The sequence below is a fragment of the Drosophila obscura genome, unplaced genomic scaffold (genome assembly GCF_018151105.1).
Source record: "Drosophila obscura isolate BZ-5 IFL unplaced genomic scaffold, ASM1815110v1 contig_190, whole genome shotgun sequence".
In the NCBI taxonomy this organism is placed as follows: domain Eukaryota; kingdom Metazoa; phylum Arthropoda; class Insecta; order Diptera; family Drosophilidae; genus Drosophila; species Drosophila obscura.
The window spans coordinates 1-224,927 of record NW_024542779.1 but is presented as its reverse complement, the minus strand read 5'-3'; the positions used below and the strand labels follow the sequence as shown (position 1 = coordinate 224,927).

General features: G+C 46.6%; 19 protein-coding genes and 1 long non-coding RNA gene across 20 annotated transcripts; 11 read left to right on the top strand and 9 right to left on the bottom strand.

Moving 5' to 3' along the window:
• Positions 1-5,518: 5,518 nt before the first annotated feature.
• Positions 5,519-6,151, top strand: LOC121403769 (ERI1 exoribonuclease 2-like). The gene has a single exon (XM_041593506.1). It carries the CDS (start codon positions 5,519-5,521, stop codon positions 6,149-6,151), a length of 633 nt encoding a protein of 210 aa, XP_041449440.1.
• A 407-nt stretch (positions 6,152-6,558) lies between these two features.
• LOC111071938 lies at positions 6,559-7,014 on the top strand. Its single transcript, XR_005967820.1, has 3 exons — positions 6,559-6,588; positions 6,641-6,774; positions 6,840-7,014. It is a non-coding gene; the product is annotated as an uncharacterized LOC111071938 (long non-coding RNA).
• A 10,375-nt stretch (positions 7,015-17,389) lies between these two features.
• On the top strand, positions 17,390-20,091 carry LOC111071924. Its single transcript, XM_022363473.2, has 7 exons — positions 17,390-17,939; positions 18,006-18,184; positions 18,459-18,640; positions 18,704-18,942; positions 19,018-19,304; positions 19,373-19,660; positions 19,726-20,091. Exons 1-7 carry the CDS (start codon positions 17,446-17,448, stop codon positions 19,779-19,781), a joined length of 1,725 nt encoding a protein of 574 aa, XP_022219165.2. The 5' UTR covers positions 17,390-17,445; the 3' UTR covers positions 19,782-20,091.
• Positions 20,092-21,626: 1,535 nt separating this feature from the next.
• LOC111071925 (3-oxoacyl-[acyl-carrier-protein] reductase FabG) lies at positions 21,627-22,537 on the top strand. The gene has a single exon (XM_022363474.2). It carries the CDS (start codon positions 21,654-21,656, stop codon positions 22,419-22,421), a length of 768 nt encoding a protein of 255 aa, XP_022219166.1. The 5' UTR covers positions 21,627-21,653; the 3' UTR covers positions 22,422-22,537.
• A 1,619-nt stretch (positions 22,538-24,156) lies between these two features.
• LOC111071962 (RUN domain-containing protein 1) lies at positions 24,157-26,996 on the top strand. The gene is made up of 3 exons (XM_022363523.2): positions 24,157-25,676; positions 25,744-26,550; positions 26,609-26,996. Exons 1-3 carry the CDS (start codon positions 24,460-24,462, stop codon positions 26,796-26,798), a joined length of 2,214 nt encoding a protein of 737 aa, XP_022219215.2. The 5' UTR covers positions 24,157-24,459; the 3' UTR covers positions 26,799-26,996.
• LOC111071963 (crossover junction endonuclease MUS81) lies at positions 26,827-28,349 on the bottom strand. The gene has a single exon (XM_022363524.2). The coding sequence runs from the start codon at positions 28,262-28,264 to the stop codon at positions 26,999-27,001; it is 1,266 nt and encodes a 421-aa protein (XP_022219216.2). The 5' UTR covers positions 28,265-28,349; the 3' UTR covers positions 26,827-26,998.
• Positions 28,350-31,357: 3,008 nt separating this feature from the next.
• Positions 31,358-37,433, bottom strand: LOC111071917 (mucin-2). Its single transcript, XM_022363466.2, has 3 exons — positions 36,204-37,433; positions 35,993-36,133; positions 31,358-31,921 (listed from the first exon to the last, which is right to left on the bottom strand). Exons 1-3 carry the CDS (start codon positions 37,149-37,151, stop codon positions 31,850-31,852), a joined length of 1,161 nt encoding a protein of 386 aa, XP_022219158.2. The 5' UTR covers positions 37,152-37,433; the 3' UTR covers positions 31,358-31,849.
• On the bottom strand, positions 32,082-35,104 carry LOC111071918 (translocating chain-associated membrane protein 1). Its single transcript, XM_022363467.2, has 2 exons — positions 34,352-35,104; positions 32,082-33,972 (listed from the first exon to the last, which is right to left on the bottom strand). The coding sequence occupies exon 2, from the start codon at positions 33,927-33,929 to the stop codon at positions 32,817-32,819; it is 1,113 nt and encodes a 370-aa protein (XP_022219159.1). The 5' UTR covers positions 33,930-33,972; positions 34,352-35,104; the 3' UTR covers positions 32,082-32,816.
• A 444-nt stretch (positions 37,434-37,877) lies between the features above and the next one.
• Positions 37,878-39,392, bottom strand: LOC111071916. Its single transcript, XM_022363465.2, has one exon. It carries the CDS (start codon positions 39,329-39,331, stop codon positions 38,000-38,002), a length of 1,332 nt encoding a protein of 443 aa, XP_022219157.1. The 5' UTR covers positions 39,332-39,392; the 3' UTR covers positions 37,878-37,999.
• Positions 39,393-41,174: 1,782 nt separating this feature from the next.
• Positions 41,175-42,454, top strand: LOC111071968 (nucleosome assembly protein 1-like 4). Its single transcript, XM_022363529.2, has one exon. The coding sequence runs from the start codon at positions 41,267-41,269 to the stop codon at positions 42,383-42,385; it is 1,119 nt and encodes a 372-aa protein (XP_022219221.2). The 5' UTR covers positions 41,175-41,266; the 3' UTR covers positions 42,386-42,454.
• LOC111071969 (mediator of RNA polymerase II transcription subunit 22) lies at positions 41,220-43,797 on the bottom strand. The gene is made up of 3 exons (XM_022363530.2): positions 43,580-43,797; positions 42,724-42,825; positions 41,220-42,665 (listed from the first exon to the last, which is right to left on the bottom strand). Exons 1-3 carry the CDS (start codon positions 43,689-43,691, stop codon positions 42,448-42,450), a joined length of 432 nt encoding a protein of 143 aa, XP_022219222.1. The 5' UTR covers positions 43,692-43,797; the 3' UTR covers positions 41,220-42,447.
• An 861-nt stretch (positions 43,798-44,658) lies between these two features.
• On the top strand, positions 44,659-48,142 carry LOC111071939 (leucine-zipper-like transcriptional regulator 1 homolog). The gene is made up of 6 exons (XM_041593482.1): positions 44,659-44,871; positions 44,945-45,565; positions 45,628-47,046; positions 47,121-47,296; positions 47,375-47,553; positions 47,627-48,142. Exons 1-6 carry the CDS (start codon positions 44,792-44,794, stop codon positions 48,029-48,031), a joined length of 2,880 nt encoding a protein of 959 aa, XP_041449416.1. The 5' UTR covers positions 44,659-44,791; the 3' UTR covers positions 48,032-48,142.
• A 42,154-nt stretch (positions 48,143-90,296) lies between these two features.
• On the top strand, positions 90,297-90,584 carry LOC121404221 (NADH-quinone oxidoreductase subunit I 2). The gene has a single exon (XM_041593486.1). It carries the CDS (start codon positions 90,297-90,299, stop codon positions 90,582-90,584), a length of 288 nt encoding a protein of 95 aa, XP_041449420.1.
• Positions 90,585-90,863: 279 nt separating this feature from the next.
• On the top strand, positions 90,864-187,656 carry LOC121404225 (uncharacterized protein CG43867). Its single transcript, XM_041593496.1, is given in 15 exon segments — positions 90,864-91,627; positions 91,687-91,779; positions 159,662-159,724; positions 179,876-181,460; positions 182,279-182,655; positions 182,657-182,731; positions 182,733-182,741; positions 182,806-183,199; positions 183,202-183,227; positions 183,289-183,571; positions 183,645-183,757; positions 183,828-184,037; positions 185,542-185,637; positions 185,916-186,257; positions 186,337-187,656. Coding segments are annotated over 15 exon segments (5,718 nt in total). The 5' UTR covers positions 90,864-90,895.
• Positions 187,657-190,131: 2,475 nt separating this feature from the next.
• Positions 190,132-191,245, bottom strand: LOC121404228 (vesicle-trafficking protein SEC22b-B). The gene is made up of 4 exons (XM_041593500.1): positions 191,082-191,245; positions 190,891-191,000; positions 190,470-190,771; positions 190,132-190,362 (listed from the first exon to the last, which is right to left on the bottom strand). The coding sequence occupies exons 1-4, from the start codon at positions 191,154-191,156 to the stop codon at positions 190,214-190,216; spliced, it is 636 nt and encodes a 211-aa protein (XP_041449434.1). The 5' UTR covers positions 191,157-191,245; the 3' UTR covers positions 190,132-190,213.
• A 1,708-nt stretch (positions 191,246-192,953) lies between these two features.
• On the top strand, positions 192,954-194,599 carry LOC121404226 (ras-related protein Rab-10-like). Its single transcript, XM_041593497.1, has 4 exons — positions 192,954-193,095; positions 193,804-194,003; positions 194,123-194,212; positions 194,334-194,599. The coding sequence occupies exons 1-4, from the start codon at positions 192,969-192,971 to the stop codon at positions 194,529-194,531; spliced, it is 615 nt and encodes a 204-aa protein (XP_041449431.1). The 5' UTR covers positions 192,954-192,968; the 3' UTR covers positions 194,532-194,599.
• Positions 194,600-196,613: 2,014 nt separating this feature from the next.
• On the bottom strand, positions 196,614-198,456 carry LOC121404227 (N-acetylglucosamine-6-phosphate deacetylase-like). Its single transcript, XM_041593499.1, has 4 exons — positions 198,111-198,456; positions 197,470-197,738; positions 196,871-197,411; positions 196,614-196,795 (listed from the first exon to the last, which is right to left on the bottom strand). Exons 1-4 carry the CDS (start codon positions 198,340-198,342, stop codon positions 196,614-196,616), a joined length of 1,224 nt encoding a protein of 407 aa, XP_041449433.1. The 5' UTR covers positions 198,343-198,456.
• A 10,700-nt stretch (positions 198,457-209,156) lies between these two features.
• LOC121404220 lies at positions 209,157-210,016 on the bottom strand. The gene is made up of 4 exons (XM_041593485.1): positions 209,932-210,016; positions 209,796-209,860; positions 209,681-209,740; positions 209,157-209,599 (listed from the first exon to the last, which is right to left on the bottom strand). The coding sequence occupies exons 1-4, from the start codon at positions 210,014-210,016 to the stop codon at positions 209,159-209,161; spliced, it is 651 nt and encodes a 216-aa protein (XP_041449419.1). The 3' UTR covers positions 209,157-209,158.
• A 497-nt stretch (positions 210,017-210,513) lies between these two features.
• On the bottom strand, positions 210,514-211,995 carry LOC121404219 (innexin inx6-like). Its single transcript, XM_041593484.1, has 2 exons — positions 211,330-211,995; positions 210,514-211,257 (listed from the first exon to the last, which is right to left on the bottom strand). The coding sequence occupies exons 1-2, from the start codon at positions 211,993-211,995 to the stop codon at positions 210,514-210,516; spliced, it is 1,410 nt and encodes a 469-aa protein (XP_041449418.1).
• Positions 211,996-218,667: 6,672 nt separating this feature from the next.
• On the top strand, positions 218,668-219,351 carry LOC111077419. Its single transcript, XM_022371692.2, has one exon. It carries the CDS (start codon positions 218,668-218,670, stop codon positions 219,349-219,351), a length of 684 nt encoding a protein of 227 aa, XP_022227384.2.
• The last annotated feature ends 5,576 nt before the right edge of the window (positions 219,352-224,927 follow it).

Genomic DNA, 224,927 nt, shown 5'->3' with positions numbered 1-224,927 from the left:
GAATCAGAGAAGTTTTGGAAGTGTGCCAAAGTTCTGCCACCATGTCCCATGGGCAATGGGGAAATTATCACTGACTGGGGTAGCTTTGCTGGTAGCGCCGAAAGTAGACCAAAAATAATGTAAAATATTTCTCATTTATGCATTCATTGGGAAAACTCTGAATTCCAGCGAGGGCCCAAAACAGGCTAAAATAAATAAAATTTATTTAATTTGTGGGCTAAATAAATAAAATAAATATTTAAATTTATATATTTAATATTAAATAATCAGAATTTAAATACAGTGGAGTCTCAAAAATGATAACCAATTTTTTGCGCGGGTTTTTCGAATGTAGGAAAATTTTTAATTCATTTTCACAGAAAATTATGATACCACAATAAAATTAGTTAGCTCTATTTTACCGCAAAGCAATTTTAATCTATAAATATTAAATTTAATTTAACACATTCAATTCATCGAAACTTTAAAATTAAACATAAAATTATTAATTTTAAATTTTAAATTTTTTTTTAATTTTAGTTTAAATTATTTAATTATCCTTTTGACCTTCAATAATTAACTGACACAAAATGTGTACAAGCATATTTGTTTGTTGGTATATATTTAAGTCTTATTCTAAATATTCGCATCTCAGTGCTCCTATTATCTGGTTGCATTAATTTAAATATCACGTCTAAATATTCGGATTAAAACAAACAATTTTGTACCGACTTTGGAGGTTAATCTATAGTTAAGAAAATATACTTACACCTATTGAAGTTCATCGTTTCGTACCATAACTATCGCGAGATGGGGCTACCCACAGAATCATGGAAAAAAACTTTAATTTCCTGGCCGCCTTTTAGCTTTGGAAATTCACCAACTATCGCCACAAGCTGCCAGCTCTAGCGCTGAGCATGTGTACGTAGTGTGTGTGTATGTGTGTGTGTGTGTGTGTGTGTGTGCTGGTGACGGGCTTTCAATTATGGCTGATTCTGAGCTGCCATCAAGTCCGAAACTGAAATGTTTGAATACATTGCCATTTAGCCGAGGGGGGAATGGGGGTGTCCCCCTGCACATGCCCCACAATCCCTATGGACAGGGTGGTCATGGGCGTGGCAGGGCATATATCACTTCTGGAGTGCGACAGAAAGCGTAAATCAAATGATATGCGAGTGCAAGTATGACAAGTATGTATTATGTTGGTAACTATGTGTTATCAGCCGCCACCCCGCAGAGCCACCATCGGCCCCACACACATGCCACAGGGCCCATGCAGCGAGCAGGCAGGCATTCAGTGGAATGTAATAAGAGAAGAGCAGAGAAGAGCAGAGCAGAGCACAGCACAGGACAGGACAAGAACTGGAATAGGACGAGGCGACAGACATGTTTATCGCCATATTCTCCCAGCCATGACTAAAGATGCAAAAGGCATAAATACTCCCTGAGCAGCAGGCGACAAAGCGGCTCAAAATGCTACAAAGGCTGAGTGGGTGGTGGATGGGGAATGAACAGAATGAGGCAGAACGAGGGTGGGCTGGGGAGCAACACAGTCAAAACATTTTAATATATTTAATTTTACATTTTACATTTTTTTAGTTATTACACTAATATATATTTATATTATACACTACAGTAATTTACATACATTAGTTTCATAGGGGTTGCGGCACGAAGGGGGGAGGAGGGGAGTGTTGATGGTAGGAGGGGGGGGCAACTTTCTTCATCTGTAAATTAGACCTGATTCATAGTCTGAGATAGGCATCTCTACGATACTGGTTATTTATCTACTTTACGGCGCCACAATTGCTTGTGGAGCGGACGGGGGGGGTACAGGGATATCACAGAGGCCGGTTCCAGCAGTAATCCAGGGTCATCAGACGGACACGGCACGGCGGACGGCGACGACGGAGCCGAGACGGCTATAGATTAGGTCCTCGTTACACACCCACTCCTCCCTTGTGGGTTAAAAGAACTGCCAGTGGGGAGCAGCGGGCAGAGAGTAGTCTTCTCTGCTTCTCCTCCATTGGGGCGGCACAAAGCCCATGGCAATGGCAATGGCAATGGCAATGGAAATGGAAATGGCAATGGAAATGAGACAACGAGACAATGGCACACAATGCTTCGATTACGGCGATAATTGAATGAAAACCCAGCGATTGTCGACTGACATTTATGCTCGAGAGATGGTAAATGGCGCAATTACCGATAAACGACAATTCCTTCGATTATTGCACGGGCACCAGAGATTTCTCTCACTCCTCCCACCTGCAGCTACCAAAAATTCATCGCCAGACCCAAGAACGTAGCACAATTGCTCTGCTGGAGTACCGTTTTGGGGTTCTGGTCTTGTGTTTTGTTTTCCCCCCTTAAAAATACATCAAAATAATACACACAGCTACCCGCCACCCCCAACCCTGCTGGCAATGTGCAACGGTGGGGCCATGCAGCCGTGGGGCAAATGAAAGTCCCCCTAGTTATTCTGACCATTATTATGCGTATAATGCGAGTTGGGCTAAAGTTCGAGCGCAAAACACCCAAAAAGGCTCCAGGGCCCCATAGATCAGATGGGGGGGTGTGGGCGGGGTGGTTGGGAGGGTTAGCAGCTGTGGCCTTGACTCGCAGCATCCCTTATTGGGGGCTTCTTCCCATTACCTTTTGGATCATCAAAAACTAATAAAAAGTAAGCTGCGGAGAGCACGCGGGAAATATGCCTGCGTCCCAATCGAAGCAGGCCCCACGATTGCCTAAATTACTCAGCCATGTGCGCGTTATCGACCCACTTATCGATAGCACGCAACCAGAAACGCTCACTCCTCGGCGCCGACCAGAGAATGACAAACTGCGGCACACGTTGTGACAGCTGTCCGTCTGAGGGTCTGGACAGCATCGTCCATATCTGCATAGCATCCATCAAGCGAGCGGAGGCAGACACAAAAAAAAAAATACAATTATGGTAGGGGCAAAGGCAGCAACAGCCCTTCTGCGTCGCTTGCTCACTGCCCACGATTGACGGTGCCAGGCTGCATGCCAACTGGCTGACTCCCAACTGAGGGATACCCCGACTAAGGGAGCATGCGGCAACTGTATGCTGCTGCTGCCCGATCTGGCTGCAGCTCCAGCCAGAAACTGTCACCCTGTGCCAATCGATTGGCCTGCTGATATACCCCTGCCCCAGCCCGTAGAGCGCCAACGGAAAGGGAAAGTGTCATTGAGATGTCAGCTGTGAAAAGTTGCCCGTTGACTGGCTACGATCCCCGCTTCGATTCAGCTCTGTTGGTTGTGCTCCCCCTCCTGCCCTCCTGCCCTCCTGCCACTCTGTCAGCCTGTTTGTGTTTTCTCTCTGGGTGTGTGTGTGGCAAGCCAATAAATATGGTGTTTAAGCCAACAAACCCAGCTACATGCTGGCTGCCTGTTCGCCTCCATTGTGTGGCAAACTGTGAAACTGTGCGAAGGCGTTGGAGCATAAACAGTTTTTGACATTGCCGGCCCAAGACACATGCTAATGCCAGGGACCCAGCACCCAGCACCCAGCACCCAAACACAGACATAGACCTAGACGTAGACGCAGACCGAGGGGCCCAATCACTGGATGAGTGAGTGCTTGGGGCACGCGGAGAAATGAATGATCCAGCAGCAACTCTTGTGGGAAATAAATAAGAGCGAAAAACTCTCCGAAAATAAAGCAAAAAAATATCCCCCTAAGATTGCTGACATTCACAATGAATATTCCGTTGAGCCAAATTGATTTTGCCCATGGCATAATGCATGACATCTGAATAATCTCCATAGTTATCCATAGCTGCTGCGACCACTTGAATCAATGAATATTCGCATGGGGTATTATCTGGGTCTCTGCCACAAACTGTTTTCTGATAGTGTAGGCCTGTCCTGTCCTGCTCTGTCCTGTCCTGCTCTGTCCTGTCCTGCCTACATATGTGCCTGGGTCGTTGGTCCGTTCGTCGGCCAGTTGCCCAGTCAGCCATAAACGTTATCTGCTTCTGGCAACCCGCCCAATGCCCGCTACACCAGTCGTTCATCCTGCTGGCAGCTACTGGGCATACCCTTGTCCCCCCCGCCACTCTGCACGACATTGCGACAAAATGCATGAATAGCTGCCTGCCCGCTGCCTGCCGGCTGCCTGCCCGCTGCCAGCCTGCTGCCTGCCCGCTGCGTTTACTCCCAGCCCAGTCGGAGGAGCAGATCGGAGCGGAGCGCAGCGGGGAACGTCTCCGTGTCCTCCTGTTTGTATGAGTCTCCGTCTACATGTGGTATATATAAGCCCCATATCTATAGAGCGACATACCCGTACTATATCTTGTCTTTTTATATTTTTTTGTTGGCTTTTATAGCTCTCACCGAGATTCACGTTTTTAGGGTCTCGGCCTTTGGACTTTATGGACTCATTTCGTGACTGAACGTGATGTGAAAGTTGTCGACGACAACGGCAGCACACACACACAGAAACACACACCCAAAAAGGGACACACACACACACACACACACAGACACAATATAGCAGCACATCCATACACAGTTATATACCTACGTGTGTGTGTGTGTGTGTGTGTGTGTGTTTTGGGGTAAACCGATTTGTCATTATTATTGAAGAGCATAAAATCCCTCGACCCATGGCCCATATACAGACCATCGACGACCATGGAGCAGGGGACCACCAGGGGCCGAGCAAGCACCGCAAAACGTTTCGGCTTTCCAGCTATGAATGGGTCACGCCAAGTCAAAACGTTTAGGAAGCGCTTAAAAAGCAGCCATCCACACACACTTTTATGAGGGGTACATATATGGGTATGGGGGTGGGGGTACAGGGGTACAGGGCAGGCGTTGCATTGCAAGGACACGCTCCAGGTACTACTACACCAGGTATCATGTATCATCAGCACATCACACATCAAACGAGCAAAATCCCATTGCAGACATTTACCCCAGGCGAGACATGTGTCTGCCCTGGCCCACACACCACCCCAACCCAACCAAAAACAATGCAACACAAAATGTCAATGTTATGAAAGAGCATCAGTGGGGCAGGGTGTGAAACGAAGGAGCCAAGCTGAGCTGTGGGTCACAAGTTGGAGTGCCCGTACCTTATGGGGCATTTTATTGTGGATAGTATTTGCTGAGGCTACGACTGTTAGCCAATTTGGCATTTTGTCTCTCAACGCTGCCAAAAATTAAGCAAAATCTGACGTAAAAAAATTCGTTAGAGATAAACTTTTCATGATGCAGAGTTGCATTGCATTAACGATAGTTATAGCTATCGATATCAACCAAATTCGAATGACAGTCACATATTGTGGAATTACTTGCATTTTTTGCAAATTCCACTCGAATCGGCACCCAAGTAGGCCGTGACAAAAGTACAAAAAGTACTTGGCGGGGGGGCCCTCAATCGGGCAGTTTTAAATCAAAACATAGACCTAACGGAACGGAGCTCGTTCGGAAAATAAAATAAAAAAAAAACTAAAAAAAGTGAAAATTTACGGAAAAAAATTTTGATCAAAAAAAAAAAAACAATTTAACGATGCATAGCTACACGTACGTCATTGCCGTGGACTTTGAGGCCACCTGCTGGGAGAAGCAGCCGCCGCCACAATGGCGCGACGCGGAGATAATTGAGTTTCCGGCCATTTTGGTGAATCTGAGAACGGGCAAGGTGGAGTCGCAGTTCCACAAGTACGTGAAGCCCGTGGAGCTGCCGCAGCTGAGCAAGTACTGCACCAATCTGACGGGCATACAGCAGAAGACGGTGGATGCCGGCGTGCCCGTGCAGACGGCGCTCGATTTGTTCATCGAGTGGCTGAAGCGGGAGCTGAAGGAACGCGACCTCACGCTGCCCAAGATGAGTGAGGCGGAGCCGCTGGGCAACTGTCTGCTGTCCAGCTGGACGGACTGGGACTTTGGCATCTGTCTGGCCAAGGAGTGTGTGCGCAAGGATATGCGCAAGCCCGGCTGCTTCGATCAGTGGATGGACGCGAGGGCCATTTTCCGGCAGTTCTACAATTATCGTCCCTACAACTTCAGCAATGCGCTGGCCTACCTGAAGCTGAACTTCCAGGGACGTGCTCACTCCGGCATCGATGATGCCAAGAATCTGGCCACACTGCTGTGCAAGATGTACAGGACGGAGCTCCGTTGGCGGTCACCAAGGACTTGACGCCCTATGTGAAGCTCAATCAGAACGGCGGCTTCTGAGCTGACACCAGAGACCAGACACCAGACACCAATCCACCCCTCCACCCCAGCACACACACACAAAAATGTAGGATTATTTACTGGATTATAGGCACATCCCCACAAAGGTAAATGCCAAACAAGTTTATCGCTTTTTGGTTAATTTTAATTTTATTTTTATTTTACATAATTTTCTATTAATTCGCAGCCGATCCTCTGTCAGCAGTCAGTCATCCAACTACAATGCAACAAATACAATTATTTATTGCATTGTTTAATATACCAAAGGTATATTAATAATTAATACACAACACAACAACAATCAAGCCCCAGGAACATGAAGGATGAGATGACTAAGAGCTGTGCTTAAACGGAACACACACACACACAACACAGCACACACACACACACACTTAAATGGTAAATAATTTGCTGCTTTTTTGTGTATTTATTTTACATTATTTCTATGCAGAGACTGGATGTGAATCGCGAGCGCAGCTGATTCCCCGTCAAAACAAACAGCAGCCTTGAACTATTTTTAGTACACGCCACAGAACATGAAGGATGACTTTGAGATGTGATTTGTGCCTTAGTCCGAACACAAAGGTAAAAGCCAACAGCGTTTTTCTCTTACTGTTTTGTATTTAATTTAATTTGATTTCTTTTGACAGACTCACTTGGGAGGGAGACAAGACTTCAAATTTGATGTGCATCGCCAACGCGATATGAGCGCCGACTTATGTACACATATACAAACATACATAGGTATGAGCGAGTGCATCAAATTAAATTACACACAGCAATAAATGTAGCATGTGCCATTGGCTTGCATATTTATCCACGATTCGTAATTAATTGCTATACAAATAATTATAATAATAATAATTAGTGGGGCTTCAGTGGCAACATTTTTAGTGGCCCACTTTTAATGGAAACAATTGAGAGACAGACCTGAGACTTGAGGAAACTCTGAAAAAATCTTTTGCTCAACATTTTTCTGTGCTGAAATTTGTAGTCTGTCCGCGAAGCCCCAGTCCAGTCCCAATCCGGAGGAGCATTTGCAAAAGAATGCGGCGATTCAAGATGGAATTCGCTTTGGACGCCCTTCCTTCCTTCCCTTTGCCACTGCTGTGAAGTGTCACTTAGAGAAAGTGTTGGAGACAGACACAGACTTGCCCCCGTCTTCCCATACCTGGGCAGCAGCAAGGCAAAGGCAAAGGCAACGTGGTGCAGCACGTTATGGAATTTACTTTGTTCTTCTGTTCCAATCAGTAAGAGTGAAATGTGCCCCTGAGGTGTGAGAGAATGTGTAGCGATAAGAAATGTGAATGCAACACCTTGTGGCACATGCAGCCCTACACGTACCACTCCACCCCCTTTCCACTGCTGCTGCCCCTGCCACTGCCACTGCCACTGCTGATGTTTGCTTAACCAAATTAAAGTTTTCGGGGCAAACGTGTGGCTTGTGTTCGGTTTTTGGGGCTTCGACTCCTGCGGTTTCTGTGGCCTGCTACGAGTATTGCTATTGCTATTGCCCCACACCACACCACACCACCCACCAGCAGCATCCTGGCATCCTGGCATCGTGGCATCCTTCTGCCTAATTAGTTGTAAGCGAATTTGTATTCAATTTGCTCGACTGGCATTGGTATGGGCCCCATTCCACTTCCTCCACTTCCTTCACTTCCTGTTGCTCTTCCAGGAACAGTTCCTACTTGGAGCTGCTCCATTTGCTGCTTGCTCCACTGCAGCTCCTGCTGGTTGGCCACTCTAAGGCTCACTCTAAGGCCGGGGCCAAAGTGTTTCATAACTGGGTATGGCAGGCCATAAATTATGTTGCCTACGACTTGGCAATTAAGCCCCGAGAATGAGCGTGAGAATGAGACCGGAAATGGAGTGGAATGGGAATGGGAATGGGGAATGGGGAAGCGTGCCAACCAATATAGTTGGGCTAGATCCAGCCATTTGCTCGCTCTCTCTCGCTCTCTCTCTTTCTGGCTGTCTGTCTCCGGCCTCGACCCCATCAAATTTACACCTAACAAACTTCATAACAGAGTCATAAAACCCTCCACAAACCAACTGGCAGCACACATGGCCATGGCCCGACTGGGGGGCATAACATGGACCGACCCGACCCGACCCGACCCCACCGGCTGTGTAGGCCATAAAAATGTTAAGGCAAGGAGAGAAAACATGCCAACAACCAAGAGGAGGATACGAGTGCCCCCAATGCCAATCGAGAGCCTGTGCTGCCGTTACCCTGCACCGGGGAAAACAGAGCCACAAACTCGAAGCAAGAATTCAGTCTCAAAATTTAGCTCCAGCGATGCTTGCGCTGATCCAATCCGAACAATTCCAACTACGGCATAATGCACATATGTACGTACGTGGTATATCGCCGATGGGTTTTCTGCTCTGTAGAAATCGGTATACCTTTTGCTTGGGTGTATCCAAAGATGAGCACAACACCAGGCAAAACAGTACAGAAAGGCAGAGCAGGAGGCAGAGCAGGAGGCAGAGCAGGAGGCAGTGCAGTGGGCAGAGCAGTGGGCGGAGCAGTGGGCGGCAGTATCAGGGCTGATGTGCTGGTGGCCGGAGGCACTTAAAGTGCTTGGAAAACTCTTTAAACAAAACACCCCTAACCCTGGCCCCAGAATTGCTCTCTTTTGGCCTCTCTGCTAAAAATATGCATATGAATATAAAACTACTCGGACAGGATGTGGGCTGGGGAGGAGGAGCTGTGGCTGTGGCTGTGTGCCGGCAAGACTCAAAGTTTTACTGCTCTTAGTCGCAGCCACAGCCACAGCCCCAGCCACAGCCACAGACCCATTCACATACCCATTCACATGCCCCAGACCCATTGACACCCACCACTACTGAGGTACTGAGGGGGCAGACAGCTTGTGTTTGCATGTCACTGAGCCTGTAATGTATTCTAATTGAATGTTGAACTTGACCATCTTCACATATGCGACTAACTTAAACAGGAAACAGGACCAGAACCAGAACCAGAAGCAGAGCTCCACAGGCACAGGAAGTGCATGAGCAGCAGCAGTTGAAAACAAGAGACAGAGAGAGAGAGGCAGGAAGGGGATGTCAGCCAGCCAACACACTGGAGCAGCCTTTGAGGAGCAGCCTTTGAGGAGCAGTGTCTAAAACAGCAGGATATGGTGTAGTTATTTTGTGTAAAAGCAACATAAAAAGCTGAGAACTATAGATAAAAGTAGGCCCGGAAATTATTCAAACAGAAAATGGAACATTGCAACACATGGACTAGTGGATTAGTACTTCAGATCTAATTGAATGCCTCATTGCATCCTTACTAGTTACGGCATAAATAAACAGTCGCAAATGTTGCTTAGGAATTTCATTCAACGTTTATGTACTTTGGCGCTCAGTCGCATGGAAAGTTGCCCCCAAACTCAAAGTATGTGAGTTTTCATTTGGCAGCAACAATGCTGAAAAGTATCCCATTAGAAGGGTTTTAATGGGATGGGAGGGGGAGGGGGAGGCGGAGTAAATGTACATTTTCAATTGAAATTCAGGAATCATTTGCATGAAAACAAATTCCAAACTCCCTGAATTTTGTTGCTGCTGCTGCTACTGCTGTTGTTGTCCCTCTGTAATTTTATTAAAAATCATTGACCAAACCACGCCTGCTACATGCTACGTGCAGCATCCCTGCCTGCAACATCATACCCCACCATGGCCACACATTCATTGATTGCAAAAATTCAACGTGCCAGCGAGGAGGAGAACGAGGAGGAGCAGCATGGAGGATGCCAACGAAACCATAAAAGCAACAATCAAACAGAGATGGAAATACAGACGGTGGGGGGGAGGGAAACAATTTCCCAAAAAGATATATAAATAAATATGCACATAGCTGTGTAGAAGTGTATTTGTTCAACGCCAAATGCAATTTCCATAACAAATCAAATATTTTATGGCCCCGAATGCCAAATGGCAGCCCAAAAAATGTTGTCAGCTTTAAAGCTAACCGCAAAAAAAGAGGGAAAAAAAAAATGATATTCTTTCCATTCCATTCTTGCTGCTTTGTGGCTTATGGCTTGCTGCTGCTGCTGCTGCTGCTCTGCTCGGACAGAAGTCCCTGCCCCAAAGTCCCTAAATCACTAAATGGGTCACAAATATGCATATGTCTGCACGTGTGTCTACCACTAGAGTGGGGAGCATCGAGTTCCGAGAACCGAGAAAAGCCAACAATTAGTCGAGCATTTGCTGAAAATAATATTTGTTAAATGTCCCAGGCAGACGTGCAAACATAAATAAACTCGAAACATGGACTTGAGGCACGATAACCGAAGCTGTGAATACCCTCCAGAGGGTACTTCAATCTGCTCATAACTCATTCGAGCATAATCTCTGATGGCTCTGGTTCATGCTCATCCTTTAAAAATGTTTCAAATATTTCATAATTTCAATTGCTGCAACGGCTACCCAGTAGCAGACCAATAGCGAAATGGTTTAAGTTTTCTATGCAATAAATCGCCTGAAATAATTACAGTATAATGAGTTTTAAGTGAATTTAACTGCGCGAATGTTTTGTATCTGAACAAAATCGATTTGGCAACATTTGGAATATTTATGAGCAATGCTTAGTATATATAAATAAATTTAAGCTGTGTGCAAGATTTGAATGTTTAAATATTCCAAGCTCACGGTATGGAAAAATGCTTGAATAAATGCTGGCTATGCATCGCCTGGGATGCACGCATAATAAAATACAGTACTAAAGGGGCGGAGCGGGACGGGACTGTAGCCAAACTATAACACTGCAACGAGTATAAGGGTAAAAGGAAAGGAATTTATTTCTGCCAATTGTTATATTTACATTTATGTGTATTTTTTTCAGGTGCATCTGCTGCTCTTTGATTTTATCTTTTTTGGCCACTATTATCCTTGCTGATTCTGTTCGTTTTTTTGGCAGTGTAGGTTCGCCTTTAATCCATTATCCCCAGAGGTTACACACACACACGAATTTTATTATCTAATTTTTTCCCCCTCACCCCAAATTGGTTCGTCTTTAATCTGTTATCCCTGGAGATACCGCATTCCCTCTGATTGTTGCCATTGTATTTATTCCTTCTGGTTGTGTCTGTATAACTAAGCCCCTCTGATTGTATCTAACTATTATCTAACGTGTTTCGCTCGTTTGTTTTAACCCGATTGTTTTTGTGTTATTTGCTCTGCATTTTCACAGCACGAGAAAGCAGGGGAGAGCGGTGGAAAGCGGGGGGATTACTGTTCATGCTACGCTTAACTTTAAAACACACACAGACACATAATGCACTTGACACTTACACGTGTGTGTTCGTGTGTGTGTGTGTTGCTGTGGGTGTTGGGTTGTGTATGGGTGTGGCACAATGGGAAATGTGGCTAGAACATTTACACAAAGCCAAGCGGCGACGGCTGCGGCAGCTGCAACACAAGCCCCAAAAAAGCTCCACCAAAGCTGCATCAATTAACTGTTGCAGAAGGGTAATCAGTGGGCGTTGCCACAGGAGGGGCGGTGACAGCAGGGTAGCTGCGGAGTTTCGGGGCTCGACAAATCAGCCGTGGCTAAAACTTTGATGGACTTGTTTAAAACATTCTCAGAAGCGAAAAATCGTTTAAATAAGCCGGATTGCAAATACCACAAAACGGTGCCGTCAGTGGGTGTTCGAGAGGTTGGGGGGAGACCTGGGGCCGATAGTCGAAATTTCTTTTTAAGCCTGACAGCCCTGGGTGGGGCACGCCCGAACCCGAGCCTGAGTCCGAGCAACTCCAGGGCAAATCCCTGATCCCTGCGGCCCCCCTCCTAGAAAGGATGAGTGCATGTTGTGGCAGCGCGTTAAGCGTTGGATGGTCAGTCTCTTTGGTCCTCTCTCTTACTCTTTCCAGATCTCTTTTTTGTACCCAGTACACGCGGAAATAAAAGGGCATAATCGAAAATAAATCTACATATGAATAAGACGCTAAAAGTCAAAAGAAATTGCATTAACAGAATTCTTACCTATAAGTAGAGGGTATTCCATGGTCGCAATCACGCGCATGGTCTTCTTCGCTCTCAGTCTGTCTGTCTGTCTGTCTCTCTTTTTTTGTTGCTCTTCTTGCGGAAAATGCAACAAAAACAAAACGCTAAACCACCAAACACCAAATGCTGTTGCTGTCAGACGTAGAGGGTGCCCTGGTGTTGGTGGAGAGGGAGAGGGAGTTAAAGTGGGAGAGAGAACGGCAGCTGCAACGGCAGGGCCATAACATAACGTTTCATTAGAGATGAGCTGATAAACATGCAAGCTGCGCAGCAGCAGCGAGTCCCACACTACCGACAAAAGTGTCACTGGCATGTCATTTACAGAAGAACTCATTCAAAACAGATCGCTATTAACTAAGCAATCTTTTCACCAACTGCTACTTTTCCACTACAACTAAATAAAAATTTACATACATGTACATATGTATAAACATGGGTGCAAAATGTATGAAGCCCAGAGGAGCAAAACCTCCTTGACACTTTCATCGCCTGTCAACACACACATGCGTCCTCTCATTCTTTGGCTGCTTGTGTGGGTGTTTTGTTTTTCGGTGGCCCTAAAAAATTTCACAGTTTCTTGTTGTTGAGAGGGTTAGAGAGGGTATAGGCGGAGGTCGGTGGGTGTTGGGTGTACAGGAGGGTAGGGACACGGGCTATGGGTGACCAACAACGCGGCGCAGAATGGTGAAAGGGCAGAGCGAGTCCGGGGAGTTATCCCCCGCTCTTGTGGTCGGACGCACGACAACAACAGCGTTCAAATTTGAGTGGTCACGGGTGTTGTGTAGCGAAAAGGATGGTGTGTGAGAGGAGAGGAGATAGTGGGTGAGTGTGGACAAAAGGAGCAAGAGAGTGTGGATGGTGGACCGTGAGCGTCAGTGTGCGTGAAGCGGGGGCTTTGGCACGCCAATACAATAACAAATTTAAGGCACAAAGGATTTAGCATGTGGCACGGCTTACACTCTCCTCTGCGGTGCTCCGCCCTCAAGCACCCGTTGCTCTCTCCCTCTCGCTGTCTCTCTCTGTCTCTTGCACTCAATCTCTGTTCTGTCCTTCTCTCTCTTTCTCCTGTCTCTTCGCAAATTTTTGTGCGTGCAAATTGAGTTGCGGGGAGGCAGCAGAGCAGAGCGGAGCGGAATGGCATGCAAATGGAGCAGAGGCAGAAGCAGAAGCAGCAGCAGCAGCAGCAATGGCAACGGCAACTGAGGAGCTCTGGCGTTAAGCTTTAAGCGAACATTACCAGCGATTACCTTACCCCGTTACCGTAACCGTTACCGTTAGTTGCTGCTCAAAACAAGCTAAAGCAGCAGCAGCACGCAGTGGCAGCGCGGGTGAGCTGCCATGCGAACATCCTCCTAAGCTCATCAAAGCAGCGCGACCCGAGCATCGAAGCAGAGAGAAAGAGAGAGAGAGCAGAATGGGAATCTGCAGAAGACGAAGTTTTTGATACACTTTCTGATCGATCGTTTAATTTCCATTCTTCCCGCTGAAAGCTCTATTTTGCTGAGATTTATCAGAGAAGGGTATGTTAAACTACATATATAAGTTATAGATATTCGTTCTGTGGTGCTGCAAACAAGTCGTCAAAATCATATTGCCAGCTGCAAGAGTATACAAAAGCGATGACAGTGTCGTTCAACGAGGTACGAGTATATGCGATTGCGATTGCGAAAGAGGATGAGCAGGATGAAGGAGCGCACCAGCCGGAATGGGAACAGGAGCCTGAGCAGAAGCTCAACGGCAGTGGCAGTGGCAGAGAAGTGTACAGAAAATGGCCTGGCAACGGTAGCGGGTAGAGGGATAAAGTTTGATTATTTGACTTCGATAAAGTTATCAATTGGCAGTGCACACAATGCAGCGCCAACAAGCCAGCACCAACACCAGTCGGCAGCAGCAGCATCCCTTAAGTGATTAAATGCCAGTTTCACTCAAGCATCCAATTACACTTGCCATCCAGCCAGCCAGCCGCTTGATTGGGATTGATAGATTGCTAGATTGATATCCGCGCTGAAGGATACCCTAGCAACAAGCAACAAGCAACCATCAACTAGCAACAGGTATTTTCACAGCAGAGTGCCACTAAATGGTAAATGGAAAATGGTAAAAGGCAAAAGCTAACTGGTTAAAGTTGCAATGCAATTTGCAGAAAGCTCCTATGGTAATAGCCAGCACATTAATTCACCTTCCCCTACTGCCCCACTGCCCCACTGGTGCGGTGGAACGGTGTTTTCATGCTGCAGGAACACAGAGTCTCAATCAACCACACTTGCACCTGCACTGCAGACCCGGAACCATCCCCAGCATTGTTACAAAGCGGTGAATGCAATAAATTGCATAAAACTCTGGACCTCCTTAGAGATGGGAGCGTGCAATGAAAACTTACAATTAAATGCTCTTTGGTTACTTTCTGCCCGCTCTTGTGTCTCGCCAGAATTACTCGCACCTTTCACCTCTCGCTTGCTTTTCTCGTCGCTCGTCACACAAGTTGATAGCTCATCACTCTCCTCGTTGAGGGATCCTCTCGTCACTCGCTCACGACCTACGCACATCTGCGTCTGCGACCATCGCCAGCCCGAGATGCAGGTAACGAGCAAACGGTTCCAGTACCATTTTGCCGAGAGTGAGGGGTATACATACATAAACTTAAAGCGCCAATGAGGGACATTCATTACATTATTGAGGTGGCGATGGCGATGGCCGTCGATAGCTTGCGGCGGAATGGGGGGTATGTGGGTGGCAATGTGGCGATGCGGTGGCAGGGGCAGTGGCAGTGGCACTGACGGTAGAGTTCGGCTCGTGGCCTGGCATCCTGGCTCCTGCGGTGTGGAGCTTGGGCATTAGTTTGACATTTACTTGGGCACGTCGTTAGCAGCTGAGTGCCACAAGCATTCACGCATGTGAGTGTGTGCTGCTGCTGTTGCCCGTACACAGCGAGAAAATATGAACAAAATGCTCCTACCTAGTATGCTATAAATGGGAGAGTTTCAAGGGAAAGTTGTGTGACCAAAGAGGTGTCTGCAGAGAAGAGTTTTTGATCGGGAAAGCTCTGGATGTTGCCATACCATGGGCATTATTTGCTACGATTTTCGCTCAGTGCAGCCCTGTGCATTCCTTCTCTCTCTCTAATGCTCTCGGCAATTCAAATAGTTAAAATTGTTTGAGCTTGATTTAGGCAGACACACACACACCTTGGCCGCAGACACACCCACCCACCCATTGGGCCGGGGCAGCGTCAAGTTATTTAAAGCACTTTAGCCCATAGCACCAGCCATCGTGCTCCACAGAGGCACAGGCGCAGCCACACTCTCTCTCTCTCTCTCTCTTATAATGTGGCTCCGGCCAGACCGAAAGCACAACAAATTAAGCCTTTTAACAAACACAAACAAAAGTCCAATTTGTTGCCAAGTTGTGACGCTGGCCAAAATGCAAAGCCGTTAACTACAGCCACCCACACAGAGCCACACAGCCACTCGACAGTCGACTGTTTCCGCCCTCCAGATTGTCGGAGGTGCAAAAACTTTGGCGTCCATCCATCCATCCGTCCCTCCGTTCGCCTGCTCTCGCCCCTGCTTCCTAGCTTCTAGCTACTGTTTGACTTAGATAATAGCGCAAAGAAAATTTTGCCATGGGCCACGGTCCCCGTCACTCCCTGAACGTGAACCTGTGTCTGTCTCTGTCTCTGTCTCTGATTCTGCTTCTGAGTCTGTTACTCTTTCTTTTGCTGTTGCTGCTTTCAGTGTATTTTCTGTATCTCTAGCTGATGAAATAAAACAAATTGTAGCTATAGCGTGGAAAAATTTCGAGTCTTGCCTTGGTTTCGTCATGCCTTTTATGGCCATGCCACTGGGCATGGTCATGGCAATGGCCCACTCTCCACGGTGGCACAGTGGTGCCAAGTCCATGGGGGAGGCAAGTGCAAAGGACTTGCGTGGAGCAATCAGTGCAAAGAACACATTAAATAAATTAAGCAGCAGGAAATGTCATCATCCCTATAACCAGCTAACCGCTTTTCAGCTAAGCTACCCTCTAATTCTTTCCGATTGTCCGAGCTCTGAAATCAAATCTTAATTACTATCAAATTGTGATCTAGCAGGATTAGGCTTCGGGCCCACTGTGCCAGAGAATTGGTGCAAAACAAATCACGGCATACGCCAGCAACCGTTCCGTTCCGTTGCGACTAGACCACAGCGCACTAAGCTTCTACATGAGTAATCGTAATCCCGAAAAGTTTTGCAGGGAAACCAACTCATAACCCGTAATCATCGCAATTAGTTTGCCCCGATGACGACGACGGCGACGGCGACAACTGTTGGCCGAAATGGTACGGCTGGTAACAGTAACTGCCATATCCCCCTGCCCCATCCCAGTCCGACAACCGCCATCCGCCCAGAGGCGTAGATCCCCGGCAGCAGACGTAAATCAGTGGGCCGCTGCCATGTCGTCATCGTCGGAATCGTAATGAAAGCGGGCCAGGAATGATGTGTGGTAGCATAGCATATGCCATAGCGATTCAGACTCCTAGGATACCCGTTTGGCAGCGTGTGTAGAGCTAGCCCAATGGCCAGATATGGCCGCCAGAGCCTTTTACAACTTGTTAATGGCCTTGGATAATGAACACTTTGAGGATTAGTTGAAATTAGACGGGTATAAAGTAAAAATTGAGGCTTACAAATATGGGGTGCACTCGCGTATCTGACTCTGGGAGTGCAGCCATTACAGCCAATTACAGAACCCATCCATGAATGCCGGCATACCCTTAAAGTGGACCTGACCAGTCAGGGGGTAACAGAACAGCAAATCAGTAACCAAATCACGGTGGCCATAAAGCACCAGTAACTCGTAGCATCCATCCCCCATTCGTGTGCACAGTCGCAGGCTGAGTGATCATCATATACGATGTGTGGCCAGATACAAATACAAATACAAATACAGATGATGGTGATGCTGATGCTGATGATTAGGTGTAGGTGTAGGTGTAGGGGTCTGATGGGGCCGCTTAATAAACCGCTAACCAAACACCAACTCGCACAGGTACACAGATTCATATCGCATAATTGTTTCTATGGCTGTTGGCCTGCCTGATAGTCTACAGGGTAAGCGGACAGTCGCCAGTCGCTGTCAACAAACACTTGATGGTTCCCACTGGGCGTGATTTAGGGGACTAGCTGCCTCTAGCAGATATAACCTAACCACCGCACGACTCCGATTCAGTAAGCAGCCGCGAGTCCAGGCACAAGCAACACACGATGAGCCAACAACTGGCGGAGAATCTACCCAAGCAGCTGCTGCCCCGCAGCGATGCCAAAGAGCAGAGCGAGGAGGAGGAGGCGCCAGTTCCGGCTCCAGTTCCGGCTGGGGCTGCACCACCCACACCCGGAATACCAGCGGACTTTGAGACGGCTATCGATGCGGCGGGCTTCGGAATGTTTAACATTCTGCTGCTGGTGGCCGCTGTGCCCGCGGCCATGGGCACCGTGTACGAGACCTCGACCATGTCCTACATCCTGCCCAGCGCCGAATGTGACCTGAAGCTGAGCCTGCTGGACAAGGGCATACTGAATGCCATCACCTATGCGGGCATGATCAGCTCGGCCGTCTTTTGGGGCTACTTTGCGGACACCAAGGGCAGGCGCAAGCTGCTCATCTATGGCTATGCCATAGACACCATCTGTGTGCTGGGCGGTGCCTTCAGCCAGAGTGTTGTCCAGCTGATGGTCTTCAAGTACTTTGGAGGTTTCTGGTGAGTTCGAAGGCAGCCCCACATTAATTTCTTATTCCAATTAACCTACCCAATCCACCCACACAGCATGAGTGGTCCTTTTGCCGTGCTTATGACCTATCTGACGGAGCTGCACGGACGCCAGCATCGTCAGCGCATTATGATGATTGTGGGCATTATGTTCTCCATAGCCACACTGACGCTGCCTGGTCTGGCCATGCTCATTCTGCCCCAAGACTGGGAACTAAACATTTGGAGTTTTAAGAGTAAGTACCGAGTAGCGAGTGGCGAGTGGCGTGTGGCGTGTGGCGTGTGGGCATTGACGATTGGCGTGTGGCAAGGGCGTGTTACGTATTCTCACGATAAGGTCACGATAAGAAATATCTTAGAGATAAGCTGAGATAGTCTCCCACAAACAGCTGATGAATACAGATTACAGATGGGAGGCCCCTTTCTCAGCCAGAGATTTCACACCTTTATTGGGCGGATCAAATGAAATATGACCCTAATCTAATCCACATTTTATCATACCATTCACAGTGACTGCCTGGCAAATGTTTGTGGCCGTAACAGCACTGCCCAGCCTCCTCAGCTCCATGCTGTTCCCCCTGTTTCCCGAGAGTCCAAAATTTCTAATGTCCAGAGGTCGCAATCAGGAGGCCCTGGAGGCCTTCCAGTTCATGTATGCCCTGAACACCAGAAAACTCAAGGACTCATATCCAGTAAGTATTTTCCATACAATCCAATGCGATTCTCTGAGCCTCTAAGCTGTTTTCTTGGTGCAGTTTAAAGTGCTGGCCAATGAAGTGCCCGAGCAGGTCACCAAGCACAAGGCACACACGGAGGTGAAGCTGCCCATCGAGAGCTCTGAGGCCGCCTGTGCCCCACCAGTGGATCCCGAGCTGGCAGCCGTGCCCAAGAGTGGGCTAAGTGCGGGCCTCTCCCAGCTGCGTCCGCTGTTCACCAAACCCTACCTGGGCCTCTCGCTCTGGGTCTATCTGCTCAACTTTTGCGTGCTTCTGGGGTGAGTCGGGGTCACCAAACACAGCACAGAACGGCTCTAATGGCGCGCCTTTCTCGCTCTTTCTCGCTTCCACAGTCAGAACACGATGCGTTTGTGGCTGCCACAGCTGTTTGCCTCCATCAACGAGTTCGAGCACCAGGTGGGCGGGCCGTCGGGCGAGACGAGCATCTGCAGAATACTGGAGTTCAGCGTGAACCGCACCCAGAGCAAGCTGATGGCCATCACGGATACCGCTGCCGAGTGTACGGTGAATGTGACGGCGGCCACGTACACAAACAATCTGATTGTGGCGGCCGCCGGACTGGTGGCCTACATGCTGGCCGGCTTCCTGGTCAACCTGGTGGGCGTCAAGCGGATAATGAGTGAGTGTATATGTAGGCCGTGCAGAAGGAGTGCGCTTCTTAAATCCCATCTTAAATGCCACTTTCAGCTGTGGGCCTATTTTGTGCCGCCTGCTGCTCAATTGGCATGTACTGGTCGAGCTCCGCTGCATCGACAGTGGCCATTGCCTCGCTGTTTGTGACCATGGGCAGCATATCGGCCACATCGGTGATCAGTGCATCGGTCAGTCTGTTTCCCACATCCCTGAGAACAATGATTGTCTCCCTGGAGATGATGTTTGGCCGACTGGGCTCACTGCTCGGCAACATCTTCTTTCCGGCACTGATGGGTCTCGGCTGTGTGCCGCCCTTCTTCATGATCAGCTTCTTTATGTTGGGTAAGTCCAACCGATACGAGTACGTGCCAGAAGTCCACTCCAAAATATGCTTCTTCCTCTTTCAGCTGGCTGTCTAATGGCTGCCTTCCTGCCGCTCAAGAACAAAGCTGCACTGAAGTGAGGACATACTCCAAATCCAATTGCCATTTCCCCCACTTTCCCCATTCCCCATTCCCACACCCACTCCATGGGGTTGGCTTGTACATAGCATTTAGCTCTAAGTTTAGTTATTCCTTTCCACTTTGTATGCCCTTGCAGTGGTTGCTTCACAGATGGCCTGTAGCTATCCCTCTGGGTTGCTCCATGCTATGCAATTCCTTGCTTCGGCCTGCCGAATGACATTTTTTTTTTCAATTTTTTTTTCTATTTTTTTTGTTGTGTTTGTGTTTTTGTGTTTGTATTTGTGTCTCTTCCTTTGCTTTAATTAAAAGTTAATTTATTTAAGAACGAAACTTTCTGGGATTAAGCAATTTGTATGCAATTTCCTCTCGCCTGTCAATTACATGAATTCCTCTTCATCAATTTCCATAAACCGTCGGCACTTGTGAATGCATTCCGCTCGTGAGGTATCAGGGCAGGCACAGGGTCAGGGGCAGGGCCAGTAGCGTAAAACTGAGTGCACACACAAATCAGAGAGTCCAAATCAGTGGGGAAGGTATGCCGAGACTTTGAATGGCATTCCTTGGCTAATCATGCCGGAGGGGGCACAAATTGATGTGGAGTTATCGAGAGAGCGAGTGTGGCTGAAGCACCACTCTCCAGGCTGATGGAAACTAATGATTGCCCCAAAACACTACACTGCCCTGCCCCAGCACCAGCCCCGTGCCCTGCCCCCATAGTTAGCACTTGTTTCGTTCCCATCTCGCACCATCGCCACATCGCTTCATGGCCTCCAGCTGCTGTTTCCATCTCCATCTCCGGCACCGGCACTGGCACTGGCAGTGGCATCAGCTCCCGGGGCCTTATCTGCTCGGCCAGCTGGCGGGGGCGTTGATATACGAGCGCGCACTCAAGCCAAATGGAAATGCTAATTATCTGACAACGGAGAAACGGCGCATAGAAGACGCTCCTCAGCTTAAAGAAGTTAAACGGAAAAGAACTTGAGATGTGCTTCAGTCTACCGACTGTGGGTTACCCCTGCCTAAAGCTCTCAAATTGCTTAACTGGCGAATGGATATTAGATATAAGATACACGGTACGGAGTATTCCAGTTACCATCAAGCCACATTTGAATATAAACAGCGATGTGCTCTGGCATTAAAAGTGTACAAAGGAAAGCCAGGTGTTCAAAGAGCCACAGCACGCTGAAACTTGTTTGGTTTCGCTCATGCTGGCTATAAAATTAATCTGATTGCCATGAATTTTTGCCATTAAGTAGAGACAATAATTATTAATTATCTTGTCAAAAAAAAAAAAAAAAAATATTAACCTCAAATGGGAAGCCTAACGAATGGGATTTCAAAGGTAAAATCCGAATCTGTGATTGTACCAAGCCACTCCACACACTCCATATACCCCTCTGCTGCGCCACTAGCAATGGATATGATTAAGCACTCGTTGGGGGAGGTGCACGCGCACCCATTTAGGAGGCCCGTCTTAATCGGGCGATAAATATATAGATGTATGTGTGTGTGTGTGTGTGTGGGGTGTGGGGAGCAGAAAGCTCTTGGACGGCGCTTAAAATGATTTCAAAAACGTTGGAAATCAGACAAACACACAAAACTTTTAATTAAAAACTTTTTGGCTCTAATGCGATGCTAGAGCATCGATAGCGCCGGAAAGCCCGTCTCCAAAAGAACGCAGTTGTTTGTGGGTTCTCTCTCGTCTCTCCACACAAAACAGACCTCAACAGGTGGAGAGAGGGGGGTAGAACAGTTACAGTTCTGTGTCTGTAATCTAATCAGGAAATGGGCCAGAGCGATCGAGAGAGAGAGAGAGAGAGCCCTGCTCATAAATAGCCGGGTAGGGCGGATCGCACCTCCAGTCGTTCAGGATGAGTCTCAGCGAAAAGGTGGTGATCGTGACGGGCGCAAGCAGCGGCATTGGAGCCGCCATTGCCCAGGTGTTGGCTCGCGAGGGGGCCCGTCTGGCGCTGGTGGGTCGCAACGTGGCCAATCTGGAGGCCAGCCGCAGCGCACTGCAGCAGCAGGTGCAGGGCGTTCGGGCGGAGATCATAGCCGCTGACGTGACCAAGGATGCGGCGCTCATTGTCCAGCAGACGATCGCCCAGTTCGGGCGCATCGATGTGCTGGTGAACAACGCCGGCATCCTGGGCAAGGGCGGCCTCATCGATCTGGACATCGATGAGTTCGACTCGGTGCTAAACACAAATCTGCGCGGCGTCGTTCTGCTCACAAAGGCGGTGCTGCCGCATCTGCTGCTAACCAAGGGAGCCGTCGTCAATGTGAGCAGCTGTGCCGGTCTGCGGCCCTTTGCCGGCGCCCTTAGCTACGGTGTGTCCAAGGCGGCCCTCGATCAGTTCACCCGCATCGTGGCCCTCGAGATGGCGCCGCAGGGCGTGCGCGTCAACTCGGTGAATCCCGGCTTTGTGGTGACCAACATCCATCAGCGCATCGGCATTGTCGATGAGGAATACAATGGCATGCTGCAGCGTGCCATCGCCTCCCATCCGATGGGCCGCGTCGGGGACGTGTTCGAGGTGGCCGAGGCGGTGGCCTTTCTGGCCAGCTCAAAGGCCAGCTTCACCACCGGCGCCCTCTTCCCCATTGACGGTGGCAAGCACAATCTGACGCCTCGTTAATCATCCGGCTCCTCCGCCTATAATTACACTCCCCCACGTATATTTTTTCATTTCCTTTTCACTTTCCCTTACTTTTTTGTTTTGTTTTTGTTCAATAAATAAATAATAAGCAAACCGACGCTTGTGGAGGAGTCATCTGTGGGCTGGGGGACTGGCAACTGGTGCCTGGGGGTGACCCCGAAATGACCGTCATGGCTTTGCTGTGTCAGACACTTGACAGACTCGTTATCTATCCATCAGCCGGCACTGATAAGATGCACTGTCAGCAGCAACAGAAGCAGCAGCAGCAGGGGAACATGTTTGCTTCTTTGGGGTAATCTCCGCTGGAGGAGCCTTATCAGAGAGACACTCCAAAATAACAACAGTCGGCCCTGGGTGAGGGGGGGAGAGTGGCTGCGTGTCGGACGCGTGTTCCCCTTGTTTTGTGTGTGTGGTGGCGTTGCCCGTTGGTAATGTAGGTCATAAATGTCATCGTCACAAATAAAAACAGGTTAATATATGCCCGTGCAGGGGGGGCATTGTGACAGCTTTTGGGACTTGTGGTGGTGGGAAGCTCACGACCGGTTTAAGAGCTTTGCAAAAGCTCCCACTTCTGTCTTAATCGCGATCACAAAGAGCAAACGAAAACTTTGACTTAAAAAGCTTTCAGCTTAAGTTTCAAACGGAAAGAGCAGAGACAAACTTTGAAGGTTTCGAGCGGCTGAAAAAGGGCGAGAGTAGAAGCTCCGTTGAAAGCTCCCTTCACTTTTAAACAAACGGAACGACGTTGCAGGCCTGCAATTCAATAAAAACAAATTGCATATTGGAATCAATGGTATCGAAAACAATAGTAAAATTACATACAGTATGTACATAAATATGTACAGATGTACATATGCATGTATATGATTCATAATTTCTCTCGGCATTTGCTGCTCCAATAACCCAAAGTATTGTTCTCAATATTTTATGGGATGTTGTATTCGCGTTCTGCACCTGCAGTTATATCGAGCCAAATTTTAAGTTACCCACCATCTGTAATTGTTCTTCATTAAATATTTCAGTTTCAATTTACTGAGACAGGAGCTGTGACTGTGTCACTTGCAGCTTTCCAGCAAGTTCCATGCCATGTGAAAGCTTTAATGTAGGAAATTATATGCCCCACGTTGAACCTTCCCTTGCAGCGTTATTTAAAAATAAAAAATAAAACCCATTTCGAGGCACGTAAAATTCTGATAAAGCTCTAAAAATAAACTCCCAAGCGCCCCTAAATGCGCAATGCTTTTGGCTGATTTGAAAATGTGATAAGCACAGATCCAACACTGGCTCAAAAGCCAGAACCCCCCAGATGGCGGCCCTTTGCAACCCCTCTGTACAAAAAACAAGCTCCACTTTCCAACTTGGTGCACAGATGCCGCAGCTAACTGATGTTCCATTCAGCACTCAGAGCTTAAATAAAATCATAAAAAACCAGCACTGCGGGGGATGTAAACTTCACAGAGAAAAGCTCTAAGGAAAGCCACCCACGGGTCGCGTTTTCGTTGAAGGGTTTTTCCCTTAAGTGCGCAGTGCTTTTGATTGAGGGTAAAGCTCTTTGGAGATCCCTCCCACGCACCCACGCTGATCCAGGATGAGCAACCACCAGCCCCAGATGGCGGGCCGGCAGCTTTAAGCTTGCATTGCAACCGGACCAACCCCTGCTGGACGAGGAAAGCTGCCAGGCCAATAAATGGCCATGGGGCAACGCTACGCCGTGGCAGGCAGTCAGTGCGTCAGAAACATTCGCAGGGCGCTCATCGTGCGGCCCAAATCCTATTCCGCGCTGCCACCGTGGCACAGACAAAGCGAGCGAACGAGAGAAAGAGCCAGAGAAAGAGCGAGAGAGAGGGAGAGAACGAGCGAACAAGAGTGGGAAGCAGCAGGCGCTGGGCCAGCTGGCACAGAAAGCGGAACTGGCCACCAATTGATTTTTTCTTTGGCAGCAACGGGAAACAACGCGCAAAAGTGAACCCAGAAACGGTAAACAAAAGAGCGCAGCGTTTGAGGCCTGCGATTCCATATGGAAATGGAGGAGACACTGCAGTTGGTCGAGACGGAGGCAGAGGCTACGGAATCAATGGAGTCAATGGAATCATCCCCCGTTGAAGGCCAGCAGCAGCCTGTGCATGAGACGAACAGCTGCGACGGCAAAGCTGTCACATATCCGGAGGAAACCGAGCCCGAAACGGAGCCCGAGCAGATGCTGAGCGAGCGATGGTCGCCGCTGGGTGCCAACTACGATGACGCCAACAGCGCCAGCTCCGGTGTGGACTGCGATCTGGAGCCCACATTGCTGGGCCTCAGCCTGGCGAAGGGCGGCCCCGGCATGGAGACGGAGAGTGCCAGCGAACTGGCGCGCCTTCGCAGCATCGAGGATGAGCAGGAGCTGCTCACCAGCTCCCTGCTGGCCCTCACCTCGCACTTTGCCCACGTCCAGCTGCGGGTGCGACAGATTGTCGAGGCACCCGCTGAGGAGCGCGACCAGTTGCTGCGCGATCTGGATGACTTTGCCTTCCAGGGCATACCCGATGCGGGTCTCGGCCAGCAGAAGGACTCCCTGGCGGAGGGGGAGGCGCAGGCGGAGCGGGAAACGGAGTCCGATGGCCAGCTGATTGAGCAGCTCAAGTCGCAGCTGACGGAGCTGGAGCAGTTGGCCTACGAGGCCGGTGAGCCGGGCATCCTGCCGCAGCATGTGCTCCTCGAGAAGCAGAAGTTCATACTGGACGAGCTGCGGGCGAAGCTGAACCTGCAGGTGGAGCAGCAGGACCTGCCGTCGCTCAGCACGGATCAGCTGCGCCACCAGGTGGACAATGCCATCGGCGAGTTTGTGGGCCCACTGAAGATGAAGGAGCAACTGGTGGCCCAGCTGAAGACGCAGATCACCGACCTGGAGCGCTTCATTGCCTTCCTGCAGTGCGATGCGGCCGGCTCCGGTTCGGGCGCTTCGACCAGTGGCAGCGACAGGCTGAAGCTCCTCTCGGGCGCCTACAACAGCTATGCGGCCAAGCAGACGGCCCGCTCCCAGGCCACGCTGCCCGCTCCGGCGGAGACTTCGTCTGCCCATTCCTCCATCCTGCCCGTGGCCCAGGCGGGCGAGAGCCTGCACAGCAAGGCGCACGGACTGCTGGACAAGGCCTCCATCCTGATGCAGATGTTCGCCAGCACGCACCTGGCCAAGCCGCGCGAGGATTTCCAGCAGAACACCCTGAAGAATACGCACAAGGGCAATCACTGGGGGTAGGTGATGTCTTTTCGGCTGCAGGGTTGCGCCCTCTAAGGCTTGCTCTCTCTTTTTCTTTTGCAGGGATCTTCGTGCCCAGCTGGAGGTGGACATCCAGGAGGTGGCCGCCCTGGCCGCCACGCTCAGCTGCGACCGCGAGAAGTTGGCCAACATCAAGCGGGCCCTGCGCCAACAGCAACAGCAGCAGCAGGCGGGATCCTCGAGCACGTGCCTCAATCCACAGAACGGAGCGTTGATTACCTTGCCACCGCGCTGCAGGCGGGTTGTGGCCGCTGGCCATGAGCTGGCACCATATGCCACGGCCGCTGCGTCAGCGGCCACCTCCTCCGACTCGGACGAGGAGGCCAGCTACGACCGCTTCGAGTGGGAGAAGGATATCAAAGGTCTGAGTCTGGGCAGGCGCATCGTACACATGCGCGGCGACTCCATAGCCACCATTGGACGCGAACTGACGACGGTGGTGCGCAAGAACTTTGCCCGCACCCTGCAGCAGCTAATCCAGCATGGCCTGCGGATACCCGCCGAAACGGCGGCATCCAGCCTGATGGTGCCCTTCATGCGGTGCCTGCATCCGGGCACGCAGCGCATGGCTGCACCGTCTTCCCAGGAGTCGCCGTTTCTGGGCCTCGGCCGGGGCATGCACGCCTGGGAGCTGATTTTCGAGTACTACCAGATGAAGCATGGCGAAGAGTACAACAATACGCCGGCGAGGAAGCTGTCGCTGAGCTTCCAGCTGGACATTGTCGACGCCCAGGCAGTGACGGCCAAGCAGAGCCTGCTCAGCACCGTGGGCATGATCCTGGCCATGCACAAGCCCTACAAGCGCAGCCACAACGCCCACTTCAAGGCGTTCGTCTGTGCGGGACTCAAGTGAGTGTTAACTGCCGTTTTGCTCCAGCACGACCTAATCGTTTCCTCCTTGCAACAGCTCCCATTTGCTGGTGGAGTGGCTGAATCTGATCCTCAGCTGCAACGAGCTGATCGACACCTACTACTCGTCCACCAGCTATGTGGCCCGCACGGGCTTCCGCGACTCGTTGCGCTCCATCGACGCCCTGTCCAAGTATGACTTTGATCTGCCCGTGGACCTGGCCATCCGCCACTTTCGCAACATCTAGAGAGGAAGGCCACGAAACCAGCTGAGAATTCTTATTTATGTGTATGATATATTTTTGGCCAGGATGGCCGGGCTGCTGCCCGAGATGGCATCCTGGCAACTAGTCCAAATCGTACTCTCGTACTATTCCCTCACTCTTATGTATAAACTCGTGTATATAACCTTAGATATGTCCCATTAAATCAATTGCTAATCCTAATCCTACCTAAACTCGCTGCCATAGAAGTCGTACAGGCACTGGCTCAGCTTCTCGCCCAGCGGCCGCTCCAGGGCGCCGCAGGTGATGCCCGCCAGCAGTCGCCTAGCCTGCTCCACCTCGCCGCACGCCGCGTAGGCATCGAGCAGTAGGCGCGGCGTGGGATAACGCTCCACAATGGCCAGGGCCCGGTCCAGGGAGAGCGAATGGAGTTGCAGCAGCTGCTGGACGAACACCTCGCGCACAGTCAGCTGGGCATTCTTGGCCGAGTCCTCGTACAGGGCCCGGAACTTGAGCAGACCCACACGGCGGTCGGTCAGACAGCTGCGGCTCACTCCCAAGGCGACCCGATCCACGCTGTGCAGGCTCTTGCCGAGAAAGAGTTGCCGCAGCGCTCGGCTCATGCCCGCCAGGTAGCACATGCTGCGGTAGTGGTTCTCCGTGCGCACCACCTGAATTCCCGACTGGATGCGGGCGTTGGCCAGCGCCTGCAGCAGCGAGTCCAGCGGCAGGCCCAGCTGCTCGTTGTCCCCGTAGTCCTCTATCAGGTAGATCACATGCGGCAGGCCGCACTGCCGCAGCCGGTGTTTCTGCTCGTGGAAGCGGCCGTCGCGAATGCTCGAGGCCAGATCGTCCATGCGCTTGCGCTCCACAATGTAGGGCAGGACGAGCTCGCTGCCGTCCGCTGCGCGGGCTATCCACAGGAAGTCGCCAACGGTGAGGCGACGCACCTCGTGCTCGGCGCCCAGGGACTGCAGGTAGCTGCGTGTCTGGTCGAGCACGCGCTTGTTCTTGCCACTCGTCTCCTGGGTGTCAACCAGGAGCAGTACCTCAAAGCCGCCTGGCAGCATCTCCACCACTCGCTCGCGCTCCTCGGCTGCAGCCTGCTCCAGCTGGGCTTTCTTGGTCGGCTTCTTCTGCTTGGCCTTCTGCTTTGCCTTCTGCTGCTTCTCCTGCACCGCCTGGACCACCTGTTGCACCTGCTCCTCGTACTGGGCTGTGGTCGCCACCGGCTGTGCCTCGCTGGCTGCCCGGTGCTGGCGCAGCTCCTCGTCAATGAGCTGGCACAAGGTGCCGCCGAATCCACGCAGCACGGCGAGGTCGCGACCACTGTACAGCGGCAGCGGATAGCTCTTCAGAGCCTCCAGGGCCTGTCGCAGTTTGTGCTGGGACCTCTGTTGCCGTCGCTCCGCCTCGCGCAGCCAACGCTCCAGCCAGCGGGTGAACAGCGGATTCGGCTCTCGCAGACGCACCTCCAGTCGTGTCTCCATTGGAATTTATTCTAATTAAATTGCGAGTTTTAAATGTTTTTCTCACTTTTTGCCGCCTTTTTTGACTGCGAATCTAGTGATGGTAGTTTGACACTCCGCCTTACTATCGATAGCTCCAGCACTGGAACCTGTGAACTTTATTATATTTTTGTCATTAGTTAATACTGAGAGATTGTTAACCAAGCCACTGAGGCTATAAATTATACTGATCAGCCAAATACGAGCAGCATTTGTACATATTCACAACAAAGAAAAACAAGAGCACACTATCGATAGCCACTATCGGGCTTGCAGTTTCGTAATCGACTGCCCGCGCATCTCTATTCAGTGCACTTTCGTGTTTTGGTTTGTTTTTTGTGCGTTTTGTTACATTTGGCTGCGGTCTCTTCCAAAATGTCTTCCAAAACGAACGGCAGTGAGCCCCAGTATGGTGGATATAAGCCTGGTTGGTCGTCTCGCTAAGCTAGGACATACTGGACAAATGGCGGCAATGTGATCCCACCGCCGTGGGCCCGGTCCATGATTGTGAAGGATGTGATGCGCTCGTCCTGTCCCATCATTTTAATGTCTAACCATGCTGTACGCATGCTCAATCCTCTATGCAGAGGAGGTGGCCCTTCCCCCGTGTCTCCTGCACAAGGTGAGACAGACAGTATAAATATATATGGTTCTCCCTCTATTCCTGTTGTCTCTTTCAGATTGACCTGAAGGACTGAAGCACCTTATGCGTGAAACTGGTCAGCTGCGGTATCTTGGCCAAGTTGGACCTAAAACAAGTCCTCGATTATGTGGTGAAACGGGAGAGGAACGAACAGGGCACCAAGCCCTGCTCCAGCCAGCTTTCAGTGTTGAGAATTCGCATGGGACCGCATGAACCTCAAGGTACGTTCATTTCCATTCTTGGATTATTGAAGTGAATGGACTTCATCCTCTTGCAGAAGCCCTATCCATGCTATGGCAACAAAGTGATCCAGATTGCCCGTGGGTCTTGTGCCGCAGAAAACCTCCTAGGAGTTGGAGGATAATGTCGGGCACCCCTGGTGTATGTTTTGTATGTCTGCGGAAGGTGTAAAGAGTTCAATTAATCCCATATAAATTACCCAACCATAAAAATCATATTTAAAACAGAATTTTTATGCAAGGAAACCCTTCTATAATCCAAATATATATTATAGAGATTTAATTCAGACTGACTTACAGTCTGAAGCGAAGTGAAGCATAATCCATTATTATTTGCGTGTGTCGAAATGAATTAAATAAAATGTAAGCTTCGGTTCAACGAAATTCCTTGCGGAATCAAAAAGATAAAAGGAACAAAAAATGGTAGCATTATAGCCGTGTATCCATGTAATTATTTTTCATCTTTATTATTCACTTTAACAAGCAAAAACATTCAATATAGTGTGTGTTTTGTGTATACATATACATACATACATACATATATATATAAATTCCATAATCGTATATACGAGTATATCTAATGCCACGCTTTTTAGACGTGACTTAGTGTGTGTGTTTGTTTGTTTTATGTATGCGTATTCTTGTTGGATCTGGATCTGGATTCGATTGCTGCATTTTTTATATATGTAGCTAGTATATGGACTTAATTGTTTAGCTTCGCAAAATAAGTGATAACATATAAATATGGAGGATATATCCTGCTTCTTCTATATCATCGTCTTACGTAAATGCAAGCCTTATACATTTTGCGTTACACAGTTACTACATACATATGTATGTATTATGTATGTATTGTAGTGGTTGGGGGGGGATGTGTGTGTGTGTCCTGTGTATATATATAGTATATGTAAATATGTTGAGCAAATCAATATTGTGTGTGCGATGGCCACGCCCCCAAAAAATCTTATGCTATATAGTTTGCTTCTTTGGATTTTGTTTTGTTTGTTATTGGATTTGTTCTTGCTCTAAATATTACGCTTACAAAAATACAGATCATCTCAAATACTTGTCAATGCTTCACAGTTATACACAGCTATACATACATACAATATATATAGACCCACTACTGTACTATAATTTGTGTTGCATACATACATATAGTTCAACTATCCCCATTCCGATCCGATCTAAGCCGATCTCTCCCATCTACTAATACTTGGATCGCTTTCTTTGCATTTAATTTAGCAAGTATTTTTTTTTTTTTTGGTTTTGTTTTTGTTTGGGGTGCTCGGCTTTAAGCGGTGGCTCCAAAACATATTTCATCCCTCCGCTGCGGGGACATTGGATTTTCGATTGCAGGGCTGTTTCCCTGCTCTCGGCTAATGGTGGTAAATGCATTTAGAAGCTTTTTTTTCATCTGCTCGTAGTACAATATTTGTGCTATAAATTAAGTACAGTCCAGGCCCGTTAATTAGAAGCACCTCTTGACTAGACCGACACACACAAAAAAAAAAAAAAGAATTATTTCTCATTTCTGGACGTTTCATTTGATTTGAATTCTTTGGTTTCAAGAGTACACAGGAATTATAAGTTAATTATAAGTGGGTGACGGACGAGACGACGACACCTCTAAGCATCAGCATTTTTAGATGCCTGGGCGACATCACGTTATTTTGTATAGTTTTTTTTTTTTTTTGGTTTGCCATCAATTAATATTTAAATCTTAACTACGATGTGCGGTGCGTTTCCAGAACTGTATGAGAGCAACCGTTTTGCAACCATTGAATGGGTATGAAAAAATACAATTTGAATTTAGCTTTTCATAAACATTTTACATTCTGAATTCCGCATAGATTCAGCGGGAAAAATGAAAATTTAAAAAGCTCCCAACTGATGAATGAAGAATAATTTGAATGCCTAATGGGCTCCACCATTCGTAACCAAAACCCCATTCTTGGCTCCACACCTAATACTGCCTGTATAGTACCTGTTTGTACAGTTATGAACCGCACTGCACCGCTCCACTTGAGTGGGGGAGATAAGCGCTCGTCTGATAATGGCAATATTTGAATCCCAATTTTTCAGGGCATCGAATTCTAATCATCATCGAGCATCCTCCACGCGCGTTTAATATATAAATACATTTATGTAGTAAATATCTTTTTAGATTATGGAAACAAGCTCTCTCTCCTCTCTCACGCACACGCAAATATGTATAGACTAACACACTCACACTCTCACACACAGCACACACCACACACACACACGGAAAGACATGGACACAACCTAAGCATCATTTTTGGAAAGAGTTTCAAAACGAGTTATGTTATCGAGAAAGAAATTTTTGTGGGTAAATTAACCTTTCAGCTCATTTTTTGTGTGTGTTCAAGTTTTCAAGAAACAGTCTTCAGCTTCGTCATTTGTTTTGGTTTTTTTTTTTGGGGGAATTTTTTTTTGTTTTCTTCTGGGAGAGAAACATAACAGTGAAAGTTGCTTTGGGATGGGGCTTATATATGGGAGGAGGGCTTTAGGGCGTTCAGCGTGAGAGCTATTGTTAGAATCCGATTGCTCCCGAATCACGTGTCCCATTCCTATGTACGTGTGTGCCGCCTCCATATTTTGATGGATCAAGCGCTGGATCGTTGGATAAGCAGTCGCAAAACAAAAAGATACTCGGATATCCCCTTAGTCGTCGTCCGATAGATTGGTGGTTGTAAGCAGCGTGGCATTATCCTCGGCTCCCTGCTCCTCAATGTCCTATAACAAAAAAAAGAGACAGACAGAGAAGGCTTTCAGTTACAGATCTTCATAGATGATTGATATCCCCCCTAAACAATTTTCCCACAATTATCAGTCTGAGGATTCTTCAGTTTTTTTTTCTTATATAAAATATATATATTTATACATATATTTATCAATTGTTTTTTGTTTTTGTTTTTTTTTTGTTTGTCTGCTTACAATCTTCGTCTCCTGCTCTGGCTCTTTCTTTTATCTTCAGATTCATTTCTTTTAAGTGGTTTTTTTTATGTTGTTTTGTTTTAGTTTTGTTTTGTAAAAAATAGTTTTACATGCAAATAGGACGATTGAAAATTTGTTGTGTTGTTTGAAATCATTTTGTAGGAATACAAAGAGAGATTGGAACCAAAAAACACACCACGTACACATGCAGGGCTTATTTTTTTTTTCTTTGTGTATATTATATAAAATTAAAAAAAAATTTATTAAAAAAAAAATTATATAAAAACTTAAAATGAAAACAAAACATTTAGGCTACAAAAAATAGGTTACAAAAATAGTTTCATCGCATGTCGGGAAAGTGGTTCTGTTCTGGTTCTGTATATTCTGCTCTGAGAAATTGGTAAATGCAGCGGAAATGTGCCTCGGTAGCGTAGTGTAGTTGCAGGTTGCATCTGCAACTAGAGTTGGGTGCTGGAATCTGGAGCTGGGCGGGCCTTGACCTTGGCCGAGATTTACATTTACATTTACATTGGGGTCTGTCAGTGGTGCTGCTGCTCTCTCGCTTTCGCTCTCACTATCTGTCTCTTCTCTGGTTTGGATTGGATTGGTTAAGATTGATTTTCGGATTGGATTGGATTGGAAGTGTGCGGAAGATTTTGTTGCTCGACGTAGAGTGTCGTCGATGGCTTCACTCTCACTTGAGCTTCTGCTTGACGGGACTGGGCGTCGGTTGGTCCGCCTCGGGCAGGTCGCTCTCCTTCTTGCGCTTCACCTTGTCCTTGGGTGACTTGATGGCCTTCTTGGAGGACTGTGCCGCCAGCAGCTTGGCTTCGCGTTTCGCCTCGCGCTTGGCCTCACGCTTGGCGCGTAGCTGTTCGGTGATGAAGGAGAATACGAGGTAGCCCTGCAGGGCGATCAGACCGCCGAGGGCCAGCAGGGAGCGCAGGCCCCCGATGCCGTAGTAGAGGGTGAGCACACCAATCACCGAGGTGGCGAAGCGCACCAGGAAAAAGCAGGCGCTGTTCACCACGCGCAGGCGGGCCAGTCGCTCCTCGCGATCGAAGACGCCGATCAGCTGGAAGACATTCGAGAGCAGCTCGCTGAAATAGTGCAGCGTGAGCAGGACGAGGGCCAGCCGCTGGAAGCTCAGGGTGTAGGCGATCACGATGAGGCTGAAGCCGCTGATGGAATGTACAATCTTCGGCTGCTGCTCCTCCCTGGTGCGGATCTTCTGGAAGTACAGCTCCGGCAGCATGTGCAGGTAGTACGCCAGCTGGATGATGAAGTAGAACTTGTGCAGGAAGCTCATTGGATGGCTGGGGAAGCCCTCCCACAGCTGGGCCACCTGGCCCAGGTATCCCTCGCGCAGAACGACATGTGCGCCCCACACGAACGAGAGCAGGTAGAAGGCCACCAGCTGGCCGGACTCGTTGAAGCGGGCCAGCTTGAACTTGGAGAGGTGCAGCTTCTTGCTGATCTTATCCAGAACGAACTCCTGGATGATCGCGTGCATGATGATGCAGGTGAGGGTGTAGAAGAAAATCGAGCAGTAGTCCTTGATGCCGGCCACATAGGTGTAGGCCTTGCCATAAGGCTGCTCCCTGCTGGGGTCCTCCCCGCTGACATTGTGATGCAGCGAGATGAAGGCGCTGGCAAAGGAGGCCGTCGATTCGTTCATCAGGCCCACCACGAAGACCATTGCCACGCAGGAGATGATGTCCGCATGGTTCTGTATGACGAACTCGTGGCTCAGGATCGGCGGGTTCTTGTTGCTGGGCTTGCGTCCCAGACCGGGTTTAATGGCCATCTTCCCTGGAGGAGTTTGGAGTCGGGAGTTTGGGGGGTTGTCACTGCAATGGGTTTTGTACACGTTAGCGCTGAGAGATTCTCACTGGGAATGGTTAGCTGGAAACTGGGTTCTGGCCATGTCGTGCGCTCCTCCGAGTCGAGTCTGTGTGTGTGTGTGTGTGCGCGCTGCTCTCTCTCTATTCCCTCTGCATTGAAATCACAATTTGCCTTGTTGGCACTCGGCTCGCACTCGCACACCAATATGGGGACTGGCTCCCAGAGCAACACATGCAACACTGCCACAATATCACTCAACACAGACACACGCACACATTTGAGTAAATGAGATGGGAGACGTGGAGACACACACACATACCCACACACCCACGCATAGGCACAGGCACAGACACGCAGGCAAAAGTTTGGGTTTGAAATGCTTACAGGATTCTCGTATTTTCTCGCGTTTTGCTGACGTAGGCGTTGGGGGCTATCTCCGCTCTGGCCGCTGCTGCTGCTGCTGCTGCTGGGGTGTCCGCTTCTGCTGCAGCTCCGACTCGACTCGGGCTAGGCTCACTTCTGGTACTGACCAACACACGTAGCAGTCGCTGTCGCTGTCGCTGCTTGCTCCTCTGCTCCAGCCGCGCTGCTGCCTTTTACTTTTGCTTCTCACCTGTGTGACTGACTGACTGTCGGACGGCAACGGCAACGGCAACAACGGCAAACGGCAAACAGCAAACGGCAACGTCAACGTCGATGCTGCCAGCCCGCGGTATGTGGGTGTATGTGTGTACGCTGCTACGTTTCACCGAATCCAGGGCTGGATGCAAACAAGCGATTCAGCTGTTCAAACATTCTTTTGATTTGCGGCACGCGTTTTTAACGTTCTGCAATATTGGCACTGTACAGCCTTGCTTGTGATTTTTCACCATCGGTCTGGAAAATTCTTCCTCTAGTTCCGCTGGCTGTGCAGCCCTGCCAAAAAACGTTAATGCGCTACAGCAGCAGCAACAACCACAGCAAAACAAAAATTGCCACGCAGCGCCCTGCTCTCCAACAACACTACCACAACCACTACCACTTGTTCACATGCCTGCCTGCCTGCCAACTCGCTCGCTCTCACGTGGTGCGCCGACAGCCGGCTAAAGTCATGCGCTCTCTCGCTCTCCCAAGCGCCACAAGTTTATGCTTCGGTGTGAGCGCGACCGTGTGTGACGTGGAACGACGACGATGTGTGTACACCAACACAAAGAAAACTGGTTTGTTGTTGCCATGCTCCAGATTCCAGTTCGCGTTTGCCGAGGGCTACATACAAACTGAGTTCAGTTCCGGAACTGATTCCGCGATGAATTTGTGGCATTTTATTTAAATATTTAATCACAATTAAGGCACTCACAAACGTTTCACCATTATTCAATTTTTAATATAAATTTAATTTATTACACGGCAAAAAAAAACAGTTTGGAACAGTTTGAAATCCTAAACGCGGAACTAGTTACTTCAGCAGGGCTGCCAACTTGCCAGGGCCGTAGGCTAGTGGCCTGCTGCCCGCGCATGTTACGGTTATATTTAATCAGGGCTTCTCCGACAAAGGTCGAGGTCATCTGGAGTTTGCCCATTGTGATGCCCCTAACCTACGTATGTACATACGCACTCAAGGAAGCCATGACGCCCACCCATAAGTGGCAACAGCTAGCTACATAGGAGATTTTAAACACTTTTCGTCCTTGCAGCTGCATCAAAAATTCATGGCAGGCCAGCCAGTCACTGTTCTGTCCTGTCTGTGTGGGCGGACCACGCGAGTCGTCATCTAGGAGGAGGCTTTGGCAGCCTGGCGGTCGACATAAATCGATATCTTCCTTGGAGCATATCAATCAGCACGGATCTCCCCCCCATCCATGGAATTACTCTTTCTATTGCTGTCAGTCCAGTCTTTTACGCGCATTAAAATTAACAATTTCGTGTTCGTGCCCCATTTTATGGGGGGCCCGAGCTGGTGCAACACTTGGGTTACACAAGAGCGACCCCCAAAACGGCCCGTCCCGACCCGTCCCAAAGGGTAATTAAATGCAATTTGCTACTCACATTACGATTCCGCTTGCGCACCGAGGACACGATGGTGCGCTTGTTGCGTGCCACCAGGCAGACCGTGATGATCAAAATCATGCCAATGAGTGCGAATCCCAGTAGGGCGGGCAGCAGCACGCTATCCTCGGCCTTGTAGCCCTGAAAAGTCAAATGGGGGAAAATGAAACACCACACGCCACTGGGACAAAGGATATCATGCTATACGTACGGTCCACTGGAAGTAGGTCGAGGGATCTATGTAGGCCCAGTGCGTCTTTATCCAGTCGCTGTTGCTCTTGTTCTGGCCCTTCTCCACTTTCGCTGCCTGCTGCTGCTGCACTGCAGCGCCCTGCGTCTTGGCCAGGACCGGGGGCATGATGGGCTTCTTGGCGGCTGACTTTAGCAGCGGCACCTGTATGATTCGCGTGGTGATCGTGGTGGCTGGCAGGTGGCGCTGCTGGCCTTGCGGTGGGAGCACGGCAACATATCCGGTAGTGCTGACCGGAACGGACGGCTGGGGCGGCGGCGGCGGTGGAGGCGGTGGCTGCTCCCTGGTCGTGGTTGTGGGCGCAGTTGTGGTACTGGTGGTGCTGCTGCTGGTCGTAGGCGCCATGGTAGTGGTTGTGGTTGTGGTGGTGCTGCTTGTTGTTGTAGTTGTGCTGCTGCTTGGGGGCAGCTCCTCTGTTCCTGCGGTGGCAACTGTTTTGTTCACCTTCAGCACAAACTGCTCGATGCCATTTCGGTTCACAATCTGCACTGTTTTGCCCACGCTCTGACCCAGCTGGAGCAGCGGCGACCCGGTGGGCAGTGTAGCCGGTATGGCCTCTCCAGATCCAGTTCCACTAGCAATTCCAACTCCAGATCCAGTGGGTGCTCGTGTATGGGTGAGGGCCGCCTTTGTCTTGAGGAACCATTCTGTGGGGTTGGGCAGACACTCGGCGGAGACCAGGAAGGGGATGAGCACAGCGCCAATGATAACGGTGCAGACGAAGATCAGGCCCAGGTAGGCGAAGAAAGAGCGCCGTCGTCGCTGTCCCGCCGCCGTGCTGCGCTTGGACGAGGCGGTGGATGACGACGAGGAGGCAGCCGACAGTTTACCCTCGATGCGGAAGTCATCGTTTTGCGGTAGAATCGTGTATTGCAGGCTGTTCTCGCCGTGACGTATTGTTTTATACATCGTGATCACTGATTGCAATGACGCGCTCTCTCACTCTCTCTCTATCTCTCTTGTTTGACTCGCTCTCGCTCTGTCGCTGCTTCTGCTCAGTCGCTGCCTCTGCTCGGTCTAGCCTATGCACTAAACTACAACAACTACAACGTTGAATGCGTTTCTCTGCTTCTGTCGCCTGCTGTTGTCCAGTTGGGTAACGGTCAAATCCCTCTGCTTCAGCTGCTGCTGCTACTGCTTCTTCTTCTTTTGCTTCTGCTCTCGTATGTGTGTGCGTGTGTGTGTGTTTTTGTGTGTTCCGTTTTTGTTGTTCCTCTTCCTACACTTTCCGCTGCTGCTGCTGTCGACTGTCGACCAGGAAACAGTTAATTCTTCGTCAATTCCCCTATTTTCTTCTCGTTATTTCTCTGCTGATTATGCTGTTCCTGGTGCAGCTTTTGATTCTGCTGCTCTTTGCTCTTCACGTGGGATTATTGTTGTTGCGCCTCGGTCTGGTTCCTGTTCCTGCTGCTGCTGCTGCATGCTCCTTGCGCACTAAATTTTATGTTTTTATTGATTTACCGTTTTTGTTTTTTCGGACATGCGCATATCCTGTGCTGCCTTTTCGCTCCAGTGCTGGCAAGCACCAGCACCAGCAGTGCATGCTCAGTGTTGTATAATGCGGTGAATGAAGTGACGCGCGAATTAAGAAGCTTTTGGACCTTCCCATTTATATACGATTTCCCATTTAAATTAATTGTATTTTACAATAATATATCCTACCCCGATACACTGGATCTTAAAACTAAAAACAAAACAAAAAAAAATCATACAAATATCAGACGGATAAATATTTAAGTTTTGGGGGGCGGTTTGGGTTAGAAGACGAACTCCCCCTTGTCGGCGGATGGGTCCAAGTTGTTGAGGCAACGCTCAAAGTGCTTGATGCGCTGATACCAGGGTGGATCCCGGCTGGAGACCGCCTCGGGCCGTCCGCCCTGGTGACGGTAGAGAAACTCGGCGTGTCCCTGGCCAGGGATGCCGTTGACGGTGCAGGAGACGAACTGATTGAAGACCTTCGACTCCCAGTCGCCGCCCACATAGCGCAGGGCCGATTCCTCGACACGGATCTGGACCAGATATTCCCGCTCCTCGGTGCAGACAATGAAGTTCTGATGCTGGGGCGGTGTGCCCTTCTCCCCGTACGAGTACAGCTCAAAGTTGCTGCTCTTAATGGGCTGGTAGACGCCCGCGGGGCTGCACACGTAGCCCACCTTCAGCGAGGAGAGGAAGAACGAGGGCTGGCTGAGATTGCCCACGACCATGTTGCTGCCGTCGTCCAGAAAGAGGGCAAAGTACACATAGCGATTGATGGAGCTCAGGCAGCGCTCGGTCCCGAAGCTGTGGTCCCGGAATCCTCGCATCTGAAGATCCAACCTCTTTCCGTCCAGCTGCAGCGACCCGGCCAGCACTCCGTTCTGCTCGTAGTGGGTGCGCTTCTCCATGATGTGGGTCACGGACCGGAGCATACCGTAGAAGCGCTCGTTCCAGGCCTCCCTGGCTATCGAGTCGGCTATCAGGTTGGAGCTCAGGTCACGGCTGTAGTCGAAATGAGCCGCGCTGGGGCTCTCGAACCGTAGATCCAGCTGCACCGGCACCTGCTGCTCCTTGCTGGCGAGCACACCGTCGTACTTGATCCGCCAGACCCGCATCGACTCCTCCGGATAGATGTGGAATCCTTCGCCGCGGAACTCGCTGCTCTCCTCGCTGCCGTCCGTGGTGAAGTGGGCCATGTCCGGCAGCCGGGGGGAGCTGAACAGGCCCTCGGAAGGCAGCCACAGATAGAGGGCCGCCTTGAGCACTCCCCGACGTCGTCGCTCCAGGGTGACCATCAGCTTCTGGCCCTCGGCATTGGCGGCCATAAAGCTGACCACATCGTAGCTTTTGGGATCATTGCACAGCCGCTGCGGCCTGTCCACCTTGGCCAGATGCTCCTCGGAGCCCAGCTCTTCCTCGTTCCGTCGGTAGATGCGGTACCGCAGCTGTCGCAGCACCAGCAACGCAATCCCATACTTGAGCCGGTAGAAGAGCCCCTTCAGGGGGTACTTGCCGAAGACAAGCGGCGGCTTCAGGCCCAGCAGTTTCGTGGCCAGCCCGAGCAGGGCCACCGCTATGCCCAGGGCCAGGCAGATGCCCGTCAATAGCAACATGTTCGATCGATAAGTGGTTTCGCGTGTCGCTGGCCTGGCTGCCTTTACGTGACTGAGAAACGCAGCCGGAGATTACCTGAACAAATGCCCGGACGGAGGCCCAGCTATCTTCGATTCCCGATAAGGGCTCACCCCCCTCGGTCCTGCAGCACCTTATCGGGCTTATCGGAGCGGACCGCCACCCAATGGAGCTTTATGGAACTGGGACTGGGAGGGGAACGGCAATCGGGCAATTCCAAATTAATGACTCGCTCGTAAATCTGAATCAGTCTGCGATTATTCGATTTATGGCTACAATCAGATTACTTTCTTTTCAAAGGAATTCAAAGGCTTGAAAATTGATAGAATTACAAGGAGCAGGATTCATCATGTAAGAACTTTCATTTAACATCCAGAAGGACCCTCAAATACTCCCAAAATATAGCAATTTTTATTGTCCTCATTTAACGCGTCGTGCAACAGCGCCCCTCTGTTGATTTTTGTGCGTAAAAAGCTTCCGCTTGGTGTCCCTTGTGCCCAATATCCAGGGTAATACCTGTTCTACCTAATTACCTTTGGGGAGACGGCTAGCCCCCCTCCCGCCCGAGCCCGGCAGCGAGGCGGGCATGACGAGGTATTATCCAACAGACTCTCAGCGCGATTAGAGCGGATTGTAAATCTATAGCCAGAATCTGAGACCACTCGGACCTCCCGCAAAGAAAGGCAAAGCATGGAGAGAGCAACGAGAAGGAAGGCAGAAATATTTATAAATAAATTAGCATGTGGCCCATCGCGAGCCGATGGAATCAAATTGGTTTTGGGTTTGGCCATGGCTACCCATAAACAGTCGGCGGATAAGATTACCAAAGTATGTGGCTTTAAAGTGACCATAAGCAAGCCTTGCGCCTCAGTTTTCACGGCTGCCCGTAGACAATGACGGGGCTGGGCTGGGGACTTATCGCTGGCGACGCTATAATCAGCTTATTCCTGCAGCTTGGCCCAAGTGTTTCATGTCCATGCCAGATAGTGGCTGTTGCATATCGAGTCAAGTGGCTTGTGGCCACGATAGTGGCGAGGGGCGTTTCCAGGTTACCAGAAAGACGCAAATTATGTTGATGCCTACGCCTCGGGGGAGAGATTTCTCTGCTCCGACTCCGACCTGCCGCAACTACGGTTTATGGCTGCCAGATACGAGAGAAGGTCGGCCAGGCAATTATTGCCTGAAAAACACAACCGAAAATATCGCAGATTGTAAAGATGTCTGACTAGCCAGGCACTTGAGGCCACAGGAAGAGTCAGACATTTCGCTGGAATTTGGCACTGGAAATATTGGTTCAATAAGAGTGTTTAAAAATAACCATTTTATTCAAAATTTTCTAAATATTGATTATCAATATTAAGGTTTTTTTTTTTTATTAAAAAATTAAATACCCACGATTTAGGTTATCATCTTCAATACACAAAAGAATGGGGCTCGGGGCTTCTTCAGCTTTCAAAAAGCAGTGCTCAGATTTTCACGAGATTTAATTGTGGAATCATTTTTGGACTTGTGGCGGGTAATCCAAACACAAACGTTTAACTAGGTATGATCGAAATTTAATGTCTTTGTTTTTCTAGAGCCTCCGCGGCAAACGCCAAAAGCTTATCCACGGCTGAGGTTATAGGGACTTTGGGATGATCAACTACTCTTTATCTACCATGACACACACAATTGATTTAAATTAACATGTAAGCCAATGCTTGGTTTTTTTTTGGTTTTTCTGTCATGCAGCAGCGCCCCTCTCGGTCTCGGCCTCGGCCTGCTGTTCTGTACATTCCCTATACTCATAGCAACCATATGCCGTATGCTTCAGTTAAGTAATCCGATTTGGATTTGTCAGTCTCACAGATTAATTACACATAGCTCAAATTCCCCAAGTTCTATTGCGTTCAGTTTTATTCCAAATTCTAAGTAACATGGATGCCATTGAGAGAGAGTCGGCGGTGGAGCAGCCACCGAAAAAGGGCAGCGAGACGCTGCTGGAAGGCGGTTCTTCCAACACGATGCTGTGCCCGGCCAAGGACAAGGGCAACGAGTCGCTGAAGGGTGGTTCATTTGAATCGATGCTGTGCCCGGCGAACATGACGGCGCGTAGCAGAAAGGCCTGCCTGCAGCACATGATAGCCGAGCTGCCGGGGCCAGTGCACAATCGGATTGTGGCCCTGAAGCACAATCAAATGCAGCAGATTAAGATATCGGAGCAGTTTTATCGGAAGGTGTACGAGCTGGAGAAGCAATATTATTTGCAGTGTGCCGAGCTGTTTGATGTGCGGCGCGTCATCATTGAGGGGTCTGTGGAGCCGCCACCGATGGAGCCCGCTTGGAGCGAGGAGCCCGATGCGCTGGTTGAGGAGCTCAAGGCCAGCGATGAGTTCCAACGGCTGGCCGTGCTCATGCCCAAGATGCCGGACAATGCAGTGGGTGTGCCCCGCTTCTGGCTGAGCATCTTCCGGAACGTTTCCCTGCTCTCGGACATGGTGCAGCACTATGACGAGCCGCTGCTCGAGTGCCTGATGGACCTACGCATCAGCTACGGGCCGGCGTGCTACACCATCGAGTTTCTATTTCGGAGCAACAGCTACCTGGACGACTGCTCGCTGATGCTCACCAAGAAGTACTTTCTGCACCACCAGGCGGACGAGGAGTATCCATTCTCGTTCGAGGGCCCCGAGATCGTGAGCTGCGAGGGCTGCCACATCGATTGGCGCAATGGCTGCAACCTCACGCAGCATGAGGCAAACGGAATGCCGCGCGAGTCCTTCTTCCAGTTCTTCGCGCCGCCACAGCCACTGGACTTGTCAGTGGCCGACGAGCAGACCAAAATGCTGCTTGCCATTGACTTTGAGGTGGGCTTCCTGCTGCGCACTCAGATCGTGCCCAAGGCCGTGCTCTTTTACACCGGCGACATTGTGGACAGCACCAACGAGGGGCTCAACGTCAGCGACTCCACCTCGGAGCCGTCCGATACCGACACCGAGACATCTGCTGCCCCTGCCCCTGGCCCAGCTTCCGCACACATGCCGGAGCAGCTTTAGTTTTTTGGCAAACTGTTGTATTGAATATGTATAAATAAAATGGCTAATTGTTTATCGGCTCTCTACTTGAAGATGCTCGTGTAGTACTCCTCCTCGAGATCGTACAGATCCATGGCCATTTCGTCGCGCAGCTTCATCAGCTTCTTGTCGCACTCGATTTGGGTGGCCCGAAACAGCTGCGAATTGTTTGTGATGGCCTCGTTGACAGAATGGAAATCGTTCAGTATCAGGTACTGCTTGAGATCGGCCACCAGCTTCATCAGCGACTCACCCGCACGCACTATAACCGAATGGATTAGGTTACAATGGCATGGGCTGCCCTACGCATTGCTGCTTACCCATATTAGAGACTCGTATTTGCATTTCGAGGGCATCCTGCTCGCATTGTGTCGTACGCGATATTTGGCTGTGGCTGTCTCGGCGCGCCAGCTTGAGGGTTTCTGAAAAAGAAAGAGCGCATCGAGACGTTAAACAAACAAAATCGAATTTTGGGCATAAACAAATTTCGAGCTGAGCTCAGCTTTGGTCCGAAAGAGCCCAAAAGCTAGAGCTTGAGCTGTCCAGTTTTATTTTGGTTGCTTTTCCGGCCGGTCGATGGGGCAGATTTGGACAATGTGCTGCGACCGTTTCGGGTCCGCCCTAGAGGAGCGCATGCTGATGATCGGACTGGATGGCGCCGGCAAGACAACGGCGCTATATCAACTGAAGCTGGGAATGCTTGTGAGTGGCGTGCCGACAGTGGGCTTCAATGTGGACATGATCGCGTACAAGCGGCTGCGCCTGACCGTCTGGGACATGGGCGGGCAGTCGCGGGTGCGTTCCCTGTGGCGCTACTACTGCTGCAACACGATCGGCGTACTGTTTGTGGTGGATGCAGCTGATTTTGGCCGCCTCTCGGAGGCCCGCTACGAGCTGCACGGCCTGATGAACTTCAAGGAGCTGTCCCATTGCGTCCTCATGGTGTTTGCCAACAAGCAGGACCTGCGCGGTGCCGCGACCACCGAAGAGCTGGCCCAGGCCCTCAATCTGGTCGCGCTGCGTCAGACCTGGCAAATTCACGGTGTGTCGGCCCACACACGCGACGGACTCGCCGAGGGCATGGAGAAGCTGTACCGCATGATCCGACTGCAACAGCGGCTGACCCTGTCCAATCCCACTCTGTAGTCATCATCATCATCATCATCATCATCTCACCCTCAAAGTTCTCCAGCATGCTGCGTACATCCTCCTTAAGGCGTGCATTGTAGGACTTCAGCAGCGCCTCCTTGGACTGCGGCAGCGTGGTAATCCGAGAGCCGCTGGCCATAATATTAGCAATAAATAAATAATCGTTGATATAAACAAATTATGGAATGCGGCGAACGCGCTTTTGTTTGTTTATCTTTCGGCGGCGGTATCACTGGTTCCACTGATTCCGGAGCGGCAAAGAACGAATTATTATTTTATGGTATATACTGGTATTTTTGAACTGGTATTAATGGTATTTTTCGACTTGATCAGGAAATGAGCAACAAATCGGAATACCTTGGGAAAATGGATATTATGGACTTGAGATATAGATTGTAATATCGGCTCCAATTAAAGCAGGAACTATTCAGTCTCTGTATTAAAGATTTTAACGAAAGCTCACGGGTTCCAATAATACGTATCAGAACCGGAATAAATGTATTTATAAAACACAAAACATATGCATTAAGAGGTAAAAATCATGTCAATCTAGGATAAAATCATTATTAATGTTTCAATGGTACAAAACATTTAACATCAATTAAAAGAAATAAGGTATACGAAAGTACACACGCAACAATGACGTTACATTTAGTCAACATTTACGTTTTATGCTTTGGCCGGTTTTGTTTGAACATTCTTATGTAAACAATGCAATTAAAAGGAGTTCTGAAAATTAGCCAATCTTGTAGACAAATGATGTCTCTATCGGATAAAATTATTTGTTTAGGGCTGAGAGGGCTAACTAGCTAGTAATATTAAACCGAATATCAAAATTATGGAATACGATTTCAATCAATAAAATAGAACGTTAGCCCATTGTCGACCAGGGGGGTATTTAATATTTCCACGAAATTTATGTAACTTTAAAATATTTTACGCATTACAGGTGAAAGATATCGGTGGTCACTTTTGTTTTGTAAGTAAAGAGGAGGATGGAGCTACAAGGAGCCTTTACAAACAGTATTATTTTCCGCGGTTTAACAAAGGGTTCTCAGCTCTTTAAATAGAGGGGTGTTAAGTGGGTTAAGTCTCGTTTAATCGTTATCGTTACGGTCACGCTGAGTGTGCGAAAGAGAAGGGCGTCCAAGACACAAAATTTTCGATACTGCAGCCTGTGGAAAATAGAAAAACCTCAAAATAAGCGAGCGAAGTCGATTCTACGCCTGTAATGCTTTGATGCTAAAATCCATCAGCGGAGGCGTTGGCGTTGGCGTGGCCGGGGCAGGAGCAGGTGCGGCTGCCAGTGGCGGCGGGTGGTGGTGGTGGTGGCGGAGGAGCAGGAGCTGCAGTGGGGAGCGGGACAGGTAGGAGTGGGAGTGCCACTGCGAGCGGAAGTGGAAGCGCGGGTGGAAGTGCAGGGGCGAGTGCAAGTGCCAACATTGTTGGGAGCGGTCGTGCCAGTTGTGGCATCGGCTCCAATTCGATTTCCAGCGGCCTGAGCGCCGTTTGCGGATTGGTCACCGGCAGCGGTAGTGGCAGTGGCAGTGGCAGCGGCAGTGCCAGCGGTAGCGGAGGTAGCACCCCCGCCGGAGTCAACATCTACTGTCCGGCTTGTGTGGCAAGCAGCTCACAGCAGCAACAGCAGCAGCAACAGCAGCAGGCACCCCACTCCGAGTCGTTCTTTTCGCGATCAAAGTCGAGCAAGCGGCACAAGGCGAGAAAGAGCGCCTCCACCGCCGGTTGTCTGGACGCCCAGCACATTCGCAACAACCTGAGGATGTCCACGTCCAGTTCGCTGCGCAGCACGCGCGCCGTCCAGTCGAGCCACTGCAGCGGCAGCAGCCCGGCCTACGATGCGGCCAGCAATGCCAGCAACGCCAGCAGTGGCAGTGGCACGGCCGCCTCACCGGGCAGCTACAGCTGCAACGCGCTCAACGTGGACTTCACCTCGTACACGGCCACCCACCAGTGGACCAGGATGCTCGAGTGCGCCGAGTTCGTGGGTGCCAAGTGAGTTAATTAACGCAGAGATAAATCAGAGATCCCTTCACCATTTTCTCTCCATTCCACAGGCGGAGCAAGCACACGGTGGTGGCCTACAAGGATGCGATGTTCGTGTTTGGCGGAGACAATGGCAAGAATATGCTTAACGATCTCATACGCTTTGGGGTCAAGGACAAGTCATGGGGCAGGGCCTGCGCCACCGGTACACCGCCGGCGCCGCGCTACCATCACTCGGCGGTGGTGGCGGGCACTTCGATGTTCATCTTTGGCGGCTACACGGGCGACATTCACTCCAACTCGAATCTGACCAACAAGAACGACCTGTTCGAGTACAAGTTCAAGAGCGCCATGTGGGTGGAGTGGAAGTTCTCGGGCCGCCAGCCAGTGCCGCGTTCGGCCCACGGCGCGGCCGTCTACGACAACAAGATGTGGATCTATGCGGGCTACGACGGCAATGCCCGACTGAACGATATGTGGACGCTCAACCTAACCGACGACCATCATCAGTGGGAGGAGGTGGAACAGCAGGGCGACAGGCCGCCCACCTGCTGCAACTTTCCGGTGGCCGTGGCCCGGGACGCCATGTATGTGTTCTCCGGTCAGAGCGGCCTGCAGATCACCAATTCGCTGTTCGAATTCCACTTCAAGACGCGCACCTGGCGTCGCATCTCCAATGAGCCGGTGCTGCGGGGGGCCACCTCGGCGCCGCCCTCGCGCCGCTACGGCCACACCATGGTGCACCACGATCGGTTCCTGTACGTGTTCGGTGGCTCGGCCGACTCGACGCTGCCCAACGATCTGCACTGCTACGACTTGGACTCGCAGATCTGGTCCGCTGTGCTGCCGGAACAGAACTCGGATGTGCCCTCGGGCCGGGTGTTTCACGCGTCGGCCGTCATCAGCGATGCCATGTACATCTTCGGCGGGACCGTGGACAACAGCGTGCGACGCGGCGACACCTATCGCTTTCAGTTCTCCAGCTATCCGAAGTGCACGCTGCGCGACGACTTTGGCAAGTTCTTTCTGGAGAAGCAGTTCTGCGACATTCAGTTCGTGGTGGGTGTGGAGGAGGTGCGCATACTGGCGCACATTGCCTTTGTGGCGGCCCGCTCCAAGTACTTGCGCAACAAGATACTGGCGGCACGCGAGGCGCGCCAACAGCAGATGGAGAAGGTGTACGGGGTGGGACAGGTGGATGCGCTGGCGCTGAACACGGGCGTCGGCGGTGACCGGGCACCCATGCTGGAGGTGCGGCTGGTGCATGCCTCGCCGGAGGCCTTTGACATAATCCTCAACTACATCTACACGGATCGCATCGACCTCAAGGATCCATACAACAAGAACATTATCATACTGATCACCGACATCTACCAGCTGGCTGGGCTCTTTACCATGCCGCGGCTGGCCCACGGCTGCATTCAATATCTCGACTATAAGATCAACAAAATCAATGTCCTCGAGGCCCTCTACAATGCGGATAAGAGCAAGTGAGTGAGGGGGGGCCACCATTGTGGGGTAACCAACTAAATGAAATCTCTTCCTCTGTGTCCGTGTCTGTTAGCATCAAAATTATTAAGGATCACTGCATGCAGTTCATCATCAAGGAGGAGAACTTCACCGAGGTTGTCATGTCCAGCGAGTTCAGCGACCTGGATAAGCCGCTGCTCGTAGAGATCATACGCAAGCGCCTGCATCCCAGCAAGTTGGTCATGGACACCAGCTTCGAGGCGAGCCACGGTAGTAGGGGGGACCAGTCTTATTTAAGACCCATTGCATTTCATAACCCAACCCAACCCACATTCCCCATATCGATAGGTACCACATTGGAGCTGGATTTGTGCACGTTCCTGAAGTCGACCGGCAATGATTTCTGCGACATCAGCCTTATATTGGAGGACCATGTGATACCGGCCCACAAGTCCGTGTTGTCGTCACGCTGTACCTATTTCCAGGGCATGTTCCGTTCGTTCATGCCGCCGGATAATACCGTCAATGTGAGTACACTCCATGGCCCAAGTGCACAACTGGCCGACTATAATTGAGCTGCCATCTGTTGCTCTGTTGCAGATACAAATTGGTGAAATTTCACCCTCACTGGAGGCATTTCATTCGCTGCTGCGCTACATCTACTACGGTGAGACAAAGATGCCGCCACAGGATGCACTGTATCTGTTCCAGGCGCCGTGCTTCTACGGCCTGTCCAACAATCGGCTGCATGCGTTCTGCAAGTACTCGCTGGAGCATAATATAACGTACGAGAATGTCCTGCAGACGCTGGAGGCATCGGATATAACGAAAATCTATGACATCAAGGAGTATGCATTGAAGTTGATTGTGAAAGATTTTGCCAAGGTGGCGAGACTGCCGAAAATCTCGGGTTTGTCGCGCGAACTGTTGCTGGAGATAATACGCGCTGTGGCCGATTCGCAGGGCGAGTTTCTGACCAGCATCAATATCAATACAGATATCTGAAAACTAGTGCTGCTACAGCCGGCCTTGCAGTTGTTGCTCGCCTGGTTGCAAATCGGACGTAGCACGTAAAGCGGCAGTAGCGGTTTGCCAGCAAAAAACGAAACACGAACCACGAACCACGAATAAAACTAGGCATCAGTTTTTAATGAAAAGAAAGCCCATCCTGATCATCCCAATTCATGCATACCTGTGCGCACCTGCCCCCCCCCCCCTGATAAAGCAGATGGCAAAGAGAATGTCGGACAATGAGAGGACAAGGAGCAAAGAAAGATCCATCCGACCATACTTATATGTATACTTATATAATTACTTACCTTTACCTATTATGTACACTTACTTGTAATATTGCCCTATTGCCCTGTACCCTCTTACACCCTAATACTCTACCCCTTTCCCCTACCCAATATGCACCTCGAATCAGCCAGACCTAGCGTCGTTATATATTTATAGAACACCAACTCAATGTTATATTTGTAAGTTCAGCCCAATGTCCAGGCTCAAAGCAGACAGAACAAAAAGAAGTCCACGCTCAAAGCTAGCAGCAGCAGCAGCAGCAACAGCAGCAACAGTTATGTGTGTGTGTGTGTGTGTGCTAAGCAGATTGGCCAAAACTCATTTATTTTGTATGCCCTTGCAAAGGTAAAACTTACTGTAACTTCGCCCCGACCCCCCAGTCCACGTTAACCAGTATTAGATGCAAAGACAAAAAGTGTGTTCGCCCATGGTCATATATATATATATGTATAAATGAGAAAACATATCCTCATGAGAGATAGCTCCTAACAGAGGCCTTAGATAGATTGAAGCTTTTTTATATCTGAATGTTTTTGCACTGCTACACCAAAACCAAAAAGAAAACAAAAAACAAAAACGTTTTTATACGAATCGGTGAACTAAGCGATGGAACAACCACACACAAAAAAAAACACGAAACAATTGGCGTGTCATGGGGGAAGGATTGCAGTGCGCAGTGGTCCCCAAAAGGCGTACCAAAAAGTAGGCTTTAGATAACAAAAAAAAATAAATACGAAAAATTACGAAAAACAAAATATGCAACAGAAGAAAACAAAAGCAAAAGCAAAAACAAATACAAACAAAAAATGTGAATCCGATATACTGCACTTGTATGTTGTTTGTGATTACGAGGACCCATTCGATTGACCATTGAACATATAGCTGCCACTTGTTTGTAACGAAATCCACGTAATGAAATCTAATAATTCGATATTTGTAGTTGATAGCCAGTAGATAAATCCACACACACACTTTTATATATATAGCAATACATACACACACACACACACGGAGAATGATCTGATTGGAAGGTAAAACCTGTGCTGCACCTTTGCAAGGGTATGCGTCTGCCCTGTGCCCCCTACTTATACTACACCATACTCCCTACTCCCTACCCCTACCCCTACCCTACTTATTGTTATGCCCATTCTCTACCCACTATACTCTTACCCCAAGTACAACTTAATCGTTTTTAAGGATCTTAAGCTAATCGTATGCACTCGTATATATGTATAACAGATACATATGCATATGCATATATGTATAATACATGTATGTAATGTATGTGTATATCTGTACTTATATAAAGGACACAACCTGTCCATCAGCCCACAACCCCCCTCCGTCAGCGTCACCGCCAGACTCTCCCACACCAACGTCCGGCCAGAAGGAAGACAGAGTGAAAGAGAGCGAGTCAGAGGCAGAGGCCGAGAGAGAGCGAGAGCGAGAGAGCCAAAAAGCCACAGAAGGTGACACAGTGTTAACGTTTTTTAAATCTCTTATGTGAATTGCATAAGCCTACCCCAACAACATCCCACCCAGCCCCCGAATTCTTGCCCACTCGAATTTGTTTATTTCTGCTCCCCAATACCCCCCCGCCAACACCCACACACTCGGGCGGGGTTGTTCAATTTATTGGGTTTACATTTTTGCGTAATTCAACGAGACCAAAATTGTGATAAATCTCTTTGTGTTCTACGTTCGGATTGTCTCTGCATTAAACTCTATTGTTAAGCAATATATTTGTAAAGAAATTTTTAATTTTAATTTCATTTTTACGAACCCAAAAATCCAACCCCAACACCCCCCTAAACCATTCTCCACTGTATTCTGTATTCGTTCATTCCTTTATTACTTTATTATTAGTGCTTTCCCGCACATATACATACATGAATACATACATACATATGTAGTATGTATAATGAAGTACGTTTGATGTATTTTCTCCGCCCCGAAAGTTTAATTTTTTATTGTTTGTTTTAGGTTGGTACGAACAAAGTTTAAGTATAAAAAAAACAAAAACAATATTATAGTATGAATATATACACTGGAAATATACAGAAAAAACAAAAGAAAAATAATTCATAGGTGGAAATGATGATGTCTGCTAAATGCCTGAAAATTCCATGCCTCTGGGGGTACGGGTACGGGAAATTTAACAAAAACAAAACTGGGCCTGCGTTTGCTCGTTTCTCGTTTCAGACTTTTGCCCCCAGATGCTTCGTATAGATAAATTCATTTTGAATGGAATTAAAACAAAACAAACGCTGCTGTGAGCAGGGGAGGAGATTGAGATGCTGGGCCACCGGTGGGAAGAGACTCAAGACAGAGCCTGAAGCTGGCAAAAATGGATAGTGGGAAGCACAGGGCTGAAATTGGGCCTGAAGCTGGAGATTTGCATGGAGGAGTGGCAGTAGGAAGAGCTACCCCTAAAAGCAGTGTCAGCTGAAGCTATAGATGAGTAGTGGAAGAGACACATTCACCTGGAGTAGAGTGGAGTGCAAGTAGCAGCTACAGAAAAGGAGACAATGGTGGACAGAGCCTGGGTTAAGACAAATCGAATTGTGCCTGCCTCCAGGTGGCTTGTCCCCATGCAAATTACACCCTCAAATATGCTCGAGGGAGGTATATGGAAATGCCACTTACAGATACACCAAGCCAGCAGATTCTGCCTCCTGCAAACAGTGTCAATTATTTGGGAACTAATGTCAAGGTAGGTAACTGGCACTGGCTATCCTTGGCTATCCCTGGCTAACCCTGGCTATCCTTGTTCAGTACACACAAAAAATGTCAATTATCTGAGCTGTCGATAAGGAGAACCCTTTTCGGAGCAATTTACCCTCTTGGCCAAGCCAAACAAAACGAAACAATTCCAGCCTGAAGGCAGGCAAGGATAAGGATAAGGATTGTGATGGGGATGGGAGATGGGTGGTGCTTTGCTGTCAATTTATAAGTTCATAATTTAAGCCAACAAAAAACCCCCAACAAAAGCAACAACGGACACCGATCCGAGTCAATCAGCTATGTAATACATGGGGGCCCCACGCCCCTCCGCCCCTCAACCAATATATCCATGGAGCGGCTGGTGGAGGATGGATAGTCGATTGGCTCGTTTCATGCCTTTTAATATCCGTTTCATCTGGATTTATGCGCATCAAGTTCCCGCTGAGCGACGGCACATAAATTTCCTGCCAATTGAAGCGGCTCCAAGCAAGCAACAAAAATGGGAAACTAAAAGGGCTACCCCACCAAATCCAAGCCAAATAAAAGGGTTAACAGCAAGGGCTTGCCCGGGTTAGCTAGCCCCCCCCCACCAAACCCACCACCACACACACACAAAAATTGACTTTTGGCATTTTACAAAGTTTTTGCTCTCTCCGTCGGCCGCTTATTGATGCTGACCGTTCGATTAATTTATAGCGATACGAGTAGGTATTTCCCATTGCCATTGCCATTGCCATTCCCCCCACCAACCTTCTGCTCATAAAGTGTCATTACAGTGGCTGATGCCTGATTAAAGTCATCAATTTTGGATGTGCGAGGGGGCGACGAGGCTGGCTGTCTGCTGGCTGCTGATTCTTATACCCGTACGTGGAGCAGGGCACGGGACCAAGGACCTGCAGCGAAGTTTAATTAAAAACTGCACCCCATTCTGGCCGGGCGGCTGCTGCATGCAGCACCTGTATGCCGCCGCCGCCGCCGCTGCCGCCTGGCAATTGAAGTTTAATTGGCGCCCAGACAGACAAAGCTGGCAAATGGAATGAAATGAAATGAAATCAAATAACGTATGAATATAAGAGCAGGAGTGAGGAGTACGAATGAAATCGGACGCTGGCCCCCGGAATTGCTGGAATTTGCTTGGGAATCTGCGTGTAAGATAACTTAAGGAATTGGTTGGGAACTGGAAAACACTGCTTACCCATTCACAGTAATATGTGTCTCTATTGAGACTTGAAATCGTTGCAAAAAAAAGGCGCAGCCGCACCATTTGCCACTCATAGAAAACTCTTTCGCTTTCAGTGAAGTTTTTATTTTACTTTGTTTTTCATTTTAGCTCTAGCGCCCCGCGATCGCTCACTGCTTGCCTATGCCGTTCACTGCTTGCCGTTCACTGCTTTTAACTGCTTTTCACTGCTTGCTCAGCCCGCTGTGCCACTGTACCCTGTGTTTGTTTGTCTTCCAACAATTGCTCACTCGATATCTTTAAATGGTGTGGAAGGGGGTTAAGGTTGCCATCCAAAGATGTAGTGTCAGCGTCAAAGCATTTAAAAGCTCATTTGCAAGCGAGTAGTACCCACCCAGCCACGCCTCCTACACTCACCATTAACCGCCCACAGGGCCGTGCCGCGCCGTGCCTTGCCGCCTGTGACATTCGCTGAAGGACACAAAACTGTGAAGCAGCTTTTCAGCTTCTCTACTGCCATCCTCTCTCACACTCTCTACCCCCCTCTTGCTGGGCTTTATCTGCTTTATGGGACAGTGACAGTTTTCATTTAATTCTCAGCTGTGTAGGTGTAACCGCTCTGTGTGTGCGTGTGTGTGTGTGTGTGTGTGTATTTGCGTATGGAAAGGTTAAAGTTCAATGCAAATGCCACGTCAGTTGTGATTAGGCCAGCTTTGGCCTCGGCTTAGCCATCAGCCTCCGTTACGTTACGTTCCATTCCGTTCCGTTTCGTTTCGTTTCGTCTCGTTCCCTTTCTAGCCTTTGCATGTGTGTGGGTGTGGGTGTGGGTGTAGGTGTGTGGTGCAGTCAGTTTCAACTTTGATTTGCTCCTGTGATGTCAACGCTTTAACTTTTATATGCCACCACCCACACACACACAAATCCCTATGCACTGAGAGAAATATTAGCTGCCCAAAATTTAATAGCGAGAAATGCTCTAGTTTGGGGTCAAAGGTTGTCCTTTGTGAGTCTCTTAAATGCATTCGATTTTGCATTCAAAATTTTATTTATTTTTACTTGATATATAGATATATCCTTTGGTAATATAATATGGCATATAAACTGCCGAATCTGCTCCTATATGTTCATATCTACTTTATGGCATAGCAGATGAGTTCCTCTCATCTCATCTGGGACACTCGATTGAGAGCCCCGCCGAATAAGAGCCTCGCTAGAAATTATTTGTTTGGTTTTTTGTGTGTGTGCTTCGCTCACAGTGTAGTCCCCCCCCCCTGACATTGCCATGTGGAGAATGGAATGACTTGCCTCACGTGTAACACGAAACCCGTCTGCACTTGGCATCGTGTGCTTTATGGACCAGATGATTGCGTGCTCAGCGTAGGCTCAAATCCGATTCGGCATGGCAGACACGAACTCTGCACAGGGATACGGATACATGATGAGGTGGGGGCTGCGGGGGGGATGGTACGAGCAGGAGCAGGAGCACCCTGTGAATCAATACGGATGGGAAGCCACCTGATGAGGCAATCACCTTGTGCCTCTGAGTGTGCCTCTGACTGTGCCTGGCATTGCCACAATCAAAGGATATTCTACTGGATGTGTGTCACAGGAGCCACCGCAGCAGTGCGTCCCAGTGCTTTACCCCCTGCCCACACCCCACACCCCACACATTCAGGATGGTAAAACAAACTTTTCAATCACCGCCAAACCGTCATTGCCAAGGCATTAAATGAGAAATGTAGCAGAGTAAACATGCAGCAAATGCACAGGCACCGGCACCGGCACCGGCACAGGCCACAGCCCCAGAGGAAGCACCGACCAAGGAATTCCTGGTACACGTAAATGGGTGGGGAACCCCCCCTCCCCCATGCAATGCCACTCAATCAGCGGACAAAAAAAAAGACGGAAAATATAGTGAAACTGTAGAGCAAAAGAGAAGTGAAATCGGAGAGCTACAACGGGGAGAGTTTCGGCATCGAAGGATGGAGATGGAATGCTCTTCGAACAGAATTGCTAAGGGAGGAGAATATTAATTCGGGGAAAACTGTTGAGCGAAGTCTTCACTCAAAGATCTTCCTGGAGATGAAATTGCTTGGCAGCGCAGAAGCTTTTCCAGGGGTTGCCTGTCTTCGAATTGCTCTACCGAACAGGTATACCCAAGGCCGAAGGTAGAGCAGCAGATCAGTCAAAGCGTGGAGCGTGCAGCGTGGTGCACAAGATGCAGACATATCGGCAAACGCTTTCTGGGGGCAGCCAGTCGACGCCAAAAGGGGAATGCAACGTAGGACCAGACCAGACCAGACCCGACCTGTACGAAGATGGAGCCAAGTAGGAGTTGGGAATGGGAATGGGAATGGGGTAGCTGGGATGGGTAGCCGAGGGAGCAGTTGAAAAGTGTGTGACAAATACAAATCACTTTAGATTTATTTGATGAAATTGTTTGATGATGTAGAAAAGGATTAACGCCAATGATATTTGTGTAACGGCGCCAGCGGAGGAGCAGCAACCGGTAGCCGGCAGTGCCGGCAGCTGTAAAAATTGATTCACCATGGAGATGCGCGACATTGCAGACATTGCAGACGAAGATGGAGCATGACAGATCAGCGCTCAATGATGAATGGAGTTGTCGCACCGTGTGTGTGGAGGGGGTTTGGTTACACAAAAAGGCAGCCAAATGCAGTGGCAGCGAGGAGAGGAGTGACACCCCAGGTGGGGCAAATAAAGTTGGCGATATGATTGGGGGAGTCTTTGGAGAAATTTAAGGCTTAGGAGGCAGTGTGGCAAATGAGCTGAGTGGGTAGTTAGCTTTAACATATTACAGGTGATAAGGGGCTAAAATAGAAATAGAATAATAGATGGGAAAAGCAAGCAGAGCTGTAAATGCAGACCCCTCATACGACAAGAGGAATAGAAACTTTTTAGAGCAATTTCTACGATTTCTATCTATAATTTCCAATCTCAAAGCCACAAAGTGTTCAAGTCTCATGTTTAGGTAGAGAAAATGTCGCTAAAGACTGGCAGTAGCCATGAATAATGCCGACTCTATGTACATATGTTCCGTGATTGTTGCTTTATCTATTTTTAACATTCGTTAAGCAAAAGTCTTTGTGCCTATGCCATATATAATAAGTACGAGCCCGAGTTACAATTGTTACAAAAGTTCGCCTAACTCTCAATAACGAGCCGACTGCTCCCTCCCGCCCACTTTGGGGAACAGGAATCAACTCATATTTGGGTCACACGCCCCACAACCCGCGTTAAAGTCGCAGCATCATGCTGCCGCCCACAACACAACCCCTTCAAGGAGGAGCAGGAGCAGGAGGCTTTGTCTTATGCAACGACTTTTAAATGATGTGAGAAATCGCTGAAACAAAAAAAAAAACGCTGACTGGATGGCAGGCGCCAGGCAGGCAGGCAGGCAGTGGGTGGCCCGCACCTCTGGCCCCGTGTGCCCCGCTTTCTCTCTCTCTCTCTCTCACTCACTCTCTCTGTCCCTTTTTTGATATAATCGTCGACGCATAAATCTCAAGACCTGCCCGGCGGCTGCAATTTACGGCACGGCCGTAAATTTTTATAAATGTCCTTGTAAATAAACTCGCAAATATGCTGATTTAGCATATTTCTGATATATATACACACATGCAGATATATCCATGCAGATCTGTGTGTGCGTGTGTGTGTGTGTGTGGGGGGGCGTGGCCCACGTCTGTGGTTTATGCCATGTGCCATGTGTGTGGCAGTTTTATTGCGAGAGTTTTTTTTTTTGTTTGGTTGCTGTTTTATTTGTGCGCCTGCTGGATGCTCCATGGGGCATATTAGGCCAGGGCTAAAAGTTATCAGCGATAAAGAGCGAAACAGGCAGAAGCACATCAGTCCGCAGATCAGCCATTCAACTAGTGATTGGGACTGGAATTTGAATTAATTACAAAGTGATTGTTAATCGTTTAAGTAATATGTGGATCGTAGACGAAAATTCCTGACATTTATTCATTTTTCAGGGCAGGGCAGCAGCTGTGGGAGAACAACAGTGCACAGCGCTGTTAACACCCACAGTCTGTTACCGCAAGACAGTCTGTGCTCTGTTAACAGTTTGTGGTCCAGCGTCCGTTTACAGCGTTGGTTAACATCATGCTAAAAATGGTTTAAAAATGTTATTCTAATCGCATAAATCGCATTGATGAAAAAATGTTTTTGATTAACAAAATATTATGATTGATGAAGAAATATTGTACAACAGATTGAATAACAGTTTATTTAACAGTTTTGATAATTTGTAATATTTAATTTTATTTAATTAATTTCTTTACTAAAAAAATGTGGCAGCACATACTTTGAATGACCGTTTTTGTAATATAAACTTTATATATGTATAACACTTGATATACCACCTAGGATAAAAACTCTCTCTCGCTCTCTTTTGATCCCTTTCCAGGGCCATCAACTAGTCGACTTTTGATTTCGCGACTCTCGAGTTTTTTGTGCTATGTTTGTTTTATGTTTTATTTTATTCTCCTTTGATTTTGTTGTTTGCCCTCAGGGGAGTACCGGCTAAAAAAAACAACAGCCAAAAACAAAAAAGGGAAAACCCAACACAAAAACAGACAAACACACACAAAGACCAACAACAACAAAGGCAAAAAACCAAAAAAAAAAATAAAAAATAAAGATGAGAAACATTTCGTGATAAATAAAAAATTAAAATTTTATGTTGCATTAACTTTCGTGTTGTTGGCATTGCTCTCAGGCGCATAAACAAAAGCATATGTGTAATAAAATTTATGCATATAAACGAAAACGATGGCAACACAACAAAAACAACACAAAAAAAAAACCCACACAGAAACCCACAGCGACAGCGACAGAGACAATGAAAAGCGAGTTAAATATTTGATAAAGCAGCCGTGAAGTGCCTGCCGACCCACAACCCTCCCACTACTACATTTATTTGTTGTTTTATATTTCTGTCAAAATTTGTTATACGAGCTGAAGCTTATGGCCACAAGAGGGGATGGATGGGGCTGGGGTTGGGTTTTATTCGAGGGTTCCCTGGGGCGACGGCGGAATGTAACTTTTTAAACCCCCAATCGTGGTAGAACTCTTCAAACTATCATAATGGGAGGAATACGAAATGAAATGATAGTCCAAAGCATAAACAAACAAAAAATGAGAAATTAAAGCTGTAAAAGATTGATGGCTGCTGGTTGAAGGGGAAGCTTTGGGCTGCAATCGATGGCGGGTTGCTTGGCTTATTCTCTCCCAATTAATTGCTCCCATAATGGGCACCCATTGAATGTGAATGTCTCTACTGGTGTGGAAATGGAAGACATATGTATCGGCAAGGGATACCAAAGAGAATTGAAGGCGTACTTTGCGCTGTACGCTACCTGTTCGACGCATGATTGGGAATAATATTGGAATGGAACAATGGAATATTTGGCAAGAGGTCGTCGCAACAGTCAGTCAAAGAATGCCAGCCTAAACACTCGTACAAAGGATAGAGCAGGGTATTAGAAAATAGTGAAGAGAGTACAGCTGAAGGCTGCAGGCTGAGATGTTGAATGCACACTTCAATCAGCAATGAAACCGAAAAAGAAAAAATATAATAAATCGATTAAAAGTTCAAGGGTCAAGCATACGAGCACACGTTCATTGTACGAGATAAAGTAGCCCCCACAGCTGGCATCAAAACTCAAGATAAATGTGTAAAACAGTGCGGAATAATACGCATACGAGTGTGTATTGTCTGGATTGGAATTTCTCAAGGGAAGGACCAATCGAAAGACTCGAAAATAAAGCATCCAGCGATGCAGGATCACCGATTAAAGGCCAGCGATTAAAGTGCAGCCACCATCCATGGAGATGATAGTAAAGTGTGGGCTGCCGTGGCCCCAACCTTTTCCCACGTTAACGATTCGTGTGCCTGCACCTGACATTTTCAATTTGCCGGCAATCAAGCGGCAAAATATGGATTACAATGTTAACGCTTTTGTACTCTGCCCCCACACCACTACCCGCCAGGCCAGACCAAATGAAGTTGTTTGCCTTGCTAGCCCTGGCCATGGCTCGGTTCTTGACTCCCGGCTCATTTGTCAGAAGCTCTACGGGCAGGGCAGGGGCTTATTAATGGTGCCTGACTGTTTGGCGGAGCAGCATCCTCATTGCCTCACAGCTGCAACTATCCAGCATGCATCCATTCACCCTTGCTGCTGAACAAAAGCCGCAGGGATGTAGCAGCAGCAGCAGCAGCAGCAGAGATGCAGCTAAAAGCCAATAACCAACAAATAGTTTGGTGGCTTTTTTGTTGGCTGCCGCTGCTGCTGCTGCTGCTGCTGCATTGCATATTCATGCGGCGCTAAAAACTATGCAACACACACACACACACAGAGACAGACACAGACAGACAGACAGACAGACAGACAGACACATGCGCCCGAAATATGTGCAACAAACAAAACTTGAAAAAATACAAATAAAAATAAATAAACTAAGCCAAACAGAAAAAGAAACAGCAACAGAAAACACTGCAAAGAAAGACAATGGTGAGTGGGGGGAAAGGGGAACCACAAGGCACCAAGGAGGAGGAGTAGCAGCAGGGACTGTGGCGCTGCAGTTTGATAGAGTCTGGATATACCCTATGCCCTAGTATCGGCTAGGCATAAAGCGGGCCCAAATAATTATCCTAAATTTAACAGAAACTATTCCCAATTAAATAAATTAAATATTAAATTTAAAAAATAAATATTTAAAATATTAATATTAAAAATTAATTAAATAAAAAAAATTAAATTAAATTAAATAAATAAATATTAAAATTAAATAAATTAATTAGATTAATATTAAATTAATATTAAATTAAATAAATAAATATTAAATTAAATAAATTTAAAATTGAATTTAAATTAAATATAATATAAAATTAAATAAATAAATATTAAAGCCCGCTGCTCTGCGCTCGTGCTGTCCGAGCTACCTTACTTTCTAGGGCATACAAAAAAAAGAAGAAATTTCTGGCAGTGTTAACTGGGCGTATGCGTAATTTTTGTGGCTGTTTTTGTTGTTGTTTTGTTTGTCGCGGCTGTGGGCCAGGCAGGAGTAAGGGCTTAACTTTTTCGTTTGCCACAACATGTGGCAAAGTTGCAGGCAGTTCCACACACACACACACACACACACAGCCAAAACTTGCAGCGCCCCTCCCCTCCTTGTTGGTGGCATCTCTTTTGCTCTCGTTGCCACTTTACGATTTTGTGCATAAAAATTTCGACGTGGCCGATTTGCAGTTGTTACTGTTTGCCACCCCCACCCCCCACCACCCCCTTTGGGGAAACTGCATTTTCATGCTCTCGTTGTTGTTGTTGTTGCTGTTGTTGCTACTGCTGCTGTCATTCTCCTGGTTATTGCAGCTTAAAGTGCAAGACGTGCCAGGAGTTTTCCTTCTCCTTTTCAACACAAATTCCCATTAGCGTTTCCGACTGTGCCACACCACCGCCCACCCACACACGCCCACACCACCCACAGAGTAAGAGAGAGGGAGCACAACATGCCACTCAAACGTCCAAACCCCACCCACCCGCTGCACTGTGGCCGTGGCAGCGGCAGAACTCTTTTTCCAAATGCTTTGTGGGATAAAGTTGGGCGGCGAACATATGGCCGATTTCGACTTTGACTATTCATATTTTCACAGACCCACTCCCAACTCGGTGTGTGTGTGTGTGTGTCTGTGTCTCTGTGCCTCTGTGTGTGTGTTTTTGCATAACAAAACTAACATTTAACAATAACATTGCCAACATTACGATGTCGACGCCCGAAACTAGAAGGATAAACATTTCGCGCTACCACACACAGAGGCAGAGACAGTGAAAGAAAGGGGAGGAGAGAGAGAGTGCTGAGTCTAAGATGTAGGGGGGTACTGAGTCTGTCTGCAGCTGCATGCTGGGCGGGGGGGGGATGTGCAGGAAGCGGCACAGGATAAGGCACAAAGGAAGTCATAGCACACACTCCATTCCGCCCGGCGCAGCTTTTCTTGGCTTTTCTTTTTATTTGCTGGAACCTTATTTGTAATTTGAATATGCGACCCTTCGGCTGTGCCCTGGCCAACACTTGTCAGGACCCTGCTGCAATTGGTCGGAGCCAAAGGCCCTGAGCAACCAGAAGACCAAAATCTATCTTTGCCCTTTGGCGGCAATTCGATCTGCACATCATTAGGGATCCGGGCCTGCCAAGCGCAGAAGCGTAGAGCCTGATGGTAAATATTTAACCATTGCTGAGGGAACATTCTCATTCGATTCACGATCGGCCAACTCCCCAGTACGAATTGATAATTTTATTATATTATATTATATTACTAAATTAATACCAAATATTGGTGTGCATATTTCGCAAAAATAACAGCAAAGCGTGGACTGATGTATTACGGATACCTTTGTAGAGGGTCTCCCTGCAGTTTATATTTCAGTTTTAATGTGTTCAGGGCAGGGTTCATGATGATTTTGCCACATTTATCCATATATATTTATGTGATGCTATTTTTTTTTTTGGTCGGCAGGTTCCTCTTTTCTATTTGCCAATGCTTCGCTTTATCTCTGACTTTAACCCTTCTCCGCTCTGGCTACACTCCTTCCCTTCATTCTCTGTTTCTTCCAACTCTCCGCTCTGGCTACTCTCCTTCGCTTTGACTCTCCCCTCTGGCTACTCTCCTTTGCTCTGTCTTCTTTTTTCATTCTGCGCTCTGGCTACTCTTTCTCTCTGTTTGTTCGCTTTGATTATCTCATATTTTCCTTCCGCGCTTCTGAATTCTGTTGGCAAACAAACACACACAAATACTGCATGGCTGTCCTTTCCTTGACTCCTCCTTGACTCCTCCTGCTCCCGCTCCTGCTCCCGCTCCTGCTCCTGCTCTGCCCCACTGCTCAGGCATTTTCTTTATTTTCCCATATTTTCGCATATTTTGTTGTTGTTGCTATTTTCTCGTTTTCATTTTGTTGTTTGTGAATTTTTGAGTTGCATTTTTTGTTGTAGGCGGTGGGGGGGCCTCTGTGGTTGCCTCTCTGAATCAAGTTTAGCGCAACATTTTGGATGCATTTTGATGTCTGTCCCCCCCCCATCACCACTCATCTCACCCACTCTTGTGGCAAACTCCTGTGGCAGCTTTCGGGGCCTTTGGGGCATGGCGGCGCGTATACGAAATATGATTTTGATTGGCTTTGAATAGTGTAAAGCATTTTTACCCCAGCATCCCCCCTGCTGTTTGCTGTCTGTGTGATCTGTGGACTGATGTCTCGATGGTTGCGGGCTGGGCAGAGGGGCTGGGCAGAGGGGCTGGGCTTAGTGTAACCAAACGAGAGACAAGACCAAAGACCAAAAGCTCCTTGAGCAGGAGCCACCTTTGTGGCTGTTGGCTCTTTGACGGGCTTCCGTCTCTGGGGATTGACTGCCACTTGAGGTGTTGAAGGGCAGGCAGGGGCATGGGCAGGGGACAGGGGCAGCAGCCCAAATTTATTGGATAATAATCGAGGGTTACTTTGAGGGAGGAGGGCATGGCAGGGCGGGAGGAACCACAAGCAGAGGCCACTGTCTTTTGGTAGCAGACTTCACGGCACTCTCAGTGCCCTCTCCGCCCCTCCGCTATCCGTTCGCGTTGCTCTTCCTGCATGGAAAAATGAAATCCACGAATATTTTGCCAGCAGCGGCAGTAGCCGGGATTTGGCTGGCGTTTTGGGGCAGTGCCGACTGCAGGGTGCGGGTGTGGGGACACAAAAACGTGGTGGGGGGGTGGATTCCAGTCTGGGGCTTACAGGACAGTCATAAAATGTCCCGTCAACTGGCCAATTTTCGTATGTTTTTCCTCGCTGCCCAACCACCCAGCCACCCACTTCCTCCCAGGGTCACCAGCTGCAATAATAAAACAGTTGAAACCGCCCTCCTGCCCCTCCCCCTACCCACTACGTCTTGTGTCCATTGTTGTTGTCGCTTGTAATTTATGGAGCAACAAACAACATTGTTGACATTATTGACAAGCGACTGCTTGACGGTGGACGAACCAGAGGGGGCGCTCGTCTCTCTCGAGTGGCAGAGGGGTCTGCTCTGTAGGGTAGCAGGGGGTGGGTCACTAGAGGGGAATGTGGCAGCGGGCACGCGGGGTGCATGGCACTTGTGGCGTAACAGGAAATGAAACAATTTGGTTGCTCTCGGGCCTGTTCCGGTTTTCGGTGTCTTTTAGCGAAATTCGTTACAATCGATTCTAACAATCGATATCGATATCGATGTGCTATCGAATTCGATAATGCACAATCTACATATATGAATATGAATGAGTTTTTCTCGAAAGCTATTTTAGAGCCTTTATTAATTATTTTAATTATATATTCTGTATCAGCATCCAGGTTGTATATGCCTCAGTTATCGATACATTTGATCGATCAGGGAACCTGGCACTTGATCCATAAAACAAGCTACTGCTTCAGCTGTATTTCTATTACAATATTTACTCCATTAAAAAACAATGAAAGCCCTGCCCAAATTTCATTGTATGATTTGTCTTTTTTTTTTTATTTTTTTTAATATATTTTACCATAAATGAAATAAATAAATAAAATAAATACAATTTTCCTCTGCGCATTTTTTTGGCTAAATCGAAAATCGGAACTCTGCCGCCTGTCTTTGTGTGTGTGTGTGTGTTTTTTTTGTCGTCGTTTCTCCATTTGTTTTTATGATGGCCGCTGGACCGCCTTCCACGTCTTATGGCCATAATTTGCCAGATGCTCAGTTTTAAGTGGGGGTGGGAGAATGGTGGGGGGTGGGGGCCTGACTGCCCTCTTGTGGGGTCCTCCTTTTTGACCACTTTTTGCCCTGCTAACGAGTTGGCCCATAAAATATGTTTGGACAGTTTCAATGGCAAAAATTCTACCCACCACTTGTATTTAATTTCGACTGTCTGATGGTTCAGCATAATATCTATTTTCACTGAAAAATATAGGCAGAGGCAGAGTGCTTGCAGGAACTAAAAAAAATCACAAATAAAGTTGAGGCTAAAAACAAAATTTATATTTATTTATTTTTATTATTTTTATTATTATTTTATTTATATATTTTATTTATATATTTTATTTACTATTAAAAGCATTGCCAAAAAGTTCTGTAAATTTGATAGTCGTAGCTATTTTAGAGCCTTTATTAATTATTTTAATAATGGCATAGAACTGCAGAATCATAAGTTATAGGGATCTACCGCTGATGTTGCTGCTGAGCCCCACAAAAGCCTCTCCCTAGACCCACACACAGAATTAATCTTCAGGCAAGTCTTGCGACGGCTTTCCCTTCTTGAACCATATGCGACACGAAATTTGCAGAATTTCCAATGCGTTTTGTTTGGGAAAAAGTTTCGATTGGATTGGTTCCAGGAGGGCAGAGAAGGCTCTCCGGGTGTGGGCAACGGCATAAAATGTTTATGGTTCGTGGCTTCTAATTAGGAACGCAGCAGACATGGGAGTGGGAGTGGGAACTAGGGGACTACGACCAGAAGGGAGTACCAAGCCAGAGGTGGTTGGGGTTGGGGGTGGGCTAACCTGCGTGCCTTGGCCATGGAGCCAAGGCATCGTAAAGAAGTCGCAACGAAATGGCCTCGCGACATATTGAATTAAATATTCAATCATAAGAAGCGAAAGCAAAGGAGCCAGCGTGAAAGTCAGGAGTCATGGCAAAAGTTTCTAGGAGCAGGAGTAGGAGCGGGAGCGACCTGCCCCAGCAAGAGGGGCACACAGAGTGCTCGACGAGTGACATTTTATGGCAGCGACGTCAGCTGAACTTGATAGACAATTTCGAGTGCGTCATAAACATTTACCGTTCGACGTGAGCCGCCATCTTGAGAGTCCTTGAAGCAGCCCCCCCCCTGCCTGTGCCTGTACTTCTCTTAACATAAATTAACTGCTACATGCATCGATATAAGAGAGAGAGCTGGGCTACCACAGAGCAGGGGAGAGCAGGGGTGAGCAGGGAAGAGAGGGCGAGTGGCAGAGAGTCCTGCAATTTGGTAGACAATGTTCACAGCTGATGAGGGGCCACAATCAGTGGAGTAGCAGGCAGGGCGAGGCAGGGCCAGGACACATAGAGACAAGGAGCAAATAGAGTTGGGGGATGAGGCGATGGATATGTTTGCCAGCAGATACAAAGATGAGGAGATTGCGAGGCACTGAAAGACCCATTTCCAGGCACAGATGAAGTGAAAAATACAAAGCTGAAGAAATGGATACAAAAACAAGGAGAATAGAGGATTTAAGTCCTAGAATTATTAAGTATTTTATTGCAAACACAACTGAAGATCTTCGCGGCATGCCCCATTGAGGCATAATTATTTTATAATCAGTTTTCCAGCGTCTATACAGTTTTGTCCCTCAAAGAGAATCCAGCATTCCCCAATCTATTCACAGCAGTTTCCATTAAAATTATTATTTTAAAAAAAAAAAACAAAAAACCTAAAACGAAAGTTCCAAGTTTGCAACGAACTTTGTTTAATTTCTGCCTTGAAGTAAACTTTAAATATATTTTAATACGAATTCTGTGCGGGGCCTGATACGCCAATAAAAACTCACAAATGTGTGCGCAAGCCAATTGGCATGCGGAATCTAAAATTAAATCCATTTGCCTCCAACTTAATTGGAACTAATTTAACTGCAGAAGGCAGCAATCCCAGCCCCCGTTCGTTTTTGCAGCCGAATGCCTGCCTGCTAAGGTCCTAAATTTAAGCCGTGATAAATGTGCGTCCCCACATCCTTTGAGGTGCTCCACACAAAACGGGGCAAACCTGAAGAGGCTTAAGCTATGAAGCGGTGGCTGGGAGGGGGAACGTGTCCCCAGCATATGCATGCAATGTAATTTAATATTTTATGGCATACAATTAGGCGCAGCGGCAGCGGCAGAGTGCGGCCTGTGCATGGATGCAAATGCCCCCAAGCCCACATGCGACTGGTACGTGAGACGACGCCAGAGCTTAGCTCTGCTGCTTGCTGCCCTGCTGCAGTTGTTATTAGTTATGTCAGTGGCAATTAGCCGAAATAATTTGTAATCTTATTAGGCGCACACACACACACACACACACACACAGAGACACTGAGTGCCTGCCTGAGAGAGAGAGAGAGAGGGAAGGGACATGGTTTAAACGGCTGTCAAACCGGCACTAGAGCAGGGGCTGACTTCTCTCTTCTGGCAGCCATCTTGGACAGCATATTCACCCTCCTCCCCCGCATGTGTGTGTGTGTGTGTGTGTGTGTAATTACATGCATTGAAGATTGAGATTTAATTTGAGGACTTTTGTCTGCCCCAGCCTCTCGCCATGCCTCCGGGCTGCTGCTGCTCTATGCAAAACTATTTATTTGTGGGGCTTAACATTGTTATGGCTGCAAAATTAATTGCAAATCAATCAACAAGCATAATGTGGCCAAGTAAATATTTGTGCTACTTAGCCGCAACATGAATAACCATTCAGAGAGACACAAACAGAGCAGAGTGAGAGAAGAAACAAAGGAACGCATGGGTCATTTCAGGGAGGTGGCAGGCTGCAGGCTGCAGGAGGAAATTATGCACTTAAGGTACACACACACACACACGCACCAACACACACACACACACATACTACTTAAATACCTAAATAATATACCCAAAAACAAATTTATTTAATTTAATTTATTTATTTATTTATTTATTAATAAATAAATTAAATTAGGTAAATTGTTTTTAGAAATATCATTTAGGTATAATTTAGGAACTAAATAAATAAATTTATTAATTAATTATTAGTTGATTAATATTATTATTATTAATTATGAATATATTAATAATTAATAAATAAATCAATTTGTTTTTGGGACTATCATTTAGGTATTTATTATTATTATTATATTAATATTATTAATTTATTAATTTTAATAATTAGTATTCAATAATTTATATTAATATTTGTATTAATTAATTTATATTTATATTATTTATTAATTTATTAATAAGTAATTAATTACTAATTTAATATTATTTATTAATTTATTAATAAGAAATTAATTACTAATTTAATAGTAAATTTATATTTGATTTACAAATTTTAATACACAAAATCCTGGAGGTTGGAGTTTTGCTTAGAGTTCTAGTGACTTAGTGACTGATGCCACTGATGCTGAGTATTGTGAGTCATCTTTGCTGACAGATAACGAAACAAATATCTATGTATGTATATGTTTATGTACATAGAATAAATAAATCTCAGTCGTAGCAGCCCACATCCAGCCATACCCTAGCCTACCTATCGTTGCTCCAAATGTTTCTAAATACCTCTAAAACATCCAGAGCGCAAAACAATTCACAGTTTGGGTCATTATTTGCTGGGCTAGCAACCGCAAAAACGGCACAAAAAATTAGGCTCGCCTCCGCCCCCCCCGCAACGCAACGCAACGCGACGCCCCGCCATGCCACCACAGCCATTAGCCAGCCACAATTGGATGGCAGACAGTGCAGAGACCCAAAAAGCGATTTGCAATCGAGCTAAATGCATTCCGAATGCCACAAAGTGACCACAGAATGCCAAATGCAGGCACATCCTGCAGCCAGCATCCGGCATTCGTATAGCAGAAAAGCTCTCCATGATTGAGTCAAAGCCATGGGACATGGGACATGGGACGTTGCCAAACGAAATTATGCTAATTCCCAGCTGAGCTTCATTTTATGTGGAGTGGCTGTGGCACTCTGGAACTCCACTTTGGAGTCGACTCTGCTGGAATCAGTCATGCCTGGGATCATAAATCCCAGCGGATGAAGCCCCAGGCTCAGGGTCTCCCCTGCTACTCCTCGCGAGTGCCCCAAAAGAAGGACAAAAAGGGAAGAACGCTTTCATTATGGCGGTACAGTCACGCCTCGATAGCTTTATCGATAGGAGAGCCTGGGTCCGCTCCGATTGTCACCAGCTTTTCGGCTCTGAAGCTGAGTCCGAGTGGGGAGCAGCCCCCCAGCAGCTGCTTAAATTGCCAAATTTATGGGCTCTGCTCTGCTCGAACGGGCACCACGGGTGCCCTGGCCGCTGGCTCCTGGCCCCTGGCCCTTGCAGCATTTTGTTGCAATTGCAATTTCTGCACACTTACAACGGTAATTCGTGTTAACTTTTCGTGTAATGTGCAAATTTATGGCCCTTACACGGCTGCGAGACGCGCTGGCAAAAAGGCAAAGGACGAGCCCAGCGAGCAGTTTGCACACAGAGCGAAATAAAGAAAGTTTCCGCGTGTGGAGGGGTGACAACTCTGGCAAGCAACAGAGAGCAGGGTGAGCAGGGAGAGCAGGCAGAGCAGAGAAAGGGAAACTGAGTTTAAATTACAGAAATTATTGGTCTTCAGGCACCTCTTGGGTTGCCGTTGAGTTTTTGCCTTGCAGCAATTGTTTTTACTTTTAATTATAGAAATGCTGGCTGGGCCACAGTTGAGTATTAGGATGGGGGGAATCCGTATCATAGCTAGATATCTCTGACCCTTTTGGGCAGGGCAAATCATGTGTTTTATTTGAATTGAATGGCATCCATCAGCTGGAACATCAGCAAGTGTATAAATGTGCAAGTGCTACCCCCTCGTACTGCCTGCCGTCCTTGCTTCCGTTCTGCCCACTGCAGCAGTCCTTGCTCCAAGCTGGAGTCTGCTGGCCATAATTTACCCCTGACTGCCAGCCACCATCCCTACCGAGCAGCAATTGGCTGTAGCTGCCCGGCCCTACGCGTGTGTGGAGGGGACAGATTTATGGCCCGTAGAGACGGCTCAGCAGGTTAATAAAGCCTAATAACACCGCTCGAGTGCTCGATTGCTCGATTGCTCCATTGCTCGATTGTTAAGTGCAAGCGACGACTTTAATTCCATGGCAAATCCACGTGGAACTGCAGTCCAATCGCCAAAAAGAAAAATCCTAAGGCTCGTAAACCAGGTGCCTGGCTCTGGGTCGTAAAATTCAAGGGACCTGCTGGGACGGTAAACATCTATCAAAAATTTATTTTTACAACACGCAAAAATTAAATTAAATTATATAGTCAGTCGCATCAAGTTGACTTGATGAATAAGTAGCCATAAAAAACAATACCTGAACCTGGAACGAAAAGCGGGAGCATCCATGGAGAATAGAAATGAGGAGCACTGAAGGCTGGACAGGGGCAGGGACAGGAGCAGGGGCTTGTCATGGAAAGGCTGAGGCTGGACAGGAGACGTTAAATCAATCTAATTTCATTAAAGTCGGAAGTCGGCATAAAAAGCGGCTGTCCCCTAGCTCCAAGACAGGGCCAAAATGTACAGAGTAAATGCGCTGGGGAATAGCTGGGCGAGGGCGAGAACAACACAAAATCCAATCACAAGTTACAGCAAAAGTACACCGAAGAATGGATTTAAATCTAAGCAGAACTTACGACATATTTAAGATATTTTATGGCAATTTTCAAGCCATATAAGCGTCGTAGAACAATCTAGAAAAAGGAGCAAAGTTGGCTGCTGTCCTTCACCGGACCAAAGGATTTGTTGTACCCATTTGCCAGACTGCATATTTTTTTTTTTAGCTGGAAGTCCATTGCTTTTCCCTAGAATTTCTGCTGTAAATCTAATCAAAGTCCGTTCCTTTGACAGCTTCATATTTTTAGCTCTAATAAAAATGAACTATTCGCAGACTTTTTTTTGTCTGCTCGTATCAAATGAAACTGTTGCTTGATTGCTGCTCTGATCCAGCCAGAAATATGTACCCCTGAGTTTCATCGATCGTTTGATTTATATATTTTTATTGAAATTTACCTCATGGAAACTTGTGTGTGCGAGGGAGCACCAGCTGTGCCAAAGGTCAGCGTGCCTTGACTTTTTGCCTGATTAGGGAAAAACGAATGGAAAACGAATGAAAGTAATTGAAAGTTTCCTTGGGGGCTGCTTCAGGGTTTGAGCTGAAGGCAATGCTTGAAGCAATGGCTGTTAATTCATTGAAATGGATTACACATCACCTGAATGAAGGCGATGATCCATCAGCAGGGTGCCGTTGTGCGTGGGGTCCATTTCAGTACAGCGCTCCTGCGGGCGTAAGGCAGGCAGCTCTTTCATGGGGCAGGCAGCAGTGTGGCAGAGTAATTTTTGCTCGGGTAAAGCATAATGTAAATCTCGTGTTAGGGACCCGCACATAACTCACGGCCGAAACACGAGGCAATAAAACATTTTCCATCTTCCATTTTCCATCTTGCTTGCTCTTTGCTAATGACACGCCCACCAAACACACACATACAGACTCCCCCATGGCACATATGTATGTATGTATGAGGTGGGGTGGCAGGGTTGGATGCTTCCTGGGTGGGTTCATAAATTCCATTCCAATTCGACCAGCAGCTGCAGTTGATTTCAGTTTCGAGTGATTTTCTTAATGTAGTTCAAAGGAAACTGAAAACTGGCTAAAGGGAAAACGGGCAAAAGCGACACACATGACGGCCGTGGGCGGGACAAAGGGTTTCTTAAGTGCTTCACTCGGGGCAGGGGGAGGGGCTGGGTGGCTGGGTGCTGCTGATCTAATAAATTTTCACTACGCCAAGGACTATGTATGTCTTGAGTTACGTCTTTCGAGCTGGAGCTGAAGCTGGAGCTGAAGCTGTAACTGGGTACTGGGAGCGTAACAGATTTTTGAATAATATTTCACTTGCAGGTGGGTTATGCATCATGTGTGAGGAGGGGCGTGTGTGGGTTGGGTGTTGCTTTGGTGTGGGTGGGTTGGGTGTTGCTTTGGTGTGGGTTGGGAGTGTGGGTGTGGGTGTTTTTTCCCTCGAAAAGCCGATGTAATTGTCTGAAAAATTACCATGTCTACATGACACGCACCCACACGCACGCGCCGCCATTAAATCACATTGACAAGGTGTGCCTGTTGGCTTGATGGCTTCCAAAACGAACGAAACCAACGGAGACCCCGCTTCAAATATTCAAACATTCACTCAAGATAATCAAAAGAAATGCGAAATTTACTTAAGACGAAACTCAAGAAACTATGACGTGGATGGGGGGTGGGGGGGTTCTTGAGAGTTAACTGAAGGCAATATACGGGGAAATTTATTGAACAATCAGCCATTGGGGAAGCTAAGGAATAACCTTTGCTGGCAGATGCCAAAAAGCTTACAGAGGGTTTAGGAATTATTATTTATTATTTATTTATTATTTATTTATTATTATTATTTATTATTATTATTTATTATTTATTTATTATTAATTATTATTAATTTATTATTATTATTTTAAGGAATTATTATTATTTATTTATTTATTATTTAATATTTATTTATTATTAACTATTATTAATTTATTATTATTATTTTAAGGAATTATTATTATTTATTTATTTATTATTATTTATTATTAATTATTATTAATTTATTATTGATTTATTATTATTTATTATTAATTATTATTAATTTATTATTTATTTATTATTATTATTTATTATTTATTTATTATAATTATTATTATTTTTATTTTTTAATCTTATCTTATCTTATTATTACTATTTATTATTATCTTTCTGCTTCACTGGCTTCGCATAACCATAGAGAAATGTGTACAAAATATTGAGACTTCTATGAAAACTCGCATCAGTGCCAAGTGCCATCGGGGGGGGGCTTCATCGATTCTTCTGATCCCTCAATAAATTTACTCAAACTCTTTGCCTTTCGAAACCCCCACTATCTTCCCAACAAATAGATCTCCAAACATAAAAAGACTCAAATATATTAGGCATATAATCTTCGAAGAGCATTTTACATATATAGAACATTTAATTACATTTACTTTACTTGATGTACTTGATTCGACAGCTTTTCCAGCATTGCAGTTAGCACATTTTCCACTCAGCTGTCTGACTGGTTTGTCTGTCTGTTCGCCTGTTCGTCTGTCCGTCAGCTGAAGCTTTTTTGTTCGCCAAATCTCGGCGTTTATTTTATGTTTGATTGAAACTCTGATTAATTCCAGCAGTCGGAATGGGAAAGCGCCAGCCATCGCACGTTCCACGTTCCCCCAAACCCTTGCTGACTGCTTACCGCCCCCCTCCTGTTGTGTGGGATGATGGGTTTGGGTGTGTTGTTTGTGTGTGCTTCGGTGCTTTGGTGCTCTGGTGCTCTGCCGCCGCTGATGTTGTCAACACCTGGGCACAGGTGCGCTCATTCGCTTTCGGCTTTCATTTGTAATGAGTGCTGGGCACACGTACGGCGCATTGGTTACACCCTGAGAGGGCAGGCGGATGCGGATACGTATACGGGATATACAGATGCGGAACATCCGCATGCGTTGGCAACAATCTGTCATATGCTCTGGCTAGGGCATAGCTCTGGCCATATTGATTCCATGAAACATCTTGAGGGTACTGGAGATTCTCTCTCTTACGATCCTCCCTCTGCAGCTGGATTGCCATGGAAAATTGGCACAAATAAATCAAGATAATTATGAAAGCTATGCGGAAAGACTTACAACTAAATGTCGCAAGCTTAAAAAACATTTTCAATAATTATAATTACAATTAATAATTTTAGTAATTACTCCAGTATGCCCATTGGTATTGCCAGGGTGTTTGGGGCAGCGACTTGGCGTACTTTTTGGTACCTTTTGGTGTACGATTATCACTTTGCACGTCCTCGCCCAGGATGCTTTATTGTCGTTTGGCTGCTGCTCCATCTGCTCCCCATCCAGAGCCAACAGCCCCGCGCCCAGTGCGGTGCTTTGGCTACGGGTCCTGTTTATGCGCTTTCCGTGATCACATTTAGTTGCGGGGTCCCTGTGCCTGGTTCCCGTTCTGGCTGCTGCTGATGTCAGCAGCCGTGCTCGCAGCTCGTAACTCTCGTGGATTTAATGGCCGCCATTCCGCCATGGTTTTGTTGTTGTTTGTTGTCTCAGCTGCCTGAGAATGCGGGTCCTCTGGGAAGTGTTACTGCCCCACTGGATAATGCACGAGATCTAATTGCTGAAATCTGTGTAGCCCTATATCTATCCATCCACTGCTTATACCGCTCTGACTCCGACTCTGACGCTGGCTCATGCTCTGTCTGCTCTTATTATCCTTGATGGCACAGCAGCGTGGCTCTGGAGCCATAACCAAGTTAAAAGCAACTCAAATAGACACCTGGGACACAGGTCTTGGCGGCCAGATCCAGGTGCAGCTCCAGGAGCTAAGTAACTGCAGCTGGCCCCCAGCCTCTCAGTCTCTCAGTGCCACAAAATTTATTGACTTTGTCGCTGTGCTTGTGGCTGCCATTGTCCTTGTCGTTGTCCTCTGCTGCCCGTCAAAGCCACTGCAAGTGGTTCTCCTCGAGAGTGTCTCGGCGGAAGGATGGAAGGATGTACATACATAGCTGGAGCAGACCACCTGTCCAAGGCGAAGCTGTCTTAATAATTTGGCATTTGGCTAAATTAAAACTGAAGTCCAAGCCATAAATCTAAGAGAGAGCTTCGCTTCCCTCCCCTCCGTTGATGACAATGATGGCCCTCCATCTCCATCTCCGTCTATGCATCTCAATCTCTTGGGGAGGATTGATTATGGACCTGTCCTTGAGCTGTGTGCAGCTCTCCTTATCTAGCTCTTCATTCGTTCAGTGGAAGAGCATGGAATCTGCTTTGCTCTGCTTTGCTCTGCTTTGCTAATGGATTCATCCGCTTAGATCTTGGTAAACTTCAAAATTCATTTTCTGGGCAGCACGCTACCATACATATATGTATTTTATGTGCCCAACTTCTTCTTTTCTGATCCCATTAGCAGATTACAAACTCCTCGAGGAGCACCCTTCCACCTGGTGACAGCTTGGGCAGCTTGATCTCGTTGGCCTGCTGCTTAGTTTCGGGAACACCTGCATTGTTTCGCTTGGCAAACAAATCGTATTCCATCATCAAATATTCTGTCACAAATGATTTAGCATTTTCAGGGAATTCCTTTGCCTTTAGCACTCTCCCCCCCGATGGCAAATGGTCTCGACCGCAGTCCAGTTGCCACTGCTTAAAGGTGTCAGACAACGAGGAGGAGCTGCTGCGTTGGGCGGTCCATAGACACAGCACATGTGGAGCGGACAACGACACATTCCTGTGCATTTTTGTGAATTGAAATTTTTGAAATTTCCCGTCAGCCGACCAGACACACTGGAATGTTGTTAATTGCAGCAAACGGAACCGGGTTCTTGGCCCTGAAACTCCAGGGCCATATCCGCAGGACGGCAGTGCCGGCCGGGAAATTTTTTTACGTTATTTATATCAGGGGTCAGCATGCAGCAATCAAATTTTGTGCAGTGCAATTTTGTGGAACGGAAGGGAAAATTGTATTGGTTGGGACCACTGCATAATACACGTGTACGTGAGCGGCAGCGCCTTTTCCCATACCCATTGGACAGGGCCGTGCCGAGCCCTGATTTAAAGGGTTTCGATCTCGCATCTCGCTATCTCCTTTGTCTTCTTCAATTGAAGAAGTACATTATTCATAAATCCCCACATATGTACATATCGGGTATTAGTTGTGGCACATGATGAAATTATATAAGGTGGGGTGATCCCGTGCCTGTCTTTCGGATCTTAGTCACACTCACACAAATCCAATAAGTTCTGAAAATATAGCGTAACTGTGGGCATATCATTTATTCATGTTAGCGTAACAGCGCTCTGTTAGCGCAGTAGCGCCGCTTCTGTTAATAGCTGAACAGACAACTGTTGAGTGAATGAGCAGAGAGCCCGCTCATGTGATGGCGCTGCACTGAGCAATGCAACAATTATTCGAAAGGTATGACCATCTCGCTCTTTGGTGGCCTAAGTTCTTTTCCATTCCTTCACACCCGCTCCATTACGTTGGTGGCTACGGTTCGTTTTCCGCCGCCAGACAACGCATATTTCTATATCTTAAAAAATAAATACCTAAAACTGAATATAAATGTTGATGGGCAAACACATGCTGGCCTAGCGCTGGGTACTAAGGCCTACCAAAAAAGAGGCCGCCACCTTATGAAACGTTATACCATGCACAGAGCTGGCAGAAGCAGAACAATTTTCTCTCTCGTGGCGTTAGGTTGGCACCTCCGCGCGCGCTCTGGCATTTTTGTCCGTCTTGTCTCGTTTCGTTTCGTTGCGTCTCTCGCTTTCGCGTCCGCAATGTTTGTGTTTGTTTGTTAACAATATATTAGCAATGTTTTTTTCTGTGTTTCGTGCTATCGTGTCTTTTTTTTATTGACAAAAGCAGCGTGCGTGTGTGTTTAAGTGTTTTGTGGGTGTGTGCGTTCGAGCCTTCCTCAACACAGCAGCGCAGCAGAGCAGAGCAGTGGCAGCGCAGTGGCAGTGCAAATGCAAAAGCAAAAGGGCAGTGCAAAACCATTGCAATGCTAGAGCAAAAACTGAACAGCAGTGGCAGTGCAACAACAACAACAACAAGTGCCCAAGTGCATGCAGACAAACAACAATAAAGAGCGGGAGTGCCCTCTCTCTCCTCGCCTCTCCCGACAGCCCTTGAAATCAATGCGACGACAGCTGTTGGCTCCGAAGAAAATTTACCGTTGACTTTTTGCCCAAAAACAAAGGCAGCGGCTGAAGCTTAAGCAGCGAGAAAAGTGTGTGTTTATCAAGTTTTGTTGTTGCCTGCGCGCGCTGTCAAGGCGCTCTCACGTGTTGGCGCCGACTGCGACGCCAACGTGGGCAGAGCAGCAGTTGTAAAAGTAGTAGGAGCAGGAGTAGGAGCAGGAGCTCCCTCTGCCGACGTGACGTCGGCGTTGATAAATGTGAATGCAAAAAGGAAATTCCCATGCGGCCGTTTATTGTACATTACAACCCCCCCACCCGCCACCACCCACCGGCGACGACAGTGATGCTGCTGCTGCGACGCTAAAGATGATGATGATGCTTGGACAGAGCAGCGAATTGCCGTTGGCCTGCTCACACACATAAGAGACGGAGCGACGCCAAGCAGCTGTGCCGCCAAAAAATATCAAAAGAGGGAGAGAAGTGGTACGTATTGAATTGAAGAGAGATCCTTGCGATCAAGGTGCACATTTGCAATTAAGAAGAGGGCTCCTCCTTGTGTTTTCACTGAAATAAAATATGCAACAATCGAAGAGAGGTTGCCAATCCCCTTGACTGTTATGCTATGCTCCATGTCTGGCCAGTGGCCAGGGTATATTAAACGAAAGGTGAGTCATTCTCGGTGTCACAAAAAAATGGCAACAACATAGGCTCCTATCGTAAGAGCGCGCTCTGTGAATGCCTCACCTTGAATTCCCGGATATTTTCTTTGATCATGACAGGTGGGCCCCACAATTTACTGCACTCCCGCTCTTCGTCTCTCTCTCTCTCTCTCTCTCTCTCTCCCTCTCACTCTGTCTCACCATACATAAGTATGTCAACATGTTAGACAAAGACAGACACATTTGTTGTTGCGTTTTTTGCAAATAAAAGGCAGAGCAAAGAGATGGGGAAAAAAAAACACGAGGAGCAGGAGACGGAAGAACAATAGTAAATCAAGAGAAAAACATTCTTGTGTTTGGTCGGGACGTTGGGGGTGGGAACAGTCGGCGAAAGACTGTTGGTCGCGGGGGGTGGGTGTGTGCGGTTGTGTGTGGGGCGGAACGTACCTAACAATTCCATTGATTTTTCTTCTGGGAATTGTTGTTTGCCAGGGAAGCGTGGGAGTGGGTGGGTGATGGGGGAAACGGCCTACTACATCCATTCGCGGCTCCTTGACGGCAGTAGTCCTTGGGCAGCACCCAAGCCCACTCCCTCCCCCACATGTTCTGCCCCTAGAATGACATCGTTTCTTGTTGTTGTTTCCTTTTGCTCTTCGCTCTCTCTCTTTCCCTGTCTCTGCATTTCCTTGTCCTTTCCGTCTGTCCTGCTGTCGTTGAACTTTTTTGCGACCCACCGTCCCACTCCCACGCACATATACTTATCTATGTCCCTTTCTCTCTCCCTGGCAGAGAGTCGTGTAAGTATCGGTTTTTTGCACTGCACCCTCGGGCTGTTGATCGTGTTTTATGGAAAACGGAATTTATGTTAATTTTATGGTGCCTACCACAGCCCCCTCTCCCCTCTCCCACTCTTGTTTTTGGTCTCCGGAATGCACCGGAATCCGGTGAAAAAATTATATGTGGTTTCGCCTTTGGAGGTTGCCATTGCCAAGCACCTAAGATCGAACGTCCATATGGCTGCTAGCCATTTATGATATGTTGACCCTTTGACAGAAAGATGTGAAGAATAACGCAGCGAATGGTATCTCTGACATTCTCTGATATATAAAAAAAAAAAAAAAATTAATTAAAGAAGAAACAAAAATAATAAAGTGAACCGATAAAAATGATTGCTAGCATCGCCGGATGGAACGTTCAGGATTGCTGTATACTGGATTGTGAAATCCCATGGCCATATTTTTGGACCATCTACCTAGCATAAGTAGCATATAAGCTGCATAGCTCCATGGCTGCATTTTGAGTGCTCCCCTGAAGTACACATTCCCTGCAGTGGCAGCGGCAGTGGCAGCGGCAGCGAGTGGCGTCAGTGGCAGTCAGCCTACAATTGCCATTCAATTGACATTCCATGCTGCCACCTACTCGCATCGCGGCGCTCTTTCGCGCTGTCTCCTGTTTGTTGTCTGTCTCCTGTTTGTGTGTCCCTCTCCCTCCCTATCCCCAGTGACAAGTAAACTTTTTCATTCAAAGTGCATTTACCGTTCCATTCGTGCGCTCTTTCTTTCGTCCCTAGGCTGCACTGCCAACACGTGGATACGTGCCTCTGTGCTTAGGCCACGGCCTGTGCCACTGTCCTGTCCTGTCCTGTCTGTCTGTCTGTCTGTCTGTCCTGTCTGTCTGTCCGCCTGCCTTGCCAACAATGTGCGCCTGGGCATTATCCAAGTGCAAGGGTGACAACCCTGCTGTTGCTCCCTCTTTTGCTATACCTTTTCCTTCCACTAGTGTTGGGTATATTCTGTTCTGTTCTGTTATCATATTTGAGCCATCCACGACAGTTTTTGTGTCGATGTCTTGGGCTATGACTTGTTGCCATTTTCTGTTATACATTTTCAGTGTCGTCCAGAACCCGAATCAAAAGGCAAACAGCTGGACTAACGAACTGTTATCTTTTACTAATATTTTGTACCTTTTCAGAGGTATCCTTCTGGTCGACGTTAGCAGTTCTCTCTCTTGTTTTGCTTTCGCCTTGTGATTTATCCTTTGTTGTGCCCAGTTCCCTGGGAAACACTTCAACACACACTTCTTCTGCTACTTCTGGCACTTTTCTCTGTTGGAGACAAAGCTTCTTTCGCCAGGAAAAATCCCAAAATTGAAAATTTGTTGCAAATAATTGGTTTTCCTATATTGCCTTTTCGCTTTCAGCTCTGCAAAAAGAAAGAATTTGATTGGAAAATGTGTGAAAAATCTACCACTTTATATGGGTCAAATCTTTGTCGACTCTTATCTCTGGAGATCCGTCTCTCGCTCTCTCCCTCTGGCTCTCTTTTCCTTTTGGTTTAGGTACGCGATAGATGCCTCATGTGCTGCCCCACGCACATGGCATAAACCTAATATAAAAGGAAACAAAACAGAGACGAAAAAAAAGGGTTCTCTCTGTTGGCCAAGCTGAAGCAACAGCTGAAAGAATGTTGCCTGGGAAAGGGTATCCACAAAAAAAAAAAACGAGAAGAGAATTCTGCAGTGCCTGTGGAAATTGCAAATGTTTTGTGCTGCATTTCCTCGCGCTGTCTTGGAGGAGACGTGGCCGGAAATGTGGAGGAAACTTTAATAAAAACATGTCAAGAGCACTTTACGCTATTCGTAGGCAGCAGCACCGCACCACCGCACCACCCACCACCTGCAACAGCCTGCTGCAATCCTGCTGCACCCACCGACTGCTACAGACCGCAGCAGTTGTTGTTTTTCGACTTGACCAAGTTTATTGCCTGCCATATGCAATTGCCATAGATTATTTTTGGGGTTAGGTGGGTGGCGGGGAGGAGTACTGTGTGGACATGGCAAAGGCGTCCCAGATTTCTGCCACGCCCACTGCAATCAGAGCCAAAAATAAAATAAAACCCAGAAAACTGAAGCTCGACTCCGTTCTGTGTCCTGTGTGTGTCCCGTGTGTGTGTGTGTGTGTGTCCAGCCCGTTGGCTGTTTCTACGCCAATTGCTACGTGATGTTGCCTCACTTTTTGGCCAATTTTTGGAAGCAGCTAAAGCAGAGACGCCCTCATGCCCCATGCATTTAAGTCTGCAATTTGAAACTTGAATTTATCTGCCAGGATCTACTCGTATAAGAACTATACTTGAGGTTGAAACATTATCCTAGGCGATGTCTAGAAGATAGAGTTACATACTCTGGGATGCATTCGCTTATGGGAAATTTCCACAGCGACTAAATTTGTCATTGAATAGTGGAAAAGGGTATTTACATTTCAATCAAATAATAAACATGTTTCTCCTCCAGGTGTGTGCTCTGGAGGGGAAGGTTTTTTTTTTACCGACATTCGATTCATTCGTTGGTCTTGGCCTGCACGTTAATCGAAGTGGTTTGTTAACTGCCAAAAATGAGTCCTTAGAGCCTTAGAGAGATGTAACTGCGATTTCCACGCCCACACACAATCGGAGCGGCCCTCCCTACTCCTACTGCCAGTTTGCTGCGAGGCAAAGACGATTTCCAAAAACTGCTGTACATTTAATTAATTATTTATACACAAGAAAAGGTAAACGTGCCGACGACGATGAGGACGCGGACGAGGACGAGGCCAAGGCACGCGAATAACCCCCAAGCCCAGAAAAGAGCCAAAGTCAGAGGCAGTGGCAGCGGAGACCCTCCGTAACCGTAGGAAACATTTTACGATACATCGTCGACATCGTTTTTTGCATAATTGATTAAATGACTGGCTATATAACACGGCAACGGGAACGAACGAGGCGACTGAGTGGCTGTATGGCTGTGTGGGTGGCTGCACGGACAGGCAGGCCGGAGGTTGGTTGTGCCTGGCAGCTCTGCCGCCGTAAATGAGAATTTACGGCATAAAGAAATCAAGCAGCAGCAGCAGCAGCAGCAGCAGCAGGATATAGCAGCAACTTTTCTACACGTGTGTGTGGGACAGACAGACAGACAGACAGACAGCCGGATGGATGCTTTGGATGTTGCATGCTTGGGATGCTTATGTTGGGGTGTTGGTAAATGTTGTGATTATTGGCTAAATGAAAAATGCAAGGAATCGTCCTGGCAATCGTCGTGCTACATCCTTACCGTGTCGTTGTCATCATCATCAACATCGTCATCGTTTTCTTGGTTTTTGTTTGTTTTTTTTGTTTTGTTTTTGTTTTTTTTTTTTTTTTGTTTTTTTTTTGATAGTTTGTTGGCTAATCGACTGCTTGCCGTAAAACCGCCTGGCAAGCCAGGATATAAAATGAAATGACCCTGACACTGACGAACAGAAGGACAGCAGGAGGAAGGGAGAAACAGAGACAGGTAGAGAGAGATAGATGATGTGGATGAATGGGGATATATGGTGCTCAGAAGGAGAAGCTTTTGAGTAGTCAAATTATTGCACGCTTGTATTTTGTGTGTCTTTTGGGGGAAGAGAATCTCTGGTTCTTGTGAGGAGGATTATTTGATGAGAGAAGCTGCTATTGAGCGTAGAGTCAGAGTCTCATGATATTTTTCCCCACCTCGGCAAAGAGACGAATCAAGGATATACATATGTTGGGCTGATGCAGGGCTCTTCTAAATGAATCTTCTGCCGATAGATTTGAATTTGAATTTTACCCATACAAATGCTCCAATAACACCTCTCTTTTGAGTGAATTCCTCTACCTGTCGTTTAATTGACATTTCTCTGTGTGGGTGTTTGCGGGTGCCATGCGGATGTCCCCCATTTTGTGTCGTTGTTTTCATTGTTTGTTTTCATTGATGGCCCCGATTTCAAACCATTTGAACTTTGAACCTTTTTTCCAAAGACAATAACAAACAGCCAGACAGGCATCAGGCAGGCAGGCAGGCAGGCACTCGTTTCTCCTTCATGTCCTTAGCTCTGGCTATAACATGCAACCCCCTCTACCCCCTCCCACCGTGAGTGTCTGTCAGGCCAAGCACTTGGAGCCACACTGCCACCAGCCGCCATATGCTAATGGCTCGTTGTGTCCCTGTATGCGTGTGTGTGTGTATTGTGTATTTGTGTGTGTTCAGCGCATGTTTGTGTATATGCTTTTGGCATAGCGAGTGCATTTTCTTGTCAACGCTGACATTTCCTGCACTTCGGCCTTGTTTTTTTCTTGTTTTCCAACCTCAAACCTCGTCCGGAAAACAGTCCATCCCACACCCACACCCACACCTAGCCCACCCACCCCCACACATTTCTGCCATCTCTCAGCGCGCTGTCATTTCTCGTTTAATGAGCATTTCCCTTTTGTTTTCATGTTCTGTGTCGCTCGCTTGGATGATAAAAGCCAGGAATTATGATTGCTCCACATTCACAGTGGCACGGGCAGGGGTACGGGCAGGGGTACGGGTACGGAGTACGGGTATGAGTGCGCTCTCCACAGAACCATCCCCCCTCGCATGGGGAGTGGATGTAGGATGCAGGGCAGAAGGATGGTTACACAGTTGCAGCTGAAACGAGCAGCGAATAAATATAGTGAAATCTCTGCAGAAGAATCGGATATCTGATACCTTGAATCCCTATAATCGATATGCCGGCAAAAACAAGGTCATGGCCGTACTCTTTATTATGGTTTCTTCTGCCAATCACGAGATTCTCATCCTCTGTTGGTGCCTACCCCTACCCCCCACCCTACACCCTACACCCCGCAAACCAAGGTGCTGCCTTGTTTAATCGATGGCGTCAATCGCACTCCCCTCCCTCGCTCTCTCTCTCTCTCTGTCTCTCTGTGTGTGGCACTGCTGTGAATAACTGTGGCATGTTGAAACAATTGCTTGCTATTTTTATAAAAAAAAGAAAATGTACAAAACGTGGAGGCAGAAAATAAATAATTTATGAACAGTTTCTTGCATCGATTGTACTTTGGATTGACTTCTCGCATTGTGGCATGTGGGAGTGGATTGTTGAAAGATATTTCGATTTTTCCCCCCCCTCAACCATGGTCAAACTTTTGGCCATATATCTAATAGGGCGTTAACAGATGGTGAACTCTGTAATCCAAGGCATGCTATTTACAGAGCTGTGTTTACTTGTTAACAGAGCTGTGTTTAAATTATTAACAGAGCTCGTAAATAAAGTGAGCATTACAGTGCTCTCCTCCATGTAACAGCCTCGGAGAGCCACCATGCCATGCTCTGGTGTAAGAGAGTAGCGAGCGCGTGCTTGCGTTTTGTGTTTGTGTGTGTGTGTGTGGGAGCCCAAGCGATGTCTGAGCCGAGGCGCAAGTTATACCTCGCTACATGCAGAGCACCAGGGGTATGCTTTACCTCATGTTTGTGCCATGTAACAACCAAAATCAAGCTAAGCAGTACACATGTAATGCACTCATAAATTATATTATCACTATCGCATACACGATTATAAGCATGTACATATGTATGTATGTTAATATTAGCCACCGAAGCAGCGCGAGAGCTGACGTTACCTCTTCCCGTTCAATGGTTACAGCGTATCTGATTGTCGAGACTCGGCTTTTTTTTTTGGCATTCTCTCTTGTATTTTTTCTTGTAAATGAGCATTTGACGTTGACGTTTCGACTGCGGCGACTGCGACAGCGACTGCGACTGCAGCAACAGTAGTCACCCTACTCCCTCTCTCTCTCTCTCTTGCTGCTTACTGACTTTCGTTGTTTTTGCAGTCCATTGACTTTTACAGTTTGCTCTTTTGTTGTTGTTGGTTTGGTATTTCTTTTCGTATGAATTTTCGTACCTCTGGCGCGCGGAAAGGTAGCCTTTATTTTTTTTTTGGGTGTCGTGTCCCCTCTCCGTGGGTGTGGGAATGAGATTTTTACGATCTATGGATGCCGCAATATTTAGAGAAAAAGCAAAACACAAAATCCGAAGCTCCCCCCAAAATTATTCTGATTATTGTTTCAGTCTCAGGCGCGTGAATAAAAACAAAAGTACCGTTCGCATTCCAATTGGATCGGATTGCAGTGTTTTCTTCTTGGAAAAACTTCATACATACATGTGTACATATGTATGTGCCTACACTCCCCTCTAGTGGTATCAAATCTTGTTGTTTTGATGCATGCGTCTGCACTCCCCGCCGTCTTGTATATTAATGATGATGCAACTTCAATTCCGAGCCGGACTCCAAAGACTTGTCATTCCATATCGCATAACATGGCACACACACACACACACACACACGCACACGCACTCAAACATATGTACATATATACATACATATGTACATACTGAAATCGTTGTTTATTTATGGAGTATTTGCATATTGTTCTTGTCTCTGTTTTCTGCGGCTGCCGTTGTTATTGCTGCATTTTAATTAAGATAACTTCACTTTATGACACATCCACCTCCTCCTCCTTGTTGCAATCACGGCTATTCGCCTATCGTCTCGCCTGCTCCTCTGCTTCGGGGCCTGCGCCCGTCACTCAAAAGTAAATAAATTGTGCACTCGATTTCCAGGGATTCCAGAGACAGAGCAATGGGTATGGTATGTGATTTGCGTAGCCAGTCATTCATTCACTCGATTAGAGGCAAATCGATATCAATTAAAATTGATTGCAGATATCGGAGTGTTTACATAAGGCGGGGAATGTACATATCAAAACAACTACCGAGAACAGTAGGCTTAAAAGACGGTCGAGACGGCTTAGAGACATTACCTAAAAATTTCCGATTCACCTGTAGCAAGATTTTCGGTGAAAAAAAATGAATACTTCCATCGATCAATGTTTTTGCTTTTTGACTGGCTTAGTTCCATCGTAGTAAAAAATCGACTGTAATTGACTGTAATTGTAAATGCTATAGCACTCCGCCCTCTATATATCTATCCATCCATCCATCTAGCTGCTCCCCCCACTGCGTGCCATGATGATATGTCCCACCATTCGTGCTGCCTTCGTGCAAATTTAATTAAAGCGAATGCCAAATGCGAATCATAAATATTGTAATATAGCCGGAGACTCGACTCGAGCACAGACACTAAAAGGCAATTGTCAAACACTCGCCACGTTCACAGACCCCGGAGAGGTTGGGCTCAACAGAACTCGAATGAATGTAGGTCACATCAACAGGAGTTGGATCTGGGAATCTCTTACTTGCAATCTGTTTTTTTGTTTTTGAACAAAATTAGGATAGGGAAACTGCAAAAAACTGGATTGGAAACCATTAGGTTAGGGATGGGAATGTGTCATTCGCACTGATAAAATGTCATTCGAATGTGCACCACTCACGTGGCACCTTGAATAAAGTGGAATACAGTAAATGTAATCTACGAGCCTAGGAAACGTATCACATTAATGTTTACATGTTTGGCCTCACCTCACTCTCACTTACCCACCCGAAAACTGGTCCATGCGAAGGTCGAACGTTGTGTCGATGTTGCTGGCCAGCAGCAGCAGCGGCAGCAGCAGCGGCAGCGGTCATGCCTCTTAATTAGTTGCTTATTTTTTGACACTTTTTGTGTTTGCCAACTGCTAACTGCCAACTGCTGCTGCCTGTTGTGGTCTCATTAGAGGGGGGCCAGGCAACCTGTTGTTGTCTTTTATTCGCATGAAGTTTTTGCAGCGGGTGGCTAACCGGTTTCCGTATCGCGTTTCGGCCTGCCTCGAGAGCGTCTGGGGGCTGGCTGTCGTCTGGCTGTGTGTGTGTGTGTGTGGTGTGGCTTTGTTTAAACTTTAAAGTCAAAGTTTTGTCTGCGATTGAGGTTGGGGTTCCGCTTTAGTTTTGAGCGGCTCTACACCGCTGCTGATTTTCGTAGACAGGTAAGGCTGCTGTTTCCGTTTTTCGAATAGGAATAGGAAAACCAAGCCAGCAGCTGCCATTTGCCATCGCACTTGATGGGCGAATGCGAATGCGCAATATTCCCTCCACTTGGCATGCATTATGCAGGCAGAAGGCAAGCCATTAAAAACCATAAAGCACCAATGACACAGCATATGGATGGAATATAAGTAGCGTATATTTTGTATATTTATTCGAGTCCCCCCCGCATTTATGCACAGCAAGAAAATAGTTGTAGGGCAGAACGTTCGGAAGATGGCAATAAAAAGGGATACTCCAGTGAAATGAATATCGGATATAGTACGTATGTATCCTCCCCCAATAAGTGATTATATTCTACTTCATCTTAATATCTTGTTCATTCGCTTTGCAATCGAAATCAATATCCATTGGTTCAGCGCCATTTTCAAAGCGATTTTCATTATATATCATTGGATAATCCATATCAATATCAATGTCCATCGGTTCTGGCCCATTAGCGGGCTGTGGCCACATATCGGTCTCCATTTCTTCGTACAGAGGGTATTTATTATTTGGCATAAAATGTGGATTATTTTGGTACGCTTCAGACATCTTTTAATCTATCTATTATTTTATACACACATATATTTTTGTTTAAATTTTGATGTTATTCCACTGGGTAACTCTGTTGTGAATCTATTTTGGAGTTACAATTTCTGTTGGCAAATATATCTTATCGGAAAAGCAGTCCTGAGTGAATATTCTGGGGTTTATTCTGCAGCATTTTAAAACAGCATTTTCTCTGAGTGTCTTAGCCATTGATCTAGAGCCCAAGTCTAGGGCTGGTCGCCAGGCCACATCCATAAAGCAAGTCCAAGTCGCGTTGCAAGTCCCATTGCCTGTCACGTAGGTCATGGAGAACCCAGCGAGAAGTGCTTACAGCTGTGTGGATAGCGGAAGGGCATGACAACCGTTTTGCAGGGGGAGCAAACCGCAGATTGGGGTGGAGTGAAGGGGGCATGCCACTTCTATGGATCCACACTCCCCAGCACCGCCAGGGAGTTGTAGCAGACAGACACAGAGAGAACCAATTAAAATGCGCCACACATCACATGTGCGCGAGCATTTATTATAAATTTTTCGTTGGAATTGAGTGAAAAATAGTTGAATGAAAAACAAAGAAAACCCACGAAAGCTTTTTATTATGGAAATAGGGAATACACTATAGATAGGGTAGGGATAGCATTTATGATATTATTATGTGATCTTTTACATAAATAAAATATAATCTTGTGGGTAAAACTATTGTTTGACTTATCATGCGTTGGCTATAGAATGTCAGCTATATATTTGGTAATTATAGTAGCCTTAAGAGTAGCATCAGGTATGTACATACATACATACATAGAGAATTATTTTATACACATATTTAAACGCAGTAAAAAGAGCACATTTCATTTTGTTTAAGCTTAAAATTTAATATTATATTTAATTTAAAGTTGTTCATTTTTATATCTTATTATATTATATTTAATTTCAGTATGTTGGTATTAAAAAATCGAATATTTAACTTAAATTGATATGTGTTTAGTTTACTACGACATAGGTAACCGGTTAAGTGCACGTTATAGGGCATACTTATAGAAAAAACCTCTACCAGTTTTATATCCTCAAAATTAATGGCAGAATATTGCAGGTTAAGATTCGCATGGCCTATGACTCCTTTGACGTATTCTGAAATTGCACTCTCTGTCATAGGGTATTACCCGCTCCTACAAAGAAACAAGCGAGTGTGGCAGTGCGAGTGGGAGTGGGAGTGGAGCTCTCTGTCTGACTCTAGTGCTGCACTCCATTCCCTTCTGCATTCTCTTGGTTTTTCATGCATGTTACAATGTTGTTAATACGACGCTTAGTAGTTGTTGTTCCACACTGCAACTAACGAAACACTCACACACACACATACACATTGACTTGACACTCTCCCCCTCATTGACATGTCCTCTCAGAATAGAGTATATACCCTTTGGAGCATGTGTAAACGCTTTTAAAATGTATTTATTCTTGATACAATATTGATAAAAGTACAGTCTGCCATGCAGGCACTTGGCAACACTATTAGGCATTTCCCAACACTATTAGGCATTTGCCAACACTACTGTTTAATCGCAAATTGTGCGTAAGGGCATCAAATGCTTCGGATTAGCTTTTCCTGCTGATTCGTTGCCTTTGTTTTTTGTGTTGCATATTGACGATGCAAAACACTAGAGAAAGAGAGAGAGAGATGGCTAGAGTGCTGAGGGAGTGAGGGAGCAGACAGTATTGTAAAATTATTGGCATGCGAAACGAGGAGGAGATGCTGCAACGTTTATTAAATTTTTCAAGTGCCACAAAACAGAGAAGGGGACAGCGATGGGGATGGGGGCGGACCACAGCCACAGGATGCACAGGGCCACAGGAGGCAAGGTGTGTTGTCATGTTGGAAATTATTTTCGGGTGCCACATGGGGTCGGTGGGGTCGAGGGGTGGCGCGTATCTGTGGGGCCAGGTGGGGTTAAGTCTTTTATGTTGTATTAATTTTACAGCGTTACATTTTTGCAGCTTGCAACGCCAGAGAGACAAAGAGAGATTGACACCGAAGAAGGAGTGAGAGAGAGAGAGTGGGAGAGAGAGAGAGTTGGAGAGGGGAATGTGGACAGAGAATACTGCACAATAAAATACTGCACTTTATGTAGCGCAATACTCGAGTTCATTACTTAAACCCTTGCAAAGTCCTTAAACAAGAGAGAGTGAGAATGCATCGCTAGAGCATGCCACCATCTGTGGCAGGACACGAGTGGACGACGACGCGACACATGTGTCTGGGTGTGTGTGTGTGTGTGTGTGCAGATACATTCCCAGTGCAATCGTTGATAATACACATAAATACATTGTCTAATATTTGCAAAAGCTTCAGCTACAGCCCCAGGCAACGTTGCAAGTGCAGCGTGCAGCGTGCAACTGCAACTGAAACTGGAGAGCCAGCAGAAGAAACCAAAGATCTGCTGCTGCTACTGCTGCTGCTGTGGGTGCGCAGGGGGGTAAGGGTACGGGCGGGCTTAACTGTCGTCTGGGGGTTTTTAGAAATTTGTTTCTCCTCTCACCCCCCCCGCCGCCACCGTCGCCGTCTCTGCCATGTGTCTGTGTGTGTCCTCTCTGCACTTCATTGGACCTGAAACAAGTTTTGCTAACTATTTGAGTGAGTTTTCCCCCACCGCCCCCCACCGCCCCCCACCGCCCCCAAAAGCCATGACTTCTTTGCTTTCATTTCCTTTACGTTCCTTTGCGCCGTTGCTCCCTCCCCCCCCCCCCCTCGCTCTAGCAAACAGAAGACAATGTGCAGAAGGAATCCCCCAAAAGCTGTGTCTCAGTTGCACACTCAGAGCCCAGAGCCGAGATCCCAGTGCCAAATCCCAGTGCCAGTTCCAGTTGCATGTGTGGCATGTGGCATGCTAAGATAATGCACTACAAAGTTACATATTGTTAAGCGGCTTATGGCGGCTGTGATTCCACCACTGACAACCTGAGACCTGAGTCCCACCTGAAACCCGAGGCCTAATGCCGGGGCTAATGAGTTCGTTAAACCTTTCGCTGGCAGAAGTGCCACACGACACAACGACAGGAAGTGCCATATTAGTATTGTGGCAGCACAGCAGACACAGGGGAAAGAAAGGAAACTGCCCAAGGAAATTCCTAGGAAATTATTGTAAAACATAACAAAATATGAAATAATATCTGATTCGCTTTTTAGAGATTCCTCTCTTGAAATTCCTCTCTTGAATACCTTCCAGTTATGGCATCTTGAATCCCCTGAAACTGAATACCGTTTGAGTCCCGTCCCACTGTTGCCACAATTCATGGACGATGTCTGCCATTCGGCCACACTTTGCTGTGCATCTCAAGCCTTTCGATTGCAGATTGCAGGCAGCAGGCAGCAGCAGCGTTGCCAATTTTCACACAAATTAGAAACAATTTGCTGCAAAGTGCACTTAAAATCTGAGATAGAAATTGAGCAATGGAAATGTAAATGCAAATGGAAATGGAAGGAGTGTGGCCATGGCAAAGGGAATGTGCTGTCCCTTTTGTAGTGCTGCGAGCAGCAGCAGCAGCAGCAGCAGCAGATGGAGGAGGAGTTGAAGTAGGAGAAGGACATTTTATCAAATCAAAAACTGAATTTGAATTTCAATCAACTTGAATTAAATCAAAATTTGCAAAATGAAGTGTGCACACAGAAAAGGGGCATGGGGCATGCCGCACACACTTGTACTCCTTAGAATGCAGCACGAAAATTGGAAAATAATTCCTATGAATGGGTTTTCGGGGTCCTATTTGGGGAGTCCTGTCCTTTGCAAGCGTCTCGACCGCAGAAGCAGCAGCAGGAACAGCAGCAGCAGGAAATGGAGTCTGAAGATGAAGGCTTTTTAGCCACAAAAATTCACAGCAAAGAAAGCAGCATCCACAAATGCATTCGACAGAGGGGAAGTGAGTCGGTGTTGGAGTTAGAGTCAGAGTCAGAGTCCTAAGAGTCCTAAGAGTCCTGGGGAATGTGCTTGAAAACCCATCAGCCCCTGGGTAAACCACAAAACATGAAAGAGAAGAGCCTTCTCTCTTACTCTGTGGCAGGCAGGCAGCACTCCACTCCACTCCACTCCACAAGCGAGGAAATGTCAAGTTTTCTGTCTATAATTTAGTGGCATATTCAATTTGTCCCTGAGAATCCCTAGTCCCGAGTCCCGAATCCAAGTCCAAGTCCAAGTCCTTTTGCAGCTGCTGCTCTCCTTCTGTCCATCCGTCCATCTGTCTGTTGATTAAGCATTGCGCACACGTAGTGGCAATTGATGCCCCAGATTCGCGCACCTGTTGGAACCCCAGACTAACCCTGACTATCCCGCTGGTCAGTGGTGTTCCTCCCTGCACTCTCCCTTCGCTCTGCCTCTGCCTGAGTTGGGTGGCACGTAGCCGCACAGAGAACTCAACTGGCACATGGAGGTGTAAATGAGAACTGGTTCCGGCTAATGCATGGAAGCGATTGATAGATTGATTGATGGTTGCACACTTGAGGGATTCCTGCTCATTGTTTGTGCAACATTGCACACAGCACACAGCACACATGATGATCGTCTCCCCATGCATTGAATGCTGTTTTGTGTGGCACAGAAGAGAGCGAAATCTGCACCAAAAGTTATCCATGGACTGTGGCAGTATCAGGGCATAGCCAGAGCATTTATAGTTGGCATTGGATTGGTCCACTCAAAGGAACAGATCGACATGCATTACGTGACAGTATTTGCAACTAAAACTTACGACAATGACAATAATCGAACGAATAATAATCGAATAATAATCGACTATCTGTATGACATTTTTTTTTTTTACTTATATATGAAATATTGCGTGTTAATTTCTGGCCCAACTAATTAAATATTAGTTACCAGGCTACCCAGTAGCCCAAATTAAACAAACTTCGATTAAAAATTACAAAAAACAATTCTTAGGCAGGCATTGCTTAGGTCCCAATTGGCAGACGAAAGCCAACGTATTCTATTTTTAGAATGTGTCTCATATTTCCCTCTCACTCTCACATGTTACATGTAGCTATGTAAACCCACCCTTAACTGCATCATAACAATGCGCAAGAGAGAGACAGAGAAAAATTATATTGCAATTTCGGTTTTTCGTTTAGTTCTCTCTCTGATGGATGAGCCATGTACATTATGTACAGGAAAATCCAGATAAGAGTAAAAGATATATAACGAAAATTACGTAAATACATCTATGACGGTGCATGCAAAGGGATTATCTGTCTGGAATATCATGTTGTATCGAAAATGAAATGTCGTTAAAGCCTAACCGATCGTAGTGGGCCTGGGCAGATAACCTTTCAGATGGTTTGCTGCTCAGTGTTCAGTTCCTCAGTCGAGCCTGAGATTTCCCAACCTAACAAAATTTTCTACACATTTTTTGGCCAGATACAAATTGGTTGTGAGTATTATTTTGGGCTAAAAAACACAAAACAAACCAAACCAAACGAATGCTGATACTTACGCTTGCAGAGGATGACGCATCCCGGTTCAAGCAGTGGCAAGCACGCTCCCCGTCCCCATAGGCATCATCATCACAGGATGCCAGAGGCCGAACACAGGCGGACAGAGCGAGTTATCTCGCCGCAGCAGGCGATGGCGCCCGCGGACATGGCCGCCACTTCCATGCCCGTGGCCAGTCCCATTGATGAACGGATCCATCCCTCGGAGGACACTTTGACACTGGCCGCGGCTGTGGCCGCCTCCATACCGGCCGCACCGCTGGCACCCGCGCCAGCTGTGGCGGTGCCTGTGGCCCAGGTGTCGCCCACACAAACGCCAGCCCCAGCGGCTGCCCTCGAGACTGCGCAGGCGCAGGCGGAGACTGTGGCGGCGCCGTTGGAGAGACGCGGCATACTCCAGCGTCTCTTTGGCTGGAACTAGCGACGCCCTCCCATTTTGAAGTTCATCAAAATTACCATAGTTGCAGGATAATCAAAGGCTACCCGCCGCTTGAGGCTCGAATAAACAGAAAAAACAAAGGCAGAGCCACCACAAATTCGAGTGTTTTATTTTTTCACAATGGGGAAACAGATTTCCACAGACTTTTGAGGCACTTGTGCCTCGACAAAAACGTTGCAACTGTTTGTACACATTAATTTCTATAATTAATTTAATTTCCCGCTCTTTTGCAGCTCTCTCTCTCTCTCTCCGTCTCTCTCTCTGGCTCTGTCGCTGTCTCTACTGCAACGTCAATGTCTGACGAAGTGCCTTTGGGGCGTCTATCGCAAATCTTCGATACGCTCACAAATCTGCAGCAACAGCAGCAACAATCGCTGCAGGTGCAGGCCACAGCGGCGGCAGCGGATCAGCGGCGACGTTCGGCCTCATCGTCGCCCTCGCCGTCTGCCAGTGCATCGGCCTCCAGTTCGGGCCGGGCCACGCCCTCGGCTGCGCTCTACTATACGCAGAGCCACCAGAGCCACTACTTCCTGAGGCCCCAGGATGGCAGCAGCGTGGGTTTCCTGCACACCTTTCCCTCGCACCTCTACCACCACCAGCAGCAGCAGCAGACTCAGCAGCAGACTCAGCAGCAGGCGCAGCATCTGCTCCAACAACAACAGCTGCTGCAGCAGCCGCCGTCGCTGCCGGGGCGATTGTCGGGCTCCCAGTCGCTGCACGGCTCTCCGTTGGTGGTCAAGCGGGCCACCTCGTTCAGCGGTCAAATGCCGCTGGTGCAGGGGCGCCTCTCCAGCACCACCTCGACGCCGAACAGCCCGCGGCTGATGCCACGGCGCGTGCCACGGCCCCCGCCCATACCGGCCAAGCAGGGGGCCAAGGCGGAGGCGCCGCAGCCGACCGTGAATCCTGTGAATCCCGTGCTGGCCGCCCTGGATGCCCCCGATGCGCCGTGGCCGCACTTTTCCACGCTCACCGAGCACCTGGACGTCCATCAGGTGAACAACTACGGACAGGCCCTGCCGGAGGTAAGAATTCCACTGACTTTTCGCGAGGGAAGAACATTCAGGAGGTTCCCTCTTTGCAGATCAACTGGCAGGAACGTTGCCTGGAGCTGCAATTGGAGCTGCATCGATCGAAGAACCAGGCGGGACGCATACGGGATATGCTGCGTGAAAAGGTAGGCCAAACCAAACCAAACCAAACTAAACATTCGCTTGGCTCTGAAGATGACACAGAAACCGCATTAATTACACAGATGGCAAACGAAAGTGGGTTTATGTAATTTTGTCTGCGGGGGCATGGGCATGGGGTACACAGGCGCCACCATCTTGAACGTAATTATGATTTATGAGTGCGCGCCACGGATGGAACATTTTTACGACCAGAAACAGACAGACACAGACACAACAGCCCCCGAATGTGGGCTTCATTGCGTGGCTGGGTGGGGTGGGGTGTTGTGGAGATAGTGTAGCTGTTATGGTGGGACATATGGAGCTGTGGAAGGATTCCCCCTCATTATCGGGCTAATTAAGTCATTAGGCATTTGGCCAAAAGGAGCAGCGCAAGAAGCAGCCACCCACACCAGCGCTTGTTTCGGCGCCCGCATTAATGCAAAAAAAAACTATATGAATTATGTATTAGAGTGAAATGTGAACTACAATAAAGAAAACTCCCTACATACCCCCCCTGCACTCATTGCGCTGCCAGGGGTGGTGGCGGAGCCGTAGCCGGAGCCGTAGCCAGAGCCGGAGCCTGCAACATGACATAAATTAATTTTACTTCAATGATTTTTATTCCATGAATTATGCATGAGTGCTCTCTCTCTCGCTCTCTCTCTATTCTCTCCACCCACCGCTCGATGGGGAAAATTTTGTAAGCGCCCCGACATGGATATGTATATATATCCAGGCGGTTATGGGGCTACCATTAGCTCCGCAAACTCACTTTTGAATTAGTTTAAAATCTTACGAAAAATAAAGTCAATTATTTTTTTGGATTTTCATGTTTAATAGGGATTTGCATGTGTTGAAATTTAGTTTATAAAATTAAATAAAAACAAATTAGATATTTATAAAATTAAATAAAAACAAATTAGATATTTATAAAATTAAATACAATCAAATTAGATATTTATAAAATTAAATAAAAACAAATTAGATATTTATAAAATTAAATAAAAACAAATTAGATATTTATAAAATTAAATACAAACATATTGTAGGTATCTAAGAATTGTGCGTGTAAGTGCCCCCACAGTGCGCCAAGAAATGCGAATTCGACAACTGGTGACCCCGGTTCAATGCAGCAAAAAGGCGTAGAGACCCAGAGGGACCCAGAGAGATGCAGAGACCACTTACCGTTGAGAGCAAACATTCACTCAATTATTATCACGAATATTATGAATATTATTTTGTATTGCTGGGGCTGGGACTCTTTCAATATTTAATTGGCAATTTCCGAGCAGTCGACAAAACGGGCAGCAGAACACCAACAGAAAATGCAGCAAAATGCAGCTAGAAAGAACAAAAAACAGACTGGGAAAACTGTGTGCATTCAGAAAATAGTAGAAAAGAAGAAAATGCATAACTCGATGGCTAAAAGTATGCGATGAATATTTTATTTCTGTTTTTATGCATTTGCCATTTTCCGTTTCCGTTTCCGTTTCGCCCAACCCAGCCACTCCCCCTCCCCACCCCATTTGCCATGCTCCATGCAGACGGATTTTCGCTTTCGTTTTTTGTTGCTCTTTTTTAGTTGACTCTTCAACTTTTGCCAGCAATGCAATTCAAGTGCATCATAAATTTTAAATTAGTTGTAATAAAAACTTGAAATGGTCCGGACACAAAACCGATGCTTGGGTCAATCTACCATGCCACTCGCAGTTGCCACCCCATTAAAACTGCCCAAGGAAGCGCCCCTCTAAATATGCAATGTTATTTATAATATTTCCCCACTCCTTTGACTCCCAGCCGGAACCCAAAGGAAGGGAAAACAAATCAAAGGGAAAAGGAAAAAGCTATAAGGAAAAACGAAGTTGTTGCAGCTATGGGGATATATAGTAGCGATATGAGATCGGATTCAAATGTAGTTTCCATCTTTGAAAAAACACAACAAACACTTGGCATTGTTTTTGTGGAATGCAGTTGCTTCTCCTTAGCAGGACTCCCTGCAGACAAAAGGGGGACCCTCCAGACCTGCAACGACCGCAAAATTTCGGCTCTTGGGTGTGTGGGGTGTGTGTGTGTGGGGTGGGGGGCTCCTATTTTCGTCTGGCAACAATGTTCAGGATGTTGAAATTATGGCCAAGCATATTGCAACATTCTTGTAGCACAATAAAATTCAAGTTTACTACCAAAGCCATACCAGGGAAAACAGCAAACAGCAAACGGACGACCGACGACTCCAGCTGATGGCAAATGAATCCAAGGGGAAGGCTGACATTGGCCAGCCCATGAATGTTGCCAAACTTCAGGATGGAATCAAAGAGCTGCCACTTTATACACTGTTCCTGCCAGTGGGCAGAAGATCAGAAGATACCTTGGAATTGCCTTCGTTTATAACCGAAAAATGTACCTAATTCTAACGTTTTTTGTGGCTGGACATTCCCGAATTAAACAGAGAGAGAGAGAGAGAGAGAGAGCGTGTGCCCAGCAAAGGGTCGCGAAAGTCGAGCGCTGACGGCGTTCCGTTGGTCATTTGATTGCCTCAAATATGCACCTACTGCCGCAGCGTATGGGCCCATGCTGGCCCCAGGGCATGGCTTGCAATTGCAGGGATTGCGGCGGCCGTCAACACGGCAAACATGGCTCGAAAATCGACTCGCATTAGTGTGTGTGCCATCGGCCATCTGCCATAAGCTGTGCATGCCCCCTAATGCGAGTTCTGCTGCTAACTACCATGCATTGCCTGCCCACCCTGCCATCGAAGCCCCCGTGGAGCGCGTTAACGCGTCGAAAGTCGCGCTTTGGGGGCAAATGACCGCCTGGCGTGCCCAGCGTGCCCAGCCTGGCGCTGTCATCCATTTCAATTTGCATCCGCAAAGGCAAAGACAGCATAGCATGCAAAACCAAAAACCCAAAAACGAGAAGTGCTGACAACAGTTTGCTCCCATTGTCGATTAATATAGACCCAACGCACACACTCGTACACTTGCAGAAAATTCCCATGCAAAGGCAAATGCAAGACACGGCAGCTCAGCAGATAGCACACTTTTCTGCCAGTGTACACGGAAATGCGTGTGTGGCAGCTGTCAGGGCGGGCGCGTGGAGCGGGAGCGGGCTGTGGCAACAATGGCACATCCGATGGCACAACAGCGCCACAGTTGCAGTTCCCAGTTTGAGGCCCATAAGCGTGGGATTGTTGCACTTACACACAACAGAGAGACAGAGAGAGAGAGAGAGAGAGAGAGAAAGAGAGAGGAAGAGAGAGGGAGAGTGAGAGAGATAAAAATGATAGACTAGGAGACAAAGGATTGTCGTTCTTTTCATGCCATTTTCATAGCCATGCCAACGGGCGTTGCAATTGTTTTACGGGAAATTGAAAATGTTGCCACTTTATACGTGTGTGTGGGTGTGTGTGTGGGTGTGTGTGTGGGTGTGTGGGTGTGTATGTGTTGTAGATGTAACTGCCAATGGCTTCGATAATTAATCGATAAGTGTGTTTAGTGGGGCAAACGAAGTTCCAACCATGGAAATATTGATGAGTACCGAATGGAAAATCATTACAGCAATCGATTAGCCATTGAAAAAGGTGTTAGCCCGTGATTATAAATCGATTGCAGTGTTGCTTCGATAAATGATCGATAAATGATCATAAAACAATTTAAAGTTTATCGACTAGTAATCGAAAAAGATAAATTATCGTTACTTATCGAAAATATTGATCGATTTCAGGGCCCGTTGCTGTTGCTCAGTCTTCCCAGTAACGATAAGTAATCGATGATTTGGGACATGATTTTGATTGAATTAAAACTTGATGGAATATTCCTTTTCGGTATTGGAAGTTTGTGGACAGCTGCCACACGCCAGCACTCCGGCCCCTGCCCCTGCCACCCTCTGCACCCTTGCCAGCCTTGAAGAGGTATGGGGGATGGACGGATGTTGGGCTTGGGTGTGGAAAGTGGATGGCCATGAATGCCTTCGTGTTTAATTAAAATTTTTTGACAACTTCGTGCTTTGGCATAAATTGGGCATCGATGCGGAGGAGGCGCATGGAGCCAGGACCAGGACCAGGACCAGACCCAGGACTCGGAATGCCCAAAGGCGGCGGGCTGGGAAGGGAAAACTTAGCCAACTATTTCAGCAATTAGAAGAGGAATCTCCCATCCGATGGCGGAACCCAAGCCCGAAACCCTTTTCCTTGTTCCATAATTAGTGAACAGAAAAATGCGTTCACAGGCAAATGGAAAACGTAAAGGACTTCGATGAATTTTTGTTGGCTTGAGGCGAGTTTTTCCATGTGCCAGCACACACTAACCCCCCGCTCCCACCCACTCATATGTGCATCCTGTTCACTTTGGTGGGTGGGGGGCCATTCAGAGATGATGTCGCAGGACCGGAGAAGAGGCACAGCCAAAGACCAACCGACGACGACGATGGCCTGCAAAATTAATGGCCATCAGTCGCATAATAAATGAAGAGCTCCTCCAGACCACCACACAGGACCCTGCAATCCGACCCGACCCGTTCCGTCCTCCTACTTTTCGCAGGACTGTGCTCTTTGTCCTTGCCACGCCCACTATTTGAATGGGGGGCGTACAGTGTACAGCGTACAGGACAATGGAGAAGGGCCACAGAGAAAAGGCAAACTAGAAACAAGAGCACAAGAAAAACGTTCTTTAAAAAAAGTTCCTTTTATTTTTATTTCTTTTTTATTTGTATTTTGTTTTTCTGTTGAAGGCAATTTTTTGTATGCCCATTAGTCGTAGAGCGTTAACAGGGTATATGGGCTAGCAGGAAAAGAAAGAGGAGATGACTTCGAAGGAATTAAAAAACGGAGCTGGGGTAAGAGCTGAATTTCCTTGCTGCTTTTGTGGCTGTTTGCAGGATTTTTTATTCACAATTAAGCATAAAAATAAAAGTGAAATTCGAAACGAATGATGTCCGTTCGCTTAGGGGAACTTTCGACAACGATTTATGTGGCATTCCAGGAAAATGCTGGAAATGGAAGCGAGTCATCAGATGATTGAGTTTCTCATCATTTAAGCAGGGTATCTTAAAGATCTTTGGCTTGATTTTTTTTGTCATCAGATATTTGATAGGGAAAGACCCTGGACAGGGTTAGGGGTAGGGTCAGGGGTAGGGGGTAGTACACCCTGTCGCGACAAAATATAATTTTGTGTATGCAGCACACATGCTGGCTGGCTGGCTGGCTGCCCGCTCGCTCGCTCGCTTATTCATTTGAATTATTCCCAAAAGCGCATTTAATTTTAATTATGCGTGACAATGCCTCATTCACAGAAGGCTACACGCTACCCCCATTAACGTGCCTGTTTCACGCTCCCATTGCCGGCAGGATTACACAACAGCCGAGTGGAAATGGAGCTGAAGCTGAAGGCTCCTCTTTGCTTTGTTTAAATATGCAGAAAAATATACATACATATGTACACACAGGAGTACGAGTGTCAGAGTGCCGCCAGAGTGCCACCGATGAAGATGGAAAATAACGAATGGAATTTGCTGGCCATTATTGCTGCGATTTCTGGCAATATTTCCAATGCGAATGATGTCCGTTCGTTTATGGGGAAATTTGTACTGAGCGAAGGCAGCGCTAATTCAGCGACTGCCTGAAAGAAGGCAATGCAACAATTTAGTCAGCGATGCCAAACGGGAACGGAAGTACCAGACAGACACGGAGAGAGACAGAGAGAGGAAGCAGTAGCTAAAAATGTGTGCCACACACAACAACAACAAAATCAAATAAAATAAAACAAAAAGCGGAAACAATGCTCAAGCGAAAGAGATGTGGAGGGGCACCAGGGGGTGGGGAATTGAGGCACACGATTGAGGGCGGACTACGCGCAGAAATCAAATGAATATTTCAGCTCCAAAAATATTTGCCCAACATTCTCTTTTGGGTTTGCTTTGCTGCCTTCAATATACATATAAATATATATATATATATGTATGTGTGTGTGTATGTATATATGTATATATTTGTCCAGCTTTATGTTGCAGCAACTGTAAGTGAGCTGCTGCCCCATGGCCCATGGCCCATGCCTCTGAATGTTGACAGGCATTTGAATGTGGGGCACGAGCAGCAAGCAGATGAACGGCGACTGAGCCGCCCAAGGGAAACGATGTTAGAGGGAAGTGGGAGAAATGTTTTGCGAAAGATGAAGACATTCGACTCAAGAAACGACACTGACTGCCTGACTGCCCCAATAGCCCACTGAAAGGCACGAAACGGATACCATGGAAAGGAGCAATATTTTCAATAAAATGTTGCAAAAATTCACTCTGCAGGCTTTTCTTTTCGTAGCTTTTGATCATTTAATTGAATATTTGATTGATCGAATGCGAAGTCTTTTTGTCTGTCTTTTTGTGGGAGTCCTTAAACTGTTGTTCCACTGTACCCAAAGGGGTTTATCCCCACCCCTATGAGGCATAACAAGCAGGCGGATAACTGCGAGGGTAACAAGCTAATAAAGTTACTCTAGCTTTCCTTTTTCGTTTGCGGGGTATTTGTGCGAGGATCCATTGCCTACTTTTTGGTGTGGCATGCAGCATGCTTGTGCCCCTGTTCTAGCAATTAATGCTGCTGGCTGCTCCCATATATATTTTCCCCTTTCTTCTGTTTGGTGAAAAACCGCAGTACAGTTGTGTGTTAAGCGGCTTTCGCAAATGTACTTTAAGCCTTTTATTTGTTGCTGTTGTTGTTGCTGTTGCAATGTTGCAATAACTCACACTTACACGGCTGCGAATGGCACGACTTGGGGGCTGGGGTTGGGGCTGCCACTCGAAATAATAATGCCGAAAAATGATTTTAAGCGGATTTGCCCCAAGAGAGTCCGAGAGTCATCGTCGTCGTCGTCTTACCTCGAGTAAAGGTCTCACAAAGGTCTCACGCCCACAAAAGTGGGCGAAAATTTATGGAAAACTATACGAGCAGAAGAGTGGCAATAAAAACGGTGGAGAAGTATGTGGGAAAACACACACACACACACACACAACAATACAAAAGGCGACCCTTGGACCAAAAGGCAGATGGAAGGCGAAGTCACAGAGCAATAAAATATATATTTATGTGTATGGGATTAAAAAGGGTATTAGCCAGTTGTTACTTTATGTAGTTCCCCCCTCGCCCAGCCACCCCACTGCCACCACAGTCTCACACAGTCTCACACAGTTGTTGGACTTTGGTCAACAATAACAGAGAGGTTCCTGGCACAGGATTCCCTGAGCCAAACAGGCGACAAACATTCACTTAACTTCAATATCAGTGTGTGTGTCCAGTGTGTCCAGTGTGTCCAGTCAGGGGGCAGGGGGGGGGGGCCAACCCTGGGGTGTGTTTTGTCGCTGGTGATGAAAGCCAAACATTTGAGAGTCCCAGCCATGGCGTAGGTGTTGCAAATTGATTTACTCCCGAGGCACAGCATGGGCTTTGGGATTCAAATTGAATTCGAATTAGGAGACTCATCCAAATGAGGTGCTTCGCAGCTTAAAGGCAGCTATCGATCGCACCCAGGTAATTGATTTCTCTCACAACCAAATTGTCATTTGCATGCAATATTTTCCAGGGGGTTTCGTTTATCGAGTTGCTGAGCATGCTGAGCGTTTTTGGGCTTAATTGCTCAACAAGTTGGCCTCCAGCTGTGTGTGTGTGTGTGTGTGGCTGAAAGCCACAAGCTAAATTCTTGCAATATATTTCGTAGTTTTTGCATTCAAATTGGCGCTTAAGCGCCTTTTACCCTTGTGTGTGTGTGTGTGTGTGTGAGGGAGGGGCATTGCCACCTGCCATGCGTTGGGTGTAAATTGTGGCACTGTGGCAGGGGCATTCACTTTGATCATGAGCTGAATCGTGGATGTTTCTGACAGCTGTTGAAGGAAGGTTGGGCCCTGCCATCTATTCCTACTCTCTTGCGCTCTCTTTCTCCCTCTCTCTCTCTCTCTCTCTCTCTCTCACTCATTCATTCTTAAAGCTGGCATTAGCTTGCAAATTTGCGTCACGATCATCAGATTGCAAAGCTATAAAATTCGGAAAAGAAATCAAAGCCAAAGCTGACAGCTGTCTCGCCTCTCTTGCTAGCTCTCCCATTATCCAGCCTTAGCTATTAATCTCACTCTCTCTCACACTCTTCTACTCTCTGGAATTGGCACTCGGCCCGCATTTAGCATGCCCTATCTCCTCTCTCTCTCTCTCTCTCTCTCCATGGTTTGCTTTCACTGGTGAGGAAAAAAAGGTCAGCAGCCAAAAATCAATAGACGACGACAACTAATGCCCGTCTCAGCCTTGCTGATCCTTTTGCCCCTTGGCTGGTCTCCTGCTCATCCTCATCCTCATCCTTCTTCTGCCTGGTTTGATGTTGACATGTTGTCGTCATCATCATCGCTCCACGACTGCGACTGCGACCTGCGACTACGAGGACGACAACGACAACGACGACGTTTAATTTAAAATTCAAATGCAAACATGTTTGGCAACGCGAACCGTTAACAGAGCGCTGTGGTGGGGTGGGACTGGGTTGGGGGATGAGGGCAGCAAGCAGCAAGCAGCAGGCAGGTGGCTCCTGCAGTTTCTGCGTGGAGCAGGGGCAAGTCATTAAAATTCGCAGGCGGCCAAAACATGTGGCCAACTTGCTGTCGTCTTTCAGGCCCACCGCTTTAAGGTTAAGCGAGCACTCAAAGCAAGAGAGAGGGAGAGAGCGAGAGAGCGACAGCGCGAGAGAGCAGGCAGCTGGGAGTCGAGTAGGTTAAGCGAGAAGCGAGAAGCGAGCAGCGAGCAGCGAGGCAGTGCTTTAAGAGAGTCCTCCTCCTGCTTGGCCGCCGTCTTTAATGTGCACAGGAATCAAAGCAGGAAAGTATGCTACAGGCGCTACATGCTACATGCTGTATGGCCTGTTAGCTGATGGTGGGATTGGGTGGGGTGGGGTGGCGCCCAGCAATCAGCAGGCCCGAATGGTGTACCCCGTTATCCACCACACACGACACGCGAGACACATTTCCCCCATTCAACAAATGTCCCTCCCCACCAAATAAAGGGAAATGCTGCGCACTCTTGATTTTGGCGCTACAAAAAGGGAAGTTCTATTGTGGCATGCCCCGTACTCGATTTGCGCGAAAGGTCTATGCGTCTTAAGGCGCTTCACTGCAAAGCTGCGGGCTTGTTTGTGACTCTAAAACAAAAATTAAAATTTAAAATTGAAATTTAAAAATTTAAATTTAAAAATTTAAATTTAAAATTGAAATTTAAAAATTTTAATCTAAAATTGAAATTTAAAAATTAAAATAAAAAAATTAAAATAAAAATAAAAATAAAATAAAAAATTAAAAATTAAGGTTGAGGTAGACGGGCTCTGTTGTATGTGAGTTTTGCTGATGTTTTTCATTGGTTAACTAATTAATTTTGATTTATGTCTTAATTATTTATTATGTATTGTTTTATCTGAAAAGTCGTTCTTAGGTTACGTTATCGATAGACCCAAAAAAAAAAATGGTATATTTGTTGGCAAAAGAAGTTGCCTACATGATTCTTTGTAGGGATTTTTCGTACATATTATTCTTTGTTAAGTGGTGAAATCGGTCACACGTGGCAGCTCTCCTCGGTTTTATTTATTTTTGTATTGTATGTACCACGGCTGTATGTATTGCATATATTTATGCATGTATTTATTTTTCCATTGGCTGTCTAAACATAGACGACTCCATATACAGGGTATCCTTTTGGTTGGTACGCGCTGTCACTTTTGGTTTGTGGGAAATTCTTGGACGCAGGACTTTTGCTCCAATTGCAACCGTTATTTTGTGCCAGCCAGCTGCTTGCTCAGTGGGGAATTTCCCTCAATACTTTTCCCCACATTTCCATTTCCAACATGGACACGGACACGGACATGGACACACACATGCGCAGGCCCTGCCAGCTGTTCTTCGTGGCAGTGTCAGCAGCAGCAGCAGCACCAGCAGCAGCAGGCTCTATGTGAGTGTGTGTGTGTGGCAGTGTTCTGTGTGTGTGTTTTCTCTGTGTGGGTCGGTAAATCACATCCGTGGCACGGCACACGGCAATCAGTTTGTCTTTGGCTGCGTAACGCGTTGCGTGCTCCGCGGGAAAGAGACTCCTCCGTATCCGCATATTCCGCATATCGCATATTCCGCATTTCCTTGTTGCATCCGCATCGCATATTCCGTGTGGGGCAACGCTCGACCAACAAATAAAAAGTGAAATTTTGTTTGTTGATATTTTTTTTTGGAACTGTTTTTTGCTGTTGTTGTTATTTTGTTGCACAAAGAATATTATTGTGAAAATTGTGAATTTCGTGACCAGCTTAAATTGTGACACACTCCACACACTCTGTTCTGTTTCTGTTTCTGCCTCTCGTTTTGCCGATGGGCGCGAAAAATCTGTGTCCAAAAAATATACATTTTTGAAAAGATAAAATGAGTGTCCTGCCTGCCTGCCCACCCCACTTGTTTGTCTTTCATTTTGTGTGGCAAGTGCCTTTGGTGTTTCCATAGAATGTTGAATTTATTTTATTTTTTTATTTTTGGAAAGTTAAGTGCAGGAAATATTTTCAGAAATTAAATCTTGAATATCTGTGGGGCTTATATCATTTAATAGAATGAATCTTTAGAGAGAATATTGAGAGAATAGAGAATATATAGAGAAACTGTTTATTAAATTACATGTTAACCTCCGTGAAAGTTTCGTAAAATAAAACATAAAATTTAGCTTTTGGTTTGACTTTTGCAATAAAATATTCAGCGTGACTTTTGTGTTGTTTCTGGCTTGCAGCTGATATAATTTGAATACCTAGATAATTTAAAAGAGAAGATCCAGCTCCTAAGAAGTCTCCCGGACCTGTAAAAAAATTAAGTTCTTCGCTTGCTCCAAAGTGTCATATTTAATTTGAGTTTTACAATTAAATTCAGACGCCAACAGGCAACTATTTTGAGGGAATTTTAAAGATATTTGAAGCTTAGTCTGCCTGTGCATATAGTGGGGAATATTTGAATAAAGTGAGAATCCATTTGTTTGTTTTTTTTGTGAATTTTAAAGGAAATTTTAAATAAAAAATAAAAAACCCAATGATATTCATTCGCTTATCAGAAATTGTTGTGCAGCTCACAGACGAGAAAGTGAAATTGCGACTAAAATCGAAATTCAATTGAATGATTGACAGAATTTAGCAGCCGCAGATTTTCCTCTAGATTTTCGCCCCCTTTAAATTTCAAGCTGGTGTCATTAATGTGTATGTTGTTGCCCGGGTCTTCCACAGATGTGTGTGTGTGTGTGTGTGTGTGTGTGTATGTTGAGGCAATTGCATGCCTTGTGCCTCGTGCCTCCCGTCTCACAGCCTGTCTGCCACATGCCACAAGCAGACAGAGCAAGCGAACGAGCGAGCGGAGGTAGTGGGTGGGTCGTGTGTAGTGGGATTGGGAGCCGTATGTATATTATCTCCAGTGAATTATGGCCTGGCCATATAGATTCCAAAACGGCTTGTCCTTACAAGAACTACAGCTGAAGTTCTAGGCGACTCTCTGGCCACTGGCCCCATGTCTGCCACACACAGCACACACACAGGGCACACAGCACACACAGAGACCCTGCTTCTGCTTCTGCTCCTGCCCCGCCATCCTGTTAGTATATGTATCATCATCATCATGCATTTTGTGTGGCACACATTGTTAAATGGACGATACAAAACTTCAGACACCCCAAAGCAGCAGCAGAGGGCAGAGGCAGACGGCAGAAGGCAGAGGGGCAGGCGGCAGAAGGCAGAGGGGCAGACGGCAGAGGCAGGCGGCAGAAGGCAGACGGCAGGAGTCATGGACATGGACATGGACATGTCCTGGACAGGACAGGACACCACCTACTGCTACTCCCTGCCTCCCTGCTGTATGCATGCTGTTGCATCGAATTTCTCTGCTCTGGAAGGACTTTGGCTATTCCACTTGATATCTGATCTCTATGCTCTATCCCTTCTCTCTATCCTCTATCTCTATCTCGTATATATGCTCGTACGTATCTCTGGTATTTCTGGGCTTAAATCATGCCAATGTCTGGCCGCATAATCGAAAAAGGTTTACCCACTAATTAGCTAAAGCTTCAGAGAGAGAGAGAGAGAGAGAGCCATCGTTCCATGCTGCAACCAAGCCATTTCCATCTCTCTCCTGCTGCTCCCCTTCTTCTCGCTGGGAAAAAAGATTCCCCCCCAGAATTTATTGATGGCCGGACAGCATTAGCCTGCCATTCCTTGAGCTGCTTCGCTGCCTTCCCACCAACCAGAAATTGAGTTATTTATGCTACGGAATTGATTGCTGCTTGTTGTAAATTGCCAGCGCCCAGTACCAGCGCCCAGTGTGTCCGTCTGGGGGGGGCACCAAGTCAAGCGTGTGTGGAGCCGACTCAAAACGTGTGTGCTGCCATCGATACGTTGCGTTGTGTTCGGATTTTTTGTTTTCTTATATTTTTTTCAGCGAAGAATTCTGCAATCCGCATTCATTTGTTCCATGGGCTTAATCAGTGGCGAAAACAGCATCTTTCCCATAAATATTTTCTTGTTTGCCATTGCCACTGAGGCATTCATTTGCACTTATTCTTCTTGCTCAATGACGATATTTGTGTAACCCTTTCGATGTGGAATTTATTTCTGCATGTTTCAATGAGAAATTTCTTAATTTTCTCTGCTTCAGAAATGGTTTGAAATTCGTTTTGCCTTATTGAAAATCATTTTTGTGTGTTGCCTGTTTTCTGTTTTCTGATGCACAAGTTTCCCATAAGCGAACGGATTTCATGCCCAGCGGCTGCTGCTCCCCATACATTTATTTCCCTCTTTCACATTTATTTATTTTTTTATTTATTTTTGTATTTTTTTTATTTTTGATTCTTGTTTGTGGTTGATTCTTCGGCAGTCGCTTCTGTTGTGGAATCAGATTTAATTTATTTATTTATCTGCTTTATGGCATTCGATTGCCATTTTCCATATGGATAAACGCGATTCACGATTCACCATTCACGATTTTCGATTTAGTCGCCGCCCATCAAATGGCAAATGACAAACAATCTGTTTCTGCGGTTAATGTCCCATTTGCGCCCACCCCTTTTTTTTTGTTGGGTTTTTTTTTTTCTGTTTTTTTTGGTGCCTCTCCCGCGGGGCCATTAATCATGTGGGCGACGCCTAAAAGTATGCAGCATGCAATTAAAAAAGAAACAATTGCAACATAAATTTGCATGGCAGACAGAGACAGAGACAGAAAGAGCGTCAGAGTGTGTGTGTGTGTGTGTGTGCGTGTTGCAACAAATTCTTTTTGCCACTTGCCACAGAAGTGCGACGAGGATTTAAAGCGCCAGCGGGAAGTGAGTGAGAGATTCGCGCGCGAGTGCCATGGGCCGAACAGTGTGCCCAGCCTAAGCGAAGCCGTTTAATACCGTGTAAAGTGCAACAAACTCTCGATTCTCGTTTGCCGATTCTCGATGGACATCAATGGAGGTGGAGCCACGCTGCTGCCGCGCGAGGGCGAGTGTTCCAGGCGGCCCCACAGTGCAGGACCCACAAGTAGCGGCACCACAGCCACTGCCATGGAGGTGTCGAGCAGCACCACCACAACGACAACCACCACCACGATCATTGAGTGCTCCTCCTCAACCACAACCACAGGAGTAGCAGTGGCAGCAGCAGCCACAGCAGACAATCCTGGGCCAGGCACATCGTCCAACAGTTCGCCGGGCAGCGGTTCGCCGGGGGGCTACATCCATCATCACATGCATCATGGATCGCCGCTGCACCACCAGCTGCATCCCTTCCAGCTGCACCACACGGCACCGCCCTCACCCCTGGCCGCCGTACGCAGCCATCCACATTCGCAACAGCAGCAGCAACAGCAGCAACAGCAGCAGCAGCATCCACATCCAGCGGGATGCCCGTCCTTGTGCTGCTCCTCTGGCGCCCACCACATGAGCCATGTGCCCCACCTGGGACCGCACCACTCGCTCTATCCCCTGATGGCTGCCGCTACGCTGGGCTATGCCGGATCGAGCGGTCCCAGCTCGCTGGTCAACTCCCCGGCCCTGGGCAGGCGGAAGCGCTACACCAGCACCTCCTCGAACTGTTCCAGCCAATTCAACAACAACTATGCCGGCCTCGATGTCGAATCGCTCGATGATATGCTGAAAAAGGTAAGCCATGGCATCCTCCCACATATTCCAAGCCTATACCGAAGCAAAGCGAAGCGAAGCGAAGCAGGAGCCATTTAATTCGCTTCAGCAGGGGACACAAAAACATTTTAAAAAAACTGAAATAAATTCCAAGATTTTTGTACATTGATTTGGTTGGCAAAACTCTCTTCCGCCTGCACAATTTCATTCAATATTTACTGATCTATTTATGGCCTGATTATGTGCAGCACTGGCTGCACTTTACTTTCGGCCGCTGTTCAATCAAAGAAGCATACAAAATGTTGAGTGTGAAAGCCGCTGGAAAGATTGGCTGTTCCTTGCCTTCCTTCTAGTTGCTGCTCCACGTTGGCGGAGTTCAAAGCTTAGCCTAGGGGTTGACGCTGCAGGAACCTCGCTGGTTGCATCCCGCCTCCTCGTGGAAGTTTCTTTTGTGGGCAGCAGTTCTTTAAGGTTTTAAATCCCCCCTCCCCACATCACTCTGCTGCTATCGTGTCAGGGTTCTTTTGCTACCTAGCTGTCTGTCCGTCTGTCTGTCTCTCTCCTTCTGTTTGCCCTTGTCTGTTGGCTGTCCACTACCGCGCCTGCCCTCTTCTGTTCCGTCCCCCCTGTCTGTCTGCCCCGCCTGTCGCAAAGCCATAAATCTTGAGCCTAGTCCGCACACAGCGTGTGGTCGGCTCCAGGTTTCCAGGTCCTGCTCCAGCTCCAGTTCCTGCTCCTCCTGCGGGGCCACTGCGAAATGTATGCAAGGCTTTTTTTTTTTTAATATTTTTTTGTGTGTGTTTGTTTAACATTTTTAAGGCTGGCCTCACAAAGAGGGTCCTGGGTCGAGGTCGGGGGGTAGCAAAGAGGAGGAGCTGGGGGGTCCAGGTCCAGGTCCGGGCCTCATAAATAATATGCGACAAGTTTTGCCCGGCCGCATGCGAACAATTTAAATTGTAATGCGCCCCAAAAACCGACAAAGAAGTTGGCAATAGAAAATGCCAATGCAAATGCGAATGACGGTGGTGGCAACCCTGGCCAGCAGTGCCACCACTGGCCAGCAGTGCCACCATGTGTGCCATATGTGTGTGTGCCGTGTGTGTGTCGATGTGCGATAATGAACTCGACACGTGCCCCAGGGGGGATCGACACTGAAAGAAAAAGCTGGTTTTTGGCAGAGAGAATTTATCCTTACTGAAGCGAAAATATATGCCCAAGTAAGCATGTGAGCATGTACTCAGAGATTCATGAATATATGCTCAAAGCATCGGAAATATATATCCAAAGAATCAGTTATGTATACCCAATGAATCATTGTTTTAGGTATGCCTGCCATGAATCAGGAATGCACCCGCATAAAATCATAAAAATACCCTCAGGGAATTAGCAATAAATGCTCTAGAAATATATTTAAAAATATATCGAGTATATTTTTGTAAGGAATAATTAAGAACTTATCCTCGAAAGAAAATGCATCCTCAAATTATGAAAGACAAATTCTTTCAGCAATGAACATTCTGATAAACATTATCCAGATATATGAGGATCAATGCAGATCGTGCAGATGAACATCTAGATCTCGCACAATATTAATAAAAAAAATTTCAGAGATATTCTTGCAGCTCCGTTGCGCATATAAAACATATACAAATCACCTCATTCAAAACAAAAAAAAGCAAGCAAAAATTAAACATTTTTATGCCTTATTTACAGTCCTGAAATCCACACAATTCAAAAGATATGATCCCCAAATTTGCCAAGTGAACTGAACCCCCTAGCTATTGTTTGCCAAATAAATTTACAGCGCCTTTTGTGTGCCAAAGCTGCTCCCTTTTTGCGCTCAGTGTGCAGTGGAACGCCGCTCGCTGCGGTCACCGCTTTCACCTGCGGATGTCGCATTGCTGTGCTCCGCAACAGGGGAGCACCAGGCAGTACCTGTGGTGCCTCACGGTTGCCTCTCCACTGCAATGCATTTGTGGCAGATATAATTGATAGGGGTACGAGGAGGGGCGCCAGAACCGGCACCCATTGCGGCTGAAACTGTTGCCATTTGCACGATTACTGTGTGGCATACTTCCACGGGGGCCAACGAACAACAACACAGCCCGAAGGCGAAGCGCGTGCATACGGGCAATTTGAATAATGGTGCCAAATATGCGGACATTTCATTGTTGAACTAAACCCACAGAGGAACACACAGAACCACTGGCAATCCACCAGCCATTCGATACACCAAAAGAAACTGGGCCACAGAGACAGAGACAGAAAGAGACAGAGACAGAGACAGAGAGAGAGAGAGACAGCCAAAAAGCAAATCAGTTGGAAAATGCTGACAATCAAAGTTCAACTCAATCGACTGCCCCTCACCTCACCTCACCCGCTTAGTCGCTTCAAATTCTGATAAACATGGCCAGAACAGGAAAAAGGCAAGAAAGCAGAGAAAATAAAGAATCGGGATGGGGAATGGGAATGAATCGTGGTTCCTAAAGGGAAAGTGGTAAAGGGCCAAGCCCCAAAAAACAAAACAAAACCAAAAAACAAACGACAAAAGACGAAAGACAAAAGTAAACTTTCAATAGGCAAAACGGAACTTAAATCGAATCCGAAGCACACGACAAAACAACAAACAAACAGAATTTCCACAAAAGCAGGAAAAGGAAAGGAAAAGCCAAAAGGCGACAGAGATACAGCAAGCGAGAAAGGAGGAGAAGGAGGAGCAGCAGGAGGAGCAGGAGCAAGAGGAGCAGGAGCAGCAGCAGCAGCACGAGCTGAAACAGGAGTGAAAACTCAACTTGTGGTCGGTCGGTCTGGTGCGGGGCAAAACTTCGCCGACAAAACCAAAAACTTTGAAGCGCCTCAAACAAGTTCAGCTGCAAGCCAAACCAAACCAAACGAAACGAAACGAAAGATTGCAAAAGATTTTCAAAAGAAGCGGCAGGACAATGGGCCCAGGACAATGCACTCTCCACAGTCCATGGCAGAGATTCGGGGTAACAGCGGGCAGCTCTGCCAGTACAGAGCATAATAACCACTCCACTCCACTCCCAGCACTCGCAGCACTCGATTCAAGTTCGAATCGCATGAAATTAATCAAAGAAAAAACCTCAAAGAAGCGGCAAAAGTGTTTGACCAGTGTGACCAGCTGAAAGTATTCTTTGAGGACTCATCTCTAGAATTCATCCAACAAAATTCAAGCAAAAATTTAATTAATTAAGAAGAATCTTTGGGAATCAATACTGATTGAATATGAACAGAAATCTGGTCTTAGGGTGTGTCCAGGGCGAGGTCTTGAGGCATTAAATACCTCAGTGTTCAGTGTGACCTTGCTATAGTGTGACCAAATATGCTTTAAGCAAATTTCAGCAAGTGTGAAAGTGCGTGGCCAGGTGCAAATAGGTTCCCCCCAGCAACCCTCTAGCAATTCCATTTGTGGCTTACACACACTCTCTCTCTCTCTCTCTCTCTGTGTGTGTGTGTGTGTGTGTGTGTGTGTGTGTGGGGGGGGGTCTTGGGATTGGGGCCGTGTACTATGCCCCAAGTGCTCGTTAGCCGACTTGAAATGCCTTTGTGCCATGAAATAAGCTCGCACCCGCATGGCCCACATCCTCCATTACTGGACTCAGGCGCTGCTACTGCTACTCCTTCTCCTGCTGCTACTCTGCCTACTGCTACTCCTCCCCCCCTCTCTGTGTGTGTATGTGTGAAATAATGTTTTTATAAGTCACCTTTATGTAATGACAATGGGGAATCATTAAATGTCTATTTGAGCATTTTTTATTTGGCTTTTCCATCGCTACTGGCCCCCGCGCTCCTGTGGCCTTTGGCGGCTACTCTTCGGCTGCTGCTCCCAGGATATTTTCTGCCTGCATGTTTTTTTTTTGTATACACTGCAAAAAGAGAAAGGGTCTTTGATTTTGAGGAGATGTTTGCCACGCAGAGAAGTGCAGAGCAGTGCAACGAAAAATGCGTTTCGAATGCTGCTTGCCCATTAAATAATTTTTTCCTTGTTCCTCTAGACATCTCTCCTTCGAATGCACTTTTCAGCCATCTATTTCTTATGGTTTGAAGCAGCTTTAAAATTTGTTTCCCTGCAAAAATGACTGTAATTATGAGTCCAATTTTATGCCCAAGAAACACAAGAAACAAACAAACACACACACACAACAACAAAGAGATAAAGCTAGAGAGCAAGGCAGATAAATAGATAAATAGAACAGAAATTGGACTTAGTATAGAATAGGAGAGGATGGCGCGGGTCGGGCATGGAGTCAAGGGACAGTTTCTATATCCACAAAATCCTTAGTCTACTTTTCAGCTTGGCCAAAAACGAAATTGAAAGCTGGCAAACACACACACACAAGAACCAGGAAAACCCAGACAAAAATAAAAACAACACAGGGAAATAAAAGTAAAAAACACAAGCCCGAGAAAGCAGCAAGCGCAGCGCCATAAAATCCAAGACTCAAAAACAAAAAAGATGATAAAAAAAAAACCAACTAAAGAGAGAATGAGAAAAAAAAGGGTTGCCACTCAAGCCCCAGCCAGCGTTCCCCTGGCCATGTGCGTGTCCATCAGGGGATTTCCCTTCAATTAGGATTAATACTCAAGATACCGCAGCAGGCAAAGGGGAAAATCCCGTAGAAAAAGCCAAGAAAACACTAGACAAAAATCAAGCCAAGCAGGGAACATAGTGGACAAAAAAAAACGAAGCAGAGGGCGTGGGGGAGAAGCTGGTGTCCCTAGCCCTACAGAACAACCTACAACCCCAAAGGAATGCGAGCACAATTGAGGCATTATTAGTAAAGTAGTTTTAACATACCAAAAGCGAAACGAACGAACGAACGAAACGGGGGAGTTGGGTGGTGGGAGGTGGCAAAGGCGGCAAAATTCCTGGTCAAAAGTCAAAAAGGATATGCCTTTGCGTTGATGAGGGACTGACGCGATCCTGAAGGCTAACTTTTGTCCCTTTTTTATGTGTGTGTGTTTGTGTGTGTGTGTTTTTTTTTGGGTTATTTCTTTTCTGGGGTTTAAATTGCTTAAAAGTACAATTTATCACAATTGCCAATTGGATATATATATATATATATATATCGCTGTCCCTTTCACGCTCTATGTGCATCTGTCTCTCTCTCTGTCGCCTTCTGTATATTTGCTTCTGCTTCACTCTCTTTTTGTTTATGTGTGGGAGGGAACTTCGAACCCCCCTCCGTCTTGCCACCTCCATCAGCTGTCAAAATGATTTTTCTTTCCCTGTCACTCTTCCTCTCGGACATCCATTTGTGCTGGCTACTTCCACTCCCCCCTCTCTTACGCTCCCTCTCTGACTGTCTCTCTGTTTGCTTATTTTTAGAGATTGGGTCATTTGAACTTTTGTTGTGTTGTGTTGTGTTGTGTGTTTTGTTTGTGCTTTTTTGGACAGTTTTGCGGTCGAGAATTTGTTGAAAAGTTTTGTGTGTTGTATCTGGGCCAGAGGGACAGTGGTATATAGCGGCAGAGGGGTAGAGGCTGTGAAAGTACAGTCAGTCACCACTGGACCTGCAATGAATAATATATCGATCGCTTTGCCACACAACAATCGATTGGTAAATGATTGATACCCCCCAAAGACCATAACTAAATTCCAAACCAAGCGCATTATGCAGAATTGCAATAATTTTGAGCATATTTTAATCGATCTACATAAAAGTTTTAAAATATTTCACTAATTTTAAGCGATTTTTTATCGGTATTTAATGGGTGAATCGATTATTTAAAGCTACCCATCGAAGCGTAGCCTCTGCTTGGATTTCTCTTTAGCTTTTTGTGAAATTTAAATGCGGCAACAGCTCTCCCCCCAAACCCCCCAAACCCACACTCTAGGTTGTAGTACATTATGCAACACCTGCCGCTAACCCGATAACCGATAACAATGTTTTGAGCATCATCAACAGAGGGGGAGGGGGGCAGACAGAGTGAACACTTTGTGACGACACTTTGGCGCAATATGCAAATTTAATATGATTTTAATTTGGCCAAACAGCAGAGAGTGACGCCATGCCACTCCTTGGGGCCCAGGCACTCACTCTTCCCCCGCCCCGCCCCGCCCCTCCCACTCTCTTTCACTCACTCTCTCTCTCGCTCTCTCTCTCTCTCTCTGTGTGTTTGTGTGTGTCCTCAATGGTGGCGTCATCGTCATTGTCATCGTCAAACTATTCAAAAAGGAAAACCTGCCAGCCAGCCATTTCCCTCCCTCAACCCCAAACCATCATCCGATCCGATCCCTTTCTGGGCTACTATTTTTTCCATCTTTTTTTTTTTGCGTGCTGCATACTTTTGTGTGCTGCTGCTGCTTCTGCTTCTGCTGTTTTCTTTTTTATGCATTGAGATTCAGAATTCAGTGGATTCACCGGATTCACTGGATTCACTGGATTCAGGTTGTCCTTTTGTGTGTTGCTCCCTCACTCCGGCTGGAGCTACAGCTCCAGCTCCAGCTCCTTCCCGTGCTGCTGTCGTGTATATTCATGTTCACGTGTAGATTTTATTAAACATATGAATTCATTATGTAAATGTTGTTCCCTGAGTTGTTCCCGGGTAGGCAGCGCATAAACAGGGAAAATGTAAGGGGAATAAACAGCAGAAAGGACACGGAAAAGAATCCAAGCGGTGGAGGGGGAACATGCGAAAGAACAGGTAAAGAAATGCAAACAAAATTGTATGGAAATCGTCGTTCCCTTTCCCGTTCCCGTCCCCGTCGTCGTCGTCGCCATTCATTTCACATGCATAGTTGGGCAACGTTGGGTTAATGGGTTATGTGCCGTGATTTTCGTGAGGAAACCAACCCAACGCCATTCGGCATTCGCCTGTCCTCCCCATCCTCTGCAAATGGAGATTTTCCCCATTCCATTTTCCATACTTCAGGAACGCAACGAGCATCCTCGAACTTCAGAGATCTTTTGTTGATTTTTATGTAAAGCGCAAATTGATTTGCCATTGGGAATGGAAATGCCAATGCGAACGCGAATACAAAATGTTGCAATGCAAAAACGTGGGGGTGGGGGGAAATGGAAATGAAAATGAAAATTGCAAGGGTACGGTGGGTGGAAGTGGATAGGGAAAAATACAGGAAACAATCATAAGGGGGAATGAAAATTATTAACAGAGTCAGCAAAGAGGTTTTGTTAAGATTTATATGGGGAATCGATGCTGAGTACCCTGCACCCTGTACCCTCACTCCTGTACCCTCACAAAAGAAAGAGCACTCAAAGATCTCCTTCAGCTGGGAATTTGTGGCAAAATACGAAGATCAAAAATCTATTATTTTCCACAACAAAATTCAAAGTTTTTCCAACAGTTAAATTCTGCATAATAAATAAATAAAAAATAAATATTAAGCTAGCTAATGGAAATAGCTTTGGCCACTGAACCATTAATGTTTACCAATAATTTCAATACTTGGAAATAAGTAAATAAATATATATTACTGTGCACTGCCTGAGCGCAGACATGAATTCATTTGGCTGTTGCATGCCTCGTTGATTCATTGAGCTGCACACGAATGATGGCAACATTGTTTAACAGCTTTATTATATTTATATTATTTTTGCTTTCATTGCAGGTGAGTCGAAATGAAGTCGCCCAGAGTTGGAAGCATCCCTTCGCTTCCCCTTTTCGTATGGATCGAATTTTGCACACAGATTTTGTGGCTGCCCTGCCTGGCATTCGAAGCTGATGCCACCAGCTTTATGCGAGGTTGTAGGTGCTAGTATTAAGCATGCATAAAATACAAATACCAAATTGCATTATTAAGGCGAAGTTTCCAAGGTTCTCTTAAGGTTGTAAAGTGCTAGGCAAAAAGGTTTCGTCTACAAAAAATTAATTCCAAACAGATGCCCTGCTTTCGCTGAGTGAACTTCTTAGGAGAAGAGAAGCGAAGCGGCGCTCAAATCACAACATCCTGGCTGTCAGGATGTCTCTGCTTCTCCTCCTGCTCCTGCTCAGTCTTACCACCCACTCACATGCCATTCCCACCCTCCACGTACCCCCGAACCCACCATTCCGTCTGTTATTGTTGTTCGCACACAATTAACACTCGAAATGCTTAACAGGCTTACACTGTGGAGGGGTAGGGGGGCGGGCTCAAGTGGGGAGACAGTCGCCAGTCACCAGTCGCCCCAGTGTCTGTGGAGGTGGCTGGTGGCTCTGTGGTTCTGGATGCGGCTGCCCGTGGGGGCTGGTGATTGCAAGCTGGTCATGCGTGGCCACATTCCCACATTCTTGCGCCCCAGCCCCCCCGTTCAACGTTCAGACGTGCTACAAGCAACAACATGCCACTTAATTTCATTTCTTTTCATTTTGGCAGGGCACACAAAAAGACGCAAGGTCCTGTATGCCGCCTGAAAAAGCTCCTACAGTGGTGCAAAATTATTCTGAATATTAAGAAGAGGCTGCTATATGCTTACAATTATTTTGAATGCTTTAAAATATATCCAAATATATACACGTCTTGCGGTCACGCCCCTCGGCTGGTTAGCGTTTCTTCCTGGCAGAGAATTACAGAGAGAGAGATAGAGAGAAGTGGTGATTTGCCTTTGAGCTCATGATTACAATTCTCCGAAATTTTTGACAATCCCAAAGATTATTAAATGCAACGTCTCCCTTTGAGAAAACGAAAAACTTAAAAGTTTCTTTCTTTGACTTGTTTGTTTCCTTTATTCGCGCCCACTGTGCCACCCATTCCCCACCCTCCTTTACACCCACTATACCCGCTTGTCATAAAGCGGCGTGAATGTAATCAAGGCGGCTATTATTCTTAGATTTGAACGCGCAAATGAAAACGCCGTCGCCGTCGCTGCCGCTGCCGCCGTCGCCACGGCCTACCATCATCAGGACAGGGAACAGACGGACGTCCTGATGTGGTGGTGGGCCGTGCCACCTCCATCGTCTCCTTCTTCGTCTCAATACAAACAATGGAGCCACGTATGTTTGTAGCCATGTGTGTGTGTGTGTGGCACAGAAAAAGGCGAACGCGTTGCGGCATACAAAGGCCTCATTGTTTGGCGGAGGCGGCTGTGTCTCTGGATGTGTGGCTGTGGGGCTGTGGGTGTTGCTGGATGCCCAAAAACACCAGTCAAAGATGCAGGAAGGGCGCGAGGGTGCAGGGGAGACCTTACACGATGCGTTTTCCACCGATGAAGTTTCACCAATGCCCCATTTGCACAGCATTCGTTTGGGGATAGTCCAAAAATATTCAAATTCCATGCAGTGACGAGGGGCACTGCTGCATGACGCGTGACACGGCAGAATAGAGACAAGCGTAGACTAGAAATTCCCCAGAATATATGTATATCTAATTACCCTAAGGCATTCCTTTCCTTTGAGGGTTTCCCTTTGCTTTGCTTTATTTTCCCAAAAAGAAAAACCTGTCAGTAAAAAAAGTATCGTGCAGCAGCATCTCCCTGAACACACATGCATTTCCATGTCTCTTGTGTGTGTGTGTGTGTGTGTTTCTCTTCCTTTGTGCTCTTTTGCTTTTCGTTTTTTATTTATTTTTGTTTGTGGTGCTCTTTTTTAAGTAACTTTCTGCACGCCCTGCTACTCCTGCTGCTGTTCCTGCTTTGCACACAATTACTTCCCTTGGCCTTTGTTCCTCCTATATTCATATTCATATTCACACACACATTCACACCATTCACACCATTCACACCGCTATATGCTATTCATTCGAGTGAGTGCCCTGATTTGTCATGCAAATTCAATTAGCGTCCGCGCACAAAAGAAAACCGCAACAGCAGCGGCAGCAGCAGCAGCAGCAGCGCCCAAAATTATGCAACAGTTAATCAGAAAAAGTGCACTGCCACGCCCCCAGCAGCCAACTCCTCTCACATCCTCCTCTCTCAATTTTTTTTTTTTGAGCAGGGGCTGCACTGCTTTTGCCACACTGCACTCATTTCTTTTAAATCAATAATTGCCTCGTCGCCAGGCAGTCTGCCCGTTCGCTCATTCCCCATTCCCCCCAGTCCCCCCATTGCTTGCCTTCAGTCCGTTCCGTTCTTCAGTCGTTTTCTTGGCTTTGGTCTGACTTTTGGCTTCTGTGGCATTGGACTCTTTGCAACGAAGTTGTGTGGCATGTGGCAGCACGGGGCATGCCAATGGGCAAACAATTGCATTGGACTCTGCATCTGACCCTGTGTCAGAGCTTTAGAGGGTATATAAAGGAAGCATTTCTGAGCTCAAAAAGGGCTACAGGATTCTTGGGTAAAATCCTGGAAAATTGTATGCTAATTACAGCCATTAGTTATGGATACAACTCGCTCCAAAGTGCTCCAAAGAGACAATAAATCCCAGCTGAAAAAGCAGATCTCCAAGTGCTCTTGCTTTTTCCTTTTCTTTTTCCTCTTTCCCTGCCACTCAGCATCGAGCCAGTCAGCCAATATAACTCTTACCACAATCTCTTTGGCAGCTCTGTTGATAATTTTTAATCCCTGATCTGATCAGCATATAATCTATGCTGTATTTTCCCTCTTTCTGCTGTAGTCTTTCCCTTTGTTCGTTTCTGCTGCAGAATTAATTTCATTGCAAATTTTCATAGTTTTCCTGCTTCAATTTGTCGTGTTACTAAAGAACCACTCTGATAATTCCGGATACCCATTATTTCCCTGGCTATCCCTCAGAGTATTTCCAGCTTCGATCATCCACTCTGACTCGCTTTTTTGGGACTTTCTGGCTGACCATTTTTTTTTTTTTGTCTTCGCTTTTATGCCGCCGCAAAAGCCACTCGAAATATGTTTGCCTCCCCCCCCCCCCGTTTGGTGTGTGTGTGTGTGTGTGTGGGGGCAAACAGAATTATTGAAGCGTGTTGTCGTCCCAAAAATGTTTCGACGTTGCACAAGCTGAGGCTGCAGTTGCAACAGCAGCTTGTTTCTTTTTCTGTTTCTTTTTTTTTTTTTTGTTTTTTGCCATTTTGTGGCAGGCTTTCAACCCTCGGTGGGGTCTCTTACGCCTGCTGCTGGTTGCTGATTGCTGTAAAGAAATTAAATGGCGGTCGAGCTGCATTTTCGGTCGCCTGGCATTAAGTGCTACAATGAAGGATTTTCATTGTAACGATGGCTGGACTTCGACTCGGACTAATTGATTAAAGAATATTTAATGGATTTTAAAGGTGGCAGTCGATTATAAGAGAGCGTGTAAGAGAAACTATATTTATCTTACTTTTATTCTGCAATTAATGAAGCGCCCGAACACACAGCCACTGCCAGCCTCTTTTGATATCTGGAGAAACTTGTGGCTGGCAGCATTTCAGGCTGAAAGAAAACTTTTGCTGCCCCTCCACACTCGACAGAGAGGGAGAGAGTGAGAGAGATACAGAGAGAGTTTCTCTTCTCAAGTTTATTAAAGGGGCATAAAAGTGTCATTGGCATCTAATGGCCAACGATTAAATGGAACTCCGTAAGCCGAAGCTCCAGTTCCACCTCTACTCAGAAGCTAGTTCAGTAATTGAATGGCAGAAACATTTATTGGAGCCTTCGCTTAAGCCGAGACATCGTTTCGATTGCAGTGGAACTTTTCCTTCGAATTTGTATTTATTCTGGTTAATTTTTTTTGTTCGCCGAAGCGTAGGTCAGCAGTCTTTAAGGGCTCTCTTATCCATTCATTGATTTTGCTCCTAAAAAGCCTCGCATAGCCTCATATAAAGAAAACTTCGCCTTCGCTTAATTGGCTTTTAATTTATGCTTAATAAAAATCTGTGACCAAAGAGTAGTTCAAAACACAGGTAGAGAGAGTGTGGGGGTTTCAAAACCAAAGTAATCCAGGGCGTAGCCTGGTGGAGCCGCTGGTAAAGGTCATCTCCTCGCTGTGGAGCGAGTCCAGACGCGTGACGCTATTGGTGACCACCTGATCCACGCAGGGATGGAACTTTTCGGACTGGCCGCCCTTGAAGAATTGTACGATGCAATCGGCAATCTGATCCTGGGCGTTGGACACTATCGCCTTGGCCATATCCTGGGCGCCGTCCGCGAGCGGCATGCCGTAGTAGTGATCGATCACGTGGGTGGCATCGACGGACACGATCTTGGCCTCGTGCGCCTTCCAGTCGGTCACATTGTACACCCTGGCCAGATCCACAGCAACGGTGGCCGTGGTGGCCGTGGTGGCCGTGGTGGCCGTGGTGGGCTCCATTTGTACGAGCTGGAGACAGGCCAGGTAGCAGACAATGGCCAAGTGGACGGTGACAAGCATTTGCCACAGTGACAGCGACATTCTGCTAGCTGCATATATATTTAGGTGTGCCATATTCTATATATACAAATATGTATATGACAAGGCTTACCTTTGGCTGTTGACCCACTCGATTGGTAATACAAGATATTCTGTCTGCCCTGGGGAATCGCAATCGGTATCGCCCCTCGCTTTTATTTTTGGCTCATTGATTTATATTAATTTTGGGTTGTGAATCAAACTATCTGTGTGAATATATCATTGCCTGCTTGCCTGCCTATGGAAATCTTCGCTCTGTTTTGTTTTTTTACCGCCCTTTCCGCTGAGTTGCCACTACCCCTGGCTGCTCGATATTTGCTGGCGCTGCTTCTGGTATTTCTGCTGCTACTTTTGGCATTGAAAATCGATTATTTTGCAACTTGAGTACATAAAGTATTTTATACTAATTTAATATCATAATAATAAATAATAAATAATGTTTATAATTGCTGTAAGTGCGGTCAATCGATTTCCATAGCTGTTTTCGGTGGCTCTCTTGATATTCACTAGATACTCGAAGTTCTTTCCCGGTAGCAGGCACATTTTGTCACTTTATGAGCCCCAAAACCGCATCTATTTCCAAGTTTCAGCTTCTGAAGAGTGTATCAAAAGCTTCGGCTGCTTGTACGCTGCCTTTTTCCTATTTTGTTGCCTCCTCTCTATGGCAACTTTTGACTGCTCAAGCAGCAAATCATATTGTGTTGAGACTCACAGAGGCAGAGAAGCGAAATGGCTGGGCTGTCTGAGACAGAGAGAGAGAGAGAGAGAGAGTTCCCTCGAAGGCAGTTGAAACTTTGTCAACAATGTTGAATAATTAAAATGCTCCCTCGGCATTGGGGGCTGGGGCCTGTGCAAAGAGAGTCTCTCTCTCTCTCTCTCTCTCTCTCTCTCTCTGTCGCTCTTTGTGACTTGACAATTTGCCCAAAAAGTGGCAGGACTTTGCCTCCCCATCCGCATCCCCATCCTTGTAACCGTCGACTGGCTCATCAGCAATTCTCAATTGCTATTATAATATTTTTTTGCCTTTGTTGTGCGCCGCCTTGTTGTCAACGTCTTGGCTGACTACGTCTCCATCTCTCTGGTCCTTATCCTGTTCCCGATTCTGTTCCTGTTGGCTGCTTGCTGCTTGCTCCTTGTCCTGATTCTGTTGCTGCTGTTCCTGGCAAACACCTGATACAATGCTAAAAGGGCCAAGAGTCATGCCTCATTCTGCCTGCTGCCTCCTTCTGCTGCTGGCTGCTGAAGTCTTAAGTTCTGCTTAATGCTTTGTCCCCTAGTGCAGTGGCTGGAACTTTGGCTCGTTGCCTGGGAAAATTCATCAACTTTGTTGCATAATATTTCAATAAAAAGCCCATAGTGGGGAGAGGCTGTTGGTGTCATAAAATTAAACCTAACTTTGCGCGCGTTGACAGACTGGAGCCTGGAGCTCCCCCCCTGCACAGAAAATGAGCTGCAGCTTCAGCTCTCAATAGTGCACTGGGGAGTGTTTTGGGGAGGGGAGGAGCTGCTAAAAATGTTGTGCCATGGAGAACATATTGTGAAATTTGTCAACATTCCTGCGGGGCTGGGCTCGGCTCGGCTCGGCTCTGCTCCGGGGCTGTGCAGCTAGAAAATTGGCTCGTAAATTAAATGAAGCATACTTTCGGGCTGCCTGACTCTAATAGAATTTTCCATTTGCATTATAAAGCAGTGCAGGATGGCAGGACACTGACAGCAACAGGGCGGGCACAGTGACAAGCAGACAGGGGCAGGAGTGTAGAGCAGAGCAGAGCAGCCTGTATGAAGTTTGCCAGGTGCTCCCTCCCTCTCTCTCATTCTGCTTTGCTCTCTTCGTCACAATTGTTGATTAGGAAAAGTTTCTGCTTCATCAGAGGAGCTGGCAGGCGGCAGCAACTGAACAACTTTCGGTAAAAGATTTTTGTAGGCAACTAATTTTAGCTGGCAGCAACTGTACCGCTGGCTGGCACGAGGGGCACACAGAAATTTACCCACAGATAGAGCTCTCAGAGCTCTGATTTTGCGTGTGCGAATTGAGGCAACTGTACTTGGGGGTTATGCCGCCTATAATTGACTTACAAATTATACTAAAGCAACTGCACGTTGAGTCACTGCTTGAAGCAACTGCACGTTAAGTCACTGCTTGAAGCAACTGCACGTTAAGTCACTGCTTGAAGCAACTGCACGTTGAGTCACTGCTTGAAGCAACTGTACTTTAAGTCACTGCTTGAAGCAACTGCACGTTAATTCACTGCTTTGAAGCAACTGTACTTGTATTTTCGCTCCATCAAAGTCTCCCCTGCTGCACATATCCGTACGCTCTTCGGCGTGTTGCAGTCTGTCCATTGCAGATACCAGATATCACGGGAAAGGAGCGCAAGAGAAACTGCTGGTGGTATAATTTTGTATAATTTTAATCCAATTAAACTTAATTAACTTGTGTGCAGTCGGCCATTTTTCGGGCACGCAGCTCCCGGGCTCTTAGCTCTCATGTACCCCACTGTATCCACTGTATCCAGCAGCATGCCCCCACCATTTCAGCAGCGCTCCGGGGCTTCGTATCCGGCGTCGTAATTATTACCACTTACGGCTAAATACTCAAGTTTCCGTTGTGCAAATTTTTTGTTGAGAGAGAGAGAAAGTTTAAGGATTGTGTGTGTGTGTGTGTGTGCGAGGATTGTGGGGTTTTTGGGGGGGGGCAGCCGCAGAAATTCCCGTATCATGCAACCACACCAGCAATCCAGGCGGCAATCCAGGCGGCAATTCGTGGCCAAGAGAGCGAGTGAGAGAAAAGTTTTAGCCAAATTCCGAAGTTCCGAAGGATAAACTTTTCGCTTTAATACTTTTGCTTTTCCGACCAGTGTGCCCCCCTTCTGCCCTGCGCAGCCCCCCTGCCACTTTTAGGCGCATCAAATTTATGTTTTACCTTTCGGCTCATGTCCAGTGGCATAAATCTTTGTTATGCCTGCCCCGCTCTCTGGCACCGGCCAGCGTGGAAATACTCTCTGTAGTCGCTGTCGCTGTAGTCTGGAGTCTGGATCGGAGTTTGTGGTGTTAAAATACAAAAGAGCTGAAAAATCTGGTTAGCAGCGCGTTTTTCCAGGTGCCGGTAATTATTTTCCACTCCTACTTTTTTCCCTACCCTCCCATTCACGCTCTCCGTCTCTCCCTCGCTCTCTCTCTCTCTCTCTCTTTATTTCTTTCTGTTTGCGATGTACATTTTATTTTCTGGTTTTAATTACGGCCCGGACCCGCAGCCGGACCCGGTTCGGGCATCCTTTCGCCTGTTTGGCCTTTCTTTTCGCTGTGTGTTGGCTTGTGGCTTCCGTTTCCGGTTGCGGCTGACTTTCCAAATGAGTTTTAATAACCTGCGACGCGGCTTTTGATGTGTGAAATATATGCCCCAGCAATTAATCAGACTCTCCCCTCTAATCCAAGTTAATCAATGACTGCGCCACACATACAGAGCACTCCCCTTCCCCGCCACAACCCCATCAATCAATCAAAGGCAATTGCTTTGACATTAGCCATAAATAAAAGGGGGGGAATGAATCTCGTTCCACTGCAATGCGAATGGGATCCGGTAACTGGCGGGCGCTGCCTCTGCCTCTGCGCCTGTAAATTAAATAATGCCCGCCAACAAAAGAAAATCCTAAACCAATTGCGTACCGCATGCCGCTTGCCGCATGCCGCATGAAGTATGCTCTGCCAGACAGTGAAATATTCGTCGATAACTATTAGCAAGTGATGCATGAAATGCGATAACATTAATTAGCCAGGCCAACGAACCGAACCGCAAATGGTGACCCCGTTGGCTCCCCCCCCCTCGACTGGTGTCCCATGCATACCAATGCGGCAGGACCCGCTCGCTCGGCTCCCTCCCTCTCCCTCTATCTTCTCTGGCTGCGGGAAAATTTAATTGCCAGCCGTGGCCCTGTAGTAATAATAATCATAATAATAATAACGATAGATAGGGGGGCGGGCGGTGGTGGGGGGGGTCATAATTCATGTGAATATGAGCCACAAATATGGTTCCCCGAGCTCGTTGTCGATGAAGCGGATTAGGTACTCGAGAGGATACATGGCGAGAGGCCCAAACTAATGCTTCGACATTTAAACACATACACATGTGTCCTGCCAGGGGAAGAGGGTGGACAGGACTCGATACTGGCACTAGTTAATACTCGTATGAAACTATATACTATAGGCCACTAAAAGCATGCCCAAAAATTAAAACTTGTGCAAGAATTTGAAAGTTATTCTGGGAGTTAGATTAAATTACTTGTCTCTTGATTTAAATGCAGCCAAAGAGCACGAACCATTGCGAATACATGACACCAATACGATTATGACTTCACACAAATTAAGGCACAATTTAAATATTCAAAAGAAAATCCTCTGGACTAATTCCCAAGCACCCTGAGCAGCTGTGAGCTGTGGAGCATAGGCTGTGCTGTAAAAAAATGCCCCACAATTAATTTGTATGGATTCAATTATTTTTTTCATTTTCCCTTATTTATTAGCATATTAATTTTAATTTTAAAAATTAATTAGTGCTGATTAAGACACTGAAATTCATAAAAAAATGCTGTAATAAAATATTTAGTTATTTTTGGTATTTTAATTTTGATTTCTAAGCTTTGAATTGATTGCAAATCGGTTCGCTTTCCGTTATACCCAAACCAACACACCACCCACCCCCGCGTGTCGTTTTCTACTTGCTTTTTATTCTTCTGCTTTAAGAAAGTGCGAAGTGCGACACGCACAGACTCGAGTGACTCCATGTGTGTGTGAGTGTGTGTTTGTGTGTGTGTTTGTGTGTGTGTGTGTGTGTGTTTGTGTTTGTGTGTGTGTGTGTGTTTGTGTGTGTGTTTATGTGAGTGACACAAATACGAGACGACAGATGCCACTTAAAGGAAGGAAGCAGCATGAAGCGCCAGCATCAACACCAGCAGGAAGCAGGAGGATGGAGCTGGAAGCAGGAGGAAGGAGCTGGAAGCAGGAGCAAGGAGCAGGCAGAGGTGAATGAAAGAGAGCGAGAGAGAGAGAGAGGACGGCCATGTTCCGTGATGCCTTCCATGTGTTGGCAGCCGCCATGTCAACACTTATCTTTATGAGTTTCCGCTTTCTGTAAAGTCATTGACATGTATTTTTTCTTTCTTCTGCGCTCCTCCTGCACCTCCTGCACCTCCACCTCCGCCATATCATTCTCCTGCTGTGCTTCGCCCCAAAAAAGAAAATATAACACAAAATAAGCGCTAACAAGACGGTGGGAAGAGCAAAGGCCAGTAGTTTCTTTTTTTGTTGTTTGTTGTTGTTGGTGGTGGTATACGAAGCTGCGAATACCCTGCAGAAATATTTGAAGCATTGGTGATCGCTGCTCTCGCAGCTGTTTCCTCTTCCGCTGTATCATTGTGCCCCATAAAGAGAGGCATACCCTAGATGGAGAGAAGACTCATCCCCCCCCCCAACTGTTTCTTAGGGTGTGGTGCTGGGCGGGCATCTTTCATTTTCCATTTTCCATCTATTGCTTTTGCAAATTGCTGAAATCGCAAGTGTGCTTTTAGGCGTTAAATGCTATAAATTACTTTTCGAACGGCATAAATAACAGTAAAGTCATTGAAATTCGCACACACACACACGCACACCCAAACACACACACACACACACACACACATATACTCTGGCAGTGAACACCAGATGGCGCCAACAGGGGAATACGACTCCTCCTGGTTGGGGCTCGTAATCAGCATATTTCTATGGGTTCCATGCACACCAACAATCTCCAAACGCTATCAACGTGTCTCTTCCCTCTCTCTGTGTGTGTGTGTGTGTGTTTGATCCTACCCTGGGGAGCCACTAAATGATGATTTGCTTTGGGGCGTATCTGCCCCCTACCCCCCCAAAAGAGCCAGCGAGAGAGAGAGAGAGAGCGCAGCTTTTGGGGAAAATAAACTTTAATTTCATAGATGAACAGCCAATAAATGTGTCCAGGCGACCTTCAATCGTTGCTCCCCTGACGATCAGGACCAGCACGCCAGACAAACAAACACACATAGATACATATGTACATACTATATATATATCTAAGTCTGCCCTTTCATCTTTGTTTATCCGCGGCACCACCTAAACTTGTGCTGTGTGCTGCTGGAATATATGTAAGTGTACCCGTAAATGATTTATATCTCAGTTCAATTTCTGCTCAATATTAATCTGTATATACATATATACGTATGTATATGTGTGTATGTAGCTGCCATGGAAATGTGTCTTGTTGCTGTTGCTGTGGTGGCCGTTCCATTGTCTTTTATTTGGACCATCAGCTGACATCCATTTAGGCGCGGGGCACTTCATTTTGCTCGACGGACACTTGACACTTTCAATTTGCACCATCAATGTCGCCCACACACACACAAACACACACACACACACGCACATATGGTTCATGCCACATGCTGTTGCTGTTGGGGCTGCTACATATAACTTTAAGAGCGCATGAGAGCTGCCCCTCTGCAACTGATGCCCAGCGCTCTTTACAGCTCTCCCTATCCCTCTCTCCCCCGGCTGCCTCTCTTTCTCTCGTTTGCTTTTCACTTTTTATTATCCTTTATGTGCGATTTCACACCTTCAATTGCACAAGCGGCAGGGAGCGGCTGTGTGCGGCAGGAAGCTGCCTGCTCTGCCTCACGTAGCAGCAAATCAAAATCTTGAATTTATTCCACATACGAAGCGCATGAATTTCAAATTACTGTGGGAAACCTCACACACACACACAAACACACACACACACACAGACATAAGCAACGAACGTCCAAGGAACGTGTGCAACACGTTATGTGGCAGCCAAATGCCGCAAGGTGCTGTGCCCCCTTCCTCGGCCCCCCCTCTCCAGCACCTGTCCAGGATAATGACTGCTCTGCTCTGCTCTGCTCGGCTCTGCTTTGTGCTGTGTGCTTCGTGTCTCAACATTTTTAAAGCTTCCTTCCATTCCATTCGATTCCATTCCATTCATTCATTCATTCCTCCATTCTTTCTTACATTACTTCTTTTGTGTGTGTTTTTTGTTGCCTGTATCCTGCCTCTTGCGTGTATCCTTTGGGTAGTTGAACGATGTGCCGTGCCTGTTCTGATTTGGGGAATGCTCGCTGACGATCGGTTCCATCAGCTATTTCATTTTGTATTTCTTACGCTTGAAGATCCCATGTGATCTGCCAGGCAGTAAAGCCTGGTATATGTGTGCCATACAATTGGGGAAAAATATATCCTTTATATGCTTTATTTAGCTGCTTTATTTAGGTGTAAGCAACACACCTTTTGGGGCTTCAAATTGGAAGAATATCGTTGTTTTTTTTGGTACCGCATCCTGTTCCCCCTTTTTGTTTGCATTGGCTCTTTTTTCTGGCTCGCGAGAGTGAGGGTATCCCAAGTGCCTGCTGTGGCGCCTGCTGCTTGGCTCCTACTGCAGTGCCAAATACTTTTTATGGGCAGAATGGGAGCGAGCGAGCAGCAGCAGCAGCAACAGCAACAGCAAGTGGAAGTGGCAGACGGGGCAAGCGGCTCATTTGAAATTCATGCGGCCACTCACTGGGTGCATAAAGCAATCAAATCAACCACAAAACACCGACTCCACACACACACACACACACACACACACATATGAAGCGCAAGGATTTGGACTTAGTCCTCGTCCTCGTCCCCATTCTGGTTCTGTTTCTGTTTCTCTTTTTTTATTTTCTCAGCATCTCTCTTTCGGTTTCATACACGTTTCACTCGTGTAAATAATAAATAAGCTAAGCAGACTTTTGTGGCGTGCAAAACGTTTCACTTCTTTCATCCCCCACCCCTCCATGCCCGTTCCGCTTCCGCGTCCACGACTCTGGGGAGCAGATAGAGGGCAGGAGGAGGCTATCGATTCCAAATCTCAACCGAAAGTCAAAGACGGCGAAGCCTAAACAAAAGCGAGAGTTGCTCTCAACCCTTTTGCTGCCCGTGTCGCTCTCCGGTCTACGGTCTCCGGTCTGTCTCCGTTTCTCATTCCTTCAATGATTTATGCATGACCCAGAGGAGGTCGCATATAGTGGGCTAAGAGAGGTTAGACGGAAGCAGAAGTTACAGGGAAAGCTGTTCCAGATTTGCATGCGAATTGTCCGAGCTCTGGCAGCAGATCCTGCGGCTTTGGGTCAGATTTGGCAAATGGGTTTAGCGGCAAATACTCGGCCAATCGGCGGGGGCACTCGGTCACACTTGGTTCAGCGTTCTGTTGCCCAACACTGTAGTGGAGCAGTGGCTCAACTCAAAGCCATACAATTTGGTCTGAAAATTCAGTTTATCAGCGAATACATCTGAATATATCTGTGCTTAAATTTGAGAGGATTGCAAATTATATATAGGAAATGTTTTGTGGCTCTAGAATGTTTGGGATGCCTTTTCCAACACTGAATAAGTTTTATTTGTCACTTATCTCTCTCTCTCTCACTCTACTACTCGTCGCACCAAGTACTCGCTGTGCTGCTGGCTCTGCTGCTGACTCTGCTGCTGGCTCTGCTGCTGGCTCTGCTGCTGGCTCTGCTGCTGGCTCTGCAACTAATCCCACAAAATGCAGCTTCGCATTTCGCTTGCGCTCTCTCCATCCTGCCTTTGCCTGCCTTTTCTGTGTCAAATCAATTTGCAACTGTAATTAATGAAGCGCCGTGGACCAAGAAGAAAATGCTACACGAAACGAGAGAATAATAGGAGAAGCGAGTGAGAAAATCACAGAAGCGTGGTGAGAAATGGAGAAGCTGAGAATGAGGAGAGCAAGCAATATCGAATTATAAAAGCGCAGAGTTTGAATAGTTTCTCGCTATTGGGAGAAATAATCTTTAACGCCCCCGCTCCGAGGAGCTACCCCAGCTAGCAGCTATCAATTTGCCTTGGAGTCTCGTCATTTCTGTTCATTAATTATTTTGGAAGCTGCGAAGAGTGGGTAGGTGGCGCAGGGGGAGTGCTGCAGCAAATGGTGGAAGGCTAAAGTGGCTCCTAATTAATTGAATTCTGTTACAGTTGCAGTTCCTGTGTTCCTCTGTTCCTGTATGCTCTTTGCTAACGTGTTGCAGCTGCAGTCTCTGGTGAAACTTTTTCCCCACCAAGCATTGCATGTCGGCCAGACGGGGGTGGGGTGGTGCTCTGCGGGTCAATAAGTTTTGTGAACAAGTTTGGCGCATTAAGTCATTAAAGTTTTCTGATTCGATTCGGGTTGGCTCTTTATCCCATTAGCCCGCTATACCGTTAGCCCAGTGGTTTTTCCTCTGCATTTTCCTTTTGGCCGCCGAGAAGCGACGCTCAAAAGTATGCTACAGGAAAGTTACCAAACAAAGGGAACTCGTGAAAGCCAAGAAATAAGTGGGGTGGGGGAAAAGTGCACAGTGAAGGGAAGGCTCTCAGTCTGGGCGCACGCTCTAGAGGGTTATTTGTGTTTTATGGTTCCCCCAAAGATCGGTGAAAATATTCTTGGGATCGGTGGGATACCCAGGTGCCATGGAAAATGCAGGAAAAATACACAGCTGTAATATTTAATATTAATAATAATTAATATTTATATTTAATATTATTAATTTAATAATTAATGATAATTAATATATATATTTAGTATTTATATTTAATATTATTAATTTAATAATTCATATTTAATATTTATATTTAATATTAATATTTAATAATATTTAACTGGTAAAAATATTTGATAATTCCATGGCAGAGAATTTTATTTTGTTCTCCCTCCAAATCTCTTTGGAGAACTCTTCCCTCTCTCTCTCTCTCTCGCAACTTCGCTCGAAGGTTTTGAAGTTTGAATTATTTTATGATTGGTGGGGGGGGAACAATAATCTCGTACGTGGTGCTGTCATTTCGCCCATCTCAAGTTCTATCTCTCTCTCTCTCTCACTCTCTTTCGCTCTCCCTCTTTCTCTCTGTCTCGTCTCAGTGCCTCGCTGTCTATGGCTGTATCGCTCTCTCCATCGCCCCTGTCCCTTTATCCCGAGCGCTCCATTAATTTAGTGTAACGTTAAACCAACACACAACCCCCGCCCCGCCCCCCTACCTCTGCTGCTGCTGCTGCCACGCCCCTTTGATTGGTCACGTGCCTGGCACGGGTTTCCTTCTCCTCCTTCCCCTGCTCTGTTTGCCATTTGGGTGTGTGGGTGTGGATGGGGGCGGAGGGTGTCTCCGATTCGATTGTGATTGCTTTGTATCGATTACAAAATGCATTACAACATTTGCCACATGATAAATAATCCAGCCAGCCAGCCAGCCAGCCACACGGTAATCGGATGAGCATGGGGCAGGGCAGGGCAGGGCAGGGCATACATAGGTGTGGCAGGGGGAGGGCTGCGGGTGCGGGTGTGCATTGATCGGAGATCTCTCGCCGTGTCTCACGCTCAGTCGTGCTTGTGCTTTGTGCTTTTTGCTTGAAGGAATCTTTGTGCTTTTCTTTTATTTTAAAACTTCTTTCCATGCGCCATTGCATGTCCTGCTCTCTCGCACTCTGTCTCTCCCTGGCCATGGACATTGCAAGGACATTAACCCACACACACGCACACACACGCACACACGTGTCCGGTGCTGTTACCCCCCTCCCCACCCCGAGAACGCTTCTCGATGGGAAATAAAATGCAATTGCGTGATTATTGAACGATTTGTATCAATTTAACAGGCAGGCAGGGATGGGGGCTGGGCTGCCTGCCTGCCTGCCTGCCATTTCCCCCCCTCACTAAATGTTTATTTATGCATTTCACTTGCTGCTGTTATTACAACTCTTCCCCTGCCACCCACGCAGCCACTCGACTGACTTTTTCCCCCTTACCATGGCTACAGAGAAACTTGTGGCTGCCACATTCCAGGGAGGATTGCAGCAGCAAGACATTTGTCGCAGCGTGCGAAAACTTTTTCCCCCACACACACACTCGACTGAGAGGGAGAGTGGGAGAGATACAGAGAGAGAGAGAGTTCTTCTCTTCTCAAGTTTATTAAAGGGGCATAAAAGTGTCATTGGCGTCTAATGGCCAACGATTAAATGGAACTCTGAGCAGGCTTAGAGTCCCCCCCGTAAGCAGAGCCCAGCAGCTACTTCAGTAATTGAATGGCAGAGAATATTTGTTGGAGCCCTCGTTTCGATTGCAGTGGAACTTCCCAGGGAACGGCTGTTTCTTCTGTGGAATTTCCACGTGGAGAAGAATCAGCCAACCCATCTGCAGATATACGAACATACATATAACCGGGCCAGGTCTTGTGTGTGTGTCCTTTACGGGTTTCGTGCTAATGATTGTCATGAATATTCTGGCATTTGTTTGCCTGTTTGCCTGTTTGTTCCTTGCTGCTTGCTGCGGTGTTTGCCTGGCCAAAATGTGTAATACATGTAAAGGGGAGAGCTGCCTGGGGAGACTCCACACTCCTCTCCCTCTTGCAGTGTGTGGCATGTGGCATTCACTTAATTAAAGTTAAACAAGCAGCTAATCAAATTTTTATTACACAGTTTCTTTCTGCCACAAGGCCAAACCGTTGCCCCTTTCTTTTTTTTTTTTTGTTGGCGTTCGCCACTCTAAGCGTGGCGTAATTTAATTTTAAAAATGCATAGCCAAGCGCAGGATTTGGTATCCTTTTGGGTTGCGCATAGAACGAATAGTTTTCCCCGCTGTGCTGTGCTGTGTGGGGGAAATTCAATTGGGAGCAGCCGCAGCCACAGCCAGCAGAAACTCCAAACAGAACGCTTGAATATTAATATGGATAAATGATAAATGAAATGCATGCAAAGAAAACTTTATTTCGCTCTCCCTCTGGGCCGGATCAGGCAACGATCGAGGAGGGATTTCGTAGGATCTCCTCGTTCATTGTGGAGCCCTGGAGCCACCAGGCCTTCCACACAGTGGGCAACCGCTCCTCGTCATGCTCATCCGCATCGTAGTGCTCCTCGCCGCAGGACCAGCTGCTCAAGGTGCTGTTGGTGATGCGACGCTGCGGCATTGCCTGTAGACTGTGCCCCTGTGCCTGCACTCCCAGCCGGCACTCGGACTCCGATAGCTGTTGCAGCTGCACATCGGGCAGGGGCACGCGTTGAGAGCTCTGCTGCTGTTGGCAGCTGCAGCAGCAGCAGCACCAGTACAGCAGCCGAAGGAAACACATCTTGAAACGCGACCAGCGAGGGCTCTACTGAGCTCTGGGCTCTGCGGCAAATCGCGCTTATATAAGCCTTCAATGTCTGTTGCTCTGGAATTACGGCTAAACAGCTGTGCCGCCCCAACCCACTCGAAAGTACAGTTGTGTTTGGCATTCCATGCCACAACTGTTTCTGCTTGCATCTGTTTTCATCTGTACTTGTATTTGTGTGTGTGTGTGTGGCAAAACGCTGTCGCTTATGTTAATTCCATGGAAAATGCATTCGCAGTCGCACATCAATTTATTATATCATATTATAGTGAAATTATCGAATGTTCTGACTGTTCTTTGGTTACCAATTTACGCATGCAAATCAGCACAGAAATTCCACACCTCGTTTGACATCGAAGCTCTCACATTAAAGTCTGCTGATGATGATGATGTGGACGATGTGGATGATGATGATGTAGATGCTGATGATGATGATGATGCTTGCCAGTGTCTGTGTCTGCTTCTGTTTCGTTTGTGGCCAGATGCAGTATAGCCACTGTGTCTGATGGAAAGATCTCAACGCCCTCCGCAATGGGTTTGTCCAGTTCCAGCTCCTTACCCAGATACCCAGAAATCTGCGCTGCCGGCTCCGCCTCCGCCTCTGTCTCCGTCTCTGTTTCTGCTTCGGGGCAATGATGTACCTCCACATTGATGCACATCTCCTTGAGTTGGGCGGGCGAATGGGAGGCCCGTCGTCTTGTGTGTCGTTTCAGCATACGATCCGCTGTCCAGCCCACACGTTTCGGTGCAGCTTGTGGCATCTCATGCTGCTGCTTGGGCATAATAATGGCAACCGTGTGGCTTTCGGTTTGGTTTTCATGGCTTTGCGGCTGCTGCTGGTGGTGCTGCTGGTGTTGCTGCTGGACCTCCAGCTGATCCGCAATGGTCTGCTGATCCTCCTCGCGGTCTGCGCGCTTGCGACAGCAGAAGATCGCGTACATGGGACAGTGGGACAGAAGGCGGAGCATGTTCAAGCAACGACTGTGTGGCCCCGACTGTGTGCAGCACCTGTCCGATGGGCTTTATAGGGCCCAGCGCCCAGCGCCAATGATCCGCGATCCATGATGTGAGATGTGAGTGCGTCAGCTGTGGAGGGGCTGTTTTTCGGAGCCCATTACCCGTGAGTACCAGTCCCAGTCGGAGTGGCAGTGGCAGTGCCAGTGCCAGTGGCAGTGTGCCACTAGTGTTTATAGTACCAGGCGGTGCCCCCTCCTCCTCCTCCTCCTCCTCCTCATCGTGCTATTCCAGCGTAATTTCCAACTCTGTTTCCAACTCAAATTTCAAATTTCAATTAGCATTGCATACCCTGGTGCGCTACGCAAAAAGTTTCCACTCTAATGAGTTTTGTAATTAAACGAAACTCGAAAATTGAATCCACAATCCAGCCCAAAACGCACCAACCAACCCGAAAGAAAAAAAAAAATGAACAAAAATCCACAACAGCAGCCACGGCAGCAGCGGCAAGCTGGGAAAATGCTACACTTACAGCAACGAGTGAAAAGTCGCACTTTTCCAATGATTCACAAAGTAAAAGCAATTGCAGAGCAATTAAAATACGTGTTCCGGGGGGCGGGAGGAACACAAGGAACAAGGGAGGATATTCAGGATATTCAAGAGTGGATTTCTAATTGGGTTAGGCATTCCATAAAGGAAGAACCTGCTCGCTTTTGGATGGTATAGAGGCGGAATTCATATGAATCATTTTTAATTATTTGCATTTAAAATTTCCCAAATTAATGTTTCTTTCAAGCTCGATATCTACAGGGTACGCTGGCCAGTCCGTACACTCTCTCTCCCTCTCCCTCTCCCTCCCTCTCTCTGACCATCGTATTTGTATGATTTTGTCCAGACTCTATTTCCATTCATTCCATTTGTACATTTTTCGCCCATTTGTGGCTGGCTGCTGGCTCGTTTGTTGACTGTGCGGAAAACTAGAAAAATATCAATGTCATTTGCAGGCAGTCAGGCCTCTGCTTCTGAGTTCTGGGGGTTGCAGCTAGCACTGCCACTGGCTGTGTGGGTAGTGGGTAGATGGGTTGGGGATATACGACAGATTTTGTTACTTGTTTGTAATGTTAGATGTGTGCCAGCGTCTCCGTTATTCTGTTTGGTTTTTCGGGGCACTGCTGTTTCGGGTTTTGGGTTGCTCCGTCCATTTTCGGTCACATCATTGCGGTTTCCGAACTGGGCTTTTACGCTATTTCCGTTTGTGTGGAGTGTGTGTACTGTGGAGTGTTTGTCTATGGCGAGAGAGTGCTGCACAGTTTTATGGGTGGTTTTTTTTTTTTTTTTGGGGCATACCCTTTCGAAGGGTTACAGAGGGGGTAGTCTCAAACATAGATATATGTATGTAGATTTCTGATGTATATAGACTCCTATTTGTTGCTATATTTTCTGGTGAAATATGAGGAGAGCTCAGGGAACTCTTTTTTTGCAAACAAAAATAATCATTTGCAACCTTTGTTGATCTATGCAAACAGTGCTATGATATGCACCCAAATTTCCTAGTATAAAATCAATATCTGTAATATAATAATAATACTATAATATAATATATGTATGTATATAATATAATATAATATCTGTAATCTATATTATAATAAATACATAATATATAAATAAATAAATATATAAATAAATAAATAAATATATTATATAATATAATATATATAAAATATAACCAGTCAATCAATTAAATATGCCCATATCCATATTTCTCGCTGGAAGAGTATTCTAAGCTAGCAACAACAACAAACGTGCAAGCCTTTTCCGCTTCTTTTTATTCCAGTGTGGGTTTTTTTTCTTTGAGTTGTGGAGGCTATATATTGCTTTGGTCTTTGGACAAGCCAGCCAGGCGCATAACCGCAAAACAGACGCACAACCCCGCACTTTTTGGGGGCACTAACATTTTCCATTTTGTGAAAGGAAGTCTCTTCTCTGAGTCTCTCCACCAAATCTCTGGAATCTGTGGACCATTCTGAACCATTCACCCATTTCAGTGTCGATTTTTGTATGCGCTCGTGCAACCCCCAGTGCCGCGTGTACCGTGCCACTGCCACTGCCACGCTCCTGGTTTTGGGGACTCCTGCCGCTTCTGTATTTTGCTTTTGTGGTCATGCCCACTTGATGCGTATTTAATTAACGTTAATTGAAATTGATTTATGTATGCAGTGTGCGTACTCCCCCAATCACCCGCTCCTGCTACCCTTCTCGGCACCCCCCTTAAAAATATTCTGCGTGAAATTTGTGGCAAGTCTTACGGTGGACAGCGGTTGGGGCCGGGGGGAAGAGACGTCAGTCCAATTGACAAATTTTCGGCATATCGGCGAAGCATGACAAATTTTTGCGTTTTTGGGTTCATTAAATTGATTAAAAAAATTAAATATAAACATGGGGATTTTCCCCTGAAAATTGTACGGGCTTTCAATTGGGTAACGGATGGAAAATGTACGGAAAAATTATGGATGAGAGGGCGGAAATAGCTGGAAAATAAAGCAGATGGACAGAATAGATGGGGATTGATAGAAATATGTACATGGATTAGCAGTACATGAAGAAGGGATAAAGAGACGAGGAAAAACAAAAGATGAGGCAGTAAATGGCGAAAAGAAGTGCAAGCTTCAGAGGCGGAGAACGGAAAAGAAAACTGTAGGAAAAGGTACATAAAAACGCACAAGTAAAATCAAGTACCAGATGTGTAAAAAAAAGGTATATTATTGTAGTGATAAATGCAGGAAATAGTTGAAGCAGAAATTCAAAAAGAAATAAAAAATAAAATAAAAAAAACCTGTAGAAGCAGGACCACAAATAAAGTACTAAACCATTCAGTTTTTGTTTTTGTTTAAAGCTAAAATATATAAGTTTTACGAAATGGTGGTTCCATTTACTAAATAGAGTTGACTGGATGGAAGGCTTGATGAGTTTTAAAGATTAAAGATGTTGCTGGAGATGGGAACAAATGAATGAGAACAAATTGAAGGAAGGAGAACGAATTAAAGGAAGGAATTCGATATGTGAAATCGGCTTATTCTATCTTCCATCGTTAATCGAATCATTGTCACTTTAATCTTCATATATTCATCAGTTGCATGGAACCAATTCCTGAATATTGTTTAGGAACTGAGCCTGAATCTCGTCTGTCTTTAATTCAATAAAATTCAAGTATATACATATACCTTTCAGCCACTGCTTGAGGGAATTGATGCACTGCTTTTACTTGGTTTCCTAAACAAACTTCAAATAAAAACTTATTCTGTATCTGTACCATTATTTTCGCCCCCCACAGACAAAGGCAAAGCGAGTCAAAGTTTGTGGAAAATCCAATTTCCACATCATTAAGTTTTGTGTGTAAAAATGCAGCTACATCCACTGCCACAGCCCCCCCCCCCTGTATCTTTTTTTAGGGCTTGGGGGAAGCTTCACTTTTATGTTGATTTAATTAGAGGGAAAGCTGGGAGGGCTCTCCTCTGATTTGATTGCATAATTTTAGGTGTGCAGCAGCAAAACAGTCGAAAATCGAATTCGAATACGAACTCGTAATCGAAGGTCATGGTCGCACAGGGGGGTGGGGAGAGGAAGGAAGTGGGGTATTGTGTGGGACTGCAATCAGGAAAAACAGCAAACAAAGAACAATAACAATAAAGCAAAAGAAAATAACGAAAATTCATCATAAACGAAGAAAAAAAAAAAGGCAAACGCAAAGGCAAATGAAAATGGAAAGAGGCTGAAGGGAAAGCTTTCGGCTCGGGACCCACACGGAACGATCGTAAATTAGAAATGGCATTTTATGCGTGCGTGGAAATAAAAATTCTCTCTCTCTCTATCTCTCTCTCTCTCTGTGTGCGTGTGGATTTTAGGCATATTTTGTGAAAGGAGAAAGAAAAAGTTAAAGTACACAGAGAAAGAGCTCTCGAATTGTTGGTTACTCTCAAGTGATTGATGGTTTTCCTTTTTTATAATGTATATAGAATAAAGCCGTACTGAATCCATGAAGCTATGATTTTTGCTGGGAATATGTTGAAATAAATCAATAAATAAATAATAATAAAATGTAATAACGAGCGAGAGCAAAATGCTAAAATGAAACTTAATTTCTTGCCAGCGAGCAATCCCAAAATTTCGTGTAAATAGGGCATCAAATGTTTCATTTTCTTATCATTTTGCACAGCTCCCCTTTTCCAGCCGCCTTTTGCTGCTCTTTGCTGCTCTTGCAGCCCTCTGCCAATGCTGTCATAAAATTACTCATACGACTTGTTAACCGTTTCACCAAAACACACAGAGGCAGCCACAAACAGAAACACGAAGACACACAGACTAACAGACAGACAGACAGACAAACAGACAGATAGACGCACATTGATTTCTCATCTTACATCTCTTTTACTCATACATCTCATTCTCTCTCTCTCTCTCTCTCTTGTTTCTTTCTTGCAGGTGAGTCTGAGTCCCAACCAACCCCATGGCCCCATGGCATCGTTTGTGCTTTTCCTTGATATGTGATGCCCAAAAGAAAAAGCCGGTGTGGGTAGGCCTCTGATGCTGCCTGCCGATTGATGATTTATATGGGAGAATACACATATGTATGTACTTTGTATGTGGTGGAATGGCAGGTAGTAGCTATGGCAACGAACGATGTTCTCTGTGTCTATTTTTCTCTGTGAAATTATACGCTTTTGGATTCAATGGCAGTGTAAACAAATGAGATTTTTCCGCTGCGAAAAACTTTCGACTCACTCAACTGAAAGTGGTTTTTGCTGCTGCGGAAAGAACTGAGGGCACTGCAAGAAAATCTAGAGGGAGGGCATTATTTGTTGAGCAAACCCAGCGATAAAAATTCTAAAAGGTAGAAGATCTGACCCCTTATGACACTTTCTGGTCATTTTGCAATAATTATGGGAATATAAAATTAAAAGGAAAATTGCCACAAGAAGCCTTTAGAGTGGGCAAAAACTCTTGGGAAAGAAACTTACAATCTATTTTTATATTTTAATAATTTTTTGAAAGCACTTTTCCCTGAGTCTGTGGAAAAGAGTTTTTCTATCTATCCCATTTCCTCCTGGAATAAAGTTTTGTATTGCAATAAATTTTAGCCATCAGGAAAGTGAGTAGACCGCCAGTAATTTCTTGTTACTTAGCAATCCCTAAATATGGCGCTTAAAATTGAAGCCAAGTCGCCTCAAGCTGAGACTTGGTATTCATTCTGGGAATACCCCATCGAATCCATATGAATCTTTATACAGAACTTTTTAGAATATTTTTCCACAGTGTGGAGTTTAGCATTTGTTTTGTGGGAACCACCGCCCGCCCGCCCCATTTGCCTTTCTCATTCCGCACTCAACAACAAAGGAATTTTCCTAATTATGCGTTTACCTGCACGTACACACCCTTGTGGAGGGGGGGTTTTTGGGACTGGCTGGTATGGGGAAAATGGCAACAGTAAAAGAGATTTTCCCTCACTCTAGGAAAAAAGCGTAGAACCGATGGACCCCAATGGACCCAATGCAAAACAGAACAGAAAATCGCACAACTGCAAGGGGAGAAATCTTCATTCTCTTTTTCGCATGGAGAATGCTCAGCATTCCGTGATTAACAATTACAAAAAACAGCAGCACAAATTTCAGCCAAAAACCAAACACAAAACTCTGTTATTTTTCCCTCTCTGGTTTCCCTCTTCTTTTAGGGGGTGGGTGCTGGCTGGTGGGCGGATGCTACGTGAGGTTTGTGCCCATAAGCAATTTAGCTAATTTAGCTACAAAACAACAACAGCACCAGGAGCAGCAGCAGCAGCCGCCACCACAATGACGAGGACCCCAAAAGCAAAATAATCGAAGCAGAAGAACGCAATAACAACAACAACAACAACCACAGAAAATTGCTCGAAAAACTGTGGGCGGAAAAGCCACTGTGGGAGAGAAAAGAATGGAGGAGTAAAACTAGACAATTGCGAGAGAAAGAGAGAGAGAGAGAGAGTAACTCTGTAGATGAAGGAAATGTTTAAATCTGAATTAAAATTTACTTTAAATTAATAGAATCTAATACTCCTCTAAGTATTAGATTGTATTAATTTAAAGCCAATTTCAGGACTATCTTAGTGGCATTTTCATACTCCTCTCCCCACTCTGTGCCACTTGTTCCCGCTTTCCCGCGATCTCTTTCGCACTCAAGCAGTTTCCTGATGCACTTCTCCCTGCAGAATATATCATAGATCACATGAAACTGTGCGGGAAGTGCAGGAAAACTAAACAAACAAAAAAATAGTCGAGAGTCTGACAGACGAAAGTGTAACAGTGGATAGACAGTGGCAGTAATAACAGCAATGGCAAATGGCAAATGGCCATTGCAATAATAATAATAATCTTCCTAAGTATATTCAGGCTGCTGCTGCTGCTGCTGCTGCTGCTGCTCGCTGCTGTCTCTCTTTTGCCGGACAGGAGCAGAGTCCTGATTCTAATAACTGTTTCTTTTTATGGCCCAAACAATGCCAGGCGCCAGGGGATGGCCAGAGCCATTGTTACCAAGCAGGATGGGGGGTGGGAGAGCTGCTTCTTCGAAGAAGAAAAATGCATTTGATTGAATTTTGAATAGTCGAACGACGAGACACTGATTCCCTCTGCCAGTGCTGCCAGTCCTTGCATTCATGCATCCCTTATCCTGTGGGACCTTTGGCACGTAGCCTTGAAAATCCATGAACTGAAGCAAACGACATGCAAACAGCTGGAGCTGCCTGTATCCGTGTCCTGTAATGAAATTCCTTAAATCTCGCCGCTCCGTTTCACTCACCATTTGCACACAGATTTTTACTTAATTCCCGTGAAGAGATGTGGCCAATGAATCGCATGAATCCTGCCAGCGCAGGCCATTCTGTTCACCGACTGCATTTGTCGTAGAATGTCGTAGCCTGTCAGTGAATGTGTCCCGATGTCCCCGACAGGACAAGACAAATGCGCTTATTGACTTGAAGTGGCGACCCATAAATTGTGTGCAACTTCCCTGGCTCTTGTCCCTGGCTCGTGTCCCTGTCTCTGTCCCTGTCTATGTCTCTGGCAGTAGATTCTGTCTCGCGCTCTGTCCTACGAGCAGCAGGTGGACTTGCTGCTGACACAGGCTGAGCCAATGGCAGAACTTAAGCAACGGCCATGTCTCCGTATAAATTAGCTCTGGAGAAGAGATAGAGTGAAAGAGAGAGTGGGGGGGAGAGAGCGTGTTTGAGTGCGGGGATTTTCACTGCTACACGGAGTCCATGAATCGTTTACCCAGGATATAACGAGTTAAACTAACAAAATGCCAAAGAGATTCCAATCCCCCAAGTGGACAGTCCATTGTCCAGCTCCAGTTGCCGCACACGCATCAGTCCGAGGAAGCACCGCATTTTGGAGCTCCCATCGATACTGGCATTCAAATGAATATTCAAAGAGCTCTTCCCAGAGAATTAGCAACAAATAAACTTGCGAAAATTTTAAACCTGCGTAGTTCGCTGACATCTGATGTGGAAAATGTTTGCTAAACAACTTTCTATCGTACAATCGATTTATCGAGCACATTTTCGGGGCACTTTATCGATGCCATTATTCAAATGAAACTGCAAAGAGAGCTCTCACAAGGATGCTCGCATCCTTTTGGGTCGCAATCTCTATTTAAGGTCTCCATGCCATTGGGATTTATTGTTGCTGTATTATCTGTATTGTCTGAGTAGATATTCGTTTGTGTGTGTGTGTGTGTGTGTGGGACGACCCTACGGCCATCACGCGCCGCACGGCCACGCCTTGGTCCGTGGCACTCGGCCCACTTCTCGACTCCTGCTGCGGGGTGCTGCTGCGGGGGCCTTTGCTATCTCATAATTGCGTAGGCGAGTTTAGTACTCATTAAAAGCGTTAATCATTTTGGCTGCCTTTGTCGCTGCCCCCCCACCGCTCTCTCTTTCTCTCACTTCACTTTTAATTCAGTGGGTGGGTCGGTTGGTGCCTGCGTGCTGCCTGCCCTGCCTGCTGCCCGGATGAAACCGATTTGCATAAATTTCCAACAATGATAGCCGGGACTCAGGGCTCCGTGTCTGCTGCAGCTCCTTCGTGTCGTGTCTCCTGTGTGTCCGTCTGATGGAGCCCTGTCATCGCTTTGGGGCATCTCTCGCTTGTCTGCCACACACAAAAAAACAAACAGAAAAAAAAAAACAGAGGAGCGATGAGGAGAGAGGGAAGGAGTGGAGCGGAGAGACGACGAAACACACTTAATTAAAATTTTTATTACACAAATTTTGCTTTTGTGTCGATAATTTTATGCTTATCATCAGGGGCAGCAGACAGACACTACGAGACAGAGAGAGAGAGAAAGAGAGAGCGAGAGAGAGACCATTGGTGGCTTCTAATTTGCAGCATCAGCACTCTTTTTCTCTTGCTCTCTATTCCTACAGGTGTAGAGGGGGGGGCGGACACGATCCTTGGATGCCTTTGGGGACGGCAACGCATAAAAACGGAAATTAAAAAGGAAGCCCACGCAGCATCCACCCAACCACTCGCAGTCCTCAAGTCCAGGGACTTTTCCGCTCTTTTTCCCTTTTGGCTTTTCCTTTAGATTCGTCCGCCAGTTCGTTCGCGATTCGCGTTCGGAAGTTTCACCTTAATATGCAGGAAATTTCATTAAAGTTGATACAACTCCCTCGTGGTGCTGCTGCTCCTGCACTCTCCTTGGGTTTCCTTTCTGCTGGAGCAGAGGCAGCTGCCCCGCCAGAGAGCTGTCACTTGATAGTTCCCTCATCAATCGCATCAGATTTCTTTGTTGCTCTTTGGATAATCCGAATCCGAATCCATACGAAAAAGTGTCTGCTCTTTGTGCATTTACAACATTTTAGTACAGAGCCAAAAGGCTAGGGAAAGGAGTCCATTTCTTCTCTTTTCCCAGACATCTTTCCAACTGAAATCTGAAAGCAACAAAAAGCAAAACTAATGAGCTGCTCATCATTGTTAAAATCCCCGATTCGACAGTGGCAATTGCTCTCCTCCGCTGCTCCTCTATCGGCAACAACATTTTTCGGGTAGGCCAGCCTGCTTCCCAATCAATTTGACAGCCATGTGGCACTGGGCCCAGGCCCTGGCACTGGGCCAAGCAGAGGCCAAGCTGCAGTGGAGTGGAGTGGTGCCTCATGATGCCTCTGGACCAGTCAAATGAGTTTCAATCATGAGAACGACACAATAACCGAAGAGGCGGCAGATCGGCCAGACCTGCTCTCACAGCAGGCAGGCGTGAGCTATAAAAAATTTAAGCAATGCGGCATTTTACACCTTTTTGCAATGGATAAGAAGTAGAGCAGGAGAAGCAGCAGCAGCAGCCAGTCCTGTGGCCATAGTAGCTCTAGTGGCTGGTGGCTGGTAGGTGGTAGGTGTAGCTGTAGGTGGGTGGGCGCTGAAGCCATCAGTACGGCAATCAAAAGCAATGATTGTTGCCCATAAAACGAAACGGTTATGTTTATCTGGGTTTTTGGCTTGGGCCTTGTGCTCCTTGCAGACACAGACACCGAGAGAAGCTCAGAGAGAGAAAGAGAGAGCAGAAGTAGGAGAGGAGAAGAGCTAATGGAATGCGCTCGAAGCGAAACTCTCGGCGAGCCTTTGCCTAAGTAAAAGAAATGAGCCTGAGAAGTAAATATTTAATGACACAACTCTGTATCTGTTTCTTTCACTCTCTCCCCCCCCTCTCTCTCTCTCTCTCTTTCGCTTTGTTGCTTTGTTGCCCCCCAGGCTAATGGACACACTCGCACTCGAAGGCAGTTCCCACTCCGATTTCCAGTCCATTCCCCAAACGATTGCCTGCCTGTGCTGCTGTTGTGTGTGTTGCTTACTTTTTGAACAAGTGCAAATGTTTTTCATGACTTTTCATTTTATTTAATTTCACTTTTATTATGATTATATTTTCAGCCGCTTTTACTGTCTCTACCCCACCACTCCCCACTCTTTTGCGCTCTCTCCCGCTGTGCTGTGCTTTGCTTTGCTTTTGCTTTTGCCTTCTTTTTGGGTACTTTTTTGGCTAACGATGAAATGACTTAATAAAAAAGTTCTTTCGGACTTTGGTAATTGTTCGAATGGAATGTTATGTTTATGGGCCATGTGGCAAATGGCAAATCGAATTCTGCATTCCGATTCGTAACCGTTTCGTGCTACTGCATTCTTGGAACAATGGAGAATCAAATGGTTCCATTCCCGCTGTTTTGAATTTGTTTTTGTAGAAACGTTCCAATGCCACATACATACATACATATATGTAAATGGCATGGTCACACTGCAGTTGAAGAACTGTTGAAGATCAGTCCTTGCACTGGGCTTCCAGCTGGGCAGCTGATTAATTCCAATTACTACTAATTAAGCTGAGAGAGACCGCAGTCGAGAATGAAGAGATAAAATAATGCAATTTATTCCTACGTTTGCCATGTTCCAATTCCACATTTGTACATGGTCACACTGCTAACGGGTCGAGGGGGGTTGCATTTCTCTCTCGATTCAGTTGCCTGATTAAAGGGTGCCGCCACCTCCTACACCTTTTTAGCTTTATCTTGCACCTTCAAACCATTTCCCAGTCTATTCCTAACGAATGGAAAAAACAAAACAAAAGCAAATGCCATGAAAATTGAAAATGAAACGTAACACGCCGCAATTCAAGAAACAAATGGCTGCTGATGGCACGGGGGCCAATGCCTGATGCCTGATGGCTGGTCTGGTCTGGTATGGAACGGCATGAGATGGCTGGATGGCTGGATGTCTGGGATGGTGATGAGGTTGGGGAGCCTGGAGAGCCTGGAGTGCAGATCCAGATCCAGACCCAGAAAAATGCTTCAGCGCAATGCAATTTCCAGCCAAAAAAAAAAAAAAAAAAAAAAAAAAAAAAAAAGCGAAGCGAAACGAAAAGAAAAAGTAGGACGTGCAGACATGTGCCGCGCCACAGCCTCGTCGCCTGGCGCCAGGGCGACGCAGCCAGTGGCAGTAAGCGATAGTCAGTTAGTGGCATGCCCCCCAGTGGGTTTCGGGCGCGTTCTCGGGTTTAACTTTGGCAAACGCTTACGCAACGTTTTGTTTGAGCGAACGAACGAACCGACGGACGGACAGATGGACGGACAACGGAACGGACAGCTGGAAGAGCTGGAGCTGGAGTGGGAGTGGGAGACAAATGGCTGCAGTCGGGTGGCAACTGGCTGACAGGTGTGGCAGAAGAGCGAGCAGCAAAAGCGACAGCAGCAGCGGCAGCAGACAACTGCAAGTCAGGAAAAGCACTGGGAAATAACACTGAAAGCTTACTGAGGTGCAAAGAACGGGAGAAACACAGAGAAAGAGATAGAGATAGAGAAAGAGAGAGAGGTAGAAATTTACATAAAGCAAATGAAGCTGAAATGGAGTACGGGAGGGGTGAGTGCGTCGGGGAAGGCTGTGGGAAATGGGAAATGGAGCTGGCTGGGAAATAGGAGATGGGAAATGGGAAATGCCAGCCAGGAGAGAGCTAGGAGAGCCGGGGCGGGCACACGGATAGTTTGCATTGCCTTGACCGAAAAGGTAAATACTTCAATTTGCGCAAAATGTTTCCCCCACAGAAGCGAAACGTTGTGCCATGCACTGCGAGAAAAAGCCGAGTGACGAAATCTAAACTGAAAACAGGCCAGCGAATAAAACTCCCCACTCCCCACTCAATTTCAGTTGGTTTATTCCCAGGAAAATGTACCCCAATGTTACGAAAAGGCTGTAAAAGAGAACGAGAAGGAACGTGTGAGTCGCTTCTGGGGACGCGACTCTACTTTTATACCCAGTCAGTATATAAATTTTTGAGCTTGATCCTTCCCCATTTCCATTAGCATAATGTCTGCTTTTGCTTCTGGGTCTGGGGCCTGATCCCTGGCTGCGTTCCGGGCCCGAGAGATCTGATTTCCCGAACTCACTTTCGATTTGCCACAATTTTTTTTTATTTATCTGCCAGCGAACCGAAATTACATTTTAAAAACTTTCTCTGCTCGCCGCTCGTTTGCTTTTTGTTGTATTTGTACAACAGATTTGTATGGCTAATGTATGCGCATCGAAAATTGATTCCATGGGGAGACCGAATAGGCTGGGGTGGGGAACGACGACCTTGGCTGCCTTCCCGCGAATTGCGAATCATGAATCCTGAATCGCTAATTGTTAATTGTTAATCAAGTGCCTCCAACCCCAAGGCCATGTCAACGGAGCCAACCTTGGGCCATGTGCGAAAAGAATGGAGATGCAAATGGGAATGGGATCCATTATTCCCTCGAATGTGGTTCAAGGGCGGTCCAAGGCAGTCCATAAAAAGAAGGAGCAGCAGCTGGAACGTGTCGGGGATTCGGAAACTCTTGGCCCAAAAATAGACTCCGGCAACATCTGTTTTTCGTACGACAGTTCGAAATTAAAATGAAATCGAAAATCGAAAATTGAATTGCAAAATGGGAAATGGGAAATGGATGATGGAGAGATGGGTAATGGGTAATGGCGAGATTCTCTTGCTAATCTGTGCCCTTCAGCTTTCTGTACATCGCCCCGACAGCGCACTTATCGAGGGGATCCAGGACTCCAGTGGTGCTCCATGCACCCCTCCACCCCTCTGCAGTGGTGGGGCAGTGGTGGGGCAGCTTCTGTCTGGGCATGAGGCTCAGTCAAGGCTTCCCGTCCTTAGGACACCTACTTAGCTCCATCTCGTACAGCCTCTCGGCGCGAATTTCACTCCTGATCATCGTCCGTAGATTGGCCTTCTTCTCTGCACAGCTCTTCTTTTTCTTCGGGCAGCTTTCCCTCTTTTGCGGCTTTCTCGGACACTTTTGACATCATTTTTTGCGGCACAACTTTGCTTTCGCCTGGCACTTGCTCTCCTTTTCCCCGGCACAACTTTTCCCCTTCTTCCTCTGCAACCCGATTCTTTTCTTCTCTTGCCTCTCTTCCTCTGCAAGCTGATCGAACACCAGAGTCAGGTAGCCGTCGGTCAGACCCGAGAAGGTCATGAGACGCTTCTCGCAGCGAGCCTGCCCGTCGTAGGTAGGCACATTAAATCAGCTGTTGCTAGTGGTTGCCATTTGTAAGCAATAATCGATAATTTTTAATGACATTTAACCTGCTAAAATGCCATGGATTCATGTAGCTACAGAAAGTATAGTCCCTTTTTGCACTGTGTAGTGTGTAGTGCAGTGTGTCCAAGTGTCCGAGTGTGTGCGCGGGTCTGTTGAGGAATGAAAGATAAATACACTGGGTAGCCGAGACAGAGAGAGAGTCGGGGGGAGGCTGTGGGCAGTGCTCCACAGGAATACCCATCAACGCGCTGGCCCAAGATACAAAGTGAAATGGAAAATTGCAAAAGAAAATTTAAAAAGTTTACTAACACACACACATAGATAGATAGATGGAAGGCTCCCCCTTAATGAAGCTGTCCGGCAGCATCCCGCCCACCCTCCTTCCAGAGAAATCGCCTTTAGCCTTCAGCTTCAGTATGATTTGGTTTCCATTCACCATTCTCCATTCTCCATGCTCTGGCACTCTCCCAATCGGTGTGTGTGTGTGTGTGTGTGTGGTCTGTGGGGGCGTCTCTGTGTGGTGGTGGCCCATTGGTGTCATGTTTGCTTAGCTGCAATGTTGCAGCTTCTCTGCCACTCTCAATGTCGGGGCCTCCTCTCTGTGCAGCACTCTGTTGAATGCCTCTGTGCATCGCATATCAGGGGCATATCCTTTTATCTTTGCCTGTGCCGCACGTCAAAGCTCATTGACAGGCCATATGTCAGAAATTGATTCGTGGCTGTTGCTTCCGTTCTCCCTGACATCAGTGTCCCTTTTCTCAGCCCTGGCAGCCTCCTGCCTGCAGGCGAGCAGAGAAATTGAGATCCCAGAAAAACCCCATTCTACGCTCTCGACACCATTTCTTTCCCTTGCCCCGGGTCTGTGTTAAGAGGGTACTCGTACTCGGTATTTGTGTCCAGTGTCTCGAGTGTCTCATCAATTTGTTTTGTTTTTGGCATTTTCCAGCAATTTGAGGAGCTCCAACCAAGGAGCAAGCCTTTTGCCGAAGGTCTGTCAAGCATTCGGTAAAGTAATTTGTATTTAAATTGGGCTCCAGCACGGAAATACGACGACGAGGTACTTCAATTAGAAATTAGAAAACTAAAGGAATAAGTTAAAGGTGTGATTTTAGAGCTATCCCAAGGGAAAGTACATTCTGCATATGTTTTTAAATATATAATGGCGTGTGGAGCATTAACATTTACTTTTATTCTTTTCTGCTTAAATATTCCTTGGCAGAGAATACCTGCCAAAAGGTTATATTTTTTTTATGTTTCAAAAAGCTTTTTGGGTCACCATAATATATACATACCTGACTTGGATTCTTTCGCTCAGCAATATACGTACTCGCATAATTTCTCTTCTTATCCTTCCTGTAATTAAGATGCTGCATTCCTTGAGCTGTGCTTCCCCTTTTTTTGATGAGCGTATAATAATTACATTTTCCACCATTTTGAGAAGGTCACCCATCCACATCCACAGCCTCAACCTCATTCCCATTTTGCCCTCCCACCTCCGCGTACATTTTCAAGGATAGCTGCACGTACTTTTCACCTGGCGGATTCCCTTTTATGCTACCATTTCCCCCGTACCTTAGTTTTGTGCCTTTTTTTTGTTTCTTTTTGGCGACTCCTTCAGAGTTCCTTCCCCAAAGTGGAAATCCTTTCAAATTGTGTATATTGACAGCTGTCACCGCTTCCCATCAGATTCCTTACTTCCCTTAAGTAAAGAAAAGTAAAGAAAATACGAAAGGAAGCGCCAGATAAAAGATACAAGAAATAAGAAATGCCATCAAGGGAGCAAAAACATTTTAATGTATTTTATTTTTGATATTTATTTTTTTGTTTTGTCTTGTTGTTGTCTGTCTGTTTTTTTTTAATTAAATGAAATTAAAATGTAAATTTTGCGCTTACCTCCCAGCAAACCTCAGCCCTCCCCCCAACCAGCATTTGAATACCCCTTAATGCTGTTGGAGTGATGTGAGAGGTATGCTGGTTGGGTGGAGTTGCTAGGTAACAGCGGGGAGAAAGATGGGTTTTTGATGGGTTCAGCGAGGCACGAAAATATTACAAAATAATTAAACATTTTTTCCCATCCACTAATCGAAAGAAAAGCGTTTGGCATCTTTTATTTTTCAAGACATAAATTCTTGCAATATGCGGACTCATAAATAGTTACTTATCATTATAATTATATTATTTAATTATATTTTTATTTATATAATATATATTTTATTACTGAGCATTTTTGTTCTTTCTTGGAATTATTTACTTTGACTGCAATGATTATTCTCCAGCCACTTTTAATTCCAATGCCTGACAAACCGAAATAATTAAAGATTATGCAGATTCTGGCTATAGTTAAATATTGTAAATATTTCTTTTATCTACCCACTACTTAAATTTTAAAAGTCCCTCTACCGCCTGCCTGGGTATCGCATAGTCAAGACACTTTGTCATTCGTACAAAGAATCTTATTAAAAAAAACACACAGAAGGAAAAAGTATTTAGATGAGGAGGAGGAGGCTGGTTAGGCGATGCTTAGGCGATGGGTGGAAACAAAGGAAAAAAAAAAACCAAAATACAAATGCAAACAACAATTAAATGTTCACTAAGCTAACAATAAACAGCAACACGAAAAGTACAAGTAAAAGGACTCGAAGGCAAAGGAGAAGACAGGCGAGATACAGGAGAGATACAGTAGCTGTAGGGATGTACATCCTGCAGGAGGAGCGACAGATGTCGTCGGGCATTGCCATTTGTTAATGGAACAAATGAGCGTTGAATGTGAATGCTGTTGGAGAGGGAGACAAATGAGAAGCAGGATACAAAGTGCCAAGGGAATGCCAAGCAGCAAATGATGCCAAAAGGCTTTGGCTTCCGATTCCAATTAACGGAACACCAACTGCCATATCGGTTCCACTTTTTCAACAATAAATCTGAATGAAAAGCAAAGTTTTGCCCAGCAAATGGCTTACGAAGGAGGAACCAATAAATTGCTTCCAATTCGATTTAATAAAGAGAAACATTCACGAATCTAATCGCCCCATGAAATGGGTAGATCAGCGGGCAATTCAGTGGAATTTCCGTGCCCAGAAGTGTGTGCAGCAGACTTCAGATACGAGTACGAGTAGATAGAGTCCTCCTCTTATCTCAGGGAAACGCAGATCCACTCCACCGCCAGAAAAACAACTGTCAACTGAAGTCAGTCGAGTGGAGCAGTGGGGCACACAAAGCTAAAGTGTTCACCGCCTCGCAACTGATTTGCCGCAGTTCCGCATCGGAAATACAGAGTGTGCATCATGGGGGCGGCATTTGTACGAATTGCTTGTTGCTGTTGCCGTTGCCGTTGCTGTGGCTGTGACTGCAACGGGACTGCTGAGGGCCAGGAGCCAGCGGTGTCGGCTCAGACACCGCACCCGCCGCCGGCGCCGCCACCGCCGCTGGAGTTGGTGGAGCAGGCACAGGAACTAGTGGAGGTCATGGCGGTGCCATTTGTGTCGCAAATGAAGCTGGACTTTGATCCGTACGACAACCGATTCAGCATGGTGCACTCACTCCAACGACTAAATACCAAATATGTTGGGCAATGCATTGATTAAATAAATACAAGTTCCGTGTTCTGTGTTCCGTGTTCTATGTTCCGCATTCCGCTGCTGTGCAGGGCCACACTGGGCTGCCATTGCGTTGCACGCGCTGTCGCCTGGCCACACCAGCAATTTGTCTGGTCTGCGTCTGCGACTGTGGGGCACGTAGCAAACATACAAAGAGAGAGAGGGAGAGAGAGGGAGCCCAATGCCGCCGCTTCACTACACAAATCCAATCAAAGGCATTATTTCCTTGTACTCTGGGTCTCCCCCCCCCCTTCCTTCCCTGCACCCTGCACCCCGCTATTGCTGCTGCTGCTCCCTGTGTGCAGCTGGCTGCAGGACCAAAGGATCCTTAACTTATTTTGTGGTATCATTAACCTTTAAACTTGGACGCAGGCAAGCGAACTGTGTGCAGGAATTGTAAACTTTTGCACTCGCCAAAAAGTTTCCCAGAGCCCGCAAACTTTTCTCCTCCCCTCTGGCAGCACTGCGTGAGGAGGGGAACAGCACCCGGCCTTCTCCCCCTACCAAGTAAAACGTAAAATTTTTAACTTTATTTTCGATTTTCGTTTGCCGCAAAAATCGTATTTGCTGGGGCCCCCCACTCCCCTTGCCCCAACAACAACAAAAAAAAAACCAGGGCCAAAAACTTAATTTGCGCCAAAAAGAAAAAAAAATGGGAACCCACACGGAAAACCCGAACACGGAAAAGGAAAACTTTTGCCGCGCTTTCTCCCATTCGTTGGGGCTCTGCCGCTGCCCGGCTCTTGGTATTTCTTTTTTAATGCAATCAAGCGGAAATTGATACGTCACCGCCAGCCCCAGAGTTGCAACACCCACCGCCCCCTCCGCCGCTCAAAAGTGTTGCCAAATTGTTGCAAATAAAATTGCTGATATGGAAATTTTATGCGCAAGTTTTTCTTGCTTTCACACGCCGCAAACAGAGACACAGATACAGATACAGAAGCACCGACACCGACACCGACTGCCAGACAAAACGAAGTCAAGAACTTTTCCGTTTCCTTACAAAAAGACAAATACAAAAACAAATTCGCTTGGCTGTGTGTCAGGTGTGTGTGTCCCTGCCACTAGCCTCCACATCCATCCCTCCCTCATCCAGCGTTGCCAGCGCTTAAGCCTTTCGGGTTCTTAACGCTGATCAAAGTTCGCTGTTTGACTGCCATTTTTAGCGTGTGCCTTTAAGTGTTTCACGTTCCACATTCCGCTGGCTAGCATGGTCACACTTGACCATCAAAATACGCGAAGAAGAACCACTGAAAAATGCAGCCCCTTCTGCACGAGCGTTCCATATTTTTCTGTGCTGAAAAGAAATGAAAACGAAGCTAAGTTTCAGGCATGCCGCTCGTCAAGTGCGTTCAACATTCCGCTGGCTAGCATGGTCACACTTGATGTACTTCCGCCACACCTCAACCTCAACGCTCCCCAAGCTCCCAATCCCCGACAATCCCGCCTGATTAGCGGACCCAATCTCCCCTGTGCAGCAGCCCCAGAAATTCGGTCATAAAAACTAGCTTATCGGCCGGAGACCCGACCCTGCCCGCCCACTGAAATATATCCACGTATCCTGGAGACTGAAGAGACTGAGGGGTGGGGAAAGAATGATCAAATTAAAGTTTGGCCATCAATGCGGCTTACGGAGGCATAGAATCCTTAGCCTGCAACTGGGGCCTGCTACTGGGGGGAAGGAAACTACTCTGTTTCTCCCCACTTCCACATTTTCCACATTTTCAGATTTCCCCATTTGCCATTTCCGTTTCCGTTTGGCGGCCAACTCAAAACGCACATCAATTTGAAACTTAATCTTGCCGCACAAATAAGCCACGCCAAAAGTTAAGACCCACAGCCAAGAGACGACCAGGACCAGGTCCTGTTCCTGCTGCTGCTGCTGCTGCTGTTCCTGATTCTGCCCTGATTCAGTTCTGAACAAATGGTTGGGGGCTGTAACTGGAGACTGGGGACACGGACCTCCATCTGGTGCTCCATTTTCTCCATTGTATGCAAACAATTTACAGCGTGAATGGGCCGGGCCGCCTGAGCTCCAACAGGCAGAGAGGAAGATGAAGTGAGTGGACCTAGAACTGGAGAAGGAGCCCTGGCAAAAATGATGTGCCCGGCCTGGGAAATGAGAATGAAAAACTAGGCGCCGTCTCATGCATAAAACTGAAAATGAAATACAAGCCAAAGCCAAAGGCACAAAAAGAGAAAAACACACGAAAATCGTACCCAAAGATGAAAATGAGAGGAAATGCAAGCAATAGATGCGAAGCGATGCTCGGACTCCACCCACCCCCCACAAGGATAATTGAAATTCGCCACAAAAACCGGTAAAAGCTAAAAAGAAGGAGAAGGAGGAATAGCAACAGCAGGATGCAGATTTTGGTACAGGGAAAATATTGTGAAAATCCAATTCAAAAATTGAAATGGAAATGGCAAAGCTCTCGCCGGACAGTGCTTGGGATTTTGTGCAGCATTTAGAGATTTTCCACACTCATTAATTCGTTTTGTGCTAATTTTGTAAGCTGAGCCGCCCCGCCCCAAACTTTCGAGTGGAAAATCCCATAGATGGGACTGGGCCTTGAAGCAGTCGTTGGGCCAAAAATATTATTACGGCTAGAGGATGGATTCCATGATTCCTATGGCATCTGAGAGAATGCATTGAACTGTTGAGTGGCAATTACTTTGCCCTCAAGGAGAAGCAGCTTCAAGGACTACTCAAGGCACTCGGCAAACGGCCGCACAATTAAGTTAATTACGGAGTAGCAGTGCCAGTGGGAGGAGTAGGCTAAAGGCGGCCAGGCAGGCAGGCAGGCAGGTAAGGCACCTCATCCTCTGCCAGTCACTGCCAGTATTCGTAGTCGTATTCCTATTCGTATTCATTCATTCATTGCGTTCCTTTGTGTGTGCTGCTATCGCTGCTGTCTGCTGTTTCTGCAATTAACTTGATTGCGCCTATAAATATGCAGCACTTGGCCGTGATTATTGCGCGGACTCTCTTTGAGACAAGGGACCAGAGCACACCCATCTTTTGCATTTGCCTTTTGTGTTCGGTTCGCTCTGCGCCTAAAAGTCTGCCACTAATTGTTATTCCTCGACTGTCGCTGCGAATCTCCTGCGTTGCGTTGTCTTTCACGTCTCGGAGTCTGGGACTCCGCCAGTTTCAGTTTCAGTTACGGAACTTGCAGCAAGTGGCGGAGTCCTTGAGACGCTATCAACTGCTAATAGCTTTGGGATATCTTTCGCACGGCTCTTACACGACAAGGAGTAATGGCCGCATCCATATATTTGCCTTCTTTTCTAGTCCTTCCTCTTGCTTTTGTTGTTATTTTTTTTTTGGGGTGCTTGCGCCTTTTATTACTTTTCCAACACTCAACAGGTTTTCAGTTGAGGGTTTCCATTCCATTGGCTCATTCCACTGTTTCATTCCAAGCTGTCTGTAACTAAATTCCAACATATGTTTTATTCCACTGTCCCACGGATAAATCTCAGAATTTTTAAATGTTTTTCCCTACTTCCTTTACTTCCTCTAGGCCTTCAATGTAATTTTCTGTTTCTTTTTTCCATTTCTGCATTAACTTTCGCATAATTTCTAATGATTTATTTAATTTATTGCAGCTATTCCCTTACTCTCTATATACATATGTTTCTTCCCTCACTTTCCCCTTCATTACCACTTTGTTTTCCATGTGTTTCGATATATTTTTTGTACCAATTTTGCCTTCAGTTTATTTCGCTTGGAATCAAAGAATGGCCTCCTCTTGGAGCTTTCTTCTTTATCCCTCTATCCATCCCGTTGCTTTGATCTGCCGCTTATTCTCTCAGTGTTGCATGTCTAGCTGCCAATCGGCTTATTGTCTTCACTTCCGTCTCAGTCTCAGTCCCATCCCGTTCCATCCCGTTCCATCCCGTTCCGTTCGTGTTTCTGTTCGTTGTCTCACTGCATTTCATCCATCAGGAACTGATCCCACCCCCAACCCACTCACCCCCTCTTTGTGTGTCCTGCGTGTCCTTCGCCCTGCTCGTGCCCTGCTCTCCTTTCATGCTCTTTTTCTGCTCCTGTTTGCCATTGTTAATCTTTAACCTGAGTCCTAATCCGTGCGTCATGATTGAAAGCAGCTGCAAAAACGTTGCGTGCCTTGTGCCATGCCCCAGCTCCTGCCGATGCCCCTGCCGCCCGCTCAATGATGGCCTGGAGCCGGAGCAGAATGTCGCACATGATGAGCCGCACATTGGCAACGACGTCGTCGTCGTCTAATCTGATTGCCATGATGTACTTGCCTCCTGCCAATTTGTGTCAATTTGGTGGAAGCCCCAGTCTCAGTCCCAGTCTCAGTCCCAGTCTCAGTCCCCATCCCTTGACTCCAAGCATGAGGCAACATTAAGCCAGCCCCGCAGCAGTTTTGCAGCAGCTTAAAGTTGCCTCGGAGCCATGGCCTGGCCCCTGCTTGTTGCACTTAAGGCAGCTTCTAATTAGCGCTGGTGGCGCTGGTTCTGGCTCAGGTGTGACAGGTGCAGCTGCTGGTGCTGGTGCTGGGGCGCGGTGCTGTGGGGTCGCCCTTGGCCCATTAACCATAATTAGTAAGCCTCTGGGCCACTGGGGAAGCCGTCTTCTCTCTGTGTGTCTCTCTCCCTGGGGTTGAGAGGAGGATCAAGGTGTCCTATGCGCTTTTCTTGGTTAGATTTAAATAGTTTTCGCACTGCCAGTTGTAGGTGCATATATAGAACACTTATGGGAACAATCGGCAGTAGATTAAATGTTGCAAAAAATAATAGATAAATATTTCCGAGTTTATTTAAAGTTTATTTTCTTTTGGGTGCGAGTGTATTTATACTCGTAGTTTTATTCGCTCGCTCAGGGGGGGTGTCCAATGGTCAGAGGTTGGCTGTGGCCCCTCCCCCTGGCTTATTTTGTGGCTGGCTAATGACACACCTTAACCCATGTTAGCCTACATTTTTCGTGTGTGTGTTTTGTGGTTATTCTTGGATTGTTGTACGTTGTATTTTCCAACACCACTTGACCCAAAGGCCCCAAAGGCAAAGAGCCGCCACACACTTGCGGCTGCCATGATGCGTGTGGCAGGCAGAGTGGTGGGATGGTGGGGCGTAGCCGGTGCCAGGCCGGACCGCTTGTGGCATGGCCTTCATGCAATTGACATCGTTCTGTGAGCGCAAGAGGCAAGAGGCAGTTGGCCTACTTTCCATGCCACCCCACGAAAAGTGCCCCAATGCCCCCCCAATGTTGGGCAATTAATGCCCCATGGAGCGGCAGTCTTAGATGAAACAGAGATGAAACACAAAGAGAGAGTGTCGTTCGATAGAGAATAGGTTTGCTTAAATATTTTTTGATTTTTTTTTGTTATTTTTAAATCTGTAAATATGTTTAATCTACGCGATAGCGACTTGTACCTTGTTGGGGGGTTGCCTTTTATCGGTTCTGCGTTGCCTGGAGCGTTGCAAGTGTGCAAATTGAATTGCCCAGCACTGGCCCATCGCTGAATGGCTGGGTGGCAGGGTGGCTGGGTGGCAGGGCTTCCCCCCGCCCTTACACTGCGTATGTAAATGTTTTAGCGCCATTGAATTTGATGGCAGCGCATAAATGTAATTATAATGTGCATTCTGCATGCAGAATATGCACCGCACACTCACAGGCGAGCACTTGTATCTATATCTTTTTTGTATGCCCCGCCGTGATGGTGGATTACTTGCAGTGGCTGTGGCAGTGGCAGTGCCCATTCACTCGTGCATTATATTCATGCATATTCAGATAGATAAACAGACATACATATATGTATATATATATAATGCATAATGTATAATGCATAATAATGCATGATCGCATTCGTTAATCAACGAGCAACGAGCTATATTTAATTTTAATTTTAATTAATTTTGTCATTTGTGTGTGGCTGGGGGCAGGATGGGGATGGGGATGGCTGCTCGTAATCCATTCATTCATTTAGTAGTTTGGTTTTGTGCAGCAATTTGGGCAACGTTAAACAGCTGCGGAAACAGCAGAAAACGGTGGAAAACAGGAGGGGAAACAGCTGTGCTGTGCTGTGGACACCCGCCATGGCTGTGGATTTGGATTAAAAGATGCGCTGGCAGTCAGCGAAGAGCAGTCCATCCGTTGGCCACCTTGGAGCTACAGGTAGAGCCCGGAGACGCTGCTGACGCACTGCTGAGCGATAATGTTTATGGGCTTCCTGCTGGAACTGTTTGCTTGCCGCAGATTTCGCGGCGACTGCGACTGCGACTCCATGGATGCGACACCACCTCTGACCGTTACACTGGCCCTACCCCCGTTCCCCGAGTCTGTGGTTGTGCAGCCGCCACTGGGGTACGCCCAGCCCACCATCGAGGATGAACAGGTGCAGGAGCTGGAGCTGGAGATGGAGCTGGATGCCGACGATGGCTACGATGATCCACGGCTGCCCGAGCTTATAATCTAACCAGGTGCCACATGCCACACGGCCACACTGCCACACTGCCAGCTCCACTGCCATTCCATTCCGTGGCTCCATTCATTTGGCTTAATTAAAACTCTTTTGCAATAATCCAATTACGGGCAAAAGGCAAAAACCAAATGACAACAAATGACAACAAATGGCATAATGGCCAGACATTTTCCATAAAAGTCTCTCTATGACAAACAAAAAAAAAAATAACAACAAAAACAGCAACACAATCAAATATATCCAATAGAAAAAAAAGAGAGAGAGAGAGAGAGAGAAAAAAACCTGAACAAACAACAGAAACAGCAAAAACAAAGCTGCAAAACTCCACAGCAAACAATGCGATAAAATTCAATTACAACAAATTTTTAATTAACTTTTTGCAATCAAAACACAAAACAAAAACCTCGAACACCGAACACCGAACACCGAATCCCGAAACCCTAACCCCTAACCGAACCCCAAATGAGAAGACAACAAATGCAAATTCAAATTCAAATGCAACCACAAATCTAAATCAAACAAAAAACTAAAATAAATAAATAAATAATATCTATTCGTATGTACATATGTATGTATATAATAATATATGAATAGAAATCCAAATCCAACTCCAAATCGGAATCGGATGCCAAATTAAGCGAATAATAATAAATAATCCACAAGTCATTAAGTGGCAGCCATGTGGGCGCTGGGGTACATAGTATGTATGTTAGAGCGCAGATGATGCCAGATCCATGCAAGAAATCAATTATTAATTAAAGCGGAATTTGTTTTCATTTAGAAATAAATATTTCTAGAATTATTTTGTGTGCAATGACACTGCCACGTAGTGCCAGAGCTTGTCTCTCTTTCCATCTCTCTCACGGCGTAGCTTATGCACACAAAGAGTCGTGTGGATAAAGAATATAGAGCATGCATAATGGATGGGAATGAACTGAAAAGAGTGACCAAAATGGCACATAATAGCAGATGATGATGGTATAGGCCAAGGCCTTAATTGGATAATGGAGCCATGCCGAATGGCAGGGAACGAGTGGGAGTGGGAGTGGGAGTAGCAGTAGGAGTAGGTGTAGCAGTACTGGTTACAGAGGGCAATCTACCTCAACCGATTCCCAATTGAGTAACCATTAACCTGAGAGCAAACCAATGGGGGGTGACAACACACCACTCGGAACCTCTTGCCCGCCCCTTCCCACCACTTCCCACACTCCAAAATGAATGAAACTACTATTGAAACCTATCAAGATCTCCCTTCTGCCACCACACACAGCGAAACAGAGAGAGCAGGAGAGGGAGAGGTAGAGGCAGAGCGAGAGCGAGGAGAACTTTTGTGAGAATGCTACATTCGCGGCGAAAGTTTTGTGCAGTGCGAGGCGAACGACACCTAAACCCCTAGCTAATGGCCAAAAGTAAACGACTTCATGGCTCGCATGGTGGCTGGGTGTGTTACCACCCCTCCTGCACTGTACCCCCTCCTGCAGCACCTGCTCTATCCTGCATTGTGGGGGAAATTGCATTCGTGGCGGGGAAATTGCATTTGCTGTTTCTGGTTTTCTGTGTTTCAGTTTTGTTTCGCATTGTTTGTCGCGCTTCCATTCAAAGTTGTAAAAGTTCTTTTCAAAGTGTCTGCCAAGGGGGAGGGGGTGGCACCTTCTTTCCCCTGCCGCCTGCTGCCTTTTCCAGTTGGAAACGCCATACAATTAAGCCAAAATGTGGCTGCTTTAAGCCGCCAGCAACTAGCAGGCGGGCTTCCGACCAATTAACTCCGCCAATTGGCGGTGGAAAGCGCCTATAATTAACAGCGGGAGTGGGAGTGGGAGTGGAAGCGAGAATCGATGAACGACGACGACTGGCAGTGGGTCGGACGCAAGCTTTGGCACGCACGACCCACCCAATGCGTAAGTTTTTCACCAGCCTTAGGACTTTTTCTACGCCCTTAATCCATTGCCAAAAACTTTTACCCCGCACTAGAACAAAACAACAACAACAAAATATTATCCGTTTGGCGGGCCTTTAATCCGTGTCCCACTAAAACTGATCGGGCAGGCAGTGTTCAGAGCCGATGGGTGCGCTAAAGACCTGCTCGTAGCGCTCCAGGGTCTCGAAGGAGTTGCGCTTCTCCCGCGCCAGCGGACGTATGCAGGTGGGGGCGGGCAGATGCTTCGCAGGCGGCAGATTGGGCCTGGGCGCACGCAGCAGTCGCCTGGAGAGACTCCCCAGGCTGAGACGCTGCTGCTCCTTCTCCTTCTCGCGCAGCATCTCCCGGTGCAGCTGCTCGGCGAGATCGTAGGCCGCCATGTCATCCACCAGCATGCTACGCCGATGGCTGTTCCCCAGGCCGTTCAGTGTCTCGGCGGGCATTGTCTCCGGCTCTGTCTCCGTCTCCGTCTGCGGCTTGATGCAGGCGAACAAGTCGACCAAATTGGTGCACATTCTGAGGCTTCACTGACGATGGCAGCACACGATGCTGCTCCGCCGTGTGCCGTCCAAGTTTTATAGCGACCGCTGGCCAGCTATCGACAGCTGACTCAGCGACGCTCCTATGCAAAGCAGCTGTGTCCGAGCCAGGCACTGAGCCAGCCACTGCGCCAGCCACTGCTCCTCCAGCGATTGCAGAACATTTGAACTCCAGTGTAGTCCATGGAATATCTATTCGAGATATTGGCAGCAGGTGGGAGACATTCTGCAGGAAATCTCTGTGGCCTGAAGTTCTGGAAGAGCAGAACGAAATTTAGCTTACACTAAGCACAGTTCCTGGGCAGACGTTTATTAATCATTTACTGTATGGTGTAGGCTTACGGCAGGAATATTTCTTATTCATATTAATTAATAATGTAATGGCGAGTTCTCTACTCGTTTGGAGAGCCGAGAAATAATGCTTGGGGGAATGGTATATGTGCTGGAATATGTAAGCAATACCTATCCATGTTGATTAAGAAAATACACCACAGTTAGAGGAATCCTCCTCCATGGAAGCTAACCAAAAGCAAAGCGACACTCATGCCAGGGTAATCCCACTAAAAATAAAGAAAATAAAACATGATTATCCGTGGGAATATATGTAAGTATGATGGCGTGGATTAGCTATTCCCTGTGTTCTTCGGCAGCGTCCACTGCTAATGGCAAAAGGCACTCAAAGGTTAAGGCAGGGCAGCCAGCCATCCCTTCCGACACTTCCGCTTCCGCTCTCCCCTTGCTATGCAGCGCGAAGGAGAGCTCCTTCATATTTCGCACAACAATTTGACAGCCATCAATCAATGGAGTACCCCCGGCTGCTGCTCCATCCTTCTCGCCGTTGAGTGGCCACTTGAATGGCATAAAAAGCGGAAATTAATGCACTTAAGGCATTCAAAATCGAATCCTTGAGCAGCAGACGGCAGGGGCGGGGTGACGGGGGAACGGAACTCCCCTCCTTTTGTGTGCCTTGCAGGGGAATCAAGTGGCAGCTCTCTATCCATCTATCCATCTGGCTTTTTGCTTTGGGGCGCCACTTGGCTGATTAATTGGCATGGAAACGCCACATCCACATTCCCATCCGCCCTCAAGCGATGGTGATGGTGATCCTTGGAGGGCGCGTGCCTCCTTTCGCGGGCCTCCTGTTAATGGGCCCGAGAGCCATTGAGCGCTTAAAAGCGCAGGATTAGCGTATCCTTCGGGGTGCGCGGGGGCAGAGCATGGCAGCTGCTTATGATGATTGGCAAGTGCTGTCGGGCAGGTGTTTTCGCCCCAGCCCCCCGCACCATGAAATTCCATGCATTCGTTGTCTCGGCGATCCGCGCATTATCCTTATTAGCCGCAAATTGTGTCCCATTTCGCCCCACCCCCATCCATGATTGAGTCCCTTGATTGATGAATGTCCAGAATGGGGGCTGGGTGAGGTGCACAGCTGTTCATGGGCTTTGCTGAATTGAATGGGTGGGAAGTGGGCAGTAGAAATACTTTTTAACAAGCAAAATCCTGAAAAGGGACAACAGGCGCCATCTGTGCTGCTCTCAATGCGTATTCAACACGGGAAAATCGGTAAAATACTGGGAAATTCATGCTATCGTTGGTGTGTGTCACAGCTCATAATAAGTGGATGGTAGTTTGTTGGTTGGTGTCTTGGCTGAGCTTGTGGATTGCATGTAGAGAGAGAGGATACAATCCTCCAGCTACACTTTCCCATTACGATTTTTAAGAATATAAAAAAAATATTAAAAATAAAAAATCTAATAAATAAAATGAAAATAAAAAAAAAAGCAGCAAGTAGGTTTATAGTGTTTGTTCCGCAGTGGGGACTCAACCGAAAAGGGATTGCACAGGTCAAAAAATTGTATGAGCGCTTTGGATATAATAAAAATACGCATATAAAAGAGAATTTTCCAGAGAAGCACTTAAAGTTGAAAATTGTTTCAGTGTAAAGCAATGTATTGAGCTCTTATTCGCTTATTCATTTAGCCAGCTGAAATAGGCAAAGGCCCCACTGTGCGAAATGCATGCATATGCATGCACAGACGAAGCCGTTGGGCAGCGGGCTCGCGCTCAGAGACGAAGCAAAGCCGAAAAGAGAATTGAAAGCCCGCGCGCTTCCTCTGTCTGTAAGGCGTAGCGATAAGCTCAGCCATAGAACCGGTTTTTCGTCGCTCAAGCAGCATCTTGTTATTGTATAGTCTTTGATACAAGAGAGCGGCTGGCTCTAGAGCGCTCTCTCTCTCCCTCTGTCTGGTTTTGGAACAGTTGTGGCCTGGAGCCAGCTCTAGAGACAACCTGAACAAAATGAGTGCCAAAATTTCGTACGCATCTTATTGTTATCTTTTCTTTGGTTTAACTGTGTGGACAGCATTTCCGCATCAATGGATGGTACGTGCTGAATGGGTTATGTCTTGGCTGAGTACAGTGGATGTTTGTATCTTTCAGTACTTAATACGTAGATTGCATGTAGTAAGAATGTATTTGAAGCGTAGCAACCATGTAGAATTCACTTTAAAAGGGGATTGCCCTGCATTTCGCGGGGTTCTAACTATCCGAATGTCATATCTAAAGTATCAGGATAGATAAGGAGAAATTTCTAACCGTGTATATGGCTCATAAGTGCCTCTAAAAATACCCATATACGCCGTTAAACATTCTCTAATCTCTGCTGCAGCATGGGGATCCGCATGTTGCGGGTTATTTTCACATGATTTCCGATGTTTAAGCACTCAGCCCCCCCTTCCTGCCATTCCTGCTATCCACTACAATGAGATTTAACCAACTTTCTCCTCATTTTTGCAGTTAACGGAGCTGGAGCAGCGCGTCATCGAAGCGGAAGAACGCGCCGAGGAAGCTGAAGATAAGGTAAGCCATTAAATGACTGACAGTACAGCGCCGCACCCCCCTGCCACTAGTGGGTATGGTGGGGTGGGGGGGCTGGAAAATTAAAACAGGGATAACAGACATTACGGGAGAGTAGAGCGAGTCCTCGACTCAGTCGAGTCGTCTGCATCATTAGAAGGCAGTTTAAAGCGTTTTTCCAGCATTACCATGACAATGCCTGATCTGATGGGGAACGAGGGGAATGATGGTTGTGTTTGGGGTGGGGTTTATTTAAAGCGAGTGATGCGATGCGGTGGCTGCTTTCTGGCAGCTGCGGCCAAAAACATTTGCCATTTGCCGGACCCCCCTACCCAGACGAAGGCCGAAACAAGGCGAAAAGTTGTCACCCGCAGAGAAAGAGACGACAGAGAGAGGGGGGCAGACAGACAAGGAGGTGGTATGGGGGGTACACAAAACATAAATCGACTTCCGTTCCGGGAATCGCCCACACGCACATTAATGCAACAACGCGTAGCGCCACAGCCTCCAGTCCCCCAGCCTGCAGACTCCAGACCCCGTTTGGAGCATGGAGTTCGTGCGGTTGCAAGCGAAACGGAGCTTTAGTCCTCTACTGCCTACTGCCTCCTGCCCTTTGCCTTACAGGAGCAGGAGCAACAGCAGCAGCAGACCAGCAGAAAACCACCCCCGAAAATGGGGGACCAAGGACACATGTAGCCTGCTCCTCCTCCAGCCAACAAACAGCCTCCATCCTACAGACCGACCATTCTCTATGGCAATATCAAATGCGCATTGTTTGCATTAACAAGTCCCCGGAGGCTTTTGGCTTTTACCTAACGCGCAACACCCCGAAAAACAAGCGAAATGCAAATATTTGCACCCCCGCACAACACACACACACACACAGAGAGAGAGAAAATCCCTGAAGAGTGGGTTTATCTCTGGCAAAATGGGACTAATACTCGATCCCTGGGCTTGAGACTGGGCTTTTCATTTGCCGCCGCGCGTGTTGTTCAAAGACCAAACAGACCTAACCAAACCAAAACCCAACAGATCCAGGAGTCCCAGTCGTAGTCTGCACTCCCACACGGCCAACCACTGTGACAAATTGAATTCTTGTTACTTTGTTTGCGCCGAGATTAGATTCCTGTGCAAACACGTGCCCCTGGATAACGCTGCAGCCAACCCCCAAAGGCAGGCAACAGGGACCAAGGCTAAGACTCCACCCAGTTGCTGTGGTCCTGGTCCTGGTCCTGCGCAACCCTTCCGACGGCTGACTGCCCTTTCAACGGTTCCGTTAACAGCTCCTCATTACTTATGCTTCAATTAGTCCTAAAAGGGCTTTAAAATTGGTTAGCCTCATTAGAACTATTACGAGTGGCTGCCAGTCGCTGGCAAAGGGGTTTACAGGGTGCAAAGATCATTCTTTCTTGGCATATTTCGAGTACTTACTTTCTGGCTGGTGCCGATGGAAAATTAAATTAGGGATTAGGGATTGTTCCGTTCCCAGCTAACTAAACTCAGGCATTAGCTGCTAATTTTATGTGTGCAACAAACTAAAGACGCGGCTGTGGGTCGCCTGTGGGAATTGGTGGTGCAAAGATGATTCGATTCCTTCTCTGCGTTCTTCTAAGAAATATTTCAGAATAAAAACCACTTCTTGGGTTTCCCATTGTTCCTCTGGTTTATCTTTTAACAATTGGCCAAACCAATTAAACCTAGGGCTATCCTCTCGTAAACATAGTCTCTAATTTTAAATTATAATTATTCCTCGTTAAGGGTATTCTATTGCTACGATTTTAGGAGTCACGTTTTGGCGGTTTAAGTGCAGCTTTTAATCAAAACTCCAACTCCAATTTTAACTGATTATATCGAACTATTTCAAGTAAAACTTGACCCAATTGGTACGAGTACCGAGTCGTACTTTCACTCTTCATTAACTTAAAATCCGTAAATTTTTTACTGCTAAAATTCTTCATTGGGTCCCAATGGGAATGCAGCCGCGAACTCTTTTCTGGGTGCTACTTAATCTGACTCCAGTAAAGCAGTTCCATCCATCCATCCAGCCAGACAAGGTCAGAGGATGCCACATTATACACAGGCACTTAACCTACCCATAGAATCCACCTCCAGTGGGGGGGCAGGAGTGCTCTTCCGGGGTTGTGCTTCCCCAATTCGGGCGCAACTTGAATTTCCGGCTGCCGCCTGGCTGGCTTCCGGATATCGCATTAATTATGCATTAAAGAGGGAAAATAAATAAACATGAGAAGAGCACTCGATATGCATATGCCACAACGCGGCCAATTAAGGGCCATCCAAGCGGGGGAGTAAAGGGGTCTAGGGGCCAGGCGGAATGCCTTCAGACCTGGCTTTCAGGCGGCAGGCGAGGAAGAAGGTCGCACATGCCGCGTGGCTTAGTGTTGGAAAGCGCCAGAAGTAGTGCCAAAAGCAGAGCCAAAACAAAAACAACAACAAGAAGAGCAAGAGTCCAAGGCATGTTGCAGCCAAAGGGTGAGGTGAGGCTCACCTCCCATGCGAAAGTATTTCACAGCTGAAATGCCTTACCCTGCATGGCATATACCCTTCGACAGCACCCACGAGGGTGGCAAAGCTTGACAGCTGAGAATGAGCGAGAGCGCGAAGTGGAAGAGAGAGCATGCTGATGCATCCCCTGCTGCAGGAGAAACTTTCGTTTCATTTTGGGTGAGACAGCTGTCGGTCGGTCGGAAAACAACCCCCCAAAAGGGAACAACAGAGGAAAAAAAAAGCAAAAGCCAAGCCAGCAGAGCGAAAAGGTGAATGGGAACCAGAGATATAAAGAGAGAGAGCGAGAGAGAGAGTGGCACAAAGAAGCAGCGTAACAAAAGGCAGAGCGCGTTAAAAACTGTGCAAAAGAAGACTTGTAGCTGCGCGAGGCTGTCCCCTCGGTTTTGTCTTTCGCTTTTTACGTTTCGATTTGCATTTGTTTAAACTTTAAACAAATTCCATTCGCCCCCTCCCCTTGGATACACCATTGCGCCGCGTGGAAAGCCGCGTGGAATCCCCTCGTTGGAGTGCCAGAGTTGCCAGCGCGGTGAAGTCATCATCCAACCATCCAATCATTTGCCCCAAAGGCCGAGGAACCGTGCAGCAGTGGCAGTGGAACGGTGTGGCACGGTGGAAAAAGGCGCGCGCGGTGTGTGGCCCACAACATAGTGCATAACGGCATAGCAGAGCAGAAGCAGTGCAAAAACCCAAGGAATAATCCACAATTAAAGGCCGATTGCAGTGCGAATAATATCTGTGGAGCGTGTGGCGGTGGGGGGCGGGTGTGTGTGTGTGTGTGTGTGCGTCCTGGCGATGACAGGACATATCGGTAAACGTAGTAAATTATAGGACACATTTCGGGCGGCCATTCACATCCAGCTTTCTCGCTCTCATTCTCATCCTCTGAAGAGAGCGAGTGCGGCCCACAGCAAGAGAGAGAGAGCAGCGCAGCGCAGTTGTGCAGCTTGCGAGAGTGATAGAGAGAGAGAGAGAGAGAGCGCAGCGCGCACATGTGTCAATGACAGCTGACTGGCGAAAGCAGCCGCAAAAGGGAGAAGAAACACACACGCCAAGAGGAAGAGAATCGGAATCACGATGGGGAGAAGGAGAAGGACAGACAAAATACAATAAAGGAAAAACTTGACCAAGAAATTCCCAGTGTTCCGAAAAAGTATTTAAGTATTATTTAAGACGTTGAAAAGCTAACGGAGCCGGGAGCAGCACACTAAAACAACGAACGAGAAGCAGCAGAAAAGAAACAGCGACACATATCAAAACAACAACAAGAACAACAACAACAAACAGCAGCCCAACAACAGCAACAACAAACGTCCATTTACAACATCAATGAAGGAGAACACAGTGAAACAAAAGAGAGAGTGAAAGAAGGAAGGAAGCAACGTAACTGGAGATCGATCCCACATACTCGTACATTGCCAGAGCATTGCCAGATCTCATTAGTTGTGGAGTGAAAGATCCATTTCCAGCATTGCCAGGCACCCATTGGAAGCAGTGCGAAAGGAAAGCAGTACGAAAGGAAAGCAGTACGAAAGGAAAGCAGTACGAAAGGAAGCATCGAAATCAGCGGAAAGGAAAGGGAAGCAAGACTGGAAGACGAACACTGAAGGAATTCCCAACTGCATATGCCGCCTGCACTTCCACCCTGCAGAAGCCAGCCCATCCATTCTTGTTATTAAATTTTAATAATTAGAGGAAAGTGTTCAGTGCAATGTGGCACTGCCATTGCCGCTTGGCCAAAAGCCGCCGCTGTTGCGTCTGCTGCCGCCACAAACAAAGAAAATACCAGCCACAACGAATGCAACAGCAACAGCAGTACCAAAAGCAGTACCAGAAGCAGTACCAGTAGCATTAGCATTAAAAGTACCCAGTAAAACCCATCAAAGGAGCTCCAAAATAATCAACGAACCAGAAGATACGCATACAAACTGTAGAACAAACTTATCAACGCAAACAACGAAATCCCCCGCTTGTATAAATGGATAACTATAGGAAGAAGGTAAGGCCATGATGTAACGAAAATTAAATATGATAAACTATGGATATAGTGCCCCCTTTTGCGGTCTAGACAGGTATATTTCTGTATTTGACAGGTAGAACTCTTCCAACGGGATTTCGACTATAAGTTGCCCGCGGCTTGGGCTCATTCGATCAAGATCATTGTTGGATGCTTCATAGCTCTACAGAATCATTGTTTTCATGGGAGGCAGATATAATCCACTTAAGGAGCTTTGCTAAACGAACAGAAAATTATATTATTAAATAGTAAATAGCAGCCCCGATATATTATTCGATTTAGCAGGAAATAATGCAGTTAGAGATCTTTCCCCAGCGTTCTTGGGTGACATTTTTGTGGTAATATCCTCTTTGAAATATACCTACCGAATCCATTGCAAAACTGTTCTATAAAAATCTCTCTTGAAATTTGAATTTATTTTGAAAACATATCTGAAATGCCACCTACGCACCCCCGCATCACATACCATCCATCCCACAGCTACCTGTCCACGCATTGGATTCTGTTTTGGATTATTTTGCTATAATTAGAGCTTGGCCCCACATCAAACGGAGAGGCACCTTCGGTCGCGATGGGATTGTAATTTATGTGCATATATGTATATTCATGATACATGATGCATTCAGTCAAAATCGAAACAATTTATGGCCACAGAGTGCTCTCATTCCGACTGGACAGGCAGCGGGAAGGCAGGCAGGCAGGCAGGCAGGCAGGCAGGCGGGGGAAATCCAATTAAACATTTCGCATTTGAACTTTCAACCCTTTTGTGGATGGGGTAGCAGGGGGCATGTGGGGATGTGGGGACGGAGGGTGCCAATCGTGATGTGGGTCAGCCTGTTGATTGAATTCTGTCGTCATCTCTTTGATTGTGGCTGATGCACATGCCTCCCTAGCATACCCCCACCCCTGTGTGTACACACAGCACTCGGTGGCAGCAGCAGCAGCAGCAGATTCCATTAACGTGGGTGCCGCAGCGCATCCGTGAGACATCACATTCGTCATGAGGATGATGCAGCAGCAGCCACGGATGCCACGGATGCCGCCGCAGCTCGTTGATGGATGATGGCCCAGGCACAAGCCGGGCACGTGGTCGCTTCCTGGCTGCTGTTGCGGCTGCCCTGCCCTGCCCTGCCCCCAGACAGTGGCCATTTATCTCATTGTGGAGCATTGATTAGAAGCGCCAGACACAAAAAAGGCGCACAGATGCAAAGATAATAAAAAGAGATACAAAGATATGGAAATGCAGCTGCAGTTCCGTGCCGCTTTCAGTTGCAAGTGGGCCACAATATTAATTGCATTTGCCACCGGCTGTTGCAGGCCATTTAACCCGCATGAACTCGGGGATGCTCTCAATCCAATAGCTACCGGGGGGAGGGGGGAGTAACATCCTTTCATTATCTATCATTCATTCGTTAGCCATCAAACAAACAACGAGAGAGAGAGAGAGAGAGAGAGGTGCAATCGGGTCTCAATGTGATTAACATTCGGAATCAATCATCGAACGATATAGCCAAGTCTGAAGAACATAATTGAATGTTTCCCATATGCCGAAGGTTATTCTGCGGCTTCTACACAGTAGAAAAAGACTTATCAGAGATCTGCAATGATCGCTAAGACGAATGCAATCAGCATAGAATTCTGATAAATATTTCTGTGGATCATAAGTGTATTTCTTTATGTTCTTTTATTGTATTCTTTTTGTGCTCTTCAGTTATGGAAAATTGCTTGCAATTTCAGCTAAGTGAATCATAATTAGAGATCACAATAATATTATGTTACTATGACAATTATACTGTGACAAATAAAGGGCATGCATTCAGTCGCATTGGTGCCGGCCCCTCCCCATCCCCCACTGCAAAGAGAGTGAGTGCATTATGAATATGCATGAGGGGGTGGAGGAGATGGAGATGGAGGAGCAACTGGGAGTTCATAGAGCAGCAAGAAGTGGCAAAGCGTTGGCGTTGGATCTCGGTTTCTGTGTGTGTTTGAACATTGTTTCTGGTTGAATTAATGATGCATGCATCCGTCATCGGAGTAGTGCCCCTCGTCTTTGGTCTTGGTCTTGCCACTTTCGCTGTGGAGCCGAAAGTCTCCGCATCTTGGGCGCCCACATGCCCCAGTCGCTGTAGCAGTTGCTGTGTGTGGCAGTGTCTCCCTGTCTTCCCTGATGCACATTTGAAAAATGTAATGCGCTTTATGCGCTGCGCTGCTCTGGCCTCGTCTCCATCTCGGACTGACTCCATTTCCCCGATCTAAGTGGTTTCTCCGCCGTGGCTTTCTTTATTTTAAACTCATCAGCGAGTCGACGACATCATTTGGCGGACTGCTCATCTGATGGGGCAGGGGCAGGCAGCAGTCCGCTCGCCCGCCGCAGCCGATGATGGACCACGAGAGTCCACAGTCGACAGTCGGCAGTCGGCAGTCGGGGGCACCACATAAATATTTATAAATAGCCCCAAAGAAGTCGCGACTTTCGGTGGCGACTCGCGGCTGCTGCCGGCTGTGAATGATGTGGATTGGATAGATATCCGGATGATGATGCTCACGGGTCATCCAACTCAATGGGCTCCAGGATGCTCTCCCTGTTTCCCCACCTACATTTGCGCCCCTCTGATTGATATCTTCGGGCTTTAAAGTTCTATCAAAGGAGTCTAATGTGCTGCATGCTGCCCCGCATCCCGACCGAGAGTCATCCTACCCAAGAAGGGGAAAAGGCGGATAACTGTCGCCTCCCTCTGTTTTGGCAGCCATTCAGTCGGCTGCGAAGTTTCGCTGCCATCTTCTTCACGCCGGCTGGTGCCCTGACGGATGACAATGGAACTGAGTCATCGGGCTCTAGCTCCTGCCGCTGCCGCTGCTCCTGTTCTCCCTATTGCTGTCGCTTCGCTGTCATTTAATCAGGCAAATTGTTAACGCCAACCGCAAACAATCAGCCAGAGAGCCAGCCAGCCAGCCAGCCAGCCAGCAGTCAGCAGCGATGGCTGTGGCAGTGGCAGTGGCAGCTGAGGAGTCCTGGGATCCAAAGCAACATGTTACATTTATTATGTGTGGCGAAAAGAAAAAGTAGCATCCACAAAAGTCGGATCGCTGTTGCAGCGGGAAGCAGGAGGCAGCAGGCAGCAGGCAGCAGGCGAAACAGAGATAAATTGTGTGGCGCCGCCTCCGCCCACACACCCCGGATCTAATCTGACATGTAACAAGGCAACTCCGCTGCCGCCCCACCACCACCCCCCACAGGAGTCGACTTTGACTCTGACTGTGATCCGGTGGACTCCACATGACACGCACTTTCATCCATCTCGGATCTCAGGGCATGACTCATGGGGGGGGGCGTACATATGTACATACTCATATGTATGTATAACCCATTGGAGTCCCCTCACTCTCAGTGTAATCAAAGCCCCCGCTGCCACGAGTAAGGGGAGCACATTGAGAGCGGTGCATAGATTAATTTGTTTGTTTTTCCCATTCAACAACAAACAAATCTTAAAGAAGTGTCGCAGATGTACTCCCACAGACACCCTTGAAGAAGATACGCAGGAAGAGCCAGTGGACTGGGTTTTATTTTATATATGTAGTAATTAGATCGGATCTAGTGTTATAAAAGAGAAAGAACATTCACACACACACACACACATTTAGGGGCATGTTGAATGAGATGAAATGCTGGCAGTGTGTATACGAATCATTCAATTATCTATCTCTATTATTATTATTTCAATTACCGAAGAAGAATATGGAGTCCCATCGCTGGACTTCTTGCAATAAACAATTTTGGCACAAATTTACTCAGCTGCTGCTGGAGAAACTCCTCTCATTCTGCTTATGCAGGCATCCTCTGAGTATTTCCAGTACACTTTGAACATATAGCCATGCAAGAATGAGTAAAAACTTTGTATTTTAACTGTAAATAAAGCACATAAGGGTATAGAAACTTTCGCACTCAACCGCCCACAAAGCAGCTTACAATAAAAGCAACATGTGACCCGCAGCATGCTGCCAGCAGCATGGCTGGGCAACATTTTACAGACCTGAGAGCGCGAGAGAGAACGGCAAGTCGAACTTCTCTCGGCTTGGGTCGGTTTTTAGCTTGCTCTCTCTTTCGCGCTAAAATGTTTCTGTGAAACAGCAGCATGTTGCTGGCAAACATCTACTCCGTGCAACATTCAAGCAGTGGTGGGCAACATTTAAACACCGTTGAGTCATGTTTGCATGCAACATGAGTCTGGAAATGCGGGCAAAGTTTGTATGGGAAAATGGGAAATGCACGGCCTTGCCGCCCCAATCGTCCAATCGTACTCGGGCCGCGGCTAAGGAAACAACAGAAATATGTCGAGTATTTTGCTCAAAACTCAGAACAGTCCGTTGATATATGCTTGACAATAAGCCACAAAAAAATCTCACCATAAAATATCACTGGAAAATAGTTGATCTAAAATACATATACATAGTAGAACTTCGCTCGGTTAATTTGCATTTCGATCAAAACGAAAACATTTTTCATTCAAAAACGCCTCGGTGGATTACCAAACGGGTTTCCAATTCTTTTTGTTGTTGTGTGTGTCCCAAAGATTCCATTCTGAGATATATTTGTGTGAATTTTTAAGATTCAGGAGGAAAATAATTAATTCGGTAACTGAAACCGTAACCGAAACTAAAACTAAAACCAACCCTTCGCTGTCGTTGAGGATCAGCCAGCAGGCGCCTTGTCCTCCCACCCTGACGGCCCGCCTGGCCCGGAAACCGGTTTCCTCTCGCGAAATATTTGTAGTATTTCCTCGAAGTGGTCCCTCGAATGAATTGTCGAAATAGTCAGTCGGGCAAACCAACCCCCAACCCCGAGAACAGCAGTGAGAAACGGTGAAGTGGAAGTGGAAGCTAACCCCTGTATATGCCAGTGCCAGTGGCAATGAACCTTTTCGATCTTATTAGACTCTCTCCATTCAGTGTGTGATTCAGACAACAAAAAAAAAAAAAAAACATAAAACTACGCGACTTACGGGATACGAGGCATACACATACATATGTATGTTTAATCCATCAAAAATGGCGAAAACAGCGACATTCGCAATGCAGCAGGGCCAGCGCACAAAATGCCCAAAATGTAGGTATACGGAATCGGGAATATAAAATATAATAATATAAAATATAATAATATAAAATATAATATATACAGATATATATGTACCTTTATGTATTGTAGATTTGCAGAGACATCTGCCATGTGATGGCTCTGTTTTTTTTACAACTCTTCAGAACTCTATCCAAACAAAAAGAAAAGAAAATCTACAATGAGCGAAAAAACTCACATTCGGATGGGAAACAAATTTGGAATTTGCTACTCTTTAACAACTAGTGATATTAATCTGCAATGCATTCAGCTCTCATTGTTTTAATTCTTTCATCTTTTTGGGGTGTGTTTTTGAAGTACTTTTGCCTATGGGAAACCCCTACCTGAATGTAGACTACAGATTGATTAGCTACTTTATTACTTCTCTATGGTTTATCATTACATCTGATGCTCGTTCCAGACAATCCACTCTCGGGAATCCCATCAGAATGAGTTTTTTCTCTGCACTTCAGCCATTCGATTGGTACGAGCTAAAACCCATATTCAGCTGCAAATACTAATACCAATGAATGGGCGATTAATTTGTGCTGCCCTTTCCCCATAATAAATGACATTTTTCCCTGCTGCTGAATTATTGTATCCATAAATTTTGGGTGGCTGCAACCATTAATAGAACCAAATCTACGCATCTGTCGCATTTGTCGCTGCTTTCATCTTTGAAAATCTTGTAAAATCTTTAAATCTAAAAAAGTCTCTTGCTCGAATAATGAACTGGGAACACGCTTCGAGAGCAATATACTTGGATTCTTTATGATGAATATCTACGAGTAGTGTCAGGCAGTCCTTTGCCCTCAGATGGGCACATCTCCATCTCCATTTTCATCTCCTCCTCTTGCCAGTGACTGCCTGCCTGCTGCTGCTGCTGCTGCTGTTGTTGGGGCTACGTGTTCGGGGCCCCAGCTGTGAGCAGTCGTCGCGAATGCTTCATAAAAATCTAATATTTATGGAAGAGGAGCAATGTGGATGGAGCGAACGAAGCGAATGGAGCGGGGTAGCTGAGGCGGCTGGGAGAGGGAGGAGTCGAGTGTCAAGCGGTGGAAGAGCTAGAAAATGTTTTTAATTGCTTACAAGTTTCTCCATCTCTCACTCTTTTCTCCATTTCTTCTCTGTTGTCGCTGCTGTGTCTGAATGGTTCGCTGGCCAAGATTCTGTTGTCTTCACGCTTAATTGGTTCGACAATGGAGCAGGGAAAAGGTCACGTTAACGAGTTTTGATCGAAGACCAAAGTTTTGCCATCACCACCCCCACACACCTTTCCCTTGCCCCTGGCCCCTTTCCCCTCTTTCCGACTCTTTACAATGACAGACAAAACGGACTTGGAGCAGCAGTTGGGAGGATGGGAGCAGGGAGAAGGGTAGAGAAAGGTAAAAGGAGACTTACACTTGAATGCACTTTTTGTCATTTTCCAAAGCAAGTTTTATTCTACGCTCCAACACCCACCACCCCCCGCCCCATCTGCCAGCAGTCTGCTGCTTGCAACAAAGCCTTTTCTCTAAATTAAAAGCAAAAAAAAAACATGACAAGGAAAGCCGCAGATTGGAATACACTGCATAAAAATGTTAAAGATTCTGGGGAAATAAATAAAGGGTTCGTTTGGCCCAAGAAGAGGCCACGTTTCGACTGGCTTTGGCTTTGTCTTTGTCTAGTGACGGAAAGTGCATCTACATATATCAGACATTTTTCCTGGGCAAAGAAAATAAATAAATAAATAAAATAATAATAAAATAATTTCTGTAGAAGCTTGAAAAATATTGTCTGCATTTATGCGAAAGTTTTCAGCCAAATATTTGCAGAGCAAACAGGCAATAGTTGTGCTGCCTGGGGGCACTCGCCTGCTGTTGTAAGGGTATGCTGCAACAGCAGCAACAACAAAGTGCAATATGAAGCGGTAATTTGGGGGGTTTGAGATTTGTGGGGTTTCCATAATTAAAGCTCGCTTCTGCTTCTGGCTTCTGGCTACTGCTACTGGTTCCTGGTTCCTGGCCATTGGCAGCTGGCTAATGAATCGTGGAGAATGGAGAGCGAGGGCGGAGCGCAGCTACACCCATTGTTCCGAAGCTAGATCGGCGGAATGGGAAGCAAAGCTAGACACCCCGCCTCTCCCTCTCTTTCTCCCTCTCTCTGTTCCTCTCTGTCTGTCATTGCTCAGCGCCAGTGGAGCGGAAAAACAACACCATTTACACCATACCCAAAAAGAAACACTACTGAAAGAAGAACCAAACCCATTTCTTGATGTCACAAGCAGTTGGCACAGGCAGCAGTTCAGTTCCCCCTTTTCAGACGTCCAGACGTCGAGACTTTTGGGCTACGGATTGGTGTGTGGGGGGGGGAGGTCAGGGGTCAGGGGTGCTTGCCAGCAAAGAGAAAGCAAAATGAGGAAAGTTATTGAGCAGCGCGAAAATATCGCAGCGCATTTTACATTTTCCATTTTTTCATTTTTTTCCCATTATTTTCACTGGCATCCCCCAGACACGAGGGCGACGGCGACCATCTGGAGAGTCCTGCTGCTGCTCGCGACAGCTCCTGGACATTGTTTGTCCTTTTCTGTGTGCAGAAAAAAGTGCTCGAGTGGCAGCCTCTCGACAATGTGGCAAAGATGCTTGAGCTGCTGCACAGAGCGAGTGGAGTGCCGAGTGGAGTGCTGCAGCTGAAGATCTACTTGCAGTCGGAGTTGGGGCCCAGCAGACGCCATCCGGCTAGCTGTGCTTCCCCATTAAAGAGAGTCCGTCGCTCCCAATGAAATCCATACAAAGGCGCAGAAGAGTGGAGGCTTCCACATCAGTCCAATCAGTCCGCAAAGCTACTGCTATTGCAATGGAAAAGTGTGTGTGCTCTTTCTACAGAAAGTCAGTGCCAAAATGCAGCAAAGGGTCAGAAAATGCTCCCGCGGAAGAGTCTTTGCAAAGCTTAAAGACTGGGAGATTTATTAGAAAAAAAAACTATGAAAAACATTATCAATATTTTGCTGCTGCATTTCACGGTGATCGCCAGGGAACCAAGGAAAATATCCACTCAATATTGAGCGCGAATCAAAGGTGGCATCTACTCCGATCTCAGCTCAACATCAGGCATTCTCCTTCAGGCTCACAGCCCACAACTTTCATTCTGATTGAGTCAGCAAGAGGGAAGAGCTGCTACTGCTTTTCATATTCCCAGTGCAGCCTAAGTCCTACAGGACCATTACTGACACCCCAGAAAGGGGCCAGAAAGGAGCCAGAAAAGCTGTGAATATACGACTATGCGTAGGTTGAGCGATGAACGAGGACGAGGCCAGGCACAAACTTTTATCAAAAGCGGCTAAACTTTTGTTTTAGTTTATTGTCTGGCAGATGGCGGGGGAAAAACTTTGTTTCCACTTTTTTTCTCTCCTCTTTTTGTTTTTCTAGAAAACTGATTAGGTTAAGCCGCCCAGAAAGGGTGATGCAGGGGGACAGGGAGATAGGTTTAACATGGTAATTTTATGGGTGGGGGGGACGGAGGATACAGGAGGAACAGAGGATACATCAAACGGTGTCTGCATTATAAATCAGTTGGCCATTAGGCACCCAAAGGACAGAGAGAGAGAGAGAGATGAATGGGAGGGTCCCTTCGATCCCCATTAGGAGCTAAATGGATATCATATATAACCTGTGGGAATAATGCATAAGTAATGGAGCCAGGAGATATATACGAGTGGTATGCCTTAAAGCGGAACTTCACTTAAAAGATACTTCAATGGCGAGAATGTAAAGAATGGAGAAGGGGCGTGTGGCGTGTGGCAGGCAGGCATCAAGCGAAGGACGAGCGAGTGCCACTTGTAATTAAAAGCAAGCACAGACATCATCCGTGCAGTATTTTGCTGTAATTGTTGCCGCATCACGGAACAGTAGAGCGGATGGAAGGATGGATGCAACAGAATGATGAAGCTGCCATCTGTGCCACGTTCCACGTTCCACGTTCCATCCTGCCGGATAATGCAAAACATGCACAATTTTTCAATTTCAAAGCTGCCAAAACATGCTGCAAATATTGACACTGAGTGTAATGGGAAAATCATGCACAGCAACGTGGGAGAACCCAGGGAAAACGAGTAGGGGCGGCCAGGGAAGAGCATTGTCCCCTGGGATGGATGAAGCGCGTGGACAGAAATCTAATCCACGGAACTACCGAAAGGGATCACAGGAGGAAGGTGCCAGGAACAGCTGGCAGTAGGAAAGATTGGCATATAACTGAGCAATTCAATTATTGAAAACTATTGGGAACAGATAGACTGTAAAAGTGAAGGAAATGCAGCACTCCAGAAGGAAGGTATCTCCTGCAATAAAGATGTTTCCAATGATGGGAAAATGTAAAGAAATCTAATGTGAACTAAAGCTTAACCTTGGAACCCTCGAACGTTAAATGCAAGATGTATTCCCTGCCAATGGAATATTCAGATAAACTTCACATAAATCAAACAGAATGAACCTCACATTTCAATTGGGAATACCAAAGAAGGAGCAGCAGAATTTACCATTTTCCTATAAGGAGAGAAAAGTCTCAGTAGAATATTGGCTGCTAAAAGTTCTCCTGCAATCAATAGTCAATTTTCAGAGTTTTAATCTATATGTTTCGCTGCATGAAGGATATTCCTGAAAAGCTGCAAAATCAGTCTTGGCGAGTTCTTCAGCCTCTTCCACAAAGCGCACCTCAGAGCTGAACTTATTTTCGCATTAAATGTTGCATAGAAATCAGTTGGAACTTTGGAATATTTAAATCTGAAGAATATAATCTGTATATATGTTGATATTTTGGATATTTTGGGCTTACCATTTCCGAATCAATTTTGTCAGTCTGCTGCCTTTATGCCGACTTCTGTTGTGGATGTGTGTGCATCGATGGCTGGAAATAAAGATATGCCGTTCTGCAGTTAAAGATATCTGCCCCAACTCCAAAGAACTGGAGGGGATGGCTATGGGGCATGCCCGATAAGTAGCAGTTCCCCTCAGACTAGACGACGCGCGTGCCGCTTTTGTGGGGATGGGGCATGGGGCATGGGGATGGTCTTCTCTTATGTATGTTGGGGCGGGGGCGATGTCTTCTGGCTACAATGTTTTATGGAGTGTTTTCTTGAGTGGTTCTGCTGCTGCTGCTGCTGCTGCTGCTGCCGCTTCAGATGCTGCCACTTCTGTTTGCTGCTGCTGCTGCTGCCTCTGCTGCTGGTTCAAGCGGCTGCCGCTTTGTTGACTATAAATAACAATGGAATCATGACTTCAAATTAAACGTCGTGCAACGTTGGAAAATACACACACACCACAGAGGGACAGAGTGCCAGCGAGTGCGGGGCAGGGGCAAGGAAGCTGTTTGCTCTCCCTCTTTGTCTCTCTCTCTCTCTCTGGAATAAGTCAAAGAAACACCCAAGAAACGCAAATAATACACATATATATACATTTATTTTCTCTGTGTATTTTTCTTCGTAGAGACGCCATTTGATATGAGTGCCGCCTGCCACAGAGCAGCAGCAGCAGCAGCAGCAGTAGCGGAGGAAGTGCCCCATGGGGGCGTGGGGACTGCTTGTTTGATTTGCGGCACATTTTGAGTAATATTAACAAATTGTTTGAGCCAAGAATCAAATTTGTTGTAGATACAGCAGGGGGGAACTAGTGGGGGAAAAACAGAGAGTGAGATGGATGGGGGGGTTGCATTATACATAGATACGCATTTTAGTTGCCCATTTTGTCTATATTTTTGTGATTTATTCAGCAAAGGTAGAAACTCATCTAAGGATCAAATGTCCTAGAACGTTTATTCTTTGATTTTTCTGGATATTTAATATTTTTTAGATCCGTTCTGTAGCTATCCATCGTTTGTAGTTCATCTGGAATGTCAATGCCGAAATAAGGACAGTATTTCCTTTGCATTGGCGATGTCTGCTTTATCCTGCACTGACTCTGAGTCTCTAAAGGCTCAATCCCTTCCTCCAGGAAGCTACAATAACTAAAATTGAGTCCAAGAAAGATCTTTGAGAGATGTCCGCGAAGTGGGAGATAGAAAAGGACACAGAGAACTATCTCATGCATCAGAGAAAGGATTACAGATGTATGTTTCAGGAGTTTAACTAAAAATAAAAGAGCTTCCATTGTACCCCAACTAGTGTGCCCCATGTCTCCCCCTGGGGGTTGGTAGTTGCCTTCATTATAAACAGATTAATTATCCATCAGGGATGATGTGGGTGGCTGGGCACACGGTTGGGTAGATGGCTGCCACATGGAAACCCCTTTCAGATGCCAGCAACACCAAACAATTGAGTCATCCACACAGTGGCACTGGCAGTGGCACCCATCCCTATACCTCTCCACCACTCTCTCTCACTCTCTCTATCTCTCTCTCTCACTCTCTCTTTTGTGGTATATGAAAGCCAGAGACCAGAGACCGCCATAATGGCTCTGATGTCGTTAGTCATCTGCTAACCCTCCTGCCTTGGCAACCCTCCTGCCATGGCAACCCCCTCTGGCAGCCCCCATTTAATTGCGTCTTCTCATTTAGTAATAAAAACGAGACCCAGACACAGACAAAGGGGGGAAGGGATGGGAGTAGGGAGTAGGGGGTAGTATATGAGCGCGGAGTGCATTGAATAGTTTCGGGATTGGATAATATTTTTATCCCCCACATACCAGAGGGAGCCAATGGCCCACTGTCTCTCAGCCTCACCCTCGCTCGGTCGCTCGTTGGAAATTCAATTCAAATTTTATTCAAATGTTCGCTTACTCATTCATTCATCCATTCATTCATCTTTTTATCGCTTGGAATTTTCTTCTTTTATTGAGATTCTTTTGGCCATCCATGCAGCCCCATTCATCCCCATCTGCGTCTGGGAGCCCATAATCCGATTGTGCGTTGGGGCAAATTATTGTCGGGGATTCTTTTCTTTATTTTTTGGTTTTTTTTTTTTTTTGGAGATGGGACTTACGGAATATGTGAGATTTATGTTAAGTGGCAGACGGTCGCACTATCCTCGTGCCTCACTCATGACTGAGCGGTGGCTGGATGGATGCTGGGGCGCCTCTGCGGTGTGGTGCCCGGGGTGCGGTGCAGCCAGCAATAAAAATGTCATTCTGCAATAAAATCGAATTTCCCTTTGTGTGTGTGGCAGGATGTGAAAATGGCAAGGGATAATAGAGGACTTTAGCAAAAATGTATGACGAATAATGCCCACGAATAGATACAGATCCAGATGGATGGATAGCTAAATATCTGAATTAAAAGTTAAACCAAATGATAAGCTCGTAGAAATATTTTAAATTGAATTTTGTTCTCTTTGCAAGAATTACTTGAGCAATTTAACTCATTTCATATTCAATTGAAAGAGTTCTCGCAAAGATAGAACTTGAGCCAGACCTAAGGCCAATTGTAGAGGCAGTGCCAGCCCAACAGCTGACAGACACAAAGCCTTGGCAGCTGTTGGCCAAATTTGTATATGTATTTCTCTATATAAATATACACGATTACAGGCCACTCGAGCAGGGACATATATGTACATACATTCATACATAGGTACATATACATTGAATATCCTGTAGCTTAATCAATTGCACATCTCTGGGCAGAATGGAGGATGGATGAAGTGTCCCCGAAACCAATCACAGATCACGGAATCCAATAAAGGAAATTGTTGGGGATTTGGCTGCCTGCGACGGGGCTTACATGGAGCTGGGGGATGGAGATGGAGATGGATTCAGAGGCAGCTGGAACACGGACGGATCCCGGAACAGGCTCGTTGTCTGGGAAACACATTTAGATAAAGTCACAGCTTAGTGTCGTCTCCATTCTCCTGCTGCTGCTTCTGCTACTCCCTACTGCTGCTACTCCCTACTTCTACTCCTCCTCCCTCTGGTGCTGCTCCTGCTTCCTTCCCTCTTCCTGCTGCTACTCTTCCTCCATCTGTGCTCCTTCTCTTTCTCCTTTCGTTGGTGTCTGCTTTCCAGCGACTCCGATTCCGATGCCGATTTGTTCTTTTGGCCAAGAAGTTTCTCGCACGCCTAAATGTCTTCTTGTGTGCTGCATTCGTGTGAATCCTGTTATGGCTGCAGTTGCATATGGAGGATACACAGGATGCAACGGGCATTGCTGCTGAACTTTTCGCTGCTGCTGCGGCCATTAAAGAAGCCATTGGCACGGCCACTGGGCCCCTCCTTTTGCTTTGGCAGAAGTTTGGGCCAAAAGCTTAAGGCTTAGGCGCAGTCAGATTTTATGGCCCAACTCTACTCGCAAGAAACGTCTTCTCCGCTCTGCTTTCTCTCTCTGATTTCTCCCCTTCCTCTGCGATATTTTGCACTGATTTCTCCTGCTGCTCCGCCGCTTTATCTGTCTCTGATTTCTGCTGCCTCCAACTTTTGGGTGTTCCCAAAGCGCCCAAGAATGTGGATCCCTTGGCAGCAGCCCTAAATATGGATTGATTTCTCCTCCTCCACGCTGCCCCCTCCCCCGGGAAACAGCAGGACTATCCATAACTCATGTCCTGCCATGTACCTGCCTGTAGTCCGCGTATCTCTGCATCTCCTGGAGGGGGGGCATGGGCCATATCCTCGTGTCGGGACAGGCATAAACATGGCATTTTATATGCGTGGCAGCAGCAGCAGCAGGAGGCAGAAGTGGCATGCTCGGAGGTTGTTATTTTTGGCGGTTTATCTATTTTTAACCGCATGCCACAAGCGGTGGCAAGGACCCCAACACAGCGAACAGCAGGAACAGCAATTGACCCATTTTGTGGCCAGACACCCGATGCCGATGCCGATGCCGATGCCCCAACTAATAATGCGATAGGTGCCGACAGGTCCTGGAGGACCGCAGGGACTGCCTCTGCCTCCATGGGCCTTCTACCGCTTGTGTGCCCCATTCAGCGGCCACTTCTCCTTCTCCATCTCATTTCTCGTTTGTTTCCTCCAATTTCCCTCTGCTCCTGCTGCTGCTGTTGTTCTCCTCTGCTCAGTCTCTGGTTTTTATTTGAAAAAAAAGAAAGGAAAGGAAAGGCCTTCCTTCCGCTTTGATTCTTTGACCTTCTTCTCCTGCTCCTGCTCCTGCCCCCTGCTCTCATCTTGCTGCCTCCTTCGACTGCTTCTTCAGTGCTCCATTCTGCTACATTTCCTCCGCCACACCCTTCTGCTGGCTTCCGGCTTTGTTTAGTTGTCAGTTTGGTTTCCTTTCGTGCCAAATGAAGTTATTTCTTTCCTGTCCCCCGCCCCACCCTGCTTCCCGCCATCCACTTTCGATGCTTGTGGCAGTTGCATTAGTTCCAAATTGTTGTGTAACCATAAAAACATTCGTCGGCAATCGGGCTGCAGGGGAATCCCCGGAATGGCAATGGCAATGGGGAACGGGGAATGGGGAATGGCGTGTCTCGGTCTCATTGCGCGTCTCGGAGTGTTAAATGGTCGACCGTTTGGTCTGCATCGCAGTGGATTCTTAACGTTAATTACACAAGTTCTCTGGCCACACACACACACTTGAGATCTACAGCGCTCCTTCGTCGTAACAGAGCAAAAAAGGAGGAGGAGCCATTCCCCCTATTGAACTCTTGGCTAACCCTTTTGCGGCTCCTCCTTCTCCACTCCGTATCCCTTTATCCCCGCACATCTAATCCCACGACGGGGGTCATGTGTTACCATTAGACGCAGCCATTGGACACCCCGGGTGCCAGGGTGCCAGGGAGCCACTCGTCTTACCAGCCCAGCTGGTAAAGGAGCAGCCAAGCGACTTTGTCGTGGCTTTCGTGTGAATTTAATTTAATTTGGAAAAGTTTTTGCCCGTAAAACTTTTCCACAGCAAATGGAGACTGCACTGCACTGAGAAAAAAAAAAACCAAGGAAACAAGAGAACTCTGCACATGACTTTCGAGAAATGCAATTGAACTGCTTTACAACTGCTTCAAGTTGCACTGTACATACAAATCTTCGCGAATGTTTACAATGGGAAATGAAGCGCAATTAATATTAGGATGCAAGTAAGTTCTAGCTTACAAGCTGAAACCGTTTGAGAGCGTATGACTCATGGATCGTGAGAGCAAGCGCGTGCAAGTGCAAGTGCAAGCAAGCGCAAGCAAGCACGAACAAGCGCGATCAAGCACGAGTCAGAGAGCGCTAACAGTGTGCTGTAACGGGAGCAGCCGTTGGCTGTTAACGGAGTGCAATAACAGGCTGTTGCTCTGTTAGAGCTGCTGCCCTGAACAGAAGGTAACAAGAGATCTCTCACCGTTTGCAATGTGCAAGGAAGGAAAATTTTCTTAAGTTAAGAACGTAGTAGAAATTTAGGTCTGCTAAAGGCTCTACGTAGATGTGGGAGTAATCATGTATCTACATATAGGAAAGACAACAGGAAAAGCTTCTAAAACAGGAAAGATATCTTTTACATTAATGCCTCTGTATCTTCCTTTTCTACTATGGAATCTATCTGTAAAGATTGCCCATTCCATTTCGTGTATCCAACTCTCACTCACCTTCTTTCTCGCTCTTTCTCTTTGTGTTTACAGGTGCGTGCCATGGAGCAGCGGCTGAGTGAGTGGCCCAAGCCTCCCGCACAGCCACATCCACACCCACAGTCGCAGCAGCAGCAGCAACAGCAGCAGCAATCCCCCAATCACCAGCAACAGCAGCAACAGCAGCTGCAGCAGCAGACACCTACATCCGCGACAGCAGCAGCAGCAGCAGCAGGAGGAGGAGGAGCAGCAGCCGCAGCAGCAGCACTAGCAGCAGCAGCAGCAGGAGTTCCAGGAGTCCCACCCATCGAGGCTGAGCGGACCATCACCTCGTTGGAGATCCAGGTGGAGGAGCAGCGACAGTTGCGACTGCATGACGCCCGCCAGATCGAGGCGAAGGCGGCCAAGATCAAGGAGTGGGTGAACAATAAGCTGCGGGATCTCGAGGAGCAGAACCAGGTGCTGCGCGAGCAGAACGTCAAGTGCAACCAGCAGCTGGAGCTGCTGAAGAACCACATCGCGAACCAGTCGCAGCGGCACAGCATCGTTGGACCCGTGCGGAACAGTTTGAGCTTGGACGTGCAGGACTTTGCCGGCGGATCGGCGGAGACGCGCAGGCGCAGCGAGAGCCTCGATCCCTCGCAGGAGATCATCAGTCGCCCGCTGACCAGCTCCTATCCGCACCACCAGCACCGGCGCAATCTCTCAATGGAGCCACAGGAGCTCGAACGCAATCTGGTGGCGGCCGTCGACGGCCTCACCCTGGCCCCCCTCTCCAGCATCTCCAGCAAGGCGCCCTCGATGGGAGCAGTGGCCGGGGGGGGATCACTGCCGCGCCCCGACAGCTCCGACACGGACACGGCCCACGACTATGCGGAGATCTACACGCCCTCGTGCGAGAAGCTGCCCGCCTGGATGAAGAACAATCCCGCCCTGATGGCCAGCGGCGGCAACAGCAGCACCACCACCACAACCACCAGCGACCTGGGCGTGCCCCGGCCACCGACACCGCCGCTGCACCGCTTCCCCAGCTGGGAGGCCAAGATCTACCAGGTGGCCAACGATGGGTTGGCCGGCACAGGTCCCGGCACCGGCACCAGCACCGCCGAGAGCACCGCCAGCCACGAGCCAGATGGTGGCGCCGCCACCGCCAACAATACCCTGTCGAACGGAAGGTCACGCCACGGGACACACGGCCATGGCCATGGGGGACACGGACATGGACACAAGCATGGCACCGGCACCGGCACGGGCACGGGCACGGGCACGGGCGGTGATGGCAATGGAACACTGGGCAGCAGCGGCACACCGGGCACACCGCAGCCGCCAACGCGGCAGCAACAAACCGCCAGCGGCGGCTTCTGTGATATTTCGGTGCCCGTGTACGCAACGGTCAAGGGACGGGCCTCCCAGATCCGCTCGATGCCCTTCACCGGCGACTCGAGCGACGACTCCAGCGATGGGGAGGACCATGCCGTGATGCTCACCCACAATTCGCACAACTCCAGCAGCACAGACAACACGGAGACCTCCACCTCCGGCAGCGCTTCGAGCCCCTCCAAGAGCCTGAAGACCTCATCGAGCCTCAGTCCCGCCAAGCGCAGTGGCTCCGAGAGCCCCAAGAATGTCAAGGCGCGTGGTATGTACCCAACACTTGCGATTGCTCCTCCCCCACCCCCAACAGTAGAGCCATCCTGCACCACCAGCCTTGAGCCACTCTGTTGCTGGTAGCCTGGTAGCCCCGTAGCCACCCCCCCGCGTAGTACGTAGGTATCGTAGCCCCAGAGACGCACGGCACACAGCAGGAGAACACTGCAACTAACACACACACAGTACCCAGCAATCCCTTAACGATCCCGATCCCGATCCCTGATCGCATTCCTGCACTACCTGCAACCCTTTCCCAGTGTTCTAGTGCTACCAAGTCCCTTTGGATGCCTTTTGGATGGTTCACTTCCGTTTCATTGCCGCATTCCGCATTCATTTTGATTTGTGTTTCATTTCCAGCTCAGTTTGAGTTCAGTTTTTCCATAAATTCCGTTTCCCGTTCCAATTTCATTTATCTTTCTGTTCCAATGCCATTTATGTGCCTGTTCCACTATCCACATCGTTTCTACTGTTAGTTACTCTTCCTGTTTACCCTTTGTCGCCGCCCTTAGTTCAATTTCCTTTAACTTTCTTCCTTCTCCCACTTAATCTGATCCCCAATTCCCCTCCAAAAATGTTGCCTGTTCTTCTTACTACCAGATCCTTCTTCACTCCTCCTAGAACCTCCCCTCCTAGAACAAAATAAAACTAATTGAACAAAAACTAACAATTTGCGACAACTTTTGCCCATTAAAAACCATTTAAACCCATCAACCACCACTCAACCGATCCACCGATCCACTGATCCGCCATGCCATCATGTAACCGACACTAACCCGCTCCATCCGCCACCCACGCACCGCACCACAGTCCATCTCCATCAGCCACGCACATCCACACAGCCACAGCCACAGCATATGCACCTGCACCAACCACTGCACCACCAACATCACCACACCACATTGCCCCACCAGGGGCTGACGCTGACGCTGTCGCCGACATTCCTGCCACTGGGCGCGGCAGGGCAGAGTACGCTGCCACGTGCCCACCAGGCTGCTGCGGCTACGGCTAAGGCTACGGCTACGGCTACGATGCGGCTACCAGTGCCACCGATCGTCTCGCCCCGTTGCATCGCCTCTGCATCCAGTACCCAGCACATGCGTGGCACAGTAATTTCAGATCTTTCCTTTGAATCAGGCCTCTCGGACGACTACGCCCTGCCCCCGGACGCCGTGTCGGAGTCCACCCTGCATGGACGCCTCGATGCCGTCGCTGCTGATGCGCGCCTCCTATGTGGATTCGCCCAGCAAGAAGATTGAGTCCCCTGGAGAAGGTAAGTCCATCCTGAGAATCCTCAGAGGAGCTCCTAGATCTAATCTGTGTCCCCTGCCCTTCAGATGGGTCACCTGGCCAAGCTGGGTGGCAAGCTGAAGACGTGGCGCAAGCGCTGGTTCGTCCTGAAGAACGGCTCCCTGAACTACTGGAAGAGCCAGCATGATGTGCAGCGTAAGCCGCAGGGGCAGATCCAGCTGGACGAGGCATGCCGCATCAATCGGGGCGGAGGGAGCCTCCACCTTGAGATAGACACCGGCAAGAAGGTCTACTACCTGACGGCCGACTCCCATGCCACCATGGACGACTGGATCCGCGTGCTGCAGAATGTGCAGCGTCGGAATGCCACCAAGCTGCTGCTCAGCCGCGACGACCAGAAGCCCACGGTCCAGGGCTGGGTGACCAAGGTGAAGAATGGCCATGCCAAGAAGTGCTGGTGCGTGCTGCTCGGCAAGATGTTCTCTACTTCAAGGCGCCAGCGGAGACGGTGAGTACCGAAGAGATTCACCAGAGGTAATACTCACTCACTCCCTTTGTATCTGCTGCAGAATCCGCTCGGGCAGATCAACATGCGCGACGCACGCGTCGAGGAGGTGGAACACGTCTCGGACTCTGATTCGGAGGAGCGCGAGGATGCTGCCCAGGACCAGGCACGGCTTACCGTTGCCATCTATCCGGCACACCAGGGACCCACCTACCTGATCCTGTCCGGCAAGCCGGAGCGCGACAATTGGCTCTACCACCTGACGGTGGTCTCTGGCGGCGGTCCCAGCGCTGGCACCCAGTACGAGCAGCTCGTACAGAAGCTCATGGAGACAGACGAAGATCCAAGTGAGGAACCAAACGCTCTCTCTCTCTCCAGCGAACGGCAGGCTCATTCACCCATTTGCTTGCTCCCTTGCAGATTGCGTTTTGTGGCGTCATCCGATATTGCTGCACACCAAAGACACCATCACGGCACCGCTCACGTCCATGCACACGGAGACCATGCAGCCGGAGGCCATTAAGCTGTTCAAGGTAAGCCTCAGACGAAGGAAAGCGAAGTCCGAACTGATGCCAAATGATACCATTCCCATTCCATTTGTAGAGCATTCAGCTGTTCATGTCGGTGGCTGTGAACCAGCCGGGCATCGATTACCATGTGGTGCTGGCACAGAATGCACTGCAGCATTCGCTGGACATGCCCGAGCTGCAGACGGAGATGATCTGCATACTGATCAAGCAGACCTCCCGGCACATGGGCCAGAAGCTCAGTGTCGGCGTCCAGGTAAACAAGAAGCTGGGCAAGCAAACGCGCGTAAGTTTTTTTAGTTGCAAAGCTTCTTACATAACCCACCCCACCCAGCCCCCGTGCATCCCCCCCCACCCCCACTCCCACCCACTGTATGTTCCAACCGTTAACCCCCAATCAAATCCAACAAAAAGAATGTTTAGTTGAATGATTAACCCGTAACCTACCCATAAAATAGTTGGTTTTTGATTTGATGTAGAGTGTTCTTCTTAAACCCCCATCCTCCCATGAAATTCCCCTACTAACTTACAAAAACTTGCGCCTCCCGGCCCACGCCCCACCGAAAAAGAAAAATGAGCACCAGACTGGGCACCAGACTGGGTGAATTGTGAGGTACCAGCAAATGCCAAATGCCACCCACCAGTCACATGCCACATCATGCTACCTACTATTGTTTGCTCCGCTTATCGATGAAACAACAACAGCTGAAAAAAGAGAGAGATCTGTTGCACATACATATACTCTGAATAACTGAATAACACATATATTTGTACATTGCCTAACAACTAACTTAAGTCTAAGCAGCATCTATCATTAGCATAGTAGAGCATGCCTAAATCTAATCACTCGTATTGTAGCAGTCTCTAAGATCGTTTCCTAAGTTTCCTTTTCCAAGTTTTCGTTTTTGTAGCAGACAGACAATGAATTTCCCCCATAACTGTCATACATGCATACATACATATGTACAACATCTATCTGTATATATGTATATATATCACATATATATGTACACCTATATAGTGCATAGTATGTTAAACCAATCTGTATAAAGTATTTGCTGTAAATTGTACATACAAAGAAAACAAACATTAGAACCACAACAGATTCCATAGAACCATCACAGGCACAACCCATCACCCACAACAACAACAAACAACAGCAACAACAACAATCACTACCAATGAATAATCCACCAACTCGAGAAAACAAAACATCAACAAACAAAACAGAACATCAGCCAGCAGTACAGTACTACGCATACATTTAACGCTCAGTGTTAATAGAGTTATTTCGCCATCTTTGTTTTTAGCGCTTTGAATGTCTCTCTCTCTCTCGCTCTCTTGCTCTTTCTCAATCTGTCTCTGTTTTTGCCTGGTTCATTCGTTCGTTATGCCGTTAAATGTTTGTTTGAAGCTTAAACGTTACACAACACTGAACAGCAAACACACACACACACACACAGAGATCAACAACACTGTTGAACACTGATGAACACTGTTGAACACTGATTACATTGCTGATTGAGTGTAAACTGAAAATCAAAACAAACAAAACAAAAACAAAAACAGAAAAACAACTGATGATTGATGATTGATGATGGCTTCTCTTCCTTATTCTTATTCCTTATTTACTTTGAATTGCGAATTCGATTGATTGATTGATTGATTGATTGATGTGTGTCGTCGTCGTTTTGTGTGATCAAAAATCCAAAAATTGTTGAACCACGTTTCCCAACACTGCGTACCCACCACCGACCGATGACGACTCTTTTGACGAACACTTATTACAGCAACTACTGTTGTGCGCCACCCAAAGCCTGTTCACCTGTGATACCCAACAGGCGGGCAATGCCCATGCCAATGGCAGTTCGCCCACATCCATTCAGGTATGACGGGGAAATCTTTCGTCTCTCGCTTTTACGTTATTTTGCCACTTATTGTTTTGTACACGTACACGTACACGTACTCGTACAGTTGCGTTCGATTCCAGTAGTTCGATAACAGTAGATAACAAACAAACAAAAAACACTCCTCTAACCCCCCACAAATAAGACTAACCTTAACCTTGGGCCTTAACAACTAACTCGAACTCTAACCGAAACCGAAACCCATTCGGTATCTATCTGATATTGTATGCGCTGATCCATGTATGTCGATCGATTAGGCACCCGTTGCCGCGCCCATCATTGACTGCAAGTCGAATCCGCCGGCGTACAGCTTCGTGCAGGGCTGGCAGCTGCTCGCCCTGGCCGTCTCCCTGTTTGTGCCCAAGTCCAGTCGCCTGCTGTGGTACTTGAAGCTGCATCTGTCACGGAATGCGGACACCAAGACGGAGACGGGCAAGTATGCGGCCTACTGTGAGCGGGCCCTGGAGCGCACACTGAAGAACGGCGGCCGCGAGACGAAGCCCTCGCGCATGGAGGTGCTCTCCATTCTGCTGAAGAACCCATATCACCACTCCCTGCCCCATGCCATACCCGTGCACATGATGAACGCCACCTACCAGGTAAGGGCTGCAAATCGGAGCATGTAGAGCGCGTCTAAATAACTCCACACCCCCTTTTTTTTTTTTTTGCTCCCTGCAGGTGGTCTCCTTTGACGGCTCCACGACCATCGAGGAGTTCCAGGCGACGCTCGCCCACGAGCTGGGCACCCGCGATGCCAGCAATGGCTTCTGCCTGTTCAGCGATGATCCCATCGAGAAGGATCTGGAGCACTATCTGGAGCCGCTGGCCAAGCTGTGCGACGTGATCAGCAAGTGGGAGACGGCGCTGCGGGAGAAGGGCTCCGGCAAGTTCGAGAACTCGCGCGTCATCCAGCTGAGCTACAAGAACCGGCTCTACTGGAAGCACACCATCAAGTGCGAGACGGACAAGGAGCGGCTGCTGCAGTGCTACCAGACGAACGCCCAGATAGTCCAGGGCCGCTTCCCGCTGTCCCGCGAGCTGGCCCTGGAGCTGGCCTCGCTCATGTCGCAGATCGACATGGGCGACTACTCGCTGGAGAAGTCGCGCGACGTGGGCGTCGGCCTCAAGGGGCTGGACAAGTTCTATCCGTACCGCTATCGGGACGCCCTCGGGGCCGAGCAGCTGAAGGAGGTGCAGGAGCTGCTCATCTCCAAGTGGATGCTGCTCAAGGGCCGGTCCACGCTCGACTGCGTCCGCATCTACCTGACCTGCTGCCGCAAGTGGCCCTACTTCGGGGCCTGCCTCTTCCAGGCCAAGCCCCGCCAGAGCGAGACCTCGCACGTGGCCTGGCTGGCCGTCGCCGAGGATGCCCTGAACGTGCTGGAGTTGTCCACAATGGCGCCGGTGGCGCGCTATCCCTACAGCTCGGTGATGACCTTCGGCGGCTGCCAGGACGACTTCATGCTGGTCGTCTCCCACGACGACGGCACCCTGGCCGGCGGCTGCGAGCAAAAGCTGCTCTTTGCCATGAGCAAGCCCAAGATCTTGGAGATCACCCTGCTCATAGCCGACTACATGAACGCCCTGGGCCACACGGTGCCCGGCACACCGCAGATGAATTCCCTTACCCGCAACGGATCGCATCGCTCGCTGCGGACCTCGAATCGGCCTGCTCCCGGTGCTGGGAGCACTGTGGTTGCCTCAGGCCTCACCAGCATTGGCCTGGGCATTGGCACAGGCGGACCGGGCAGCGGCACTGGCTTCTCCACCAACGCCACCACCACGGCCCACAACACGCTCAACTCCCATGCCACGCACACTTTGAACTCCACCCACTCGCACACGCTGAGCAGCTCGCATCACGCCACAACCGGCGGAGGTAGTCATCCTGGAACACTCAGCTCGGGCCACCATCATCACCAGCAGCAGCAACAGCAGCATCACCACCACCAGCCGGATATACTGAAGAGCACGCCCGACCATCAGCGGATCAAGTAGAGCAGGGATCCTACCGTATTGTACATAGGCGCCGGCATACGCATCCAAAAACCGGAAGCATATACGACTAATCTACACGCCCACACATAAAGGGATACACACACACACACATATATATTTACGTAGAATAAGAGGAGCGTGGGAAGGGCGTGAGATTTCACGCGATCCACTCCACAGGCACTACTCAACACTGTTCTTTCCTAAACAACTAGCAACGGTACACGTACTCTAATCGTATAACTCGATTAATTGTAGTCTCTCGTGTTTTTTTTTTTGATAGTCCTAAGAGCGTACCCCAAAAATACGAGCATGTAAGGTATCTGAAACAGAACACAAATTTTGAATCTCTTTTTCGTTAGTTTAGTTATTTTTTTTGTTTCTTTTTTTTTTGTTTCGTGGTTGTAGTTCCCTCAGATACAGATAATGATAAAGATACATATATATATGTAGAGATAGAGATACAGATACAGATATAGTATGTGTGGTATATTCGAGTGTTCTTGCTCTTCGATGTGTAATGCTTTGTAATATGAGTCTCAATTGTCCCTCCATGCGCGATAACTGCCTTTTGAATTTATAGATGAGAAGAATAGAAGCCAGGAACAAGCCAAAACCAAAACAAAACAAGAACAGCATATAGCAAAAAGAAAAACAGAAAAAAAAAACACTAGCCTTAGAAACCAAAACCAAACCAAAGCAAAACAACAAAAAGAGAGATATTTTGTAAAGAGTTTTTCGAGCCAGAAACAGAAAGTAGAAGAACATCTCCATCGATTACACTCGTATTAATTCGTAGGTACTATGGTTTCCGCTTTGGGCGAGATTCAGGCAGCAGATTCAGCACTTTTATAGATGCCTCAACTCACCACCCACCCAGCCCACTAGATCATGCAAAATTTTTTGTTGTTTTTAAAACGTTTTTTAGCCCCCCACACTCTTTGGTGTCACAGAGCTTCTGTAGAGCACAGGTTTTAGGGCATTTTTTCCATTGATATATTGATATACTGAGCATACAAAATATACAGAAGCGATTGAAGATGGGGATTGGGGCACTCATAGAGAGACCTACTCGAGCATAGAATAGCATCGCTGATCCTTGGTTATCTGTTGGCTTTCGTTAAACTCACACACTCACATGCGCATATATAAAGATATATACAATATAGACACGTATACATATATAGGGAGAGGTGGTATTCCGAATCGATATTTAACAAAATTATACACAAGCAAAAACTAATTATACAGAAGATTGATTATACATATAAACAGATACAAACAGATGTATGTATGTATGCATGTATGTAAATGGCAAGCTGCGCATTTTTTTCCTAATTGTAAAGATTTGATATAAACACATTTATACGAGGTACGCGCTTTGCATGGAAAAGAGAGGGAGGGTAGCCCAACCCTAAGACCCGAAACGAACCGTAACGAACCGAAACACCATTCTCATTGGTAAGCAGAATCAAACGTAGAATCGAACAAGGACATATATATATATATATATATATATATATATATAATGTATAACTACATAGGCAAATGTATCACACACATCACTCGAACGAAACGAAATATATAAGTTTATATATATATAAAGGGAAATTAATAATTAAAACTAAACCAAACATCTGCCGTTAGCATTTTCTCTACCTACAGGGGGGTGGGGATACAATGGGGTAAATACAATCAAATGGCGTGTATGTGTGTATTTTTTTTTAAACAATGTAAATTGATTTATTTGCCTTAATTTAGTAACTATATAAATTGCCTAAAACTTGTATCATTTCACTTTATGTGCTTCCTTTTGTTTGCTTATTGCTTAGCTCCTAGTCGCAGTCGATTGGGTTCCCTAGGCACACTATCGTCATAGGCTGTTCCACATTCCACATACGTACAATCTACAAATTCGCACACACACACACACACACACACACACACATACACCTAAAGTATTATAATTTACAGATCGGTACCCCCGCCAACCGACAGCAGACAGCCGCACGGGGTAGCAAAGCAAAGTGGAGGTATCGCAAGTGCAAAGGTCGAGCAAACTAAATTTAATTCAAATCATAATAAAAAAATATTCAAGTAAACTATGGTGCAAACAAAAGGACCATGACCATGGGCCATGGTCATGACCGTAACTGTGACTGCAACTGCGACTGCGACTGGGTGTTGCGGGGGTGCTGGGTTAGATTTTGGGCTGATTTTTCGGGGTTTACGGACCGAGGAAATAGGATTTAAAACTTAGTTATAACAAGCTGCTGGATTCCGTTGCATGTCTAAATATTGCCCCTAAATTACGCATGCATATATATATGTATGTATGTATGTATATGTATGTGGCATATGATCCTGGTACATGTATGTGTGTTAGCCTAAATGTCTTTTGGCCGTTCGTCTTTGACGTTCAGACTGCCCGACACTGAGCACGCCCCACCTGCCGCCGCTGCTGCTGCTGCTGCCGCCCCAATTTCGGCATCCAACTGACAACTGATTCTAAAACTAAACACAAACAGAGAGTGGGGGTGGGCGGGGGAACTAACGAATATTACAAAACCCAGAAGTAGAGGAAAATGATGAAGAAAACGACGCCGACAGCCGCCACCTTCATGACCAGCGACTTGCGGTTGAGCAATTTGGCATCCTTCTTATATTTTTGCGACATCAGCGACAGGTTCTGGGTCTTTGTGTCGAGGTCTGCAACCGAAAAACAGAAACAAAAACAAAAACAGAGATTAGATACGAGGCTCAGATGTTGTGGCGTGGATGATCGAAAGGTCTAGTTGAATATTGTGTTTGGTTACCCGCCAAGACCGTGCCACGTTGTAGCACGTCGTCGATGTTCTGCACCATAATGCGCTGCACGTCCTGGAGCTGTGTGTTAATGTTGGTGATGTTGCGCCTGCGGTCCGTCAACTGCCTTTTCGCCTTCTGAATGTACACATCGAACTCGATGAAGGCATAGGGCCGGGTCACCGAGTTCACCCTCCGCCCGTAGTGGGTGTGGAACTCCTGGGCAAGGTCCTCCAGGTAGTTGAACGCCAGTCGCTTGGAATACATTTTATCGACCATGACCAAGTAGCAAACGTCATTCTCGATTAGATAGCTGCACGAAGGGAAAAGGGGAGGAAATTGAGCGATTGCCGGCTACGTTAGCTCCATTGCATCATCGTCTACATATACGACGTAATACACAACAGGCGATCACTGCTGGGAGGTACTCACTGGAATAGATACGGTCCCGTCTCGATGCTGCTCCTGGCCGGCGAGTGTGTGCCCAGCTTGCGGAAGAGCATCTTCGCCTGGTTCTGATAGTCCAAAATGCTTCGTCCGCTCTGAAAGTGAAAGTTTTGCGCTGTAGCTATTGAGCATGGAATGGTGGGATGTTCGGTTAATTGGTAACCTTTGACACTGACCTGCTCGTCATCCTGCATGGTGCCCACCAGTGGCAGGCCATCGATGACTCGGGCTATCATTGTTAGCATCGCCATTTTGAGGGCTCCTTCTCATTCGCTACGTGGACTTGGGTCTCGCGTCGTTCTGTTGCTTCAGCTTAGCGCTCTCACTCTGGCCACGGCTGCACTTTGCCGCTGCCTCGTCCCGCTCCGCACCGTTGTTGTTATGGTCGCAGTGTTTGTAGCTCCAGCTACAATTCATTCAGGCTGTAATATTGTGATACATATATAAATATATGTACATATGTTACATATGTAGAAAGGTATCCCCCTGGCTACCATATCCACATCCACATCCATATCCGTACCTGTAACCTGTGCCTATTCCTGTTTCTGTGGTCGCTCCAGTGTCTCGCTTGTCTGCTGAACGAATGCGTGTGTCGTGGCCTAATCGGTGACTGGTCTCCTCTGGGGGGTCGGCATTGCTCGCATTTTAGTTTATGTGAAAACTATGTTGCAACGTTGGTTCGGCGAGGGGGACGGTCGCTAAAATCCGATTCGTGTTTTTGGCCTGAAACACGTCAGCTATCGTTTATGCTATGTTGCAACGTTGGTTCGGCGAGGGGGGACGGTCGCTAAAATCCGATTTTTTGGCCTGAAACACGTCAGCTATCGTTTATGCTATGTTGCCAAACTATTCCCGCAGTTGTTCATCAATAAAAGCCAGATTATACGGGAAAAAAGCGGAATCGGCAGCACTGGTTTTTGTTTTGTTTGCGCCGCAAGGTGTGTGACGTATGACGTCACAAAATTCAGAGCTTTCAAGAAAAATACCCACCTCAACACATAAATTCGGAGAATTTCCTCCATCCACGGACTATTTTTACTATTAGTTTAAGCTTGCTTAGGTTTTACATGTATTTGATAAACAATTGTTTGGTTAAAAAATGAGCCAAACCAACCCCATTCTAGCGTTCCTGTTTTGAGACAAATTTAGTTATGTGATCAGAGAAAGTTAGGTATTGAAGTGGGATCTTGTTCAATTTGAGAATCGTACATTTATATTTATCTTGGGAGTCCGCCAATTTCATTTGGCCATATAAATCCACGCCAGACCCGACCAGTTTAATTCACGGTATTTACCTGTTAAATAGAGGGAGTTAAGTGGGTTAAGTTCGTGTTTTTCCTCGGTATATTTACGGTATATTTAGAAAATGAGATGGTACATTTCGGTATATTTCTGAGGCTCAGGCGGTATGTTTTAACACTGAAAAATAATTTTTTTTATGTAATATACCGTACAAATACCGTTTCAAAATATACCGTAAATACCCACATTAACCCAGTGGAAACAAGGTAGGGTTGCCAAATATATAAAAAATATCATATCTAATTTGAAAAAATATCAAAATAATATGAAATATATCAACGAACAAAAATATCAATAAATTTTGCTGGCTTGGTGGAACACATAGTTTTGGCACAAGTTGTTTGACTAAAAGCCAGTAGACGTGTCTCTTTCTTCTAGGAAAGTTAGCAAAATCTAATAAAATATCGAAAAATATCAATGTATTGATATTTTGGCAAAAAAAAAAAATATCCCGATATAAATATATTTTTTTATTTTGGGAATTTATCGATATATTGATATTTTGATACAACTCTAGGCTGAAATAAATCAACGTTTCGTATAAAATCAATCAGCAGCAAAAGCCAAAGAAAACAAAAATATAGCCATATAATTTAAAGCTAAGCATATACAAGTGTATTTAGAGCAAGAACATTAATCGCTTGTCACCTGCGTGCTGTGGGTGTGCGTGTGTGTGTGTTTTTGTGTAGGTGCGTGCGTTGTGAACTGCGCGTGTGTTTGTGTGTGCTTTGTTCTATAAGAGCCGCTGGTGTGTGGAAATGGCGAAGAAAACCTACGATTTGCTCTTTAAACTGTTGCTAATTGGCGATTCGGGTGTTGGCAAGACCTGCATATTATTTCGCTTCTCCGATGATGCCTTCACCTCGACCTTCATATCCACCATAGGTGAGTGGCCATGGCCTGTCCAAAATCGGGCAATCGGGATATTTGTACAAACACTTGCCTACAAAAATGTACTTGCATATGTACGTACATGTGTGTGCACATGTGTAGAAGCCGAAGTTGTGTCAGCTGTGGCAGTGGGTAGGCGGCAACGACGACGGTGTCAAGGATATGCGTGTGTGTAATTGGGCGTGGCATTGTCTTATCTGTGGGATCAGAAACGGGAATGTTTCATTGCAAAGGCATTTCCTGGACTTATGTACATACACACACATGTACACATGTATATGTTACTTGGTATGAATGCATTTTACTGTTTCTTGTTATGCATATGTATGTTAATAAATATGTGTGCATGTAGAGATCGTTGCAGCCTTTGGACTTGGCCTGTGGCGAACTTTGCATAGGTCTGTGCTGGTGCTGGTGCTGGGGATGGGGGGGGTAACGGTAACCCTGCCCCTAGTTAGGCAATAAAACTAGATTAATACACGTAACCGATACACGATACGTGCAAACATTTATTTATCTATCTGTCTCACTTCCATGTCCGTGTCCGTCCCTTGGGCTGTGTGCGTGTGTGTGCTCTGGTGATTCATAATTTATGAGAGAGGACAACTTTTTGTTGTTTTTTTTTGATTTTGGATAGTCTGAATTCTAATTGTATATTGTGACGTCACAGCTTATGATTCAATTCAATTTTATTATTTGTAGGAATTGATTTCAAAATCAAAACCGTGGAACTGAGGGGTAAAAAGATCAAACTGCAAATATGGGACACGGCCGGCCAGGAGAGATTCCACACAATAACCACATCGTATTATCGCGGTGCGATGGGCATCATGCTCGTCTATGACATAACGAACGAAAAGAGTTTCGAGAATATCGTCAAATGGCTACGGAACATAGATGAGGTGAGTGCAAGAGTCCCCGCCACCCGCCAACCGCCTTTCCGTTGATTGATTCATCATCATCATTCACTCTCACTCTTTCTATCTCTCTCTCTCTCTTGTGCGGCGCTCTCTCTCTGCAGCATGCCAACGAGGATGTCGAGAAGATGATACTGGGCAACAAATGCGATATGACGGACAAGCGTGTGGTGAACAAAGAGCGCGGCGAGGCGGTAAGCAAAACTCAACCATTGTGGCTACAGCAGCGGTCAACAGACTAGTGCTGTAGGCTGTAGTTGCACAGCAACTGCCCACTCGCAGATATAAACTTACTGATTCCTCTCTCCCGTTTAGATTGCCCGTGAGCATGGCATACGCTTCATGGAAACATCCGCCAAGTCGAACATCAACATTGAGCGTGCTTTTTGCGAGCTTGCCGAGGCCATATTGGATAAGACTGCTGGAAAGGAGGCGGCCGAGAATCCAGAGCGTGTCGTCATCGATCGCCGGAATAATGACAAGGCGCCGGGCTACAGCAAATGCTGTGCGTAAAACGGGGCAAAGCAGTGGCCCTGAGGCCCGTTGGTCAGGGCTCTCTCTGCCGTGGCCGTTGCGTGTGTTTAGCTGTGCGACGCGAGATGAGTTATGATGGGGATCGGTTTTAGAAACTGCTCCACACACATACACACGCAAAATGAAGCAATAAAACACAGAGCGGGGCCAGATGGAGAGAGAGGAGAGAAATTACTTACTACAACAAAATATGCAGAAGGAACAACACAACAAGCGAACAAGCGAACCAGCAACAGCAAACAGCAAACGGCAAACAGTAACAGAAACAGAAACAACCTACCTAAAGTTTAAACACAATTTGTAACAACGAACATTTGGAAGAAACTTTACAAAACCTTTATAACGAAGATTCAGAACCGATACCGATACGTTAGTTAACGCACAACAAAACACACATTTTGAACCAAGAACCAACAACAAAAAGGATAAAACAAACAAAAAAAAGCGATAGAAGCAGAGGAAGAATGAAAAAAAAACAGAACTGCATTTCATGTCTGTCTCAGGGGCACCCTTCAGGCAGGCGTCCAGGTTTTCGCCCCACTGAAATCGGACAACTCGAGCAATTTCTAGTTAGCTAACGTGGGACAGATTTTTTTACAATACGTGAAATAGGAAGTTAAACATAGAAGAAAAAGAAAAAAAGAAAAGACCATTTTCCATAGAAACGCAAAAACAAAACAAAACAAACTAAAAAAAAACCAAGCAATTTTTTTTATAATGGAAAACTTTTTGATATGCTATATACCATGATTCCTAGTACTACCTACTACTACTACTACAACAACTACACCAGCGCACCTTTACTGCTCCGCCATCAATTTAATTCATTCAATTGCATCTTCCAATTTTCACACAGCTCCACACACACACCTCTGGCAATGTTTTTTCTACGTACTATTCGTGTGTTTTGCAGCCTAGATATATGTATGTATAATATATATACTCGTGTATATGCTATCCTAGTACTTATAATAGCTTGATCTTTCTTGCTTACGTTTCGTTTTCGTTATTGTTTTGTTTGTAAGTTGTCGCAGAGTGGAGGGGAGTCGTGCTGTGCGGTGGGGTGGGGTGGCGTTCGGGTTTCGGAACTACTCATCATGCCAGAGGTTTTGCTGTGCCTGTTTCCACAATTGTTTTCTGATCAATGCATATATATACATATATATATATGGTATATAAATATAGTATAGGGGGCTGTGGTGAGGAGGGGATATCGTTTTTATCGCGCCCAGCCTATAACCTAAATATTGATGATGATGATGTACGTTTTTCCTTCTTGTAATTTTATTGTAAACCATCTTCTTTTTTTTTCCTTTGTGTAATACTTATTATTTGTAATTGTATATGGATTTAGTGTAGTTGTCCACACCAAATGATTTACCGATTAAAAAAATATATAATGAACAATCCAAACAAAGAAAGCGCGATGGAGACTTATGAGTGTTTTTTGGCATGAAAGGGAGCTAAAGCATAAATGCTGCAAAATGATGCAAGTTTTGTCTACCAGCACTTAATTAGAAATTGATCCTACAGCTCTGATTTTAGTCTCTAATTTTCTACATTAGAACATAATTTAAAGACCTACAAAATGCAATCTAAAGGGTGCTTTATCGTCCCATGGCAGCGTCTCCATAGCTCCAATAAATGTCTGAATACAAAACTCTAACTAGCAGAATTTCTCACACAAATCAAATCGTTTCCAGTGCTGTTCCATTTCCGCATTGTTTTGAGCAATTTCATATGATAAAGCGGCAGCCCTATGACGGCATCAATTCTTTTGTTAGCGCGAACTTGCAGTTGGAATTACTCTGCATAATTACTATTAGCAGAGAACAATTGAAAAACATTTAATATAATCCTGATTTGAGGTGCCCTGTTTCTTCTTTTATCCAGTGAAAATAGCCGAGAAAGTTTCAACCTGCAAGGATGTGCGAGGGCATAAATCACAGCTTAAACGCTTCCATTGGAATGTAGAGATTTCACAGTTTAATCAGAGAATCATGCGCGCATTATAAATACATCCCAGTATCGTGTTGCCATATCCGTACATATATTTATGTACTACTTGACGCACTGATGCACGCGGGCGCCCGCTATCCAGGTGGAGAGCACATGCAGCTCGTCATCCAGCAGAATGAAATCGGCATCCGAGTCAAAGTCCAGGGTGCCCTTCTGGTGTTCGATTTTGATGCAACGCGCCGGATGCAAGGTGGCCGCCTCAATGGCATACACAATGGAGCAATCTGTGGGAGCAGTGCAGTGCAGACGATTAGCGAGGATGCTCAGGGTCAGGGCGGCAATGATGCTCCGCTACTCACTTGTGGCCTTGTGGAAGATGCGCACGCACTCGTCCATGGGCGCAATGCTGCCGCAGAGGGTCTCGGTGCCGGCGATAAAGGCTTTGCCCTTTCGCACCTCCAGCGGCAGCTGACCAATGTGATGGATGCCATCTTCCAGGCCCAAGGCCGAAATGGCATCGGTCACCAGCACGAGTCCCTCGGGATGGGTGCGATAGGCGATCCTTAGCGCAGCGGGATGTGTGTGCACACCATCCGAAATGATGCCAAAGTAGACGGTCCGTCCCTGGGGCACGGCATCCGAGGAGAGCAGCCCCACCAGGCCGGGATCGCGATGGTGGAACGGCAGCATGGCATTGAACAGATGCGTGATCATGGTGGCGCCCTGCTGTACGGCACGCTCCCCGTCGCTTAGTGTGGCCACGGAATGGCCCAGGGACACGGTTATGCCCCTGGCCACCAGCTGTCCAATGACCTCCGGATCGCTGACCTTCTCCGGCGCCAATGTAATGATCTTGAGGCGCTCCAGCGAGCCATAAACGGTCTCCAGTGTCTCCAGTCCCTGGCGAGTGGAGTATCATTAAAGAGGAACTCCAAGTGGCAGAGACCTAACCGCTTACCTTGTCGATTGTCTGAATGCAGTCCTCCGGATGGGCGCCCTTCTTCTGCGGATTTATGAACGGCCCCTCGGCATGGATGCCCAGGATGCCGGCTCCGTTTGGCACAGTTTTGGGTATGCGCGGCAGTATCGCATGGTAGCTGGCGTTCGGTGAGGTCACCAGCGTCGGGCAGAAGGAGGTAACGCCACAGCGCACCAGTCCCTGGGCCACCTTGGTGACGCCCGCCTCAATGGTGTCCTTGTCGTGCGAGAAATCCACACCATAGCCACCTGATCAGGGAGTACAGTGGGGCGATTCAGCAAAGAGAAGGCATTAATAGGGTCATTAAGCGACCCCAAAAACAAAGGCAAAGCTTATCACACACACACACACACACACACACAAGCTGCGGCGACTGCGGTGCACCACTTGTGGCAACGGACCCGCCAAAAGCGGGGCGATAAGATTAACGAGCTGATTACGTGGACGGACGGCCATCCATCTGTCCAATCAGCAGCCCCTCAATGTAAATGGAGTGGAGAAATGAACAGACCCAACCGACCGACCTTGACGCACCGATTGAATCAGCGCAGCGAAAGTGATATTTCCAATGGGAATATTAGGGTCAGTAGGGTGGACGCGGACGGGTGGTGTTGGTTTACCATTAATCTGCAGGTCAATGTAGCCGGGCGCAATGATGGCACCCTGGCAATCGATGCGCTTGTGGGCTCTGGTCTGCTCGTCAAAGAACACGGGCTCCGGATTGACGATCCTGCCATCGCGCACCCACAAGTCGTCGCGGACCAACTGGTGGCCGCGCACCAGGCGGCAGTTGGTGAACTGCAGCAATCGCTGCTGGGGGCTATCACAGTCGCAGAGCCGCGGTGTGGCCATGGCGGTTGGCAGTCGTTAACTAACTTAAGCTTATTTTAAACAGAAAACAAAGTAAAAACCATTACAAAAACGTAAACAACGTAAACGAAAACGAAATTAACGATAAATAAATACAATCAACAATCAGTGTTGCATAGTAGCAGCCCGCCAGTGCTGGCAGATGTGGATTATGGAAATACCCTAAATAACGTCAAAGATGGACAGTCCCACGAGTATGCCATCAGTCAGCTTCAGGACGTGCACAGTCCTATCGATACTTATCGTTTGAGGCGGGAGATTTGAATCATGTAAATGCATTTTGACATGCATTTCTATTGTTGAACTAAATTTTTGATTGCAATTCTCAACTCCTGGGTTAAGTAGCATAATGTGTACATACTCTCTGTGGGCACATGTCCAATTTGTTTTTATGGCACCAAAAATGCTTTGGGGGAATTAGCCATTTGGCCACTTTGACACTCACATGGCAGTGCCAGTGCCAGTGCCAGTGCCAGTGCCCAGTGTCTCTGCTGATGTTATCGCTGGGCCATAGACGTCGTCGCACGCTGTGGACGCAGCATAAAATGCCAATATTTGCCAAACAACAGTGGCAAAGAAGGGCACAGGGCGCTCTGCTGTGCTGTGCTGGCTGAGCCACTGCCTGCCTGCCTGACTGCCTGCCGAAAATGCAAATGCAAATGATAATGATGACACGGCAGCGCCAACAACAGCCCCAAAACAGAAACAAACAACAAAGCAGCGGCCAGCCGAAGCTTTTAATACCCTCGCAGATCTCCATAGAGATCTAAATATAAATAAATAAAATAAATAAAAATAGTCCGCGGAATTCCCCACCTATTTTTAGATTTGTTTATCTTTGGCATTTGTGGCAATAATTTTGCAGTAAGGCAGAAGTCAGCTTGCAGTTGTCTTACCTCTTTTTGTGAAGGGTATATAAACTATACCGTTACCTCCAGGTGGAGCTGTCCACATACTCGTAGGCCTGCGACGGACGGTCGGACACAATGGTCGACATTTTACACAAATTGCAGCGCTCTTTGCCGCTCCCTCTCCCTCACACTCCTGCACTCCCCTCAAATGACTTGAAAGTGCTGGGCCAGATGGGTAGGAGGGTGCACTCGAGGTGGGGATACATAGGTTCGCTCTTTTTTCTCTATTGGCAACTGATTAGCATTTAAATTAAAATGTCGCAAAGTGGCCTTAACAAAATGTTCCACTCTTTGTGTGCACCTCGCCACGCCCCGCTCCCCCCTCTGGCAGGTCTGCACCATTGCAACGACTTGCGACACCCCCCCCCCACGATATATGCCATTGCAGCTTATTGTCTCTCCCTCTCTCTCGCTCTCTCTCCCTCTCTTGGTGTCACCTGTTTATGCCGAGATTGGCTCGCTCCTTTGTGCCGTGCACATTAGGCGGTGCCAGAGAGAGAGAGAGAGGTGGGAGAGCGTAGGGGCGGAGGTGCAGTGGCGACATAATAGGCAAATATCGTTTAAGCGATCTCTGGTACTTTGGGGAAGGTGCTTTCGGGGGGAAAATCATGTAGCTGGAACAGCCAGAGAGCAGTAAGAAGGCTTGAAGGCGGAACCAATGCTTCCCTTTATCATTTTCATTATGAGTAACCATTGAGGGGACTGTAGTCAGTATTCCATATACGAGTGATAATGGTAAAGATGTGACGATCATTATGTTTATTTGCATTATTAAATGCAGGATCTGAAACGATCCTTTCAGATCCTGCATTTAATACTAAATTTAATACTCAAATTTTACCAAATTAATTGACATACTTAACATAATTTCAATATTGATTTATTATATTATTTATTATATTATAATATATTATATTATTATTTTTATCCATGAGGATATTCTGATGATTTTTCTTTCTCTTGATATTCAAAGAAATAAAAAAAAATGTGCTTATGTGCCGTAAGCGTTGCTGTTGATAATCATTTTCTTCATCTTTTCATCAGTATTGTGGTTGGGCATTCATCATTTAGTTGGCACTTCAAAGAGCGCATTGCATAAGACTTAATTATGGGAATTAATTGTCTTTGAATGAATAATGTTAATTGATTTGTTCGCGTTTATTTACACACATAAGTGTGCATACACACATATAGATAACTGTATGCATTTATATACATACACAAGAGTGCACATTGTTACAAACACACACACACACACACATCAAATTAAAGTAATCAATGCTCCTTGTGGGAGTCCTTCAGTTGTGCGTGTCTCTGACTGCCATTTACCAATTAATTAATCCAATGCCAATTCATTGTTGTTCATAATATCAAAAATGCCACAAACGCAATGGATGAAGTGATAATGCAGCTGCGGCTGGCTCTAACAACCCTGGGGATACCCTACAATTCGGGTAAATCTTTTGTTAGGAGCTAAAATTTGCAAATGATATTCGAATATTTAAATTGAAAAAGTTAAGTCACTGCTTCAACTATTTAGTGTATAAATAAAACTAGAAAAATTCCCTAAGTATAGTTAAAGTTTCTAAAATAAGAGTTGTGCAGATTTAGCTGCGATCCTTACTGCACAAATATTGCAGAATATAAATATCTTGGTGCTGTGCTGTGGCTGGGCACACAGCTAAAAAAGGTATATACTCGTAGCTTCTTGGTTATTGCAGCAGAAATAATTCAACAACATGTCACGTACTTCATTTCGACATGTAAGTTGTATTTTTCTGCAAAGTGCACAGGGAGATATGGTAGTAATGGAGATGGTAATGGGATCCAACTATTGGTACACTAATTGCAAACGCCTTGCCAGTGTCTCGCTATCATTTTCTTGGTTATGCATTGGAAGCTACATTTTTCATTTAAAAAATAAACATTCGCATACTCACACAACGCACTGAATATTTACAAAGATTTCCGCATAAATTATTACAGTCAAAATGTGCAGAAATTTGTTCAGATATTATCATAAGAATTCTCAGTTAAATTCAATTAATTTTATTTTTTGAAGAACTTGAAGAAGGTTATTTCATTTACCCATTTTTTGTTTGATTTAAAGACTACCTGTTTATGCATTAATTAATATTTTCGCGAGGATACATGCCTGGTACACAATGCCCCTGCGCTGCAGAGTCCGTGCCCATGCAGAGTAATAATGATAAGTGTAATGTAATGAGTAATTTAATAATTATCCAAGGTGACACATTTTTGGGTATGTTATGTGCAAGTATGTGAGCATGACCGCACGATTATTTGTTAATTTAATTAATTAAAACGTTTTGTTGTGTCACAGAAATATGCGCATCATATTTAATGGCATTTACCTGCTGCTGACACACAACTTCGGTTTAGCATTTATTTCGAATGGAAATACTTTACGATTGAATAGGGTCTGATTTACGTCTGTTGCTGTTTTCAAAGATGTGTACTTCAAGCGTTTTTATTATTAAATATTTCACTGTGTAATTGAACTTTGAAGCAAAGCAATATAAAATAAGCCTGATTGAGTAGTTACGCCCAAAGCTTTTTTTTTTAATTCAAAAATTGCATTGCGCACATCTTTATAATTTTTCATTTGGCATCAAAAGCGCTGATATTCAAAACTGATGCTTTGAATTTTAAAATAAAAAAGCATGGAGCATTTATTTAATTCATTATACCATTTATAGTATCATGCCAGAGTGCTCTAAAGCTTTTAATATTTCTTTATGAATTTTCATTTAAGGCATATACATTTTTTTATTGCAAATTCCATTTTTAAGACATTCAAAATTTACTAGCTTTAATTTGGAAATAAAAACCAGCTACTAAACATAAAAATTGTCCAAAGAATGGAAATTTTCATATTACAAGATTTGTCCAAATTTTTGTTAATTTAAAGGCTCTTGGGGAAATTTTTGATGGAGTTTTTTGTTCTTGTTTTTTTCCACCCCCTGATGTCCTTTTTTTCATGGTCAGTAATTGTTGTTTGGGCCAAGCCTGCTGCCGTATGTTGCCCTTGCCCACAGGATTGCCGCTTTTGGCCCCACCCCGTCCCGCCCCAGTGTACAGACCCTATGCATATATATATGCGCTACTTATGACCGTGTCTGTGCGAGTGTGTGTGTGTGTGGGTGTGTGTGTGTGTCATCTATGCTCACGTATCAATAAGTGCTTGAGACGTGGACTGAATTTTTTATTACAGTTTGTATATGCACAATAGTGGATGCCCGTGCCTGCCCAGGAGCAGCAGGATGGCAGCAGCACTAAGACGGAGACCAGAACGGAGACGAAGACGGGAGTCAAGAACCAAGACGAACAACGACAACGACGAGGACGACGAAAGGAGTGTGTGAGGATGCGAAATTGCCTGTGAAATATTTTCTATATATACATTTAGACACATCACAACCGATTTGGATATATATATATATATGTATATTTGGATATATACATATACATATATATGTACTCCATGGAGCGTTGGAGAATGAGAGGGAGTGGCAGTGGGAGTGGCAGTGGATGTGGGTGTGGTTTGGTCCTTTTTTGTTGCCGCTCTCTTTGTGGCAGAACGTTTAGCTGCAGGCGTGGACAATTGGCCGAGATGAAATCAAATCAGTTGCAAACTTAACCAGCCATGGATAAGGATATGACCCATAAGTAGTGGGATGGCCAACCCCCAAGCCGCCTACCCCCAACTCACAGACAATTGCCTCTAATCTGGGGAGCAGCAATTCAAAACTAATCCAGCCAGGCAGCCAGCCAGGCAGCCAGTCAGGCAGCCAGCCAGGCAGCCAGTCAGGCAGCCAGCGAAGGAAGGCCCGGAAAAGGGATTAGCTTTGAACTCCATTGCGTGGCAGGGGTTGAGCGGGGAATGGGGTAGATGGGGGTGTGGGGTTGGGAGGTAAGTGTCTTCCCTTGCGGGAACCATAATGCGACACTTAAGTGCGGTAAAGTTTTCATTCAACGTCGCTACAGTATGCCCCGATATGACCGAAATCGCTTTCAGGTAATTTGTCTTGATGGCTACTTGAGCCTGGACTTTGGCTGGGGGGGGGTCTATCTTTGCTCTCCCCGCCCCCGGAGTCCCTGCATTCTTCGTTAATTACGGACAAAGTGGAAGCCAGGGCTTTGGCTCTGGCTCTGGCTCTGGCCCCAATGGGAAACAATTGATTTATAAATCAATAAAAACATGTGCATAAATATTTGCCAAGACAATCTAAATAAATTACACTGTGGCACACCAGTGCAATGCTTTGTGTGTGTTTGCTACACTGTGAAAAATAAATACAACAAAAAAAAACAAGGCAAATCTTTTACCAAGAATTCTCTAGCCTACGAAAATATTTAATTACGAATTTGGGACTCCAGTTCTATGCGAAATATAAATCATAAATATAATATCAATTAATTCATTAATTTATTAAATTATTTAAAATTCAATTAAAATATTCAACACAACTAATTCAATTTTATTATTGAAAAATTTGTGTCAAAAGTTGGCAGATGTACATATGTATGTATGTTTTTTCGCTCAGTGTAGAGCCCTCAGTGGGCTTGCACAAAAATCTCATGCAAAATGCATGCGAAAGTCAAACGGAGCCACAGCCAGTCACTGGCTGGACAGAATGGACAGCCTAACGAACGGACAGCACAGCAAGATGAATTCAGCAGCTTACTTATTAACTGGCCTTAGGACTCCAACCTGCCACCTTCCACCTCCCACCTCCCACCTCCAACTCCAATCTCCTGCTGCAGCTGCAGCTCCTGCTCCTGCTCCAACCTCCATTTCCATCTTCACGTCTCTCTCTCTTTCTGGCGGTGTCTACTACTGTGTCTGGCTCTGTCTCTGTCTGTCAGATTTACTTTACTTTGGTCCATAATTTGATGTATTGTGCTCTATGGAACGCAATTTAAATATGTGCGCAATTACGTAAAATGTTTGCCAGTCGTTTGCCTCTCACACCAGCATACAGTATGTGCAGTATGTATCAGCACGGGCAGCACACAGCCCAGCCAGCCAGCCAGCCAGCCAGCCAGCTAGCCACATACCGACCAGAATCCAACATATGTCGGCTCTGGGATGGTTGACCAAAACGATTGCCAACCATTTGGACGTTGCTGACGACTGAGGCGAGGCAGGTGCCAACTAATCAAAAATGCTAGTAATTATAATTGATTAAAACGGCACGGCACGGCACGGCATGGCAAGGGCATGGCATAGCACGGAACGGATGATGACGACTACGACGACGATGGTGATGGTGGTGATGGCTGCGCTCCGTCCGGACAACTGACAACGGACTGTGGGCCTTGGGCATTATTCAGGACGCAGGCTAGCGTGAGGCACATGGACTGTAATGGGAGGAAAAAGGCGGAGCACAAAGTTGCACGGCCCTAGGGGATGATATGGAATCAACGCTTTGGCTGGGAAACGGTTTCGCTTACAGATAATGCCAATGCCACCTTTTCGGATTGGGTTGGGTGGTGCCCCAATGAATGGGGCAACATTTTGAGTATTATGCCCCATTGATCAACACATCCCCAGAATGACTATAATGGCAGGAGAGCAGCACACATGTTGCCATACTTATTAAATAATATACATATATTGCAAAATGAATAAAAAGTAATCCAGAGAATTGCTAAGAAAAAGAAGGGAGAGCATTTTCTTGGATCAGCAGCGAAGGGCGAAACGTTTGTCTTACTTAGCGGAAGGACATCAGCTACGCTCCTTTAAAACTAAGTTTTAATCACAGATTCCATTAAAGTTTTAGCGACCGTCCAACTACTGGTCTCCCTCCTTTGCCATACTCTGGGCCTGGTTGCTGTTCGCTTTTATCTTATGCTCATTCACGCTGCTCTCATTTTAAGCTGGTCCTTTATCTGGATTTGCCTTGTTTTATCTGCGCTTTGTACTGCCAATCTCTTGGTTCAGGTTCAGAGAGACTCTGCTCATCCGATCCGATGCTCATACAAAGTGCATGCATCGCTCTGGCCGTGTCCGCAAAAATGTCGTGGAATCAATTTTGCAGCAAATGTTCAATATGCAGCACACACACACACACACACACACACAACGGGCGGTCGGTATGGGCTATGGGTATGGGCTCCTTCTGCCTACCCCGTGCCCTGCCCTGCCCTGCTCGTCACGGCTAGTATTTCCTGGCCGAGGTCCTGGTATGTGGCTGGTGGCCTGGTGGCTGGTGGCTGGTGGCTCGTGGCTGGTTTCTAAAGGACCAAACTCGGACCGCACACACGAAAACCCGAAAATGTAATTGAAAAATGATTTTGTTACACATGTCCTGGTGCATAGATAGGCATAGATGGGGCATGCACCCAAAGCCCGAAGCCGAAGCCACACTGGAGCCACAGGGACAAGGCTCGTGTTTGAAGCTGCTGATGAGCATGTGGACCCGTATCCGGAATGCATTTTGGCTGCGTCCAAACGTGGCGGCGTTGCTTTTCGGTAATTTCGTGGCCAGGACGCAACAATTTTTTAATTAATTCGTCGAGAATTGGGTCTGCCAGACCATGGGGCACAAAAGCCCCTTCCTTGAGCTATCCTAATTAGCATATAAATGACATTGTCCTCTCTGTCTTAGAGTCAGTGATAAAAGGTGAGGGGGTATAGGGGCTGGGCATAGGAATGGCGATGGGGGCTTTGAAGCTCCTTTCAGACATGCTCTACTCGTATTTCGCTTATTGATTTAGCATTAATTGTTAATTGTTAATAACCGAAGAGCGGCCGCAACGAGCACCGCACAGTTTAACGCACCTGACAAACCGCAACAAGCCCGACACCATCCGCAGATACACAGAGAAATGGAGGGAGAGAGACAGGGAGAGAGAGAGAGTGAGAAAAGAAGGTGGCGAAGGGGGAAAATTGCCCACCTGGCGCTCTGTCGCCTTGCGCCTCCACTCGATTATTGGCCATAAGGTTTTGGGGTTTTGTTGGGTTCGTTTTCGCCGCTGCCTAAACACGAAACTCAATTAACTTGTTAATTTATTTGCCATTTTCTTTGTTCGTGGCCGCCCAGTGACAACAACTCGACCGAGGACGATGGGTAAGGTAACCCAGGCAATGGTTGGCATCGGGCTTTAATTTTTTATTTATTTTTGGTATGGGAATGGGCATGAGTTTCTTCAGGCTGCCTCAGATGTTGTTGGATAGTTACACACTCGCTGTTCTCCCTCTGCCTCTGCCTCTGTTTTTTTTTTTTTAATTCATCTTGGGTTGAGTTTTTGTTTGCTGACATTCAACATTTATTTTTAGAGCAGTTCCCTTTTTGGGCATTCTTTCTGCGAGTATTCTACCTGCTCTGTCATCCCTTTTGATTTAAAGTTAATCTTATTTTTAATTGATTGCTGATCAGCCAAGCCATAATGACATTTTCTGTGAACTTTCTTAGCGCTGACTTTTTTGTTTTATATTATTTCTTTGCTTTTAGGAGAGTTAATAAGTGTTTGCAGAGTTATAAGAGTTTTAAGAGTGTAAGTTGTAAGTATAAGAGCTGCCATTCTCCTCCTTAATTTTCTTTTGATTTTTTTTCATATTTATGTTATTTTGTGACTGAACTTTTATAATTTTTTGGTACACTTTTCTTATCTTATTGACTGTTGTTGACTTTCTAATTGTTTTGAGTTTCTGTTACAATATTCCCATATTTTCTTTTTAGTTCATTGGTCGTGTATTCCTCTTCGGTGGTAACATATTCCTTGATATTTTTAAGAATCAAATATATTTTATTTTCGTTTTTTAAATAAATAAATATATAAGTTTCTGGTTCACTTGACATTCGATACTTACATATTGTCATCTTTCAATAAACTCCTTATCCTTTTCACTTTGATCCATTGACTCGGCCCACTCGGCTTTGGCCAATCTTTTTTCCCTTTTGGGAATTGAATTGTCTTCCGTTGATGATAATTGGGAGCGGAGGGGAGACAGACGAACCATCTTGTACTTTTGAGCAACTGCCGTTCTGTTTGAGAGGCGGGGGAATGTGTATAGGTTAGAAATCGTTTCACCGTTGCTCACTTTCAACTTTATTCCTGGCAGGGGGTGGGGGGAGCTGGTTGGTGCCGGAAAACTTTTCCCTTTGTATAATTAAAACTAGAGGCAGGAAAATGAAACGAAACGAAACGAAACGGTGAAAGGCAGCAGCGATGAAGACAAACGAAATTGTTTACATGTGTCTTTGTTACAGTTATCCATTGGTGGGCGCTTCCCCTTCGGTGTGGGGCTCTAGGGGGTTGGTATGGTGTGGTGTGGTGTGGGGCTGGGGCTGTGGGGCGCTAGTGTTGGTTTAGTGTTAGTGGGCCTACAACCGCGGTTGCAGCTGCTCGGTTACTGCTGGCGGCATGTTTTCTCTTTCTCACTAGTCAGCAGTCTGTCTGTCTGTCTGGCTGTCTCTTTCCCGTTTATTTGCCTCTACTCTTTGCCTTGTTGTTTCACCACCCCCCTGAAGCCACTCATTGCATTGCATTACACTTGCATATGCAAGACTTCAGTTTAACATCTCGCCATCGTTATCGTCATCGTCATCGCCGTTGAGTGCCCTTCTCTTGTTCACGCCCATTTTATTTAGCATTTTGTTGTTTTTTCGGTTTCCTGCGGTTTTTAATTAAAATTAACTTTGTTTATTTTACGCTTCCCCTCACCCTACCCCATCCCATCCCAGTCAATACCCTGTCTTTCTCTCACGCCTGCACTCTCTTTAGCCGCCGCCTCAGACACAGTAATGTTTACTCTTCCCCGCTCTCTTGCGCTGCTCTGCCAGCTCTCTTGCTCTGCTCTGCCCCGCTCACCGTCTTTCTTTGCTTACCCTTTGGCAGAAGGTAATATGATTTCTGGCAGATGTTTGCAGGCCTACATAAATATGTATATTCCCGATCAACATGATGATGAATGTCGTCAAGATAGGATTAGTACATCACATATACATATATGTAAATATGTATGTACATGTATGTATGAAGCACTAGATATGTATGCACAAAATATGCTCGATTTATTCCAATAATATTTGCCCATTAATGTTCTTAGCTTTCGTTTATCTTGGAGGATATTAAACTTAAAATCAAATGATAAATATAAATTAAATAACAAACGATGAACCTGCAAGGGTATCAAAAGACTCGGACAATTCTTTATTTGTCCTCTCGCTCTCGCTCTCTCTCTCTCTCTCTCTCTGTTGCTGCTGCAGTTGTGTGCAGGCTGTTTGTTGTTGTTGTCTGAGTAGCTGCATGTAATTGCCGGCATTTGCGTTGTCATCGCCCGCCCGCCAGCCAGCCCGTTGCCCGTTCAGCTTTCCCTACCTGCTGGCAGACGGACAGACAAACAGACAGACAGACAGAAGGACCGACAATTGCGAGAGAAGAGTTCTACAATCATCGCCCAGCATCTAGCGCTACCTGCCGCTTGGCTTGTGTAACTTTTTGCAAGTTTGTTCACGTTTATGTGTTATGCCTGCCGGTACCCAAACCGCCACCGGCGCACCACTCATTATGATTAGTGCATTTTATTAGCATTTTGATGCAATTCGTTTATTTGAAAAATATACCTATAAAGAAAGTTAAGGCCCACTGCAATGGGAATTCAGCAATTCAGCTGGAAAAAAACTCTGAACGGACTCGCATAGCAAAACCATATCAATTGCATTCTTAGATATGTGTGTATTTATATAAATAATTAATTACAGACCAAAGTTCTTAAATAATTCCTAAGCAAACAGCAAAGTTTTTTATTTTTTTTTATTTTAAAAAGCTGTCGAATGTCTCATATACAAAATTATTTATAATTGCGAAGTGGCTGTTGTGTGATTTATGTATTGTAATGCAAACTTTTGTATACTCTATAGATTTACATTGGCGTCTCTGTTGTGGAACGGGTTTTCTCCTTTGGGTAAAGTTGGGTCCAATTCACAGACAAAGGCCATCTTCTTGTCGCAATCGTCCACGCCCATGACCAGTTCGGTGCCCGTAAACTCCGTGTAGACACAGTAGCCATCGCCGAAAGGCTTCTTTGGGGGCTCCTTCTTCTTGAAGTTGGTAAAGTTCATCGGCTTGGCGTCATTGTGCCAGTAGAAATCGTGCAGGGTCTTGTGGTCAATATCTTCGGGATCGGACAGGCGTCCCCGATGGGCGCCCACCCAGAAAATCGAATGGGTTTCGACGTGCGCCTTGTACTTCAAGTAGTACGAAATTTGTCGCATTTCCTCGACCGAACGAATTGTCACCAGTCGGCATTTGTCATCGATGGCTTCACAGCCTAGGTAAGCATGAAGCCAGCCCATCTAAAAAATCGATCGAAGTTGGAATATTTTGGGGCGCATGTACATAGCCGGAGGGGTGGGTTGGGGGGTGTAAATACTCACTATGACGGGTACGCTGAGAACTCGCGCTTTGTAGGTGACCTTGTAGTACTCATAAGTGGGCTAAAAGTGAGCAAAATATAAGAGAGAATACCTGGCATACGAATGACATACGAACGGCCTTGTTGGAGGAGAAGAATAGGCAACGTCCACCGACGTCCACGAAGGGCTTCGTGCAACGAGCTGAAAATCCACAAGAGCATAATAATATTTAATATTTAATAACAATTAAGTAAGGCGCACACAAAACATACGTTGCCAGTAGTCCTGAAAGACAATTGTGCCAGTCAGGAGCGTGACGAATGTTACAAAAACTATCGATATTCCCAGAGATGTCATTTCGATCAGATATTAAGCTACAAACTGTGCCCCAACCAGAGCGTGCATGAGACTTTTATAGACAGAATATAGACCCCACCCCAGCCCAGCCCACACCACGCACAGCTGGCGGAGAGCCCTTTGGGGAACAGCAACAGAAAAAAAAAACAATAAAAAGTGACGTACGATTATGTGCAATCGCAGCCCAGAAAAGGTATCGGATTTCGTTGAATTAATCGTAATTCCAAGGTACACTTTTGCCCATGCACAGCTCTTTTCGGAGAATCCTTTCCATGGCAGTTGCTGATAAATGATTCTAGCTATTGGACCCCCTCTGGCAGCTCAGTTACCATTCCTAAAACAAAACGAAAAACCATAGCTTAACATATAGCTGAAATATAAAATCTGGCACAATATTAATACAATTATTAATTATTAATAAATATAAAGAATATTAAAGGCAATTAAGCGCTTAAAAGCAACGATCAAATCCAATCAAATGAATGCTTGAAATAATCTCAGACTTGACTCTCCTCGCAGAAACGATCAATGCTGACAATCTCATTGTTGGAGCCCATCGTGTCCATGGTGGGCGCCATCAGTGTGAGTGTGGGCACAGACGGATCTCTCTGGGCGTGGCTGGGGCTGGCCGCACCCATCAAACGATGCTGCTGCGGATTGTTGTTGCTGTTGCTGTTGTTCAGCAGCGTGCAGTGGGCAGTGGGTGAATCCCTTTTGGATGCGGTTGCTTGCAGCACTGCAGCACGATCCTCCATGAGTTCTGTGTACAGCTGCTCGATCAGTTCACGGAAGAGCGTGGGATTCACATTGATGCTGACGCCCATGAGGACGAACCAGTCGCCGTAGCCGGCGGTGGACAGAACCTCGCGAATATGCGACTTGGGCATGCCGCGCAGATGGGTGCGCAGCAGCTGGAGTCGCAGCTGGCAGCAGCAGACGAGTACCAGGCGATACAGCATGTTCAGGCCGGAGAGCAGGGCGATGAACAGGAACCACACATACAGCACGGCGAAGATCTTCTCGTTGAGTATGTTCAGCGGCAGGACACAGAGGATGTCGAGCACACTCGGACTGCCGCTGGGCCCGTACACAAACATCTCGCACTTGGCCACCTTGGGGAAGACGCGCGAGGTCATCATGTTCCACAGCTGCCAATCGTAAACGGGTATGGCGGCCAATGCGTGTATATACTTCTGCCAGAACCCATTGAACACCACATCCATCAGCCAAAAGTTTAGTATCTGGAAACAGATACAGTGGGAGAGCTGCGATGAGTAGTCCTGGTTCCCTGCGGTCACTGACGGTTTACTCACGCTTATCAGCAGATTGAGCATCTCACAGAACGTATACTTGATGGCATAGCAGCAGTGGATGCTGGAAAATTTCGACCGAAAGTATTTGGTGAGCATCTGCAGCCGGGTGCGATAGGTGTCCTCCAGTATGATGGCGCCACCCACCTCACAGCACAGCTGCGCCATGCGATGCCCCTCCCACACCTTCCACAGATACGAGGGCAGGTAGAAGAGCAGCGACTGAAACAGCAGGATCATGAACACCCACTGATAGTAGCGCAAATAGAGGCGCTTCGTGACGCCCCGCTTCTCGGGACCGACGCCCTCCGCTATCGCAATGATGCGTGCGAACATCTGCACATCTCTGGCCATCAGGCCGTGCAGACCGCTCCGATTGCGGTCCGTCGCGGCGGGCAGGCCGCCCAAGTATAGGCCCGTGCTGATGTTCGTCTCGGTGGGCAGGATGTAGGTGCCCATGGTCCAGCAGTAGGACTGGATGTACTCCTTGTGGCTGCTGGTGCTGATGCACAGGATGGGCTCGCCGAAGTACTGCTTGGCCGACAGCAGGATCGTGCACGTCAGCAGGATGACGATGGTGCACTTGGAGTGCAGTGTGAATATCGGGTCGTATATGCGCACCGTCTTCTGGCGCAGATACTTCGAAAGGGGCTTCACGGCCGCATACATGGCCAAATCTTAGGGGGAATTGAAGTTGCATTTGCCTCCAGGACTCCTGCTTGGCTCCACTTACCGTTTAACTGCCGTCACGTCACACTTTTCGTATACTTTCACAGACAGTTTTTCGTATTTATTTTATTTGGTTTTCAATCAAATCTGACAAGCGAATTTGACAGTTTGTCTCGCATTTTCACTTGTCTATTGTTGCTGCAGTGTTGCCAGCCTTGGAATGGCAGCTGGGAACTGAGTTGCCATTGTCTGCAAATTAATGAAGATTTTCGGAATGCATCGCTGCGATTTGTGGCCAAGTTTAATTAAATAAAATCCTTGTGCATATTTTTTTATAATTTTTGAATTGCCAATAAGCAAATGGTCTCAGGAAAAGCTGACCGGAATAATTTTTGAACAATTTTCAACAAAAATTAATGAACAAAGCGAAAGCGAAAGATTAAAGCTCGTTTATTATTATTTCTGTTAAACATCATACATCATACAATATTATGTACAAAGGCTCAGAGAAATGCAACTTCCGTTCTCTTCCTATGCAAAATTTACGCATATTCGTAGAAGTAGGGAGAAATTAAATTTTAATTTGTTTTAAACGTTGAAAAACAAAATTCCATATTTAATTCATAATAGAAAAATTATTTTATTAATCTTCTCGAATTTCTAAACTTAATATAAGCTTTAAAGTTGCTTATTTGCCAACAAATATATTAAATTTATTACTTAAATTTAAATTAAATTTATTTATCATTTCAGTGTTGATAGCATTTATTAGCTCATTACGAGAATTAAAATTGTACAGCATTTACACATGTACGAATATATTGTTGACATTGTGTTAGTTACAGCAGTAAGCAGTCAGCAAACAGATGTGTGTAGATTTTTAGTTTGTTTCGATTAATTTTACTGCCGCTTCCTTTTGTTCTGCTCTTCTTACTGGGCATTTTGGCCCTGTTTTCTGGCCCAGTTATATGCCCCGGATGCTTCGTGCCGGCGATATTTTGGATCTTCTCCATCATTCTTATGCAGTCCGCTTGGCTGATGTCAATGGCTGATGGATTCCTTATTTTCTTGCTCAAATTTTGTCTCACGAAATTGGAGCCCGTGGGCTGCACATCAATGAGATCCTGCTCGAGTTTGCTCTTCGGATGCTGAGCCAATTTAACCAATTATTTATCTAAAAATAAACAAAGAATGGAACTATAAAAAATAAATATAGAACAAGAATTCGAGGGCATAGAGTTGCATGGTGACTTTGGCCTTGCAGGAAGAGTGTCCAGGCAGGGCATCCCCCAGTGATTCCTGGCTTGATTGTTTTTTTTTCTGTTGTTCTTCCAGCATTGCCAGAGGTATTTGCGCTTGATTTGTTGACCCATCAAAGTGGGTACGTCTCACTTTTGCTTGAAGCGACTATGAACAGCATTTGTAAATTCCATCACCCATCATCAATCCGCACCTAAGCACCGCAGCGAAGTCCCCTTAGTTCCCCTGCCTGCCCCAGTGGGTGTCCACTCACGCAGACTTTTCATACTCGCACTCGTCCTCGTCCTCGCACTCTCGTCCTCGTCCTTGTAGTCGCACTCGTATGTATGAGGATCACGAGCTATGGGAACGGCAACGAATGGCAATAATAATAAAATGATTAATCGATGCTACATGACTGCATATACAAATAATTCCCAACGGTGTGTCGTCATCAGCGTCATTACCCACATCGTCCTCATCATCATCATCATCATCATCATTGGGAGTGGGATTGAGTGGGAGTGGGCACTGGGACTGTGACTGGGAAGCAGCTACAACTACATCGTCATCCACATTATCATCCTCGCTGTCGGATGGGCCCCGTGCAAATGTTTATTGTGGGAATTCGTTGGCTGGGACGTGTCGAGTGGCGACTCCAGCAGCAGCAGCAGCACCACCACCAACATCACCCACCTACCTACACAGCCCTCCCCCCGGCCTATACATCGCTCTCTGCCTCTCCCTCTTTTTCTGCTATTTGCCGGGGCCACAAAAATTAAATTTATGAATTGTTTCGTTTGTGCGTGACCAGAGATTTACAATAATCAGAAATCGGGAATCAAAGAACACGCTCAGGAGACTAATTAGTCCTGCTGGCCTGGTGCCGCATATACCCACCCAACCAGGGTGCAAAAATTATAATTATAATTTCTCGTGTCTACCAATTGGCCCCCCTGCCCCCTGCCCTAGCCCTCCTCCCTTATCCATATTCTGCTCCAGCCACTGCGCTGATTGTTTGGCCATAAAACATAAATGAAATATGAATTGGAAATTAAATGAAGAAGTCAAAGAACCATTGGCTATACCCTTGCAGAGGGTATTGTAATTTTTATTCATTTAGTATGTGTACTAATTAATATATATTTCATGTACATATACATATGTAAATAATACCTACACTTAGCACATATATGTATATGCACATTTATAATATATTTTTAAATACCAATAAACCCTTCACTTTATTCACTTCAGATTTTTGACACCCGTCACCCTTCCACAGAAAAATGTCCTGTCCACTGCCTGTTGCCGAATAGAAAAATGCAGCCACTCCATTGCCATTTAAACTGATAGCTAACCAATCCATTGAAATTATAAAACAATGCCATGCCCTAGCAGTAATTTGCGCGATTAAAAAGCGACCGAAGCGGACCACGAATTGAATGCAATTGGCAAGGCCTCAATTAATAATAATTTTGAGGAAACGCTATTCGTTTATCGCTTGACATGCGACCCTGTGATGCGTTGCTGTCTCAGGGAAGTATAAAAATAATCGCAAAAAAAACTTTTCACAAAGCTATGCCTCTGCAGGCTCTTATTGGCCGTGATGGAATACATTTAACGAACCATAATCCAAACAACCGCATTAAATAGATACTAATTTCTTGGCAGCCGCCGCTGCCTGCCCCCCACACACACATTCGCCCCCCCCAATCACAGCCAGGTGATGATCCTGGGGGGGGGCAGGGCCACCCATCAATCCGAACACCACCCATAAAAGCCCATAAAAGTTCGCTGACAGCTTTTTAAATATTTATTTAAATGAAATTCATTATTTAAAGCGATTTTTCATTGACCACAAAAACCGAAAAACGTTTGCTGCCGGCCCAGCTCTTTTTTGGCCGGGGTCTGAGTGTGGGTCTGAGTATGGGCAAGGGTGTGCTCAGGCATGGATGGGTGAAAAGATGGATGGCATGGCATGGCAGGATCTCTTTCCCAATTCCACACTTTTTCGTTGGCTTTATATATGTGTGTGTGTGATGTGTGTGTGTGTGTGTGTGTGTGTGGGCATTGTGTTGTTGGGGCTGTATGGCCACGCATTTCGTGCTTAAATAAATAAATTGAACAATTATGCGTGGTTGCGGTTGTTTTGGCTTTGATGGAGCCCAGGCATAATCCTATTACCGGGCCATTCTCCATTCTCTGGCCCACAGTTGCCAGCTTTCCATTCGACAGTTGCCCTGCACCGCCCCACCATTCGCATCTCCCATTTCCACTTTCAATTCCATTGCCGATCCCTTTTCTGCTGCTGCTGCTGCTGTAACTCCTGAATGCGGTAACTGGTCGAATGCTGTTTGGTCGAATGCTGGTCGCTGAAGGATGGTGTACTCGTATGCTGGATTGCTGCTGAATTGTCGATGCTGGTTTACTTTTCCGCATAAATCTGCCAAAGCAGCTGCCAGCCAGCCAGCCGGCCAGCCAGCCCAAAAACTCTGCCCTCTGTGTGGACCAGGATTTGAGTTTAGTTTTGCCCCCCAGCTCGATTCGATTATTTGATGCCGAAAATCGGTTAAACTTTGTTAAACTTTTGCTGCGATTACCCAATAATTAACGAGGTTTATTTCCATTACCATAATTGGTAATGCTTTCCACCCCGTAAATTGCATTGTTGGAAACCTCCCGATGGACGTTCTGCCGGCAAGTTCGGAAACTAATTTACGATATTCGAATTTGTATCAATCTGATACGAGTATATGCAGAAGATTAAGATTTTAGCTTGTTATAAAGTTTAAATTAATTAATTAAATGTACCCGCTTATGTGGCTGTTCTATAACTATGAAGCTGGGGACTGGACTTGAAGCAGGAATTTCTGTGTTTAAATAAATCTAAAAAATAGAGAAAAAGCAGGGCCGCGTAACTGCTATAAGTTTTAAAATAAAAATTGCAATCTAAAAATTATTTCCAAATGAATTATATAAAAGTTTCAAATAACACTTATTTCTAATTAATTCAATACAAATTATTTCTATTAAAAAAATTACAACTAAGAATTAAAAATGATTTATAATATATAAATCGTAAATTTAAATTTGTTGCTGATATATGTAGCTTATTATGACTGAAATATAAATTATAGTATATTCCATGTTTCCGTAACGTTTTCCCTTCACATTGATTTATTTACTTAAAATTGGCATTCATGACTCTTATTTGCGGTCCCTGAGAACAAGTAGAAAAATTAAGATCATATTAATTTTGTTTTCAGTACCAACAAATTCATAGAATTTTGATCTCTTCCGACACTTTGAAATGTTCGCCAAAGCAATCCACAAACCACAGAATAAGAATTTAATGGATCTTGCATAAATAATGACAGAGTTTGGAGAGAGCAGATCTGCGGTTGGCTGGCTGGCTGGCCTCGCCACAGCCTCTGTTTGGCTCTTGTCAAAAGCATTTTGGACTCAGGGACTCCGACGCCTGTGCCTTTTGCGCTATGTACCACCGCAAGGCGATGCTTGGAGCAGTCCGTTCCCGCGACTGTTCGCGACCACTGACCATCAACATCAGCACTCGGCGGGGAAGGGGAAGGGTTTTGCAGCATGGGCCTGGGCCTGTCACTGGGGTCCATACCCGAAGCGAGGCAAGGCGAGGCGACGCGACGCGTGTCTGTCTCTGGCATTTCAGGTCGCATCGCTGCCACTTGACTTGAAATTTATGCGTTTAATAATGCATCGGAGTTGGAAGAGTCCAGAGCCAGTTGCTTGATGATGGCTCCCGCAATGGCAATGCCGTTAGTTACCTCTGAGGCCACATCATCATCATCATCATCATCATCGTCGTCGAGGGGCCGCTGGACCCCGTTATTATGTGCCAACATGGCCGTCAACGTGACGCAAAAGACAAAGCAAAGAGACGAAGCCAAAGACGATATCAGCATATGTTACGAGTGTGTGGGTGTGTGTGTGTGTACATGTATGTATATCCATCCCAGCATGTTGCCTGCGTGCATTGTTCGATTAATGACTTAACGACGTGAGTTGAATAACTTTGATTTAGTGTCATCTCATTTTGCGTGCCACACAACACAGCAGAATGGAACCAGACCAAAACCGAATCAAATACAGAGCAGGGGAGACCGTGGAGAGAACGTTTCTCCCAGCTAATTATATTTATTTACTGGGCGTGCACACAGACACAGAGATACCGAGACACAGAGACAACGAGACGCAGAGACAACGAGACACCCAGAGACACCGAAACACCGAGAGAGATATGCCAGTGCGAGGAGCAACTTATACTCGAGTATGTATGTACATATGTATTTGCGGGAAAGACAGCAGCTTGTGTGGGCTGCTGCTGACTTGAGCCTTTAATTAATATTAGAATCCGAGTAGCAATCAAATGGTGGCGCATGAGGAACATATTTGATCGAAACATTGCCAGTATCGAGAGAGAGAGATGCTGCCAAACCCAACCCCAACCCAACTAGAGAGTTGTGGCTGGACCTGGACCTGGACCTGGACTTGGACTGTGGTCACCTTAGATTGTCGATTAAGCAGCCGCTTGTTCGCTTCGTTGCGAAAATTGCAATTATGGGCACAATATTGAATTGGACAGGAATGGAATGCTGGTTGGTGATGCAAAAACTGATTGATTGAGACAGTACAAAGGAAAGTAATATAAGCCGCGATGCATACCTACAGATATGTAGATGTACCCACGCATATGTATGTATGTATTTAAATATGGTAACTATCACTGGAACTTCCACAGATTACACAATTTACTTTACAAAAAAAAGCGTACATAAGCTTAGGGTTGGTCAACGGCAATAATCGATAGTCAATAGAGATGCCAAAAAAATATCACATATAATATCGAATATGGAAGATTTCATATGCGCTATAATTATAATTATTCTTTTATTTATTTTAAGCCTAGCAATCAAATGAATTTAATTTTCTGTCGACCGAAGTGGGGTGATATTCCTATGGAAACGATAAAAATGCATGCCGTTATGCAAATGCATGGTGCTATGACGTCAGACTTTGCCAGCTTTGCTGCTGAGAAAGAGACAACAGGAGAGACCAAGTGCAAAATTAGTGTTCGTAGTCTACGTCTACTGATTTTAAGTCGAGAAAAAATTATAATTTCCAGCACAAGCAGGCCAAAGAGGCAGCAAAATTGTTTCTGGAAAGTACAGCACTGCAGTCGCTAAAATTCTTCCCAACACAACAAATTGTCTGAGCTAGTTGCCAGGGCTGCCAACTAGTTTGTTCAACTTTTTGGGATTTTTCAGAAAATACCATCACGTGGTTGCTGTCAGTCTGTGATTTTATTTCATTGGCATTAACTATTTGTGCTTGTGCGCTGTGATTACTGCTTGAAAATTTTGTAAATTTTTATTAGTATTTTCGCTCACTGCTAAAATGGATACCAATTCGGACGCCGCAATGCCGGAGCTTGGTGAGCAACTGGCGGCCAACGATGCCGCTGAAAATGTCCCTGGCAACGGCTCGGACTTGCACGAGGAGCCAAAGCACTTCAATCGTAAGAAGATTGATATCGCAGAGCTGCGCAACTACTGCATTCGCCACGAGATGCCGCTGCCCGTCGTCGAGATTGTGCAGCAGTGCGGCACCCCAGACGCACCCGAATACATCGCCTGTTGCACGGTGGCCTCCATCAAGCGCTACGGCACGGCGGGAACTAAGAAGGCTGCCCGCCAGCTGGCCGCCCTCGAGGTGCTGATCGTCATCTCAGCCGACGAGCAAGAGGAGCCGAATCACGACTTGGAGGTCGAACGTCGTGGCCCAAGGACTGGGGGCCGAAAGCCGTGCGATGCCCACAACTACTACAAGAAGTTCTTGCCGCACCTGAAGGCGGCCGCCTTAGAGGTGCTCGATTCCAAGGACTACAAGAACGAAAAGGAGCAGCTGCTGGCTCTACTGACTGCTCTCAAGATCACACCCGAATTCTCCACTGTTCCATCGACATCCGGGGTGACTCTTGTGAAGGTGCAGCTAAATGTGGATTTTGATAACCTTTTTATTGATTTCGAAAGCAGGATCTGTCGCTATATGCTTGACTACTTCAAGGTGATGCTCAAATAGAGTTTTATTGCACTTTAAATATTATACCTCATTGTAAGCAATTGAATTGTTGGTTGTCTATCAATTTATTGTGCACTTGCATCGGGATTTTGTGGCTTAGAGGTGGCTCAGAGGTGTGGCTCCTGCTAATACCCAAGAGAGTGGAGGTAGTCACTCCTCTTTGCGCCTAGAACATGTCACATTCTCCTCGTGGATGCGCTGTAGGAGGGAGGCCTTGGAAGCAAAACGTTTGGAGGTTGCTTCTGCTTCGTTCTGCTTCCAAGGCCTCCCTCCAACAGAACGATTGGCAGCAGCTAAATCACGATAACAGCCGCGAAGGACGCGCGAGATCAGCCATGCCCTAGCATCAGTGGACAGGGATAGGGACTCGGCTGAATGTGCCCACAAAATGAGAGAACCAAAGAAATAGAAATGATGGCTAAGCCATGGAAAAAGATGGATATTTAGAAGAGGTATTTTGGTAGCCAATAAGCGGGAAGTCTGCCTTGGGCAATCGATTCAAGGCTTTGCTTTATTTGTTTGTCCCTTAAATATGCATATTTGTAGCCAGCTGAGCATTGGGCTCCACTTGCCGTGGACCCATTCACACCCCTTGCCATCACACCGGACATGTCGTACTTGGCCCATACCCTTTGTTCATTATGTGGGGTTGTTGGTGGCGGGGCTGGGTTGTGGCTCAGGCATATCAATTTACTCCATGCGACCAGTTGCATGTTTGCTTAGTTAACTACCCATAGACATATGAAGCTATGGCCGGCGAAAACCATCCTCGACCAGAGGGTTCAATTTCGATTTGTTATCCCGGATAGTCAGGGTTCGGTCGAGGGGCAGTTTTCCCCCGGCTTCAGCTCTGACTCTGACTCTAGCTCCGCGCACGGACCAGCTCTATGATCACGTCTAATTAGTTCTAATGAATGTTCAGCTGACAGGGGCTCGTCTCCTGTATCCCGAGGCCCGCAATGCAATTTTCCCCACACGATTTTCTATTTTCTATTAGTGGAGCCCGCAGTCCCGCAGTGTCCCACAGTTCGCTCTGCCCCACAATCTATTCCGCTCTGCCGCCTGCCGCCTGCCCCTGCCTGCCTGCCCGTACAGTCCTAGACGAAGGTTTTTTGCCTCGTTATTTGTAATTTGTTGTAAGTTTTTGTTTCAGTTTTTATTGTTGTTGTCGGTTGTTGGCTGTCGGTGGCCAGTTGCCGGTTGTCGGCTCTCGGTTCTTCTCACACACACACACACACACACACGGGTCCCACATACTGTCCACACTGCTTAGCCACTGCTTCCTGCACCCCCCCACCCTTTTGCAGCATCGACAAGCGGACCCGTTCTTGTTTTTATCGACATTGAAATGTGGCCCCAAAACAGTTTCAGCTCATAAAAATACAATTTGCTGCTGCTTATTTTTTACGATGCACCAGAGGGCGATGCTTGGTTGGCTGGCCCCGTCTCATATCCTGTCCGACTCCTGCTCCAGCTCCAGCTCCTGCTCCTGCTCCTGCTCCATATCCATAGCAGTAGCTATGGCTCCCAACACCCATCCAATGCCTTGCCCAATCGCTGGCCAAAAACTATTTTCGAGCATGAAATGGTCCGCACACATGCTCCAAGTGCGTCCAATGTCCACTTTCGGCCATTCGCCATGCCCTTTACCTTGGGTTGAGGCCATTTCTATTTTCATGGCAGCTGAGTCTACGGGCGGGGCAGGCTTTCGTTTGCTCTGGGTATTATTTTTCTTTAAATTCCACTTGGACTTACATATGAATTTTCGCAGCTACCTTAATGAGCCTTTCCAGGGAATCTTCTCCTATGGCTGAGTATAATTTTTAATAATTTTTACTGCTCATACCCCAGTCGAAATGAAGGGTATTCAGACTTCGAATTGTCCACCTCCCACTTTCAATGCTTCCTCTTTCGCTTTGTCTATTTTCAATTGTTTTTTTTTTTTTTCTGGTTCGGTTTTCGTTGCGTTTGCCACCAACTTATGTGGGAGCGTAGGAGGTGTTGGATGGTGGCGGCTGGATTGGGGGCGTGCTCGGCATGCAGCTGCGGCTCCGGCATTTAAAACGTTTAAGGGATTTGTTTATGAGCCTGCCCTGGGTCCCAGCCTCAGCCTCAGCCTGTTCTGCAGCGCACTACTGTCCCAGATCTGAACCGGCACAGACCGGGTAGTAGTTCAGGTGTCTGGCCATATTTTGCTTCCGTTTTGTCCATTTGAAATTGGCAAAAGTTGCTCGAAACATAAAAACAATGAGTGGCCGGAGCGGAGTGGAGCGAGAACGGCCTGCCTGAATGAGCCAATCTATTCATAATCCTGCTTAATAATCCCATGTCCCATACTCCAGCAGCCTTCTACGGCCCCCCCTGTTGGACCCTTTCTTGTTTTGGGTGGGCGAGGTCAAGGGGGAGTTAAATAAATTATCCTCATTTCTGGGACAACTGTTTGATGTGACTGTGAGCGTGTGCGGCCGCCTTTGTTGCCCAACAGTCGCAGCTCCTAAAAAGCTATCGAAATATTTTGGTACAAAAAGGAGCCAACATTACTGGCATCCAATCTGTTGTCTAGTATATTTTGTATTTTATAATGCCGTGGATTTTGTTGTCTTATGTCTTTGTCTGCCTGCCGCCTCTGAGTTTTCTATTTCTATAATTTTGATTCATTTATTACACCAAAAAAGAGTTAAGGGGTATCTAGATTTGTGGTAAAAGTGGATGTGTGTAACGCAGAGAAGGAAACGTTTCCGACAACCCATAAAGTATATATATTCTTGATCAGCATCAATAGCCGAGTCATAGAGCCATGTCTGTCTGTCCGTCTGTCCGTCTGTCTGTCTGTCTGTCTGTCCGTCTTGTTGAGATCTCGACTACTATAAGAGCTAGGGCAACCAAATTTGTTTTCCACACTCATGTGATATCACACTGCTACAAGTGTATTTCAAAATTTTGCCCCGCCCCCTTCCGCCCCCCACAAAGAACGAAAATCTGTGGCAGGCACATTTTTAAAGATACAAATAAAACTAAAAACGCAGTATCGGAAAAAATGCCCATACCTACCAGACTGCCGAATCTGAATCAGATCAGATCATAATTATAGCCAGAATGAAGAAATTAATTTTCAGTTGCTTCCCCTGTCCCCCCTCCCCGACGACGACAACGAAACTCATTTTCCTTCTCGCTCGCACACTCTGCCGCGTTCAGTGCGCGAGCAACCCCTAGCGGAGGAGATGTAGAATCTAAATGGAGCATGTACATTGTACAATCTACATGTTAGATGTAGAATATACATTGTAGATGTAGATGTAGATATCAGATGTAGCAAAAAAATGTAAAATGTAAAATTTTTTTTTTTCTAAAATTCTAAAAAATCATAAGATCAAAAATGTATATACTGACTGAGTACGGGTATAAGTAGAGTCGCGTCCCCAGAAGCGACTCGCACGTTCCTTCTCGTTTTTTGTTTGTTTTTGGTTGCATGGGCAATGATCCTGACACTCTGTGTTCTACAGATTCCTGTTCTTGGTTCTTTAATTTCATAGGTTTGACTGGAATCGGCAAATAATTCTAATTAAAATTATTTGATATTTTCCGCTGAAACAGGATAGCAGGAAATTTACTTTTATCGCATGTATACGAGTAGAAGATATGCTGCTCGAGTGTGCAGCTAGACAAGACCCCATTAAGGATAGATATACATATGTATCTATGTGCTACTATATGCAGTTCTCGTTTGGGGCGATGTGTGGCAACGGGGGCGTGGCAGCAGCGTGTGTGCGTGTGGTTTGGGGGTTGGGACTGGGACTGCTGCTGGTGCTGCTGGTGCTGCGTGAAAAGGACACAGCAAAGTCGGAGCCATTGCACTTATTGTATAATTATGCAGTTTAATGAATACTAAAAAGCTGCCAGACAAGAGACGAGTTCTAGTGGGTGTGCGAATGGGATGGGGGGGGTGCATCGAGGGTGCTGCGGTGGGCTTGGGCGTGTGGCAATAAATACCACACACTGCACTGGCACTGCAGGGATGGGCAGCAGCAGCAACAAAATAAACGTGTGTATAAAATTAACAAAATGAAATGAAGAAAATCCACAAAAAAAAGAAGGAACGTGTGAGTCGCTTCTGGGGACGCGACTCTACTTATACCCGTACTCAGTCAGTATATACATTTTTGAGCTTATGATTTTTAAGAATTTTAGAAAAAAAAAAATTTTTAATTTTACATTTTTTTGCTACATCTGTTATCTACATCTACAATGTATATTTTACATCTAACATGTAGATTATAGATGTACCATTCATATTCTACATATCCCCCGGTAGGGGTTGCTCGCGCACTGAACGCGGCAGAGTGTGCGAGCGAGAAGGAAAATGAGTTGCGTTGTTTTGTTCAGGAGGGGGCAGGGGAAGCAACAGAAAATTAATTTCTTCATTCTGGCTATAATTATGATCCGATTTGATTCAAATTTGGCAGTCTAGTAGATATGGGCATTTTCTACGACACTGCGTTTTTAGTTTTATCGTATCTTTAAAATTGTGCCTGCCACAGATTTTCGTCCTTTGTGGGGGGCAAGGGAGGCGGGGCGAAATTTTGAAATACACTTGTAGCAGTGTGATATCACATGAGTCTGGAAACCAAATTTGGTTAGCCTAACTCTTATAGTCTCTGAGATCCAGGCGCTCAACAAGACGGACGGACGGACGGACGGACGGACAGACAGACATGGCTATATCGACTCGGCTATTGATGCTGATCAAGAATATATATACTTTATGGGGTCGGAAAATTTTCCTTCTCTGCGTTACACACATCCACTTTTACCACAAATCTAATATACCCCTTAACTCTTTTTTGAGTACGGGTATAAAAATAAAGAAATAATATAACTATAATTTTACCTCTGTGTATCGAGGCCATAGATACCCCTTGAAGATGGGCAGATCAGAGGACAGCTATGTATGTTTATATATATAACGTAAGAGGGTGAAATGATTATGATCTTTTGCATATGTATGGGGAACCCAGAACCCAGGGAATAGGGAACCCAGACCCAGAACCCTTGCCCCAGAACGAACTTGTCTTACGACTCTTATTTTATATGGATTCTGTGCACATAATATTGCGATTCTATCCATGTACATATACCCTTTTTCAGGGCATAACAACAATATGAACACGTACGTTACTCTCTCTCTCTCACTCTCTATGTGTGTGTGTGTGGCTGCCATGCTGATTATTATAGTTATTATTGTGCAGGGGTTTTTGGGGGGCCAGTCAGTCGACTGGGCAGTGCAGGGGGTGGTGACGACTTCAATGCTAGCTGCAGTGGGATCTGCAGCGCGGATGTTGCAGCATTTTAGCTGCCTCCGGCTAGAGCTGGACAATTCAACGCGTTGCGTCGCAACCAGGACGGGAGGGGACTCCACCGCGCCCTGCTGCTCTGCTCGACCACGGCAGAGAGCAGATAACGATGCGGTATTTAACATAAAACGTTTTGCTTATTGCCTTGCCTGTCTCCCCCACCCTTTTTTTGCGCTGCCTTCCCCCTCCTCCTCTGCTGCTGCTACTCATTGCACTGTTCTGCAG

What these genes read in the sequence shown, in the direction of transcription:
- LOC121403769 (XM_041593506.1), top strand. Translation starts at nt 5,519, where the DNA reads ATGCATAGCTACACGTACGTCATTGCCGTGGACTTTGAGGCCACCTGC.
- LOC111071924 (XM_022363473.2), top strand. Translation starts at nt 17,446, where the DNA reads ATGAGCCAACAACTGGCGGAGAATCTACCCAAGCAGCTGCTGCCCCGC. An exon ending in AAGTACTTTGGAGGTTTCTG is followed by an intron (nt 17,940 to 18,005) that starts GTGAGTTCGAAG and finishes CCACCCACACAG; the next exon opens with CATGAGTGGTCCTTTTGCCG. An exon ending in GGGCGTCAAGCGGATAATGA is followed by an intron (nt 19,305 to 19,372) that starts GTGAGTGTATAT and finishes TGCCACTTTCAG; the next exon opens with CTGTGGGCCTATTTTGTGCC.
- LOC111071925 (XM_022363474.2), top strand. Translation starts at nt 21,654, where the DNA reads ATGAGTCTCAGCGAAAAGGTGGTGATCGTGACGGGCGCAAGCAGCGGC.
- LOC111071962 (XM_022363523.2), top strand. Translation starts at nt 24,460, where the DNA reads ATGGAAATGGAGGAGACACTGCAGTTGGTCGAGACGGAGGCAGAGGCT. An exon ending in CACAAGGGCAATCACTGGGG is followed by an intron (nt 25,677 to 25,743) that starts GTAGGTGATGTC and finishes TTTCTTTTGCAG; the next exon opens with GGATCTTCGTGCCCAGCTGG. An exon ending in TTCGTCTGTGCGGGACTCAA is followed by an intron (nt 26,551 to 26,608) that starts GTGAGTGTTAAC and finishes TCCTTGCAACAG; the next exon opens with CTCCCATTTGCTGGTGGAGT.
- LOC111071963 (XM_022363524.2), bottom strand. Translation starts at nt 28,264, where the DNA reads ATGGAGACACGACTGGAGGTGCGTCTGCGAGAGCCGAATCCGCTGTTC.
- LOC111071918 (XM_022363467.2), bottom strand. Translation starts at nt 33,929, where the DNA reads ATGGCCATTAAACCCGGTCTGGGACGCAAGCCCAGCAACAAGAACCCG.
- LOC111071917 (XM_022363466.2), bottom strand. Translation starts at nt 37,151, where the DNA reads ATGTATAAAACAATACGTCACGGCGAGAACAGCCTGCAATACACGATT. An exon ending in CGACCTACTTCCAGTGGACC is followed by an intron (nt 36,134 to 36,203) that starts GTACGTATAGCA and finishes TTGACTTTTCAG; the next exon opens with GGCTACAAGGCCGAGGATAG. An exon ending in TGCGCAAGCGGAATCGTAAT is followed by an intron (nt 31,922 to 35,992) that starts GTGAGTAGCAAA and finishes TTTTTGTTATAG; the next exon opens with GACATTGAGGAGCAGGGAGC.
- LOC111071916 (XM_022363465.2), bottom strand. Translation starts at nt 39,331, where the DNA reads ATGTTGCTATTGACGGGCATCTGCCTGGCCCTGGGCATAGCGGTGGCC.
- LOC111071968 (XM_022363529.2), top strand. Translation starts at nt 41,267, where the DNA reads ATGGATGCCATTGAGAGAGAGTCGGCGGTGGAGCAGCCACCGAAAAAG.
- LOC111071969 (XM_022363530.2), bottom strand. Translation starts at nt 43,691, where the DNA reads ATGGCCAGCGGCTCTCGGATTACCACGCTGCCGCAGTCCAAGGAGGCG. An exon ending in CATGCTGGAGAACTTTGAGG is followed by an intron (nt 42,826 to 43,579) that starts GTGAGATGATGA and finishes TTTCTTTTTCAG; the next exon opens with AAACCCTCAAGCTGGCGCGC. An exon ending in AATACGAGTCTCTAATATGG is followed by an intron (nt 42,666 to 42,723) that starts GTAAGCAGCAAT and finishes ATTCGGTTATAG; the next exon opens with TGCGTGCGGGTGAGTCGCTG.
- LOC111071939 (XM_041593482.1), top strand. Translation starts at nt 44,792, where the DNA reads ATGCTAAAATCCATCAGCGGAGGCGTTGGCGTTGGCGTGGCCGGGGCA. An exon ending in TACAATGCGGATAAGAGCAA is followed by an intron (nt 47,047 to 47,120) that starts GTGAGTGAGGGG and finishes CGTGTCTGTTAG; the next exon opens with CATCAAAATTATTAAGGATC. An exon ending in CAGCTTCGAGGCGAGCCACG is followed by an intron (nt 47,297 to 47,374) that starts GTAGTAGGGGGG and finishes CCATATCGATAG; the next exon opens with GTACCACATTGGAGCTGGAT.
- LOC121404221 (XM_041593486.1), top strand. Translation starts at nt 90,297, where the DNA reads ATGGCGCCCGCGGACATGGCCGCCACTTCCATGCCCGTGGCCAGTCCC.
- LOC121404228 (XM_041593500.1), bottom strand. Translation starts at nt 191,156, where the DNA reads ATGGCGATGCTAACAATGATAGCCCGAGTCATCGATGGCCTGCCACTG. An exon ending in ACGGGACCGTATCTATTCCA is followed by an intron (nt 190,772 to 190,890) that starts GTGAGTACCTCC and finishes CCCTTCGTGCAG; the next exon opens with CTATCTAATCGAGAATGACG. An exon ending in ACGTGGCACGGTCTTGGCGG is followed by an intron (nt 190,363 to 190,469) that starts GTAACCAAACAC and finishes TTTCGGTTGCAG; the next exon opens with ACCTCGACACAAAGACCCAG.
- LOC121404226 (XM_041593497.1), top strand. Translation starts at nt 192,969, where the DNA reads ATGGCGAAGAAAACCTACGATTTGCTCTTTAAACTGTTGCTAATTGGC. An exon ending in GGCTACGGAACATAGATGAG is followed by an intron (nt 194,004 to 194,122) that starts GTGAGTGCAAGA and finishes CTCTCTCTGCAG; the next exon opens with CATGCCAACGAGGATGTCGA. An exon ending in ACAAAGAGCGCGGCGAGGCG is followed by an intron (nt 194,213 to 194,333) that starts GTAAGCAAAACT and finishes TCTCCCGTTTAG; the next exon opens with ATTGCCCGTGAGCATGGCAT.
- LOC121404227 (XM_041593499.1), bottom strand. Translation starts at nt 198,342, where the DNA reads ATGGCCACACCGCGGCTCTGCGACTGTGATAGCCCCCAGCAGCGATTG. An exon ending in GCATTCAGACAATCGACAAG is followed by an intron (nt 197,412 to 197,469) that starts GTAAGCGGTTAG and finishes TCCACTCGCCAG; the next exon opens with GGACTGGAGACACTGGAGAC. An exon ending in CATCTTCCACAAGGCCACAA is followed by an intron (nt 196,796 to 196,870) that starts GTGAGTAGCGGA and finishes CTGCTCCCACAG; the next exon opens with ATTGCTCCATTGTGTATGCC.
- LOC121404220 (XM_041593485.1), bottom strand. Translation starts at nt 210,016, where the DNA reads ATGACATCTCTGGGAATATCGATAGTTTTTGTAACATTCGTCACGCTC. An exon ending in CTTTCAGGACTACTGGCAAC is followed by an intron (nt 209,861 to 209,931) that starts GTATGTTTTGTG and finishes GTGGATTTTCAG; the next exon opens with CTCGTTGCACGAAGCCCTTC. An exon ending in TCTTCTCCTCCAACAAGGCC is followed by an intron (nt 209,741 to 209,795) that starts GTTCGTATGTCA and finishes GCTCACTTTTAG; the next exon opens with CCCACTTATGAGTACTACAA.
- LOC121404219 (XM_041593484.1), bottom strand. Translation starts at nt 211,995, where the DNA reads ATGTATGCGGCCGTGAAGCCCCTTTCGAAGTATCTGCGCCAGAAGACG. An exon ending in TGCTCAATCTGCTGATAAGC is followed by an intron (nt 211,258 to 211,329) that starts GTGAGTAAACCG and finishes ATCTGTTTCCAG; the next exon opens with ATACTAAACTTTTGGCTGAT.
- LOC111077419 (XM_022371692.2), top strand. Translation starts at nt 218,668, where the DNA reads ATGGATACCAATTCGGACGCCGCAATGCCGGAGCTTGGTGAGCAACTG.